The sequence below is a fragment of the Suillus clintonianus genome (assembly GCF_016758775.1).
Source record: "Suillus clintonianus strain FC179 chromosome Unknown DEU56scaffold_35, whole genome shotgun sequence".
Classification (NCBI taxonomy): domain Eukaryota; kingdom Fungi; phylum Basidiomycota; class Agaricomycetes; order Boletales; family Suillaceae; genus Suillus; species Suillus clintonianus.
In genome coordinates this window covers 1-264,089 of record NW_024539259.1, presented here as the reverse complement: position 1 = coordinate 264,089, position 264,089 = coordinate 1, and the positions used below count along the sequence as shown (strand labels likewise).

The 264,089-nt window shown below is 48.9% G+C and overlaps 67 protein-coding genes across 67 annotated transcripts; 28 read left to right on the top strand and 39 right to left on the bottom strand.

Annotated features, from left to right (window-relative positions):
• Positions 1–4,262: 4,262 nt before the first annotated feature.
• Positions 4,263–4,927, bottom strand: DEU56DRAFT_709975 (uncharacterized protein; the record flags this gene model as incomplete). The annotated part of the gene is made up of 3 exons (XM_041347476.1): positions 4,263–4,355; positions 4,530–4,580; positions 4,811–4,927. Coding segments are annotated over 3 exons (261 nt in total), but the record flags the coding sequence as incomplete, so codon positions are not given.
• A 1,680-nt stretch (positions 4,928–6,607) lies between these two features.
• Positions 6,608–7,269, bottom strand: DEU56DRAFT_736856 (uncharacterized protein; the record flags this gene model as incomplete). The annotated part of the gene is made up of 3 exons (XM_041348542.1): positions 6,608–6,941; positions 7,005–7,177; positions 7,228–7,269. 3 exons carry the CDS (start codon positions 7,267–7,269, stop codon positions 6,608–6,610), a joined length of 549 nt encoding a protein of 182 aa, XP_041208503.1.
• A 2,248-nt stretch (positions 7,270–9,517) lies between these two features.
• On the top strand, positions 9,518–12,598 carry DEU56DRAFT_736833 (atromentin synthetase; the record flags this gene model as incomplete). The annotated part of the gene is made up of 6 exons (XM_041348539.1): positions 9,518–10,151; positions 10,204–10,340; positions 10,396–10,634; positions 10,690–11,523; positions 11,579–12,330; positions 12,390–12,598. The coding sequence occupies 6 exons, from the start codon at positions 9,518–9,520 to the stop codon at positions 12,596–12,598; spliced, it is 2,805 nt and encodes a 934-aa protein (XP_041208502.1).
• A 172-nt stretch (positions 12,599–12,770) lies between these two features.
• On the bottom strand, positions 12,771–14,574 carry DEU56DRAFT_351237 (uncharacterized protein). Its single transcript, XM_041345800.1, has 10 exons — positions 14,351–14,574; positions 14,155–14,297; positions 13,976–14,101; positions 13,866–13,914; positions 13,704–13,815; positions 13,566–13,645; positions 13,499–13,514; positions 13,385–13,446; positions 13,235–13,338; positions 12,771–13,175 (listed from the first exon to the last, which is right to left on the bottom strand). Exons 1-10 carry the CDS (start codon positions 14,412–14,414, stop codon positions 12,831–12,833), a joined length of 1,101 nt encoding a protein of 366 aa, XP_041208501.1. The 5' UTR covers positions 14,415–14,574; the 3' UTR covers positions 12,771–12,830.
• A 1,064-nt stretch (positions 14,575–15,638) lies between these two features.
• DEU56DRAFT_736817 (MFS general substrate transporter) lies at positions 15,639–18,386 on the bottom strand (the record flags this gene model as incomplete). Its single annotated transcript, XM_041348537.1, has 19 exons — positions 15,639–15,941; positions 15,994–16,141; positions 16,192–16,268; positions 16,320–16,377; positions 16,432–16,587; positions 16,638–16,671; positions 16,724–16,746; positions 16,860–16,924; positions 16,972–17,087; positions 17,138–17,307; positions 17,368–17,385; positions 17,437–17,465; positions 17,518–17,542; positions 17,597–17,644; positions 17,697–17,830; positions 17,883–17,923; positions 17,956–18,044; positions 18,100–18,173; positions 18,225–18,386. The coding sequence occupies 19 exons, from the start codon at positions 18,384–18,386 to the stop codon at positions 15,639–15,641; spliced, it is 1,770 nt and encodes a 589-aa protein (XP_041208500.1).
• A 911-nt stretch (positions 18,387–19,297) lies between these two features.
• DEU56DRAFT_718725 (cytochrome P450) lies at positions 19,298–19,592 on the bottom strand (the record flags this gene model as incomplete). Its single annotated transcript, XM_041347643.1, has 3 exons — positions 19,298–19,325; positions 19,376–19,498; positions 19,543–19,592. Coding segments are annotated over 3 exons (201 nt in total), but the record flags the coding sequence as incomplete, so codon positions are not given.
• Positions 19,593–20,315: 723 nt separating this feature from the next.
• Positions 20,316–25,092, top strand: DEU56DRAFT_901431 (uncharacterized protein; the record flags this gene model as incomplete). Its single annotated transcript, XM_041356550.1, has 5 exons — positions 20,316–20,370; positions 20,685–22,382; positions 23,961–24,706; positions 24,829–24,914; positions 24,967–25,092. The coding sequence occupies 5 exons, from the start codon at positions 20,316–20,318 to the stop codon at positions 24,986–24,988; spliced, it is 2,607 nt and encodes an 868-aa protein (XP_041208498.1). The 3' UTR covers positions 24,989–25,092.
• Positions 25,093–25,328: 236 nt separating this feature from the next.
• Positions 25,329–28,085, bottom strand: DEU56DRAFT_912726 (MFS general substrate transporter; the record flags this gene model as incomplete). Its single annotated transcript, XM_041357439.1, has 19 exons — positions 25,329–25,643; positions 25,696–25,843; positions 25,894–25,970; positions 26,022–26,079; positions 26,134–26,265; positions 26,340–26,373; positions 26,428–26,450; positions 26,509–26,530; positions 26,578–26,625; positions 26,669–26,788; positions 26,839–27,008; positions 27,069–27,086; positions 27,141–27,169; positions 27,224–27,248; positions 27,303–27,350; positions 27,403–27,526; positions 27,589–27,749; positions 27,805–27,878; positions 27,930–28,085. The coding sequence occupies 19 exons, from the start codon at positions 28,083–28,085 to the stop codon at positions 25,329–25,331; spliced, it is 1,782 nt and encodes a 593-aa protein (XP_041208497.1).
• A 2,059-nt stretch (positions 28,086–30,144) lies between these two features.
• DEU56DRAFT_756091 (uncharacterized protein) lies at positions 30,145–32,098 on the bottom strand (the record flags this gene model as incomplete). Its single annotated transcript, XM_041349980.1, has 4 exons — positions 30,145–31,061; positions 31,114–31,358; positions 31,403–31,803; positions 31,862–32,098. 4 exons carry the CDS (start codon positions 32,096–32,098, stop codon positions 30,145–30,147), a joined length of 1,800 nt encoding a protein of 599 aa, XP_041208496.1.
• Positions 32,099–32,552: 454 nt separating this feature from the next.
• On the top strand, positions 32,553–36,160 carry DEU56DRAFT_871425 (uncharacterized protein; the record flags this gene model as incomplete). The annotated part of the gene is made up of 12 exons (XM_041355697.1): positions 32,553–32,700; positions 33,021–33,385; positions 33,438–33,662; positions 33,723–33,902; positions 33,956–34,152; positions 34,198–34,405; positions 34,456–34,631; positions 34,671–34,767; positions 34,817–34,996; positions 35,045–35,242; positions 35,306–35,653; positions 35,702–36,160. 12 exons carry the CDS (start codon positions 32,553–32,555, stop codon positions 36,158–36,160), a joined length of 2,781 nt encoding a protein of 926 aa, XP_041208495.1.
• Positions 36,161–37,721: 1,561 nt separating this feature from the next.
• Positions 37,722–39,068, top strand: DEU56DRAFT_704824 (uncharacterized protein; the record flags this gene model as incomplete). Its single annotated transcript, XM_041347379.1, has 4 exons — positions 37,722–37,829; positions 37,884–38,246; positions 38,300–38,590; positions 38,772–39,068. Coding segments are annotated over 4 exons (1,059 nt in total), but the record flags the coding sequence as incomplete, so codon positions are not given.
• A 3,582-nt stretch (positions 39,069–42,650) lies between these two features.
• On the top strand, positions 42,651–43,459 carry DEU56DRAFT_756089 (uncharacterized protein; the record flags this gene model as incomplete). Its single annotated transcript, XM_041349979.1, has 3 exons — positions 42,651–42,730; positions 42,786–42,989; positions 43,054–43,459. 3 exons carry the CDS (start codon positions 42,651–42,653, stop codon positions 43,457–43,459), a joined length of 690 nt encoding a protein of 229 aa, XP_041208493.1.
• A 302-nt stretch (positions 43,460–43,761) lies between these two features.
• Positions 43,762–44,133, bottom strand: DEU56DRAFT_912722 (uncharacterized protein; the record flags this gene model as incomplete). The annotated part of the gene is made up of 1 exon (XM_041357438.1): positions 43,762–44,133. One exon carries the CDS (start codon positions 44,131–44,133, stop codon positions 43,762–43,764), a length of 372 nt encoding a protein of 123 aa, XP_041208492.1.
• An 813-nt stretch (positions 44,134–44,946) lies between these two features.
• On the top strand, positions 44,947–48,593 carry DEU56DRAFT_912721 (uncharacterized protein; the record flags this gene model as incomplete). The annotated part of the gene is made up of 11 exons (XM_041357437.1): positions 44,947–45,252; positions 45,300–45,518; positions 45,571–45,942; positions 45,997–46,190; positions 46,245–46,410; positions 46,466–46,614; positions 46,665–47,059; positions 47,107–47,292; positions 47,350–47,488; positions 47,541–48,199; positions 48,253–48,593. 11 exons carry the CDS (start codon positions 44,947–44,949, stop codon positions 48,591–48,593), a joined length of 3,126 nt encoding a protein of 1,041 aa, XP_041208491.1.
• Positions 48,594–51,175: 2,582 nt separating this feature from the next.
• On the bottom strand, positions 51,176–52,694 carry DEU56DRAFT_736860 (uncharacterized protein; the record flags this gene model as incomplete). Its single annotated transcript, XM_041348543.1, has 3 exons — positions 51,176–51,698; positions 51,759–52,158; positions 52,394–52,694. 3 exons carry the CDS (start codon positions 52,692–52,694, stop codon positions 51,176–51,178), a joined length of 1,224 nt encoding a protein of 407 aa, XP_041208490.1.
• Positions 52,695–53,139: 445 nt separating this feature from the next.
• Positions 53,140–57,237, bottom strand: DEU56DRAFT_901428 (CHAT domain-containing protein). Its single transcript, XM_041356549.1, has 6 exons — positions 56,958–57,237; positions 56,749–56,899; positions 56,554–56,693; positions 56,409–56,506; positions 53,393–56,354; positions 53,140–53,198 (listed from the first exon to the last, which is right to left on the bottom strand). Exons 1-6 carry the CDS (start codon positions 56,995–56,997, stop codon positions 53,182–53,184), a joined length of 3,408 nt encoding a protein of 1,135 aa, XP_041208489.1. The 5' UTR covers positions 56,998–57,237; the 3' UTR covers positions 53,140–53,181.
• A 150-nt stretch (positions 57,238–57,387) lies between these two features.
• DEU56DRAFT_756084 (uncharacterized protein) lies at positions 57,388–59,173 on the top strand (the record flags this gene model as incomplete). Its single annotated transcript, XM_041349978.1, has 9 exons — positions 57,388–57,475; positions 57,557–57,601; positions 57,732–57,836; positions 58,003–58,192; positions 58,221–58,515; positions 58,582–58,584; positions 58,661–58,693; positions 59,059–59,108; positions 59,158–59,173. 9 exons carry the CDS (start codon positions 57,388–57,390, stop codon positions 59,171–59,173), a joined length of 825 nt encoding a protein of 274 aa, XP_041208488.1.
• Positions 59,174–59,784: 611 nt separating this feature from the next.
• DEU56DRAFT_887260 (uncharacterized protein) lies at positions 59,785–61,586 on the bottom strand. The gene is made up of 3 exons (XM_041356223.1): positions 60,842–61,586; positions 60,381–60,780; positions 59,785–60,328 (listed from the first exon to the last, which is right to left on the bottom strand). Exons 1-3 carry the CDS (start codon positions 61,341–61,343, stop codon positions 59,806–59,808), a joined length of 1,425 nt encoding a protein of 474 aa, XP_041208487.1. The 5' UTR covers positions 61,344–61,586; the 3' UTR covers positions 59,785–59,805.
• Positions 61,587–62,090: 504 nt separating this feature from the next.
• Positions 62,091–62,946, top strand: DEU56DRAFT_350661 (uncharacterized protein). The gene is made up of 2 exons (XM_041345799.1): positions 62,091–62,173; positions 62,227–62,946. The coding sequence occupies exon 2, from the start codon at positions 62,246–62,248 to the stop codon at positions 62,666–62,668; it is 423 nt and encodes a 140-aa protein (XP_041208486.1). The 5' UTR covers positions 62,091–62,173; positions 62,227–62,245; the 3' UTR covers positions 62,669–62,946.
• A 105-nt stretch (positions 62,947–63,051) lies between these two features.
• DEU56DRAFT_804111 (uncharacterized protein) lies at positions 63,052–64,612 on the bottom strand. Its single transcript, XM_041353241.1, has 3 exons — positions 64,373–64,612; positions 63,155–64,220; positions 63,052–63,094 (listed from the first exon to the last, which is right to left on the bottom strand). Exons 2-3 carry the CDS (start codon positions 64,130–64,132, stop codon positions 63,071–63,073), a joined length of 1,002 nt encoding a protein of 333 aa, XP_041208485.1. The 5' UTR covers positions 64,133–64,220; positions 64,373–64,612; the 3' UTR covers positions 63,052–63,070.
• A 1,654-nt stretch (positions 64,613–66,266) lies between these two features.
• DEU56DRAFT_704416 (uncharacterized protein) lies at positions 66,267–66,572 on the top strand (the record flags this gene model as incomplete). The annotated part of the gene is made up of 1 exon (XM_041347371.1): positions 66,267–66,572. A coding segment is annotated over one exon (306 nt), but the record flags the coding sequence as incomplete, so codon positions are not given.
• Positions 66,573–79,820: 13,248 nt separating this feature from the next.
• Positions 79,821–80,078, top strand: DEU56DRAFT_711536 (uncharacterized protein; the record flags this gene model as incomplete). Its single annotated transcript, XM_041347505.1, has 1 exon — positions 79,821–80,078. A coding segment is annotated over one exon (258 nt), but the record flags the coding sequence as incomplete, so codon positions are not given.
• Positions 80,079–86,344: 6,266 nt separating this feature from the next.
• On the bottom strand, positions 86,345–86,874 carry DEU56DRAFT_972659 (uncharacterized protein; the record flags this gene model as incomplete). The annotated part of the gene is made up of 2 exons (XM_041359499.1): positions 86,727–86,874; positions 86,345–86,666 (listed from the first exon to the last, which is right to left on the bottom strand). The coding sequence occupies exons 1-2, from the start codon at positions 86,843–86,845 to the stop codon at positions 86,345–86,347; spliced, it is 441 nt and encodes a 146-aa protein (XP_041208482.1). The 5' UTR covers positions 86,846–86,874.
• A 1,561-nt stretch (positions 86,875–88,435) lies between these two features.
• DEU56DRAFT_350505 (MFS general substrate transporter) lies at positions 88,436–91,251 on the bottom strand. The gene is made up of 19 exons (XM_041345798.1): positions 90,992–91,251; positions 90,905–90,942; positions 90,830–90,839; positions 90,730–90,783; positions 90,648–90,674; positions 90,587–90,595; positions 90,445–90,534; positions 90,212–90,393; positions 90,134–90,151; positions 90,006–90,078; positions 89,907–89,957; positions 89,767–89,845; positions 89,672–89,715; positions 89,322–89,619; positions 89,230–89,257; positions 89,110–89,183; positions 88,970–89,055; positions 88,722–88,911; positions 88,436–88,663 (listed from the first exon to the last, which is right to left on the bottom strand). The coding sequence occupies exons 1-19, from the start codon at positions 91,129–91,131 to the stop codon at positions 88,610–88,612; spliced, it is 1,545 nt and encodes a 514-aa protein (XP_041208481.1). The 5' UTR covers positions 91,132–91,251; the 3' UTR covers positions 88,436–88,609.
• Positions 91,252–92,116: 865 nt separating this feature from the next.
• Positions 92,117–93,287, bottom strand: DEU56DRAFT_350440 (uncharacterized protein). The gene is made up of 5 exons (XM_041345797.1): positions 93,180–93,287; positions 92,771–93,125; positions 92,610–92,723; positions 92,434–92,559; positions 92,117–92,383 (listed from the first exon to the last, which is right to left on the bottom strand). Exons 2-5 carry the CDS (start codon positions 92,952–92,954, stop codon positions 92,244–92,246), a joined length of 564 nt encoding a protein of 187 aa, XP_041208480.1. The 5' UTR covers positions 92,955–93,125; positions 93,180–93,287; the 3' UTR covers positions 92,117–92,243.
• A 1,710-nt stretch (positions 93,288–94,997) lies between these two features.
• On the bottom strand, positions 94,998–96,303 carry DEU56DRAFT_736745 (uncharacterized protein; the record flags this gene model as incomplete). The annotated part of the gene is made up of 8 exons (XM_041348532.1): positions 94,998–95,216; positions 95,288–95,495; positions 95,548–95,655; positions 95,704–95,744; positions 95,803–95,855; positions 95,908–95,987; positions 96,039–96,196; positions 96,253–96,303. 8 exons carry the CDS (start codon positions 96,301–96,303, stop codon positions 94,998–95,000), a joined length of 918 nt encoding a protein of 305 aa, XP_041208479.1.
• A 643-nt stretch (positions 96,304–96,946) lies between these two features.
• On the bottom strand, positions 96,947–98,797 carry DEU56DRAFT_736816 (S-adenosyl-L-methionine dependent methyltransferase; the record flags this gene model as incomplete). Its single annotated transcript, XM_041348536.1, has 11 exons — positions 96,947–97,405; positions 97,465–97,554; positions 97,606–97,675; positions 97,729–97,829; positions 97,881–98,101; positions 98,155–98,228; positions 98,278–98,352; positions 98,414–98,424; positions 98,477–98,552; positions 98,602–98,661; positions 98,721–98,797. 11 exons carry the CDS (start codon positions 98,795–98,797, stop codon positions 96,947–96,949), a joined length of 1,314 nt encoding a protein of 437 aa, XP_041208478.1.
• A 2,632-nt stretch (positions 98,798–101,429) lies between these two features.
• On the top strand, positions 101,430–103,659 carry DEU56DRAFT_803981 (uncharacterized protein). Its single transcript, XM_041353240.1, has 5 exons — positions 101,430–101,704; positions 101,769–102,383; positions 102,435–102,444; positions 102,498–103,126; positions 103,181–103,659. The coding sequence occupies exons 1-5, from the start codon at positions 101,637–101,639 to the stop codon at positions 103,599–103,601; spliced, it is 1,743 nt and encodes a 580-aa protein (XP_041208477.1). The 5' UTR covers positions 101,430–101,636; the 3' UTR covers positions 103,602–103,659.
• A 1,398-nt stretch (positions 103,660–105,057) lies between these two features.
• Positions 105,058–107,136, top strand: DEU56DRAFT_756073 (uncharacterized protein; the record flags this gene model as incomplete). Its single annotated transcript, XM_041349977.1, has 8 exons — positions 105,058–105,134; positions 105,188–105,829; positions 105,880–105,889; positions 105,941–106,038; positions 106,092–106,329; positions 106,379–106,590; positions 106,642–106,715; positions 106,769–107,136. The coding sequence occupies 8 exons, from the start codon at positions 105,058–105,060 to the stop codon at positions 107,134–107,136; spliced, it is 1,719 nt and encodes a 572-aa protein (XP_041208476.1).
• Positions 107,137–107,341: 205 nt separating this feature from the next.
• Positions 107,342–116,078, bottom strand: DEU56DRAFT_349997 (uncharacterized protein). Its single transcript, XM_041345795.1, has 6 exons — positions 113,656–116,078; positions 113,528–113,602; positions 110,826–113,471; positions 108,863–110,771; positions 107,559–108,808; positions 107,342–107,502 (listed from the first exon to the last, which is right to left on the bottom strand). The coding sequence occupies exons 1-5, from the start codon at positions 115,939–115,941 to the stop codon at positions 107,577–107,579; spliced, it is 8,148 nt and encodes a 2,715-aa protein (XP_041208475.1). The 5' UTR covers positions 115,942–116,078; the 3' UTR covers positions 107,342–107,502; positions 107,559–107,576.
• Positions 116,079–121,547: 5,469 nt separating this feature from the next.
• DEU56DRAFT_756071 (uncharacterized protein) lies at positions 121,548–122,309 on the top strand (the record flags this gene model as incomplete). The annotated part of the gene is made up of 3 exons (XM_041349976.1): positions 121,548–122,016; positions 122,128–122,199; positions 122,254–122,309. The coding sequence occupies 3 exons, from the start codon at positions 121,548–121,550 to the stop codon at positions 122,307–122,309; spliced, it is 597 nt and encodes a 198-aa protein (XP_041208474.1).
• A 3,698-nt stretch (positions 122,310–126,007) lies between these two features.
• DEU56DRAFT_912699 (uncharacterized protein) lies at positions 126,008–127,375 on the bottom strand (the record flags this gene model as incomplete). The annotated part of the gene is made up of 3 exons (XM_041357436.1): positions 126,008–126,054; positions 126,120–127,022; positions 127,078–127,375. 3 exons carry the CDS (start codon positions 127,373–127,375, stop codon positions 126,008–126,010), a joined length of 1,248 nt encoding a protein of 415 aa, XP_041208473.1.
• A 1,155-nt stretch (positions 127,376–128,530) lies between these two features.
• DEU56DRAFT_946063 (uncharacterized protein) lies at positions 128,531–138,043 on the bottom strand (the record flags this gene model as incomplete). The annotated part of the gene is made up of 6 exons (XM_041359031.1): positions 128,531–129,792; positions 129,847–131,755; positions 131,801–131,807; positions 131,848–134,453; positions 134,516–134,590; positions 134,645–138,043. The coding sequence occupies 6 exons, from the start codon at positions 138,041–138,043 to the stop codon at positions 128,531–128,533; spliced, it is 9,258 nt and encodes a 3,085-aa protein (XP_041208472.1).
• Positions 138,044–138,204: 161 nt separating this feature from the next.
• Positions 138,205–140,812, bottom strand: DEU56DRAFT_349798 (riboflavin synthase domain-like protein). Its single transcript, XM_041345793.1, has 10 exons — positions 140,436–140,812; positions 140,110–140,384; positions 139,785–140,060; positions 139,608–139,735; positions 139,389–139,561; positions 139,188–139,337; positions 139,023–139,131; positions 138,832–138,975; positions 138,562–138,784; positions 138,205–138,510 (listed from the first exon to the last, which is right to left on the bottom strand). The coding sequence occupies exons 1-10, from the start codon at positions 140,622–140,624 to the stop codon at positions 138,366–138,368; spliced, it is 1,812 nt and encodes a 603-aa protein (XP_041208471.1). The 5' UTR covers positions 140,625–140,812; the 3' UTR covers positions 138,205–138,365.
• Positions 140,813–140,843: 31 nt separating this feature from the next.
• On the bottom strand, positions 140,844–144,513 carry DEU56DRAFT_803909 (glycoside hydrolase superfamily). Its single transcript, XM_041353238.1, has 15 exons — positions 143,869–144,513; positions 143,701–143,817; positions 143,567–143,637; positions 143,281–143,514; positions 143,110–143,234; positions 142,975–143,055; positions 142,859–142,917; positions 142,383–142,807; positions 142,301–142,328; positions 142,101–142,244; positions 141,868–142,041; positions 141,601–141,813; positions 141,374–141,549; positions 141,254–141,320; positions 140,844–141,201 (listed from the first exon to the last, which is right to left on the bottom strand). The coding sequence occupies exons 1-15, from the start codon at positions 144,286–144,288 to the stop codon at positions 140,959–140,961; spliced, it is 2,577 nt and encodes an 858-aa protein (XP_041208470.1). The 5' UTR covers positions 144,289–144,513; the 3' UTR covers positions 140,844–140,958.
• Positions 144,514–146,659: 2,146 nt separating this feature from the next.
• Positions 146,660–147,350, top strand: DEU56DRAFT_349763 (uncharacterized protein). Its single transcript, XM_041345792.1, has 3 exons — positions 146,660–146,950; positions 147,017–147,065; positions 147,115–147,350. Exons 1-3 carry the CDS (start codon positions 146,802–146,804, stop codon positions 147,205–147,207), a joined length of 291 nt encoding a protein of 96 aa, XP_041208469.1. The 5' UTR covers positions 146,660–146,801; the 3' UTR covers positions 147,208–147,350.
• A 143-nt stretch (positions 147,351–147,493) lies between these two features.
• On the top strand, positions 147,494–148,892 carry DEU56DRAFT_736737 (uncharacterized protein; the record flags this gene model as incomplete). The annotated part of the gene is made up of 6 exons (XM_041348531.1): positions 147,494–147,921; positions 147,984–148,078; positions 148,138–148,190; positions 148,279–148,401; positions 148,464–148,633; positions 148,685–148,892. 6 exons carry the CDS (start codon positions 147,494–147,496, stop codon positions 148,890–148,892), a joined length of 1,077 nt encoding a protein of 358 aa, XP_041208468.1.
• Positions 148,893–149,563: 671 nt separating this feature from the next.
• DEU56DRAFT_756067 (uncharacterized protein) lies at positions 149,564–151,537 on the bottom strand (the record flags this gene model as incomplete). The annotated part of the gene is made up of 6 exons (XM_041349975.1): positions 149,564–149,872; positions 150,059–150,096; positions 150,145–150,358; positions 150,403–150,523; positions 150,744–151,274; positions 151,461–151,537. The coding sequence occupies 6 exons, from the start codon at positions 151,535–151,537 to the stop codon at positions 149,564–149,566; spliced, it is 1,290 nt and encodes a 429-aa protein (XP_041208467.1).
• Positions 151,538–152,954: 1,417 nt separating this feature from the next.
• Positions 152,955–157,746, bottom strand: DEU56DRAFT_803865 (SNF2 family N-terminal domain-containing protein). Its single transcript, XM_041353237.1, has 30 exons — positions 157,472–157,746; positions 157,250–157,421; positions 157,113–157,199; positions 156,994–157,059; positions 156,897–156,944; positions 156,827–156,843; positions 156,669–156,772; positions 156,517–156,618; positions 156,371–156,465; positions 156,255–156,320; positions 156,116–156,199; positions 155,987–156,062; positions 155,905–155,938; positions 155,791–155,852; positions 155,659–155,736; positions 155,538–155,611; positions 155,468–155,483; positions 155,366–155,416; positions 155,212–155,316; positions 155,151–155,161; positions 155,008–155,093; positions 154,906–154,959; positions 154,797–154,845; positions 154,671–154,747; positions 154,273–154,619; positions 153,882–154,212; positions 153,622–153,823; positions 153,440–153,559; positions 153,243–153,345; positions 152,955–153,190 (listed from the first exon to the last, which is right to left on the bottom strand). Exons 1-30 carry the CDS (start codon positions 157,710–157,712, stop codon positions 153,170–153,172), a joined length of 2,979 nt encoding a protein of 992 aa, XP_041208466.1. The 5' UTR covers positions 157,713–157,746; the 3' UTR covers positions 152,955–153,169.
• A 1,139-nt stretch (positions 157,747–158,885) lies between these two features.
• DEU56DRAFT_803852 (uncharacterized protein) lies at positions 158,886–161,598 on the top strand. Its single transcript, XM_041353236.1, has 8 exons — positions 158,886–159,123; positions 159,188–159,303; positions 159,348–159,748; positions 159,803–160,055; positions 160,106–160,891; positions 160,937–161,047; positions 161,110–161,147; positions 161,213–161,598. Exons 2-8 carry the CDS (start codon positions 159,196–159,198, stop codon positions 161,238–161,240), a joined length of 1,725 nt encoding a protein of 574 aa, XP_041208465.1. The 5' UTR covers positions 158,886–159,123; positions 159,188–159,195; the 3' UTR covers positions 161,241–161,598.
• A 1,101-nt stretch (positions 161,599–162,699) lies between these two features.
• On the bottom strand, positions 162,700–163,314 carry DEU56DRAFT_871413 (ubiquitin-conjugating enzyme; the record flags this gene model as incomplete). Its single annotated transcript, XM_041355696.1, has 3 exons — positions 162,700–163,088; positions 163,137–163,263; positions 163,312–163,314. 3 exons carry the CDS (start codon positions 163,312–163,314, stop codon positions 162,700–162,702), a joined length of 519 nt encoding a protein of 172 aa, XP_041208464.1.
• A 133-nt stretch (positions 163,315–163,447) lies between these two features.
• On the bottom strand, positions 163,448–164,793 carry DEU56DRAFT_349074 (NAD-P-binding protein). Its single transcript, XM_041345790.1, has 5 exons — positions 164,559–164,793; positions 164,459–164,503; positions 163,998–164,411; positions 163,796–163,949; positions 163,448–163,738 (listed from the first exon to the last, which is right to left on the bottom strand). Exons 1-5 carry the CDS (start codon positions 164,596–164,598, stop codon positions 163,585–163,587), a joined length of 807 nt encoding a protein of 268 aa, XP_041208463.1. The 5' UTR covers positions 164,599–164,793; the 3' UTR covers positions 163,448–163,584.
• Positions 164,794–164,839: 46 nt separating this feature from the next.
• Positions 164,840–165,909, top strand: DEU56DRAFT_803821 (phospholipid methyltransferase-domain-containing protein). The gene is made up of 5 exons (XM_041353235.1): positions 164,840–164,978; positions 165,037–165,142; positions 165,195–165,452; positions 165,504–165,578; positions 165,632–165,909. Exons 1-5 carry the CDS (start codon positions 164,873–164,875, stop codon positions 165,684–165,686), a joined length of 600 nt encoding a protein of 199 aa, XP_041208462.1. The 5' UTR covers positions 164,840–164,872; the 3' UTR covers positions 165,687–165,909.
• Positions 165,910–166,411: 502 nt separating this feature from the next.
• DEU56DRAFT_756062 (uncharacterized protein) lies at positions 166,412–168,481 on the bottom strand (the record flags this gene model as incomplete). The annotated part of the gene is made up of 8 exons (XM_041349974.1): positions 166,412–166,779; positions 166,833–166,906; positions 166,958–167,169; positions 167,244–167,454; positions 167,508–167,605; positions 167,657–167,666; positions 167,720–168,352; positions 168,405–168,481. 8 exons carry the CDS (start codon positions 168,479–168,481, stop codon positions 166,412–166,414), a joined length of 1,683 nt encoding a protein of 560 aa, XP_041208461.1.
• Positions 168,482–171,417: 2,936 nt separating this feature from the next.
• DEU56DRAFT_945983 (uncharacterized protein) lies at positions 171,418–181,111 on the top strand. The gene is made up of 6 exons (XM_041359030.1): positions 171,418–171,901; positions 171,954–175,012; positions 175,067–175,141; positions 175,203–177,854; positions 177,907–179,818; positions 179,873–181,111. The coding sequence occupies exons 1-6, from the start codon at positions 171,598–171,600 to the stop codon at positions 181,102–181,104; spliced, it is 9,234 nt and encodes a 3,077-aa protein (XP_041208460.1). The 5' UTR covers positions 171,418–171,597; the 3' UTR covers positions 181,105–181,111.
• Positions 181,112–182,473: 1,362 nt separating this feature from the next.
• Positions 182,474–191,969, top strand: DEU56DRAFT_736818 (uncharacterized protein; the record flags this gene model as incomplete). Its single annotated transcript, XM_041348538.1, has 7 exons — positions 182,474–182,777; positions 182,831–185,889; positions 185,941–186,015; positions 186,077–188,722; positions 188,775–190,331; positions 190,404–190,683; positions 190,738–191,969. 7 exons carry the CDS (start codon positions 182,474–182,476, stop codon positions 191,967–191,969), a joined length of 9,153 nt encoding a protein of 3,050 aa, XP_041208459.1.
• Positions 191,970–192,259: 290 nt separating this feature from the next.
• On the bottom strand, positions 192,260–192,884 carry DEU56DRAFT_871407 (actin-related protein 2/3 complex subunit 5; the record flags this gene model as incomplete). The annotated part of the gene is made up of 4 exons (XM_041355695.1): positions 192,260–192,322; positions 192,371–192,553; positions 192,605–192,677; positions 192,739–192,884. The coding sequence occupies 4 exons, from the start codon at positions 192,882–192,884 to the stop codon at positions 192,260–192,262; spliced, it is 465 nt and encodes a 154-aa protein (XP_041208458.1).
• A 51-nt stretch (positions 192,885–192,935) lies between these two features.
• Positions 192,936–197,586, bottom strand: DEU56DRAFT_980691 (BAR-domain-containing protein). The gene is made up of 14 exons (XM_041359792.1): positions 197,508–197,586; positions 197,291–197,459; positions 197,092–197,238; positions 196,923–197,042; positions 196,735–196,870; positions 196,549–196,679; positions 196,258–196,497; positions 195,979–196,203; positions 195,431–195,531; positions 195,220–195,371; positions 195,009–195,168; positions 194,840–194,953; positions 194,633–194,791; positions 192,936–194,579 (listed from the first exon to the last, which is right to left on the bottom strand). Exons 1-14 carry the CDS (start codon positions 197,528–197,530, stop codon positions 193,298–193,300), a joined length of 3,159 nt encoding a protein of 1,052 aa, XP_041208457.1. The 5' UTR covers positions 197,531–197,586; the 3' UTR covers positions 192,936–193,297.
• An 866-nt stretch (positions 197,587–198,452) lies between these two features.
• Positions 198,453–201,306, bottom strand: DEU56DRAFT_887211 (uncharacterized protein). Its single transcript, XM_041356222.1, has 3 exons — positions 200,854–201,306; positions 199,468–200,804; positions 198,453–199,418 (listed from the first exon to the last, which is right to left on the bottom strand). Exons 1-3 carry the CDS (start codon positions 201,213–201,215, stop codon positions 198,601–198,603), a joined length of 2,517 nt encoding a protein of 838 aa, XP_041208456.1. The 5' UTR covers positions 201,216–201,306; the 3' UTR covers positions 198,453–198,600.
• A 690-nt stretch (positions 201,307–201,996) lies between these two features.
• On the bottom strand, positions 201,997–202,932 carry DEU56DRAFT_736810 (uncharacterized protein; the record flags this gene model as incomplete). The annotated part of the gene is made up of 1 exon (XM_041348535.1): positions 201,997–202,932. The coding sequence occupies one exon, from the start codon at positions 202,930–202,932 to the stop codon at positions 201,997–201,999; it is 936 nt and encodes a 311-aa protein (XP_041208455.1).
• A 3,366-nt stretch (positions 202,933–206,298) lies between these two features.
• Positions 206,299–207,133, bottom strand: DEU56DRAFT_912680 (uncharacterized protein; the record flags this gene model as incomplete). The annotated part of the gene is made up of 2 exons (XM_041357435.1): positions 206,299–206,751; positions 206,807–207,133. The coding sequence occupies 2 exons, from the start codon at positions 207,131–207,133 to the stop codon at positions 206,299–206,301; spliced, it is 780 nt and encodes a 259-aa protein (XP_041208454.1).
• A 1,027-nt stretch (positions 207,134–208,160) lies between these two features.
• DEU56DRAFT_756053 (uncharacterized protein) lies at positions 208,161–212,071 on the bottom strand (the record flags this gene model as incomplete). Its single annotated transcript, XM_041349973.1, has 15 exons — positions 208,161–208,187; positions 208,243–208,534; positions 208,584–208,756; positions 208,811–208,887; positions 208,938–209,085; positions 209,149–209,255; positions 209,310–209,682; positions 209,738–209,963; positions 210,024–210,559; positions 210,613–210,768; positions 210,822–211,179; positions 211,229–211,488; positions 211,541–211,600; positions 211,652–211,946; positions 211,974–212,071. 15 exons carry the CDS (start codon positions 212,069–212,071, stop codon positions 208,161–208,163), a joined length of 3,186 nt encoding a protein of 1,061 aa, XP_041208453.1.
• A 1,964-nt stretch (positions 212,072–214,035) lies between these two features.
• Positions 214,036–218,302, bottom strand: DEU56DRAFT_803722 (uncharacterized protein). The gene is made up of 15 exons (XM_041353234.1): positions 218,077–218,302; positions 217,730–218,027; positions 217,614–217,679; positions 217,308–217,567; positions 216,905–217,262; positions 216,694–216,849; positions 216,091–216,638; positions 215,817–216,042; positions 215,388–215,763; positions 215,229–215,335; positions 215,031–215,178; positions 214,903–214,979; positions 214,675–214,847; positions 214,328–214,619; positions 214,036–214,277 (listed from the first exon to the last, which is right to left on the bottom strand). The coding sequence occupies exons 1-15, from the start codon at positions 218,139–218,141 to the stop codon at positions 214,251–214,253; spliced, it is 3,177 nt and encodes a 1,058-aa protein (XP_041208452.1). The 5' UTR covers positions 218,142–218,302; the 3' UTR covers positions 214,036–214,250.
• A 3,909-nt stretch (positions 218,303–222,211) lies between these two features.
• Positions 222,212–223,755, top strand: DEU56DRAFT_945936 (uncharacterized protein; the record flags this gene model as incomplete). The annotated part of the gene is made up of 3 exons (XM_041359029.1): positions 222,212–222,518; positions 222,570–222,959; positions 223,013–223,755. 3 exons carry the CDS (start codon positions 222,212–222,214, stop codon positions 223,309–223,311), a joined length of 996 nt encoding a protein of 331 aa, XP_041208451.1. The 3' UTR covers positions 223,312–223,755.
• On the bottom strand, positions 223,537–225,130 carry DEU56DRAFT_887195 (pseudouridine synthase). The gene is made up of 7 exons (XM_041356221.1): positions 224,904–225,130; positions 224,803–224,842; positions 224,692–224,750; positions 224,398–224,640; positions 224,258–224,345; positions 224,092–224,207; positions 223,537–224,034 (listed from the first exon to the last, which is right to left on the bottom strand). Exons 1-7 carry the CDS (start codon positions 225,039–225,041, stop codon positions 223,825–223,827), a joined length of 894 nt encoding a protein of 297 aa, XP_041208450.1. The 5' UTR covers positions 225,042–225,130; the 3' UTR covers positions 223,537–223,824.
• A 1,759-nt stretch (positions 225,131–226,889) lies between these two features.
• Positions 226,890–229,843, bottom strand: DEU56DRAFT_803693 (calcium proton exchanger). The gene is made up of 20 exons (XM_041353233.1): positions 229,809–229,843; positions 229,461–229,739; positions 229,377–229,411; positions 229,276–229,324; positions 229,193–229,224; positions 229,069–229,143; positions 229,008–229,015; positions 228,931–228,949; positions 228,831–228,876; positions 228,738–228,764; positions 228,625–228,690; positions 228,423–228,565; positions 228,351–228,372; positions 227,978–228,300; positions 227,733–227,927; positions 227,660–227,682; positions 227,522–227,607; positions 227,402–227,467; positions 227,310–227,351; positions 226,890–227,249 (listed from the first exon to the last, which is right to left on the bottom strand). Exons 1-20 carry the CDS (start codon positions 229,810–229,812, stop codon positions 227,221–227,223), a joined length of 1,569 nt encoding a protein of 522 aa, XP_041208449.1. The 5' UTR covers positions 229,813–229,843; the 3' UTR covers positions 226,890–227,220.
• Positions 229,844–232,174: 2,331 nt separating this feature from the next.
• On the top strand, positions 232,175–233,482 carry DEU56DRAFT_803665 (VIT family-domain-containing protein). Its single transcript, XM_041353232.1, has 3 exons — positions 232,175–232,479; positions 232,535–232,965; positions 233,019–233,482. Exons 1-3 carry the CDS (start codon positions 232,250–232,252, stop codon positions 233,315–233,317), a joined length of 960 nt encoding a protein of 319 aa, XP_041208448.1. The 5' UTR covers positions 232,175–232,249; the 3' UTR covers positions 233,318–233,482.
• On the top strand, positions 233,483–235,594 carry DEU56DRAFT_803663 (L-Aspartase-like protein). Its single transcript, XM_041353231.1, has 10 exons — positions 233,483–233,580; positions 233,633–233,675; positions 233,725–233,832; positions 233,888–234,006; positions 234,060–234,089; positions 234,143–234,323; positions 234,381–234,677; positions 234,732–234,904; positions 234,960–235,170; positions 235,230–235,594. The coding sequence occupies exons 1-10, from the start codon at positions 233,543–233,545 to the stop codon at positions 235,482–235,484; spliced, it is 1,455 nt and encodes a 484-aa protein (XP_041208447.1). The 5' UTR covers positions 233,483–233,542; the 3' UTR covers positions 235,485–235,594.
• A 552-nt stretch (positions 235,595–236,146) lies between these two features.
• On the top strand, positions 236,147–239,645 carry DEU56DRAFT_871397 (Pkinase-domain-containing protein; the record flags this gene model as incomplete). The annotated part of the gene is made up of 4 exons (XM_041355694.1): positions 236,147–236,578; positions 236,637–239,180; positions 239,230–239,570; positions 239,624–239,645. The coding sequence occupies 4 exons, from the start codon at positions 236,147–236,149 to the stop codon at positions 239,643–239,645; spliced, it is 3,339 nt and encodes a 1,112-aa protein (XP_041208446.1).
• Positions 239,646–240,455: 810 nt separating this feature from the next.
• DEU56DRAFT_912673 (uncharacterized protein) lies at positions 240,456–241,566 on the top strand (the record flags this gene model as incomplete). The annotated part of the gene is made up of 6 exons (XM_041357434.1): positions 240,456–240,599; positions 240,657–240,689; positions 240,735–240,907; positions 240,956–241,038; positions 241,091–241,297; positions 241,349–241,566. The coding sequence occupies 6 exons, from the start codon at positions 240,456–240,458 to the stop codon at positions 241,564–241,566; spliced, it is 858 nt and encodes a 285-aa protein (XP_041208445.1).
• A 753-nt stretch (positions 241,567–242,319) lies between these two features.
• DEU56DRAFT_803627 (uncharacterized protein) lies at positions 242,320–243,867 on the top strand. Its single transcript, XM_041353230.1, has 5 exons — positions 242,320–242,375; positions 243,191–243,238; positions 243,287–243,335; positions 243,387–243,715; positions 243,758–243,867. Exons 1-4 carry the CDS (start codon positions 242,340–242,342, stop codon positions 243,713–243,715), a joined length of 462 nt encoding a protein of 153 aa, XP_041208444.1. The 5' UTR covers positions 242,320–242,339; the 3' UTR covers positions 243,758–243,867.
• A 503-nt stretch (positions 243,868–244,370) lies between these two features.
• On the bottom strand, positions 244,371–245,275 carry DEU56DRAFT_736802 (uncharacterized protein; the record flags this gene model as incomplete). Its single annotated transcript, XM_041348534.1, has 2 exons — positions 244,371–244,915; positions 244,969–245,275. The coding sequence occupies 2 exons, from the start codon at positions 245,273–245,275 to the stop codon at positions 244,371–244,373; spliced, it is 852 nt and encodes a 283-aa protein (XP_041208443.1).
• Positions 245,276–245,660: 385 nt separating this feature from the next.
• DEU56DRAFT_347705 (uncharacterized protein) lies at positions 245,661–246,540 on the top strand. Its single transcript, XM_041345788.1, has 2 exons — positions 245,661–246,031; positions 246,113–246,540. The coding sequence occupies exons 1-2, from the start codon at positions 245,919–245,921 to the stop codon at positions 246,492–246,494; spliced, it is 495 nt and encodes a 164-aa protein (XP_041208442.1). The 5' UTR covers positions 245,661–245,918; the 3' UTR covers positions 246,495–246,540.
• Positions 246,541–248,747: 2,207 nt separating this feature from the next.
• Positions 248,748–252,365, bottom strand: DEU56DRAFT_945875 (uncharacterized protein; the record flags this gene model as incomplete). The annotated part of the gene is given in 14 exon segments (XM_041359028.1): positions 248,748–248,908; positions 248,951–249,064; positions 249,112–249,537; positions 249,564–249,601; positions 249,621–249,776; positions 249,836–249,974; positions 250,025–250,201; positions 250,249–250,646; positions 250,695–250,843; positions 250,893–251,058; positions 251,107–251,300; positions 251,351–251,722; positions 251,772–251,945; positions 252,048–252,365. The coding sequence occupies 14 exon segments, from the start codon at positions 252,363–252,365 to the stop codon at positions 248,748–248,750; spliced, it is 2,982 nt and encodes a 993-aa protein (XP_041208441.1).
• A 1,169-nt stretch (positions 252,366–253,534) lies between these two features.
• On the bottom strand, positions 253,535–254,374 carry DEU56DRAFT_912666 (uncharacterized protein; the record flags this gene model as incomplete). The annotated part of the gene is made up of 4 exons (XM_041357433.1): positions 253,535–253,664; positions 253,716–254,061; positions 254,114–254,236; positions 254,287–254,374. The coding sequence occupies 4 exons, from the start codon at positions 254,372–254,374 to the stop codon at positions 253,535–253,537; spliced, it is 687 nt and encodes a 228-aa protein (XP_041208440.1).
• Positions 254,375–254,667: 293 nt separating this feature from the next.
• DEU56DRAFT_912665 (uncharacterized protein) lies at positions 254,668–256,806 on the top strand (the record flags this gene model as incomplete). Its single annotated transcript, XM_041357432.1, has 6 exons — positions 254,668–254,919; positions 254,970–255,349; positions 255,399–255,527; positions 255,579–255,685; positions 255,746–256,693; positions 256,757–256,806. The coding sequence occupies 6 exons, from the start codon at positions 254,668–254,670 to the stop codon at positions 256,804–256,806; spliced, it is 1,866 nt and encodes a 621-aa protein (XP_041208439.1).
• Positions 256,807–261,367: 4,561 nt separating this feature from the next.
• Positions 261,368–261,787, top strand: DEU56DRAFT_912663 (uncharacterized protein; the record flags this gene model as incomplete). Its single annotated transcript, XM_041357431.1, has 1 exon — positions 261,368–261,787. One exon carries the CDS (start codon positions 261,368–261,370, stop codon positions 261,785–261,787), a length of 420 nt encoding a protein of 139 aa, XP_041208438.1.
• Positions 261,788–264,089: the final 2,302 nt, after the last annotated feature.

The window sequence follows — 264,089 nt, the reverse complement described above, 5'->3', positions numbered from 1 at the left end:
CTGAGCTTTCCCCGAAGTTGGACTTCGTGTGCAAGGGGCGATGATCGTGCTGACTGTGTGTGCCATTCCGCAATGGGAGGTGGAGATGGCATTTGAGAACGCGAATCGGTGGAATCAGAACTCTGTCGAAGGGGCGCACTATCGATGGAGGTCTTCCTCGGTATGTCCAATGACCCGTGGCGAACATTAGTTACCCAGGGATGTGGCGAAGGGACGTTGTTAGTTGACACTGACGTGCGTCCTGTCATTGCAGATGCCGGCGATGCGTCCTTATCACGATCGGTGAGATTACTCGGGCTAAAGCTGGGCACAGGGCTGGCCGAAGAGCTTCCTGCAGACGGAGGTTGCAGCCCGAACTTCGTGATACTTGGAATAGGAGATGGCTGTTGGAAACCAGGGATCACTGGTGACTTGAGTTGGCCTACATTGGGCGATGGAGTATCGGTGGAAGAGACAATGGTATTGGGACTTCGATCACGACTCAAGTTGCCATTCGGCAGGGAAAGAGGTGAGGGAATGTGACGTGCCCTCAAGGAAGATGGAAGACCATTTGTCTTAGGTGCCGACGTGGACGCAGGCTGCAAAGAAGGGGAAGGGGTGGAAACCGGGGTGGCAGTCGCAGATATACTTTGCGCCTTGGACACTGGTTCTTCACGGCTACATTGCTCATCAGCTTCAACTCTTCATTACTGTCCAACATAAACTCACCTTCGCTCAGGCAAAGCACCAACATTCACAGCTTCCCCAAAGCCCGAAAATGACCTCGATCTCGGTCGGGCAGCGCCCACCTGCGGGACAAAATTCGGGCGCGAAATCGGAGCTACGGGCGCACTGCTACTCATAGCTGGCTCCTGTATACCTGCAAGCATCGTCGCTGACCGCCGAGGTAGTCTGAGTGGTGAAGTGCTATTTGTATCAGTGCCTGGATTTGGACTGGTATCTTTCGCACTGCTAGGCAGTGGTGCCCCACGAAGAGGTACAAGAGCTGTAGGCACAGCTGAACTCCTTCGTACTGGAGCAGGGATACTTGCAGCACGAATGGGCGAGGCAGGTGTCGCATACGGAGGAGCTGTTGCGCCTGGATGAGCCATGCGAGCCTGTGATGGTGGAAGTGGGTCCATTGAGAACATGATCGGTACGGGGCCAGCACTCGAGTTCAAATCAGGCTCGCAGCGGGCATAAAGCGTTACTGGAGGCCTGCGCGCGCCAGGGCCGACGCCAGGACCAAGGGAGATACTCCTCAGATGGCGAAGAACTTGAGCGGAGAACGCTGTCGCATTGGGTGGTGGCTGCACGGGAGGTATTGGCCCAGGGCTTGCAGTAGGATGCTGGGGTCGTGCATACATGGGACCCAGCCCCTGACCGCTTGGAGCTATCTTGGGAGCATTTGGATGAGGGAGGAATATCGATGTACGGGAGAAGGGATGAGGTGCCTTGTTGGATGGACGGGGGCGCAGAGTCGACGGTGGTGCTGCGTCTTGGCCTGAAGCCGGACTCCCAGGAGTGAGTGCCGATGGTGCGCCAGGACTCATTGCTGATGGAGCTCCAGGACTCAGTGCTGATGGTGTTCCAGGACTCAGTGCTGATGGAGCTCCAGGACTTAGTGCTGACGGAGTGACGGGGGCAAGTGAAGGGCCAGGGATTGGTGTAGATGGCGACCCCGGCATAAGTGCTGCAGGTGCCCGAGGCATGAGCGCAGATGGCGCACCCATCGTCGACTGCAAGAGCGACGCTGGAGTAACAGTATGCCCTGTGGAAGCAGTCCCAGTCTCGCTCGATACTAACGACGTATCGCCTTCAACACCCACATCTTCTTCCACTCCAGGACGATCCCCCTCATCATCATCATCCACCACAAGACGCATCCCCAGACCAACGCGCTGCTCGCGTCCACTTTCCGTACCCATGCGCAGCACAGAGGCAACACTAGACCCATCTGTAGGTGACACAGGCGATCGCAGACTCTCTGCATCTGACCGTAGCCCACGCGACTTGCGAGACGCGTGCCCGTCATCCGACTCCGAATACCCAGATGAGTGTATCTCTGTCTCCTCCGTATACCCCGAATGTCGATCGTTAGCGCCAAACGATGCATAAAGCAAGGGGGACACCGGATTCAACGCATGCGGGGGAGCCTTCTCCTTTCTCAAACTCACACCTTCACCATCACTCTCATCGTCTATATCCGTGTTCGTCACTCGTAACCTGCTGGGCACCCCAGTAGGGACTTGCGGGAACTGCGCACTGAGCGGCGACAACGTCTGCACTGAATAGGTCGAGAGGGTCCGCGTGGATTCGTAGTCTGTAGAGAACTGGCGTGCAATGGGAGGGCGCAGACGCACCTCTGGGCCGTCGACGGGGCCGTGAGGTGTGTGTTCAAAGGACACAAGGGAACCGGGATCTGTAGAAGATGTTGACTCGAAGGAGGGCCGCGAGTAGACGGAGGCGGTCGCTTGGGTATACGTAGATGGGATGTTGGCCCGGTCGGGTTGACTCACACTCGAAGTGCTTGAAACGCTAGGTCGACTGCTCGAAACGCTAGGTCGACCACTCGAGACGCTAGGGCGTGATAACGCATCGAAGCTGGACTGGTCTGGCGAGAAGCTCGGTACGGGAGGGACCTTGGCACCCGAGAGAACGGACATGTGCGCTTTCGACCTCACGGACATTGTGGACATGCGCTTGGATGAGAAGCTGTGGCGGGAGTAGCGGTAGTCGTCGTAGATGTCGGATGCACAGGCCCAGTAGCCTTCTTCATCCTCCTCCTCCTCTTCTTCTTCACCAATCTCACCTGTCCTGTCTAGGTGCTGTTCTGATTCGTCGTCCTGCGTGATGGCGTGGTCTTGCGCAGTCTCATTTGCAGACGATGCGTGCGGCGCATTACTGCTTTCATGCTCGGCTGTTGGAGACCTTGAAATGGAAGGCGTATACTTGGTCCACGGAATCGGTGTACCCTCATCCGTCGCAGTACTCTCCCCCGCTCTATCACCCAAATCATGGCCATTCCTGCCCCCTGCTCCCGCCTCCAGCCATGGTCGATCACCATACCCTTTCTCACTTCCGTCCTCCTCATCGTCATCATCCATGGCAAGTGCTCCAAGCAAGCTCAGCCCGATACCCGTCTCCCCGTCTTCCTCTTCCTCCGCGCCCTCCAGATGACGATTCAGCGAAGAGAATTGTGTGCTCTCGTCGTGTTCATGGTCAGGGTCATCATTAAGATATAGTGAAGAATCATCTGCGTCCGAGTTCGACTCCGGTGCTGACGACGCAGTGGATGGTGGGGATGGCGGAGATTGTGGTATTTCTGGTGGCGGTGGCGGGAGAGGCGAGCGTGGTGGACTGCACGCTGCTGGAAGCGTGAAAGATGGAGAGCGAGGAGAGCGTGGTGGGAGGGGTGAGTAAGTGCGTGAGGTTGATCCTGATCCAGGCAAAGGCGACAGCGGTGGGAGCATCGGGCTCGCTGTAAGTCGCGGCGACTTGTTGAGGCGCAGCGGAGCCACGGTCAGCCCTTTCGTCGGATTAGTCACGAAATTGGTGGAAGACGACGACGAATTTGAAGTAGGTGCTGAGGTCAAGGACCCGTACGTCGAGCTTGAATTTAGAAAGGTGCCTGACATGGACTCAGAAGCGGATGCGGATATGGAGCCTGAGGTGGACTGAGATATCGAAGGTGAATGATTTGACAGAGATCGAAGGAGCTTCTCTACAGATCCTGCGGAGGAAGAGTGTGTCGAGCTTAAGGAAGGAATGGATTGCACACTCGATGTAGCCGGGGTGAAGTTTGATGAAGATGTTGGCATCGAATCCATTGACGAAGACGAAGTGGACACTGATTTCGTGCTCGACGAAGCTTGCACCGAACCAGACGAAGACGACGGCACCACTCTGCTCGACAAAAACGAATCCTCGCTACTACGCCATTCTTCGCCATCGGAGAACGTAGTCGAAGCAGCACTCGACATCGATACAGCTGAGTATGCAGATGACCCAGATACAGACGCTGTCAACTCCTGTGCACGGCCCGTTCGCTCGTATTCCCTCAAGCGCTCAGGGGAGGACGAATATAAGTACATATCAGGAGAAAGTGGCTTCCGTCTGACCGGCGAGGTCCCGGGACGTGAGTCAGAAGCACTCTCGGCTCTTGCAACTGAGCTTCCAGGACGATTCGAATTTGAACTGCCTGCCCTTGCGCCGCTCGAGCTCTCAGGCCACGACGGTGATGCCCGCTCGAGTGACATAGGGCGCGTATCAGCAACGCCAAGGGATCCTCGTTTTGCCATGATAGGGCGTTTGAGTTTCCCGTGAAAATTCACGTCTGTGCCAGAGAAGCGCCCCACGACACCTTCGCAGAAGCCCTAGGTGTGAATAGATGTTAGGAAAGTGTCAACCCAGAGGACCGAATAAAACGAAAAGCCAAGGCGAAGCCGCGCAAATAAGTGTCAAAGCATGGCAAAAGTGTGGAGATGACAAGTAAAGACCAGAATACCAAGAGAACCATAAACTGGAACAACGGAGAGAAGAACACGCACCAAGTAATACCCAGCTTCGGGAAGCTGCATCAGCACTGTAATTTCGTCGTCCTAGGGGTGGTGTATGTTAGCATTTTGAAAGAAAGCATTCCACGGAGAAAGCAGTGCTAAGACTCAGAAGGATGCACCCTCGCTACCTCGAGCAATACGAGGTTGTATGTCTCGGTCAAACATTATCTTGGCTCTTGGCTGAAACTGGACCCAACTGCATCCTCAAACAAAACAGCCAAAACACTGCAAGAAAACGAACCGCTGCACTCAAAATCATAACGAATACACACCTTGAGAAACATGAGATCGCCAATGTCCCTTGCGACGCAATCCACGGTCGCTGTACAACGGCCAACACCTCCTTTGGCGGCAAAGCGTGTCCAGCGGGCAAGTTCCTGGGCAGCCATGGGCTACCGGCTAGAATTTGTGCTTCTGGTGATGGGTTGAATATGAGAGAACTTTTCAGGTGGAGCGAAACGGACGTATTGGTTGATGTGGGGAGCCAGTGTCACGTTCTCGGGTATGTCGATTGAATTTAGTGGGTTATATAGGGATACCACGGATGTCGGTAAGACAAAATTGCAGTCGTAGGTGGTCGTAAACTGTGAAAACGAAAAGAAAGGAGTAAGTAGGTGTTTCTGTCACGGTTCGGGCTGTCAGGAATCAAGATCAGAAGAAGACAGGGCAGGCACAGATCTGTGGAACATGATCATAGACATCTTCCCCCGCAACGAACGCGGGAGTACACGTGGCAGGACTCGTGGTCGCAGTACTCACCTGTGAACCCAACTGTTCTCAACGTCGCCAGAGCTCTCCTCGCTGCTGTGCACAACGGTGATGCTGAAAATGAGTTTGAATGCTATAAATGAGATTATATAAGCCGTGTTATCCTCGCGCTTCCGTAACATGTAAATAGAAAATACGTACGAAATGCGTTATCCTTTGGGTCGTTCAACGTTCTCCGTGGAATCTTTGAAGGAACGGCGCGGTACCGAATCGTGTCTGTAGTAGGCGCTACGACTGCTCGAAGGTCGGTGACTTCCTGCGACTTCCAAGGAATCTGTTACAGTCTTTGTTTAGTAGCCGAATAGCCGACACCGCCATATGGCAACAACGTCAAAACCGCAAGTTTTACAAGGTTTTACATTGCAGTTCCTAGCAAAGTTTTATATGAAGGGGCATCAATTCCAATGTTCAGTAACAACTCCAAGCAGATTCAGAATTTTCTTCACATCGCCCTAGACGCCCGAGATCCCCCTTGGCCCCCTTTTAGGTGGCAGTCTAATAAAAGTGCTCCCCGCTTTTTTTAGCTGCTTTAAGCCGTTTTGGCGACGTTCTCGTGCGTTTATTATAACTTCTCGACATCTCCCCTGTGATCTGTCTACATAGGATTAGGGGGGACCCACAAAGTTCAAACACGCATTGTCCTTTGTTCTGCAAAAGGTCGTTGACCAGTGCGTCCTAACTCAATTGACAATGGTTCATCATTGATGCGGCCACTGGCATTGTTCTTGTCGGCGTTCACAGAATATTTGAGCGGACTAGGTATTCCTGGATGTTGTACCTAAAATTATACCTAGGATCACATGTAAAGGGACACGAGTCCTGGGGACCCAGACCTCAATGCTGTCCACTTCAACGTGTGCCCAGGCCCTGAAGACCACGATAATCGGTAGCGTTGTCCAACTTCATCTCAGCCGCTCGGAATGGGATGATCAGTCGGACAGTGAGGTCCCCCTGTCCCCCTCCGAGTTCGGAACGCCCTAACTTACGAGATGGTGCGCAGTCAGCCAAATTTGCCTCCCCCCTCGGCTGGACGCTACCAATATGCTACTTCCTGCTACTCCTCGTACTCCTCGTACTTTCGCTATTGGCTGGTGGCCCAGAAGCCAGAAGCCGGATGCTGTTTGAGGACTATTTCTGGTGCGAATTAATTTAGAGCTGAAAGGTGTAGAAGGGTTGGGTTACCTTTTTAAAATCAGTACATACTCGCGATAATAAAATGTGAGAAACGGAAACGAGTAGAGGGATCTGCTCAGCCAAGTAAAGCAGCAAACTTTTTTCGATCGAGGGCTATGATATTTCACTTAATTTACCCAAAAAAGTGAGATAAGTGAGACAATAGTGAACTTGACATTTACTGATGATGCAATTGTCATGACGCCAGCCACATCCTCCACCCATAGTTTGAACCAAAAGCTAGCACAGCAGACTCCAAGTAAAGTTCCTGCCGCAATCTGGGGCCATGTGTGATGTCCCAGCCGGACCCTTGACACAGCTATCATGTATGTCCATGGTAAGACAACCACTGGAGCGAACATAGCGAAACGAGGGAAGGTAGGGTGGATAGGTAGCTCAAGGCAAGCAAGGGTAATATATACAGCGAAGAAGGTGCACGTGGATGCATGTGAGCTTGGCATCCTGTGTTGACGATGCTAATCAGAACTCTGTATGCGCCACTGGAAGTGGATCGAGTTTTCGCACCCATAGGACACTTTACGCCCGGAGAACTGTGATGGGCGCTCCTGTCGTATTGCCTTCTTGATGACCTTAGCAAGTTTTGAACATAATAATGCGCCAGTCACAAAATATGCGACTCCTGCAGAGCGGGTATAGAGAAGTGCCGCCGCAGTCAGCACAGTCACGACTTTGGACGTCTGAAGAATAGCCTCAGCGCTTGTTCTCAGTTGCGAGAACAATTATATACTTCATCCAGAAACTTGAGCCATAGCGGTAGCACTGCTCCCATAGTCAGTACGATATGTCTTCTGGACGCAGAAAGGGAGTTGACGGTGAATGGTCTGTTTAGAAAATCTTCAGCGTGTCAGCTCTCTTATTTGTTTCATGATAGATCCGACACTGTGTGCGTGGCGGTCATTTAACGTCGATCATCAACTTGACTCACAAACAGCGAGACAGACGTCACCATGGGAGGTCTGAATTTGTTTCTGGAAAGAGGACCACCAGCGAGAATTGACGACGGTACTCCGCCTTTTCATTACACGTTCATATACTAGATACACTTGTGGTGTATTGTCATTGGGCAAGATGTGCACAATTTTGACAAAAGGCCACGTATCTCTACAAACGATTCTAATCAGCGATATAGGGCCCATGAGGAAAGGGGCAGCGGCCGCAGCGCACACTACCTTTGTTTCGTGTTTACGCATTGCTGTCAAGCTTTGCTGGTGTACTCTGATTGGTCTGGGTCGCTTCCTATAGGTTTAGCAATGTGATATGTGTTTTCTCTGAATTTCTCTGATGGAGTTGTTGTTGTGAGCGAAGTTTTGTAGATTTATGATCTATAGCATCTGGTCATGATTAAGTTAAGCAGGACTCGAGTACTCATACATCTCGGACTTTGTGGGGACTGATGGTCCGCGGACCGGTCTATACTTACCGTTGCCACAATTCGGATCACTGGTTTGGACACAACACATATAATTCTACCTCAATATTTTACCCCATTGAATACAATTGAATGCTTATATGCTTATTCTAGATCTATAGTAGTTCAATCAGTGCAGAAATGACCGAGATGCGGCCGAGATAGTTGCTGAAGCGCTGAAGTGCGACAGATCGGCTTTGTCACTCGGCGAGTCGGAGTTTAAATATCTTGTAGACGCCGTCTGAGCCCGTGATTGTCCGAAGTTGTGGTAAACGGTATGTTTCTCCAGATTGCGGCACAAGGTTATATACATTCGCTCCACATGTGCGCTAGAGTTGAGGCAGTATAGGCGTCAGTTGGTTGTGCCGCGTCAGTGACCTTGGCACCCTCCTAGCCTGTCTAGCAGGTCGGGCCCCCTTCAGTTGTCTGATACGGCACCGTAGATCCGTCTGCTTCCTCTCTTCTTTCGCCATTCGTTCGTATCTGCCAGCTGCCATGCCTTCTGCGGCATTTCGTTCCAACCCCTTTTTCAAATGTGCAAACCCTTCGCTTTGTCCGAGTCGATCCGTTTGCCCGACGCCGCTTGGGTTCGCTTCCTAGATTCAAGCATCACGCAGTGACCTTAATTGGTGCCCACCCGTCCATCACAGATCACCTTCGATTTGAAACACTACTTGTAGGCCCGAAAAGCCCTCCCAGATACCTGTTATCTCTAGACACTTCCAGTTCCTCAACTTGCTTATGTGGTGTCACGTATCCCGGGCCCTCTAGCCACTAAGCCACGAAAGCATAGATAAATGAAGGTCGCTCAAGCTTTGCTTGGCTGCACCTCATTTATTGAAGTGTAGTGGAGTGAGTTCAGCTCACCAGTGCACCAGCAACACCATTGGCAATGGATGTGTTGGCATACTCGTAACACCTTCTCCAAGTACCGTCATCATCATTCCATTTCCGCCTTGCAGACGTGGCCATGTGCGTGGCTTGTGCCCAACGATTCCAAGGCCTGGTTCTGATTCTTCTTTTTTTTTTGGCATGTTCGGCAGCTTCGGTTCATCAAAAAGAAGCGCACTTGTTCGTCAGCGTCTCATTATCATGATGAGGAGCGGCCCGCACTGAAAGCAGGCGACTGGAAGACACGACTCGATGCTTCAGAGTTTCGAATTTTGCGAGAATGATATCATCCTCCTCGTGAGGGTGGTGGCAATGAACCAGAATTGAACTGCTGCCAGTGACTGCAATTTTCGAATTCCGATATTGGAGCGCGGGTGTGGATCTGGAGCCAGTTGACATACTGAGTGTCTCTGTAATACCATTCACTGTGATCCTGCACCATCCTAAACTCATGGGATGAACCGGTAGATCCATCCGCATAGCACAGGGTAAGAGCCAATACATCTTGGCCACTGCATAATTTGAAGTTGGTGACGGCTAAGTGACAGTGTAACATTTACTATTCCAAGTGTTGTGGTACTAAAATCATGCCAGGACGAGGAAACATGGCAAGACTCGATATGATACCCAATGAAGAACTGTATAAAAGTCGGACGTCCGCCCTCAACATCCCTACACAACTTTTTCAGCTGGTCATTAATCATTCGGATACCTCACAATGGCGCAACCCGATTTCCACACGGTTCATGACATCATTACTCAAGCTGTCAACCGCTATCCATCACACGAGCTTGCTTTCATCACCTCCTCCGCACATGACTCTTCCATTCAAAAAAAGACTTTCAGCGCATTCAACCAATATGTTCGCAACCTCGCACGCGCCATGCTCGAGTGGGGCAAGCCCACTGGTTCAATTATCGTTGTGTACCTGACCGAACACGAAGAGAATATGGCTACAATCTGGGCTTGTCTAATGGCTGGCTATGTTCCCTGCTTGCAGCCAGCACTTAGTGCACAACAAGCACATAAGGAGGCACACGTTGCCCATATCAAGAACCTGTTTGGGTCTGCAATTTGGCTCACCAGCGAGCTTGGTGCTGAGCAGATCAGCACCATTGATGATCTGGAAGTCCACTTGTTCTCTGACTTGAAATTCTCTGCAGAGAGTTTCACTGTCCCAGCTGACTGGCTTGCATACGAGCCCAAGCCCGATGATACCGCCATGCTCTTCCTGACTTCAGGCTCGACTGGGTTCTCAAAGGCGGTAGTGCACACGCACCGTACCATTCTTGCTGCTTGCCGTGCCAAGGAACAACGCTTCGGTCCCCCTTCTGAGTCTCGAGTCTTGAACTGTAAGGCATTCATCGTCGGAGCTTCGTTCAAGAATTAACTTATGGCCGTCAGGGGTCGGATTTGATCACGTCGCGGGGACTATAGAAATGCACGTCACACCTCTCCTATATGGTGCTTCGCAAGTCCACGTCCATGCATCTGTTATTCTGTCCGATTCTGTTCGCATGCTTCGTCTGATCGACGAAAATGTATGTCCAAATCCAGCCGTGGCGTATACTTATCCATTCCTCATACTATTCTCAGTCCATTGGTCTAGCTTTCGCACCAAACTTTCTGCTGGCCAAGCTTGCTCGTGATCTCGAAAAGCGTACCGACCTTCATGGATCTTTCGACCTGTCCTCTGTCAAGCGCATCATCAGCGGAGGTGAAGCAGTGGTTTCGAAGACCGCAAAAAACCTCGCTGCTATCTTAAAAAAGCTTAGCAAGAACCCCTCCGCAGTGTCCTTCATCATCTCTGCTGGATTTGGAATGACAGAAACTTGGTAGGAATATTCTGACGATATCGACGATAGATCTGAAGTGACTAATCTTTTGCAGCGGTGGATGCATATATGACCCAGTCGATATTCTTGCAACTGAACCTGCCCGCGAGTTCCTTGATCTCGGACGTCCCATTAAAGGTTGCGAGATGCGCATCGTTGACCCTGTCGACGGCACCACTCCGCGCCCAGATGGTGAGAGCGGTGAGCTTCAGGTCCGCGGACCGATGGTCTTTGTAGGCTACTACAAAAACCCCGAGGCTACGTCTTCCAGCTTTGTCGAGGGTGGCTGGTACCGCACTGGCGATGTAGGCATCATCGAAGGTGGCGTCATGCGCCTTATTGGTCGTATCAAGGACACCGTCATCATTCATGGTGTCACGTATGGTATCCCCGAGCTTGAAACTCATCTCCAGACTTTGGAAGGCGTCACGCACTCTTTCCTCGCTGCTGCTCCTTACCGTGTTCCCGGCCAGGAGACCGAAGGGTTCGTCATTTTCTACTCGCCATCTTTCGACCTCAATGAAGCAGACGCGCCCATGAAGCTCTTTGCTACGAACCGCGCCTTACGTGATATCTCTGTCAAGATGATCACCCAGCCACCCCAATTGATCATTCCCATCCCCGTGAAGGAGATGGAGAAGTCAACTCTAGGGAAACTCTCCCGGGCGCGCCTCCTCATCCTCCTTCAAAAAGGTGGGCTGGCGAAGCATATCGCCCGCTCTGATGAGCTTCTTAGTGAGGCACGCGGCGCCTCCTTCGTGGCCCCCTCCACCAAAACGGAAAAGGCTCTTGCCAATATATTTGCAGGTATTCTGAACCTTGCAGAAAACGAAGTGTCTGCGAGTGACAACTTCTTTGAATTCGGCGGTACATCTATTGGTGTTCTCAGGTAAATCCATCACTTACCCGCTTAACATGTCCTTCACTAACACAACAATCTGCAGGCTCAAGCGTGAGGGGGAGGCATACTTTGGCCTGCCTGAAATTCCTGCCATTCAAATTCTGAAGCACCCCGATGTCTCGAGCCTGGCCAGCTACGTCGACTCCTTGCTCTCCAAGGATAGTCAGGCTGAGGAATACGACCCCGCCGTTCCCCTCCAAGTGACTGGAGACAAGACGCCCATCTTCTTCGTGCACCCTGGTGTCGGAGAGGTTCTTGTTTTCCTAAATCTCGCCAAGTACTTCCAGAATGACCGTCCCTTCTATGGACTCCGTGCTCGTGGCTTTGAGCCTGGACAGCCCTTCTTCACGTCCATGGACGAAATGGTTTCCTCTTATACCGCAGGTATCAGGAGAATACAGCCAAAGGGACCATACGCCCTCGCCGGCTACTGCTACGGTGGATTGATGGCCTTTGAGGTGGTTAAGCGCCTAGAGGCCATGGGCGAAGAAGTCAGGTTCCTCGGCCTCGTCAACATTCCTCCCTACATCGCGCAACACATGCACAATATCGACCTGATATGTACGCTTAACGTGGCGTTCTTCCTGGGTCTTCTGTCGAAGCAAGATTCTGAAAATATGGCGCCCACTTTTAGACCGCTCACACAGAAGGAGAGGCTTGAGATCGTGTGGAAGATGTCGCCTCCTGAACGTCTCGCCGAACTCCAGCTGACACCTGAAACTCTTGCACATTGGGTAGAAGTCTCTGCGTCTCTCATGCGCTGTGGAAAGGGATACAGCCCGGAGGGCACAGCTCGTATGTCATTAATTTTCCGACTTCAGCATTGCTTGTTCACATGTCATGTTTCTCTTCAGCTGCCATCGATGTTTTCTATGCCGTCCCCCCTCGCGGTCCGGATGACAAAGTTAACTGGCTCAATGAGCTCAAGCCATGGACTGGCTTCAGCCGCAGTGACCCAACATTTACAGACGTTCCTGGGGAACACAACACACTCATGGACATTGATCACGCCTCGCAGTTCCAGAAACTCTTCCGTGATCGTCTGGAGGCTCGTGGGGTGTAATGTTTGTAGCGCTTCTAGACGACATGCATGTACTTATTTTCTGGTAAATATGTTTGTATCTATATCTCGAAATTGCGAGTCGCAACTTGTGACATTGCTTTGTCTCACATAATACTTAATACAATCTGAGAACTAGCGCTTGTGCAGCATAGTCTCAGATGGCGCTAAATCATACAGGATACGTCGACCGAGATATCGTACTGATTTCGAGAGAGATGCAGTCCGCGACTCCTTAGTTGTAATGTTTCACCACAATACCCTCAATAACCTCTTCTTCGACATTATGCTCTGTTCCCTTCTTGAGATCAGACCTACCATACGTCGTTGTCCTTCCCTTCCTCCATGTCATGCACAGCGGGGCATCCTCGTCAGGGCACCGGCGCTGGATGCCGACGCGGTGAAGCACCGGGCTCTCAACATACGGCAGTAAGCGAACGTTGTCATCTGGCATCGAAAAGTAGAATACGCCGAGACGGTCGTAGTTGCGCTGATCCTCAGGAGGCTGGACGACGCGGTGGATCGTGGGCTTATAGTATCCACCAGTGAAGAAACCCATCATGTCGCCTGTATTGATGACCTGAGGACAGAACGTTAGGTTTGCGACTATCACAGCAGTTCACTAGTGCATTTGCGTACCAAAGCGTTCTCGATGTGTCGGACCCATTTCCATCTACCGCCAGGAGCTTGAATTTGCAAGCCTCCGACAGGTTGGCTCCACAAAACGGTGACACTGCCAACGTCTGCATGGTTGAGGCAGATAAGGGCAAGTAGTAAAATAAAGTATACCTGTGTGGCCCTTCAACCAGACATTCTTGGATTTCTCCTCTTCCTCCTCCGAGCGCCTATAACTTTAGAACTATTGATCAGGTCAATAAGTATCTGCGACTAAGAGCCACTTGCTATTTCATCAATCTGGCTGCGCATTTGCTCATTAATATAGGACTCGATACAGGAGAATAAGACCAACCACATGATTCTCCCGTGCCATCAAAGTTGTGTTTTTCCACTAGAGTCTCCTCAGGCAACTCAAGGCTTAAAGCGATCAAGCTGTATAAGATCGCTTGTGAGATGAAGCATCAACAAGGGACCTCGCGAAGAAGCTAACCGAAGAATTGGGTGGACAATGTTAAAGTGATTGTGTCGGACGAAGGCATCGATTTCTGGGATGAACGGTCGCAAGGCCTGAGGGTGCGGACGCCTTGTGACGTCCTTGTTAACTGTTGACGTTGTAGGGGACACCTATCACACAGATGGTTGTAGCACGTACTTCCATAGTGCTCGATCTGATCGAGAATGTTGTTCTCCGTGTCGACTTTCTGACCGTCAGCGATAAGGGCAAGTTTTACATATATAGTTCCTTGCTGGAATATGACCCACCCAAAATTGACGACCTTTAAAACCTGCATAATACCCGACTTTCTCAATATTCGCGGTATATGTCTTCATTTCTTCCGGAGGGACAACATTGAAAGGGACGTCAGCTATGTCAAAGATCCTATCACGCTGGAACAATACTTCAGAAACCTTAGTACTAAGAGTCACCAGCACAAGCCTACCTGAGCCTGGCTATAACCATGATTGATAGCATAAACAAAGCCGTAGGTGCGCAGTGCATCCCGAAGTTGTGGATAGAGTTCTGCTCGTCCTTCCGGTGTGTGAGCCTTGGAAAGGTCAATGATAGCCAGGTCCGCAAACTCTACTACACACTGAATCGTTAGCCAGGCATACTATGTAAATCAGATACTTGCTCACAGTCTTCCTTTGTTGCTGGGGGCTGGATATAGCGCTCACACTCGGGCAAGGTTAAGCTGGGCATTTCAACTCGCTAGACGGTTATGGGAGAAAGTAGGACCTGGGACCTGGTAGAAGAAGAGTACCCCATTACCACTTCTCAAATACAGGACAGAATTGATCCACGTTGAGATAAGGCATCAGAAATAGACTTATGGTACTGTGACCAACCAGGAATGCTAGTAGTTCTTGGATATCCATAGCTGACAATGTCAAGCTAATAATATCGTATGCAGATTGTCAGACATGGCAGCCCGCGCTAGTGATGCTGGGTTCCGAGCGCACCGTGCCGGGCCCGCAGTGACCAAGTGCGGCAAAATTACAGAGTCAGAGAAACGGCCACAGGCTAAACAAGCCTGTTCCTGGCTTCATGAGTGCGTACGAAGTTGAACCGGCTCTTCCCTCTACTTGGTCGGGACTCGGGAAGCGAAATGGAATACCGAGAACAAAAGGAGCGAAGAACACGAGTTAGACGCGTAAGGCATAGAGCAGAGTCACGGGACTGAGTGCCAGGAGTCAGGCCAGGGTTCGGGGTCCAGGTAGAGAAGAGCAACATGTAGACACGTAGATAGACAGACAACAACAGTGGTGTATACGCTGGCCATAAGACTGCAAGTCTGGCCGGTTCAACGCCCATCCTGTGTGTCCGCAAAGTACTTTGGACCTTGGTTACGACCATCAACTGAATCCGACACATATTCTTTGCCATTCGTCACTCACTCGGCTGATCAAGGAAGCATGGCAAACGACAATCCTAGGTATGATCGGGCTACTCAAGGAGTCGAGTCTGGGGCGGGACATGGACGGGGAATTCTGGGGTCAGGCAGCGTAGGTAGAGCGGTCGAGAATGTAACGTCGTTGAGCTGTACGAATGTGCCGCAGAGAACATGGACGATGTTTCGCCACTACGCGGAGCGCTGCTGATCGGGATTCAAAAGGACTGCAAACCTCACTGATGCATCATCAATGTATCACACCCAAAGGACCGTCAGTGTTTCACACGAAGTGAGGGGAGGTGGGGTATTACAGTGGGGTAACCAATTGCGAACTCTGCAGAACAGTCCGTCGAGGTCATTCATTATAGATATGCGCAAGTGAGAGAAATTCATTCGATGCTCTAATGCGTTTACAAGCTATAAAATTTATTTTCAAATCGTTAAAATGCGAGTTAAATATAAATCACCGTTAATCGGGTATCGACCAACCCTACGCCCAAGATACATGACATGGGAATAATCCTTTCCCCATCCTATGCTTCCGTCTTCTGCTTGCTAGTTTTATCTGCCGAGTCTGTTTGATCAGTGGCGTCATCGAAGGAAGTTGGCCTCTTTTCGTGCTCCGAAGATTCTTCTGCAACTTTCGCTTGCTCAACACCCTTCTCGACATCTCCTAGCTTCTTCTCGCCACCGCGTACGATGGTGCGCTCGAGCGTGTAGTCACGAATAAAGAGAACTAGAAAGAGACCAAACGCGGATAGCGGCGTGCCGACCAACCAAATTGTGCTGATAGACCGCGAGTAAGCATGCATGACCTCGTTACGCACTGTTGGGTTCTGGTAGGGACTGATAAGTAAGCCAGAACCGAGACCATGGAGTTGTTCTTACAGATATGGAAGAAATCTGCCTGATGCTATCGGTCAAAGCCGCAGCAGAGGTGTCGATTGTGAGGCCTTGGATGCCCCGCAGTTTCTGCGGGAGAATACTGGAAATGATAGCTTCCCCGATCGTGATACCCACCGTACTTCCAAGAGTTCTGGAAACCAATAAGTACGCATGAAATGCAAATCATAAAATCACACTCACCGGAGGAACATAAAAGCGCTTGTACTGGTGGCCATATCTTTGATAGGCATGGCTGCTTGTATGGCGATAAGCGGGGACTATCGTAGAGGCAATGATGAGCGTGCATTGTTATGATATGGTAAAGTTACCTGGAACAAGCAACCGATACCAATGGAAGTAATAAGGGGGTAAATTTCCTTCGCTGCGCTGAATAAAACAGCTATAACGATGACTTGACTTCGACACCGACAATACACATACTTAGTGGTTGTGTTATCCAGCATGATCATGAGGCCATAACCAAGCGTCATGACAGCCCATCCGAACCACATGTTAGGCCGGTAGGACCCAGTGCGACTTACAATGATTCCAGAAACCATTGCCGTGACCGAACTGCTTAACGAATAAGGAAGCATTCTGTGCACATCAGCGACACGGAAACAACAACACGTGGATTTCCTACTCACCTGACGCCAGAACCCGTTGCTGATGCGCCAAGAACTAGTGTCGAGCTCAGCAAACTACAGATTCGAGGGCTATAAGACAACTCTACCTTGGTAGTACATTGGAAGGTAGCTAGAAAACACGTGAGGTTGTCAAGTATAAACACCGACTACAAAGTACTCACTAAGAACCTGGGGTATTCATATAAATAGCCTCTATTCCTGAGACAGATTTGCGTATATCACGCACCTGCGAAGAACACTATAGCATGCAAAAAGACAGAAACTAATGTCAAGCCCGTTGTACGTGTCTGTCAAACCGTGAGAGACAATATGAGCGCCTTTCTCAATAACTCACCTTGAAAAGACGAGGAGGAATAATGGGGGACCGCTTCGTGAAGATCTCATTAACGCCACCGATGATGAGCAGCGTGCCTCCCACAGCAAGGAGTGCAATGGTTTCGGCGCTCTGCCCTAAAAATAACAGTAAGTTTCGGTTCTTTATAGCAACAGGATGACATTACACGTCGTTTCGCTCGAGTTGAGACCCATGAGTAGACAAACGACACCTATGATGATCACAAAAAGGCCAACGAAATCAAATTCCCGAATATGCTCGCGCCACGGCCTTCCTTGGTGGGGATTCAAATTCAAGAAACAGAACAGAAGTGCCCCAGCCAATCCGCCAGTCGGTCTGTCCATAGTGGTGAGCTTCTAAATCTTGGCGCAAACAATGGAAATATGTGAAGCGCACAAATTAATCCAGAAGCACCTTACGCGTCGATTGTGAACTTTCGGTCAACGAATAGATACAGAAACTCACCACCTCCAAGATACATGGTCGGTGAAAACCTAGAACGCAAAACATCAATTCTAGATCCTTTCGGAAGATGGGAGATCTTACGCCACCGAGTAACGGTCCGACGACACTGACAAATAAGTAGATTTTTTGGGCTGAACGTGGGAGTTTCATTTAGTCTTACCTTGCTATTCCCCAAGTGGCACCAAGGAAGCCGCCATACTTGCCTTGCCTGGAAAATCAATATGATCAGTAATGAACCGGCGTTGGTGAGAAATATTCACTCTTGCAATGAAACAATGTCCGATATAGTGATCTGTACGAGTTGTAAGATGCCCCCACCGCCAATTCCTTGGACAGCACGAGAGATAATCAACCATGTCATATTCTGAGCTGCGCCACACAGCGCTGAACCGATCTAGGCCATGAGGTCAAATTCGCATCGGAAGCGCATTCTATTATAAACGTACTAAAAAGATCAGGATACATCCATATAGCATGGGTTTGCGGCCTGCGGATCCTAGTCATTAATTCCCAAGGAACGGTTCATGGCATTTGAATGGCACTTGCCTAAAATGTCGGATAGTTTGCCGTATAGCGGGCCCAAAGAGGCGCACGCCAACATGTATGCGCTGTATGGAAAATATTACCACGTAATAACACCCTGTAGATGTAACACATACATACCTTCCCACCCAGCTGTAGTTCTTACCCCCTCCAAATTCAGCTACGATTGTGGGCAAGGCGGTGGCTATGATAGTCTTGTTGTGTGTGAGTCAGATATTCGTGAAGGCAATAACACGATTGCGTACTTGATCTAAAGCTGCCAAGAATACCGTGCACATCAAGCCAAAGAACACAATGCTCATTCGGTTTTTGGGTACGACATGTTCTTCGTTCCTTTTCCATGATGGGCTTGGCCTTTCTTTAGCTTCCTTTGTTGTCGAAGGTGATAGTTCCGCTATCGTTGTCATTTTGTGAGAGTCTCGTCCACTCAAGGACAGCGAGTGAATTTGAAGAATGGAAGACGTCAGGACTCAGGAGAGAATGGGCACAAACTAAGTGGGTTCATTTCACAACTTGTTAAGAGTGAATTCTGCCAAGATCCTCCGAGGCTCCCGAGCCCGAGGCACGAGGCTTCAGTGTTAACCTTCGAACCTCGCAGACAAATGAATTGAGCGCTGGGATTCGGAATATCGTTTAGGCTTCATTGATATTACGGTTGCTATTGGGACCCTTGGAACGACCGTAGCTCGGTTTGAACGACACATGTATCACGACCGATGAGCTATCGTCAGATGACTTTAAATCGCGCTATGCCGGTGACAGCGAAATCAAGAAGAGAGGGCATACCGACTCGTCATGATCGTGGAAAGTAACACCAGTTCTGTAGATGGGCCCATTAAGCATGGTTTGATTTCTCTTGTACTTCGGATTATCTATAGGCTACAGGTCCCCATTTAAATCCCTCGTGTGCGCTTCGTCGACGCCGGCTTGGCTTATCTTACTCTCAGCGTGGCGGGCGCTAAAGCTCCTGCCAAGGCAGGGTCGTCATGTGTGGGATATCTTGTAAAGGAGCTTATCGAAGGCGGACACGACGAATTTGTGAAATTGATTCACAATATGGACTCTAATTTGAAATGGTTATGGGGATCATGCTGGTCGACGTTGGCAGCGAACTGAGGTGACGGTTGAGGTGAATCGAGAGGATTGGTAATCCTTACATTTGAACAAATGTGTACAAATGTTGTGGTAATTAAAATTGAAGACTCGAACAGTAAATTTAAGCTATCACGACAGATAAGGAGTGAGGTTATGAACACGCGGATCTGTAGCAGTTAAATTGAACTTGGAAAGTCGTATGCATAGAGGGAAACCTTTACCTGGTCGCGACGTGTTGACCGGGGCATATGCTTGAACAACGGCCAGTGAAAATCGGGTGTCCAAAAGAATGGTTGTTTACCAACGACCAAACCCGAAGACAGAAAAGTTAAGATCGTCCCTAAGGCGACCTTGGTCATCAATCCAGCGCTGGGGCTTGAACGCATGAGGTTCCGGAAAGACGTCTGGGTCTCGAGAGATAGACCTGTCATGTCAGGCCCTTGTCACTTTTTATCATGAAGAACTAACCAATGATGGCCGACTACTGTAGTCCCAGCTGGAATACAATAGTTCCTCTGATGGGCCGGATGATTCTTCTCACAATCAGCAAGTCAAAAAGTACTTGCCCAAACCACCTCCTTAGTCGTTCGGTGAGCCAATCCTGCAATGTAAATGTTGTGAACTTGAAACTTGAAACTGGCAAGGACGGTACCCACCACTGGGAACCAGCGGTCTCCATCTCAAAGCCTCAGAGATGAAGGCATGCAGATGAGGGAGGGACTCTTCGTCAGTGAAGGTCGGTAGTGGACGTGCGCTGAACTTTGAACACCATCATTCTCTTCGCATCAGGATTCAGTTATCCAGTTGGCGCCTGGGCCATAGTAGTACATTCAGTTCGGAAGTGCTTCTATCGTTGCATATCTTTCTCAACCTTGCTCAAGCTCCCAAGTGAGATTAGATGGCGCCAGTTAAAAGGCCAGTTCGAGTATGAGGAATTCTGCGATGCTGATTGTAAGGTCAGGAGTGAATTCGATCGAGGCAGCGTCACGGTTGTTCAAAGAACTGCTTCCGAATTTCAATTGGGCAGGATTCGGGAAAGGATTGCATAAGCCAACTCGGAGCCGAGGTACCACTTATGCACTCAGAAAATGTCAGTTACATAGGCATATAACTGTTAATCGTAACGCTGGGCCTAACACCTCTAGCCATGTATCGTCACAATCAGCTGGTACTATGAACGTGGCCGAACTCATGGCAAGAACCGGAAGACAGAATTTGAACGATGAATCCAGGAGGCTTGAATGCATGAGGTTCTGGGAAGCGAGCGAGACATAAACCTGACGAAGGCATCTAGATGTGAGTACCGCTTGTCCAGACTTCAAACCGAATGAGCCAATCCTGTGTACTTGGTTGGCGTGAGACTACAAACTAGCGCTCAGCGCTCAGCCTTATGCAGCCTCGTGTTCTGCAACCCCTTGCCTTATCTGCTTTCCACACCATCCAACGAGCTTACCATAACCCTAAAACCGCGATTAAAACTTGATTGAAACATCCATCCATTCGACTCATCCCAAAGCCTTCTGTCGACCATCGGCAAAGGATCCAATCTGCAGATTAGACTTGTTCACGTTTGATGAATATCGATAAACCTTGACAAATGAGTTACTCAGATCTACGTCAGTATCTTCATCAAGTCTTATCCTGGTTCTCGTGCTCATCTCATGCATCATCAGCCGAAAAAGCTTGGGAGAAGCTGTCGCAGGCCGCTGTGCATGGTGCTGTATACGACTCCCGTGAACGTCTGCCCCATCCGAAATGTCTGAAAGACACCCGAACGACTCTTCTCAAGCACATCTACGGGTTTTTAGACAACCCAGAGAAAAGCCAACTCGTTTGGCTGCATGGCACGGCGGGCGTAGGAAAGTCTGCTGTCGCATTCACCGTAGCTGAAAGGATGAGAGGTCTGAAAGCATCAGAGGTGACGAAGGTTGAAAAACGGCTGGCAGGAACATTCTTCTTCTCGCGTACGAACACGAACCGCTGCACGACTGGATATTTATTCGCGACCCTCGCCTATCAGCTTGCCAGCAATTTCTCCTGCGTCCGGAGTGACGTATCCAAAGCCATCATTGAAAAACCTGCCGTTCTAGAATCCAACAGTTCTGTTCGCGAGCAGATGGAGGTTTTGTTTCTCCGACCTCTCCGGAAGCTTTGCCAAAGACAGCAGGGTTGTCCGCCGTTGTCATTCGTCATTGATGCCCTTGATGAATGCACCTCCAAAGCGGAGCTCGTTGAACTGATCACATTGCTTGGCCAAGCTCTTCGTGAACCTGATCTGCCAAAGCTTCACATTCTGCTCACTAGTCGCTTGGAAGCGCATGTCCGTAGAGCCATGGAGGATGAAGAGGTGCACCAGCTGGTGTGCGAGATACCAGTGAAAACCTCTGGGGACGGTGTCCCTGACATCATCTCCTTAGACGGCGCAGACGTGGATAATGATATCTATGTTTTCTTCAACCATTCCTTCGCAAGCCTGCGAGATCACCATCGCGATTTCCCACAGCCAACGCGGGATCAACTAGTGAAATTAGCGACACGAGCAGGCAGACGTTTCATCGTGGCGTCTACGATGATGAAGTTTATCGACGATGGACACAATGATCCCCGAGGTCGGCTTCAGATCATGCTTGACCTGACAAGCCAGCTGCTACCCGGCACAGAGGTATACAGATTGTACGACCGCATCCTCTCAACATGCGCTGACCCTAATCGGGCATACATGCACTTGTCCGTTGTGGCCACCCTTGCAGACCCTCTTCCTGCGTCACAAATATCGAAACTTCTTGGCCCTGGTGAGGGAAACGATGTCGAGACAACGCTTGTGCAGCTACGGTCCATCATGGATATTCCTACTGACAGCAGTCTCCCCGTGAATATCTATCACTCGTCCGTTCGTGATTATGTTTCCAACCCCTCGAATTGCAGCCTTCCTAACCTACAACCCATCGCGCCCCACTCCATCCTCGCTTATTCCTCGTTACGCTTGATGATAGAGGAGATACCAGCAAGCACGGCCCTCTTGGATGGGCTCGTAGAATTGAAGAGACATAGTGAAGTTATACCATCTGAGGACCCCCAGAATTTAAGGGAGTCATTGAAGTTCATCGTTCAGCCGCTGGAGCCGCTGCAAGTTCTTTCAGATCTGCTATGGGTTCGGGGAGATCACGCTCCTGTGTTACGGTGTTGGCTAGAGACCCGGGACGGGCGTGCCTGGCTGCAGACAGAGGACGGATTTGACTGGCTGCAGACAGAGGTGGAGGCAGATCATGACCTGGACGGGAATGGGGAAAACTGGTTGTGGCCAAACGGTGGGCATGGTTGGCTGGAGACCGAGAATGGGAGAATTTGGCTTCATCGACGTCAGACCTTTTGGCTGTGTTCCTATGGCGGGACAAACTGGTTGCAGACCCAGGCTGGGCAAAGCTGGCTGCAGACCGAGGATGCGAAAGAGTGCATTGAGAACGCAATTGACGAAATTGACGATGAAAACGAATTACCTTGGGTGGATACCGAGGCCGGGAGAAAGTGGTTGCAGACCCAGGCCGGGCAAAGCTGGCTGCAGACTACAGACAAGTTATACTGGCTGCCCAATGGCGGGTGGCTAGCGACACAGGCAGGGCGAGACTGGCTGCAGATCCTGGCCGGGAAAAATTGGCTGCAGACTGTGGACGCAAAGAGACGCTGGCTGCTTGGCACGCGCGAGGGAGGAGACTGGCTGCAGACACAGTGCGGTGAAGACTGGCTGCAGACACAGTGCGGGGGAGACTGGATGCTAATCAGGCATAGCAAAGGCGATTGGATGCCAATCCGTGGTGTTTGGGACTCGGAGGAAGGAATGTGGCTCAAGACTCCGGGCGGACGAGCTTGGCTGCAGACCCAGAGCATCCAAGACTGGCTGCAAACAAGTCGCGGGCAATGCTGGCTGCGGGCACAGTCCGGATTAGCCTGGCTGCTGCCAGAGGGCGGGAAAGGCTGGCTGGAGACTGAGGATGGATCAGAATGGCTGGAGAGCAGGGTCGGGAATGTCTGGCTGGAGACCGAGGGTGGGATTGACTGGCTTGAGACCGAGGGCGGGGAACACTGGCTGGAGATTGAGAGCGGGAAACATTGGCTGGAGACCGAGAGCGGGAAACACTGGCTGCAAAGGAGAGGCGGGAAAGAATGGCTGAAGATCGAGGGTGTGAATGACTGGCTTGAGACCGAGGGCGGGCATGACTGGCTACAGGGGAGGGGAGGGAAAGAGTGGGGGCAGACAGAGGGCAGGGAAGACTGGGTGGTGCAGACGCATGGCTGGATGCTAGACTGGCTGCAGACTCAGGACGCACGAGACTGGCTGCAGACGCATGGCTTGATGCTAGACTGGCTGCAGACTCAGGGCGCACGAGAATGGCTGCAGACTCCGGAAACACGAGACTGGCTGCAGACCCAGGACGTACTAGAATGGCTGCAGACCCAGGACGCACTAGAATGGCTGCAGACCCTGGCCGCACGAGAATGGCTGCAGACCCAGGCCGCACGAGAATGGTTGCAGACCCAGGACGCACGAGAATGGCTGCAGACCCAGGACGCACGAGAATGGCTGCAGACCCTGGCCGCACGAGAATGGCTGCAGACCCAGGGTGGCGAAGACTGGTTGCAGACAGAGAACGGAAAAGACTGGCTGCAGACCCAGGGTGGCGAAGACTGGTTGCAGACAGAGAGCGGAAAAGACTGGCTGCAGACCCAGGCCGCACGAGAATGGCTGCGGACCCAGGCCGCACGAGAATGGCTGCAGACCCAGGCCGCACGAGGCTGGCTGCAGACAGAGAGCGGAAAAGACTGGCTGCAGACCCAGGCCGCACGAGAATGGCTGCGGACCTGGGGTGGCAAAAGGTGGTTGCGGACAGGGGACGGAATAGATTGGCTGCAGACACAAAGCGGAAGAGATTGGCTGCAGACCCATGCTGCACGAGCCTGGCTGCGGACCCTGGATGGCGAAGACTGGTTGCAGACAGAGAACGTAAGAGACTGGCTGCAGACACAAAGTGGAAGAGATTGGCTGCAGACCCAGGCTGCACGAGACTGGCTGCAGACCCGGGGTGGCGAAGACTGGTTGCAGACAGAGAGCGGAAAAGACTGGCTGCAGACACCACATGCTGAAGCATGGCCATTCATGGGTGTCTGGGTGACAATTGTCGAATTCTGGAGTACACTGGAAGCAGTCAGCCAGTACCCAATTGTCCCAGATTTTCCTTGCCTCCCAGCCCTCCAGGTGATCCAGCATTTAAAGAGTTTGCCGGATTTCTTGACGTTTCCAGTGTTCCTCGCGCTAAGGCACCCCAATAATTCCACGTTGGTTTCATCCCAAGATCATCTTCCGGACATGGAGATCATCCGTGCTATGAAGACCTTCGTAAATTGTGCCAACGACGTACGAGAACGAAGTCAATCAGCTTCTCATGCTCTCAAGTATGCATGCCACAATTGGGCCATCCATCTCGCGCGAGTTCCACGTCCATGGGACGCCAGGCTCTATCATGTTTTTGATTTCTTCTGGAATCACAATCTCCTGTGTTGGCTCGAAATGCACTGGTGTTCAAAGGGTCTGCGGGCCTGCCTCGCTATTTTATATGAAGGAGAGAAACTTGCAGGGGTTCGTGTATTTGGTTGTTCATCGACGATTTGACGAATCGGAACCCTGACCTACGCATTCAGGAATACAACTGAAATCTAGCTCAAACGTACCTCGTCAATTCAATACTTGGTATCTTATAGGATATCAACGATTTCGTTATCGCTCGTGGTCGTTACTTCACACATATTTTGTCCTTCCAGTTCCCGGACGAGCGAAGGAAGTGTAGGTGTATTTGTGGTGGTGGAGACGCGTTGATTCTGTGTATACTAGTGCTATAGTACAAGCAAATGTATCAAGTAGATTGAAGTAAATGTATATTTGTACTTGATGTGTCCGCAATAAAAGAGGTAGTATATCTACAATATATAAGGCATAACCGGCAGTTCGGTGGCTATTGCGTCCACCCCGTCATGCTATGCTGACGCGCGTTTTTGCCGTTGGTCCCCGTTGTAACATGAAATTCACGACTGAGAGCGTAGTTACGATCGCAACATCTGAATGAAGCATAATTACTAGTAGTACATAGCTAGTCCACCAAGATAACTACAGCCGGTGTAGTAGAGACATAACTCAGACTAAGAGACTCAACTATGAAATTGATAACGTAGCCCAGGCTTGGTAGGATAATCCTTTCCTCATTCTATGCTTCCGTCTTCTGCTTGCTAATATCATGCACCGAGTCTGTTGATTCAGCGGCGTCATCAAGCGAGGTTTGGTACTCCAAAGTCTTCAACTCCATGACTTGTGGGTTTTCTGCAACTTTCGCTATCTCAGCACCCTTCTCAGCATCTCCTAGCTTCTTCTCTCCGCTGCGGATGATCGTGCGCTCGAGCGTGTAGTTGCGAATAAAGAGAACTAGCAAGAGACCAAACGCGGATAGCGGCGTGATGACCAACCAAATTGTGCTGATAGACCGCGAGTAAGCATGCATAACCTCATTACGCACTGTTGGGTTCTGGTAGGGACTGATAAGTAAGCCAGAACCGAGACCATGGAATTGTTCTTACAGATATGGAAGAAATCTGCCTGATGCTATCATTCAAAGCCGCAGCAGAGGTATCGATTGTGAGGCCTTGGATGCCCCGTAGTTTCTGCTGGAGAACATTGGAAATGACAGCTTCCCCGATCGTGATGCCTACAGCACTCCCAATGGTACTGAAGACCGATAAGCACCTATGAAATACAAGTCGTAAAGTCACACCTACCGGAGGAATATCAAAGCGCCTGTACTGGTGGCCATATCCTTGATAGGCATGGCTGCCTGTATGGCGATAAGCGGGGTCTATCGCAGAGGCAATGATGAGCGTGCATCATTACAATGTGGTAAACTCACTTGGAACAAGCAGCCAATACCAAGGGCAGTGATAACGGGGTAGATCTCATTCTCTGCACTAAATGAAGAGTTATGAGGAACACTTGACTTCGACACTGATTGATCCACATACGGGGTGGCCGTATTATCCAGCATGATCATGAGGCCACAACCAAGTGTCATGACAGTCCATCCGAACCACATGATAGGCCGGTAGGACCCTGTGCGACTCACAACGATTCCAGAGGCAATTGCCATGACCGAACTGCTTAACGAAAAAGGAATCATACTGCGCACATCAGCGACACGGAAACGGCGACGTATTAATTCACTACTCACTTGACGCCAGAACTCGTTGCTGATGCTCCAAGAACTGGTGTTGAGCTCAGCAGACTGCAGACTCAAAAAGGCTATAAGGCAGGTCTACCTTGGTAATACATCGGGAGGTAGCTAGAAAACCATGAAGATGTCAAGTATAGACTCTGTCTCCAAAGCACTCACTAAGCACCTGGAGTAGTCATAGATAATTGCTACACTCGGGTCAGATATGCGTACATCACGTACCTGCAAAGACTACCAGAGCGTGCAAGAAGACAGAAACTAATGTCAAGCCCGTTGTACGTGTCTAGCAAACCATGAGAGACAACATGAGCACCTTTCTCAGTGACTCGCCTTGAAAAGCCGAGGGGGAATAATGGGAGACCGCTTCGTGAAGATCTCATTAATGCCACCGATGATGAGCAACGTGCCTCCCACAGCAAGGAGTGCAATGGTTTTGGCGCTCTGCCCTAAAAATAACAGTGAGCATTGATTCTTTATATCAGCAGGATGCCATTACACGTCGTTTCGCTCGAGTTGAGACCTATAAGCAGACAAATGACACCTATGATGATCGCGAAAAGGCCAACGAAATCAAATTCCCGAATATGCTCGCGCAATGGCCTTCCTTGATGGGGATTTAAATTCAAGAAGAAGAACAGAAGTGCCCCAGCCAATCCGCCAGTCGGTCTGTCCATAGTGGTGAGCTTCTAAATCTCGGCGCAAACATTGGAAACATGTGAAGCGCACAAATTAATCCAGAAGCACCTGGTACGCGTCGGTTGTGAACCTTTGGTCAACAAACAGAATACGCAAACTCACCACCTCCAAGATACATGGTCGGTGAAAACCTAGAACGCAAAGCATCAATTCTCATATCCCTTCAGAAGATGGGGAGACCTTACACCGCCGATCAACGGTCCGATAACACTGAAATAAATAAGGTTTTCGAGCTTAAACGGGGGGTGATTCATTTAGTCTTACCTTGATATTCCCCAAGTGGCGCCAACGAGGCCACCATACTTGCCTCGCCTGGAAAATCAATATGATCAGCAATGAACCGGCGTTGGTAAGAAATATTCACTCTTGCAATGAAACAATGTCGGATATAGTGATCTGTACGAGTTGCATGATACCCCCACCGCCAATTCCTTGGACAGCACGAGAGATAACCAACCATGTCATATTCTGAGCTGCGCCACAGAGTGCTGAGCCAACCTAGTCTATGAGGTCAAAGCCACATCGGACACACATACTAGCAATAACGTACTAAAAATACGAGGATACATCCATATAGCACGGGTTTGCGGCCTGCGGATCCCGGCCATTAATTCCCAAGCAACGGTCCATGGCACTCGAGGGCACTTGCCTAAAATGTCGGATAGTTTGCCGTATAGCGGGCCCAAAGAGGCGCACGCCAACATGTATGCGCTGTGTGGAAAATATTACCACGTAATAACCCCCTATAGATGTATCATATACGTACCTTCCCACCCAACTGTAGTTCTTGCCCCCTCCAAGTTCAGCTACGATTGTGGGCAAGGCGGTGGCTACGATAGCCTTGTGGTATGCGAGTCAGATATTCGCGAATGCAATAACACAATTGCGTACTTGATCTAAAGCTGCCAAGAATACCGTGCACATCAAGCCAAAGAAGACAATGCTCAGTCGGTTTTTGGGTACGACATGCTCTTCCTTCTTTTTCCATGATGCGCCTGGCCTTTCTTTGGCCTCATTGACTGGTGGAGATGACGGCTCCGCTGCCATTGTGCGAGAGTATCGTTTACTCGAGGACAGCGATTAAATTCGAAGAACAGACTGACAGCGTCAATAGAGGATGGTGACAAAGACAGTGGGTTCATATCACAACTGCGTGTAATAAAGGTAGAGACGTGGCCGAATGCTACCGAGGTGCTCCCACTGAAGCCCGAGGCTTAAACTTTCGGACCGACATATGGAAATGATTGAACTGGGATTCGAAATTCTGTGAGACTCCATTGAAAATACGGTTGCTATCAGTGGCCCGTAGCCCAACGGCACATGTATCACGACCAACGAGGTATTACTTGCGCTTGAGAAGTGCGCGATTGTTGCGTGCAGCAAGATCATCAAGAAGCGATTGGGAATATTGCGGCAACTTCAAATTGGCAAGTTAAGTAGACGCTCAACCAGTTGTCATGAACGTGTTTGGTCACGAGACCATTATTTGTGTACGCTTGCTCGTGTCTACTTAGTCAAGGTTGAGTCGAGTCTTAGTTTTCCTCCTAACGTCGTGCTGGTCTATTCTTTCAGGTACCGTTAGCACAGATTGTACTTATTACTTACTCAAAGGTCTATTCTTTCAGCATCCAGGTCTTTGTTGTTTGTGTTTGAGTCGCGCCTCGATCCTGAGACGTCTGACAAAAGCACGACGTTAGACATCGGCCCGCGACTAGTCCTACCTTTGGATTCATCTTCCTCGCGGACATCCGTAACACTCGCGAACATCCTCGTCCAACTTTATTCAAAACTCGAATCAATCTTTTTCGGCTTTTAAGCCAAAACGTTTACAACCCCTAACCACTCAATATGAGTAACCCATCCTCGAGTGGACCTTTCAAGGTCGCGAAACCCGCTGACTTTGACCAGGCCATACTGTAAGAATAATACATCAAGTACTTACAATTAGAGGGCAATACTGATACATGTATTCCTAAGGTCCGCAGTTGTCTATAATCTATAGGGCTAATATATCAGTGGAGGATCCTGGTCCGGTGCTCAATCCACGGTTCTCTGGACCTGGTTCCTGGCCTTCGTTTGATGGCATCGTGCTTCTTCAGTCTATCTATAGGTAACATTACTTCCGCCTGATGACTGGGCCTGGATCATGAGATGCGCATCTGATGGACGAGTCTGATCGGTAGGTTGATTATCAAAAATAGCACCAAGTGACAAGTCCCCCCCCCGCTGGAGATTCCCACTTGAATGCGCTCTGGCCCTAAACACTTATCACTTCATCCTTTTCATGTTTTTACTTTATTTTAACTAATCTTCTCTAAGCGCATCTGCGCCTGGGTTTCCCCATCAAGCAGAGGCTACATCTCAGAACGCCCCTCTTCTTCTACTCATCCAAAAGGTTATTTCTCCTGGCTCTCAAGGAGGCTGCACCGACATCCTTTGTTGGGGTGTTCGAGCCTTCCTCACCCCAGGCGTCATGTGGTCGAAAGGCTATGCCACGTTCTGTGTGCGTTGTGACCCTCCAGGATCACCAGGTTTCCTACTCCTTCTGGTGCTGATGGCGTGTTAGTGAGTGCCATTTCTCAGTAAAATTGTATTTGACACTAAATAATGATGTAGAGCGACCATATATTAACGGATTGCGGCCGTGGCGTTCGTATTGCCAATGCCGCTTGGACAGCGTGGTGTGTCCTTGTCCTACTCCTCAGCTGGTGAGTGATCAAATGCTAATATATTTCGTCTTCTGATTTTTTGTGACGCAACAGAATTGGTGGATAGATTTTCCGCACCAAGTATATGAGGACATGGCATTGGTACCTGTAGGACTGATGTATCACTACCTACCACTCAACTATAAGACATTGATGTATCACTACCTACAACCATAATACATTGATGTATCACTACTCTGCATTCGCCGAATTCGGCACAATTCAAACCGAAATTCCTCTAAGTCCCACAAACGCGTAGCTGCCTTCTAAGAAACATGTTTGAAATTGTTTGAAAGCCAAAATTATTGCATTAACAAACATATGACACACGCAAGCAACTACATATATGCAACAATGTATAGTAAATGACACAATTGTCCGGAGACACGCATACACACTCATTTGCGTCCAGTCTTCCGAGTGGCGGATGAGCCACCAATATTGTTGGCTTCCGCAGCACGCCTGGATTGGAACCGTTGACGTTTGCCTCGGCCATCCTGCTGATCCGTTGATTCCGTCACTCTCTCATCAACCAGGGTGGAGGCGCTGGAACCAGCCCTGCGAGCATTACCTTTATGATTCACACCGACATTCAACCGCTCTCCTTCAGATTCACATGCGCGCTTCTTGCCTGTGTTGTCAGAAGGGGGTCCTCTTGGGGCGGCATCAGACAGAGGTGTCAGAGTTTGGGTGGGGAGTGCACCAGCAGGTGGCATTGTACCTGATAGAATGTGGGTTGTCAATGAAGGCGCCTGGGAGGGTGGTGGAGTGGAGATAGGGAAGGTGAAGGTGAAGGTGGGATTTGTAGTGTGATAAGGCTGCGGCTGCGCTCCAGCTTCATTTGGGGTAGTAGCAGGTTCATCTGTAAGAATCAATGCGTTTTGTGTTTGATGAATTCGTGGTGGTGACGGGATAGTCGGCAGCGAGTGTTGCAGGGCAAGGTCTTGTTCGAGAATAGGAAAATCTTGTCTGAGGATGGATGGGTCCTGCAGAAACAGATTGAAACCGTCCATCATCTCCGAGTCTTGCGGAGGTTGCAGAGGCATCGGAAGAATGGGAAGTGATGGCTGCAATGTGTCGTCCATGTCCATTTGTGGCAGAGATGCGTAAGGCTCGGAGAAGAATGGAATGTCGACGTCATCCATGAGATAAGCAAGCTGTGAGTCAAACAACGCATCAGACATGGCAGTTGTGGTATTTAAAGTGGTAGGTGGTGATATATCAGAGGGTGATTGGACAGTAGACGAAGATCCAGAAGCGATGACCGGAGTGGATGATGTCAAGCTTTGTGCCCTCGACAGAGCGGCTGCGTCGGCTGTTGAAAGAGGTATTAGTCTGATATCTTGTACTGAGTAAGGATGACTGACGAAAAACACGTTCTACAAACTGCGTGTAAGGCACCATAATGTTCTGAGAGAATTGGGGATAGGCTTGACTGAACCGGTTGCCCAGTTTTGTTGTACCAACATGAAAACTACTGACATCAAGTGTCCCACCTGCAGCAGGATGTGGCCCGCCCATGAGTACCGTGAATACCCAATCTGTCATTTCGTGCAACTCCTCGAAGAACTGGGTCAGAATCGCAGCGATTTTGGATATGTAGCTGCACATGCTGTAAGAAAACATTGTTCATAGAAAGCAAAGAATGTAACTTACGCGTCCTTGTCGTGATCCTGCTTCTTTGCTTCCTCGATTTCCGCACATTTCGCCTCCTTCATTGCCTCGATAGCAGCAAGGACCTCTGCCTTTACTTCCTCGGACTCATTTTTGAAAGCGGCTTTGAGATGCCGCTTAACGATACCCAGGGTAGTCTTCTTAGCCGGCTCAGCGAACGGCGCTTTTTTTAACTCTTCCTGCTCAGTCTTCACCGCATCTTTGACTTTCGTATAATGCGTTTTTGAGTACATTTCCCATGGTTGCAAGACACGAGTGGGTTTGTCCGTCGAGCCCTTCATGATATTCTTCATCATCTTCTGGACTGTGGCAGTGTGCTGTCCATTCGCCCGCCGACCCGCTTTTGACGCACCCAAATCATTACGAAATTTCTCCATGAGGCGCTGTTAATATTGTGAGGCACACGTTATTGAAATTAATATTCGGACAGCATATACGTACCTGTTGACGCAATGCCCAGGCTTCTGCCAGCACAGTAGACTGTTCCTCGGTTAAGTCGACATCGAGTGGAATGTCTTTAAAGACAACAGCGCGCTCTGGAAATTTTTCTGCCCATGCCTCAAAAAAGGGATTCCACAAAGGTTCGTAATTCCTGTTGGCCTTACATTCAAGGAATTGATTGTGGAATGTCGCCATAAACTCGATCTGCTCAGCAGAATATTTGGTGGGCGGCGCCATTGGTGAGATTAGATGTATGTTGCAGGTAATAGCTATTAGTTAGTGTGGCAATGAGATTAAAAATTCACTTCGAGCGTATGAATGTGAACCACGTGTGTTTTCGTCCAACTGCTAGAGAGGGACCGGTTCAGTGCAATGGCAGTATGTAGGGCTTTTATTTATGTTGAAGATTATGAGACGGGCCTTATGTCAGAAATTTACGAAAGTGGTTGCAATGACGTGATGTTGACACGCTATTTGCATGCCATTGAAATCAATTGAAATGCCTCCTGAAATGATAAGGTAATCTGATGGCTGAGTTTCAATATATTGCAAGTCCTTTGAACATACATAGATCATCGATCATCACTAGTTATCAACGCCTGCAGTACACTCTTCGCGTTCTAGCGCATTCCTTGCTCTATTTCCCCACCTCAACTTTGTTTGTATACAGCTGTACAATACTGTTAACTACATGGGCCCAGAGCGCTCAAAACATTGTAACTTATGCGACCAGGACATCAAGCCACGAGGGTGGACCACCCACCGAAAAGCTTGCGAGACGAAGGCAGCCAAACGACAACGGGATCAGGTGGTTGTAGATGCGATTCGCAAGGAGAAAGGTACGTCTGTTATATTTTTGTCTTGATGTATTGTCGAAGCTGATGTTTAATTGTATCAAAATACAGCGTCGGATTTGTCATCGAGACTCGACAAGCCTCAATCAGCCATTCGTATCCCTGTACCAGGTATGTAGTAGTATTTTGTTTTTCGTTATTCTATCTACGGCGCTCACAAACTCACAGTTGAAACGCAAAATCACGCAGAATTCTTCAATGTGGACTTCGGTCACGATGATCCAGTGATTGGTCCAGGTGAGTCGACACATAATTGTTTTCGTTGATCTCACTAACACTTAGACCGTGTACCCTATTCAATACAGGCCCTTCTGCACTTAATGAACCGGAAGTCGTGGCTGCAGTCCCCACCTTCAACCAAGACGACATCAAAATTGAGTATCATCCGAGTAGTGGCATCGAGGCCAAGGTACATGGATTTGATAGCTTTGAGCGTCGTGCCGCAGAATTCCTGGTCCCCCCACCTGATGGTCAACCTTGGCGTCCGTTCAAATCTTGGCTCGAATTCGAAATTGCTGAGATCATGCTGGAGGTCGGGTTTAACAATGAGCAATCTGATCGGTTTATCAAGCTATGTCACCGCTGTTCTGTGGGCAAGGAGAAATTTACGTTCAAAAACCACAAGGATATCCACAACATGTGGGAGGCAGCCTCGCACCGCATTACGAAGGTGATATATTTAATTTCTATTTCAAATTAGTCTGACATAGTATGAAGTATAGTTTACGAAGGAAGTGATCTCGATCCCGTTCACTGGAGATGAGGAACTACGGGAATATGACGTACATTACCGAGACCTTTGGGAGCTGGCTGCCCATATGCTTCGCAATCCCCACCTCTTTCCATTCTTCACGTTTGATGCACACCGCCTCTCGAAGTTTGATGGTAACACATTTGTTTCTTTTGTTGATGAGCCTTTCACTGCGCGAGAGATTTGGGATGTACAAGTATGTGATGATACTTCGTAGTTTCTCATTGTGCCCTTATTTCATTGTATTGTTTTGTAGTCGCAACTCCCACCAGGTGCAAAGCCACTGGCATATATACTGTATGCGGATAAGACGAAACTCTCCTCCTTCGGTACCGCAAAAGGTTATCCAGTCTACGCTCGTTTAGCAAACCTACCGACTGCAATTCGAAACGGGCGAGGTGCAGGCGGTGGGTATGTGGTGGGATGGCTGGCAATTGTGCGATTTCCTTAAGTGATTTGCTGTTAGTGCTGCTGATGCAGTTTAAATAGGTTAAGGACGAAAAATTACACTCCGGAAAGCCCAGCTGGGTAGACTTCAAAAATACTGTCTGGCACAAGTCATTTGCCAGGATTATCTCTTCGTTAGCCTCAAAATCGCAAACGGGACAGTGGTTCGAATGCCTAGACAGTGTCAAGCGCTGGTTCTTTCTCTGTATCCTCATTCTATCAGCTGATTTCGAAGAACAGTGAGTATTTATTTGGTCATTTTTCTAATTGCTTATCATTACAAGATCTGTTATGTCGCTTACTCGAGGAATCATGAGTCTTTGGCCTTGCCCCGTTTGTCTAGTTCCTCGTGATGACCTGTGGGATACTTCAAAATCTTATCGTCGGCGAACATCGAAAGAGTCGCAAGCCGTTATAAATGCTGCGCGTGCGAAAGAAACCTTTGAAGAACGAGAGGAACTCCTGAAAGAACAAGCACTTCGTTTAGTTGATGTGAGCAAATATTTCTGCATGTCAATATCAAAGATTGATTGTCTTATTAGAATGCATTTTGGGCAGTAGCATTCACCTGCGTGCATCGAGCGTTGTCACATGATCGTTGTCACTTCAATCATGGTGGACTCTGGTCACGCCATCTCTGGGTTGAACTGCAGAAATATGTTGTAACTCTCGGAAGGGGAAAAGTATCGCAAGTTGACAATTGGTTCGTTCTTTTCGAGTCGTCCTTTATCTGATGCTCAATATCAATATGTATTAGATTCGAAAATTTTCCACGCTGGCGCAATCTCAAGCACCCAAACCAGGTTATTGGTGTTACATTTACAGACAGCTCCGTCCACGAAGATATTTCTAAGGTTCGTAAACTCATGCAGTTGCCCTGGCTACTAACTTGGTATCTTTCAGATGATAATTTACGCCACGCACAATGTCTTGACCGAGAATGATTGTCCGCTTGGTTATTTTCTCTTACGGTGTGTACGACTTTACCTCGAAATGGACATTTATGCTGCTCTGGAGGTTCACACAACCAATACAATCGAGGAGGGGAGACATACCGTCCAAGCGTTCACAGCACTCATGAAGGTATGTGCATTGTAGTTAATTGATAACCCTACCTTGACACATCAGCAGCAATACATGACACAAACCGCTGATGACAACGTGAAGAATTGGAACTTTCCGAAACTGCACATGACAACACATATATTCGATGACATCGAGGCTAAAGGTGCCACACGCAACTACAACACCAAACCGAATGAGCAAATGCATGGGCCCTTGAAGGACTGGTACTTGAACCGGACAAACTTCAAAAATGTTGCGGAGCAGGTAAGCATCAATGGCATTCGTGATTCCCTACTAATTGTGCTATATTATCTACATAATAATCAGATTCTTCGCATTGACCACTGGTTACTCGTAGCTGATGACATTGATCGTCGTATTTCGGACTTTGATGAATATTCGCAGCGGAAATCAGACGGCGTGGATGATGATTCGTTAGATGACGATGAAAACACTGGCATTGGCGTGGATAGTACTTTAGATCCGTCACAACACGTGAGAATGGGATCAAGACAAGCTGCACAGACCTTCTGTTCCATCGAGAATGCGCACAAGACCCATGTTGAATTCACCAACTTCCGCATCAAGCTGAATGCTTTCTTGAACATTTTTCTACCCGCCTGCAACATTCCGCTGCCAAATGGAAGAAGAATCCACTTACAATCAGATGATACTGTATGTTCGTTCAATCCAGCCTTCTGTTACTATACTGATTTGAAACAGGTTACTGAGTATCGATTCTTACGCGTCAACTATGAATCCCTGGTAGACTGGAAACAGTATACCGACTATCTCCGGTGTAATCCTCAGTTCTTTGGCGCACCGCGTTTTGACTGGGTCTTCATCCGGACACAGAATGGTGTCATCCTTGGACGTCTAGTCTTCCTTTTTCAATGTGCCATTGGGAATGACTTATTTCCCCTCGCTCTCATCCACCCCTTTGATGCTCCGACAGGGCCACGACCTCGACAGGATAAGCAGCTTAACCTTTTCAGAGTACGCGCACAACCACGCACAAAGGCCGAGTTCTTCTCAGTACGATCCATCATACGTGGGGCACTTCTGGTGCAGGATTCAGGTGGCAACCCCCTTGATTACTTCGTTGTCGACACCATCGACACAGATATGTTTCTTCGTGTAAGGGAGATGCATCAGCAGGCGGGTCATCCAGTGCGCATCTGACCAATTTCGCTTTCAGGTAAGTCTTTTGTCTTTTTGACCATCGAGGTGGCACTCTGCTAATACATTCCTCAGTATCATAAAACTCTGTTTATATGTAGTAGTAATATACCATTGACATGCTGACATTACTTCCCTGCCCTCAGGTATTTGTTTTCTTGACTAACAACAGTATACTACACCGTCACCTGCGGGGACGCGAACCTCTGCTGATTTGAGTGTTCATTTGCAACACGTCACATCTTTGCTTCTACCACCTGTCTCACCCACCTCTCAAGCGCTTCAACACCGACATTTGAAAACTAACCATGCACACTTCTCACACCAGATTGAGGTGCTGATGTGGCAAATCAATGACGTCGAGGACGATGGACCACCTCTGCATGTCTCACGGGCTGAAGACACCCAGTCTGAAGCTTATTCTCGCTCTTGTCTGCATTCTCATCAACAAACAGACTCCTACGTCCCTTTCGCATCCCAAAATTCCCTTGCCATGAGTTGGGAACCTCTTTCATTCACTGACTCACTGGGTTTTCACTCCCGTCCGTCTGATGTTCACCATCGTGGTGGCAACACTCGCGCTCTCTTGATTCTTACTACTCTCATATGTCTTCGCGAGGTCATTTGCACTCAAGGTCCTTGTCTCCAAGATCACAGCAACATAGCTACAGTCCAGTTCGGTGACGTAGTCAGACACCCATTGACAGGTATGTTGCTCTTGTCACTTAGATTCATCCACGCTGACTCCAGATTCAGACACCATGTCCGATTCTTCCCGAAGAACAGGTATGTTGCTCTCATCACTTAGACACATCCACGCTGACTCCAGATTCAGACACCATGTCCGATTCTTCCCGAAGAACAGGTATGTCGCTCTCGTCACTTAGACTCATCCACGCTGACTCCAGATTCAGACACCATGTCCGATTCTTCCCGAAGAACAGGTATGTTGCTCTCGTCACTTAGACTCATCCACGCTGACTCCAGATTCAGACACCATGTCCGATTCTTCCCGAAGAACAGGTATGTTGCTCTCGTCACTTAGACTCATCCATGCTGACTCCAGTCTAAGATTCAGACACCATGTCCGATTCTTCCCGAAGAACAGGTATGTTGCTCTTGTCACTCATCCACTTTATCTCTAACGGGAAGTTCATTCATTGTAACTTGACTTTTTCAACCACTTATCATTTGTACAGCTCACAGCTTGTTCCGAACTGTGAGTCACTCTATTAAACTCAACTTGAACTTGAATCTGATCATGCGCAGCAGCTATACATGTTCTATTACTCAAGTCTAAGCGTCTTTTACGAGTTTCACACCAAATATTAATTCCCATTGGTGTGCAATTGACTAATCTCTAAATCTTGCACTGATGTGTAAAACTGCATGTAGCAGTTTTACGTCTGACACCGCTAAGGTACTGGGCAGTGCAGGCACTTTATAATGTGTGGTACTAGGTGAGTAATTTTTGTCGTCTCCTGCCCTTCGAACAAAATCTGAACTGGTATCCCCAAAACAGCTCCGTCAAACCATCATGTCACATGTTTCACGGTCCAGTACAGCAGATTCTTCTGAATCTGATAGTGAATGGGATGGCCATAACGCTGCTGGTGCTGATCATAATATCGCTATCCCAGGTCCTGGTGCATCTAAAGGAGAACTACTAGAGGTGAGATGTATGCGCAATTCCGAGCATTTCCTGACTCGAATTTTATCCACTCAGACGCTCAAAATGTTGCAAGTTCAAATGCAAAAGCTTCAAGAAGAGAATAGGACGATCAAAGAGGAAAATAAAACTCTGCACGCAGAGAAACCCAAGCGAAAACGGCGCACGGATGCTCATGATGAGCTCAGCGTTCACGAGGAGACCATCTCTATCTATGCTCGCAAGTATGGCATGATGGTTGAGATGTTTCCTAGTAGCGACCTCCTTAATAAGCGCCTTCCAGACTCGCCAACTCCATTTGACAGCATTGAACGATATGCGACTGCATCTACTCAAGAGTCAGCATTTCTGGACGAGCTCTATCGTCACTTCCCCGAGTCATTACACAAAGTGATGGAAAGTTCATACTTTAGCGATCTCGTAAGTGAACTCTCATTCCTGGACTTCTGCACGACATAACATGATTATTGTAGGTGATGAAATCCATCCCAGATGCTCGTGCTAATGAGATCAAGAAGCTTCGGGGTGTTGCTGGCGACATTTTCGACCTCCCTTCAAAATACTTCACCAACACTAGCTACGATAGAGCTAATGTCCCTGAGATCCAACAACTCCTTGGGGTCACGTCTTCGACAAACCTGGCATACAAGACATTCCCTCCAGTGCTATTCCCAGAGTTGAAAGAGGACAGATCACTCAAGACTGTCTTCGGAAATTGGCAACTGTTGGCACGAGTAAGTCTAGTGGTGCTCTCTGATTTGGCCGTCTGTCTCACCAGGAACATCCTCAGATTCTGAAAGCTTCATTGCGTGGTATCACATCCCTCCATCAAGCTTCCAGCGGTGGCGGCGCACATACCAATTCCATGAAATGGAGCGTTCGGCAAGTCACGCCCGGTTCCATCGCTTGGGCTGCAGTTCTCGTAAGCTAGCCATATCATCCAAGATTATTGGCAGTCACGCTCACGCACTACTGCAGGCAATATTCTTACTGTCTCCTGACACTGAATTTTCGAGCACGGGTGTTGGCAAGAGGTCAACAATTAGCTACAAGGATTTATTTTTCACCTACAAGAAAGTTCTTGTGGCCAAGTGGAAGACGAAGCGCATTGTACAGATTGTAACTAATATCAACCACTTCATCTTCAAAGCTGCACGACCTTCGGCCTTGGATTCTGCTGTACACGAAGATTTCACAGATGTGATTGATCGCGCACTCGCAGCGCTTGACATGGAAAGTTCAGACGATGGATCAGACACTGCGGCAGAGGTAGCAGGAACTCCCACAGCCGCTGCTGCCTTGGAGAGACATGTCAATGCTCTGGCATCTGAATCAATCTCACAGCCTAGCCTCTCCACACAGCGGCAGCACACCACTGAAGCTCTGCCTGGCCCCATTGTCGACAATGTAGCCACCAACATCGGCACTGCTGCAGATTTGGAGGATTCAGATGCTGCAGCACCTGATGTTGTGGGAGCTGCAGTCATCAGTTCATCGGGCGAGGTACTCCAGGACGCGGCAAATGATCCAAGCAGTACTAGAGGGAGGTCGAAGAAGTCGAAAAACAGAGGGAGGAAGGCGGCCACGCCGGCGATGGCTTCTGATCGTACTACTAGGCAGACTCACAAATAGTCTTATGAATGGATCCTGCACCTACTCGTTGTATTAGCCCATCAGTTTACTTTGCTGCGCTTACTTGGACTCTGAATCATACTGTAACATTAGATTATGCAACTCTGTGGAATTGACAGAGTTATCGGATTCAGATTACAGTGACATGCATCATCAGCTGCGCTCTTCGACTGATGGTAGAGTGTATGTTGAATATTACATAACTATTTGTAGTTGTTTGGTAGAAGTTGGTGTTACTCACGTCGTTGTTCAATTTTACTCTTTAGATGTCGGGTGAGGTGTTCGATGCGGCTGGAGGTCTCCGCTCCTGCACCGATGAACCTTACATCGCCCCCTCGTGAGTTTGCAAGTACTCATACCAATACGCATAGCGGTTGTCGTCATGACGGATGTTGATATCGATGCCCCGGGGCCTGGTTTTGGTCCTTCGTTGGTTACAGTGGATCTACGTGAGACCCGGGTGCGCTTCATTGCCAAGATCTGCGGGAGGTCTAGGTTTATCCCCTAGCCGTTGGGGTGATTTGGAGGCACCACGCGTTGTGCGCCTGCTGGTTTACTGAGGTCCCAGCACCTTGAAGGTGTGTATTTCTAACCTTAACCCTAGCCAGTTAATTAACTGAGTCACTGGATAGACAGCCAGCTACATGCGGCGTATTTTCGAACGGGACGCCCTTACCTTCCTCCTCCGCGCCTCTCATATTTCTGCAAAGCAAAACCAACCAAGCTTTCCTTATCGCTCGCTCAGAAGTCCATTTCGACAAGCTCATCCTGACTACTCGCATCCGCACCACACTGACGTCTATCAACGCCAACAAGGTCCGTTTGTATTATATTTACAAGGATCTGCTGATACCTACTCACGCGACCACCAGATACATTGATTGTCTGGAACCGGACGGTGCAGATTACGCATTGAGCTTCCAGGACGTCGATGGGTGCGCAGAGGTGTGGAATTTCATCATTGAGGTCCAGCGTCACATGAATGTCGTTGGTATGTACATTCCCTATGCCGCACTGCTTCTGTTCTGGTCTCCTTCTGTTGCACTATCTAACTTTCACGCCTTCAGGAGAAAGTAGTGCTGGCTCATCTCCACGAAGTGACCACTCGACGACAGCAGAGGTTATCCGCTCTGGCCACTTGCCTCAGCCAGAACTCGGGAATATTCCTGATATTGAACGTGCCATAAAAACACTAGTGCGCGGACAGGCGATTAGGGAGAGAATATGCGAGTACATTCAGCGAAAGGTCCGTCGTCAAATCATCGTACTCTTCACGATGGACCGCTAAGCTTTGAGCAGGAATACATCTTGAAGATGATCGAAGTCTTCCAGAAGGCAGAAGACTTGGAGAACGCTGAGAATCTTCATGCACTGTGCGGTCTCATACAAACTATATGTGCGTTCGTCTGCCGTTCGTGATTCATCTTTGTTGACATTGTTTTGTAGTAGTAATGATTCACGATCATGGGCTATACGAACATATCCTCGATGATAGCGTGTTCGTTGGTGCCGTAGGCATGCTTGAATGTATGTTGCCTGTTATTCCTGCGTCATTTGCATAAAACTCAATCCAACTTCTTCAAAGATGATCCCGAGTTCTTAAATCACAAAGCGAACTACCGAGAGTTTCTCCATGTAACCTCCAAATTTCACCAACCTATTCCCATACAAGACCTCATGATTCAGAAGAAAATCCACCACACCTACCGTCTACAGTTCCTCAAAGACGTTGTTCTTGCACGCGCTCTCGACGACTCCACCTTCAAAAACCGAAGGGAAAGGGGAAGGAGTACGTAGATTATGTCGAATTTCCTTACGGTGCGTCCTATTTCTCCTGACGCGCGACTCGAGCTTACTACGTTCTTTAGACGACTCCTTGCTTCCCAATTTCACTGGGTCTACTAGTCAAATCCACTCCAAAGCCCACATCTCCAAGAAAACCCCGTACCTCCCTCCTCTTCTCTCTCGTCCGCATAAAGACTGGCTCTACTAGCCCTGTTTCCCAATATTCGCATCCGCTAGTCATGCCCGGGGTCATGGAGATCACTCGCCCACCATAACCTCACCAACTCCTACTCTCTTAACTCATCTCCCGCCTTTCCCCGCAACTCTTGCCTCCCTCGGTTCACGCACACTCAGAGGCAGTCTTCTTTCACCATCGATTCGTGAAGGCGTATCCCCCCTTGCCAACGGCGTCTCATCTTCACCGGCAAGCAGCTCAAATACGGCCATATTACCCTATCCGACTACAACATTCAGACCGCCCTTCTAATAATGCAGCTGATGCTGTCCCCCATGACCTCCAAACCCCAATGCCGGATAGCCGTTTCCTGGTCTCCCTGGTGGTAATATTAAGTCAATTTTTTGCTTATCGATATCCTGATTCTGATTGTCGGTATAGCCAGGAACATATTGTATCACTATTATTGCCTTGGCCGTATTTACAAGACCTAATAATTATAGATAAAAATTTGTACCATAGGCTTGCAATCCAATAGAAAAATTTCCGCATGATCGTTATGTGTCGCAATGCCTGACAATGAGCTTGACAATGATGCTTGCAACAGTCATTTAAATGGGACAAAATTGGAGGTTTGAAAATTTAAATAAAAACTACGATTCCATTCCAATTCCATCACAATTACATTCCAATTCCATCACAATTCCGTTGCAATTTGGTTGCAATCACCCTGAAATCACGACTCTATCATAGCAACCTATTTAAAGATACTCGCTGCATTTGAAAGTTGAAATCGGTTGCAAACCGTTGAAATACAAATAAGGAAGTTCTGACATAATTCATGCTTGACTGGCCTCGCGGCACTAGCGCAATGATCCCGCCTGCATTTGAAATATGATATTGGTTGAATGAGTTTTCGTCCTACCAAGACTTAGTGTAATCCTACCTAGACTCGATGTAATTAGGGACCAATTCAGTGCAATGGCAGTCGGACTTTATCTCTGTTGATGATTTCAAGTTACATTTACAATGCTATAACACACGCTGACATGAGACGGGCCTTGATTCAAGGCTTGCAACTGGCCTAGCTTAGCATTGTGAATAAGTTTGGCCCATTGAAATATGATATTGAGCAAATGAGTTTTCGTCCTACCAAGACTCAGTGTCGCAATGGAGGATCCTTGGTTCTTTTTCTTGAAGACTACCACCACTCTCTACTACAGCTAGTCAAAATGGCCCGTCCAGTTGTTCATAAAACGGCCGAGGCAAAGCTACAAGCTTCGCGTGAAAGGCACCGCCGTCATTATGCAAAGTATGTCATACAGTCATTAATTATTTACATCCGTTCCTGACAAATTACATTAAAGACATAGAGATGAAATTTTGAAGAGGCGGAGAGTCCTTCGTAGCTCGAAGACCAAGGAATCGAAAGAAGCGAAGAAATTCCACAAAGAGCTCTTGAAGGCTGTCACAAAAGCCTTGCGTCGTAGGGATGACAATGAGTCTGAGTCGGAGTCTGAGTCCGATTCAGATGATGACTCGGAATCAGAAGATGACGAAAATATCAAGCTGTATGTGCATATGTTCAATTTTATAAATAGAAATGAAATGAAACATTAAACTCAATTTCAACAGTGATGATCTTCCAGAATGCTTACGCGTTGTCAAGGACATCAAGGACGAAATGCTGGCGATGATCGGCGATGACCCCTGCAAATTTGTTGAGGGAGTCTTTTGCGACTACGTGAAGAGTTTCCCCGAAGACTCTTCCCCCGGTGATATTTCCATCATTGAATCCTCCATCGCGAAGGTCCAAAAGATACTCAACCGGGCCATTCCTGCACAAGATCAAATCTTGAATTTTTGCGGAGTCTCACCTGGCTCTGAGTGGCATGCTGCTGACTCAGTCACCCGTTTCTTAAGGACTGTGCTCGCATATCTAGAGGACATCGAGGGTCTGATTTTTCTTGGAGGAGTTTGCGAGCTCACACTTGCTCACTCGATGGGGGAGATGATGTATCAGAAAGGCCTCAGAATTTGATTTCTTCCATGTACTCATGTAACGTAGATTTTGCGCACGTAGCGTGTAGTCCATACGAGTTTTTCTTGCGCTGTGTCTTATATACCATCACCAAAATTGCTCAACTCAGACATAGGAACACTAATGACGACGTGAGGCGAGGTTGATCATTGTGTTCTCGTTGAATATCAACAAAACATCAATTATTTGGCAACTAGGTACAAAGTTGTTAGAGTGCAAACAGAAGTACAGTAACAATCGTGGAGATCACGCCCTGAATGAGGAGGTCGATATTACCATTGGTACACATTTACGCGTGTCCCTTATCCATGGCTGGGGAAAGGCGTCGACGATGGTGAGAATGTGAAGTCGGATAATGCTACGTGATTGTTCAGGGCGTACATCTGCATCTGGAGAGCGAGTTGCTCTTCGATCACTGAGGGATGGTTGGGGTTGTAGTTGGATGAAGGCGCGGTGTGGATGGGATAGCCAGAGTAGGTGTTGTTGTGCCGAACGTGCGAGAATGAGTAGGGATAGGGCGAGCCTACTGGAGGTGTTGGGCTGGCTTGCATGCTTTGCATGCCAGATATCAATGGTGACGGAGCAGCAGTTTGGCTGTGAGGTGTGGGCGGTATAGGTGCGGCTTGGACGAGGAACTTGGAAGTAATGCGATATATAGGCAGCTGCGGCATCATCGTGATTCTGATCATCTGAGTAGACTTGATTTTGCAGCGGGTGTGGCCGTCCGTTGCTCTGATGTTGTTGTTGTTCTGCACCACGAGTGTCAGAAAACATGCGGCTGTGCTGGTGCCGCAGATGATGCTCTGATACAGAGTCAACCAGCTCAGTTGTCAGCCTCACCGGAAGTGCTGGTCGGTCAGTAGATGGATAAGAATGTGACAAGAAACAGACTTACTTTTGTTGTCCAGTGAAAGCTCGTTGTCAGATCTGGGCAATCACGAGAACATTAGTTGTCTGGCAGATAGAATTTTGAGGAGGAAGAGACGTACGAGGGACCAAACAACACGCAAACACTGCCGCACTTGGCGAGAAAGGAGCAGTTCGATGGCGTTGGCCTGCGGTTGGCGTGAGTATCAAGTTCCAGTGAGTGATATATCATATATTATAGTTGCCATTGACTGGACCATTGACGGTGATGACTAAGGTCCAGAACACGAGGCACCGTGTGTTGATAAACAAAGTCATGTGAGGTCATTGTGGTCACGTGTTGTACGCGTCTGTGGTAGCATCGTGTATGCCTCATGTGAATATACTGAAACTTACACCATACCGTCAAAAAATTTCAGGCCAGAACATAACCCGCTGTCAAATCAATCTACTGGTCACCGAAGCCCTTCAACGTGGTCCTGGCATTAATGTAGCACAAGGTAAGTGTAGATATATGTGAAGTCACGGAAGCCTTACATGTAAATTTTCAGAATGATTCGCCATGTCGACGATTTGCACGCTTGGCCACCATTCTGGTATCCTGCCACTGGTATCCTGCCATGACGCGGGCTGCAAAGAAACCGAAGCTGCAAGTTGAGCGTTTCATTCAGCCAAGCTCCACACCCATGCCAGCAGTTAAGTTGATACGGGAATACGCACTTACTAATGGACGCACTACTCTACAAACAGGGCATGTTTCACTTGGCGGGGCCACACTTGATAGTGAACCAGATGATTCACTATACGAACCTCACGTCATCCAGGATTGGCCGGACTACAATGATTGGGACGAAGTCTCTCCGTTTTGTGATCCTCCGATCATCACGGGCGACGCTCTGCAGGATAAGCGCAAAGAATATGCTGCAGTAAGTGAAAACATCAATGTCATTTACTACGCTCATGATTATTTTAGGACAATCCGCTTCTTGTTTGGCTATTCGACCGCCAATTTTTCCTTGACGAGACCATATTTCTGGAGGGTCGTGGTCACGAAGGCCAGCGCATAGTCTGCCGCTGTGGCAGTGAAATTGAAGAACCCAAGTACCGATGCAGGGACTGTTTCGGCATGGAAATGTACTGTCGACATTGCACTGTTGAGCACCATCAATCCAGTCCACTGCATGTTATTGAAGTACGTGTTTCCTACTAGATACATGGTCTACAGTACTAACATACAAACACAGGAGTGGAACGGCACTTTTTTCCAGCGCGCACACCTCAAGTCCCTTGGTTTACGTGTGCAACTGGGACATCCTCCCAGTGACCACTGCTACAATCCACGTCCCTCAACAGGCAATGACTTCACCGTTGTTGACATCAATGGGATCCATGATGTCGCGCTAGATTTTTGTGGCTGTCACACCGCCCAACTGCGCTACAAGCAACTATTACGAGTTCGATGGTATCCGGCAACAACGACGGATCCGCAAACAGCTGCAACATTCAACGTACTTGAGCACTATCAGCTGCTGTCATTCGAGTCGAAGATTTCGGCCTACGAATTTTATCACAGCCTAGCCAGGCGCTCCGACAATACTGGATTGTCGCCCATCAAGGTAAGTCATAAAATTTCAATTTAATGTATGATATTGATCCTTCTCGACTTGCAGGACCGTTATTCAGCGTTCATGAGGATAGTACATGAATGGCGTCACCTTCGACAACTCAGGCGTAGTGGCCGAGGTCACGACCCTGGTGGCGTCGCAGAAACAAAAGCTGGCGAACTTGCGGTAGTTTGTCCAGCATGCCCCCATGCAGGCAAGAATTTACCACAAGGTTGGGAGAATTCACCTCCAGCAACGAGGTAAGTTTAAAGTTGATTGTTTGATGAGAATGTCTTGCTCACTCAGGTTGACAGATGGTTGTACGCACTCTTCGTCGCTATAGATGCAAATTTCCGTCTCAAGCGGAAGGCTGTCTCCTCTGACCGAGTGGATCCTGGTTTAAATACAGGATGGGCCTATTTTGTGGAGGAGCGTGCATACAAGAGCTACCTATCTGAGCGAGCCAATGAACGACAAGAGGTGCGTATGTAGTCTGGACTGTTGAGGGCCGACATACTCAATGTTTCCTTACTAGCGCAGTACCTGTGTTAGTCATAACGCAGTTAATATGGCTGACACGAAATCTTCGCGAGGCTTGGCAGCTACTGGTATAGGTACCATCGACTGCGCTCGACACGAATTCAAATTGCCAAACGGGGTAGGCGATCTACAGAAAGGCGAAAGGTATGTTTTCTGCTACTTTTTCACATTGAGCCAGCTGACGGTGTTACAAGGTATTTAAATATGGATTATATCGTTTTTTCGGCCCTTGTCGGATTCACAGTGACCGTGCTAAATATCTCCTACGATATAGCTTGTCAATGGTCAAAAAACCTATGGAACAGAATGGAACACATGCCGGCTCGGCTCCATATACCTCGTGACGATGTGCTGGTTCGATATTTCGTACCGAAGTTTCATATCGCGGCCCATATCGCAGCCTGTCAGCTCACATTCTCCTGGAACTTTACCAAGTGGGTAGGTAGGACTGATGGTGAAGCACCAGAACGAGGTTGGGCAAATGCCAACCGTGTCGCATCTAGCACAAAGGAAATGGGGCCAGGAACTCGACGTGACACCTTAGACGATCACTTCGGTGATTGGAATTGGAAAAAGACGACAACACTTGGTGGGTTTTCATTGTCGAGTATTATGTTCCCCTCACTGATACTTCAGACTCTCAAGGCCGTACGTTGAAGCGCAAGATGGAAAACGCCATAAAGTGGGAACGGGAACATCGTGTCGCCTTGTACGATTTGGAAGGAACAATTCAGCCTGTGCTGCTGGACGAGTGGGGAACAGAAGTCGAGATGTGGGAGGAGGACAACACTCGCCCAAATCCGTTCGAAAGCAAGCTTGCTCGTACGTCACTGCCCACACATTCTATGAATTCGCGCTGATCATCTGCTGTATGTGTAGCTATTACGCAGGCCGCGGTAAGGTCACAGCTCGCAGAATTGGAAGCACAAGAGCTGCGGGAAGGGATCAACCACTCTCTCGACGACAATGTCTCACCTAGCGTCCTCATTAGTGGTGGGATTGAATTAGAAGACTTGCAGTATGTGACGTCTCTCTTTCAACATGTGGTCGTTGTTCAAATCTTATGACAGACAACGGCTCAAACGCGACATTTCAGACCTCTCGCTTCATCCCACAGACAATCAAAGAGAGGCCATCATTCATAGAACTAATGCACTACAGAGACGCATCGATTCCTGGACCCGCTATCAACAACTCTATATGCCTATTGTCTCCACGCTGCGCTCATCAACGAATCCAAGTCCAGGTGCCCCCCAAACACTTAAGCCGCAGGATTTTCCACTCTATCTACCATCAGCTCTCAATCATCTCGACTGCAATCACCGTTTAATGAAGCACGAATGGAAACTTCGGCAGGCACAAGCTCACGATGCCCTCAACGAGCTCCGCTCCCACCTTCGTTTATGTTCGCACATTTACAAATTCAAAGACAAGAACTTACGGGGCCAAGCAGCTTCTACCCGTGCACAAAATCTGATTGCACGCGTCGAAGCAAAGAAAGATGCGGCGGTAGCGAGATACAGGTGCGCTCGTCAAGCGATAGAATCACTAAGCTGTCGGTTGGATGAGATGGGCTGGGAGGCAACACTTCGACCCCTCAGACACGAGGACATTCGGCCTATGGGCGATTTCACAGGTGATCGCACTCAAGGCACCGGGACAATCTCGTGGATCTGGCTGACGACAGATGTCGACACCAGTCCATCCGAGAATGAAAGTGTTCAAGATTGTGAGTGTTTCTGGTTGATGCTATCGACAGCTGACTCAGATTGCTTTATGTAGGTGTTCGTATCGAATGGTGCAAGGCACGCGCACGCGCAGCTCGATGGTCCGAGGAAGTAGAGTTGCTGGCCGAAGAAATGAGACGAGTACTTGCCTTTCTGGAATGGCAAGGCTCCTGGTGGCATCAGCGCACAACGCTGCGCTCATCGGAGAAGACTACCGAGCAAGAGGGCTTGCAGGCATATGCCTACCGTCAAGCCGCACTCCGTTCTGCGATGCGGACCTCATTCCAAGCTCGTTGGAGCTTTGTTTCTCATCTCAGTTCTACGAGTTCTACGTCGGCTTCTGAGGATGACAGCGGTCCTTCAATTGACGCACCTCCTGCGGTCATGGAGTTTTGATTTGAACAATACATAGTGTTTGTAGTGTAGCGGCACTCTCAGGCACCACAATACACATATTTTTGCATCCAGGCTTGATCGCAGATTGATCACAGATGCTCGATCTCAGCAAGAGAAGCAAGGCTCAATCTTAGACGGCTCGATCGTAGATTGCTCGATCAAATCTCAGGGCACAACATGAGCACAACTTGAGTAGAACACAGTACTATACTCGGACATGGCCAATGGATTGCACTAGGGCCATCGGGAACCTATAGTCTACTGTACAGCGATGTATCACACCACTTGTAGCTCTCAGTAATACATGTATCACGAATGTCTTATGGTTGTAGGTAGTGATACATCAATCCTACAGGTACAGGTGTCACTATCCCATCTACTCAATGAGCTGACGAGTGCTTACTGCTTGAGTTGCTGTAACATCTTGGTAATATCTTCAATAGCGTACTAGAGTCAGGCAAAGATTACGTACATTATGAGTTTCGTTCTGATGATAACTTCCACGTTGGCTGCAATGAACCATTACGAAGTTTTACGAACATGCAGCTCAGCTGATCAACAAACTTAAAGGCGCACGCTGCGGTGGCTGCACCTATCTGCCGACAAGAAACGAGCCAATGTCACTGGTACAAGCAAGTCGCAAATGAATGTCAGGATTTTTGATCGTCCCGTTGTGCAGACGCGAGCCCAAACTTTGACATTGCTGCTGCGCGGATGATCGATGTTGTGTCAGAGAAACCAGGTGGTGACGAAGTACAATGAGGGTATTATGGTTCAGGTACAGGAAAGTTGGATTTCGATCTTGGTTGGTGAGCCGCAAGGTCGACATTTCTATCTGCAGTATCACTGATCAGGGTTTTTCCATAGCATTGCCACCCCCCACGCTTTTATCTCTTAGGAGTCTATTGTTCACATCTAGTTGTCATGTGCGCACTCACAGCACACTGTGGGAAGTAAAAACCATTAAATTAAGTGACAGTGGCAATGAATGTGTTAAATTCACTCCCAGTGTCACTTAATCTCTGGTTACTTGCATTCATTGACAACTGGGGACATTGAATTTTACCCGCGAGAATGTAAGGGTATAAAATTCATTGTCAAAATTTTAAGGACACTGAAAATGACATTAGCAAATCACGTAGTCCCATTTTTTCCATCTTTTTCCATAATTTACTTAGCAAACAAATTCACTGACCGAGGCAGCTAAGGAGAATTTATATTTATTCCTAGGGACGGCTGCAATAAGCAATATTAGTTGTGTGCCTGAACTTTCTTGAACACTCCACCTTTCTAGTATTTCGCGTATAACATACTAGGATCTTAACCAAAAAATGTCATGAGACGATCAATAGACTACCCTTAACAAGGACTGCAACTTTAATTTTTATCGGAATAATTCCCACGGTGTACCATATTGATCGTATGAGTAGATTATCATATTTTATTCTAAGTCCCATGGGTATGGTATATATATCAATTGCTGCATAGATATATACAAGGTTATGTAGTCTAGTGGTAAGTAATGCTCAAATGCGTGAGAATTGATTATGGGATTTCAGCTGAGCTTGCGTGGTCGGGAGTCGGGAGTTCAAACCAGGCAAGTGGCAAAGATTAGTGGATTTCTTTTTTTCTTTTTTTGACAAAATAAAAACTTGAATATGACAATGAATTTGGATCAGACAATGATTATCACCCCAACATTAAATTCATTGTTTGTCAATGAGCGATTCAGTGTCGCACAGCAGCACTGATTTACATCAACTGTCAATTAATTTCCTAGCTTTCAGCACTGATCATAAAGGTCTTTGGTTTTGATATTCATTGTCTCCACTACCCTCAGTGGCAGTTTAAACATTGCACCCTGACTGCATTGCATATCAATGTCATCGCAGTTCCACGATTGAACTTGTGTAAACCCACACAACCCCAGAACTTCGTTGCCATTTCGTCCAGAACATTGTACCGTCAAATTTAATAAGTATTCGGCATGGGTCTCCAGATTCCAGACTCTAACTTGAGCACTGTGGCATACAATCATATTTATATCATGACGCGCTGACACCACTGCCAATGCTCACCAACATCGTCGTTTTGCATGCGTCCTAATCAACTTATCTGATGAGTCATTTGCCAATCTGTCGGGAATGTTTATTACTGTCAAGAATCCTGCACGAGCATTCTCCAGCTGAGCTCCATCTTGACGCCTGGTATCAATTTATTCAGACCGAGTCCCGCCAGGTATTGGAGACCATCTTGATGAAAACGCACATCTGCATTGGACAGAGTTGAAGTTATTTTGTCGACGATTATTGATGTTGCACTACCTCAATACCATCATTGAAACAACCTTTTTCAACATCGTCATTGTGCAGACATCAAATCGGGGCTTGACATCCGCGTAGGTGATCATGCTACATCATTTTTTTACATACATCATCGCGGTTTACAGTTGATATTGACCTGTCATCATGCAGTACGGCTTTACCTTGTTATCCGAGCTGTGCTCGCATCTCTGATTAATTAGTGATTCCAGCAAGAGGCAGAAATTTCATAATCATGACCGCGATGTAAGTAAAAGGAAACTAGAAGTGTGGAAAAAACTTGGTCCAAGCTACTACATCGTATACGCCAGGAGGCAGCGATCGTAAGCTCATCAATAAAAGTACGATCAGTATAACGCGTGCGACAAAATATATGAAAAAGTTGACGGATACAGCGAGAACCACGCTACTACCCATCTTTTTCCAGTCTGTCAACCAAACGACATAGCTAAACAGCAGAAGAATAGATAGCGGTGCGGATATTATCGCAAGGGAAGCCGCACGCCATAGTATCTGCTCTGCATGCCCCTGAAACAAAAAATTCCAGCCTAGACAATGTATCGCCCCAAACACCATCCCACTGAAACATCCAAAAAAAAGCGTAATGACATGATTACGACTTTCCAAGAAATTATCATCATAGCCACCTAAAATTGGAACTCGACGTTCTCGGTTGGCACGGGGAGAAATGCCCTCTGAGATGCCCGCAAGACTCAAAAAGGGTTTGAAGAGACAAACAAGATAATATAACCAGTTTTTGTTGGAGAAATCTTCATCCTCTGCGCTAAAATGCAGGTGAATAAGACAAAAAAATCAGGCAAGACTGTTCAAGTTGACGACATACTTGTAGGCTTCTCTGCTTGGCGCATATGTTGCTTTCCAATGAACAGCATAAGGACGCCCAACATCCTTAGGCTTCTTCCACCAAAAGCCATAGGCAATGCTGGTCAGGGCAGCTACCGCCAGGGTGTCAATTTCAAGCAGTGTCATTGGAAGGTCTTGGAAATAACGGGCAGCAAGTTGGAGAATGAACCACGCCAGCTGAAGAACGGCAATGCCTTTGGATAGTGCATCGCCCTTGCTTCGATCTTCTATGTCTGCTTCCACGATGACGGGTACGTCCACCGATCCATAATCAACATAGGACAAAAGTTCGTCAGGTCGAAGAGGGGCTAGCGGCTCGCCATTGACGTAGAGCATGAATCCGCCCATCCACGCGAAAAACCCATGCGTCACTGTCCACTCTATGAGCCATAAGTTGAACACAGTTAATTACTGCACCGAAAGGCCGAGCAGACAACTGACCTCTAAAATTGCGATCTGCAGCATGACGAGCGCACAGTCGTTGTCTGTTGCTTCTATCTGATGTTGGAATTCCAAGCAATATGGTGGCTATGCTCTGTCTTATATCTGAATGGCCACCGTTGGTCTGGTAAAGTCGCACACCAAAGGCATCATCGAACTCCTTTGCAGCGCCACGAGCACTTAGAAACTGCAATGTGGCCCAGGTGATTATGAGTTCGGGGGCGATCAGCGCCATGATCATGATGCCTAGGCGACGTGAAAAAACAGTCCATTTCTCCTCCTCCATGCCCGGGATGTTTGGGTGTATTGCAGTCCATGTGCATGCGAATAGAGTTGCAGCGCAACTCCAGATGATGTCCGACAAGGATCTGGTATCACCGCAGGATGGGGACTCGCTAGCATCGAGTGCAGAGATGCTGGTGCCATTGAAGCTTAGCAGTGAGGCGTGAACAAACGGAATATGTAACAGTAGCATGATAGTTATGGGTGAGAAAGCCATGGTGAAGTTGATAGTTCATCGAGCTTCCCTCTTTAAGGGTGTATCGAATGTGTGGCGAGCGAGCGTGTAGCAGGCTGCCAGGCTGGTATACATAGTAGTACGTAAACATGGTGGGAGGTCGGGTAGAAAAAACATGTGCGAGACGGTGAGGCATGTCAACGTTGCAACCTAGGCTTCCACTACGTTAGCCTGATTTACCAATGCATCTAAACATCTCATCATTTCATCTACTCAATCAGCTTGATGAGTACTTACTAGCACTTACTGCCTGAGTTGCTGTAAGTAACATAAGGCGCAGTACTGAGAACCGTAATTTTCGGGGTCCTAGTAGGGGTGCCACTTGGTACTAAGCCAAGAAGCGATTTAGTTGAGGTTGCATGGCGCAGAAAGACTCGAAAGCCTGAAACTTGAAGAATAGTGACCGGATGGCGGGAGTCAGCCAGAGTAGGCTCGTACTAAGTACTCAGGCGGGGGATGAGGCTGCAAACGATTGTAGTACAAAAGAACTTAGGTGAAGATACTATAGGACAATGACACGAGAAGACACGAGAACGAGACAACAGGAATGCAGGAATATCACGATCGTGACTATGAACGACAGGACGAATGAGAATGCAACATAAAAAACCCGTGAAAGCGTACTATATGACGACAATACAGCAGAACCTACACACCGATATGAATGAAAACAATTCTCTGCTCGAGCGGCACTGTCTTCATCACGGCGTGCTTAGCATGGTTGAGTGCCCGCGCCGCCTTCGTACAGTCCATAAGACCCCCATCCTTCAAACCCTCAAACAGAGTCTTGTAGAAAGCTTCAACGACGTGTTTTGCGACAGCGTCGTCGACCTCCCACAGTGTGCCAACGACGCTCTTGAACCCTGAAAATTGGATGCCAGCTGCGAGATGGATGACTTCGTCCGGCGTCTTCTTATCTCCGGCAGCAGTATGACACGCCGACAAGAACGCGAACTCGGTGTGCGGAATGTCTTTCTCCATGATATCAAGCAACGTGAGAGGTTTGTCTCTCATAACGAAATGGGAATTGTAAGGCTGGTCTTGGTCTTGCTTGCCATGACATGCAAGGTGCACCCATGAGTTCTGTTCCAAAGCTTCGAGTGCACCTGCTCGTGTGGCTGCTTCGCCAGAAATAGTGGTACGCATGGCCGCCACAGGGACAAGCTTCTGCACGAGCTCGAGCTCGCTGTCAACAGCCAAGAGTTCCTTGCCTTTCCCTGAACCAGGTTGACCCTGTCCAATCGCCGCGAAGGACGGACTCGCACATGTCTTCATCATCTGTCTAGATTTGATCAGAGCCGAAAGTGTCGGCGTGTACGAGCAGATGTAGAGATGTTCCAGAGATGGCTCCCACCCAGATCGATCTGCCTTCATTTTAAAGGGGTGAGCTGCATGGAGAGGAATGGACGTGAAAGCTGCAGTTGGACATAGCCAGATACGAGACCGGCGCTTGAATTCGAGTACGTGCTCGAGTACGTTGACGATAGGTAGCATGATATTGTGCCATACTACCCGCAAGAGTACTATGAGGTCGGTCCTCGACTCTGTCAGGCCCATCTGAGATGCTTGCCGTATTGCCCAGGCAAAGCGGCCCTTGAGATTCTCCAGATCTGCGAGAGTGATAGACGGTAAGGGAACATGATGGGGCTCTCCTGACGTCGGGACAATGATGGCTCCGCACAATTTTGTACTGGCAATGAGGATGATGACTGGTCCATGACGTGCTGCCAGTTGCAACTCTGCATACGATGGCGGGAGTAGAAATCGCGAGAAAGCTGGAAGATTACGGATTTGAGCCACCGCAGCGTCCCACTGCTCCATCAGTTTCCTGTATTTTATTGCTGCGCGATCAGCAGCAGCTCGGTCTGTGCTGCCTGCGGAACCTTGAGCGTCAGACAGACGCTTGTTGAGCTCGGAGAACTTGTGAGCTAGGATTGGATTTGTGGACTCGAGGTCTTCGAGTGGACTCCTCAGGCGAGAGGCCAATGACCACTGTTGGCCACGGCCCCGCTCCACGAGTTCGATTGCGCGTCGTAAATTGTCGAGGCAGATGGCACACGATGCTGCATCAACAGGCAGTGATCTGGTGTTACGAAAGGCAGTGGCAGGTTCGCGCCGTGAAATTGTTGATGATTGTGTTGCTAGATGACTGTCAAGAAGGTCAAAATATGTGTTGTAGGCCTCCAGCGCAGATGTATGACTGTGCTGCTCTGCTGCGGTGACCCAGTTCCGGGCTGTCACAATACGTCGTGGAAATCCTTGAGTAGGGTGTCCTGACGCCAGTCTGAAGTTCTCCACTGCAAGTGACAAATCAACAGGGTTGTTGTGCACTCGGTAACGCGACAAATAGGCCTGCTTCAGCTTCATATAGCTGAAGTATCTACCCGGGTGCAATGAAGGCAATGCCAATAATGATTCTTCACAGAGATCAATCGCCTCCTTGACATCTTCATTCTGTCGAGTTTGCGCGAAACGAGAGCAGAGCGCCGAGCTCAAATTGTGAAGAGTTACATGGCGCTTGGGATGATCATGCCCCGTTAGCCGAAGGGATTCACGATACAGATCAATGGCCTCGTTGAGATCATCGGCAGATTCCTCGCTGACATGTAATTTTTTAAATCTGGTTTCAAGCGCGAGGGCAAGGTTGCTGAGCGTGATGTCACGACGTGGATGCCCAGATGGGCGCAACGTCAATGCCTCGCGATGAAGGCTGATAGCTCGGGTGATGTCATCAATGTCACCACGATGGTTGAAACGGGTGTGGAGGGCGCCCCCTAGGTTGTCCAATGAGAAATCACGAGATGCGTGCCCAACAGGGCACAGGCGCAGCGCTTCTTCGTACAAAGTGATGGCCTCATCGAGGTCATCAAATTTGCCTTGGTGAACAAAGCGGGACTTGAGTGAGAATGCCAAGTTAATCAGGTAGCCATCACGGCTGGAATGTTCCTCGAGGCACAAAGAAAGAGCTTCACGACCAAGTTGTATGCTCTCTTCTAGATCATCAATGCTCCCATGCTGGTCGAAGCGTGCCTCGACTGCAAGTGCAAGCTCGTCAAGGGCGCGGGCACGGTGTTGATGACCCAGAGGACAGAGTTTGAGCACGTTTCGTCGAAGGCGGATGCCTTCATTAGATGCATCGGTTGGAAGATCGTTGCATCGCGGAATCACATAATCGACTGCGCTGTGTAGGACGATGCTACGAAGGTAGGTGCCCTCTGTCCAGAGGGGCAGTAGCTTGCAGCACAGCTGTGCGGATTCGTGAATGTAGACGGTGGCGTGCTCCCTGCTGTAGCGCCAGTTCAATGTTCGAATGAGACGATAAAGAGATGACGCGTGATCCGGGTGGCCCTGCGGACGCAATTCAAGGGCTTCGCGGAGGAGGGAAGTGATGTTGTCGATGTCTTGGGGGTCATGTCGAATATAACCTTCAAGGCGGGCCCACGCAAGGTTGGTGAGAGCTGCTGCGTGGTCAGGATGGCCGACCGGACACTGGTCCAGAACCAGCTGAAAATGCTTCACAGCATTGTTCAGGTGACAGACCGTCCCCCTGGACATGTACTCGGCAAGTCGTGTGTGGCCCTCACCTGTCTCTCGAGCAATCTCGCAGTCTACGAGGGACTACAGTTGGGGTTCCATCAGCATAAGCTAACAGCAGAGACCAGCGTCACTCACAACAAACAGTGCGCCGTCCTGATTGTCGCAAGCATGTACAACGACAGTCTTTAACGTGAGGGAAGGGTGGACACCACCAACAGGTGGGAAGGACAGTTCTACGATGTGTTAGTAGATGTGCATGAGTAAGGAGCGAATCACTCACCAAAAGGCTCATCTGGATGATCAAGCAACTCATTCCACGACGTTTCGAGTTTTCCGATGACTTTGCCATTGCCTAGCATTCGATCGAGCTCATAGGATACCCTGATCTCAATTGATAATGCAGGTGACGCCTGTGATGATCTGTAAACCGAAGATTAGTTCTTGAATCAGGTCCAAACGTTTTCTTGTATTTTACAGGGTCACAGCATCACCCCACACTACAGATTTGTCGGATGATAAGACTTTGATGGCTGATTTCCAGCATCCCCTCGAGTCGACATTGATGGATACGTAAATGCCAGCGGGAAAGCGGTTGGAAGGAATTTTGAGATTTTTTGCGCTGATAACTGAAGATAGAGCGTGAGGATCACAAAACGGATACGAAGGCGATACAGAGTGACCTACCTTCAAGTCTGATAGACTGGCTTTCTAAGGTACCGGACATGATGCAGTAAGACGATGAGGATTGAGGATGGGCTGAGTGATGGGCGAAAGGAGTGGAAGGAGAAGACGGGGTTGGGGATATCGGGACGTGGATGGAGTTCAGCTGAAAGGGAGAGGAGAAGAGGTTGAGCGCTCAGACTGCACGTGTATTTCCATACTGAACTGACAGCATGAAAACTTTGCAGCGGACGATACAACGAGTAGTACTGCCAGTGAAAGCGTGTGACAAGTTAAAAAGAAGCACAGCCACCCATTCCGTTTACTGACTTCGTGACTTCACTCCAGACGCTTCAACGATTGTATATATTGCCCCGACATAGAACACGCGGAGAGCAAGCGACAGCAGGCTCACGGGGTATCAGGATAGTTTCATAGTACCGCATCCAGTCTCATGGCATACGACTTCAAACTCACCCATAGACCCCGCAAAGTCAAGACTACCACTCCCCCACATCCTCTCCCCACTCAATGCATCCCAGGTAAAACTGACTTCTTTTACTTCTCCCACGGTTACTGCTTCACCATACCGTGACATAGCACAAGTTTCTTCCTGTTTTCAGGCAGTCGAGCATCGCAGACTTCCCCGATGCCACAACTAATCCCTGGTACGCAACTCCTCGGATGATCTTTGTCTTGCAGAGCATGAGACCACTCTCATGCAGCTTCGTGAAATGCGAGTCTATTAGCCTGGATGCATCTTCGCATCATCACACATTTATGACTGGTTCAACGCAGATTTTTGGAACTCCATCGCAGTCTTGAGACTCTTCCTGTTCTCCCCAGAAACAGACGTCCTTGACGGGGACGCACAATACATCTTCCAACGAACTGTCGTCTATCGTGCCAGAACCTCTCTCATCTTAACGCCTACTCTTCGATCTCGTCTCCTGCTTGCTTTCTCTTGCTCGGCGCTCGTTTATTTTCTCATCCTGCTTGTTCCTGTCCCACAATCTGCGTCGAAGCGCGCGCTGCTAGCATGTGTTCATATCTCCCACTTCATCCACAGGAATTCCCACTGCCTCGTGGTCGCGGTTGAACAAGCAGCAGGAAGAGGACCAGGATGACCGTGCTTTCGACTTACAGCTCAGCGAAAAGGATCACAAGATTCAGATACAACCCAACGATGATACTGACCTGAATCCCGGAGAACTGACCCTCGAAGAAGGCGCGACTGCTCGCCATTTTTCAACTTGCTCGTCTGACTTTTTCCAGATACCGCTGCAGGCATGGGCCGTTACCATCTTGCACTCTCCTTATTGTTGGATGGATCATGGGCACTGGTATATTCTCCACATCGTCCTCCATCCTATCCGGCGTGGGCTCAGTCGGCGCCTCCCTCATGCTCTGGGTCCTTGTTTTCTTGCTTAGCTTCATATGGCTCAAGTTCGGCGCCATGTTCCCTCACAGCGGTGGAGAGAAGGTATACCTTGAGGCCGTCTACAGAAAGCCCAAGTATCTCGCCACCATAGTATTTGCTGCCAATGCTATATTCCCTGGATTTACTGCTAGTGGTTGTATCGTAAGTCATGTCTCGTTTTGGTGGGCATCCAGTGTTAACTGGTGTTTTCATCTACGTTTTTGCTAGCAAGTACGTATTTCGGATCTTAATATAACAACTCAGCTGATATAATGTAGTATCTTGGTTGCTGCTGATCAACCCGTAGGTCGCTAGACGGCGCGCAGAATTGCACTTGGAGGTACGATCTCATATCTAACTCTTTTACACCACACCGAGTAGTGGCTAGCCTCCTTATTCTCTAGCACTACGCGTGCACAGTGATGCCGCCATGTAACAGGACACTCGCACCGACTAATACTGTCCCAAGAATTTTAAGCGCATCTTTTCAGTGCCTTGAAGTGCATCAACGTCATGATAAGTTTGACCTTTGCGAACCAGACACCTGCGTATTGAATCGACGTGTTCGGTACCGTCCCGAATTGGCACAGCTCAATCACTTCACAAGTCGCCCGCCTTGGCGAAGGACTGCTTATCGAAGGTATTAAGCAAATTCCGCATTCCCGTAAAATGCTCTCACATTGATCGTATCCATCACCCTCACAGAACGCAGTAGATTTTGCAGAAGAATGGAGAGCCGTATATTATATTCGTGTGTAAGTCTATTGCTCTTCGATTTAGATCATGACCTGTACGTCTATACAGCAAAAGAGTAACTTAGGGTGGGGAGAATATAGACGGTATGCATCGAGAGGCACCTGGAGACTCCAACATGCATATACATAACACTCAACAACCTCGGAGATACTGCACTATATGCTCACCACGACACGTTGAGGGAGACTGTCCCGACTCGATGAATTGGATGACTTATACGTACGCGCGCGAGCACGACTTAGACATCTTCTAACCACTGGCACTCCTGGGGCTTCCACGCATGTTCACGCTGGACCAGCGTGTCGCGCATTGCCGGATGAGCATCGAGTTCCATGACTTAGCATGGTGCGTCATTTTTATGTGAGAAACCTAGGTCCTGGAAGACCCTCATTCCAATCGCATTGTCCGCTGCAATATCTTCACTGCCTGTAAGCCTCCTCCCTTTTACGATATGGTTGTGGCGCGCTGATGGATTTTGCGAAAAAATGTACATATGATGCTCAAATCTCCTCGATTGCATGCAGCTTATTTAGACGGCGTCGTGGTCGCATTCATATATTGGAACCGTGTTCGTTACTTCACAATCATGCAGTACGGCTTTACCTTGTCATCTGAGTCATGCTCGCATCTCTGATTAGTGATTCCAGAAAAAGGCAGCAAGTTCATAATCATGGCCGCAATGTAAGTAAAAGGAAACTAGAAGTGTGGAAAAAACTTGGTCCAAGCTACTGCATCGTATACGCCAGGAGGCAGCGATCGTAAGCTCATCAATAAGAGTACGACTAGTGTAACGCGTGCAACAATATATATGAAAAAGCTAGCGGCTAGAGCGATAGCTACGCTTCTACCCAGCGAAGTCCACCTCGTTCCCCAAATGACATAGCAAAACAGCAGAAGAATAGATGCCGGCGTGGATATTATAGCAAGGGAAGCCGCACGCCATAGTATCTGCTCTACATGCCCCTGAAACAAAACATTCCAACCTAGACAATGTATCACTCCAAACACCATCCCACTGACACAACCAATGAAAAGTGTAATGACATGATTATCACTCCCATTAAGATGATCATTATAGCCACCTAAAGACGGAACCCGATGTTCTCGGACGGCATGGGGAGAAATGATCACCATAATGCCCATAAAACCAATCAAGGGCTTCAAGAAAGGAACAAGATACACAAACCAGCTTTTGTCGGACAAAAATTCACTTGCTTGGCTAGAATGCATGCAGATAAAAAAAAATTCGGGCAAGAATGTTGACGACATACCTGTAGGCTAATCTTCCTGGCGGAGATGTTGCTTTCCAATGAACAGCATAAGGACGCCCTACATCCTTAGGCTTCTTCCACCAAAAGCCATAGGCAATGCTGAACAAGGCAGCTACAGCCAGGGTGTCGATTTCAAGTAGTGTCATCGGAAGATTCTGGGCAAGACGGGCAACAAGCTGGAGAACGAACCACGCCAGCTGAAGAACCGCGATGCCTTTGGATAGTGCATCGCCCTTGCTTCGATCTTCTATATCTGCCTCCACGATGGCGGGTACGTCCACTGATCTATTACGGACAAAGGACAAAATTTCGTCAGGTCGAAGAGTGGCTTGCGGCTCGTCATTGACATAGAGCATGAATCCGCCCATCCATGCGAAAAATCCATGCGTCACTGTCCACTCTGTGAGCCATCCGTTAAACAAAGTTAGTTTTTGCACCGAAGGGCTGAAAAAGTAACTGACCTCTAAAATTGCGATCTGCAGCATGCGGAGCGCTCGGACGCTGTCTGTTCCTTTCATCTGATGTTGGTATTCCAAGCAATGCGGTGGCCATGCTCTGTCTTATATCTGAATGGCCACTACCGCGGGTCTGGCGAAGTCGTGCACAAAAGGCATCATTGAAGTCCTTTGCAATGCCACGAGCACTTAGAAACTGCAATGTGGCCCAGGTGATTATGAGTTCGGGGGCGATGAGCGCCACGATCATGATGCCTAGGCGACGAGACCAAACGGTGACTATCCCCTCCTCCATACCCGGGATGTTTGGGTGTATTGCAGTCCATGTGCAAGCAAACAGAGTTGCAGTGCAACTCCAGATGATGTCCCACAAGGATCTGGTATTACCGGTGGATGGGGACTCGCTAACATCGAGTGCAGAGATGCTGGTGTCATTGAGGTTTGGCAGTGAGGCGCAAAGAAACGGAATATGTAACAAGAACAGGATAATTAAGGGTGAGAGAGCCATGGTGGTGAAGTCAAGAGTTCCTCAAGCTCCTCTCTTAAGGGTGTGCCGAATGTGTGGACACTACGTGTTGTCCAAAATTTTCAGCGGCTGATAAGCTCGGGCGTCAAAAATTTCCGCCATCTTCTTCGCCATCGACTCCAGCCGTACGTGAAGATGTCGGAAACCTAGGGGTATCAAAATTTTACCTACCTTCAATGTCAGTTGGCTGTCGACATGTCATGCTTGACCCGAGTCAATTCGCGCTGATGTTGAGTAATTCTCGTAACTTAATCACTTATCTAAGCCCCAGAAGGGCCCGGGGATATGATAATAATGGCACACGACCACGTGACCCTTTCATGGTTCGACTGACAGCCTGTGACTCGGAGGCGGCTCAGCAGCCCACCCCGTGGCACACAATTTTCTATCTCTTAGTGAGTTAGAAGTCTGTCGTGACGCGCTGGTACCACTGGCGATGCTCAACAATATCGTCGTTTTGCTAGTGTTCGAATCAACTTATCCGATGGGCCATTTGCTAACCTGTCAGGTATGTTTTATTGCTGTCAAAACCCATCCACGAGCCTTCTCCAGCTGAGCTCCATCTTGACGCCCTGTACCAATTTTATTCGGACCGAATTCCCCGCCGTGAATCGCAGGCATCTTGATGAAAGCGACATCTACATCAGACGCTTGAGGTCATGCTTCGAATGTGTTTCAGCTATTCAGGCCTCAGGAACTGAAGATATCAGGTCGATAATTAACAGATCGTATCGACGTTACACTGTCATCGTTGAAACTACCTTTTTCAACATCTTCATCGTGCAGGCATCACATCGGAGCTTGACATCCACGTAGGTGACCATGCTACATCAGGTTTGTTGCATACGTTCATCGCGGTTTACAGTTAGTATCGACCTGTCGTCATGATGGTCCCCCGGGAATCGCAAAACCTAATCGATTTCAACCGTTATGTGATGAATGACATCCCGATCCGCCTCATACGACTATCAGACATGAAGATTGGCGGGCGTAATGATGTGAAGAAGCACTTCCGGAACTCTGTGCCAGATGGGCTCTACGATCCCGCCAACCATGTCAAGTACGCTATTCTGTCTCACAGATGGCTGGATGAGGGAGAGCCACCCTTCTACCACGCATCTTCACGCGGGATCAAAGCATTTCTGAATGAGTGGCCGGTGCCTATCCTCATTTATGTGAAGTGTCACCATGTCAATCTCGCCGAAGACCTTTTGCCAAGCGTGTGGAGAATATGCTTTTTCGATATCTTCCCTTCCTGCGAGTACCCTTGGGACCTTTTCAAGCTGCCAATGGCTATCACCCGTTGACGGACTCCACCGACTCATAAATGTTGGACTCCCGAACTTCCGCCTTCGAGGAAGCCAATTCGGACACAGCTCATACAAGCTCATATCTGAACTATCGAGGGTGGGTTTGATGAACAACCGCGTGCCTTTTCAGGTGCACGAGCAACACTGATAGACGGTGAACAAAGCAAACAATTGAACACCGGTTCGATTCCATGCGGGGGATCAATAAATTTTAGTATTTACACTGAAGCCAGAACTTCATCGTAGAAGTCGGACGATGAGACTCGCTATACAAAGTAGCGGTAATTTTAGGAGGATGCGTTTACTATGTAGTACATAAAGAATGTCCATAGGGTGCCGAGAAGTGGATATATGTACAAATTCATAATACCAATCATATCATAACGCCCCAAGTCCACTTTACAACATGCTTGCCCAAACTTTCTTCGGCTCATAAGTAAGGCGGTATCTGCCAGAAGGGAGCACAATGCCAGAAGGGAGCACCTTTAAATGAACACCATCTGATCCAATAATCTCCTCTCCGAAACTTCTCTGATCCAACGCCTTTTTTATTTTATTCATCAACTTGGGAATACAGTCGCGGTGGTCCCTTATCAGGGATGCAGGCAATGTCAACAGCTCGACGTGCACGTTGATTTCACGTCTGTTCACCAGCCTGATATCAACGAGGGGTTCGATAGCAAGCAAGTACGGCAGTGAGACAATTTGAAGGCTTTTGAAAGAAGCCCATGGAGTGACCTCCATCCACGGAGGCATGCGGTAGGATGATGTCCTCGACCAGAGGGTGGATGTGGTGGTTGAGAGGTGAGAGATTGATGCTACGAATGCAGATCCCTGGGGAGTGTCCGTGAGGCACCCCCACCGTGCGTCGCTGGTGAGGGGCTCATGCGACAGGATCAGGGTTTGGGTGTTCCAGGGGGGTGGGGAATGTTCGTTGTTGGCATGTGTGGCTGCACAGGACTTCCATGCATGTTCCAGACATCCTTCAAGAAGGTCCATACTTGTCCAGTGAAGGGCAATGGATGGTGCAGCGAGTAGAACCGGAGAGAGGAGGCTGATGGCAAGCGGACGCTCAATCAGTGTATAGGCCCGGATGCGGCGCAAACGGTAAGGTGAGAGATCGCGGCCACCATGGGGTCCGATCCAGATCTTGTGCACATGGGGAATGTAGTCGAAACGGAGGTGGTTTGCTTTCTCCGCGTACATTTGTTGCATATGTAGAGCATGCACGAACACTGTCACTGTGATATCGTCCCCAAGCCATATGGTATGGAGGAGTTCTGGAAGTACCGCCCGCCTGACAGCTCTGGAGAAATGACAGAGGGCGCGTGCATTAGAATATGGACTTTTAGAGGAATGTGGAGCAGTCTGATCAAAGGTGGGTTGCGCGTAATATCTGAGGATGATGAGGACAAGCTCAACTGGGAGGTAACTAAATGGAAATGTGGTAATAGGCTTCATGACGTGCGAGTAAGATGCGAAGCTGGTTTGAAGGAACCCTGCCTTTAATACTTGCCTCATGAATTGTGGACCGGTCGGAGCGTAAACACACAAGGCCACAATCACCACATCACATGATCCATTACTGAGTTGATGTGTTCCTGGGCAAATTCCACTGTCCTTGAGCAATCTGAAAATCAAACACTCAGTAACGCAGCCTTGGTGACCGCCGGCTCGAACGCCAATAACCTCAATACCTACGTTTTTTTTTCCCCGACCGATCCACGCATACCCACTACCCCCCATCCAAAGTCACACGGAAAGTCCCTCACCCGTTCCTCGAACTACACTTTCTCCTTGCGCGACAGAGGTTGTCATCCATGCACACGAAGCGACGTAAGTGAGAGCACACCTTCAAATTTCATAGTATCCAGCTCCTCATCATCCTGATCATCGCATTTAGTATTGTGAAGAGCAAACTCATTTGGTGTCCCGTCAATAACGGGAAGTCAAGAACGTGTCTTTCATGTCGTATTATGAGCAAATTGGGAAAAACTGCACCTGAGGTCGCCATATAGCACCCTCTGCCAGCTCAGGCCTTCGACATATGTGTCTACCCATGGTTCGGAGGCACCGTTCTTGACCGCCATGTGTGTCCGACTCGAACCTCACCACGTCCTGGTGACTTCTCGACATCACGGGAGCTTGCTTTAATGTTCTGAGGCTACATGGCTTTGAAGGTAGACCGCGGCGGAAAATATAGCGGAGGTATGCTCGACTTCTTCATGAGGATTGATCTGTAGCTCATTATTTGTGAACCTGAGGTGGAGCGAGCCTATCTAGGTTGTGCACCTTATTATCTGACACTGCGATACGCGGTGCCCTATGCGTAGAGTGCTCCAGCTCCAGGAAAGTTCTGTCGTGTCCTGCTGAAATTGAAATTGGCTTCTTCGTCTCCTGCGGATGAGAAGATGGCGAGCGGCAGGTGCCTTCTCTGACAGCGTCTCACATTCTTGCTCGTCGAGCTCCTTTTACGTGCAAGTCGTAACTGGATTTCTGTACAGAAGTTCGAGGGAGGAACTTACATAGGTTCTCTGATAGCACGAATATCATGTATCGCGTGCGTCGTTGACGAGTGGTGACCAGTGCTGCTGAGTGCTGAAGAGCGACCTAATTCCCAGTTCTCGCGCATACTTTTGCTATGTTTTTTGGTCACAATTGAAAAGGCTTGAGCATGCGGATTATCATAATGTAGTTAACGAGGGATGTTGTGATGTGATTGATGTTGGATATGTACATACTCGCAATCGAATTTCCTTCTTTCTGTACACTTCTCGGCATCCAATGCGCATGGAAAAACTTTTCTACTCTTCGTGAACCATAAGTCGCAGCGTATGTATCCTCGAACCGATGGAAAGGCAGGCCATGATCACAGGAAACCAACGAAGGCGGGTTTTCGATGAACGACCACATGTCTTGTCAAGTGAACAAGTGATAGACAGAGCAAACGATCGGAGAGGGCTCGATAAAACGCTGAAACCAGCAGATTCTAGACCATAAGGCTCAAAGTAGCGGCAAGTCGAGTAGGGAAATGGTGCATAGCTTGGTTCTCTGCGGGTGGGTGCACTTCCAGGACGTTTTTACAACCAGTTGTCAGGCTTTGAGGGGTGGTCGCTCGCCACGGACGAGTCGAGTGTACCAACCGACAGAGAGGGACCTACTTAAACATCATTGAGTTTCATCTCCCGAACCTCCGCCTTCGAAGCTTCGAAGAAGTCATCTTGAAGACTCTTAGTGTGGTGGACAGTAGCTTGCCTGATGATGCGCGCGGAATATGTTGCCAAGGTAAGAAGTAAATAGATGAGGACGTACGATTGCCATTAGTGTTCCGTGAAAAACTCCAGAGTTTTTGACACTACTAGTTTTTGACATGTTTTTAACGTGTTCATGACGTGTCGAAAACTCGAGGGCATTTTGAGGGTGTCGAAAACTGTCAAAAATTCTAAATATACCATAGCGTTAATAGAACATTGTTGAGCGTCGGAGTTGACTATACAGAGACAAGAGAAGAGCCGAATAGTCTCTAGAACAACGGTTTTGCTACCTTTCTTCGACTATGGACTTCTTTGAGACAGTTATCAGCAATGATACCTCATTAGCGAGGCTCGAAACTGCATTATGCCATCTCCCAGACAATATACCCCTAGGAAACCAAAAATACAACTTCGAACACTTCTCTCCAGATCCTGAAAAGATTGAATTATACGGGACCTCGGAGGCAGCACTCAACCATGAGCTTGAAGTGGCCTTTGCACCAAAAGGACGAAGAGACGACTCCGCACCTTGCCCATTTGAGTTTGCAGAACGCAGGCCTGGTCTCATTGCAGTGGTCAAAGTGTTACGGGCTGCGCTGCAAGTGTGTCCTGACTCTGCGATACTGCAAAAATGGATGAAAGATCTATCGAAAGCTGCGGAGTACCATTATAAGGCTGCAAACAAAGAGGTGAACTTAACAGCTGAATGCACGATCAATAGTCTGAATGACTTACACCACGTTTCATAAGATTCCCGCTCAAACAGTCATCGAAGTCGAACCCAAAGCGGGGGATGACATAGAGGCCTTAACGATCAATCACAGTGATTATGTAGATGTTCCAGAACCAATTCCGAAAGGGAAAGGGGGACGTCCAGGTGATCCTCGACTCATACGCCTAGCAATTCGCTGCCACAAGAAGGACGACCCCAAGAAAGTCATCGTGTTTCGCTGTGTAGGAACAGCCAAGGGGTGCACAGCCACATACTTCAGTCATAACCCTATGTACAAGTGGTGCCCCGGATGTGCCAAATGGCTGTAGAATGTGTACCAACCAGCACCGGCCTGTACATGCACATTGGTGCCGGCCAAGTGTGTGAGAGTGGTACTGGCCAACCACTCAGGTGAGGCTGTCTATATATGTGGGTACTGGCTGACCACTGCCTATACATGTACATTGGTGCTGGCCAGAGGTGTGAGAGTGGTACTGGCCAACCACTAGGTGAGGCTGTCTATACATGTGGGTACTGGCTGACCACTGCTTGTACATGTACATTGGTGCAGGCCAGAGGTGTGGGGGTGGTACTGGCCGACCTCTGCTTGTACATGCACATTGGTGCTGGCCAGAGCTGTGGGGATGGTACTGGCCGACCTCTGCTTGTCCATGCACATTGGTGCTGGCCAGAGCTGTGGGGATGGTACTGGCCGACCTCTGCTTGTACATGCACATTGGTACTGGCCAGAGCTGTGGGGATGGTACTGGCCGACCTCTGCTTGTACATGCACATTGGTGCTGGCCAGAGCTGTGGGGATGGTACTGGCTGTTACGACAACGGTCGTAGTCGGACTGGGATAGGTAAGCGAAGGACGACGGTCCTAAGCTATCGTGTCGTGTATCGGTTTGAACGTCAATATACCTGGTAGCCTAAGCCGTCAGGTTGTGACAGAACGGAAGGGGAGGTAAGCTTCTAAGGCAGCGGCCGAAGAAGGGTTTCGTGTTCGACGGTTAAGTCTAAACGAGGGATCGGTATCGACTCAAAGACAAACGGTCTAAGAGAAGATGTATCGGACTCAAGGATAGCGATCCAAGAGTATAGAGGGTTCGTGATCAGACTCAAGAGAGTTAACTCAAGAGAATATACAAGTCAAGGTAAAACCCAGTAGAATCAAGTTAAGGAATAATAGTACAAGTGGATCGACTATATATAGGTAAGGATCTCAGTGTTCAGGGCAGGTCTGGTAATTGTACAATGGTCAAGAAATGATATATCGGGAAGGCGGGCTCAGGCAGGAGGCCATGAGGTCAGGGATGGGAATATCAAGGAAAAAGGAAGTAAGGCCATGAGGCCATGGATCAAGGGTCCAAATGGAAGCATCTAGCTTCTATCACAGAAGGTCAGGGTCGGCGGGGATCAAGGAGTGCATCAAGCATCATGGTGAATCGTGAAGAGGTGAAGGTGTGACGTTGTGACGGGGTGAAGGGTCAGAAAAAGATAGGGGCTTCATGTTACTGTAACATTAGCTCCGTTTCAAGATGTGAAGTCACCGACTTCTACAAATCAAAATCGTCCGGCGAAGGGGCACATCTCTGAGAAGTGTCCTGGAGCAGAGGCTCGACAGGCAAGGCAGACGTAGGAGGTGCAGGTGTTCGTATGATGACCATTCAAATGGCCACAGAGTCGGCATCGTCTAGATGGTTCTACTTCAATAATGGGGGTGGAGGGTCTAGTGGGAGCTAGGGCTCGACCAACTTCAACCAATCTATCATGGAAATCTCCTTCATCAAGTGCATTCATCAAGAACTCGGCTTGGGTGTTCAACATGAGGAGGATGTCGTTCGAGACGTGGGTGGGGATGTTATCGTTCAGGAGAGCGCAAGTGATTCTGGCATTCTGCACATAGGCATTCCAGAGAGCATCAAGCAGGGGGGAGTCGTGGAGTGTTTCTTTCAATGTCTCTAGGGCAAGAGGATCAAGGAGGTATCGGTGATAGTTTTCATGCATGTAAGGGACGATGCGAGTCGTGAATGGGATATTGTTCTGGTGGAGGGGATTCATGATGATGTTTCTGCTGCTAGAAGACGGGAGAGTCGAAGTCGTTCTTTATAGCCTTGGAGGGTGTCGGCTGCATTTATAAGTTCAACTTCAGGGAGCCACGAGTTTTCGGAGCTTGGATAGCCTTTCCATGATACAAGGAATTTGCGGCGTCCTTTCTGTCCTTTGTGAGCTAAGATGGCTTCGATTTCGTACTCTTCTTCGTCATTAATCAGTTCAGGGGGTGGTTCAGTGAAGTTCGGACCGTGGATCTCTGTCTCTCGATAGGATGATAGCTCGGAGGCATGGAAGACGGGGTGAACTCTCCATGATGGAGGTAATCGGAGTTTGAACGTGATTGGGGATAAGACGTCAATGATTTCGAAGGGGCCATGTCGTTTCGGAGCAAGCTTCTTGGAAGGGAGATGGGTAATAAGGTGTGAGGCAGATAGCCAAACCTTGTCTCCACGCTTCCAGGGTTCATACTTTTGTCCGTGTGATCTTTCAGCCATGCGTTGCATTGCAAGGTTGTGGCAGGCGAGGGCTTCTTCTCTAGCTTTCTGGAGTCTAGTCAATCGTTCTTCTGCGGTCGGGATGGTGGATTCGGGGAATGCGTAGGGGATACCGCGTGGTTTGTAGCCCATGGTGAGGAAGAATGGGGATGCGTTGCGGGCGTCATGCTTTCGGTGGTTGTGGACAAATTCTGCCATAGGAAGATGTTTGGCCCATTCAGTCGGGGTGGTGCGGCAATAGATGCGCAAATAGGTTTCTAGTTCTTGGTTTAATCGTTCTGTCTGTCCATCTGTCTGAGGGTGATATGCAGTGGAGAGGGCGATATCATAATCAAGGAGTCGTCCAAGTTCTTTTGCGAGTTTCGAGGCGAACTGGGGGCCTCTATCGGAGATGATCTTGTCGTAAAGTCCGAATCTGAGGAAGACTTTTTCGAAGAAAAGCTGGGCTACTCCTTCTGCGGTGATCGTTTTGTTGCAGGGAGCTAAAATTACCCCCTTCGTAAGACCATGGTCTACCACGACCATGACTGAGTCATAACCGTCGGACTCAGGGAGGTCGGTGATGAGGTCAACAGAGACTTGGGAGAAGGGATGGGTCGATGTCGAGGGGATCGGATGCAAGGGTGGGGTTGTCGGATGGGTATCAGACTTCATTTGCTGGCATGTAGCGCAGCCTTCAACGTATTTTCTGATGTAGGTGCCCATTCCGGGCCACCAGTGGTTGCGTTTAACCAATTCTTCAGTCTTGAATCGTCCCGGGTGACCTGCAGTTGCATGGTCATGATGGAGGGAGAGGATCTTGGGTCGGAGTGCGGGGGGAGTGTATGCACGGTCTTTGTAGAACAGCACACCACTGTCTAACTTCCAGTCAGAGAGTGCAGACTTCATAGGCGGGGCACAAGTGCCATCTAACGCCTTAGTCGCAGTGTCAATGATCGGGTCAGAGTCAGGGTTGCTTGCTTCACGGAAAGCGTCCGCTAGTGAAGCATCAAGGAGGTTCACAAATAGGTTGTCGGGGAGGAGGGTCATATCTTCGTTATCTGGTTCGCCGTTGGAGTGGTCGGGTCTTCTGGAGAGAGCGTCAGGAGCGATGAGTTTGCTTCCTGCGACGTGGTGGAATTCGAAGTCAAAGGTGGCGAGGGTGAGTTGCCAGCGAGCTTGTCGCCTGGTCAACTTCTGAGCGGATCGGAAGTAGAGGAGGTTCTTGTGATCGGTGAATATAATCACAGGGTGGGGGTTCCCTTCGAGGAAATGTCTCCATGCTTGGAGAGCGCGAATTACAGCGAGGAGTTCGCGATCATAGATCTGGTAGTTGCGTTCTGCTGCGTTCAAGGATTGGGAGAGGTATCCACATGGATGATACAATCCATTTTCATCGGTCTGGAGGAGGACTGCCCCGGTTGCGAAGAGCGAGGCGTCAGTTGCTAGTGCAAACTGCTTGGTGGGGTCGGGGTTCTTGAGCACTGGCTCAGAGAGGAAACATTCTTTCAATTTCTGAAATGCGGCTTCACAGCCATCAGTCCATAGGAAAGGGACATCTTTCTTCGTCAGATCGAGGAGGGGTCGTGCGATATCGGAGTAATGAGAGATGAAGTGGCGGTAGAAGTTGCAGAAGCCGAGGAATGATCGGACTTCTTTAACTTTAGTGGGTGCCGCCCAATCGCTGATGCCTTTCAACTTGGCAGTGTCCATCGCGACTTGTCCTGGGCGAATGATCATGCCGAGGTAATCGATTTCTTGTGTGTCAAATGCACATTTTTCGGGTTTCAGGAAGAGGGTTTCTTTCCGGAGGATCTCAAGCACTATCCTAGCGCGAGCTTGGTTTTCTTTAACCGTATCGGAGAATATCAGGATGTCGTCCATGTAGACGATCATCCAGCCTTCATCAATCTGATGCCTGAACGTCTGGTTCATATAGGCTTGGAACGTTGCTGGCGAGTTGCAAAGTCCAAAGAACATGACTTTCGGCTCAAAGAGTCCGAAGGAGGTCGTGAAAGCGGCTTTGTGGCGATCTTCAGGGTGGATCAAGATGTTGTTATATCCGGATCGGACATCCATCTTCGTGAAGTATTTCGCGTTTCGAAGTTTCGCGATCAGGGGAGGGATGAGGGGAAGCGGGTATGCATTCTTAACCGTCCATTCGTTGATGTAACGGTAGTCTTGGCAGGGTCTCAGGGATCCGTCTTTCTTTCCTACGAAGAAGAAGCCGCTTGCTTGAGGCGACTTCGATGGTTCAATGAAATCTTTGGCGAGATGTTCATCGATGAAAGCCTTGGCGGCTTCGGTTTCTTTCGGAGAGAGTGGGTAGTTTCGGGCGGATTTGGGAATGTATCCTGGCTTCGTTTCAATGCGATGGTCGACTCCCGGTCGAGATGGAGGGAGTTTGTTTAGGCCGTCTTTGGCGAAAACATCACGGAAATCATGGAGGTGTTTTGGTACGAGCTCCTCAAAGCTCTTCTTCTTCTTCTCTTGTTCTCCTTTCATGGCGAATTCTTGAGCCTTATTGCTTGTTTTCAGTGTACTCTTCTTCATGGGATTCAGCTAGAACCCATACGTTGCGAAGTGGAGAGCGGCGAGCGGCTCGTCTGGTTTCTTTCTTAGAGGTGCCGTCACGGGTGGGAGGGGAATCGAAGATCAGATTCTCGATGATCCTTACATTGGTGCCATCAGGTGGCATACTCAATGAGGACTTCGTCGTCTCGAAGGGGATAGGTGGCGACTTCGTCTACCTTTGGTGCGAAGTCTACGTTGGCCAACCCATACGTCTTTCATCGTGTCGAAATCTTTCGGTTGATCGGGGTGGGTTCATCAGGGGTGGAGACGGGGACCTTCCCGCTCTTCCTGGTCTTCTTCTTCTTCTTGTCAGCGCGCTCCATGACATGCTTAGCATTCAGAGGGAGGCACTTCAAGGGTGAGAAGTCTTCATCATCAGTGTTTTCAACCGTTGGTTTCTTCCCCTTAGGCATAGGAGAACTCTTGATTGCATGCTCAGAATCGTTTTGTGGTTGAGCAGAGGCTGAGCTAGCCAGCTCATTTGTCTTTTCAGACGTTCTCTGTACCTTTGGTTCAGGAAAACTGAACGGTTGGTAATCTTGTGGTTCTGTGAATCCAAATGGCAGATATCCGCTGATCATGTTCTGGATGAACGATAACGGTTCCTTTGCTTCTGCGAGCTTAAAGGGATTCCGCGGTGTCTTTGGGCGAGCTGTCTTCTTTGCTGCTGCTGCCCGGTCGGTGTCCATGACTTCATCATCATAGTCGGATGATTCATCCTCTACCTGAGGTTCAGGTGGAGAGGGGGTGTCGCCGAAGTGGTGGTCATCATGGTCTTCAATCATGGAGGTGGGGGGAGAAGGTTTGATGGTAGCCTTCTTCTGGGGTTTTGCGCCGTTCTTGGCGGCTTTCTTCTGCGTCTTTGCAGGTGGTGTCGGGGGAGTGGTCTTTTGCTTGTCAAAGCAGACCGGGGGTACTCCGTTCTTCTTCCTTTCATCGTTGATCTCCTTCTCGACAGAGAGGGATCGGGGAGTGGGCAACATGGTGAGGGTGTTGTTGGCCCAATCAATGTCGGGGGTCATCGCGGAGAGGAAGGGTTTTCCTAGGAGGAATTCGTCTCTCTTGGAAAGTTTCGTGACGTTGAACTTGCCCCACATGGTTCGTCCATCTAGTCTGATGGCGAGCTTGCAGTACCAGCGTACTTTTCCTGCCGATGAGTTGCTGCCGTCCACGGTGGTGATGTGGAAGGGTGTGGAGAGGGGTTGCGTCGTCATGCCGTACTTCTTGACGAAGTCGGCGTCGATGAAGGAGCCGCCTGCTCCTGAGTCAATGATGGCGGTAGTGCTAATCTCTTTCGCACTCTTGGTTCCGTAGATCGTCATTGGGATCCGGAATTCGTTTTCTTTGCCGACCGTCTTGGTTGCAAGTACGGCGGTCTTGGTCTTCATCGTCACTGGGGACTTTCCCTCAGTTACCGTAGCTATCCTGCTAGTATCAATCTTTTTGGCATCTCCTGTCTTGGTAGTGCGTGGTGCGCCCGCATTCTTGCTGGTTGCGCAAAGCCTGTCGCGGCTTCGGTGGCCTTGCTGTCCACAGCTAAAGCACAGTCCTTTCCTCATGTATTGTGCTGTCTGGCACGAGGTTAGGGATCGTCGGGGGGTCGTCGAGGTTCTGTACGAGGGGTTCATCGTGGAGGTCGACATATCGGGGATCAGGATGTATCTGGGTGGTGTTCCTGCAGATGGAGGAAGTCCGTAAGAGTAACTTGATTCTTATGTTACGACAACGGTCGTAGTCGGACTGGGATGGGTAAGCGAAGGACGATGGTCCTAAGCTATCTGTCGTGTATCGGTTGAACGTCAATATACCTGGTAGCCTAAGCCGTCAGGTTGTGACAGAACAGGAAGGGAGGTAAGCTTCTAAGGCAACGGCCGAAGAAGGGTTTCGTGTTCGACGGTTAAGTCTAGACGAGGGATCGGTATCGACTCAAAGACTAACGGTCTGAGAGAAGATGTATCGGACTCAAGGATAGCGATCCAAGAGTATAGAGGTTTCGTGATCAGACTCAAGAGAGTTAACTCAAGAGAATATACAAGTCAAGGTAAAACCCAGTAGAATCAAGTTAAGGAATAATAGTACAAGTGGATCGACTATATATAGGTAAGGATCACAGTGTTCAGGGCAGGTCTGGTAATCGTACAAGGGTTAGGAAAGATATATCGGGAAGGCATGAGCAGGCAGGAGTCCATGATGACCAGGGATAGGGTTCTGTGGGAACATCAAGGGAAAAGGAAGTAGGGCCATGAGGCCATAGATCAAGGGTTCAAATGGAAGCGTCTAGCTTCTATCACAGAAGGTCAGGGTCGGCGGGGATCAGGAAGTGCATCAAGCAGCATGGTGAATCGTGAAGAGGTGAAGGTGTGACGTTGTGACGAGGTGAAGGGTTAGAAAAAGATAGGGGCTCCATGTTACTGTAACAGCAAGGTCGTATCGGCACTCTTCCTAGATATCGAAGGTGCTTTCCCGAATGCAGTAACGGATCGACTACTGCACAATATGCGAACCCGAAAGCTCCCCGATTCGTTAGTCAAATTCACCGAACGCTTACTAATAGGAAGACGCACAAAGCTAAAGTTCGACGGTTATTTATCTGATTGGATCCCCATCACAAATGGGATAGGTCAAGGAGACCCCTTATCTATGATTTTATATGTGATATACAATTCTGACTTAGTTGACGTAGCAACGAAAAGGGAGAAGACCGAACGCACGCTAGCGTTCGTAGATGACACGGCGTTCCTAGCAATCGGCCGATCGTTTCAAGAGACACACCGAACGTTAAGGAGTATGTTAGAAAGACCAGGAGGAGGATATGACTGGGCAAGTACTCACAACTCAAAGTTCGAAGCCTCAAAGTTCGCCCTCGTAGATTTCTCGATGAACGCCGCTAAAGAATGTCCCCCGCTACTAACAAGAGGAATAACGATCAACCCCTCCCCAACACATCGATTCCTAGGAGTAATATTAGATCAGGCGCTCAGATGGAAGGAGCACATAGCGTTCGCGATAGCCAAGGGAACGGCATATGTAATGCAGCTACGTCGACTCTCCAATTCTTCGTCGGGCATCTCTCTCTCACTCACGCGTCAATTATACTTAGCCATCGCCCTCCCCAAAATGTTATATGCAGTGGACTTGTGGTTCCACCCAATCTATACCGGAAGTTCAGACAACCCCAGACGCGGATCAATAGGCATCGCGAAACGACTGAGCCGAATCCAACGCACCGCGGCAATTAATATCACAGGAGCAATGCGGACGACAGCTACAGATACTTTGGAGGCCCACGCCAAACTGATGCCCCTTCAACATCGCCTGCAAAATCTATGTTATCAAGCAGCCATACGCCTCGCGGCTCACCCGCCCACTCACCCTCTATACCTCCCAACTCGAAAAGCAGCCAAACGCCTAGTCAAGCGACACCAGTCCTCGCTTCACCATCTCATTCATGCAACGGAATTGGACATGGACTCAGTCGAGTCCATTGTCCACATGCGTCGTCCCCCCAACGCTACACCACCATACACCATCTCCATAGCAGCGACACGAGAAGAAGCAATAGCTGAACACGACGCAAACGCGAGCGAAATTAAGATCTACGCAGACAGATCAGGAATTGAAGAGCAGATAGGCGCATCAGCCGTACTGATAAGACAAGGACGTCCGCGAAATCGAGTCCTGAGATACCACCTGGGATCTAAGGAAGAACATACGGTTTATGAGGCAGAATTAGTAGGACTCACATTGGCAGCCCAACTACTCGCAACGGAGAGAGACGTGACGTATCCCATCTCGATATTTATCGACAATCAAGCGGCACTAAGATCAGGTGAACTCTTCTCGACTAAGCCAGGCCATTACTTAATCAATCACTTTCGTAGATTAATATCCAGAGCTAAACGCATGAACAAAGATGCAGACTTCAAAGTCATCGTGCATTGGATCTCGGGACATAGTGATGTGCACGGCCCGGCCTCAAGCCGTGGGCCAGGCCAGACCAAAGTCGTGGCCTGACGAGGGCTTTGGCCTGGCCCATGATTTCGAAAAGCCGTGAGCCGGCGGCTCAGGCCACGGCTTTGAGTGTATTTACTGTTGGCTTGTATGAAATGTTTAAAAATAGTCTGAGCGTAAATGAGTGTAAATCGGTTCCTGACGTCGAGCGCAACAGTTGCTTTGAGAATCAACTTTGATGTCACGACTTAATGTTTGTCCAATATATGACATGTATTCACCATTCACAGTTACAGGATCACTCCACAGGCATCCGGTACAGTGTTGTCCGGCTTCGATCTTTGTCCAACATGTGCACATGTTCAACCAATATTGACTTAACATTGCCTTGTTTTTATCACAGTTTGTCCAACATGTGCACATGTTCAACTTAACATTGCCTTGTTTTTATCGCAGCTCTTCGTTCAACGTTCAGGTCTCGTAACCCCGCAAATCCCGAACGGAACGAAATCCCGAACGACTACTAAGAAATGATCAAAAAATTTTATGAGGTGAAGTACTCGTCTCCATCTTGTTCAACTGATCATTATTCTATCTCGATTCTCGATGCCACCTGCTATTCTCTCAGATGGTGAGGGAGAAACTCGTATTGCTATGCGCCCAGTGCGCAAAATCAAGCCTACTGCCGCGCTTCTTCATTCAGCGGAACCAGCAACACTTTCGTTCCAGAAAAAGGCTGTCGACGACTTTCGTCTTGCTGAGGCTGCACGATGTGAAAGGCCCACCTTGTCTCTGGCAGGCCCTTCTCAAGAACCAACTTACAACACACCAGAGACTGTTGCACCATCAATTTCGCATGTCCCCAACACGACGAAAAGAGCGCACATCAACTTGGACGAAGTCTTTGAAGAAGACGACGATGACATGGAGACGCGGGAAAGCGCATATATTAATCCGAAACGTGAGTACTATAATCCACCATTGAAGATTCTTATTGACTAAAATTTCAACTATCAGCAAAAAAGAAACGTGTCGAGGCAGAGGATATTGACTTAGATGGTATCCCCATTGATGTCGATGTCCAGTCAATTGTCGATGTGTCCTCGACACGTGAAGGTAAAACGGCTGATATTGATCAATTTTTTGGGCCAGCATTTGAGCAGACAGGACCGAATGGGAAGGTTAAGAAGCACCGGAAATGCAAGAGCTGCATGTAAGATTGCGGTCGTCAATTTTGCTCACACACTCACCCATATTTCATAGGAAAGGCTGTATTCTTGTAAGTGAACCTACAACTCTTCGTCGGCATGCAGAAGCGAATTTCGCGGTACGTGCTCATTAATCACAGTGATTATAATCTAATAAATACATAAAAATAGGGGAAATATCGAACTTGGGCGAAATCCAATGGATTCGAATCAATGTTGCCCGGAGATGTCAAGGATCGCAAGGCCAAAGCCATACGGGCTCAACAGGCCATCAATTCGCATCTTACTGAACGTAAGCTTGCAGAGCGTGTGGTCCCATACTCCGACAAGCTGTTCAAGACAGCTGCTATTGAATGGCTCGTAGCAACAGACCAGGTGTGTCTTTACTGCTCAGTCATAGTGCTATCACTAATTTTTGGTGTGTTTTTGGCGTGTTGAGCCCATTCAAGCCCTCGAGCATCCAAAATTTAGAGAAATGATCGACGTGGCTGCTCGTGCGACTAATGGCGTGAAAATTCCTGGAAGGAAAGCGACACGGGCAGAGATCATGCGCATGTTCAAAACTCACTTGACGAAGCTCAAGGCAACTTTGAATGTAGGTCTACTTGATCACTTCCTTTTCTTTTCTATCTAACGGTCATTTAAATGGGATTTAGAGCGATGCTGTTCGTGGGGCTGTCAACATTACCTGCGATGCATGGCAAGCTGGTAATACTGACGGTTATTTCGCAGTGACTGGTCATTGGATCCAGGAAGACAGTCCCTTGACGTGGAAATGTGGGAATGCACTCCTTGGATTCACCAAATTGAATAATGCGCACAACGGCAAACGTCTCGGCGGTGCATTGTTTAAGGTATTGGACCGTGTCGGCATCACACACAAGGTATCTAGATTGTATTCACTCTACTCCGCACTCATACATTCCATAGCTCGGCCACATTACGTGCGATAATGCTGCCAATAATGGGACGATGATTGATGAATTTGCACGGCTTTACCATCAGCGACACAAGAAGAAGTTCCCATCGAGTGAAAGAAGGATAAAGTAAGTTCATTTATAACATTTATAACATATACTTTGTATCTAACCATATCATGGTAGCTGTCTCGCCCACGTCGTCAATCTGGGAACCCAAACTTTGATTGCTACGTACAGCAAATCCCCGCACTACACTCCACATGATCCCAAGGCACACGAACCCAACACTTCGAATACGGGCGAGCGTGACGAAGTAGGACTAGTCCGTGCTATTTGTGTTAAGGTAGGTCTATGACCATCTATCTGACGTCTTTGATGCAGTGAATTCGTTAACGATTTTATAAGGAGCGCTCATCAGCAAAGCGGAAGGAGCTATACAAACTTGTTCAAGCAAAGGCCAACGTCGTACCTCAAACCCAGCTTCTGCTTGACATGAAGGTGCGCTGGTCATCGACTTATGTCATGCTCAACCGCGCCGAGAGTAGCAAAGAGCATGTCGATGTTTTCGTATATGAGATGGGGTTGCAGGAGCGAGATCTTACAAAACGTGCTAAGACAGATTATCTGAGGCTGACAAGTGCAGAGTGGATCCGTGTTGGCCAGTTTGCGGACTTACTTTCTGTGCGTGTATGATTTATTTCAACAATTTTTGCCTAACAGATTGTTTTCTTCAAGTATGCGGACATTGCCCAACAGGCATTCTCGTCGGATACAGGCACCACGCTGCACCTAGTAGTTCCTGCACTTGAGACGCTCTACAAAGCATGGTCCTCTCGTGCGGGACGGCCGAAGTATACTCGTTTTGCACAAGCGCTGGATGCTGCTGCTGCCGAGAAGATTGACGAGTACTATGAGAAGACAACAAAGACTCCTGCATATATTATGGCCATGGGTTCGTCAATGTGGTTACTGTATATGTTATGATTGCTAACATCGAAATGCAAGTACTTGATCCAATGGAAAAAATGGCTTACTTCAAGAAAAACTGGCCCGACGATCTCCAGCAAGATGTCCTTGCATGTGTGGAACGAGTGGTGAGTCAAACAATGTGTTGTACATATCTTAATCTTTGACAAGTGTGAAAGTATGAAGCTCGCTACCTCGAAATGGGTGCACATGCATCAGCACCCCAAACTCGCATCAAGATAGGAAAGACGAGCAGCCTCAAAAAGCTCATTTGCCAAACTCAAAGCTCGGACGAAGATGAGGATATTCCAGTGGCGGCACCATCAGCGTCAGCTAAACCATGGCAGGCTGATTTTATGAAGTATATGGACACGTTGGAAGCAGCACCTCCGCCTGGGATGAGCACCATTCAATGGTGGGGTGTATGTTCCATTCATTTTCTCACTGTTTTATATTACTGACCTTTCCTTCGCACAAGATCAATGCCCAGAGATATGGGCCGGTGTGGTCTTCGATTGCGCGAGACTATTTGTCGATTATGGCGTCGTCCGTCTCCAGCGAGCGCGCTTTTTCTCAGGGCGGGATAACCATCAGCAAACGCCGCAATCGCCTTAAAGGGGACGTCGTCGAGGCCCTCCAGTGCATAAAATGTGCTATCCGCCATGACCTCCTTTTCCGCGAACCAGGGCCGTCGTCCCTTGTAGAAGATGAACTTGATGAGTTCGAGATTGAAGAGGAGTCTGGTGAGAAGTCTGAGGTTGAAGATGAGGGTTGGGATGGTATATTTCTCGAAGACACTCGCTGTGATGACTCGGAATCCGATACTGACATTGATTTACTGTAGTATTTATGTTGAATACATATCTTGTACAATACTGCTCATTTTGCATGCTTGGGCCACGGCTTGGGCCAGAGCCAGGCCAAAGCCAGCCGGCTTTCACGGCTTTGGCCTGGCCTGGATTTTTGACGAGCCAGAGCCGTCTGAAGCCGGGCCAAAGCCGTGGCTTTTGGGCCAAGCCGGGCCAGAACAACACTATCAGGACATGATGGAGTACCTGGGAACGAAGAAGTGGACGAGGAAGCCAAGAGGGTAGCAAAAGACAAGAGAAACACCAGCAACCGCAACAAACTTCCCCCATTCCTTCGAAAGGACGCCCTCCCATGCAGCATATCAGCATTGAAACAAGCGCAAAGAACTGAGTCCGCCGCAAGATGGGCAAGAATGTGGACCAAATCGCCCAGATATCAACGAGCGACAGCATTAGACCCTAATCTTCTCTCAGGATCGTTCATCAAGTTAGTCAAAGGATTGCCCAAACGCCACGCCTCGTTATTGCTTTGGTTACGCACCCGCCACATCTCTCTCAATTCACACCTCCACAAAATCGGCAAACACGTAAATTCAGACTGTACGCACTGTGCTAATACTCCAGAAACAGTAGAACACTACATCCTCGCATGCCCCCATTACGAACACGAACGACAAATCCTAAGAAACGCACTCCGGCGGAAAGCATCCTCACTCCCATATCTCCTATCCAACAGCCACGCTAGCGCTCACCTCTTTCGTTTCGTTAACAGTACCGGTCGTTTCAAAGCTATATTTGGTGATGTATCCCCCCCCCCTCCTAAAGAAAACACGCAATGATAAACTTCGCAGCACTGTACACTACATCAACTAAATTAAAATACAAACTCGCAACTAATCCACTATCTATCACGGCAGAAAGACACTCAAGATTGGAGACAAGCCGGGAGTTGCAGAGAGAACTGGAATAGACAAGCAGACGGCGGTACAGCGCAAGAATTCGCCCTCAAGTTCCAGATCCCACTATCCAACTATCGCACCCCAATCATTCTTTCCCCGTACGCACCACGTACTTGTTTCATCCTAACCACACGAAAATCACTTAATACTACGAAACGTACTACAAGGGTAACGCCTACTTAGTATTCTCGTGCGTCTAAAACGGCCGGCAGGAACGGCGGACCATTGGGGGAAACTCACAATGGGGCATTCACAGAGAAAGAGAAGCGGAGGGGACACAGGTGTCCCCTCACCTAGTTAGAATGTCCTACATAGGGTATATACCCCAAATGGACAATAATCCGACTCAAAAAAAAAAAAAAAAATCATGTATTAGCGGAAGCAAATTCTGATTGATCGATCCCGAAAAATGAATTCGACAAACTGAAATGTTACGTGTGACATAGGGCTAATTTCGACGCCGACACGCCCTTCTGTGACGTGTGACTATCGAATTGAATGAAATGGTACAGTATTGGAGCACATTACAGCTGCAAACTTTGTTCAGAAGTGTGAATAAATGTTTTGTATATATATATCTATTGCTACCATTATCACATCATTTTAACTAAGTACATGTTTCTTTGTGTGCTTGTATGGACTTGTGTTACTTTGTCGAGTTTGTCAGGCTTGTCGGCTTGTGTGTCTGTGCCATCTGTGATGTTTGTGCAGCTTTGTTATTGTTGTGACATCTTGTCACCAAATTTGTAGTTTGCTGATGCAATTATCCTCTGAGTAGGTTCTGGCAGGCCCACATACGATGGTCCTGAATCGGAGTCAAGTCGGAGTATCAAAATCACATCAGCGAACCTCCCCGGGCCCTGCATCCGAGTCCTTGTAGATGACTGAGTGGGTCGGGGAGGAGGCTCCGACAGAGTGGGACGTGCAAAAGGCGTTGAGAGCGGTGGCTAAGATGAGAGACAGTTCTTTTGGTCGATCGTGATGTACGATATTCCACATTTTAATGTCGCGTTAATTTGTTGAAGTCAGCACAGTAAGCATTAAGCTCTACCACATGTCTCACAACCACACATGCACATGACTAGTTGGCAGATTGTCTGTAAGGTTGACGGTTTCTGTTCGTCAGGAAACAAAGTACCGAGAGGGTTCCATTGCGAACCAAAAAGACAGTTTAAAATTATAGGTGCGAGGTCAGTGGAGACTCTGAGCCGCGGCTTTGGGCATTTCAGCATCTCAGGTTAGGCTAAGAAGGGAGACCAGGGAGGTTTGCTTGACAAGTTGCCCGTCAAGTAAGGATTAACTCGGGTGGCGCAATCTTGGTCGCCCAATCCTAGATGGAAATGACTATCGCGGCCTGAGAAGGAGACGGTATAAATAATATTTCAATGGATATCAGAGAGACTCACCGTCAAGTAACCGATGTCGCAGGTTCAAGAAACAAAACAGAGGAAAACAGAGACTGTCGCTCACAAAGAGGACAGGACAGAACTGGAAAAAACTATGGGCGCACTGCGAACGATAACCCGAAAATCAACTCCTCAAAGAACGAGCACAAAAAACTTTGTCAATAAATGACGACCCCACATAGTCGCAGTTCTTCTCGTGGTGTGGTCTGAGTCTATATTATGTGGCGTTACCCGTTGTTATCTTTAAACCGGGCTTTATCGTGTCGACCTTGGCTCATGAGGCTGTTGGCGAGGAAGCAGATGTCAGTGTGCCACGACCGGACCCGGCGGTACTGAGGGGGCGAGCAGAATGTCCGCCGTGAGCGGGAGCGAATGGTGATAGTGATCAGAATCAGAACTGCGGTCTGACAGCAATGAGTATTATTCAGAATCACACAAAGTTTCACGATGAATGTTCAGCGGTAAACATGTATTTAAGAGTCTACGAGACGCACGCAAGTCTATGACATTGTAAGGTCTTGGAAGATAAGATCATATGTTATAGATTAGCAGATCTCAACGGCGCCAAATATACCGTCCACGAGGACAATAAAGGTTTGACCAAGATAAGGACTGGGCTTGAGTTAGTAGTAGATCTCATATATGTGCTCGCGCGACCCAAGGGTGAACAACAACACGTAAACAGCTCACGAACACGAGAGAATACAAAACAACAATAGTTTGTGCTTTCTACAGCAGCGTCCGCCTTCTTCTATTCTCGCGGACTCTCAAGTGGAGCTCAGACGGTACACTGGCAGTGCTCGTGGTGACGCTCGTATCAGTACATGCGATGTAATTCGCATCTGTGCCAGTCTTGCATCTGCTGGTCCTCGTTTTTGGTCCTAGGGCTTGCGCCGGCGCTTGTACTAGCGCCTGGACATAGATACACTGGTGACTCGCTGAGTGCAGCTGGAGGTGTTGGAGACAATCGCCAGCTTTCAGTGGTTTTGAAGAACGCGGGTATAATGACATCGCCGAGGCACTAGTTGTAGGTGGTTGGTCCTGTCATCGATGGTGCAAAGGGGCAAAACTTGTCAATGGAGTGCAGCATCGTTCGTACGCAGATGGATAAAATACCGACTTTCAAACACCGATATTCATACATGTAGTACGCTGCGCCAAGTTGACAGTCGATGGAATACGCCAAGAAGTTGAGCAGGTCGCTGTGTGAGCAGTGGGGTTTGTCCGAGTCTCATGCTGAAGAACTATGAAAAATTGTTCAGAGTTGTAGAGATTGAAAATTGTACATGGGTTTATGTGGGATAGAATACCGGATTCTGAGGGAGAGAGGATCTGATTGCAAGCCATGCAGGACGGGGTACGACGGATGGAGAATATCGTGGACGATTCGTGTCCCGGCGCTTGTTTGCGACGGCAAACCGGACCGAAAAATATAGTGTGTCGTCCCGGTTGAAGCAGTGCTTAGGTTGTAGGCACAATGTTGCCGGACCCAAGCGCCTACATGAGGCGATGTCGTTCTTCTTGGAATAAGGTGCATGCTGTAGACGCATTTCACCAGCCACGCACCTTGACCAAAACCATTAATCAGCAATAGGTAGATCTCTCGCATTCTCCTCTTTGGCGTCTCTAACTTCCAGCTAGGCATAACAGACGAGGAATTCAGCGGCCTCGGGAGAATAACTGAGAATGAAGGATGCCAAACAGCTACCTGGATCACATCGAGAGCCTGTCAAGACGTTTCAGGGTCATGATCATAACATCACTTGCATTGCAACTTTTCTGGATGGCAAGAGAATAGCGACTGGGTCTCCCGACAAGACAATACGGATATGGAGGCTCGAGGACGGCACGGAGATGATGAAGTGGGTGGTGAAGCAGTTGGTCTGCGCACTTGTAGTCTTGGGAAACGGGAAACACGTCGTCAGTGCTGAGGAAGAAGACCCATTCCCAGATTCTGGAGACGACTCCGATGAAGAAGATGTTTTGAATAATGTGGTGTGTTGGCAGTTATGGGTACGTGATGTTGAGAGTGGGAGGATCGTCGCAGGTCCCTTGGAGGGTCACACCAACTATGTGAATACTTTGGACATTTCCCCTGACGGCAAGATATTGGCCAGCGGGTCATATGATCGCACAGTGATTTTATGGGACACGACCACCTGGCAGAGGAAAGGTCATCCTCTCGCGTGCGGATCACCCATCAATTGGATCCGATTTTCTCCGACCGGTCAACTCGGCGTTGCTACTATAGAAGATATCCAAATATGGGACTTGGAACGAAGGAAGCGTCTTGCTCAATTCGACGGCCACCGCGGCTTTAACAATGCATTCAACAGCTCGCTCACCTGGACTCGTGATGACGCACATCTCTTCTCAGCCGGTGGTGGAGATGATCCTGTCATCCGCTGTTGGGACACATCTACCTGGAAACAGGTTGGTGATCCTTGGATTGGCCATAACGAAAATGATATTATTCGTCATATCGTCGTGAACCCAGCTGGCACCCTTCTTGCATCAGCATCTGACGACTGCACTGTTCGATTATGGCAGTTCCCCACAGGCACAGAAGTAGCCCGATTTGAGCACTCAGATGACGTGTTTCGTGTTGCATTCTCGGTCGATGGACGCTCCATATTCAGTGGCGGTTTGGACAAGAAAATCTCGCAATGGGAGATACCTGAGGATGTGCTCTCAGCAGCAGAAAGTGTTCCTCTGGCCAGCGCGAAGAACGAGGTGACTACTCCCCACTGTGATCTCACTCCCTCGCATGCTCACACGCACTCATTCCAAGGATGGCCGAGCCAAAAACAAGGTGTGTTTTCTAACCCCGCGTATAATATACATCCTGACTCTCGATCAGATGAAAGGACTGCATAATGTACGTCGTTTGAACCCCATTCGATGGTCCTCGCTTCAATAGTGTCTGATTTACTTAGTCATATATTCATGGCCAGCGCCGAAATCAGCCAGTGAACTACCAGCACGCCACTTACTCTGCATCGCCACTCGCTCACGCGGGAGGCCCTTCATCATCTCGCTCGCTTGATGTCAGGACCTTTTTCAATGGCATGAGGCCGACATTTGACAAGAAGGGAAAGAAAAAGGAGCATCAACCTAAACGAAAAGCTCCGCGAGTCGTCGACGTTCCTCTCGGAATAGCAACACCTGTTCGTTTCATGCAATTTATCAGATTCTTGAGAACTAACCCTGTCCTTCGCTAGGGTGATGCTGTTGGTGTGGACGACGGGAAACGACCATATGTACTCTTCTTTTGCCTTTCTTGGTTCCAGAAAAAGGAGAAGAAACCAGTTCCACGGCCAGTTTATGATGACGACCCTTCGGATGACGAATCTGAGCATTCCGTTGCTAACGTTCCCATATCTACTACCAGGTAACTCCAGATGATTTGCTTGCTAAATAGTTTTACTGATGTGCCGCAGTAGGGCCCAATTCGACGCCTCCCAAAAAGTCAAATTGAACCCAGCGACCTTTTTTCAGTCACAGCCCAAGGCAGGACCATCTCGACTCGCACCGCCAGTCGACAATGAACAAGAACTAGACATCGTCAATGTCTCGATGCCTACCCCCAGGTATAAAAACCTCATTCGTTTGTTCTACGGGTGACCTGATGCAGTGTATCGTAGGATCCAAATCTCCCAGCGCGAAGACATTGAATTGAAACCGATGGTCAGTCAGTCCCAGCCAGAGGCAGGACCATCTCGCCTCGAGGCACATGAAGAATACAGTCGTCGTAGTCAGTTATATCTTTCGAGCTTTACATCGTAATTACAGCTTTATTTGCCTGCGTCCGCGACCTTGAAATTGACCGCCCGCATTCGCTGAGGTTATCTGCGGCTCGTGCGGTATTTCACTCGGGCATCAGAATATCGTTGGTCCTATATTGTCCTACGTCAGTTTGATACTCTTTCATGACCCGAGGGAACCACTGTGGTCAACAATGGGAGATATAGCCCGACCTTTACATTTGCTATTGCTGGAAGGTTGAGGGTAGAGTCGTGACAGCATGCGGCGAAGGCTGGGCGCTAGGGAGATGATCAAAATCCGCGATGAAATCCCGTAGCAATATCACGAATAGTGAACAAAAGCCGGCAACGGCATCAAGACAGCTAAGGTGTTGCATCACGTGCGCTGGTCAGTTGGAGACCGCAACCCTAGAGTAACATGAGCAGTGCACGACAAGGTTCTGAAGTTCCTCCGTTGCAGCCGACGTGTAAAATAGCATGAGATTTCATGACAAAGTCCTGACACGCGGCCGTGCAATCATTGCAATGGACGTATTCCGCGCCACTGTAATCAAAAGCAAAATATATATATGCAATCAATAAAATTCTAGCATCATATTAGAGAGTAGATTCCGCTATATCAAACTGGTACAACATCGACTCGCGTCAAGCCATGAAATGGATGTCTCCAACCACACCTCCACCTATCAGCAGGATACCTGCGATTTCTCATGGTACTGGCGCTTCCGCCTATATGATCCATGACGAGACGAGATGTGATAACAAGTGAGGGCTCCTGGGTGTTATGTGGACATAACAAGTCCGTTCCAAAAAGGCAGTCTTGTATGATGATGTCTGCAGGCCGGCGCGGCACAGAGGGTGGCATCGGGGAGTGCTGCAGACCATGTATACGCAATGTGTGCGTGAGGATGGGCAACAGGCTCCGGTGGATGATCAGACCACTGACGAGACGAGGACTATCAAGACACAATAATGTTCGCGTGAGTATATGCGTCACGAACCTGCCACCGGTTCCAACAAATCCTCCATATTTACCATCACGCTGGAGTTCGTTCATGACGTCGAGGATGCCTCGCCATCCCCACTCGCCGCATACTGGAAAATCATCTTCCACGAGCATGACCCACTCTGCTTGAGATGGGCCCTTCTCAGAAGCCCACCGGAACGCTTCTGCAACATGTAAATATTGACCTGAATATGAGTCCGTATGCATGTCTGCGTCAGTATAGAATGTAATAGGTGTCTGAGCATAATGCTCCTTCGCGTGAGCAAATGACACGTGTGTAGTAGTATGTGTGAATACGGAAAGCACCGTGTTGGAGTCGGTATAAGGAAGATATGAGGAGATGGTTTGCGACAGTAGTGATTCAGGGGAAGCTGTGTCGCCCGGACGTGGATAGGAGAGAATAAGAATCTCCAAAAAGGGTTGTGTTCCATGGGGAGAAGCGGGCATGTGTAATGGTATTTTGCTCGAGAACATGGTGGTAAGGATGGCATGCACGGGTATGAGGAGCAGGAAAAGCATTGCAGTCTGTAAGACTGTGCGCGACTGTCGCGTATCCTGCGCCATAGGGTAGGGATGATATCGTGGAGATGAAATACTAGTACCCGTGGCCTGAATGGGCCATAGCACTACCGAGGCTATGGAGGCCATGGCATATGTCCACGGCGCATTGTCCAGCCAGCACAGGATCAAACACGAGCATATTATCGCCAGTAATTCCACAGTATCACTGCGATACTTCTGAAGCCGAGAATTTGTCCATGGCCAAGCACCATACGTTATGAGGTATGTTGCAAGTGCAGGACCTATGCCGCTTGATGTCTCATATAACGCCCAGTGGTTGAATAACCGGGGGTAGGCCCATCCTACGCTTCGCGAAAGACAAATGCCGGAAAGTGTTCTTGCGAGAGCAATGATGATCCAAAAGGCGACCATATGAACTGGTAACGCCTGCGGGAAGCATGCTACTACGGCAGCTTGAAGAAATCGCGAAAGGTGGCCGAGGATATGTGTTGGAGAGGCCCAGAACGCTGTAATGAATGGCAGAAGGTCCTTCCCATAGATGAGTTGTCGAGGTGTAAACTGAGCAAACCGCCAGGTGGGATTCAAGAAAGAGATAACGAGAGGAAGAACGAGACTGAGAGCAAATACAGTATTTATCTTCAACGGTCCACGTCGAGACGTATTACTGGGCATCATCCTGGCATCCATCGTCGTACGAAAGGAAATTGCTAAGAGGTCCGCAGTTGGCAGGTGACCATCACCGCGGGACCGGTGTTGAACGTTTGCCTGAGCCACACATCATCGATTGGCTGGCGTTCTGATACTTATTATTAGCCTGTTATTCTATTAGCCTGTTATTCTATTAGCCTGTTATTCCGTCCGCTATATCAGTGCTGGCGCCAGTTGTACTAAATTCAACGATGTTGTTACCCACAAGCCTCTTCATGCGCACGGTTGTTGTCATGTCGAGGAAATGTCCGGCCGCCAGTGCGTACATGGGCCGCCGGGGACCCGTTGGCTGTCCCAGTGACCCCCTATTCTACATCTTGCATTAGTCATCCTGGGACAGTTCGTGCGGTCAGTGGGGCCGGCCTGAGTTCTGGCATCTTGAAATATTACGATGGCGTATTGTACTGTAATTTCCGAATCGAATTTGAGATGCGGCGTATTGATAACCGCATGAAACCAACCCTGACTCGGACTTCGTTCCAGGTAGACACATACGTGGAATTGGAGGAGGGTGTAGTCCTGTAATTGATATGTACATATCATAATACCACCTAGGTCGTGTCATCAATGAGATCTGGCAATACGAATAAGAAAACGTGCGACTTGTAGTAACACATATGTGCAGAACGGGATCAGGCATGCTTAGTGTTACAAAACGTATCTGAAGTCCCTGTTTTGCCTATCCGTTAGATCCAGGAATTCCTAGTACAAATTATCAGCCTTGTACTTGAAAACGCGACCATCGATTCGGAGAACCCACCTTGTCGACCTTAACATCTACATGCTTCCCGTCCTCAGTGATTCTCTCGATAACGTATTCTTCTTCGTTATCGTCAACAGGTTCTGCGTCGCGGATTCGGTTCTCTCGGACGAGAACGGCACGGATGACAAGGAGAAGTATCGGACAAACAACGTAGCATGCGCCGATCACAGCCCATGGGACGTGGTTACTGCACATTAATCATGATCACTTTGAACCCTCCTAGAGTCAGTCGAAGAAAGACCTACCGCGGCTTGTATTGTGTCTTCCACATGAAGGGACCAGCTGCATTACCAATGCAATAAGCCGAGAGCATGATGGCGTTAGTAGCAACCTGCAGATGTATTTTCACTTGAGGAGCGACTTCAATCACTGGCAAAATATCTACCTTCTTCGTATGGCCAGCAGTCACGCTATTAAGCCACGACAACGCCAGCACGAATCCAGGCACACTGACCCCAGCTGTGGAGCGGTGAGCATACAAACGCACTACGGATGTCAAACTCACTCAGGAACTGGCTGATGAGAAGTCCAACCTATTGTCATGCGACACGCGATATTAAGGACAACTAAGTAGACTCCCAGAAGTAAGCCACATACCTGATCCGACCAAGGAAGTAGGTTTACAAGCAAGATGCCCAACCACGCCGGGACGAAGTATATAGCACCGACATAGGCTCTGGAATTGGGCCGTCGTGCAGCAAGCCGAACACCAGTGAAAATTGTCAATATTTCAATGATACCAGGAACACAAGACAATAGAGTGGTCTGTAGAGCGCTGAATCCGAACGAAGCAAGGATGAGCGTTTGCTGGTTCGTCAGTGAGTTAGGCACATTGTCCAAAGCCGAGAAGAGGGCGAATAGCCATGTCTTAGGGTCAGTCAGGGCTTCGATCAACCTATAGATATGCGCATGGGTCACGGGATATCAAAATTATATCTATTACGTACTGTTCCATCTTGAAGTGTTTGTTTTCTACACCTGTTTGATTTTCCTGCACTAATTGTAAGATAAGAGTTTATTTCACGTCGTGTGACAGACGTGCCTTGATGCGTTGCACGGCTTTCGCCCTCTCATCGGGAGTAAGGAACCAGGCGTTCGTAGGCGAGTCGGGGAACAAGAACCTTCATGAAGCGAGGATGACTTGATAAAGGGGCAAGGCGCTGGGAACTTTCATACACTCACCAGAATGAAATGGCAAGGATCAATGTCATTAAACCGGTGATAATCATGAGCCTGTGATCTATCAGATAAAGTTTGGAGTAATGAAAATAAACGCCAAACCATTGCCATGGTTCAAATCCTTTGGTATTGATGTGCAAAGTACCGAAGCTGATGAAACCGGAGATGATTTGTGCTGAAGTTTGTTGGTTTGAGCGGGAAAATCAAGCATTGCATTTTAGTAAGCGCACCAGTGCCATTCATCAGAACTAGGTTTCCCGCGCGTTTAATTAGTTGACTCTGCCGATCACTTGCGAATGGGAACTCACACCAATAGCCAACCCGTAGCGTCTGTTCATTCCGCGTGTAGAACATGGAGCTAACGATCAAGAATCCGGCAGTGATCGACCCCTCACATACGCCAAGCAACAAGCGCACAACAAGAAGTCCAGCAAAGTTTTTGCATGCTGCATGAGACGCAAGTGCAACTGCCCAGACGAATATATTGATACTGATTTATGATGTCATTGATATTCACATTGATTATGTTTTTGAAGCCCACCTCATCCACTTCCCGACCGGGAATCTTTGAAGCGCAAGGTTCTGAGGATACTCGAAGACAAGATAACTGAGATAGAATGCTGTGCCAAGCCTGAAAGATACTGTAAGGCACACACGAGCTCAAGTAATGCATATCTTCTCACCAATTGTACCTGAAGACGGTTTGGCCTCAGATTTTCAAATCCTACGATAAGAACGGCTTACTCATTTGTAGTCAGGTGCGTGGCCTGCCTGATAACACAAGGAGTCAGTACCAGGTTGACCAGTCTCGATACACAGTGCTCACTGAATTCCAAGGATAGCAGCAGAACCCAAAGTTGTCTTGTCCATGAATTGAACCCTATGGGAATATGAGCGCTGATCGATGATGAATACAGTCAACCTACCAGTAAAGAACTGAACAATGATCATCAGATGCGATCATTATCGATTCAAACAACTGAGTAGAACAGTTGACTCACCACACATCAGAGGCATGATATGTCTATCGATCTTCCTCCTGAAATGAGATCAAACAATGTTGATGTGAATGTAGTTTCACAGCGCACCTTATTCTCAAAGCCTCTTCAGGATCAAGAGTTGAAGTTAACCCAGCGACGAGCTGAGCACCAGTGTCAACATCCTTGGTCGACACAGCAAGCCCTGCATGTTTCTGGTCCCTGAGTACAACGGAGGATTCCAGACTCATTCTGAGAGGACGTGAAGGTGTAGCCGAACTGTGGACTCAGTCAGGAAGAAGAGCTTCCGGCGCTTGTAAGGAGTTTGAGAAATTGATTCGCCTATTTTATGTTGTCTCCTTGCGCATGTTAAAGCTTGGCGCATCGTTGTCGTAGATAAGGAGTCCACAGAAGTATATTGGGTGCATGGGCGTGTGCCTGGTCCTAGAGTCGGATGACCCAGACCAAATTTACCCCCTTCATGATTGAATCATGTATCAGCAAATTTGCATACACGACCGTAACAGCAAACCAATACGCAGGATACTTAAAAATATCATTCATCTCGGAATCTCGGATCCAAAAAAGCCACTGTTCAATTTGACACTTTCGCAGGATCATCAAGATTATGTCGTCGCATGTACAGATAATGACCCAGCCGAAGTATACGCTAACATCGGGGTACAGCCTGGTAGAGCAAATATCGGTGGAGAATAGGTGAGCTCTGAGCCTGTTGTACTAGCTAGTGAATGTGCAAGTTACGGCCGGGCTGGGTGGAGGTCTTTGCAGACTGGTCTGCGACTGTCACGTGCACCGGTCACCGACTTGAAAATCCAGGTATTCCGGCTCTTTTTTTGGATTTTGATGTTGATGTAAGCACGTGATCATGGCCTGCTTTCAATTGAAATACAACTCAATTATGTAAAATACCTCACAACATTGAAAAATTTGGCCACTACTCAACAAATTCAGATGTTTTGAGACGTATTTTCACTCCTGACTCAGTTCAGTTTGGCCCAAAAACATTACCCTGGCTGTTAGCAGCCATAGCCCAGCTCACGCAGTTCGGAGCAAGTAAACTGGCAACAATTGTAAACCTAATGCACTAAAGTAAGGGGGTGATACTGCTAGCAGTGACATCGTCATCCCATACTTCTTCGCGGTCGTCAAGATTTTAACTACATACTTGCTGTGCAACAACCTGAATTCATCGTCATACATGCAATGTTCATGGGGGTGGTCATTGGAATCCCAGTACTGGTAGCGGAGCGGAGAGGGTCGTTTTGCTACGTTGTGTCGTCCCCATATGCCTCGAATATCCTGATCGTCGATTTGATGGCCTCTAATGCACAGGTGTACAGATCTAGAAGCAAGCTGCAACACGAGGAGAACAGATATTGCAGGATAACTGACCATGATCGTGGTATGGGCCTAAGTAGTGAAGAGCTTCCGTCTTCAGGTTTTGGTACGCAGGCATACTCTGCAATTTCCGGCGTATCGTTCCTGAAATGTTTGTTAACTTCAATCACGGAAATAGGTGAGTTTCGATTTACCGTCTGACGATAAAGATTCCAATATGGTAGTCACGCGCGGAACTTCGGCAGGATCATGACTGCTGAACATGTCAATCAGTAGATTCAGTACATTATCTGTCTCGCTGATTTCACGAAATAACACCACTGGTGTTTTCATCAGCATATTAAGTGACAGGGTGTCTTGAATCACTCACCGTCACGCCAAATCTTCTTCAAGACATCCTCGATAACCCGGGTATCCACAACCTTGATACAACACACGAGAGCTTCTACTATTTTGGTGCCACGCATACTCGGCAGTGCGTCGTCTGTGTCTCCATCAGTGTACATTCTCGAGAGAAACGTCTGAGCCAACCGTTGTCAGCAATGATGTTCAGGTATTTAATAGCACTGCACTGGACAGCGTAGGACTGAGTGATTGCGAGCATATTGCACAAAATGTCAAAGAGGTTTCCCGCCTTGCACGATTTGTGGTACTGTTGATCCGTGTATCTGTTTGACGGTAACATTATGCCTCGCAAGGCACCTGCACAGCTCATAAGAATGTGAGAGCCTGCCGCAATGAGAAATTTGCAAACTATTTTTCAATATGTCTGAAAGAATATCTTTACCCTCCCTGGGAAATTTTCTGTCAAAAACGCGTTTCTCGATCATCTGCAGCAAATGTTGGCCTGTGTGCGTATTCTGCACTAGTAGTTCCGCAGTGTCGCCTGAAGGCAGCTCAGTTGAACTTGTTCATAAAATGCCTAACTTAGAGAACTCACTGTATCCCATGAGAGTCAGCAAAGCTTCCGCAGCAAATAATGCGTGATCCGATTTCGCCAAATTTTCAATCACGCTTTGCACGCCTCCTTTGTCAATGATTTGCTTGCGAAGTACCTCTGAGACAACAACATCAGTTTTCCTGGAGAAAATATGGAAGAGACCAAACCGTGTTTTGATAGCTTTGTGAGCTCCTCGGTTGCCTCTTTGCTCCTTTCCACTGCTTTGCTTTTCGCAAACGCAACTAACCTGTTGATGTGCGAACCCTGTGCTAATTCATTACGCACATCCTCTGAATGATGGAAATCTGGTAAGTAGGGTCTTCTTAAGTGATTTCGGATACGAACCGCTTGATTCAGCGAGCTCCGTTAAGCCGCGTAGTCCACCACTCAGGCGTTGATTATCGTTGAATAGCCCAACCAATGTGGCCAGGATATTGCCTTGTATGACCTCCGTAATGAGTTCTTTGTCTGGAAGAGCATCGGTCTTGAGCACATGAGTGAAAAGGGTACTTTAACCCTCACTATTATTGCAAATCGTGCATAATGCTGCAATTGCAGCCGGGGTGACAAAGAAATCACGACGTTTTATTAACCTCTTGAGTTTTCTGACAAGCTTTTCCCCTGTAATTCCAGACAGTGTAGCCCTCCGAGTCGCTAAACATAAAGTGTTAGAATATCGTGATTTCAATGAATCTATGTTGAGACCGACCTTCACTGAATACAGTTTTCAAGATTCTTGACGCAACAACCACAACGATCGTGGCTGAGATACAAGTTAGGAAGGGCGAAAATTTTTGGAGGGGAAGACTCGCATCTATCTTTCAACAAATCGATGATGTTTTCGGTATATCCTTGTTGTGAAAGGATACAAGACACATCATCTTTGGTTCCACCGCATGAGAGGGAACCTTTGAATCGATTGAGAGGCATAATGAAACTAACCAAAATCTTGCGCAAGGAAAAACAGTGTCTTCACTGCAATGAATTTGGTTTCGTCGGCCGTCTGACAAAGGTCGATAATTTTATGAATCAGATCCTCTGTAAGGAGTTTGCCTCTTATGGTTTCGATCTTGCAAAGAGGCGGAATAGCTGCGCACGCTCTGCCTTGGCATATCGGGTTCCCATCTTTGAGCATGCCTGGAATATCAAGGTCACCCAGTACGCGTTCCGCGTCCACCTCTCTCTCCCTGACTGTGCATTTCTGAAAATCTGTTAATGTAATGATGGAAAGACAAGACATACCAAGTTGGCAGTACGCGACTAATGCACTAAGGCGCACTCGACGACATAATGCCATATCGGCGCTTCTGCTGGGTTCGGCATCCGCCGGGGGACTTCCCAAGATACCTCTGCCGGTGGTATCATATACGTAGGTCTCGAGCTTGTTCAGCGGATTGAAGTTCGAGTTCTGGACTACTTCAACTCCGATTTCTGCGATCCATCAGAACAGATCAGTATGTCACAATCATTTGACATCTCACCAAACGAGCAAATGTAAGCCAAGCGATCGACATAATCAAGGATGTTCCTGCCGTGAATTGCACCGTTACGGATAAGAGCTTCAGCAGTCGAGCGTTTGAAAGGTGATTTTTCCCAGGCATGACCAAGCTTTGGTAACTGCACGTTAACGGATGCTATGTGCCAGTGCATTACTTCAGGCCATTGCTGGAAATTTCTCAAGAAAACTGCTTGTGGCCGGTAATTGGGGCGAAATAGGATTGACGAGTGGACCTCTTGACCAGGCAAGATGATACGGCCTCTTCCGAGATGCGGCCTACACGTACTCAGAATATAAGTCAGATGGAGGAACGTTGCCACTTACCGTTCTGAATGCTTATCACAGCTACCATAGCGAAGATGTCTGATCGGACAAACCTCAAGCAGCCACCACGGGAAGGTTAGAGAGTTTGTTAACTTAGGTTCCGTAAAGTCACTATGTCTGAAAGCAACCTTGGGAACATCGAGCCGAAGCCCCGCCTCGAGAACTTCTTCACGCATCCATAGTAGAGGCGTGTCTCGAAAGTCGAGGGGATGGCCCTTTGGCCTGCCTACACCCCCTCTGGAACAAGACGTCAAAGGAGTGCCATCTGGGTAAGGAATACATACACATCTGAATGGCTACCAGCAAACCAAACCTCCTTAATATCCGCGGTCTCGTTGCATCGATCGCTCATGCTGCCGTGGACATACTCGGGTAGGAATTTCACCCGGCGCTCATCTAACGCGAGTGCATGGCGAAAGTAGCAAACGTGGCTGCATGTATCGGTGGATGGCAAGTTTTTGGCCTTCCTTATACCAACGGACGAAACGGTATCCCTAAGCGGTGCGTCAGGTATGCTGATCAGTCGCACTCAGGGATGATACCCACCATACGCCGATGAAATGTATTACTACCCTTTTTCTCGAGAATGTCGCTTTGAATCCCTCCGCCAGTTTTCTACCCCTATTATTGATGTCGGAATAAAGTTGGAAGGCACTGTTGAAGTCAGCTGGCCAATCAAGAAAGATCATCAAATATACTCACTAGGGGATCTGTTCATGGTTGCCGGGTAATATGAGCCCTACCTATCAAAAGAATAATCAACAAGAAAGATCATAGGGCATGGATCAAGTCGATGGATACTTCGTGGATCATTCCTGCCAAAGCACGAACTTGGTATGCACCTCTTGAAAACCCTGGCCTCGCATTTCAGTATAGCTGACTACATGCAATATCCAGGGGACTTACCAAACAGGAAGATCTTATCGCCGTCCTTGTATCTGTCTGAGAGCCATTTATAGGCGTGTATAATATTTTTGCTGATCTTACTTCACGGCCGTTACTACGAGCCATAAAGGGCGAACATCCAGCGAGCTTACTGAGCAATGGCCAGGTCCAAGATACTCGAGAAGTGCTCCGCCATGTGTTTGTGTGCGAGACCGTAGGGCCTAGAAAACGTGCCCACACCACTGTTGTAGTACGTTAACTGTGTGTCATTCTTGATGATCTGGCTATATAGTTCGACGATATTGGTGTTCTAGGATCGAATATATATTCATAAAATATCATCGCAGAATGAGTGGCGCAACCTACTTTATCACCATATTTGTTTGATGTCCCGTCTGTAGAGGTGAATATTGACATCTGGAACTGCACGATGTGACGCGCACCAATGCAGATAACCAAATTTCTCCCTGGGTGTGTGTCGGCGCTTAAATGTATGTCGGCGGGGCATTGACACGATGTCTGCAATAGAATGTCAAGAACCATAGCTGAGCTCTGACTCCATTTCGTACCTTGTTTGATTTGGCCGACGCCACAGTGACGGTGGGTGAAGTGGAATCGGTCCCGCGGTCCTGCGATCTCGAGGCGTCGGCGTCTGCCATGATATCGATTGAGGTGTATGGGATGTTGAGAGGTTTCTCTTGCATCAGCCAGGTTTTATACCTGAACAGAAGATGCCCATGAACACAAGGCGCACTCATACTAAAACCTGTGCATGGGTTGCGCTTCACATAAGATGCTAAAAGATTGGATGCAATAGTTTGCTGTTTCGCACACCGCGTTGCAAACCTTATGCTTCATGCAGCTGAGGCAAGGCAAGTATGCACAGCACCCTTGGTGTCAGAAGCAACGTTGGGCGTCTTGTTTTTTTATGAACGCAGAACGTAGGCATGCAGGGGCTCAATCGGGACGTGATAAACGCCAAGTAGAATATGATGAGGCTGTATCACGAGGACAGTTGTTCATGGGAGGTGCAAGGGTTGCGTGCAAAGCTTATGTAAAATCATATTACGTCCCCAAACTCTGGTAGGGTAGAAGTGATTTGGCGGCTTACATGACTAGCGAAGCTCTCGAAGATCAACCGATCTTTGCCCTCAACCCAGATGAACACAAGCTGGCATGGAATGTCCCTTGAAGTATAAGAAGACAAGCGCTCACGAGATTCAATCGAACAACGCAGGACTGGCGATTCTTGAGACGCGCAGACTATTTCTGGAAGTTTTCCCCTTCGTGCTGCGCGGGACCAGGTGTTGCTTTGGGCATGCACCAGCATGGTAAAAGAATGCTCAGAAGTCGCGGGAGTAGCCGAAGATGCAACCGTTACACCATTAATAAGTGCGATAACGCTTCGTAAAGCGCTTGCCAGAATGTCCACAGATCGAGCGCCTGGAAATGCATGATGCAGCGTGTTTCGAGAAGGCATGATGTTCTTCAAGGTTGGGTTGGAGATGCGAGCGAAGGTCTGGATGATTTTGAAATTAATAACTTGCGTAAAGGCCTAGAAGTCAACCAGAAGCATACATCAGGAAGCCTGGCATCCTGAAATGACCAACCGATGGCCCAACGGCGAGTTTGACCCTGAACAAACTCTGTTATAGCATAGTTGTCTACCTTAGGTGACCAAGTCAGATAGGAGACCGTAGAGTTCCGCAACGCACGCACGCTGTGTTCGCGAAAGAGTGAGACAATATCAGGAATTGATGACATTTTCCCAAGCATAGAAGTATACCACCTAAAACGCACATCAGCACATCTGAAGTCGAATTGTGGATACAATCACGTCACCGGCACTTCGTCCTCAACTGTAGACTTTCCGAGAAAATTCGAGCAACGAAACTTGTTTCTCCCCCTGGAGTTATCATTTCCACTTCTGCTCCGGAGCAAACCTGAGTCAATTGGTCAAGTTCTCTTACATGCATGAACACCATATTTCTCACTGCATTCGGACCAAGCTCCTTGAATTCGGTTGAGCGCGAAACGTCCTCGGCGCTGCTATAAAACGGCGGGTTGCACATGGTAAAGTCGAAACCCGTTGAACTTGTATGCAATGGTTGCAGAATAGGCCCATCAGCCGGCACGTGTTCGACAAAAATACGACTGTCCATAGAATTCCGAGAGATGTTTTGTTTGGCGAACTGGACGGACCGTTCATCAATATCTGAAATATATGTCCACGTCACATTTCAAAAGTATACCGACCACGGTGCTTACCGGTAGTTACGAAGTTCCAAGTAGGTTCAATGCGACACGCCAACAACGGATAAATTGCTGAAGCGCCAGTACCACTGAGTGATGTTTGCTCCACTGCATTTAACAAGGAATAATGCGACGCACATGTCAAGCCCTCTGATGGTGTCGGAACCGCAAGTGGATTTCACTATGTCTTGTAGCCAAAGAACATAGTTCAACCTGTATATCAAATTTCCCGCGATTCAGCCTTCCTGCTTCGAACCTCGAAAGGTGAAAGTACCTGTTTGGGACCTAATGTACGTCTAGTGTGAGATAAATTGAGGTGTGCAACAACAAGGCTCACTGGAGGGCAGAGTCTATCATCTGGTAGGGTTAATGAAAGGCCATAGTCAAGATGAAAGAGCGCTTCTGTTAAACGCCTGCCATCATTGATATACCGCGACAGACAGAGAATTGACCACCGCTCACCTTTGCGCCGGAAGGCTTTTGAAGTTTATCGTACTTGATCCTGTATGGTTGATGAAGACACTGGTTCAAATCGGGAATTTTCAGTATCTCTCTGGGGCTTTGACCTGACGACCGCGTACTGTGGTCTGAGGGGAGGGTAACGCCTCGCAAGGTCAGCAAAATCAGGGGGTTCGTTGTACGGATTACGAGGATGCATGCAATTAAAAAGTTCCCAAGAGGAACGGAGGCGACTCGATGACATTGTCTCTGATTGGCTCGTCTAACACATGGTAGCTTACTAAGCGAGAAGAGGTATGTTCAAGTTCTTTCAAGCCTAGCCTGTGTCTTACTCCGAGTCCCACCAAATGCATGCACGGAACAGCCAGCTTGGTCCAATGGACGCCTTCATCCGAAATTAGCCACTCACAAAATTAAGAGTTTCTCTCGAATGAGTGAACTCTAATAGCTTTGGGTCAGCTGACGGCCTCACATGAACGCTGAGCTCCATTCTCCATCTTTCACAGAGTCTTATCTGGTATTTACTTGACCACAGCATGGGTTTTTGCCACTTCGACGGCCTTGAGGGTGTTCAGCATCTCCCGCATGACTTCGACATGGATCACATGAGGTTTTGAGGTCCGGATCTATCGGCGTCTTGCATTTGGACAACAATATATATTCCCATTGATGGCCCAAGGGCGGATATGAGGTCACAAGAATGACAACACTATCGCTATCAGCAAACTGGCTCCCAAGTGATGAATGTGACATAATTCTACCACGAGTTAGTTCTGATTTCGTCCTACATAAATGTATCTGATATCTCAGGCACATGCACGAAGATGAAGGAATTTGATACCTTGGCACAGGCTTCTCTTATGTTCATGGTATGTAATAACAACTTATACCCTGTACTAATCAAGTGACTGTAAACCTGGTTATATAGCGGCACTTTGGTTGCAACACCTGTCCACGCATCCGAATTGCATGCGTCTGGCCAAGTCTGAAGATGGCCGGAAGCGGGGCCAAAGGTCGGCACTTCTCGACCTCAACTGGTCCAAAACTATGTTGGACATGATGCATCCATAGGGTAACTCGACGTATCCTCAGAAGTCTCCAAACACCTATGTGCGGCAGTTCATCCTTTTCGTCGAATTGAATCTCGTGTCGCCACTATCTTAGCGACGTGTGTGAGTTGCAGGCTTTGCTCCAGAAGATGTCTCCTTTGCTGAACTTTTTTTGAACAACGGGAGTTCATAATTTATCCTCCAGAACCAGTTGAGCCTATTGAATATAACAGTACTCTGTGATAAAATTCGACAGTGCATTTGTCACAGAAGCTCAACTGATCTGAATCCGATCCATACATTCTGCGACCCGAGGCAAAGGTGAATTAATTATTCAGGTCCACTTGCTTCCAAGATGCCCGAAATCTTCCCTGAAGTTCGGATCCTTTGTGGAAGAACCAGGTAAGCCCTCATTTTGCAAGGCCGCTCATAACTGTGGGTTGACAGGCACCTCATCACCTCACGACTAGATTGCGTGGTACGCCCACGATACGCGTGGCGAAACCCGGAGTTTCAATGGAATGAAGTTTGCATTTACAACTGACGTGGACCTTAGATACTTAATGCAACCCGTCGGGTCTCGCATGCGCTTCAAGTTTTAATGTTCACCCGTTCACTGCGTCGAATTTTGCCGCACCCGGCATATAGCTTCCAACGGTAGCCGACACCTCCCTTGGATGCTTCAACTGTTCTCCATTTCTGATGCAATCATGAATGTAATATTGCAGCTCGAGTTTACATGCTCACGCCTATTCACCCGCTGCGTGCGGGATTCCTGCTGCAGCCAATGCCTCGCGCTTGTGCTGTTCCCCACTTCGGCTGGTGCGGTCTAGGCGACCTATTATCATATTTAACAAAAGCAGCTGTAGGTCAATGTGAACAAAAGATTCAGTAGCATAATGGCAATCAGTGGGAAAGATATGCTAGATGAAACATGACACACAATATAATGGAATGCGCACTGACCAGTGTTCTGTCACTGGACTTGGCGTGAGCGGCGTCACCGCTCAACCTCCGAATAATGGATGACTTTCCGTAGGCTCGAAATATGTTTATTAGAATATTATATCATAAATTTGACTACATTAGGAAGGTGTGCCGCGATGCCGCTGTTCATTTGAGCTCAATTTGCAAAAGTATTTTCTTTGCCCCCCGTTTTCAAACCTTAATCTGTAAGGGGGGGTACCCCCCCCTCTGCAGACTTGAATATCCGTCTTCTTCCGTTTTAGGCCACTACGCCAGTGATATTCGCTGACATAATCATTGAGCCTTACTCAACGTGCGGTCAAAAGGTGCGTCGTCAACATTTGTTGACACCTCTTTCTCCCTCGTCTTTTTACATAAGCTCTAGTATACCAAATCCTCCATACGAAATTAAGACCTGACAACGCCGCCTCCGCCGGTGCATCCAATCTCACCCAATCTGTCCCAGCGCCTACCTCCAACCAATCCTCAAGGTCTCACCGGCACCCTCCGTCAACGAAGAGTTACTTACCATCACTGTATTTAGGCCGTCGTCATCAAAAAGTTCTGCCTCGTCTTCATTGAGAAGCAGGTACTGGATTGCAAGATTGCCCATCAAGGACTGGACTAAATCTAATGACTGAGCCTACGGGGGATTATTGTTGCATAGACTAAATTTTCGTCACTATTGCAAATGTATTTTAGACTCCGAAATATTATATTCTGGATTATTTTGCCTACGGAAAGTCATCCAATGAATTAATATTCCAACAATGTATATAATAGGATCAGCGCTACAGCCTTGAGTCAGCTGATTCTGGCCATACCATATGTCACCTAGTAGTTAGTACGTGTGCACCCACATGGGCCTAGCTCTTTTTGCCCACCAGCAAGCAGTGGATCCGAACCTTGTCCGAGGGGACGAAATCGTTTATATTGGCCCGAGGAAAACCAACCGATGTTATCTCGCATACTTTTTACCCTCTCCTTTTGTCCCAGGAGGACGCAGCTACTGCACTGGCAAGAATGCCACGTCTAACCTTCGCAGTGCTCGGTAGTTTACAGCTACTCGCTGGTGTATCAGCTCAAACATGGTGAGTTTGTTCACTTCGATGTGCCGACCACGAACGTGACCAACATTTTTGATCCCTTCCGAAGGTGTAACAAGCACTACATGGCCAGCCAGCCTATTGTTCCGCCAGGAGGCAACTTCCCGGTCCTAGCTGTATCAAATGACCCACTTCTTGCCTTCCGGTGTGCGGCTGCTATGAAGCCCTATTTGGCAGAGGATGTAGGCACACCTGCAGGCGTCCTCATTGATTCACCCGTCGTGTACTCAGAGATATTCGGAGCACAGCCAATTAACCTCCCATCAGGACCTCTCTCCAGTGCTGGCACATTGGACGTCACTGTGAGCCTGAACGGCAAGACCCTCGTCAATGCACTCGTGCCACTCAATGCTTCTGCATATGAGCTATCGTTCAGCCTTGATGGAATAACTCCTCAGATGACTGCATACAACCTCTCTTGCGACGCCACTTACAACGCAGCAAGCTCACCTCAGACCTATAGCGCTTCAGCAGCTCTTTCTGTACTCCCCAATCCGACCAACAGCTCCGTGACCAAGATGGATCTGAGGACTGGAGCACTTCTGGCAAAACCAGCAACCGGGCTGGGTGGAGAGTACGAGCCAATCTTTCCGATTGGCTTTTACACGACCTTTGAATACATCTCAGCAAATCTCTCATTGATTGATACGCTGAAGGAACAAGGGTAGGCCTTTTCTTATGTGACCGTCCACACAAAACTGATACTGGCCTTTAGTTTCAACATTGTAGGTTTTCCTAATGTTCGCATAAAAGACTCAAGTGCTTACGACCAGCACAGATTCATATTGTCCCCACGTTCGACAATACGACTGCCTTTGACATGGTTCTGGATCGTATGCAACAAGTCGGCATGTACCTCATGTACGACATGCGATTCACATACATGAACAACACTTCGGTGATGGAGGAGGTAAATGCTATCAAGTACCGCCCCAACCTCCTTTTATGGTACACCGGCGACGAACCAGATGGAACCTCGGACCCACTAAACGCCACGACTATTGCATACGACCTCATTTACAGCCTGGACGGTTATCATCCTGTCAGCCTTGTGCTGAATTGCCAGGACTACGAATGGACCTCGTACACCGCAGGCACAGATATCGTCATGCAAGATGTGTACATGATCGGAAACAATGTCACCTGGTCCAACGAGTGGAACACGACTTGCACACCCGACTATGGTGACTGCGGTTGTGACAATTGCTTCAGTATTCCTGCCGGAGATAGCGCTGCTGTTCCGCCCAACTCCACCTATTATGGAACCACTGTTCCCGCAAATAGCGGTGTCGGTTCTTACTTTGATATCAGCGACCGGGTTTCCAGCTTTAAAAATCGACTGGAAGTGATGGGATGGGAACGTACTAAAGCGGTATGGACTGTCCCTCAAGCTTTTGGCAGCGCGGAGTTAGTAGTCTTTGTCACTTTCCTGTATCCGCTGTTGTTGACGACATTGGTCAGGTATTGGATGCGCACTCCTTCAGGCGAAGAATGGGTTGTCCAGAGCATCATGGGCATTAATCAAGGTGCTCTGGGTGTCGTCCCTTGGGTAGACCCGAACCCCGAATATATCAAGTTGGCAGCATCCGCGTTCGCGCTGAGCTTGCCGAAGCTCACGCCATATATCTTGAATGCTTCCTCAATGCGGAGCAACTATTTGGTCGGGGGCATTGACATTGCTACTTGGACAGCAGGCACTGAGACGCTCGTCCTCGCTACCAATACCGACTACGTCACCTCGAAGGTGACTTGGACGGGTCTCGGACTTCGTGATGGTAGTAGTGTTGAAGCTCTGTTCATAAGCGGAAGTGTTAAGAGCACTGGCAGTGGTTTCACGCTTGGTAGCGTGGCATCTGCGGCCTTTTTGGTCACACCGAAATAATTTCTAGGGCGTTTTGAGGGGTTGATTTAGATACCAAAATGACATGGACATTCATACTTAATTTAAAGACCTAGACAATGGGTGAGCATTATCATTGGGAATACAATGGGGCATAGGCCCATGTAACATGCGCTGCTCAAAGGCATTTGCTCCCAAAGAACATAAAATACATGAAAGTAGCTGTGATGACATTGCAAACTATGTCTATAGCTCCATGACATGCATATAACGTGCGATACCTCCCAAGCGGCGAGGTTTGTGCCAAATTGATCATCGAATACCTGGACATATCGACATTCCACAAGTTCGTATGCGCATGCTTGGTCCATGACGCATGAGGTCGAGACAGTTTTCCAATGTCGTTCGAAAGTGACCTACGTCTGAAAAGCGAGATAAAGTTAGCGAGAGGTTTTTGCAAGAAAGCACGGGCAGAAAGAGGTCAGGATTTCATATCTCGACATGAATGTTAAGACAGGGATAACTGAAAGATAAAAATCTCATCATAGAAATATAGCACATTACAGCACCGAGTACTGGTACTGGGCGCAAATAGAACATCAGACTGAATCGAAGTACTAACATTGTGATTTAGTAAATGCAGCACAATGGCTTGATGACCTGCATTTGGCCAGCTAAGACGATAAAACGGCTTCAATAAAACTGGCCTACACTTATTTGGAGAGATGGTCGATTTGGAGCGGAGTGAGCATGGGAGCATTCACTTGAAAGGCGACAAACTCGTAGAAAAACGAAAACTGCAGACGATGAGGATGTGGGACATATCTGAGATGAAGATCAACAGAAAAAATTGCACGCGTCTTTTGAGGGTAACCTCGGTGGCAAACAAATAACAAACAACTGTGGGAACTTCCCGCTTCACGGTTCATTCCAATCTGATCGGCTTCTGCGCTCTGACGTTATACCTGTTGATGCGGCAGACAACGAACGCAGAACTCGCCAGGGGCAAAAGGAAGAGCCAGGAGGTTCATATTATCCTGTGCGATCACTTATGTGTCTTTTGACTTTGATTTAGTGTCCACAGACTCTGCAGCTTATTTTTCCTCATCACACCCAGAAGTTAAATTCAGCGCCAACATATTGCGTTGGATCAAGCACCGCTACCAGCAGTGACCCTAATGCCCCTTCCGACGGCGGCTGGAGCCCTCTGGAGCCGCCTTGATCGCCAGAAGCTTGGCATCAGTATGGCAAGTATGGTATGGCGTTCCTGTTAGCTGCCATTCATTGACTCCTCCGAACAAGTGATCACCGTGACATTACCGCACAGGAACCTACCGACAGGGACGATCCTAGTCGCTCTAGCCTCTATTTACCTGTGCTGGGCTTACTAAATGGCCGGGCATCGCATTGTACTAGTAGGTTGTATAAATCCTTCCTTTGTTCCGATCTGACTCCCCCAGCCTCTCTCTCTCTTACCAGGCCTGACGAGAGACAGAAAATGAAGCACAACAAAATATTCACGGCTATAGTTGCCCTTGGCGTGGCTCGAGGCTCGCTCGCTCAGAGTACGACATGGTTCGTATAGTTTCGACCCTGCACCTTGATGGCTCTTTACTAAATTTTTCCAGGTGCGGAAAGAACTTCATGCCAAATCAGTCTGTCGTACCCCCTGGCGGACAGTTTGTCTTGCCCACGCAGAGTGCTGAACCGCTTCTGTCATTCCGCTGTGCCCCTGTCTTCCGCCCATACCTCGAGGAGGATGCGAAGAGTGCGGCTTTTGTAGTGGATACCCCGATTGTTTACGACTGGGTTTCCGGTGCTGAGCGCCTCTCACTCCCTTCCGGCTCTGGCTCTTCTGGCGGCTCCAGTGACATGGGAAGTCTCTGTGTGACAATTAGCGTGGGCTCCGTCCACACCACCGCAAACGTTGCTTTGAACTCCACTGGCATTCAAATCCCCATAGATATCAGCGATCTTAAGGCTCGGAAGACCGCGTACGATGTCAGCTGCTCTGCTACGTATTCTGCCCCTTCGTCTTCGAAGTCCCAGTCTGCAAACGAGCAGACATTCCACACTCGCACATCCCTTTTGTATCTTCCTGATACAGATGCTTCCGTCACGAAGACAGACTTGCGCACCGGTGCACTGTGGGTCCGGCCTCTAAGCGGTGCTGGTGCATTTGCGCCCTTCATCCCTCAAGGATTCTACGTAAATTTCGACCTGCATCTCGCCTCAAATTTGTCTATAATCGATCAGTTGAAAGCCGATGGGTTCGTCTTACATCATTATTACCTCTTAAGCAATCGCTCATCTTGTCCAGGTTTAACACGGTATGTTTTGCGATGTTTGAATATGTTCCGTGCTGAGCTTCTATTCCGTAGCTTCACCCAATTCCTCCTTATGATAACCTTGCTATTTTCCAACAAGTCATTGAAAAGACCATCAGTGCCGGCATGTACATCGTTTATGATATGCGATCGTATGTCAGACTCTGTCACCTCATCTTATCATCATTGATGTCTTTCTATTCAGGACCTACCAAAACCTGACCGCTGTTGCTCAACAAGTGAACACCTACGTCTCGATTCCTAACCTACTGAACTGGGAGACCGCACACGAGCCCGATGGCAACTCTGATCCCCATAGTGCGGCGCAGGCAGCGTATGACTTAATATACCAAATGGATGGATATCATCCTATCTCTATTGTTCTGAATTGCCAAGACTACAACTTCTCGCCTTACGTCAAGGGAGCGGATATCGTTCTGCAGGTGAGCCACTCATTTCATTTTCATCACGCGTTTCTAATGCCTGGTGTAGGACGCTTATCCCATTGGTATCAATGCCACATGGTCTCCTGTGTGGCACACAGAGTGTACTCCGGACTTCGGTCACTGCGGTTGCGACAACTGCCAGGGGTACATGTGGGATGTGAGGGCCCGCGTGCAGACCTACAAAGACAGACTCAACATCTTGGGATATGACCGCACCAAGTCTGTGTGGACAACGCCACAGGCCATCGGCAGTGGCGCGTAAGTTCCCGTGAATCGTCAATACGACTTCTGTACTCACACCAATTACAGGTACTGGAACACGACTCCCACTGGCCAGCAATGGGCTGCCATGGAATTTACTTCCTTCACTCATGGTGCTCTAGGTAAGTTTGTACTAATGCTGCGCGTATGAATAAAACTGACTTCCACTACCTAGGTTCCAAGTCCTTCCAATACCCAACCACAACCGGCAATATTGAGACGATCGAGGGGACAGCGACTAATCTCAACGTTCTCATCACAGACGTCGTTCAGCCCTTCATCGTCGACCCGACCGCCACATATGCCAACTACGACTACCAAGATGTGGATATCGGTGTCTGGTACAACGGTACTGCATACTTGCTCATCGTTGCCAACTTGGGCAACGCGCAGGTCCTTGTTCCATGGAAGGAGACTGGGGTGCCGATCACCTCCAACGCGACGACGCAGCTACAGCGAATATTCTCTGTTAGCCAGAACACAAACATCACTGGTCTGAGGTTCCTACCTGGAGGTATTGGTATTTACACTGCGACGCCTTGATCATAAGGAAACTACGATCCCGTTCATGATAAATATGACGACTATCGCATATGCGTCAACTTTCGTGAAGTTGTGTGGTCCTCTGAAGGCACTTTTCCAGGGCAGACTACACTTTATGATATGCGAAGAACTGTATGAATGAGTCTACTACCAATAATGCATCTGCGAGACATATCCATAATCTTTCAACTGCGCGGCAGATTGAACAGTTAGTAGATTGGCATGGAAGCAATCCGTCTACTCAAGCAACACGCTATGGCATTTCAGATTCGAGTACAGGTAGATTTACGGAGAATGCTGCATACTGATATTCCAATGACCTTTGTTGGTGCTGATGCAGTCGCTGTTAACCAGAATTTGCAGTCGCTGTTAACCAGAATTGCAGTCAGTTGAGTCCCTTAGAGAAGGGCGCTAAAACTTACGCTAAACAGACCGGGCGCTCAGTCGAGAAAATCCTCCTCGGTCAGAATGCGACCACTGAGCATCTTTCCAAGGTGAGTCGGCGAATACCCCATGCCTTTTCTCCTCATTCCGAACAACTCCTTCAGTGAAGGAAGCTGGGATCGCTTGAACGAGCACGATGCTCTCGCTGAAGGGCGATTCTCCTCGCGTATGAACCCGTCGCTGTCCACTATCAAATCGTCCCCCAAATCCGGTGCATTGAGCCCTAAAAAGCCGCAAGCGCGGAGATACATCTCTTGGTTGGAAAAATAGAGTTGGCCAGCGAAAAGGTTAAGCTGGCAAATCAGTGGTTTCAATGGTGCCAACTGTGGGGTCGAAGGAACACAGTAGAGGCGAAGGTCATCGCATGCCTGCATCGTTTTTGTGGTGCGAGGAGTATAGATGCACAGCTGAACTACATTGCTTCTGCGGATGACAGGTAGCAGTATGTTCGCTTCGTTCGGGCTCAAGACCACCAGCAGTGGGGAGCGCCCAACATTGCTGGATACAACCCAATTCACTGGTCGCAGATAATCATCCGCTTTTTGAACGGAGAGATTCCCCACCGTACGGGCGAAGTCAAAAGTGACTAAAACATTTTGTGCCCACTGATTGCGCTCATGAAATACAGCGGCAGTGCCGACAAGGCTGGACAGCGCTTGAATGAACGCAGAGGACCCAGTAGGAATTCGGCCGGTCTCCACGAATCGACAGACGTCTGCATGCAAAACATGAGTTGCAGGTTCGACCCTGGGTGGTCTTTCCACTCGACGCTCTCTCTCTACCTCGTGAAGTACCTCCCTTTCTTGTTCCTCATCCATATTTCTTGCCGATGCCGATAGGAATCCGAGTTCTTCGCACTTTCTTTGAATGTCTGGATCGAAAAATCCGAATAGTTGTGAGGAACTACTTGGTGCATACATATCCTCCAACGAACGCTCCTCAGGCTGCAACCATGTGGTCTTCAGAGTAGAAATCGAAGTAGGGGTACGTGAGAATTTAGCCCATGCGGAGTGTCGTGTATTGAAATCCGATCCCTGTTGAACCCAGTGTGATGCACGCATTTGAATGTCACGACATGTTTCGAGCATTGTCCAGTGTAGGATATCTGCCACATCGACATTGTTGATGTCAACTTTCTGGGTCGCCGAACGAATGCTCCGGTCAACATCAGTTGGAGCGAAGAACATTACTGAGTGCCCATTGCCCAACTTCCGCATTCGCATACATCCTGCGTCATTGATGATTATCAAACCTGATTCGCATGAACTCTGAATTCACGAACCTTGCGTTAGGCGGTCTTTCGTGACTTTGGGGCCAAGTGTGACAGCAGCTCGGAAGCCGGAAGGCAGCTTGACATCCGTTCCTCTAGTGTGCGCGTCATCTAGATATATCACACACTGGTCAAGCTGCTGGGCAAAGGGAGATGACACGAGAGGCTCTACTGTCCCATCCCGGCTGACAACAACAATTTCATCGTCGTCATTCACGAAAACCGCAGCTTGGGCGTCGTGCTTGACTCGAAGCCATGTTTCAGCCAATTCCTGATTTCTCAATTCCAGCATCTGCGCACCCACGTCAAGGAGCACGCGGATCTCGGGGGTTTGCGCGACAAGGGCATCGATGAAATCCTGCACCTTTTGGCCGGGTGGTATGCATGTGTAGCAATTGTTCTCCGGGCGCAGAAGAAATGATAGGACTCGGGCATTTGTGCTGCGCTGGTAATCAAGGTCATGCTGCACGATCGAGCTTGGCAGTAGATAACGATTGTCGTTGGTACCGGAAAAGCCAGTCGTAAAATGTCTCTTCTCTTGAGCGAGATCCCATCCGGAGCAGGTGAGCTTACTCGGGAATGCCTTCGCTTCCTTGGGGAAAACCACTCGAGACAAGTAGAAATCTATGACTGCCTTGTTGAATCCGAAGAGTTTCTGAAGGTCGCGGAGCTGCTCTGGTGATTTTGTGTTGATTCCGCTAAGGCGCCGGAGGCTTTCTGGGACGGACTGAAGTCCAAGCACCCATGATTCATACTCGAGGGTGGGATTATCCTGCTTCAACAGGAGCTCGAAGCACAACATGAGCTGCTGGAGCGTGAGACCTGCATAGTAGTATGACAGGCACGTGAGGGTGACAGCAACGTCTGGATGGCCAAACTCTGCCCGCAGTGAGGGCATATCTTTGGCGCGGAATGGAACGGCTAACATCGTTCGCTTTGGGTCGAGGCCATAGTCCACGCGCCAGCGACGTTCTTTGAGGGCGTACACCAAAATGTCATATGCCAGCAGTCCTCGCAAGACTAGAAGGCCGGGCCAGATGGTGGTGTGTCTGTAGCGATCCTCCACTAAATTGATACTGTCGTTGGAAATCTTCTCATTTGTGATGAACTGACGGACAGCTTGCTTCACTGGTAGAGATGCTTGGTCGAAGCTTAGGTTTTCGAGTCCGCCACAGGTGATATCTTGTGCGATCCATTCGACCAATTTTTCACCTGCTGTTGGGTGCAGAATGCGAATGAAGGGGAATGCTCCGTGCTCGTGAGTAGATTGAGAGGGAAAATCACTCATGAGCTGAGCGGCATGCTTTGCGACAAGACTCAGCACTTGTTGTGTGGTCGTCCACCGTTCTGGATGACCTTGAAGCGACCTTTGGAGACCCATAGTGTACACCAGCTGAAAGCGGACGTGCAGGATTTCATCGCTTTCGTCTAGGATGTCGCGTGTATGATTGTCGAGCCACAACTGAGCCTGTAACATGTCTCGAGCAGTGCTGTTCAAGTTCTTTTGAGGGGACAGCTGGCGATCAACAGCCATCAACTGGAATGATAGGATATGGTCCGGTTGCACAACCAAAATGCCCTTGGCGTCCATGCATTCTTGCATCAAGTCACGATACATCTTCACCTGCAATGAGTTGATAGAGGAAGTGCGGGAGAATGGGATATAGAAAATTCGCCTCTGCGCAAGGCCACTCAATCGTTCAACCAGGAGTTGGAACATTTGAGTAGACAATGACTTCAACACAATGACTCGAACCAGCTTTTGGCCATCAGAAAGTGCGGCTGCTGCAAGGGGAACGATCACATAAGATTTGCCTTCGCCCATGTTCAGCTGGAGAGAAGTATTTCGTCCCGTGGATGGCGACATCATCTCCAGCGCAACCTTCACTTGGACAGGCCGTGCCAGGAACTGACTTTCAATCTGAGGGCATTGTTATCAGTAACCATTAACGATTGATTTTTTTTTACAGCGTACCTGTATTAAGAGCCAGTCAGGGTACAGCTCAGGATCAAATCCCTCGCATTCTTCGTTGTCCAATTCCTTGAAGAATTCGACCCAGCTTTTACGAGCGGCAAGGACCAACAGCCTTCGCGAGCGCTGCAGTTGGAGAAGTGTCTGGGACATCTGGACGAGAGTCACATGCCATGCCCTTCCCAAACAATTTCCGGATACGGATGCCATCTGAGCGAAAAGAAAGTTCGGTGTAACTCGGGGCCACAGTCCAGCGTTGGACAATGCGTTCTCGGCGGCAGAAGCAGGGGAGAGGGCGTGAACGATAGTGGCGAGTGAATCTTGGAATCTCTGGCTATGCAGAGAATGGTGCTCAAGCAGTACTTCCATAGTGTACGCCGTGGGATCTGGCAGGGTAACGAGCTTTTCTTCACAGAGAATTGATCTGCTGTGGTCCAAATCATTAGCATAGTTCTGGTGGAAGTTATTGCTTCCTCGGGCGCGAAAATCGTCGATCAGCTGTTGCAACCTCGTTGTGACTTCGGAACCTGGAGATGTCAAATCTCTTCGAGTGGAATTGGGCAGAACTTGGGAAGACCTGAGCGTGTGTATAACAGGTGGATTCCTATCAAAAAGATACTGGGCACCAACAGATGAGATTGGTAAAGCAACATTCCCGAGATTTGAATCAGGAATGTATTGCGAGGGTAGTTTCGAAGGAGATTGAGGAGCGTAGAATTGGTTGAGGGTCACTTGCTGGACATCTAAGTGCTCCTTCAAACAATGGTTTGCCCAACAACTACGAAACACTGGACGCAGCTTCCTCAGCAGTTCACCCATATTGAAGCGGCTTGCTTGCAGGTCATTAGGCATCGGAGGGTCTTCGCATGGCCAAGCGCTCCGAACTTTGCTGAGAATGACTCCCTTCTCAGAACCACATGCATTATCAAAAGCTGACCGACGACGCTTTCGTAAAGCCTTTTTACGCTCCCCGGGCATTGCAGCTAGACCACTCTCTGGACTGCTTTCATAAGCTATCGCACACGAATTGATGAGACTATCCAATCTCGCATCGGTAAGCATAAAGCCATCAGAGATGTCATAGAAGGCGAGCTCTGGCAGGCGATGTAGGTTGCGAATTTGAGGGACTGTGGCGAAGGCTAAGAGTGTCGGGATGAGTGCGTACGTGTCCAATGAGCCGTATGATACTGAAGCCAGGGTGAACACCAGCTGAAATTTGTCATTCTCCGTAGCACTACGACAGCGGTCGTACGCAGAAAGGAAGACATCGGGAAAAGCCGGCTGAAGCCAGTCTTTGGAGTACCGTAAGCTGAGGGCCCTGGAAACACCCCGAACCTTTTTCCACTGAGTCAACAAACTGAGTAAATTTCGTTGCACCGGAAGTCTACTCGGCCACTGGTGTACCATGAAGGCTGTGTTGAAGGCCCTCTCTTCCGCATGTTTATCAGGGACCTCGCGTGGTGGATATATGCAATCTGTGTTGCGGGACGGAAATGCTAAAGAATACTGATCGGGATAGACCGCCGAGGCGCAAATGGATGCGCGCTCAAGAAGGTGATCGGTGGATGATGGGAGATCAAAGGTAAGCTGAAGTTTTGCAGCCCCTTCTGAGAAATTTGATAGCCGCCTGCCATAGTCCATGATCGATTTTGCTACTAGATGAAAATCATAGTGCTGTGAAAGGGGCGCAAGGGACGACCACGACACTGTCTGCATCTTTCGGAGATGACTGGGATACCAGACGCGCTTGGCTGACAGTGAACTGATCTGACGCAAAAGGTCTGTGTCACGAATGCGGAGCTTCATGAAAGACTGGCAAGCTGCAGAATGCAAAAGATGCAATGCCTCCTCTGTTCCTGTTCGACCCGTCAGGGGATCAGGGAGACAGCCGCTGGTAATAGCGTGGAGGAGCGCTTGATAGAGCTTGCTGGTCAGACCTACATTCCCAGTGAGACAGCGTAGGTCTACATCAGCCCTGTACAAGTGGTACGCCACTCGGGGGCCTTCGGGAGCGATGGTTACCCGGACGTGATGACCATGAGCGGAATGTGAGATGCAACCGTCTGGGATGATGACAGTGCGCGGATGCTCGTCTGCAATTTGCGACTTCGGACGCAAGACAAGCTGGTTGATTAATCCCAACATCGTTCCAGTCGACTGAATGGTGTCGACGACCATGTTGCGCATGTTGCGAGACTGCAATTCTCCATCCTCGTCGACGAAAAATTCAAGACCGTATCGAGGTAAGTCAACCTTCAGCGAGGAGAAAGTACCCCCTGGTGCTTCATTATATGTGACCACGATGTAGCGGGTATCCTCCAGCGGACGCAACCTCTTGGAGATCATGCCCCACGTTCGACTACGTATGTCAATGAGGATGGCACTGCTAGCCCTCTCCATTGTGGAGGGGCCCGAATCAGAAAATCGCAAGAGCCAATTTTCAGGGGAAGTCTTCCACGCATTTTCTGCTGGCCGAATCTCGATTTCGCTCATGTCCAGGTTGAGCCAATGAGTATGGCTTTCTATCAAGGTTGTTGGTAGGTCATCGACAAATTTTTTGTGTGGAATGAGTTGAAGAATAGGCGAGCCTCGGTCAATATGCTTGACACGGATGATGAGATCATGTGAGTTGCGAAGAGCGAAAGACACCTATATTAAGATATTATTTTAACTACTCGGTGATGACAACTTGAACGAGTACTAACCTGATGGTCACAGAAATTCGTCCGTGTCGAATAATCCATTCCGGGAATATCAGCAGGGACGACATCAAAAACTCGCTGTAGTTGACAGTCAGCATATGCGAAGAGAGTTGCAACTCGTAAAGACTGACATTACCGAACATTGATCGGTATGTGGGATGTTGCACTATCATTGACGGGAGCCTACCCAGCTTTATCCCGTCGACACGCAAGCTCCCGCTGACCAGATTGAAGTGCACAACTTGCGGTAATTGAGTGCACGAAGGCGCGGTGTGTGACACAAGCCAACGAGATTTTGAAGCCGGTAATGCCTTCCAAGGACTCCCCGGTCTGTAGCTGCACCACACCTCCGCGACTGCACAATCAAGACCCTCCCTATGAAGCTCTGCATATTGGCGAACAGCAGCTTCTAATCTGAGACAGCATCTTTTATCTCGCTCGAGCAGCAGCTTGGAATGTTGGGTAAGTTCGCCCAGTTCGCTTGGAGTGTTGTCATTTATCATGACGCCACAGTATGCAAACGTCTTGATGTCATTATTCGACGTCAGGAGCAGTGAAGCATCTCCATCAACATCGAAGGTGCTACGACAGGTGACTGCCATATCACGAACGCGTCCTTGTAATTCCTGATTGACCGTCGCGTCTGAGTCGTTGCTGGCTTGCATTTTTGTCCATAGCTGTATCAGCAAGGTGAAGGTCGTAGCTCGTATCCTTCGAAGTAGTGAATGTCCGCGATTTTTGATACTCTCTACCTGAGTCGAGGACAAGATACGGCACACAAGCATGATGATAGTGCTTATCGTGACACCTTCCAACCAATTTTCTTCAATTGTGGCCGCCAAAATCTCCAGCTCTCCAAGTAGCGTACTAAGGAAGGGCATGTTATTCAGCTCCTCGTGCCACAGAAGGCCCTCGTTAGATGAAAGTGGGCCAACTTGTGAAATGGCCTGTGTTAAGAGCAGATGGACTTCCTCCCGTCGAAAATTGAGTGTCCTTGCACGAAGTTCACGTAGTATATTCATCCATTGCAATCGCGGTCCACTCCGCAGGGATCCGAATGCGATATATTCGTGAATGGTCATGTCCTTGTGACAATCAGCCTGGTTGGCTATGACCTCGTTCGACGAATGGGACGTTTCCGCAACGTATTGCTGCAAGCCATGATAGGGTCCCTTGGGAAGAATAAAAGTGCACAACTTCCTAAAATCGTACTGCAATAGGACTACTTTGGCCGCCCAGGCATTTGTGGCTGTATCGAAGGGCCGAAATACGAGGCCGTTGTTGACACATACACTGTCTTCTATTGTGGGAATGTGATTGCGACTGTAATGGGAGTTGCTGAAGGGTTTGGCATCCGAAGCCAAAGTCAGCCTCTGCCTTGGATGGCACTTGCGGTATCTCTGTAGGGCGCTATATTTCGGCAGTGTCATGAAGGGATGAGTGGGCAAAATCTTCTCTGGAGTGCAGATGTCGACGAGGACATGCAATGTCATACATCTCCACATGTCGAAGGCTGTGGGGCACACCAGCTCAAACACAACCGCGATTGCCTCTTTCTCGTTGGCTGGTAGCGGCCACTCGTGAACTGCGATAGACATGGACTGCATCTCTTGCTCCAGTTGACACTTTTGACAGCTTTTCTTGTCATGGTGCTCATTGCCGCGGAAGTTGGTGGTGTATTCATGCGATAAGGTTACTGCCTGCACATTTAGGCCAGCGTACCGCCGATTGAGAGTCGAGAGCTCAATCAACTTCTTCTCCCGCTCTATCTGAGCATGCGTCTCGATGAGGAGTTTCAAATTCTGCAACTTTGAAGACTCGTGAAAATACCGCACGGAGAATGAGTTGCTATCGGTCATGGACAAAAACACCGACGGATACCTGGAAGCACAATGACGAGCTTGAAGGTAGGCATTTAACTCTTGTAGACGATCGAGAGCTGAAGGTTTGCGAAATAAAAGACACTCCCAAAGGGTCGATGGAATTTCGGGGGGATATTCTGCCAGGAGTGGTATTTGTCTGACGACGATCTTATCGATGGCTACCCAGAGCTCGAAAAGTGTGAGAAGCATGATCGACAAATTCTCTGGGTTTCCACGGTAAGATTTCAGCGCTCTCGAGGAGTACGCAGAGGCGCACGCCTCAATCGAGACGCATGCAGAATCGATATGCTGAAGCGACACACGCGCTACCCAGTCATCAATCCCTGATCTAATGGCAGTCTCGAAGTCTGCGAGGGCAAGAGCTGGTTCTGCAGCATGAGCGGCTACAAGGAAACTCGCACCGGCGTCGAGGAAGTTCTCGATTGTGCCACGCACGTTGGAGTAGGGGGTCCTAGGGCAGGGGTAGAGCAGAAGACCCCATACGGACGATTCCGAGAGCTTAGTCAGCCAGGTTAGGATAGAGCAGCACAGCATGTCAGTAGCATCATCATTCGAGCACAGACAACCACGAGACGACGGCACCACTCCATCGTGGTGAACAGAGCGAGTTCGAACCAACCCAATTTCGCATCTAGTCCTAGCTCTCGCAATAGTCTTAGCTCGCAGCCTTGATCTAGCGTTACCGAATCAGAAATTCGAAAAAACTTCAATTTAAAACAGCTAACCAAACATTCACAGAAAACGCAGTTTATTACGTGCACCGCACCACAACAGACCACAAGTATTACAAAAGAAGGGCTGTATCTACTCAACCCTTTTTACGTGGACATCTGATGCCTAGCACAGATAGCCTAAGACCCAGAACAGCAAAAGGGAAAGCGGTGACCAACACCCGCTCAAAAACAAACTGGTCAAATTGGTCAACGACAACGACCACAGCTTCCTCCCCATTAGACACCCCAGAACGCTTTAGCAGCTCATCGCTTAGCAGCATCGAAGACGACGACGATCGCAACAACATCCCCTTCCCAGAACTAAACGTCCCAAACCTAGACCTCCAACTACCAACGCTCAGATACCAACCGCTAACTCGCCACGTAAAAACAGAACCGCTCAAACCCACCCCCCCAGCACCAGATTACGACTTAGCCAAATTCTTCGCACTATCACAGCCCAAACTCATAATGCCTACGGAAACCCCGCAAATCTTTCATGGAGACGGGCGCGCATCCGAGAACCCAGCCGACTTCGTAAAATCCTTCAACCGCGCAATGAGGCAACAAGCAGTAGCAACAAGCAGCGACAAATTAGACGCCTTCGGCGACTATTTGAGAACTAGTTCACAAGCGGAAATATGGTTTAAAGCTCTCAGCTCCACAGATAAGGCTACGTGGACTGCGTTTGCAGCAGCATTCGAGAAACGCTGGCCACCAATCGTCATTGCGGAAAAGACGAAGGCAGAGTACGAGAGGGACTTATTAGACCACGTGCTGCAAAGCGCAGACGTAGGAAAGAAGACCACGCTCTATGACAGAGAGTGCTGGACACACGTCGCTTGGGCAGCGAACACACTCCAATTCGCCACCAACGCAGGCATCGAGCAAGGTACATCAATGATCTGGCAAGTCCGCAGCAAGTTACCAGACATCGTGAAAGATTTGCTCAAGGATGAAGAATACAAGAATTGGTCAGAGTTCACGAAAGCGGTGACGGAGTTGAAGGGAAGCAGACTAGCAGAAAAGCAAGAACAGAGCATCAAGCAATCACAGGAACTCAAGGCACTGCGCGCAGACCTAGCTCGTATTCAGCTACGTGCACCACCGCAGAACCCAGTCATAGCTCTTCAAAGCCAATTCAGCAAAATGGCGATCAATCCACCAACCCCATCGCTAACGTCGTCAGCTAACAACACGTATACTCGAGTACCAACCGCAGAGAACCAGCGAAACGCGCAGTCTCCATACATCCGTCAGACAACCCCATCCCAACAGCAAACCATCATTACAGACGACATGAGAACAACAGTCAGACAGCTCGTCGCAGCCATACCCCAACAACCAGATAACCCAAATGGCCAAGCAGTATACGCAAATCAGCTCGCGCAGTGGAATGCGAAATGGGGCGAGAACGCACGCGTTACACACGAGACAGGATATCCTCTCAAGCCAGGCACAGCAGCTATAGGTTCGAGTGAATGTTTTGGCTGTGGAACCCACGGACACAACGGACGCAACTGCCCATTACCAACAAACCACGCAGAACGACTAACACGCAAGGAAGCAGCGTGGCGTGCCATTACGAGCAAAGTCCTAGGAGCATTCAATCGCACTTCGGCGGTACCAATCTCATTAGTAACCAACCATATCCCGCAATACAACACAGCATGGATTGAAGAACTCGCTGAACAAGACGAGGGAAAAGCGGATGGGTCAGCGTAAAGAACCATACTACGCTGACCCAGAGAAAAACGGACCTTCACGCCAGAAGTAGTGTCCTCGCGTGTACGGAGGCATCACGCGAGGACATGGACTCATCCGCACTTCCCAAGCTTCAACCTACATCCATAGTTACTCATGTATCAGCACCACTTGACGCAATCAACACTGTTAACCTGTATTCAGTGGAACACGTCACAATAACTAAGGAGCACTTAGAAGCAAAGGAAGCGGTACCATTCATCCATCAAATCACACTCAACGGACCGAAAGGAGAAGCGGTTAGAGTACGGGCTCTCTTTGATGACGGGGCCATGGTAGCAGCCATGTGTACGTCAATATTCAAAAAAGTCAAACACCGCCTACACAATTGGGGCCCATCAGAAAGGAAGCTAAGAATGGCAAACGGAAGCATTGTCAATTCAGAGGCCAAATGGTCCGGAACAATAGAGATCAACGGCATCAAAGCAAAAGGGGATTTCGAAGTGTTTGATAGCGCAGGTGGATGGGCGTTCTTGTTTGGGAAGCCTTTGTTACAATCATTCAAAGCCGAACACGACTACAAGGCGGACTCAATCAAAATCGCGGACAACGCTAAGACAACAACCATCTACAATCAGATAGCGAACCCACAGGCATTACAACGTGAAGAACATGGCACAAGTCTCGCCCTAGACGTCAAGCAACAAAAAACCCCCAGCAGCGTAAAAGAACCAGTCGAACGTCCAGAACACATACCTATGGGACAGTGGAAGCCAACTACCGTAAACTCGAGACAACGAGAACAACGGAGATCACGCCAAATGTGGAGACGAGTCCAGAAAGCAGAGGACGACCAAGAGGTAGAGCCGAAAAGGAAGGAGAAGGATACAACACATAGTCAAACGCAGGGGAGCGAAAGGCTCCCCTCAAGGGAAGTCGAGCACGATATCTCACACCGCGAGCAGCATGAAGTTGACAATCCCAATCATGCAGCACCGATCCAAGTTCTCATCACCGATCAAAGCCAAGCAGAATATGAAGGAGAACTTATAGGCGAACTCCCAGAACCACAGCCGCAAGAACCCAACATATTCACAAGGCACACATGGCCTGACAACCCAGCAAGGATAGCGAAAATTATATCAGAGATCACGTTTGGAGACGGTTTGGAGACGACATCACAGCAGAAGAGAAAACACAACTAGAAGACTTCGTTCGACGGAACGCAGACGTCTTTGCGCTTTCTCTCAAAGAAGTCAAACCCATCCCTAACGCATTTGTTAACCTCAACGTCCCAGAAGCAGCAACGTTCAATCTACGCACCCATCAAAGACCACTAACCCCAGATCAATCCCGGTTCTTCAGCGCTCGCATCGACGATATGCTAGACGCCGGCATTATCGAACACGCGCCAGCAGAACATGTCAAATGTGCAGCAACCACCGTAATCGCACAGAAAGCTCACGAGGCTACAGGACTACCATGGGAAGAACTCAGACAGCGCATCAATGACCAGTGCAGAACAGCAGGGGAACCACCAGTGTTCGACCTCCCAGAACGAGAAGTAGACGCACCACCACCGGCACAACGAAAAGAAACATCAAGAAAATGGCGCATATGTCAAAATTTCGGGCAACTCAACAAGTTCACCGAAATAGCGCCTATGCCTCAAGGGGACCTCTTAGCGAAACAACAACGACTTAGCGGACATAGGTACGTATCAGTTTTCGACTTCGCATCAGGATTCTACGCTCTTCAGGTCCCAGAACAATGGCGTCCATACCTTGCTTTCTACGTAGAGGGCAGGGGTTATTTCTGGTACAAGAGAATGCCAATGGGGATAACAGGAGCTCCAACAATGTTCTGCGAAGCGGTCGCAATAAGACTTCAAGAATTCTTGGTGAGCTACACTATGGAAATATTCATGGATGACGGAGGTTGCTCGGCAGATACGTTCAACGAAATGATGGAGAAACTCGAGGCTATCTTCAAACGGTTCAAAGAGTGTAACTTCTCAATAGCGCCATCGAAAACACGTCTCATGGTCACCGAAACGGAATTCGCAGGCGCTACAGTAGGACCCACAGGAGTCAAACCCGACTTATCGAAACTCACAGCAATCGTTGATTGGGCGCAGCCAGAAGATGCGTTAAACTTAGTATCGTTCCTTGGACTTACAGGACACTATCGCTCACTAATTAAAGCATACGCCAAGCGCGAAGCGCCGCTTCGAGATCTCCTCAAGAACGTACCCCTTCCAGCGCAGTACAACAAGACTACCTACAAGAGAATCATGAATGCCTACAAACTCGCACCACACTGGAAAGCCGAACACACCCAGGCGTTCCTACACCTCAAAGCAGCAGTCACATCAAGACCCGTAGTACAAGGACCGCGATACGATGGGTCGCCATTTGTCTTAACGACAGACGGATGCGCAGAGGGCTTTGCGGCAGTGTTGTCGCAGAAAATCCGAACACAGACTCCAGATGGACGATGGGTAGAGAAGCTACACCCCATCGGATTCGCTTCGAAGCGAACCTCGTTAGCAGAACAACGGTATAAGTCTTATCTCCTTGAATTCGCTGCATTGAAATTCGCGCTAGATAAATTCTCAAATATTATTTGGGGTTTTCCAGTCGAAATAGAAACTGATTGTAACGCGCTAAAAGATACTCTACTCAACTCTAACCTCACAGCAGCACACGCAAGATGGAGGGAAGGCATCCTATCATATACCATCTCAGACGTCAGACACGTTCCAGGTCGACTTAACGTTGTCGCAGACGGGCTAAGCCGCAAGTGGGAAGGCCAACCACGTACACCGGGAGACGGCAGTGAATGGACCGTAAACGAAGATTGGGAAGCACGCACCGGGCTCATCAACGACGTCATGCACATATCAGAAGTCGACTCCACGATAGACGCACTACGAGTCCGCTTCGCCAACGAACCAATTTTCCAGGAGGTGATAGAAGCCATTCACGGTCTAGATCATCACGAGGACCTCGGCAAACGACGACGCGCGAAGCATCGAGCTTCAGAATATCTAATCAACGAAGGTAAGCTTTGGCGGTTAAAGGGGAGTAACACGACAAGGGCAAGATCGAGGGTAGAATGTGTTACCAAAGAAGAAGCCAAGGAACTAGCTAAGCAAGCCCACTCGGAAGGAGGGGACTGGGGTCGAGACGCGATCAAACTAACACTTTTAGATCGCATCTGTAGCCCGAAGCTAGACGCATCAATTCTGGAAGCAATCAAACACTGCGCTAAGTGCAAGAATTTTGGTCCTACTCACTAGTGCTGCCGTGGTCCGGTCCCGAACCATGGTTCGAACCTGACCAATGGTCAGGTTCGTCCTTGGTTCGGTCCATGGTTCCAAGTTTTGGACGGACCGGACCTGAAAGAGGTCCGCGGTCCACCATCACCTGAACGGTTCGGACATAGGTTCGGACCTTCCCGAACCGTTCCGAACCCCGAACCGCAGCGTCCTCATGTTATCAGCGAGGCACACACTACTAGTAATGGTCACTTCGACTTCGACTCAGCTTCAGCTTCTGCCCCATGGTCATTGGGATCCTCAAGATTTGCGGCGACTTTGAATTCTTTCCGGAGGCTCGCATCCCGCACCCCCGGCTCTCAAATAAGTTATTTTCACGATCCTCCTTGTTTACTTTGTTAGCGGTTAAAAGGAGCAAGCACCAGGTAAGTTCACTCATCATCATGTCTGAAATTGACGCATGCGCCCTCAATACTGATGGATCTCTTAAGGATGCTAAGGACATCGTCTTTTATCATGATCCTGATGATACCGTCCCACTATCTACTCCTTCCTCTGCACCTACTCTCACAGGTTGCAAACCAGTGCCAGTTATAGCTGGTTCTCGACGATCCGTTCGCACGTCCAAGCCATCTGCTCGCCTGCGGGATACCGAGAACATTTATTCCTCGACGAGCCGAAAACGTGCTTTATCCAGCGCTAACGAAATTCAACCGGCCCGCAAGAAAGTCATACCATCTTTATTTGATGATGATAGCCTTGACGATAACGACACTGGCAACGATACTGATCCTTTGGAGCCTGGCGCTGACCAGCCCGAAGCTGAAGATGAATCCGAACCGGAGGACGATGCTGAAACTGAGGACGGCGCTGAACCCAAGGTCGCGCAAGCCACTTTGGCAAAGAGCGAACGTACTGCTGACATTCGCACCACCTTCACTCGCCATGAAACGCACTGGGTATGCAACCCTTGCAAGTACGTAGTTAGTGCTGCGTGCATTGTTTCCTACTGATATTTGGTAGGGACGCTGGTGAACCTGAGAGCAGGCACATATTTCGAGGAGGAATTTCTACACTCCGCACTCATGTTAGTCGGTACGTTCACGTCCTTTCATCTCTTGACGTTTCACACTAACACATATCTATCAGCAAAAAAAACCACTTTCAACTCTACAAGGCTCGTTGTCAAGCTGCAGGAATTGTAATGCACCCTCGCGCTATTCCAGCTGACGAGGATCAGGCGCTGTGAGTTTTAATTAACCTTTTGTATAACATGGCAGCTAAATAATTGACAGTTCGAGGCAATCTACCCTTGATAGTATACTCGTCACCAAAGCGCCTACATTCACCAAGGCCGGTCTCCTAGAGTACATAATGGAGTTCATTGTGACCGAAGACGAGGCGCTACAGCTGGTCGACAAACCAGCATTCCGAAACCTACTTCGCTATGTTCGCTCTGGCCTTACTGAACGTGACATCCCTCACCGCACGAAGCTCACTGAGACCATCAAGGCACGCGCAGAAGCCATAGTCAATGTCATACGTGAGCGTCTTGCTAAAGTTGATAGCAAAGTCTCTATGACATTCGACTCCTGGACTTCGATCATCGGCGACCCGTTTTTCTCCATCACCGGTCACTATATTTGGAATCCAGATGATAAACCCCAGCAATGGGAGTTACGTCGCGAGCAGCTTAGTTTCACACATATCGAGGGCAATCACAGCGGGCAAAACATCGCTCGTATGCTTATCGACTCGATTGACACATACAACCTCCGAGAAAAGGTAAGGTCTGGCCTACTATCCTGCAGCAAGGCTAATGATTCATATAGCTTGGGTGGATGACCTCGGACAACGCGAGCAACAACGATACTGCAATGAAGGAAGTCGCTCATGAAATTGATCCAGAGGGTGTCCAGTGGATACCTGCCACGCACCGCATCAGATGCCAGGAGCACATACTGAACCTTGCCGCACGACACTTTGTAGATGCCGTTGCACCTACTCCTCAAGCTGCGCTTATGAAGAAGATCCGTCAGGCGCTCGATACGGGGAACGACAATGAGCTCGACATTTTGAATAAGGAGCTTGCAGCCATGGAAGTAAATGGTGATTGCGAGAAAGATGATGTGTTCGACACTGGTGATTCGCTTGGTAAAGCCCTTGCGCTCATTGAGCAGGTAAGTACTACATTACTATTCTATACTCTTGCTGACTGGTATTGTTAGATTCGAAAATCGCCTCAAGCTCGTGCCTTCTTCAAGAAGGCCTGCAAAGAAGAGAACGTCCCCGCGCTCGAGTTATTGCAGTGGATTAGGACTCGTTGGGCTTCTCTATACAAGTGTCTTGATCGCATGCTACTCTTACGTCGGGTAAGTCTTTTTTTTAATCAGTGTTCATCAGTTTGATATTTATGATTGAACAGGCTGTGAACCGCTTCACAAACCTCGCCGACGAAAGTAAAGAAGTGCCGAATCTTCGCAACAAGTCTTACGATGATTTCAAGCTCGATCGGAACGATTGGAAACACCTCACGCTCGTTCATCAAGTCCTGAAGGAACCAGCTACTGCCCAGCAGTCATTCTCGTCTGCGAAACACCCAACTGCGTCGCAAACGATCCCAACATTGGAATGCCTTGCGGACCGGTGGCAAGAGATGGCAAACGATGACCAGTACGCGCCGATCGCAGATGCAATCAAGCAAGGACTCAAGAACGTCGACAAGTACTACAAGAAAACGAGTGACTCCGATGTATATTTCATTTGTCTCGGTAAGCGTTAATATTCTTTTCTATGTTGCGTGCACGTCTAATTATATTCACAGTCCTTGACCCCAACTACAAACTTGCCTATGTCGAAGATCGATGGGACACTCGAGACGTTGCGAACGGGAGGGCTCACCTCAAGGCCGTGGTAAGTAGTATTAGTTCTGACTGCTCATCATCCTTCCTGAACTTATGTTTATAGTTTGACAAGTATTATAAACCGCCAACTCGGGCACCTGCCAAAGAACCCGCTCCGCCAACAAGACCCTTGCATGAAAATCGGTACGGTGATGCGTGGATGCGCGAGGCCATCAAAACCCGTCAAGCTGCAGACCAACGTGCTCATAATCCTCGTCAAGAACTCACGATGTATCTGTCTTCGCCGCTAGAGGAAGCTGACAACATTGTTGCCTGGTGGGGAGTAAGTATTCTCATCATGACCTGTTTATTTGCTACTTAAATTGTTCCTTAGCTTCACTCGTTGCAGTATCCTACTCTAGCACGCATTGCACGAGACTACTTGCCCATTCAAGGCAGCTCCGTCCCCTCCGAACAGGCTTTTTCGAGCGGAGGGATCACTTCTACTGTGCGACGCAATGGACTCGCAGCATCCACATTCAGCTCGCTGCAGCTATTGAAGGCAGCATACAAGAATGGCCATGTTTCCGCAAAGGTTGAGGCAGAAGCAGCTGTGTTGGATGTGTAGCTACGAGTACAAGTTCTATCTACGTTTTTTTGCGCACTGTACAATATCTACGTTTTTTTTTGCTCACTGTAAAAAAATTTGGGTTCGGGAAGTTCACGTTCGAACGTGAAAATAACCGGACCTGACCATTCTGAACCGTTCGTAGAGGTCCAGTTCGGGGTTCGTCGAGTCTGGTAGAACCGGACCTAGGTCCGGTTCTTGGTTTTCGCTCATCCCTCTGTGAACCTGACCGAACCGGACCACGGCAGCACTACTACTCACATACACTCACTGCTAGAACCGATTACCAGACGCCATCCATTTGAACTCCTAGTAGGAGATTATTTATCGCTTCCCAAAGGGAAAGGAGGGTACAGTACATTAGGAGTCTATCTAGACACGTTTTCCCAGCACGTTTGGGTATACAAATACAAAACGGCAGGGAGCGCAACCACTACGATCGATAGTCTAACGCGAATATCCAACGCATTCATAGCACCCGAAACGTTTATGGCCGACGGCGGAAAACATTTTAATAATGATGCGGTGAGAGAATTTTGCACTTCGAGAACAAGTAAACTACACACCGTTGCAGCATATTCGCCCTGGGTAAATGGGTTAGTCGAAGGAACGAATAAGCTACTGCTTCACGTTCTAAAACGCTTATGCGCACCAGCGCTAGGAGAAGACGACGCGCAAGAAACATCGTGGGACAAGCTCCCTAAGTCCTGGCCAGACCACCTCGATGACGCGGTTCACGCACTCAACCATCGTCTCCTCCCAGCTCTCAAGTTCTCACCGAAAGAACTATTATTGGGCTTAATCGTCAACACACCCCCGACACCGCTAGAAGAAAGCACGTCGATACTCAGAAACGTAGACGCATCGACACAGATTGCATACGTTGAGCAACAACGTCTGGACGGTTACGAGGAAGTGATCAGACACGCAATCAAAAGGAAAGCAGCCTTTGATAAAAAACTCTTACAACGAGGACCCGGGGAAGTTATTTTTAAAATTGGTCAATTAGTTCAAGTTTACCGCAGTGACCTAGATTATACATTCAAGACCGAACGGAAACTAATACCGAAGTGGTCCGTACCACGTCGTGTACAATCGAAGGAGTTAAACTCGTACAAGCTCGAAACTCTCGAAGGAGAAACGCTACAAGGGAACTTTAGCGCTAGACGCCTACGAGCGTTCACTCCCAGAACAGGAACAAAGCTCGCAAGAGACCAGGAGGCGTACGATGAAAAATTGACGATGAAAAAGACAGAACTTGAAAGAGAAAATGAGAAAGCAGAGCAATTAGTCGAGGAGGATGCAGCGGCAGAAGAAGACATGGAGGATACAGACGACGAGGACATAGAGGATCCAGGAGAAGAGATAGAGCAGTAGACGGCGTCGAGGGCGGCGCCGGTTGTTTTTAGGGGGGTGCATGGAGTAGGGGGTCCTAGGGCAGGGGTAGAGCAGAAGACCCCATACGGACGATTCCGAGAGCTTAGTCAGCCAGGTTAGGATAGAGCAGCACAGCATGTCAGTAGCATCATCATTCGAGCACAGACAACCACGAGACGACGGCACCACTCCAACGTGATGGCTGGGATCGAATGGGGATCGTTGAGGGGATGAATGCTGGTTGTACAAGACTTGGTGTATGTACTTTCGGCTTGTGTTTAAAGAAAGATGGGCATCTCGCAAGACCTGGAGGTTCTCGGGAGCCCAAGGAGGCGAGACCTGTTGCGCGTCTTGAACAGATCCCCATCTCTCTTCTAGGATGCTCCTTACGTCACCGGTGACCATACTGATCATCTGCGACAACTGCGGAGATGCAGAGGATCCGAGTTTGAAAAGGCGGCGTGCGATCTTCGCCGACATGAAGTGTAGGATGTTGTTCGACAAGTCATGGTCGAGGGCAAGGGTCGTGAGCCTCGCCATGAAAAACAGCATGAACGATTTATACGTCATTCGTCCAAGAGCACCGCGCTCCAGAGTCGTCTGTAAGGCAACGCGAATAACAAGCCAAAGTGGAGACCGCCTCCACGGCAATTTCGCGCTGTCCCACAGCACATCATCTCCGATGCGCTTGCGGATGCGAGGAACATCCGCGATGCTCCCAAGGCCACGTAGTATACTGGTCAGGAGTTTTGTAATATGTCGAGGATGAGTTGTATCCCTCTCTTCTAGAACAGTGGATTTGGCTTTTTTCCTCGTTGGTGCTGCATCAAGGACATCTTTATCCATGCAAGCGAGAAAATTTGCCAACTCAGCATGGAAAGTGGCATCGTTAGCAATGGTGTCCGGAACTGTGATGGCAGGTCCGGGATATGAGCAAATCAGCCTCCCCTTCGCGCCCATCACTGCGGTGGGGTCAGGAGACATCTCGAAGGATTCGAATATGGTCTCAGATTCGAGTTTCCTCATGACCACCGCAGCGTTTTGTGCGCGAATCATATATACAAGGACATCTGAAAATTGGTAATCAGCGCGGAAATTTTTGCAAATGAGATGAAGGTAGCAGACCGTTGTTGTCCATACTATTGACTTGAGATTCGACTTCCTTTGCAGACATCACGCTAAATCTGATTGAATCTTTGAAATTGCGAAGCATTTTCAAGCTGCTCGACCAAAGCACCAACTTATCGGACGGCAGTTGGTCACTGAAGGCGAGAGCAGCATCAAATATTGCCTGAGATAAGGCCAGGTCATTCTCAAGGGAATGGTCGCTCCCTTGCGGCAACTTGAGGGGCAGAAATACGTGATTGATGGTATATAACAGATCAGCCTGGTCTGTTAGGTGACGGTTTGGATGTTGAGGCATGTTACAGTATTGAGATGTTAAAGAAGAATGCAACGGCCACTGCCAAGTGGCGACTGTAATAAGGAACCCCTAAGCGCTCGCCATGATAGCCTATAGCCTGAAAATTTGAGCCAACCAACGCCAAGCATGCTAATTGCAAAATCTGCTTATCAAAGTGCATCAACTTCTTTACGATTTGGAGCTCACTAGTTTCGAGTATTCTCAGCTCCTCTCCTCAATCAACCTTCCCACTCTCTCCATTGCAGCAACATAGTCCTTTGATATTCGACCTTCCCCCGAATCTCTCCGCTGCACCTCCACAGCTTCACCGACGTACGGCAGTAGGGCCTCATTTTTTTTGAAGAACTACCTGTCATCGGAATTTAGAATTCAGCATGCAACATGTATGATCTAGACCCACCCTGAGATGATAAGGATGCCTCGTTGCTGCCCCAATATGGTCCAAATATCCTGTGCGCGTTCTTTTGCATCAAATCTTGCACATTAGTATGTTCATTTGACACCAACTGGTCCATCACGAGAACATGCAATACGGTAGCGGAGTTTCTGTTCTTCCGCGTGAGATTCCCCTTCCGATAGTGCTGATCCTTGTGTAGCTGCAGTGAAATCTGCAGCTAACGGAAATTGTTGTCACTGTATCCCATAATGCATATGCGAAATATATCTAAATTTTTCAACTGCGCGGCAGATTGAACACTCGGTAGATGTAAAAGACGGTATACGTCTAAAGAAAGAGTTGAGTTCCTCGGTCGGGTATAAGAGACTGGGGAAAAGGGTAATATAGAGGACGACGGTAGCGAATGTGTTGCCAAGTACTATCAGGCGGAGTTACTAGATATGGTAGGTACGTCGAAGGTACTAGTACTACTGTAAGTTTCAAGTCGCGAGTCCAAAATTTAAAACAAACGATCTATATGTTGACGGGCCCGGCTGATTTCCAACAGATTGAACTTGGATTGACATGGAATTAATCGACGTCTACTCAAGCAACACGCTATAGCATTTCAGAATCGAATACAGATACATTTACAGAGAATGCGCATATTCAAGTTGATATAACAATGATCAATCGATCAAGGTTAGTGTTGATACAATCGCTGTTGACCAGAACTGCAGTCAGTCGGGCTGGCAGAACTTCAGGCGCTAAAACTTACGCTACACAGACCCGGCGCTACTAGTAAAGTCGAGAAAATCGTCCTCAATCAGAATGCGGCCATTGAGCATCTTTCCGAGATGAGTTGGCGAATACCCCATGCCTTTCCTCCTCATTCCGAATAACTCCCTCAGCGGAGGAAGCTGGGATTGCAGGAACGAGCACGATGCTCTCGCAGAAGGGCGATTTTCCTTGCTGATGAACCCATCGCCGTTGACTATCAAGTCCTCGTCCCCCAAATCCGGTGCGTTGAGACCTAAGAAGCTGCATGTGCGGAGATACATGTCATAGCTGGAGAAATAGAGTTGGCCGGCAAAAAGGTTGAGCTGGCAAATCAGCGATTCCGATGATGTCCGCTGTGGTGTCGAAGGAACACAGTAGAGGCGAAGGTTATCGCACGCTTGCATCGTGTGTGTGGTGCGAGGAGTATAGATGCATAGGCGAACTACATTGTTTCTGCGGATGACAGGTAACAATGTGTTCACTTCGTTCGGGCTCAAGACTACCAGTACTGGGGAGGGTCCGACGTCACTGGATATAACCCAATTGACGGGCCGCAAATAGTCATCCATTTTTTGAGCAGAGAGTGTCTCCACCGTACGAGCGAAGTCACAGGTGACTGACACATTTCGTGCCCACTGATTGCACTCATGAAACACAGCAGTGGTGTTGCCAAGGCTGGACAACACTGGAATGAACGCGCGGGACTTTTTGGGAATTCGGCCCGTCTCGATGAATCGACGAACGTGCACATGCAGGTCTTGAGCTGCCGGTTTTACTTTGGGGGGTCTTTGAACTTGGCGTTCTTTCTCTGCCTCGTGGACTACCTCCCTTTCTTGTTCCTCATCCACGCTCCTTGCGTGTCCCGCTACAACTCCGAGCTCCTCGTACTTCCGTTGAATGTCTGGGTCGCAAATCTGGGATACCGGTGAGGAACTGCATGGCGCGTACATATCCTCTAATGAACGCTCCTCTGGCTGCAACCAGGCTGTCTTCAGAGTGGGAACCAAAGTAGTGGGCGCGCGCGAAAATTGAGTCCATGCGGAGTGTCTTGTATTGAAATCTGATCCTTGTTGAACCCAGTGGACTGCACGCATCTGGATATCAATACAGGTTTCGAGCATCGTCCAGTGCAGGATGTCTGCCACATCGACACCATCGGTATCAACTTTCTGAGTCGCCGAACGAATGCTCCGGTCAACTTCCGCCGGAGCGAAGAACATTACTGATTGCCCATTGCCCAGCTTCCGCATTCGCATGCATCCTGTGTCATTGATCATTATCAGAACTAATGCATATGAACTTTGCGATCACGAACCTTGCGTCAGGCGGTCTTTCGTGACTTTGGGGCCAAGCGTGACAGCAGCTCGGAAACTGGAAGGCAGTTTGACATCCGTTCCTCTAGTGTGCGCGTCATCCAGATATATCACGCATTGATCAAGCTGCTGGGCAAAGGGGGATGACACAAGAAGCTCTACTGTCCCATCCCGACTGAGAACAACAAGTTCATCATCGTCGTTCACGAACACTGCAGCCTGGACGTCACGCTTCGCTCGAAGCCATGCTTCAGCCAATTCATGATTCCTCAATTCCAGCATCTGCGCTCCCACGTCCAAGAGCACGCGGACCTCGGGGGATTGTGCGATAAGGGCATCGATGAAATGTTTCACATTTTGGCCGGGTGGTATGCAAGTGTAGCAATTGTTCTCTGGGCGCAAAAGAAATGCTAGGACTCGGGCATTTGTGCTGCGCTGGTAATCAAGGTCATGCTGTACGATCGAGCTTGGCAGTAGATAACGATTGTCGTTGGTGCCGGAAAAGCCAGTTGTGAAATGTCTCTTCTCTTGAGCGAGATCCCACCCGGAGCAGGTGAGTTTATTCGGGAATGCCTTCGCTTCCTTGGGGAAAACTACTCGAGACAAATAGAAATCTATGACTGCCTTATTGAATCCGAAGAGTTGCTGAAGGTCGCGAAGCTGCTCTGGTGATTTTGTGTTGATTCCGCTAAGGCGCCGGAGGCTTTCTGGGACGGACTGAAGTCCAAGCACCCAAGATTCATACTCGAGGGTGGGATTATCCTGCTTCAACAGGAGCTCGAAGCACAACATGAGCTGCTGGAGCGTGAGACCTGCATAGTAGTATGACAGGCATGTGAGAGTGACAGCAACGTCCGGATGGCCAAACTCTGCCCGCAGTGAGGGCATATCTTTGGCGCGGAATGGAACGGCTAACATCGTTCGCTTTGGGTCGAGGCCATAGTCCACGCGCCAGCGACGTTCTTTGAGGGCGTACACCAAAATACCATATGCCAGCAATCCTCGCAAGACTAGAAGGCCGGGCCAGACGATAGTATCTCTATAGCGACCCTCCACTAAATTGATAATGTCGTTGGAAATCTTCTCAGTTGTGATGAACTGACGGACAGCTTGCTTCACTGGTGGAGATGCTTGGTCGAAGCTTAGGTTTTCGAGTCCACCACTGGTGATATCTTGTGCGATCCATCGCACCAATTCTTCGCCTGCTGTTGGATGGAGAACTCGAACGAAGGGGACCCCTCCGTGCTCCCGAGTGCAAACGTCTGAATGAGAGGGAAATTCTTTCTCGAGCCGAGCGGCGTGCTTTGCGACGAGATTGAACACCTGTTGCGTAGTCGTCCACCTTTCGGGATGACCTTGAAGCGACCTTTGGAGACCGACAGTGTACACCAGCTGAAAGCGGACGTGCAGGATTTCATCGCTTTCGTCCAGGATGTCGCGCGTGTTATTGTCAAGCCACAGCTGAGTCCGCAACACATCTTCAGCGACTTCAGTCTGAAGGGACAGCTGACGGTCGACAGCCATCAACTGAAACGACAGAATATGGTCTGGTTGCACGACCAAAATGCCCTTCGTGTCCATGCATTCTTGCATCAAGTCACGATACATTTTCACCTGCGATGAGTTGATAGATGACGTGCGGGAGAATGGGATGTAGAAAATGCGCCTCTGCGCAAGGCCGCTTAGTCGTTCAACCAGAAGCTGGAACATCTGAGCTGACAACGACTTCAGAACAATTACTCGAACCAGTTTGTGACCATCAGAAAGTGCGGCTGCTGCGAGGGGAACAATGACGTAGGATTTCCCCTCGCCCATGTTCAGCTGGAGAGAAGTATTTCGTCCTGTGGATGGCGACATCATTTCCCGCGCAACCCTGACCTGGACAGGCCGTGCCAAGAACTGACTCTCAATCTGTAGACGCCATTATCAGTAACCATTAGTGATATATGTATTTACAACGTGCCTGTATTAGCAGCCAGTCAGGATACAGCTCTGGATCAAACCCCTCGCATTCTTCGCTCTCCAATTCCTTGAAGAACTCGACCCAGTTTTTATCAGCTGCAAGGACTAACAGCCTTCGCGAGCGCTGCAATTGGAGAAGTATCTTGGACAGGCGCACGAGAGCTGTATGCCATGCCTTTCCCAAACAATTCCCGGATACAGATGCCATCCGAGCGAAGAGAAAGCTTGGTGTAACTCGAGGCCACAACCCAGCACTGAACAATGCGTTCTCAGCAGCTGAAGCAGGGGAGAGGGTATGCATGATGGTTGCGAGTGAATCTTGGAATTGCCGGGTACGGAGGGAATGGTACTCAAGCAGTAGTTCCACCGTGTACGCTGTAGCATCTGGTAAAACAACGAGCTTTTCTTCGCAGAACATCGACCTGCTCTGATCCAGATCATCAGCGTATTTACGGAAGAAATTGTTCCTTCCTCGGTCGCGAAAGCCATCGATCAGCTGCTGCAACCTCGCTGTGACTCCGGAGTCTGGAGATATAAAATCTCTCCGACGACTGGAATTGTGCAGGATTTGAGAAGACCCAAGCGTGTATAGAACAGGCGCATCTCTACCGAAAAGGTACCGGGCATCAACGAATGAGGATGGTGAAACCGATACTTCAAGACAGGAATCGAGATCATATTGTGAGGGCGATTTTAACGGAGGATTGACATCGTAGAACCGTTTGAGGGTCCCTTGAAGGTCAACCAGGTGTTGCTCTAAACAATGGTTTCGCCAACAGCTACAAAATACTGGGGAAAGTTTCCCCGACAGTTTATCGAGATCGTAGCAGTTCGCTTGGAGTGTATCAAGTGCAGGAGGATCTTCGCACGGCCAAGCATCCCGAACTTTGCTGAGAATGACTTGTTTTTCAGAGTGACACTTGTCTTCGAAAGCCGAATAACGACGTATTCCCAGAGCCTTTTCATCTTCCTCGGGCATTGGATCTAGGTTTCTCTCCTCGCTGGTCTCATAATCTCTGGTACATGAACGGATGATATTATTCAATATCTTATCGGACGGCATGAAACCATCTGTGAGATCGTAGGAGGTGAACTTCGGAGGGTGATTTAGATTGCGAATTTCGGGAACTGTGGCGAAGGCCAGAAGTGTTGGGACGAGCGCGTGCTTGTCTGAGGAGGAGCCATATGATACCGAAGCCAGAGTGAACACCAGCTGAGACATGTCTTTCTTTGTAGCCCTGCGACAGCGGTCGTACGCAGAAAGGAAGACGTCGGAAAATGTCGGCTGAAGCCAGTCTTTGGAGTATCGCAAGCTGAGCGACTCGTCTATACCCTGGATATCCGCCCACTGCGTCAGCAAACTAAGGAGATTCCGTTGTACTGGAAGTTTGCTTGGCCATTGGTGCACCATGAAGGCGGTTTGGCATGCCCTCTCTTCCGCAAGTTTGTCGGGAACATCGCGCGAAGCGTAGATGACATCTGTGTCACCGACCGGAAGCGGGAGAGAGAACTGGTCGGGATAGACAGCCGAGGCACGAATGGACGCACGCTCGAGAAGGTGTTTGGTGAATGGCGGAAGATCAAAGGTAAGTTGGAGATTTGAAGACCCTTCTGCGAAAGTGGAAAGTTGCATGCCATAGTCCATGATAGATTTCGCAGCTGGATGAAACCCATGGTGCTGTGTGAGGGGCGAAAGGCACGACCACGAAACTGTCTGCATCTTCTGAAGATGAGCGGGATACCAGACGCGCCTAGTTGACAGTGAACTGATCTCGCGCAGGATATCTGTGTCGCGAGGGCGGAGCTTCATGAAAGACCGACAAGCTGCAGAATGCAAGAGATGCAACGCCTCCTCTGTCCCAGTTCGACCCATCAGGGGATCAGGGAGACATCCGCTGGTCACAGCGTGGAGGAGCGCCTGATAGAGCTTACTCGTAAGACCTACGGTCCCAGTGAGACAGCGTAGGTCTGTGTCAACTCTGTACAGGTTGTACATCACTCGGGTGCCTTCAGGGGTGATGGTAACGCGAACGTGATCACCGTGAGCAGAATATGAAATACGACCGTCGGGGATGATGACAATACGTGAATGTTCATCTGCAATTTGTAACTTAGGACGCAAGATAAGTTGATTGACCAGTCCCAACATCGTGCCAGTGGACTGAATAACATCAACAACCATGTTGCGCAGGTTACGGGACTGCAGTTCTCCTGCCTCGTCGATGAAGAACTCGAGACCATATCGAGGCAAATCAGCCTTCAACGAGGGAGGGCTGGATGCATCGTTATACATGACCATGATATAGCAGGTGTCCTCCAGGGGACGCAATCTCTTGGAGATCATGTCCCACGTTTGACTGTGTATGTCGACAAGAGTGGCACCGCTGGCATTCTGCAGCGTCGAGGAGCCCGAAACAGTAAATCGCAGGACCCAATTTTCAGGTGAAGACTTCCACGCGTTTTCTGCTGGCCGAATCTCTATTTCGCTCGTGCTCAGGTTGAGCCAATGAATATGGCCCAGCACCAAGGTAGACGGTAGGTCGTCCACAAATTTTTGGCTTGGAATAAGCTGGAGGGTAGGTGAGCCTTGTTCGATATGCTTTGCGCGGATGACAAGATCATTCGAGTCGCAGAGAGCAAAAGACACCTTCGGTAATAAGCGAGTACATCATTAGTTACTGAAGGATGGCAACGAGGATGACTACCAACCTGATGGTCACAGAGGTTCCCGCGCGTCGCATACTCCATTCCAGGAATATCAGCTGGAACAATGTCCAGAACTTGCTGTAATTGATAAGTCAGCATATGCCAACAAAATTACAAGTTTTAAAGGCTGACATCACCGAACATCGATTGGTAGGTAGGATGTTGCACTATCATTGACGGGAGCCTACCCAGCTGCTTCCCGTCAATAAGCAAGCACCCACTAACCAGATTGAAGTGCACAGCTTGCGGTAATTGAGAACCCGAAGGCGCAGTCTGCGATGCAAGCCAACGAGAATTCGGAGCCGCCAATGCTCTCCAAGGAGTTCCTTGTCTATAGCTGCCCCAAATCTCTGCCATCACGCAATCAAAACCCTCGCCGTGGAGCTCTGCATATTGACGAATAACAGGTTCTAATGCATGACAGCATCTCTTGTCTCGCTCGAGCAGTAGCTTGGAATGTTGTGAAAGATTGTCCAGTTGGCTTGGAAAGTTGTCATGAATCATGACCGCACAATATACAAATACTTTGATGTCATCATGCGACATCAGAAGCAGCGAAGCGTCGACATCGAACGTGCTACGACAGGTAACTGCCATATCACGAACACGTCCTTGTAAATCCCGACTGGCTGTCTCGTCACTGCTGGCTTGCAATTTTCCAGATAGCTGTGTCAACAACGTAAAGGTCGCAGTTCGTATCCTTCGAAGGAGCGAATATCCACGACTTTTGATGATTTCTTCCTGAGTCGAGGACAAGACACGGCACACGAGCATGATGATAGTGCTGATCGTGACACCTTCCAACCAATTTCCTTCGACGCTCGCCACCAAATCCTCCAACTCTCCAAGTAGTGCACTCAGGAATGGCACTCTACTCAGCTCCTCGTGCCAAATGAGGCCGTCGTCGGACGAAAATGGGCCGACCTGTGAAACAGTTTGCGCTAATAGTAAATGGACTTCCTCACATCTAAAATTGAGCGTCCTCGCGCGGAGCTCTCGTAGCACATTCATCCACTGTAGACGGGGTCCACTCCGTAAGGCTCCGAACGCGATGAATTCGTGTATAGTCATATCCTTGTGACAATCTGCCTGATTGGCTATGACCTCGTTTGATGTATGGGATGTTCCCGCGAGGTAATGCTGCAGACCATGATATGGTCCTTTGGGAAGGAGGAAAGTGCACGACTTGCTAGAATCGCCGCGCTGAAGTACATTGGCGGCCCATGTATCTGTGATTGTATCGAAAGGCTGAAATACAAGCCCGTTATTCACGCAGACGCTGTCAACATTCTCCGTGGGAATGCGAGTGTTTTTGTAATGGCATTGTGCGAAAGGTTTGGCGTCCGACGCCAAAGTCAACCTCTGCCTTGGATGGCGCTGGTGATAACGCTGTAATGGACGATAGTCCGGCAGTGTTATGAAGGCGCGTGTGTTTGGAATTTCTTCTTGTGGAGTACATACATCAACGAGGATATGGAATGTCGTAGATCTCCACATGGCCAACGCAACGGGGCATCCTAGCTCAAACACCACCACGATCGCATCCTTTTCACAGGCTGGTAGTGGCCACTCGTGAACCGTGATATTCATCGACCGCACCTCCTTTTCCAGACGACACTTGTGACAGTGCTTCAGCTTGCTATGATTTCGATTGCCGCGTGAGGAGATATTGTAAGTGTGCGATAAACTTTCTGCGAGCTTCGCTTTGTCATTGTGCCTCTCGTTGAGGGTCCGAAGCTCAATCAACTTCTTCTCCCGCTCGTTCTGAGCATCCGCCTCGATGGCCAACTTCAAACTCTGCAGCTCGGATGACTGCTCAAAATACCGCGCTGCGAGCGACTTGGTACTGTTGGTAGGCGGACAGCTTGAAACCCGGCGATGACGACCTTGAAGGTAAGCACGTAACTCCTTTAGACGGTTAAGGCCTGAAGATTTGCGAATTAACAGACACTCCCAAAGGATCAATGGGATTTCGGGGGAATATTCTGCCAGCATTGGGATTTGTCTAACGGCGATCTTATCGATGGCCACCCAGAGCTCGAAAAGTGTGAGAAGCATGATCGACAAATTCTCCGGGTTTCCACGGTAAGCTTTCAGCGCCCTCGAGGAGTATGCAGAAGCGCACGCCTCGATTGAGACGCATGCAGAATCGACACTCTCAGGAGAAACATGCGCCACCCATTCGTCAATTCCTGATCTAACGGCATCCTCGAAGTCTGTAAGGGCAAGAGATGGTTCCGCAGCATGGGCGGCTACCAGGAAGCTAGCTTCAGCGTCAAGAAAATGTTCGATTGTCCCGCGTATGTGGTGGCTGGGGTTGAATGAGGCTGTTTGGGGGGATGAATGCTGATTCTGTAAAGCATGACACAGGTATGCTCGGCTTGAGTTCAAAGAAAGATGTGTATCTTGCAAGACTTGGAGGGTTTCAGGAGCCCAACGAGGAGAGACGCGTTGCGAATCTTGAACAAATTCCCATCTTTTCTCAAGGATACTCCTTACGTCGCTGGTGACCACACTAACCACCCGCGATAACTCCGGAGAAGCATATGATCCAAGCTTGAAAAGGCGGCGTGCAATCTTTGCCGACATGAAGTGTAATATGTCGTTCGACAAGTCATAGTTGAGGGCGAGGGTTGTCAGCTCCGTCATGAAGAACAACATGAACGATTTATACGTCGTTCGTCCGAGAGCACTGCGCTCCAGAGTTGTCTGTAAGGCAACGCGAATAACAAGCCAAAGTGGAGACCGCCTCCACGGCAATTCCGCGCTGTCCCACAGTACATCATCTCCGATACGCTTGCGGATGCGAGGAACATCCGCGATGCTCCCGAGGCCACGTAGTATACCGGTCAGGAGTTCCGTGATGTAACGAGGATGTGTTGTGTCCCTCTCTTCGAAAACAATGGATTTGGCCTTTTTCGTGGTCGGTGCCGCATCAAGGACATCTTGGTCCATGCAAACGAGAAAATTTGCCAGCTCGGCAGAAAAGGTAGATTTATCGATGTTCACATCTGGGACTGTAATAGCAGGTCCAGGATATGAACAGATTAGCTTTCCCGTTGCGCCCATCACTGCGGTGGGGTCAGGAGAGACCTCAAATGATTCAAATATGGTCTCGGATTTGAGTTTCCTCATGACCACCGCAGCGTTTTGTGCGCGAATCATATATACAAGGACATCTGCAACTTGATACTCAGCATGGAAGAGATACAAACGGAACGACAATAACAAACCTTGATTATCCATAGTGCGTATTTGAGATCCGACTTCCTCTGCAGACATCGCACCAAACCGAATTGAATCTCTAAGGTTCTGAAGCATTTTCAAGCTCCTCATCCAAAGGAGCTGCTTATCGGATGGCAGCTGCTTGCTGAAGGCGAGAGCAGCTTCCACAACGTCCTGAGCTAAGGCTAGGTCGTTCTTGAGGGAATGATCACTGCCTTGCGGCAACTTGAGGGGGCAGAACACATGGTTGATGATATATTTTAGATCGGACTGGTCTGTTGGTTGACGTTTCGAGTGTTGGGGCATGTTACAGTAGATGGGAGAAGAGTGCAAGGTCGCCTCTTTTTAAGAACCCCTAAGCGCTCGCCAAGCCCCACGAAATTACACTAGGATCCACGATACCATTTACTGTCACATAGTAGTCACAGAGCTTCTACATGAGATTTGAGGGTTGTGGTCGGATGATCGCCGAGGCTGCATATGGATATTCGCTTGAAGTGATGGTCACAGGCCCAGTTACGAGCTTGAAAATTTGAACCAACCAACGACAAGCATGCTAATTGCGGAATCTGCTTATCAAAGTGCATCAACTTCTTCACGATTTGGAGCTCACTAGTTTCGAATATTCTCAGCTCCAACACTCCTCGATCAACCTTCCCTCCCTCTCCATCGCAGCAACATACTCCACAGCTTCCACATTCGATCGTCCTCCGAACCTCTCCACTGCACTTCGCACAGCTTCACGGACGGCAGTAGGCATTTTGTTCGAAGAACTATCATTGGAATTTAGAATTCATCACGCGCTACATATAGTCTAGACTCACCCTGAGATGATAAGGATGCCTCGTTGCTGCCCCAACATGTTCCAAATGTCCTGCGCGTCCTTCTGCATCAGATCTTGCACATACGTCCGTTTGACGCCCTCTGGCCCATCACGAGAACACGCAACGCGGTAGCGGAGTTTCTGTTCTTCTGCATGAGATTCCCATTCCGAGTGATAGTGTTGGTCCTTGTGTGCAGAACGGCAACCAAAGTATAACGTAGTATCTGGGGTCATCAGAGATCAGCTGATGCACGAGGATATTCAGACATACTGTTGTATCCCTCGTGTATACGTTGTTGGATGACAGCACGCATTGGTGCAATGCCTGTGCCTGGACCAACGCACATAACTGGTATGTTTGGATCCGTAGGAAGGGAAATAAAGCCCTTTCTAAGACCGATACGAAGGGCATCTCCTGTAAACTATGTGAACTCAGGGAATGCGCTAGAACATCATGCGGACCTGGTGTAAGACCTGATAAATAACTAGTACAGACGCCTTTCCGAGGGATTTTTAACTTTGTACGATAGCGCACTATAGCTACACAGAGATGGAGTTCGCGGGGATGGAACTGACGAAGCTCAGGTGAATTTGGCTGCAGTGAATGTGTTTTGACTGGTAGCTTACCTCGATGGAACTAGCAATAGAGAACTCCCTTGGCCTTAGTGGAGGGAACAAGTCAAAGACATACTCTCTGGGTATCCTTGCTGACCGAAACTCGGACAATACCTCCCAAATCGTGCGCTTCACGCGTTGACAATAATCATACATTTCATCCTGTGTGTCCTCCTCAACGACAACAACAAAAATGAGGTAAATGGCACATACCGCTCCTTCTATCGATACAAATTCATCTAATTTTTCGCGTTCGAGCTCGTCGGTAGCAAAATATCGCAGCAATTGGAAAAAAGAGCGGCGGGGCACAGCATTGAAATCAAGATAGCGCGTGAAGAGGATTCGAAGTGAAACAATTCTCGGTAGATGGTCGGGTAACGTTTGATCTGCCAGAGATTAGATGGGGTGTACGAAGATACCGTTCTGCCGTACCTAACATAGTGTGTTCTACTGTGAAAAGATCGTCGGCAGCATTTTCCCAGCCCATGGTGGCTAGGAAAGAGTCGACTTCTGATGCAGCTGCAGACGGATGAATCACAGCTACATCTCCAGGATTATATCTGTATTTCCGCATCAGTGGCTGCGGGTTCAAAAGATAGAGACACGTACTTGATACTGTCTTCGAAGGAGAACTCAAAGTGACGAACGTCCTGAAACCAATCTTCCGCAGTGATTCGTCTGTTGCATTTCACCGAAGCTGTATGAAACTTCTTGTCCTCATCCAGAGGATCCGGACTCAAGGAGGTGCCAGATTCCAAATTGCTCAAGGATACGCGGGGTGGTGGTCGGCCAGCAGGAATGTTATCTTGCTCGTGTGGTAGCGGGTAAAGCTGTATGAGGGTTTCCAGGAGAAGTTCGACCCAAGGATCCAAAGCACCATCTACCCTGTACGTCCATCAACCACATGAAGCGCAGAAAACAATATGATACCCACCCCAGGCGATGCTGTTCGTCTCCTTCCCCTCGAGAGCATATCTCATAACCTCCTAAACTCTGCATCCTTCTTGACAGCTTCTTTGCTGGCCAACAAAATTTCTCGTAGGCTGTATCTCCAAGGCCGAACACGCAGAAACACATGTCCTCGAATAGGTCATCTGGGAGATCAGATCTCAGCAGCATGTTCCATAATGAAGTCATGGCTCTTGGCTCGGCTCCCCAGCCCGTGGTCGAAACCACGAAGATGACAAGGTGTTCCGAAATCAATGTTTCCTACATAGGACCTCCTGAATACCACGTTACAGTGATTGGGAAACTACTTACCGGCGGATACGCATCCATGCTCTGCACACGACAGTGGAAACGGACTCTTCGACATTCCCTCGCAATACGATCAGCAGTCTCTTGAGCTGTACCAGTTTCCGTAGCGTAGAGAATCAAAAGTTCGCGAGGCGCAGATGGATGCGGGTCAAGACCATCTTCTCCTGTTCTATGATCATCGTGTGTAGACATATGTTGGACGGTTGATGAACATGAAGGCAGATTATCAGGTAGCTGTGACTCGGAAAGAAGGGAAGTACTGTCTTCTTTCTCTCAAGGTCTGACTACGGTAGACTATAGTAGAGTCTCTGTAGATAATTTTAAATGCAGGATGTTTGGGATTCCGGGAAGAACCACGAACTCGGCTAGTAGTAGTAGCCGAAAACCCCGATGGGGACTTCGGCCGAGTTTCCGGTACTCAATAAAGCACGAGTTACATTTGAGGTTGCACTACAAGTGCAGTATCTACCAAGTCTAAGGAGCTTCAAGATTGTTCACAATGCAAGGTCCAAATAGTCTATTGGATTCATGCAGGAACAGTCCCACTCAGTCTAAAGTCCCTGCTGCTTGCCCCAACAGAAAAAGTGATAGTTCCTCCTGGTTTCGCCCATCCCTGGCGAACAACATCCCAAATAGAAAGGTCGTAGCGGGACAACGTGATCGATACAGAGGTAGTCTGTCCCGGGGAAACCTCGACATTCGTAAAGCCCTTAAGGACCGAAGGTGGTTCACCGGCTGACGGTGGGTGATGGATGTATAATTGGGGAATCTAGAGGGACGGTTGTTATTAATTTGCGTAAAAGGGTAATGGAAGGACGTACCTCGCCACCGTATACAGCACCAGTGTTTTTCACATTGAAGGTAACCTTGTATGCTGGCATATGCAACCTTTTGTATAGGATTAGTTTGCTGTCATGAAATTATCGTATTCAAGCACAGACCAGAGAGCAGTTGTTGACCCTTCAGCAATGGGTGATGCACCCCCATTTTCCCAGTTCTGAATCAGGTCCGTTTGCGCGTAGTCGGCGGGGGAAATCGTTGTGATAGCAAGGTCAGAGTACTCGAAAGTCGTGTAACTCAACCCGAAGCCAAACTCATAACGAGGTGTAATATTTTGCTGTGGACGGTCAATACTGGGTGCCATTGCGAAAATAACAGTAAAACTTACTGCGTCGAACCAGCGATAGTCAATGAGGAGACCCTCAGTGTAGTTGATGGACAGAATATCTGCCGGAGTGCCACCGCTTATGAGCTGAGCGGGGTAGTCCATGGGGCTCTTCGCAATAGTGTATGGTAATTTTCCAGATGGGTTCCATGCACCGTAAAGAATGTCTGCGATGGCATTACCAGCTTCGTTGCCGCCAAGGTTGGCCCAAACAATCTGCGAATCCAGTTGTCAGCAGGTATGTGTGAAACTACCTGATGTGGCACTTACGGCAGTGACGTTCGGATGATCGACCCAAGGTTCGAGGATCAAAGGACCAACAGAGTTGGTGACCACGATAGTGTTGTTGTTTTGAGCAGCGACCGCAAGGATGAGCTGATCACCCTCATGCCATGCAGTCAGATTCTGCCTATCACCCGAATTTCCATCGACAGTGATGTAACCCTAAAAAGCGTTATATTCGGATAAGTCGTAAGAACCAGTATCAATGTTAGGCAACCCACTTCACCCGAATCGGAGTTGACGAAAACGATGGCGGCTTCCATGCCAATAACGGAGTTGCCTGCCTTGGCGAGGTTCCAGTCGTCAAAGTCCCAGAAAACACTGGTCTGATCAACTCGGGCGCGAGCTTGAATGGCTTCATAGGGCTGAAAGGCCGGGGCGATCGTTAAATAGAATGATTTAAAAAAGTCAAGATACTCACGGAGATAAGATACGTGAAGTTGTTGGTACTTGAAGGCAGAAGCGCTTGAGAGATATTGTAATGCATGAAGACTACCACTCACCCAGAACCCCAGCCCACCGCAAGGATACCACTTGGATCGCCACCCTGGTCGCTGTACTCGTTGGGACCAGAAACTGGCGGAGCAGCATCACTACCAACTAAGACGAGGCTCTTCGGCTTATACAGAGGGAGGGCGCCTTCATTCTTTAGAAGCACTGTACCAGCGGCACCAATCTCGCGTACAATTAGATAATGATCGCTTTGTGCATTGACCTCCTGGTTAAGGGGGTTGTAAAAGTTGAACGAGGAAACTGTGACATTCGGGTAGCCTTCGTCCTGGTGCAAGAAGTACCATGCAGCAATAATCCGCGTCGCCATATCATCAAGACGTTGCGTAGAGATAGTGCCGTTCATGACGAAGTCCGTGAGATTCTGGCCAAAGTAAGAAGTTCCTGAACTGAAGGTTACGTCTCCAGGCATCGTCATCTGATGACATCAGATTAGCGTCCTAGATATAATCAACACCTCTACACTTACATCGAGACCAGCGACAGCAGAAAGGGTATTCATCGTCGCAGCCCAATCAGATTGGATGACTGGACAAGGTCATACAGGTCAGGGGCTATTGATACAAAATATCGAATTTGACTTACAGCCTTGGAAACCAAACTCGCGTTTCATTATGTCGTTGAGGGTCTTGTTGTTGTTACAGGCATACGTGTCATTGACCAAGTCTGAATGTTTGGTCGCATGAGGGCAATGGTAATTCAAGTTTGGGAGACACTCACTGTAACTGCACATGACTGATGAGACACCCGCCATTACAGAACGCATGAAAGGATGAGCGTAAATTTCGTGCTGGGTACGATCATCAACATTAGAAGATGCCTGCGTGCGCTTCCATTCTTGTTCGCTAGATTACAAGGTTAGCCTAGTAAAAGAACATGTTTGAATCGCACTTGTTGATGTAGTGCTTAGCGGTGGCCTGGACACCACCAGCCTGCAAACCCAGGATTGTTTCATAGGCGGATTCACCAGTAAGGAATGGATCAGCGCCAAATCCCTCCCAGTTGCGTCCACCTTGAGCGATGCGGCCCATATTCATCATAGGTCCCAGAGCAATATTGACACCCTTCATTCGGTTCTCTTGACCCATTGCGAGACCCCGGGCACGCATCAAAGCACGATTCCAGCTGCATTACAACAAATTATTTGATGCGAAATAATAAGACATCCAAGACCTACGTGGAGGCGGTGGTGATACCAGCAGGAAATGAAGTGACAAGGTCAGTATCCCGGATTCCAAGCGGTGAATCCTGGAGTATGAGCATGCCAGCAGATTTAATACATATTAGAAACACGATGTATGATTCACTGACTTGAAGACACAACCCGGGGAAGTTTCCAACAGGAGGAGTGTTCCCGACACAAAGACCATTAGCCCAGCCAACACCTGTGGTAATGTTGACTTTTTGCTGGATAGTGAAGTTGGAGATCTGTACGAGAAATCAGAACATTGCGTCAATAAGGACGATCACTTCACATACCATAGCCGTTGCCTTCGTGTAAGCGGCTGCCCAAGCCGGAGCGAAGTCAGGTATAATTAGTGGGTCCGCACTAACAGGAGGTGGATAAAAGGGATCCGTCGCAGGGAAAACCGGTGGCTCTGGCGCGAGCGTTGGAGTTGGAAACGGAGTGAAAGAGTATTGTGAGATGGGCAAAGTTAAAGGACCGGTCTCAGTAGCAAGGTAGGAAGTCATCGAGGATGTTGTCGACACAGATGTTGTGACGCCGCTAGTTGACATGTTCGCGCTGCTCATTGAGCTTGTGCTGCCCATAGAGCTTGTGCTACTCATGACAGGGGTACTGCTATCGGAAGCAGAAGCCGTCGAGATCGTGGCCGATGAATTCGACGCGGCTACATAGGACGCAAGCAGCAGCACGAACGAAAGCGACGTGCGAGTCATCCTGGCAGATCCGAACGGGGAAGGGATATCCAGACGGATTCGCTGCTGACCTGCATTGCTGCAACTGGTTATAACTGACCGCCGGTCCTGTTGCTAAATTAGCTTTCCGCAATGAACGATTGTTATTCACATCGTTCACACCGCAATTTGTCAGAACTAAAAAAAGTTTTACCCCGGATTCTGGGCAAATCGTTGTTTTTCCCTGCAAAACATGACTTGGCGTCTGGTCACCTGATAACCTTGATCCTTCACTTTGATGCTGGTTTACGACAACCTCCAGCGTTTCTTGGGCTATCTATACCTTTTCATGGGAGAGGTTATCCACGCATGACTCCAACAGCCGTCGAAACACCACGCGCCATGCGTCTTTTGGTCTGTTGATCACGTCCTGCTGATTTTTTTGTCTATTTTCCACTGACTCGGAATTGTGAAACGTTTTGGTCGATTTGGCCAGCCTTTAACCAAAAGCTACAAACTGGGTCTGCGCCTCACCGCACGTCCTTCTACCAACACCCCAATCTAATTTCGAGCAACGCATCATCCTTGCCGTGCGAAACTCTCCACACAAGGTGACCGTCGCCACAGTACTGTTTCAGAAATTTGAGTATAGGACGGAGGAAACTCGGGGGATGACGACATCCGCAAGCAGGATTTCGCACGACACAATGAAAGAGAGTTTTGTTGCAATCGATGCCAACTCTCTGCACGGACTCCATGGATGTTCGGACAATCCGGAATAATTGTAATCAGGAATCACATGGCCAAACATCTGGCCTGGGGCACTTGTGGAGCACAGTTCATTTATCTGGTGTGACCATGACCTTAACGAGCCCACAAAGATGCGAGAAAATTGGAAAATAAGACGGGACCCTCGGGGTGCGTACGCCTTATCATGCAGTTCGTAGCCGCTGTCCCATGGCAAGCTTTCTGACCACTAGAGTGCTGGTCCAAGAAGAAGGGATCCCGTCGAGACCTAGCATTAGGCATATTATCCATCTTGCCCTAAGCCTGATTGATCACGGTGTCGTGAAGGGACACTTGTAACAGGCTGTAGCAGTGATTCTGCGTTACATTCAGCTTCGCCTATGGAGTCCTTTTTTGGGATGGTTTGATTCTGTTCAATCTCTAGCGGAGTCCAGCGTGATCACAGACTGTCATGATTACACTACTACATGAGGCAAGGTCCCACACATGGATATGACAATTCGTGCATTCTGCGTACAGTTTGTGGCCGAGAATGATCCAGCATCTATTAATGTCTTGCCTGCCCTTTGTGTTAGTCCATTTTGCCGTACTAGGCAAGAAGATGGTCTGCCCTATCAACCTCTAGCTCTGAGTCATTCCCGACTCCTCGACAAACTGTACTTTTGCAAGTAACGCAAGCGCTTCTTCTGCGACCACCAACTCTGTCTGCAATTGCCATTTGCGTTTCTCTGGATCGACACTGCGACCTTCTGAAGTTCTGGAAGTGTCAGGGTCAAGGCTCTCGAGTCTCCTGAGCTTATCATCTCCATTTTTTACTTACATTCCTGAACTAATTATTTGGTCCGACATCAGATTTCCGGTTTCTTGTCTTTTTTTAGATTTGCTGACTTTACCATTTGTGAACAAGTTAAACCTACAATTGTTGTCGAGCAGCGTTCTCAGCTCAGGACTCTCCTCTCTGCGTCTGCTACACTGGCTTTGTCAACATTACACTGTGATGAATGTGAGTCGCTTTGTTTAATGTGAACCCAACTGGGAGGGTTTTGGCGCCGATCTATCACTCGCTGGAGAATCTGGTACAAGTCACCCTTCGTAAGAAGGGCGGTGGTGCATTGCGTCCATCAGTCCTGCCCGTATCCTTGTTTTTGTGGAGTCACTCATAGAATCACAATCTGGGAACGAAACTAGGTGTGATACAGCCAGCGGCGCTCGTTGCGCAAATGAACAGGCAGTGTCGGGGCTCACCTTCATGTCGTACGATGGTCAAGACTCAGCGCCACTACTTGCGCCTGCCAACTTACAGACGAGGATGGCGTGGCGAAATTGTGAATACCTGTGGATGCAAACTGAAGCCGCAAAGTCGGGGGTACAGGCTTGAAGCACTTATGGGGGGTCAGATATAGTGACATGCATCGTACCTGGATGACGAGGTTTTCTTGTCAATGATCCGAGTGTGAAGCATGGTGGGAAGAAATATGACGCAGTGAGGATATACTGTCTTGCCAGGGATGATGCGTTAACCAGCTGTCCGCATCAACAATATTAATACCCTGACGACTCACCGTCACACCGGGCCACGTTCACGGCACTTCCAACATCTGAAGTCAGTAACTTCACAACGCCATATACACGCAAGATCATGACGCCCAGACCATTGACAACTCCATCTCTGAAAAGAATGTTTCGCAGGAACGTTGATCCGCATAACATTTGACCAATCATTAAAGCCAAGCGAAGAAGCACCCCGAAATTATTATTTAGTTCGCCAGGTATATCAGTCTTGGTAATTCCAACCAAGTAAATCCACCATGCGCATCCCCATATCCATCACGGTGCTCTGCACGCTCGTCGCATACACTACTGCACAGTGCATGGAATGCGCACTAAACGTCACGTACAGCAGCGTGAATTATACCCTCAAAGAGCAGTGTACGGTGCACAGCGGGTACCATTGCTTGTGAGTGTCTTGCATATAGCGGGTGATTCAGAGTAAAAGAGACTTACATGATGGTATCGAATGTAGTTACAGAGGCGATGACGCCGAAGGAAGCTTCTGCGATTGTTATTACAATGTAGGTGCAATGCCTACTTCTGCATCATAATTTGTTGAACTGGACGCAGACCGCGGGAATCATTGAGACCAACGAGTCGACTTTCTTCTGCCCCACAGGGTCGACGAATTTTAATGCTGCCTGCTCTGGTTGTCCAAGTTGAAGGGTGCAAACTAGTTTGTCGGACTTTCCCGTAGCTTAGTCATTCAGCTACTAGTAAACCATTAATGCGCTCATTCTTTGTGGGATCCGACGTCGCGACTCTGCGTATAGAGGTCACACAGACAGAGGCTCAGAGCTATCAGACCATATAAAATCGCGTATGTGGTCGAAATCCAAGTTGTCTGCTGTACAGTTCCTAGCTCAAGATGACTGGTGTTAGTTTACGTTCTCACTTTTCCCTTTTACAGTGGAGTTTGGACTACTAGTACTAGCCTAGCTAGTACTCGATGCATCTTCCATGGCGCCAGAAGCAGCAACCATCAGAAGAGCAATCATCTCCGCCACCTTCTGAACAGCGCGCTCTGAGCTCGCGCTGGTCCGCCACGAAAGACACTCTTCAGACGCATATCGCCACCGCGCGGGCAAGCGCGGAGAGCACTCTTCAAGACTCCAACATTAAAAACCACCTCAGAGCCACGAAAGACACTCTTCAAGACTCCAAAGCCCACATCGAAAACCGCCTCAGAGCCAAAGCATATGAACTCGGATCACGGCCAGTTGCATATCTTGTCTTATCCGGCTTCTTCCTAGGCTCTGTGTCAACGCTTGGCGCGACATTTGTGTACAAGCGGTATTTCAGGCGTTTGAGGACAGCTGAGTGGGTTACACCTGATGTACTTCAGCGGAGGAGGTGGGTGAGGGGTGTCGTGACGAGGTGGGTTGGGTTTTCAACGTTATGAGCTTTAGGCTTGGCTAATTTGTAACGGGTGCGGCAAGTGTAGGGGATGCGGATAACTTCAGGCTATATCACACACCTAGTTTTGGGTGGAGGTGGCCGCTGAAATTCAGAAGAGTACCAACGTTGAGCAAAGGTCCGTTTGTATCCCATATTTTTACATGGAATATGTGCACACTGACATGGATCGATAAGAGCTCAAAGAACAAACGATCCACATTCGTATTGCAGGTGTTGATGCACCAGAGGTGCGTTGATTGTACAAGTAGGGCTCAAGAGGGTTCTGGATGAAAACACCTTGACTAAAACGATGATGTGTTGCGTTATTGCGTGCAGGCATCACACTTCGGTCGCTCAGCCCAGCCATACGCTGCAGAAGCTCTTGCGTGGTTGAAAAATATGATCGAGGGCAAGACAGTATACTGCCAACTCGTTCGGCGTGACCAATACTCTCGTATCGTATGTCCTGACACTACTTTCTCATTCCGTCAACTGTCAATCATTTACACACACATTGATAGGTATCAGTAGTCACCCTTCCACCACCGTTCCTCCCAGGCTCGCTTACCACAGGCCGAAATCTCGCACTTGAGATGCTCCGGGCCGGTACGGGTTTGACCTACGAACAAGCAGGCGCAGAGTACGGGAAGGATGGAAAGGATGAGTTTTTGAGAGTTGAGGCTGAAGCGCGGTAATTTTTTTATATTACATCGCTACACATTATTCCACTCTTGTGGTGGAGAACCTCACGTATTGTGCTACCTCCCAGAACGGCACACAGAGGCATGTGGAAATCCGGCACAGTGGAGGAAACCCCCGCACAGTATAAGCGGCGGTACGCCCAGGGCGGGACGGACGTTGAGGCTCAAACCCAAGGTTCGACGAAGGCTGAGAAAGAGATAGTGAAGAAGGGTGGGTTGAGAGGGATTTTGACGAGACTTTGGTTGTGAACGTCTGTTCCCTAGTCTACCTGCGATATTTCATGATAGCATGCAGTTGCCAATCCGTGTTCGAAGTGGACGGAAGGTTGGATTCAGATTATGTAGAACTAAAACTTTAGAACTACATAGCATGTGAACTGTTCCTCCCGGGCCGGCGTACATGACCGTGAACATCAGAACAGCACAGACTCACGCGAATATGGATGCCGATTAGCTGTGGATAGACAGGACCAGGTGGTCCTAGTCGCGTCCCATCACAGTGGCGCTTGCTAGCGATCATCCGACCGCCGTAAAGGTGACATTGTTTATTTATATAGAAAGGAATTCCTATGCTGCGCAGCAGTGGTACCATGGTCAGTTTAAGTTTTTGCCGTATATAAGTAAGCCCTCTTAAGTTGCCTCTCAAGCCCATCTACGACAGGTACACGATACAGCACGAGTGACTACTAGTCTCTCTCTCTCTTACGAACATCACTATTGTTGTACTTCCGTCTTCGCCATGAAATTCACGTCCGCCCTTCTGCTTTCCTTCATTGCCAGTGCGCAAGCAATAACGACGCACACTACCATGATCCTGCCCAGCGGAGTCCCAGCGTATGTGGCTTTCTTCTTCGTGCCTATTTCCCTTCCTCTAGCATATTTCCCCAAACCCAATCAAAACAGAAATACTCATAACCCACTTATAGATCAAGCGGACTACCTCTCAGCACCGTCTCTTTCGACACTACAGCTGCATCCTCCGTGCTTTCCTCGCTTTCCTCCATCGTCTCTTCCGAGTCGTCAGTTGTGCAGAGCGTGCTCTCATCCATAAGCACCTTAACCACCTTACCGACTCCCACCACTTCCCCCATAACCACAACGTCGTCATCTGCATCGGGTACGGCAAGCGCACAAGCTACGACAACCTCTAGCGCTGCAGGACGAACAGATGCGGGTCTGGGGCTGGGGTTGGCTGCGGGAGCTGCTGCGGGTTTACTTGCGTTCTTGTTCTAGATTCATGTAGGTGGTTATGCACGTATTCACGTAGATCGGAGGTCACGTCCAGGGATAAAAGTCGGGAGGTCTCACGAATCGTATGTGCACGTGCGGGGCAACTGCGGGCCCGAGAAGATATTTATATCTGACGATAACTATGGATCAGCTAAAATAGACATTAACGGACGCCTAGGCCCTACCGTACGTTTCTGTGTCTCCGCAGCCAAGTCGTATCGGTCTATCAAACACGGGTACTGGTATCAGTTCGAGCTCTGGCTCTAGTCACCACTGGACAGGCCATGGACAAGTTCAGTCTGGTCAAGATTTTTGGTGAAGTCAGTTGTGGTGGATCCGAGTTGGGTACATGCATCGGCTGGGTTCGGTCGGAGTTTATTTCTGTCAGTGACAACGTTGCCGCCGCCGATCTGCATCCCAGCCTCCACGAAACTTCCGCGAGTTATGGTCCCAACACGTTCACAGTCGTTGCTGATGGTCATCGACTTTCACACTGTTTGCATTCACTGAATCAACACTGCTCACGGACCGGCTGAATACTGAAGTTACCACTTTGTGCACCAACGCCTTCAACTATCACTAGTACTGGGCCCTGGGATGACCATGAACTCTCTGTAACTTCGCCCGTCCCAGATTTACCACCCACTGTACTGGAAATATCAATCAACATTCTCATTATGCCAAATGTTCAGCTACCATCGTTCAATTACTATCTCAGTTTATTTCACTTCTCTGTCCTTGGTAGGTGTGCACGAATGACTAAAGTGTGCTCGGGGCGAGAGTGTGGATGCCGAAGAGGTGGCGGATGGATCGATTTCAGCGCTTGGAGGAAATGCGCTGCTTATATAGGGCCACACATGTTTCATGTACGCTGGCATGCTGCCGAAATGCATTAGGACAGGCGGCGGACGGAGTGGCATCCAGTCATCATGCAGCGGCCCCGCGGGAAGCTTAGACGCAACACTAGGGGTCATTGAATCATCATGTAGCCCCACAGAAATCACGGGAGGCGGAAGCTCGACACCAGGGGACACAATATACTCCTGCGGCGGACTTGCGGGAGTCCGATCATCATACAGGCCACGCTGTGGCTCCACGGAAGTCATGGAAGACGAGAACCCGACACTATTGATGGAGTTGTCTATCTCATCGTCCCCAGACAACAGACCCGGATCGATCTGGTTGTCTTGTAGGTTCTGAGTGCGAACTGGGTGTGGCAGGAGAAAAGGTTGGAGTTCTGGGGGGAGCGAGTCTGAGATGTTCTCAGACCACAGAGGGTTCAACCTGTAATGCTCATTCTCCATGTTGGCTGTGTCCACCAGAGGCGATAGGTCACCTGGCTCCGCGCTGGAAGGCGAGGAAGTGCACTTGGTGTCCAAGGTTTGGAGAGTGTGTAAACGGCTAATGGGCATTTGTGAATCGGTGGCGTTTTGTAGCTGGAAATTAAGCAAGGAAGGCTGGGGGTGCAAAATGACTTGGGGGTCTTGTAAGGACGGTGAAGATATGGATGGGAGCCCTTTGTAGGATCCCGGGAAAGGTCCACATTCACAGTTTGATCAAGCGGCTCATTGTGGACTGATGACGCACCTGTCTTTGTGTGGAGTCTTCTTCTCATGGACCTCCTTTGGATGGAAGACAAACTGCACTGGACTCCTCCGAGTCATGACAGTCACAGAAGAGTTTGGTGCACGCTGCTCCAGACATATAGTGGCCCCTAGGTGTTGGCTAGGGATTATTGAACACCATCGGTGTTTCCCCGAGACTCGAGCTTCAGTTACAATAACCTGTACCGCCGCGTGTAAGTCACGGTGTACCGGAATTCGAAGTCAAAGAAAGTGAGGCCATGAGAAAATTTAAAGATGATCATACTGGCATTTGTTCAAGCCTCGAGAACGCGGACGATATCGCCAAGATATGATATCCTGATCGCGGCTGTGAGCCTATTTATGTGGCCGTGTATGCCCGTTAACGCCGCTTCGGTGACGGTCCAGAACTTCGGAAGAGTTCGAAACTCGTTTCAGCGCGCCTCCATCGAATGCGTCGGAAGACAACTTGAATGAGAAGAGCGGCGCTACGAGTGCCACCCACAACTCGAAAGGCAACGATGGTGAGTGGAATGACAGAAGATCAGGTTGTTGAAACGTTGAAACCGTTCATAGTCAACGATACAGCTGCAAGTATTTGCATTTTTCTGATGTGCCGACATATGAGACTCGGTCCACTCTCGCTCGCCCGAAGTCTCAGGTTCATCATGGACCGATCTTTTTTTTGAGCTCTCGTAACTTCCGCAGCCCGACATTGGCCCGACAGCTACTAATCGGTTCAACACTGTACAGTTCAACTTCAAGCACGTATGGCTTACGTTCTTCTGCATTGAACTGTTGCCAGGTATGTAATGGTCGTCGCTCAACAAATACATTAAGTAGTTCAGTGTCCGAGTCCCAACTTACGCTCTACCTACACAGGCCCTGGTTCTGGCACCGGTGTACACACTTATTTCATCGCCGTCAGCCAAGCTCGACGAACTTTGAGCACTTATTGTGCTTCCAGACTCCACCGTGCTGTCACGATCCTACCCATTGAATACTCATCATCATCATCATCATCATGAAATTTGCCTCTGCTCTCATCCTGGCTTTCGTTGCTGGTGCGCAGGCCCAGCCCTCAGTCAATATCTCAGCACTACCCACGTACGCACCCCCCACCTTTACTCACCGTCACAAGCTACTAGATTGACCGTGGTCCCCATAGCATCACCATCCCCCCACCACCCTCAATGACTTTATCCACGTTGACTTTAACCGCCCCGACTTCACTGCCTTCCTTGTCATTAGGGTCTAGTACCACGACATCCACGTCAGCGACCGTAACAGTCACTTCTTTGGGCGGAGCAATAGCAGGTTCATATCTTGACACTGGCTTGGTCATAGGAGCTGTGGCAGGGCTCTTCGCCTTCCTGGGGTGAAACTACCAATGGTAGTATACCCATGATGAGAGTGGCCATACACGTCATTTCACGACAGACTTGAATCAGCTAGATCTAGATAAGTAGAGGAATGGACTTGAATGGACCGACAAGTTTATGCATTGTTCTATGTTACCATTTAGCCACGATAAGGTACCACTAGTAAATGAGTCATTTAGGTGTTAATACATCTGCACAACCTGTTTCCAAGAAGAACATAATTGCGAGATAAATAATAAGTTTAAGCGTCAGTCTTGGCCCTCGTGATGCTGGCACCGAGGCGACTAGAGCACTGTCATGGGGGGAAATATTGATACGTCCGCGCTTGTGATCAAGTCTTCATCCCAAACAACTACAAAAATGGGCAATCAGCAATAATAGCGAGGGATCAAATGATATCATACAGTCTTGATCTCCTTAACGCTCATCTTCTGTAGCTTCGTTCCCGTGCCCTCACCGAGTGCGGCGTCCGCAAGGTCAGATTTAACCTCCTGAAGGCGCAGCATTCTGCAAGGTTGTTGTGGGAAGCAAGGAAGTTTGTAAGTAAATGAAAGCGGTGGACCTGAGTGAGTGTTCGTACGACGGAAACAGGCTAACTCACCGCTCTTCTATCGTATTTTTGACAACAAGCCGCTTCACGAAAACATCTTTCTCCTGTCCCAAACGGTGTACGCGGTCATATGCCTGTGACTCGGATGCATAGTTCCAGGATAGATCTAAGCTATTCATCATCATCGTTGTCAGCCATCGTAATGGAAATGATTCGAACTCTGTGAGACTTACTTGATAATCCGATTTGCCACAACCAAATTCAAGCCCACACTACCACACTTCGTGCTGATGAGGATGACCTTCGGTCCGTCATGTCGTTTGAATGTCACAAGGGCGCTATCCCGTGATATCCGGTCCATAGAACCATCGTACCGCAGGCTGCGTATCCCGTATCGCGAGAATAGCGTTTCCATAAGGTCAAGCATCGAGGTCCCTGTGGGATACTGTGTCAGCAATGACTTGAAGAGTCCTCGCTTAAGATAGATACGAACACTGCGAATAGCAGATTGTCTTGTCCCCGCTGGCGTCCCATGACTTGAGAAAATCGATGAGGGCGAGCATCTTCGTACTCGGCTCGAGGTCGTAATCGCCTTTTCGCCACATGGCGATAAGCGCGCGGGAAGGGGCGTCGGACTCTTCTAACTTTGCCTTCTCTGTGCCTTGGGAGGCGGGTTTTTCTGCGCTGTCCCTCATGGGTCCCTTTCCTTTTCCATTGTCTTTGTGCTTCTTCGAGGATTGCACGGCGAACCCCCTTCCGAATTCAACGTCGGAATCATCGAGATGGTCCGACACATCACTCATAGTCAAGTCAAGTACTTCGTCCTGTAGTATACATACCGCCCAGTCAAACTCAACGCCAAAGAAAAGGAAAATCAAACGCACGTCGTCAGACTGCTGGCGCAACCTTTTCTTCCCCGCAGCCTTCTTCTTCTTGAGTTTTCCCTTGTTCGCGAATAGCTGTGAGAAATCTGGCATATCATCGTCGGAGCTGTCGAGTTCCGGCGTCGCACCCCTGAAGCGCGAGGGCGCAGATACCTCGATTTCCGAATCTGAGTCAGATGACTCCCCACTTGAATCTTTGCTCGTGTGTACAGGTTTCTCTGGCGCAAGCCGGCGAGCGCGTTTACGGGCGCGATTTGCCTCCTCGACTTCATCCTCCTCTGGCTCGAATGCAATAGACCTGAACACCTTGGTTTGGCTCAGGTCGTTCATCTTCTTGCACGTAGGGCCTGCACGAATGCGTGAGTAAACAGCGTGACGAAGAAGAAAATGATACGCACAAGGTCGCTGTCCTTTTGCAGCAGCAGCTTCATATTCGCGTTCCGCACGAAGGTTTTCTTTCTCATTTCCATGACCGCTAGGTAATTGTTAGGCGCGACAGATGAATGGGGGGGTTGCCAGCTCACAATTCCCCGTTGTGGGCAATCGGAGAGTTTGAGAGTATCAGCAAACAATCTAGGGATACAGGAGCGCGATCAAAACACAGTAACTATCGCATAATGAGGGTTCACATACCAAAGCAGATCTCATGGCCACATGTAAGAACACGGCCAGCGTCGTTGACGTACACTTTCCCGTACATGAGGAGTCAATTATTAATGAGACACGAACACGTACAATCCTTGCAGACAGGGCACGTTGCATCTGCGCCCTCCTCATCTGAAAAGGCAAGTAGATTATTCTCAAGCGCACGCGTCATGAACCTGAGTGTAGTAGATTGTCAGTACTTTTACCTATCACACGATAAAGCAAAAACGAGCCTCTTCTTGACCTGTTTGCAGATAATTTAATGCTGGTCATGGTTAGACCAATAACACTCACATCGTTGACCCAGGTCGACCCCATGACTCGAATCGCTCGCGCAAGCTCCCTTTCCTTGTCGTCGGACATGAGTAATGAAGGATCCTCGTGCTCTCCTGTATGACACTATGGGGTGTGTTAATTCATCCATGTGATCGAAGAACGAAAGACATACCAGGATTAAGTTCGGGTGGCAACACAACTGCCGAAGCCGGAGGATCATCGCCTATAAAATGTATTCAAAAATGACCACAGGAATGCGAATGCGAATAAGTACCAAGATAATGGTTGCACTGGGATAGGAACTATATTTAGCACAGATAACTCAGAAATAACACGGTGCATACTTCTTTAACAGTGTCCCCCTTTTGATGAAGCGATTGATTTGAATGTGGCTTTTCTTTTCGAAATCATCGTACAGCTGCGATATGTGAGTATGTAAAATGCCAGGGTACTCAATCAACATACCTGCCGCTCGTCTGCCGAGAATTCAAGAGTCACGAGCTCGATGTTTTTCGGGGGCAGCTGAAGGATCAGTTTTCCTTCCTATAAAACTCGTGAGTGAGAACACAGGCATTAGAAACTCCATTGGCAGTTCACCAATCTTGCTAGCTTTGTACGACGAAGCAACAGGGGCTTCAAAATTTCCTGCGCTCGCATTGCTGTATGATCGAGTTTACCCAAGGACTGCATCAGAATGGGGGGTTTACTCACCCGCAAGTGGCGCATCCTCTTGCTGCACCTTTGCCTGGACGAGCGTGAGAAGCAGGACGTTCAAACATGCGAAGGAACGTACAACATATAGTTTAAACGACTCCCAGTCATTCCAAGGGCGGAAACGCCCAAAGCGAATAAGCCCATATATGTCAGCACTAAGAGTAGTTGGCTAACCAAGAAATGTTACAAGAAAAAAACTTGGGCGTACAGGGTATTTGTGACGGGTGTGCCGGTAAGCATCCACCTATAAGTCGAACGGAGAAGAGCAACGCTGCGGCTAGCAAGCGTTCCTCTGTTGGGAGTGTCATATAACTCGATAAATGGCATAATGATGATGTTGAACACACCTATTTCGAATAAACTGGGCCTCGTCTAAAATCACACGATACCATCTCACGCGACCAAGCACCCCTCTGCAAGATAGCTGAAGTGATCGATATCGTTCGAAAAATGTGTTACTTACCCGTGGTTTTCGAGATAAGCCAGCTCCTCGCCTTCTTCAAGGTCTTTTGGAATGGTAAGCTCCATGCTTAGGGTTTGATATGTAGTGATGATAACCTAACGATACCTCGGTCACTATGTGAAGTTGTCATGATTTGAATGACGTACATCTTTAGATCTGACGTCCATCAGGGTGGAAAGCTTGTCCCGTCCGTGATGTATGTGAACAGTAAATAAGTCGTTAGACTTCGTCTCTATTTCCTCTTTCCACTGGCAATGACGTTAATGTGGGCAAAGTCGATCAAGAAAGACATACTAGCCTGTTGAAGGAGCGCAGAGGGAACGACGACGAGAGTAGTCTTCACAGCATCAGTGTCCTTGGGCATATTGGCTGCCATTGTGGCAATCATTTGAACAGTCTTGCCTGAGATAGTATACCTCGTCACAGGTGCATTTTGATGAAGTTGAAACGACTGACCAAGGCCCATTTCATCTCTGAGTGAACTCGATCTATAAGGTGGATGGACTGAAAATTAAGAATTACTTACGCCAAGATACCACCCTTGTGAGGGGACCTCTTTTCTTGGTCCACCATCCTACGTTCTGAAATTAATACATGAACAGAAACCTACATAACACTCGTACCAGTTCACGCCAATGAGCTGGTGAGGTAAAAGCCGGACTTCTAGACCAGGGAGGAGATCCTTGTCGCTATACGATCTCAGTACAACTATGGTGACTGTTATGTCACACGTAGTATTTACCTCTGAAGACCAAGGTTCTGGATGGCATCCTTAACGGATCGCCTATCCCCAAGGGTTTCGATAGAGTTATAAACAAATTCTGCCAATCTTGTAAGTGGGTCAGCAACGGGTACTGTCACAGTGCTCGGGCAAAATACCTCCGTTCTTGATCAGGGCCTCCTTGGTCAATGCGACTGACAGGAGTTTCGTTGTCGAATCTCAAAGAAAAGCCAGATGTAATGAGATTGCTTTGAATCTCGTTCCTGGTTCTTGATGTGGATCCACCAGCTCCAGATGACGCGCCGTGTGATGAAGCGCCAGCAGCGGAAGCTACAGTCGATTCATGAGATGATCATAACGGATAACTACAGTTCACTTACTCGCGGGCACAGGCTTGTTGAATGGTGATTGTGGTCCATGAATCATGGAACCGACGTCTGGGAGGGTTTGTACTCTCCTCACTGGCGACACAGGAAAGGTATCTGATTTCCGCTTGCCGAGAGTTTGGGATGTTTGCATAGTGGTATGAGAACTTGAGGAAGAAGCAAGCATCGACGAGTAATCAAGCGCAGCCAGTATGCGAGACGTCTTCTTTGGTGTGCTCTTGGACATATCACCCATCTTCGCGTATGGTTGCGATGAACGAGCGGCAGCGCTGGGTGGTGAAATGATCACAGGAACAACTACGTACAGCAATTAAGCACGAAGGCGTTGCCAAACAATGCCAAACAAACTCTAAAACGCACGCGGAAGCGAATGATTTCACTTTGCCGAGCGGACCAACGACGAGTTGCACTCAGTCTCGGTCGCATGACGCCCATCTTCATCCTCTTCATCCCTCTGGAAACCTCCCAGATGTGAGGCCAATAACTCCCACTTCCAGACATTTGAACGAATCCAGGAACAAGCCGAAACACTTTTGCACAATGATAGGTCACCATTCGACTATGTAGATGAAATGGGCCGGCCTTACGTGGCGAAGACTGGCTTTCGCCTTTCTTGTTCATAGAGGGCCCAAGACCGACACGCCAATATGTGGAACTGGTCTCGTTCTTCCAGTGGGATAACTCGAGTCCTTCTACTCGCCTTCTGCAAACCTTGCCGTTCCTGCTAACTTCTGGTAGCAGTCTGTACCCGTCCTGTCGTTGCCCCCTGCCTGAACTTCAAAGCGTTTCCTGCCATACACGGTGTGACTCACTGACGTTGTACAGTGGACTGACTCGCTTGGGCTCGAAGCATCTTCCAACTGGGGACAGTGGAGTTACTTCGCGTTGTATCCTACGGTGAGATTTTTTTGACGTTGTCGGTTCATCTCGGGTGATTTAGCAGGCGAAGCAAGGAGTTTGAAAGTTGCAGACGCCGGTCGTGCCGCTTTCAGTAGTCATTGTATTTGGACAGCGTCGACCACACAAAGTACTTCATTCGCATCTTACAAATTATTGTATGCCTCTCAAAGAGACATAAGCATGCTATCTGTCAATTGAATGAAATGTCGCCCAGGGACAGTCACAGTTGATGCGCCTGAAGTCACCATTGCAACCTGAATTGTTAAGGCCATCTGGCTTTCGGAACTCATCGAATACCATTCTGCTCGGACTCCTGAACCTGTAATTCACAAGGACAATTCGACGTTTCGAGAGAGTAAAAACATCGTGTCTTCAGTGTACGTGATCTCGCTGCAGCAATTTCAAAGGCGTGCCAACGATGGCTGTCTTGTTGGGAGCAAACAGTAAAGGGAGAACAATACACGATGATCCGGCACGACCGGCACCTGCCAAATTTTCAAACTCCTCGCTTCGTCCCACTCAACCCAGGCTTAGCTGCACCGCCAATACACCACTCGAGCATCCGTGGTGTTATACGCCAGGCTGGTTACGAGCCTACTGGTCAGAGCCGTACGAAGGCTTTTATAAGTTCTACTTTCTCATCACCTTCAAGACTGTGATAAGATACTTACGTTAATGAGCTGGACCTGCAACAGCTTTCACAGTGCGAACTTCGAAGTATTACACTCAGAGATCTGATCTCGCCGGTAACTCCTTTCCTCTTGGTTTCAATACACTGTGCTTGACCTCTCGCTGTGATGTGTCTCCTAGAATTTCTGATGGGCCACATAGCACTGAGGGCTATAACACTGGTACAGCTCCCCCCAGAACTTTTGTACCAGATGCTGGCACTTCTCGACGCGTACAACCTAGTACGGCTACGACAGGTAAGTGAACACAAGATTCATTTTACTATGCTTATCCGCCACAGACGTGCAAAGCGCTGAAAGCACTGATCGACAATTCAGAGGTGCTGCAATATGTCATCGACCTGAGTTACTTCCAAATGATTCCAATGGGAACATCCGAAATGGATGAGCTACCAGCTACATGCCGCAAACGACTGAGACAGCATGACGCTGCATGGCAACGCTTCGAATACAAGCAGAAGTGCACACTCCCCTCAGTGATGTTAGGACGTATGTTTGAATTTTTGGGTGGTGTATACGGCTCTGCTGGGGAGGACTGCATCCACTTTACGCGTCTTCCATCCGCGGCTGATTCTAACGATCTACATTGCTGGAGTCACCCTATCGACGCCACGACCTTGGTGGACTTTACTTTCTGTGCTGCACAAGATCTACTCGTCGTAGTAGCAGATTCACCAAACCCGTGAGTATTTCATTCATTCTCTGTGTCCGTTGTCAGACTAAACTGTGCTGGAAGCCGGACTTATCCATACGATATCCATCTGAGGTCGCTGACAACGAACGACATCCACCACGATGCAGCGCAACCGATCCTGAAAGCACTCGACCGGGATATCATTGACCGTGAAATAGTCCGGTCCACCGGCCATGTGAATGTCCAAATTATGGGGGACTACATCAGTATGCAAATGCGCAATATTGTAGTAAACGGGGCCATGCTCGGGAACTATATACAAATGTGGGACTGGAAAACCAACGATGGCTACCAGGTAAATCACTGTTACAAGTTAACTCTGCTAGAAACTCATCAGTACCACAGTTCATTCTTTGGTTTCACAGTGGTTTCAACGACTGCTCCTTCATTGCCGAGGATAAGTTCCTCGTCCTTGATTCCTGCGGCACCGTGGAGATATATCACATTGCTAACAAATCAAAGCCCCCTCAATGCACCGCGAAACTCTCCTTACCTTCTCTAACGAATCACTTCTCATACACTGAGGCATTCACTGGCGAATATATATTTCCTAGCTCCTTACTTCCCTATTCTCGAGAATCCTACCAGCCTTCATGCTCATTTCACCCAAGTACGGACGATCAACTCATAGCCATTCATGTCTCCGCCTTTCCAATGGATACGAGCACAATCGATTTACGCCGCTATAGCTTCTTTATCCTGCGTAGTGCCATTCTGGAACTGGAAAGCTTATTTGCCTGTACTTACGGCCAACCGACTTTGAATGGTCCAACGTTGCTTTGGTCAACGTGGGGACCACGGCATACGACGTGGTTCCGGCGTCAAAGCAATGAGGACTGGGAATCTTCACTCTATGGTTTCCGCGTTATTGAGCCCATCAGAAACAGTCCTTCCGACTTGTCACGCGAGCCCCGACGACTACGTATCAGAGATTTCAACCCACACATCGCTGGGAATTATCACGCACAAGATAAATCAGACTGGCGTGGCCAACTTGTGCAAGGAGAGTTGACTAGTACGATTTCTTACCCATTCGGGGAACCGCTAGGATCTGCGCTGTCGTATCGCGAGATCGTTAGCGAGGAGTTGTTTGATTTAGATGAAGCTTTGATGGACGAAAGTAGGATTCTGCTGCTGAAAGTGAGTCGCGACTTATGCTTGATTCCCTCTGCTTACATGAATTGTGGTAGAGAGGCGAATTTTATGAATTGCAAAAAATCGACATATTGGTATTTTGACTACCTAATGTTGACGCCTTGGGAGGTATGGTCCTTGCGCGTCGCTTGTCCTTCAGTCATCAGCCATATTTTGGTTTTTCTCCGGCATTGTCATTATGTAGCAGTACCGCACCATCTGTGGAAGGTAACTGCTTCATCGTATGCTCATTCTATGTTGGAGAAGGTTAATGCATTACGATATGGCAAGGTGCTCTGCATTGCGAATTACACGTGCCTTATACATCCCATGCTTCTCGGCATAAACCATTCTCATAGATGAGGTGCGTGGGTGGTTTCGCAAGTCCGGGCGTAGTATGCACGCGGCATGATGTGTGAGTGAAAAGACAAAGCGGACCCGCGCGTTGCGGTAAGTTGTTAGAAATATCAAATTTCTTGGCAAATTGATCAGCTTGTGTTTCAGTCCAAAGTTTCGGTGAGGGAGAGCCTAACTCATGCTGTAACGTGCAATGTTTCAGGTACATCAAATGTGTATCACGAGGGTGTAGTACTTACATCAAGGGTCACACCAGCATATCTTCTGCATTAGTGGGTATTTCTTGCGGTCACTGCGGCTGAAACACCAATTGGTAGACAACCTGTATGTAGAATAATCCATCTTCTGCTGTCGGAAATCTCAAAAGTGATGTAATGCAATCTAAAGCTGCGAAATGCTTTCCTTTGATGTGTTTCAATGAAAGCGATGGCTCTGGAGAGAGTTTCGAACATGGATGAGCGCAAGTTGTGTGACAAAGACCGGGAGAGGTCTGATGCAACGCCGCGGCCATCCGACTCCAGAACCGTCGGTAACGTGCCACAATCGTGATCTCCAGTGAGGTAGAGAAGCATTCTGTTCATCACATCCGATGGGAGACTTTGTAAAGACCCCGCAATACGGATCCTGCAAGGCGGTCCGCAGTCCCGATCTCTGAGCCGCCTCGGATATCCACGAACGAGAGGCTATGAGGGGTCTTCTCCAGAAGCCAACTGCGTAGAACAACACGGACCCACCACTGGCAGCCGATTGGTCGTGTGATCAGAGAACGTTCCGTCAATGATAGCACACTACCAGTTTCAGATGCAGAGGGGTATGCTATTATTAGAAACGATAAACGCTTCGACAGTTTGTTTGCCCGTGATGATGACTGCAAGAGGTACAATTTGCGTGCTAGCTCCTCGTGTCCATTGTGGCGATCTCTAGCACTGCCGGAACTGATATGGGATGGTACCGCGAGACTTGGAAGCATCTTCATATTGATCCCGGAACTATCTTAACTAGTAGCTTTCAAGAAGCAGTACATGGGAGTGACTCGTGCCCTGCAAGCTCACAAGCCCCCATAGATTACATTCTGTGGAATGCTCGGCATTAACATTGATCAACGTGATTTTCCACCGACTCACCGATCCTTTCCTAATTGTGGTTACCGCGAATATGTTCCGGCCGTTTGTATCGCCCATAGCGCCTCCTTCTGGAGGTTTGACCAGGGGGAACTATCCTGCTAGAGCAACAGATGCCAGAATCGTGTGCCAGAATGACTGAATTAAAGTATGGACGACTATTGTCGCCGTGAAAAACCACTGTTGACGGGTATGATCGAAGCAACAATTTACAAGGAGTCCAAACACAAACCTCATTAAATTAAACCAATGATCTGGTAGACTGGAACAAAACAACAGAGATCGCAGAAGTTGTCCGTGAGTGCATAAACCAAACGAAAGGATACGTCAGACAGCAGATTCTATACTACCTTCCCCGTCGCCATCAACCATCATCTTCTGCTTCTCTTCGGGATCTAACCAGCTATCCTCCACTGTGGCTTTCACCCTTCTCACGTACTCCTTCATGTTTTCTCGGTACAGCTGCGCAGCCTCTGCATTTGCCGGGCTATTCGGATTAGGATCGTGCAGGAGACTCTGAATGGAAGTAAGGATGGCAGCGACGTCATACGTGGGAGACCAGCGATTTTGTAGAATGTCCAGACAGAGTTCGCCGTTGTTATATACATTTGGGTGAAACATTCTGGAAAGGAATTTTACTGTAGGCGGCTTGTTGGGGTAAGATTCATCAAATGTGAGCAGGAGTTTGAATGTGCCGTCCTCAAAGGGTGTATCAGCTATAGAGCGTTAGAAGAGTTGTCATAGACAATAGATGCAAGACTCACAAGGCCCAAATATGACAGCGTTCCAGATCATGATGTTATCCGGGCATGGACTTCCAGAAATGCCACTTGGCGGGTCACTAGAGAGACGTTTGAAATCACGGATAAGACGTCTTCTGCAGTTGGTAGACTATTGAAATCATAAGTGGCGAAGACGACGGGGTTGATACTCGCATACCATTGTATCTGGCTGGTTGGGATTACAAGCAAGTGATGAGAATTGGAAGATAACTAGAAGTACAAGATCAAGAGGCAAGTTGAAGCCACATCCGGTCCGCCGCTCGCCTACTCCCAACAAGCCGATTGCTTACAAAGCAAATTTAAACCACACCAGCATCCAGCTCTGAGGATAGTTCTCGCGCAAGTACTTTACTGTGGAGGGAGAAGCATTTGTTATGTTACATATTACTGCCAATTGGAAAACGCATTTCCCCCGAGGTACTCAAGAACCCTACAAATCTTCTGGTTTGTTTAGCAGTCTCCCTTCCATTCCACCCTCAACCATCACCACTTGGCCAGTGACGTGACCAGAAAGGGTAGACGATGCAAGGACCACAATCTGTGTCGCGACGTCCATAGGCACGGCCACCTTCTTAAGTGGAATCCTGTGGTGGTAAAACATTCAGCATCAATGACATAATGGATCTGATGGTATCACTGACGTAGCCAATATGCGAGCCACCGTTTGAGAATCTTTCAAGACTTCTTCAACCATGCGTGTCTTGACCCACCCAGGTGCAACACAGTTAACCCTGCCTTTGGGGGCGATTTTTACAATTTCATTCTTCAGCGTAAGGTTCAGACCATACATCATTGCTAGAATACGATGAGTCCATGTCACAATCAGACAAAGTGATTACTGACCACTCTTGGTCGCAGCGTAGTCCCCATTGTTGGCTTCACCATACTTCCCAGCAGTACTTCCGATGAGAACGATTGCTGCCTTGTCCTTGATGCCCGAGGAAGCCTTTTCCAGATGCTTCAAATACTCTCTACACACAAGGAATGAAGACGTTAAGTTCATAGATATTGTGGTGTTCCATTGGTCCAGTGACATCCTTGCAATGGGCACATCTACCCTGTACGATATAGCGTGATTGACCACGATTACTTGTACGGGGCCATGAGGCATAGTAGACAGAGACTCGAACATGGCCACCACGGCCTGCTCTTGAGACAGATTTGCCTGGACGTGTTGAAGATTGGTGTTCGATGCCAGAAGTTCCTGGATCGGACCAAATTGCGAGTTATAATGTGCGGTCACATTTGCACCCAGTGCTGGACGTCCTCAGCTCAATACTCAGCTTGTGAAAAAAATGACTCACTACAAAATAATTTCACAGTCTCGAGCCCGATTCCACCACTTGCCCCTGTGTAGGTAGTGTCAGATCAGCACCAACATGGTAAAAAGTATGTGATTATGACCTGTGACGAGGATATGCACTCCTTTCAATCCAAGATCCATGGTGAACGATAACCAAGCTGATCACAGGTCCAGGTGTGAAAATGTCGAGACGCCATATGGATAAGGGATAGAGCTCGGGGTCACCTGTCCAGGCCTTCTTGCAGATAAGTATGAGGACGGCAATCTGGAATTCTGGATGCCGCCAAGTTTAAGTCCTACATAGGTGCACGTGACAGGTGACCGTGGGTAGCGACGTTGAAGCGCTTAAGAGCGTTTAAAGCCGAATTTCTATTTTCTTCCCCTTCTCTCAGGTTGAACTGCGATTAGGCCAGACATGGACGCGTTTTCTACCATTGTGAATGTATCTGCAGCGTCTCTGTACGTTTCCCTTCTCTCCATCGCTTTCAACCCAACAGCTTGGAACATTGTAGCCCAGAATGGTGAAGGAATTGATGAATTTCTGCAAGACTCGCATTAACACGTGTTTATATGTTGCAGAGTACAGAAACAAGACAATCACTCGCATATTTGGTGGTAATGCTCGCTATGGATGTTACTTCCTAGCTATCATGATATTCTCATTCGGGATGCTTCGTGACCATTTGTATGTTCGAGGCGCACGATTGTTTTGCTAGACATTGCTTGACACCCAGCAGATATCAGCGCGCTTTGAGCGACCAACCTCGTATTCCCATGCTCCCTGCACCATTTGATACCCTGGTACCAATTGTTATGTTTGCGATCGGCCAGTTGTTTGTTGTCACTTCCACTTGGGCCCTCGGAGTCACTGGAACTTTCCTCGGGGATTACTTCGGTATTTTGATGGATCACCGCGTACAGGGCTTCCCGTTCAATGTCCTGAGGGATCCTATGTATGTTGGAAGTACGATGTGCTTTACTGCGACAGCCTTGTGGTATTATCTTTTTCAACCGCATTAGGACACATCTAAACCCGCTGTGTACAGGTATGAGCGTCCAGCTGGACTCCTCGTTACTGTGTACGTGTACATCGTTTACCTCATTGCACTACGATTTGAGGGGTAAGTTTCCACACTTTTCCAATTGCGTTAGAGTATCTGAAGGACAATGCCAGGCCGTTCACCGATATGATCTACTCCAAACGAGCCTCTACAAAGAAGGAATTATGATTACGACACTCAGACGACACAGGACCACACATTATCATTTACTCAACCACCAATATATCTTGGTAGCTTGCTGCATCTAGCCAAGCTACAATCGTGCTTCTACACCGCATCGATGAATGTTTGATTTTTGAGGTCCCGCAGGTTGACGTAAAAGTTTGCCAAATATTGGTTGCACTGAGTCCTTCTACATGATTTCAGACCGCACGTGCACGGTGTGGTGCTTGGTCTTCCCGGGCAGCATGGATGATTCATCATCTCAAGTTTCAATTGTTATCTCTGAACGATAACATGGCCACGTGGTTTTTTCGTGCCGCGAGTCCACCTAGCTTTCGGGTATCATTCCGAAAGCTCTGCTGTATGCGTCTTCTAACTCCTAAGTAGCTTCATGGGAACCACGGTTCACTTTGCCTCTGATCCGAGTGAATGATCAACAAATCAGAGACGACTCAGAATACCTTATCGACAAAGACGGTCTATCAGCGAAGATCTTCTTGAACCTCTCTACGCCCGTGATGATCAAACACGGCCCCTGAGGCCTGATTATGCAGTTCATATCGTTCGGTAGGTGTTTGCAGTGGGAGTGGGGTCTGAATTTGCTACTAGTTCAAAGTTTGTTCCTTGACTCAAACAGCAGGAAGTATTTGTCTTCGTGCATTCAGAGGAAGCCATGAAAGTTTAAAACGCATAAATAAAATAATCTAAAATAAAGCAACACTATGACCGCTTCAGGGCGTCGCAGTGTAAACACCGACAGCTCCAGGTTCGAAGTTCAGACCAGTGAGGGTGGTATTCTGGTTAATAGAGAATATGCGCTGTAACTGCGTCGTTGCGTTGGAGGTGATCGACAATCCAACCTCCTTCCATGGAAGGAAAACCTGCGCTTCGCCCAAGTTGCTAACGATGAGCAAGTATGCAGTGCCATTGTACCAGAGACCGGCATCCACACCCTGGTGGTCGTAACTGGAAAATGTGGCAGTCGGGTCGACGATGAAGGGCTGAATGACGTCTGTGATGACAACGCCGATGTGAGCCGCTGTCCCCTCGATCGTCTCGACACTGCCGGTTGTGGTCGGGTATTGGAAGGACTTGGAACCTAGGTAATGGAAGTCAGTCTTATTTATATGCGCGGCATGAACACGAATTTACCTAGAGCACCATGGATGAAGGAAGTGAATCCCATAGCAACCCATTGCTGGCCAGTAGGAGTTGTGTTCCAGTATCTGTAATAAGACTCAATGCAAAGGTCGTGTTGACGATTCAAGGGGACTTACGCGCCACTACCAAAGGCCTGGGGCGTTGTCCACACAGCCTTGGTGCGGTCAAATCCCAAGATGTTGAGCCTGTCTTTGAAGGTCTGCATGCGGGCCCTCACATCCCACATGTCCCCCTGGCAGTTGTCGCAACCGCAGTGACCGAAGTCCGGAGTACACTCTGTGTGCCACACAGGAGACCATGTGGCGTTGATACCAATGGGATAAGCGTCCTACACCAGACATTAGAAATGCGTGATGAAAATGATGAGTGGCTCGCCTGCAGAACGATATCCGCTCCTTTGACATAAGGCGAGAAGTTGTAGTCTTGGCAATTCAGAACAATTGAGATAGGATGATATCCATCCATTTGGTATATCAAGTCATACGCTGCCTGCGCCGCATTTTGGGGGTCAGAGTTGCCATCTGGCTCGTGTGCGGTCTCCCAGTTCAAGAGGTTGGGAATAGAGACGTAGGTGTTCACTTGTTCAGCGACAGCGGTCAGGTTTTGGTAGGTCCTGAATAGAAAGACATCAATGATGACGAGACGAGGTGACAGAGTCTGACATACGATCGCATATCATAAACGATGTACATGCCGGCACTGATGGTCTTTTCGATGACTTGTTGGAAAATATCGAGGTTGTCGTAAGGGGGAATTGGGTGAAGCTATGACATAGACGCTCAGCCCGGGACAAACTAAATCATCGCGAAACATACAGTGTTAAACCTGGAAAAATAAATGAATGATTACTTGGGAGGTGATAACAATGTAAGACAAACCCATCGGCTTTCAGCTGATCGATTATAGACAGATTTGAGGCTAGATGCTGGTCGAAATTTACGTAGAATCCTTGAGGGATGAAGGGGGCGAATGCTCCACCCTCGCCGCTTGGAGGCCGGACCCACAGTGCACCAGTGCGCAAGTCTGTCTTCGTGACTGAAGCATCTGTGTCAGGAAGATACAAAAGGGATGAGCTAGTGTTGAATGTTTGTTCGTTTGCGGGCTGCGACTTCGAAGAATATGTAGCAGAGCAGCTGACATCGTACGCGGTCTTTTGAGCCTTGAGATTGCTGATATCAACGGGAATTTGAATGCCGGTGGAGTTCAGAGCAACGTTTGCGGTGGTGTGGACGGAGCCCACGCTAATGGTAACACAGAGACTTCCTAAGTCGGCGGAACCACCGGAAGAGCCAGAACCGGAAGAAAGTGAGATGCGCTCAGCACCGGCAACCCAGTCGTAAACAATTGGTGTATCCACTACAAATGCTGCACTCTTCGCATCCTCCTCGAGGTATGGACGGAAGACAGGGGCACAGCGGAACGACAGAAGCGGTTCAGCACTCTGCGTTGGCAAGACAAACTGTCCGCCAGGGGGTACAACAGACTGATTTGGCATGAAGTTCTTCCCGCACCTGGAAGGATTTAGAAACAGCAATCAAGGTGCAGGATTGAAAGTACACGAACCATGTCGTGCTCTGAGAAAGTGAACCTTGAAGCAGGCCAGCGACGACCATAGCCATAATTTTTTTGTTATTCTTCATTTTCGATGTCTCCTCGGCCTTGGTGAGGGAGAGGCAGATTGAAACGGAGGAAGGAGTTGATGTAAGGATGCCACTGACCAGCTCATCACAACTTATACGAAGCCCGGCTGTCTACTAAGGAGCGACCAGGCTGTTGTCCGCGGAGCAGTACTCTACGTGCCAAGAATTCATGAATAATTATCGTATCACGAAAAGGATGACTCACGCAATGGCCCGGACTCCGAATCATGAATAGGCTGCTACTAGGGGATATTAGCATTATTAGGAATCCCATAACTGTGAACAGCTGTGGACCCGTCGCGGCGACACTTCATAGCACTTCATGCCAGGCTGACAGTATAAGTATCACTCACTGTTGGGTGCCTTTTAGTACACAGTGTTGTTGATCCGACGCAATATGCAAGTGTGAAAATGATCTTGAGTTCGATGTGATATTCCCTGATATTCCATACTGCTGGGGCCCATCATAGTGCCAATTAGAGTTGTTCAAAAGTCAGAACGTTTAAATTCAAAACGATGCTGCAAATGATTGAACAATTTCTGCAGAACAAACAAAAGGCAAAGAAGAAGCGAAAGGCGGGCACAACAGCGGGTACCAGAATCGATTCGATAACTTGGACGACTCGGACGAGACGAAGTGGATCTGGTGAGCCGTGGGATAGTAAATGATGATATGGGTCGTGGGACGCGCTCATTTATACTTTACGAAAGTAATCCCGGAGATATCTATTTTGACATTGCCTGATCATGTACTAGTACATTTACGACCGCATCTCAGAATTTTCCGTGATGCATATGCCTGCTGGAGTGTGCAGAATTATATGTGTAAAACTGGCATTCAGCACCATAAACTGAGCTCTCTTCTCGTACGCGTTCTTCGGCATTTCTCGAGGTTGAAGGGGGACAATACGGCCTAAGTGTGCAGTTCACATCGTTCACCAAGTGTTCGAGGCGAGCGCGGGGGCTTAATTTTCTTTACTGTTTGAAAGTTTGTTCCTCATGGAAGCGACGCCGCAAGAGCTAGTAGACACTCCAGGAATTGAGCTCAAATATTCAAAGGACCACAAAACTTCATGAAAGTTGACGCATATGCGATATCGTCATGTTTATCATGGACGGGATGGTAGTTTCCTTAGTGATGGCTCTATAACCACCTCAAGGCGTCGCAGTGTCAATACCATCGTGTGCGGTCTCCCCGTTCAGTAGGTTAGCAATCGAGTAGGCATTCACTTGTTGAGTAACAGCGGTCAGGTTTTGGTAGGTTCTGAACAGAAAGACATCAATGATGACAAGATGGGGTGACAGAATCTGAGATACGATCGCATATCATAAACGATGTACATGCCGGCACTGATGGTCTTGTCGATGACTTGTTGGAAAATATCGAGGTTGTCATAAGGAGGAATTGGGTGAAGCTACAGCATAGACGCTCAGCACGGAACATATTCAATCATTGCAAATACACATGCCCCGGCCAAAAGGTGCAGGATTTCATCGATGCCCTTGTCGCGCAGACCCCTGAGGTCCGCGTGCTCCTCGACGTGAATGCGCAGATACTGGAATCGAGAAATCTGGAATTGGTTGAAATATGGCCTCGAGTCAAGGGCGACACCCAAGCTGCAATTTTCGTTTTCATGCCACCCAGACTGACACCCCCACATCCTCGTCAGGCGCTTCATCAACCAGGGCATGCTGCTAGAGCGCTTCACGACATTGTTTACCTCTGACGATTTCGTGCGACCAAGTTATTTTGTCACTGGAATGTGATAGAGTCATGGCTAGGTAGCGGGGGAGCAATTGTGCTAGTCGGTCGAGGTGGCAGAAGAAACTGAGGAACGCACTGTATTTCAAAGTCGATATCAGAGATAGGTCGGCTGCTTGAGATCGGGATGGAGTTGTGGAGTTGCGCCACACGACTTCCAATTGGTTTTCGCTGTCGCCAACCTCCACTCTTTCGTATCGTCAGGAACAGTGTTAGTGATACTTGATGCATAGTTTACGTCCATGACATGACCTCCACAAAGGTTCCAGATATTGTCCTCGCTACCCTCGCTCAAGGTAGCACGATGCAGGGCGCAAGTGACTGCATCGAGCCTTTATAAGAAAACGATTACGATGAAATGGTTTCTGTATACGTGGCGGGGAACAGTCCCTTCCGAACGTCGTCTGACAATGTCGAGCCGCTAATCAGTCATCCAAGACTTCATGCATCACGGAAAAAAGTAATTGTCACCAGCTTTATCCGATGAATATGTGAAGTGATGTAACGCCCCGAGTGACAACCAAACAAGTTTTCGTGCATATCGGGAGTCCCAGCCAGGTCACTATTTGGCGGAGCAGATGGCGCAAATGAAATTTATGCGCAAGATCCGGTGCAGAAAGACACACAGGAAATTTTTGGGGGGCAACAACGAGGCATCCTATAATATCTCAGGGTAGGCAGCCTAGAACGATAATGTGTAGTGCTTGATTTCCAATGATAGCTCTTACCGTACTGCGGTTCATGAAGGAGGTTCGGATAAAGGTGAGGCAGCTGGCGCAAGCCTGAAGTGATCTAATTTTGACACTCCGACAATTAGCAGGCTCCCGCGACCCGTGACTTTCTACCCATTCACCATCGCTCAACGATCAATTTAGCAAGCGAAAATGTTTGTGGTCGACAGAACCTCAGGCCTCCCCCACTAACGTGTGAGCGAGTCGGTGATGCAACTTCAAGTGATACAAAGCGGCGTTGGCCATGCAGAATTTGTGAGTAGACTCCACCGTGACGTGCCCTGGAAGTCCAAGACTTATATAGCTAGTCTCCCCTATTCAGACCTTATCAAGCCAAGATAGTCCTTCGTATTAGGAGTCAGACCTAGTCTCCGGTAGGCAGACCAGATACTAATGATAGTCGTCCCTGTGCATGAACGGAACTTCTAGTACACGAATGTGTACGTGACCCTCGAGGCTGATATCAATGGAACTCGAGTCATCAGTGAAACTTCTGTGATATCTTGTACACAAATGATCTCACTTTGTGCGGCTTCAACCGATCTGAGCGCCTAGGAGTTTTCCTTATCAGCGGCCAAATTTCACCATCAGTGCTCTTCTCTCATCCCATTGATCCCATCAACATGGCTCAATACTCAACAGCGAAACGTCTTTCAACAGATCAATCAAGTCTGGGCTATATAGTCAATCATGTGTTTCTTCCTCTCAAGCTGCCGCAAGGGAGTGACCATTCCCTTGATAACGACCTTGCTTTATCTCAGGCAGTATTTGATGCTGCTCTCGCCTTTAGTGACCAGCTGCCGTCCAATGAGTTTCTGCTTTGGACGAGCACCTTGAAAATGCTTCGCAATCTCAAAGATTCAATCAGATTTAACGTGATGTCTGCAAAGGAAATTGAATCTCAGATCAATGCTATGGACAACAAAGGTCTGCTACGTTCATCTCATTTGCATTTTTAGTGTTAAGTATCAAATTTCAGATGTCCTTGTGTATATGATTCGGGCGCAAAACGCTGCGGTGGTCATGAGAAGGCTCGAATCCGAGACCATATTCGAATCATTCGAGGTCTCTCCTGACCCCACCGCAGTGATGGGCGCAAAGGGAAAGCTGATCTGTTCATATCCTGGACCTGCTATCGCAGTCCCAGATACGATTACCAATGATGCTACCTTTTCTGCTGAGCTGGCGAATTTTCTCGTCCACATGGATCAAGATGTCCTTGACGCGGCGCCAACGAGGAAAAAAGCCAGATCCACTGTTGTCGAAGAGAGGGACACAACACATCCTCGTTACATCACAGAACTCCTGACCGGTATACTGCGTGGCCTCGGGAGCATTGCTGATGTTCCCCGCATCCGCAAGCGCATCGGAGATGATGTGCTGTGGGACAGCGCGAAATTGCCGTGGAGGCGGTCTCCACTTTGGCTTGTCATTCGCGTTGCCTTACAGACGACTCTGGAGCGCAGTGCTCTCGGACGAACGACATATAAATCGTTCATGTTGTTCTTCATGGCGAGGCTCACGACCCTCGTCGTTGAACATGGCTTTTCAAACGACATCTTACATTTCACGTCAACAAAGATTGCACGCCGTCTTTTCAAGCTTGGATCCTCAGCTTCTCCGGAGTTATCGCAGATAGCCAGCATTGTCACCAGGGATGTAAGGAGTCTCATGGAGGAAAGATGGACATCAGTTCAATACGCGCAGCGGGCCTCGCCTCCTTGGGCCCCCCAGAACCTCCGGGTCTTGCGAGACACCCATCTTTCCTTGAACACAAGCCGAGAGTACATACACCAAGCTTTACAGAACCAGCATTCGTCCCCTAAACCACCCCCATTCAACCCCAGCCATCACGTGCGCGGGTCAATCGACGATTTCCTTGACGCTGATGCGAGCTTCCTGATAGCCGCTCATGATGCAGAACCGTCTCTTGCCCTCGCAGACTTCGAGACTGCCATTGGGTCAGGGATTGACGACTGGGTAGCATGTGTGTCTTATCAGAACATCGATGCCAAATGCGTCTCGATTGAGGCGTGCGCTTCTGCGTACTCCTCGAAAGCGTTGAAGGCTTACAGTGGAAACCCAGAGAATTTGTCGATCATGCTTCTCACACTTTTCGAGCTCTGGGTGGCCATCGATAAGCTCGCTGTTCGCCAAATCCCACTCCTGGCAGAATACTCCCCTGAAATTCCATTGGTCCTCTGGGAGTGTCTTTTAATCCGCAAAGCTTCTACCCTTGATCGTTACAAGAAATTGCACACCTACCTGAAAGCTCGTCACTGCCAGGCTTCCAGCTGTCTGTCGGCGTTCTCGTTTACCAACGATAGCAAGTCGTTCGCGGCGCGATATTTTTGCCGGTCACCAAAGCTGCAGAGTTTGAAGGCTCGCATCGAAGCAGATGGTCAGAAACAGCGGACCAAGAAGTTGACTGAGCTTCGGACCCTCAACAAGAGGTACAGTGACTTGGAGAAGCGCGAAGCACGCTTATCGCACGAATACGGTGTTAACTCCCGCGGCTGGGAATACCACAAGAAACACCAATGTCAATTATGTCGCGTGGAGAAGGAGATGCGATCCATTACGATTGCAGTTCACGAGTGGCCGCTACCAGAGCGTGAACAGGAGGCGATCTTAGTCGTATTTGAGCTAGCGTGCCCAATTGCGTTCGACATGTGGAGATGTATGACATTCCATATCTTCGTTGATATCTGCGCTCCAGAAAAGACACCGCGCACCCACCCCTTCATGACACTGCCGAAATATGATGCCTTGCAGCAATATCGCACGTGTCATTCAAGACAGAGGCTGACTTTGGCGTCGGATGCCAAACCCTTTACCAAATGTCATTATAGTAACACTCGCATTCCCACGGAGGATGTTGACAGCGTCTGCGTTAACAATGGACTCAAATTTCGGCCTTTCGATACAATCACAGGTGCATGGGCGGCAGACGTGCTGCTGCGTTGCAATGCTAGCAAGCTCTGCACTTTCCTCCTTCCCAAGGGACCATACAATGCTTTGCAGTCGTACGTTGCAGGAACATCGCATACATCAAACGAGGTCATAGCCAATCAGGCAGATTGTCACAAGGACATGACTATCCACGAGTTCCTCGCATTCGGAGCCTTGCGGAGTGGACCCCATCTACAGTGGATGAATGTGCTACGAGAGCTCCGAGCGAGGACACTCAATTTTCGACGTGAGGAAGTCCATATACTGTTAGCGCAAACTGTCTCACAGGTCGGCCCATTTTCGTCCGACGACGACCTTGTTTGGCACGAGGAGCTGAGAAGCGTGCCCTTCCTGAGTACATTACTTGGAGAGCTGGAGGATTTGATGGCGAGCGTTGAAAGAAATTGGCTGGAATGTGTCACGATCAGCACCATCATCATGCTCGTGTGCCATGTCTTGTCCTCGACCCAGGAAGAAAGCATCAAAAGTCGCGGATATTCACTCCTTCGAAGAATACGAACTGCGACATTTATGTTGCTGACGCAGCTATCAGGGAAAATGCAAGCTAGCAATGACGAGACGGTCAGCCGAGAACTACAAGGGCGCGTTCGCGATATGGCAGTCACCTGTCGAAGCACCTTCGATGTCGACGGAGATACTTCACTGCTCCTGACGTCGAACGATGACATCAAGATATTTGCATACTGTGCGGTCATGGTCTATGACAACACTCCAAGCCAACTGTGCGATCTTCCCCAACATTCTAAGCTACTGCTGGAGCGGGACATGAGATGCTGTCACACATTAGAACCCGCTATTCGTCAATACGCAGAGTTGCACAAGGAGGGTCTTGATTGCGCTATGGCAGTGATATGGGGCAGCTACCGACCAGGAACTCCTTGGAGGGCACTGCCGGCTCCGAATTCTCGCTGGCTTGTGGCGCAGACTGCACCTTCAAGTTCGCAATCACCACAAGACGTGCATTTCAATTTGATAAGTGGATGCTTGCTTGTCGGCGGGACGCAGCTGGGTAGGCTCCCTTCAAAGATTGTGCAACATCCCACGTACCGATCGATTTTCGGCGATGTGAGTCTTTAAAAGTTGTGACTTTGCTGGTACCGCTCACCTATCAACCTACAGCAAATTCTTGACATTGTTCCAGCTGATATTCCTGGAATGGAGTACGCGACGCGCGGAAATCTCTGTGACCATCAGGTAAGTCACCCCTGTTTTCATCGTTCTGCAGCTAAAGTAATGCACTCTCGTGTTCCTGAAGGTGTCTTTCGCTCTCCGTGACTCAAACGATCTCATCATCCGTGCAAAGCATATTGAACGGGACTCACCTGTCCTCCAGCTCATTCCGAGCCACAAGTTTGTGGATGACCTACCGACAACCTTGATAGCGGGCCATACTCATTGGCTCAATCTATGCACAAGTGAGATTGAGATTCGCCCAACAGAAAATGCATGGAAGTTTTCGCCTGGAAATTGGGTCTTGCAATTTGCTGTTTTAGGCTCTTCGACGGCGCAGAATGCCAGCGGTGCTACCCTTATTGACATACGCAGCCAAACATGGGACATGATCTCGAAGAAGATGCGTCCTCTGGAGGATGCACGCCTCATGATGGTCACATGCAACATAGCATCCGGTAGTACTCCCTTGTTGAAAGTTGATTTACCTCGATATGGCCTCGAATTCTTCATCGACGAGGATAGAGAACTGCAGTCCCGTAACATGCGCAACATGGTCGTCGACGCCATTCAGTCTACTGGCACGATGTTGGGACTACAAAACCAGCTCGTCTTGCGTCCGAAGTCAAAAATTGCAGATGAGCATCCGCGCACCGTTATCATCCCAGATGGTCGTATCTCATACTCCGCTAATGGTCATCACGTCGAGGTTACCATCGCTCCTGAAGGCTCCCGAGTGATGTTCCACGTGTACAGGGTTGATACAGATCTACGCTGTCTCACTGGGAACGTGGGTCTGACAAGTAAACTTTATCAGGCACTCCTCCATGCTGTGACCAGCGGGTGTCTCCCTGATCCGTTAACGCGTCGAACAGGGACAGAGGAGGCGTTGCATCTCTTGCACTCTGCAGCTTGCCGGTCTTTCATGAAGCTCCGCCCTCGCGACACAGATCTTTTGCGCGAGATCAGTTCGTTGTCAACTAGGCGTGTCTGGTATCCCACTCATCTTCAGAAGATGCAGACAGTTTCGTGGTCGTGCCTTTCTCCCCTCGCGCAGCACCATGGTTTTCATCCAGCTGCGAAATCTATCATGGACTACGGCATGCAGCTTTCGACTTTCTCAGAAGGGTCTTCCAACCTTCGTTCCACCTGCGAGCTTCCGCCATTCACCTACCACCTTCTCGAACGTGCGTCCGTTCGTGCCTCGGCGGTCTATCCCGACCAATTCTCTCTTCCACTTTCGCTCGGTGACATTGATGTCATCTATGCTTCACGTGATGTTCCGGACAAATTTGCGGAGGAGAGGGCATTCAAAACCGCCTTCATGGTGCTTCAGTGGCCAAGCAGACTTCCAGTGCAGCGGAATCTTCTTAGTTTATTGACTCAGTGGGGAGATGTCCAGGGCATAAGCGAGTCACTTAGCTTGCGATACTCCAAAGACTGGCTTCAGCCTACGTTTCCCAGCATCTTACTTTCTGCGTACGACCGCTGTCGGAGGGCCTCAAAGAAAGACACATTTCAGCTTGTGTTCACCCTGGCTTCGGTGTCATACAGCTTGTTGGAGGACCATTCACTCGTCGCAACACTCCTAGCCTTCGTCACAATTCCCGAAATTCGCAGCCTGGCAGGCCCACCAAAGTTCGCCGAGTCTTATGATCTCTCGGATGGTTTCATGCTGTCCGATAAGATATTGAACAATATCATCAGTTCGTGCTCCATAGATTACGAAGCCAGCCAGGAGAGATACCTAGCTGCAATGCTTGGGGAAGATGAAAAAGCTCTTGGGCAGCGTCGTTTTTCAGCTTTCGAAGAGGAGTGCGATTCTCAAAAACAAGTCATTCTCAGCAAAGTTCGGGATGCTTGGCCGTGCGAAGATCCTCCGGCACTAAAGAAGCGGCAAGCGAAGTGTTACAATCTCAATGAACTGTCGGCGAAACTTTCCCCTGTATTTCGCAGCTGTTGGCGAAACCGTTGTCTCAAGCTCCATCTGGATGTCCTGCAGGGGACCCTCAACCGGTTTTACACTCCCAATCCTCCTTCGAAATTACCCTCTCGATACAATCTTGATTCCCACCCCGAAGACTTGTCCGTTGCATCTCCGGCCTCGTCCGTTGATGCCCAGTACCTGTTCGATAGTAGAGATCCGCCTGTGATAAACATGTCCGGGTCTTCCCAGGTTCTGCCCGATTCCAATCGGAGAGAGCTACCTCCAGACTACCGAGTCACAGCGAGGTTGCAACAGCTGATCAACGACTTTCGCGCCCGAGGAAATGACAAGTTTCGCTGCAAATACGCCGATGATCTGGGGAAGAGCAGGAAAATCTACTGCGAAGAAAATATTGTCGCCCAACCAGATTCTGCGCCGTACACGATGGAAGTACTACTTGAGTACCATTATCTTCATATCTCGAAATTTCAAGATTCACTTGCGACTATCATGCACGCCCTCTCCCCTGCTTCTGCTGCCGAGCACACGTTATACAACGCTGGATTATGGCCCCGAGTTTCACCGAACTTCCTCTTCACTCGCATGGGGTCTGCAGCAGGATATTCTTTGAGGAAGGCTTGGCGTACGACTCTTGTCCACCTGTCGCAGATTCTTTTGCAATTGCAACACTCGCGAAGACTGTTGGTCTTTGCCGCAAACAAAAACTGGGTCGAGTTTTTCAAGGAATTGGAGAGCGAAGAATGTGAGGGGTTCGATCCAGAGCTGTACCCTGACTGGCTTCTAATACAGGTACGTTGTGAATACATACATCGCTAATGGTCACTGATAATGACATCCTCAGATTGAAAGTCAGTTCTTGGCACGGCCTGTCCAGGTCAAGGTTGCGCGGGAGATGATGTCGCCATCCACAGGACGAAATACTTCTCTCCAGCTGAACATGGGCGAAGGCAAATCCTACGTGATTGTTCCCCTCGCAGCAGCCGCACTTTCTGATGGCCACAAACTGGTTCGAGTCATTGTGCTGAAGTCATTGTCTGCGCAAATGTTCCAGCTTCTGGTTGAACGTCTAAGCGGCCTTGCGCAGAGGCGCATTTTCTACATTCCATTCTCACGCGCACTCTCCATCAACTCATCGAAGGTGAAAATATATCGTGACCTGATGCAAGAATGCATGGACACCAAGGGCATTTTGGTCGTGCAACCGGACCATATTCTATCATTTCAATTGATGGTTATTGACCGTCAGCTGTCCCTTGAGACTGAAGCTGCTGAAGATATGTTGAGGACTCAGCTGTGGCTCGACAGTCACACACGCGACATCCTGGATGAAAGCGATGAAATTCTGCACGTCCGCTATCAGCTGGTGTACACTGTCGGTCTCCAAAGGTCGCTTCAAGGACATCCCGAAAGGTGGACAACGACGCAACAAGTGTTGGGTCTTGTCGCAAAGCATACCACCAGGTTCATGAACGAATTTCCCTCTTACTACTCAGAAGTATCTACTCGTGAACATGGAATGTTCCCCTTCGTTCGAGTTCTCCACCCGACAGCAGGCGAAGCATTGGTTCAATGGATCGCGGAGGATGTCATCAGCGGGGCGCTTGAAAACATCAGCTTCGACCAAGCATCTTTCCGCGTGAAGCAGGCCGTCCTCAAGTTCATCGCGATTGAGAAGATATCCAACACTTGCATCAGCTTAGTGGAGAAGCGCTATAGACACACCACCGTCTGGCCCGGCCTCTTGGTTCTGCGTGGATTGCTGGCATGTGGTATATTGGTGTACGCCCTCAAAGAACGTCGCTGGCGCGTGGACTATGGCCTCGCTCCAAAGCGAACTATGTTAGCCGTTCCCTTCCGTGCCAAAGATATGCCCTCGCTGCGGGCAGAGTTTGGCCATCCAGACGTTGCTGTCACTCTTACGTGCCTGTCATACTATTATGGCGGTCTCACGCTCCAGCAGCTGATGTTGTGCTTTGAGCTCCTGTTGAAGCAGGATAATCCCGCCCTCGAATATGAATCATGGGTGCTTGGACTTCAGTCCGTCCCAAAAAGTCTGCGTCACCTTAGCGGAATTAATACGGAATCCGCAGAGGAGCTCCGTGACCTTCAGCAACTGTTCGAATTCAACAAGAAAGTCATAGATTTCTATTTGTCTCGAGTGGTTTTTCCCAAGGAAGCCAAGGGATTCCCCAATAAACTCACCTGCTCCGGGTGGGATCTCGCCCAAGAGAAGGGACATGTTACAACCGGCTTTTCTGGAACAAACGACAATCGCTATTTGCTACCAAGTTCGATTGTGCAGCACGACCTCGACTACCAACGCAGCACGAATGCCCGAGTCCTGACATTCCTTCTGCGCCCGGAGAATAATTGCTACACATGCATACCACCCGGCCAAAATGCGAAACAATTCATCAATACCTTGATCGCACAGACCCCCGAGGTTCGCGTGCTCCTCGACGTGGGAGCGCAGATGCTGGAATTGAGGAACCAAGAATTGGCTGAAGCATGGCTTCGAGTCAAGGACGACGCCCAAGCTGCAGTCTTTGTGAATGACGATGATGAACTTGTGGTTGTCGGTAGGGATGGGACAGTAGAGCCTCTTGTGTCATCCCCCTTTGCCCAGCAGCTTGACCAGTGCTTGATATATCTGGATGACGCGCACACTAGGGGAACGGATGTCAAACTGCCTTCCAATTTCCGAGCTGCTGTCACGCTTGGTCCCAAAGTCACAAAAGACCGCCTGGCGCAAGGTTCGTGATTACAGAGTTCATGTGTAATATTTCTGATGATAACCAATGTCACAGGATGCATGCGAATGCGAAAGCTGGGCAATGGGCAATCAGTAATGTTCTTCGCTCCGACGGAGGTGGACCGGAGCATTCGTTCGGCGACCCAGAAAGTTGATACTGATGGTGTCGATGTGGCAGACATCCTTCACTGGACGATGCTCGAAACCTGTATTGATATCCAGATGCGTGCATTTCCCTGGGCCCAACAAGGATCGGATTTTAAGACACGACATTCCGCATGGACTCAATTTTCGCGCGCCCCCACTACTTCGGTTCCCGCCCTGAAGACAGCCTGGTTACAGCCGGAGGAGCGTCCATTAGAGGATATGTACGCACCATGCAGTTCCTCACCGGTATCCCAGGTTTGCGATCCATACATTCAAAGGAAGTACAAGGAGCTCGGAGTTGAAGCGGGACACACAAGGGGCATGGATGAGGAACAAGAAAGGGAGGTAGTCCACGAGGTAGAGAGAGAACGTCAAATTCAAAGACCGCCCAAAGTAAAACCTGCAGCTCAAGACTTGCATATGGACGTTCGCCGATTCGTCCAGACCGGTCGAATTCCTCCAGGGTCCCCCGCATTTATTCCAATGATATCCAGCCTTGTCAACACTACTGCTGAATTTCATGAAGGCGATCAATGGGGGCACGATGTTAAAGTCACTCGTGACTTCGCTCGTACTGTGGGGACTCTCTTTTCCATCGAGAAAGCGGATGATTACCTGCGGCCTGTCAATTGGATCGTATCCAGTAACTCTGGAGTGCTGGTAGTCATGAGCCCGAACGAAGTGGACACACTGCTGCCTCATATCCGCACCAGCAATGTAGTTCACTTGTGCGTCTATACTCCTCGCACCACAAAGACGATGCAGGCGTGTGATGACCTTCGCCTCTACTGTGTTCCTTCGACGCCACAGCGGACATCATCGGAATCGCTGATTGGCCAGCTCAACCTTTTTTCTGGCCAGCTCTATTTCTCCAGTTACAAGATGTATCTCCGCACTTGCAGTTTCTTAGGGCTCAACGCACCGGATCTAGGGGACGAACACTTGATAGCCGACAGCGACGGGTTCATCAGCGAGGAGAATCGCCCTTCTGCGAGAGCATCGTGCTCGTTCAAGCAATCCCAGCTTCCTCCACTGAAGGAGTTGTTTGGAATGAGGAGGAAAGGCATGGGGTATCTGCCGACTCACCTCGGAAAGATGCTGAATGGCCGGATTCTGACTGAAGAGGATTTTATCGACTGAGCGCCGGGTCTGTTTAGCGTAAGTTTTAGCGCCTTTCTGCCAGGGATCTGACTGACTGTACTGGCCAACAGTGACTGTATCAACACTAGCCTTGATCGTTGTTATATCATGACTTACTCCGTCAATATATTTGTATTTGGCTTTGAAATGCCATAGCTTGTTTCTCGGTCAATCGACATAATGGAGGTTTGATCCACCGAGTGTTCATTCTGCTGCGCAGTTGAAAGGCAGAAAATGCACACGCCCAACTTTACACAACTTGAACCCTTTCACCGTGACGGATCCATTGATTTCCGAAAGACAAAATACACGACAATTTCAACACGCCGAATGTTGCATATATATGACCAGATTTATTTATCCAAGACGAGCCGCGCGGCGGCAAGCACTTGTACGATATACACTCCAGCACGATCATGCTATAGGGTCGCACCCCAATGACATCCTCACACCCTTGTAAAGGGACTTCATCAAAGTGTCCCGGGCATGTTGCAAAAACGCTTTTACAACATTGTTTATCTCTGGCCCGACTTATTTATTCATAGGCCAGCTGCTTGAGATGGATGTGGAAGCAGCTGTGATGTAACATGACGTACAGGGAAAAAATCACCTTGAATCATAACCTCCACTCTTCCTCATCGTCGGGAACAGTACTGGTGATACTTGATGCATGGCTTGTGTCCACGCACGACCTCCAAAAAGGTTCCCGATATCATCGTCCTCGCCTGAGTTTATCCGATGAACTCGTGTAGTGGTGTGAGTTCGCCCAAACAAGTTTCCTAGCTAGGTCATTTGACGGAGCAGAGGGTGCAAAATATAAGATCCGATTCTTGTCCGATTCAGAAGGACGCACAGGAATTTGTTGGGGCAACAATGAGGCATCCTATAATATCTCACCGGGATAGACGGCCTAGAACGATAAGGCATAGTGCTTGATTTCGAATGATAGTGAACGTTCTACTTTGTAAATTCAAGCAAGATTCAAGCCAAATTCAAGCTGAGGTTTCGGCGAATGTCCTGATTTTGACACTCCGACTCAACACCGACTCAGCTCCCCGCGACATTCAGACCTAGTCTCCGACTACAACTTTAGGCAAGACCAAATACTAGCATAAAGGAAGATGATAGCCGCCGCCTGCATCAATTCTTCAAGAATGCGCGATCAAATTTCCGGTACACGCACATGTACAGCCTCAATGCACGGCACGCCTTAGGTGAAACTTCTGTGATATCAAGTTGTACACAAAGGTTCTTGCTTTATGTGGAACCAACCCTGAGGCATGAGGCGTGAGGGTGAGCGCCCAGGAGTTTTCCTTATCAGAGTGGCCAAGTTTCACCGTCAGTGCCCAACTCTTCTCATTCCCATCGCATGGCTCAAAATTCGGCAGTAAAACGTCTTCCAACAGATCAATCCAGTCTGCAATATCTCATCAATCACGTATTTCTTCCCCTTAAGTTGCCGCAAAGGAGTGACCATTCCCTTGAGAATGAACTGGCCTTATCTCAGGCAGTATTTGATGCTGCTCTCGCCTTCAGTGACCAGCTGCCGTCTGATGAGTCGCTGCTTTGGACGAGCATCTTGAAAATGCTTCGCAATCTCAAAGATTCAATCAGATTTAGTGTGATGTCTGCAAAGGAAGTAGAATCTCAAATCAATGCTATGGACAACAAAGGTCTGCTACCTTCATCTCATTTGCATTTTTCCGTGTTGAGTATCAAATTTCAGATGTTCTTGTATACATGATTCGGGCACAAAACGCTGCGGTGGTCATGAGAAAACTCGAAGCCGAGACCATATTCGAATCATTCGAGGTCTCTCCTGACCCCACCGCAGTGATGGGCGCAAAGGGAAAGCTGATTTGTTCATATCCTGGACCTGCTGTCGCAGTCCCGGATACGATTACCAATGATGCTACCTTTTCTGCTGAGCTGGCGAATTTTCTCGTCCACATGGATCAAGATGTCCTTGACGCGGCGCCAACGAGGAAAAAAGCCAAATCCACTGTTGTCGAAGAGAGGGACACAACGCATCCTCGTTATATCACGGAACTCCTGACCGGTATTCTGCGTGGCCTCGGGAGCATTGCTGATGTTCCTCGCATCCGCAAGCGCATCGGAGATGATGTGCTGTGGGACAGCGCGAAATTGCCGTGGAGGCGGTCTTCAATTTGGCTCGTTATTCGTGTTGCCTTGCAGACGACTCTGGAGCGCAGTGCTCTCGGACGAGTGACTTACAAATCATTCATGCTGTTCTCCATGGCAAAGTTTACAACCCTTGCCCTCGACTCTGATGTGTCGAATGATATCCTGCATTTCATGTCGGCAAAGATCGCACGTCGTCTTTTCAAGCTTGGACCCTCTGCACCTCCGGAGTTGTTCCAGATGGTTGGTATGGTCACCAGTGATGTACGGAGTATCCTAGAAGAGAGATGGGAATCTGTTCAAGACGCGCAGCGGGCCTCACCTCCTTGGACTCCCGAGACCCTCCGGGTCTTGCGAGACACTCATCTTTCCTTGAACACAAGCCGAGAGTACATACGCCAAGCTTTGCAGGACCAGCATTCGTCCCCTGAACCACCCCCCTTCAAGCCCAGCCATCACGTGCGCGGGTCAATCAACGATTTCCTTGACGCTGAAGCGAGCTTCCTAATAGCCGCTCATGCTGCAGAACCGTCTCTTGCCCTCGCAGACTTCGAGACTGCCATTAGATCAGGGATCGATGACTGGGTAGCGCGGGTTTCTCCTCAGAGCATTGATTCGGCATGCATTTCGATTGAGGCGTGCACCTCTGCATATTCCTCGAGAGCGCTGGGCGCTTACAGTGGAAACCCAGAGAATTTGTCAATCATGCTCACCACACTTTTTGAGCTCTGGGTAGCCATCGATAAGATCGTTGTTGGACAAATACCACTCCTGGCGGAATATCCCCCCGAAATTCCATTGGCCCTTTGGGAGTGTCTATTAATCTGCAAACCTTCAGCTCTTGATCGCCTAAAGGATCTTAACGCCTACCTTCAAGCTCGCCATTGTGTCTCTAGTTGTCCGTCGGTGTTCTCGGCTACCATCGACGAGCAGTCATTCGCAGTGCGGTATTTTTGCCAGTCATCCGAGCTGCAGAGTTTGAAGCTCGCCATCGAAGCAGATGCTCAGGAGGAGCGGAAGAAGAAGTTGACTGAACTTGACGTCCTCAATGGGAGGTACGCCGAACTAGAGACGCGCGCAGAAAGTTTATCTCACACATATACCGTCAACACCCGCGGCAAGGAAACCCACAAGCTAAAACGCTGTGAAAAGTGTCTCCTAGAAAAGGAGATGAAGTCGATGACTATCGCAGTTCACGAGTGGCCGTTACCAGCCCGCGAAAAGGAGGCGATTTTGGTGGTGTTTGAGCTAGGATGCCCTGTCGCGTTCGACATGTGGAGATCTACGACATTCCATGTCCTCATTGATGTTTGCACTCCCAAAGACGAAATTTTACCCACTCACGCATTCATGACACTGCCGGACTATCGTGCGTTGCAGCGTTATCGCGATTGCCATCCGAGGCAGAGGCTGACATTGGCGTCGGACGCCAAACCTTTCATCAAATCCCATTACAGCAACACTCACATTCCCACAAAGGGTTCTGACACCGTCTGTGTAAACAACGGGCTTGTATTTCGGCCTTTCGATACAACCACAGGTGCATGGACCACCGACGTACTATTGCGCTGCGATTCTAGAAAGTTATGTACTTTCCTCCTTCCCAAGGGACCATACGGTGCTTTGCAGCCGTACATTGCGGGAACGTCCCATACATCGAACGAGATCATAGCCCACCAGGCAGATTGCCACAATGACATGACCATTCACGAATTCATCGCATTCGGAGCCTTGCGGAGTGGACCACGATTACAATGGATGAACGTGCTACGTGAACTTCATGCGAGGACGCTTGATTTTCGACGTGAAGAAGTCCATATACTGTTAGCGCAAGCTGTTTCACAGGTTGGCCCAATTTCGTCCGTCGTCGACCTTATTTGGCACGATGAGCTCAACAGCGCACTATTCATTCGTACACTACTTGGAGAGCTGGAGGATTTGATGGCGAGCGTCGAAGAAAATTGGTTGGAAGTTATCACGATCAGCACTATTGTCATGCTTGTGCGCCGCGCCTTGTCCTCGACACTGAAAGAGAGTCTCAAAAGGCGCGGATATTCACTCCTTCGGAGGATACGGGCTGCAACATTTGAGTTGTTGATGCAGCTTTCACAGAAAATGCAAGCCAGCCACGGCGAGATGGTCAGCCGGGATTTGCAAGGGCGCGTTCGTGATATGGCGGTCACCTGTCGAAGCACTTTTGATGTTGACGGAGACGTTTCACTGCTTCTGGCGTCGGACGATGACATCAAAGTGTTTGTGTATTGTGCGGTCATGATTTATGACAACACTCCAAGCCAACTGGACAATCTTTCACAACATTCAAAGCTACTGCTAGAACGGGACAAGAGATGTTGTCACGCATTAGAAACTGCGGTTCGTCAATATGCAGAGTTCCACAGGGAGGGCCTCGATTGTGCGATGGCAGAGATCTGGGGCAGCTACAGACGAGGAACTGCTTGGAGAGCACTACCGGCTCCAAATTCTCGCTGGCTTGTGTCGCAAACTGCGCCTTCGTGGTCTCAATCACCGCAAGCCGTGCACTTCAACTTGATAAGCGGATGCTTGCTTGTTGACGGAAAGCAGTTGGGTAGGCTCCCATCAATGATAGTGCAACATCCTACCTACCAATCAATTTTTGGTGATGTTAGTCTTTGAAGACGACTTTGTTGGGTTACGCTGACTTGTCAATTATAGCAAGTTCTGGACATCATTCCAGCTGGTATTCCTGGAATGGAGTATGCAACACGCGGAAATCTCTGTGACCATCAGGTTAGTCACCCTCGTTATTATCACACAGCAGCTAAAATAATGCACCCGCTTCCTACTGAAGGTGTTTTTCGCCCTCCGTGACTCTAACGATCTCATCGTCCGCGCAAAACATGTCAAACAAGGCTCACCTATCCTTCAGCTCATTCCGAGCCAAATATTTGAGCATGACTTACCGACGCCCTTGATAGCAGGCCGTACTCATTGGCTCAACCTGGGCACGAGCGAAATAGAGATTCGGCCAGCGGAAAATGCATGGAAGTCTTCGACTGAAAACTGGGTCTTGCGATTTGCTCCGCGGGACTCCTCGACGCTCCGGAATGCTAGCGGTGCCACTCTTATTGATATACGCAGCCTAACGTGGGACATGATCTCCAAGAAGATGCGTCCTCTGGAGGATACTCACTGTATCATGGTCACCTGTGATGAAGCATCAGGCGGTACTTTCTCCTCGCTGAAGGTTGACTTACCTCGATATGGTCTTGAATTTTTCGTCAACGAGGATGGGGAAATGCAGTCCCGTAACATGCGCAACATGGTCGTCGATACTACTCAGTCGACTGGAACGATGATGGGATTGAAAAACCAGCTCGTCTTGCGTCCGAAGTCGCAAATTGTAGACGAGCACCCGTGCATTGTCATCATCCCAGACGGTCGTATTTCATACTCCACCAATGGTCATCATGTCCATGTTACCATCACTCCTGAAGGTCCCCGAGCGACATTTCACTTGTACAGGGTTGACACAGATCTACGCTGTCTCACTGGGAGCGTAGGTTTAACGACTAAGCTCTATCAGGCGCTCCTCCACGCTATTACCAGTGACTGTCTCCCTGATCCCCTGACGGGTCGAACTGGGACAGAGGAGGCGCTGCATCTCTTGCATTCTGCAGCTTGTCTGTCCTTTACAAAGCTTCGCCCTCGTGATACAGATCTCTTGCGTGAGATTAGTTCACTGTCAACCAAACGCGTCTGGTATCCCGCTCATATTCAGAAAATGCAGACAGTTTCGTGGTCGTGCCTTTCGTCCCTTGCACAGCACCATGGTTTTCATCCAGTCGCGAAATCCATCATGGACTATGGCATCCAACTTTCTACTTTCGCAGAGGGGTCGTCAAACCTTCATCCTACCTTTGATCTTCCGCCGTTCACCAACCACCTTCTCGAGCGCGTGTCCATTCGTGCCTCGGCTGTCTATTCTGACCAGTTCTCTCTCCCGCTTCCGCTCGGCGACACAGATGTTATCTATGCTTCGCACGATGTTCCCGGCGAATTTTCGGAAGAGAGGGCATGCCAAACCGCCTTCATGGTGCACCAATGGCCAAGAAGACTTCCAGTGCAACGGAATCTCCTTAGCTTGTTGACCCAGTGGGCGGATGTCCATGGTATAGACGAACCGCTCAGCTTGCGATACTCCAAAAAATGGATTCAACCGAATTTTCCTGACATCTTCCTTTCTGCATACGACCGCTGCCGTAGTGCTACGACGAAGGACAAATTTCAGCTGATGTTCACCCTAGCTTCAGTATCGTACAGCTTGTTGGACGTGCATGCGCTCGTCCCGACGCTTCTAGCATTCGCCACAATTCCCGAAATTCGCTGCCTGGCAGGCCCACCGAAGTTCAGCTCCTATGACATCTCTGATGGCTTTATGCCTTCTAATGCGAAATTGAATAAACTCATCGGTTCTTGTATCAAAGGTTATAAAATCAGCGAGGAGAGCAACTTAGCTGCAAGGCCCGGGGAAAAAGAAAAGGCTCTCAGGATGCGTCGCTTAGCAGCTTTCGAGGACAGGTGTAGCTCTGAGAAGCAAGTCATTCTCAGCAAAGTTTGCGCTGCTTGGCCGTGCGAAGACCTTCCAACGCTCGATACGCTGCAAACAAGCCACTTCAATCTCAAGCAATTGTCGAAGAAACTTTGTCCAGTGTTTCGTAGTTGTTGGGCAAACCATTGTTTGAAGGAGCACTTAGATGTCCAGCAATTGACCCTCAACCGATTCTACGTTCCCAATCCTCCTCGGAAACAACCCTCACAATATAATCCTAATTCGAATCTTGGGGTTGTTGCTTCACCAACCTCGTCTGTTGATGCCCTGCACCTTTTTGACAGGAATCCGCCTGTTATAAGCACGCTCAGGTCTTCCCAAGTTCTGCCCAATGCCACTCGAAGAGATTTGGTGTCTACAGATTCCGGTGTCACAACGAGGTTGCAACAGCTGATCGACGACTTTCGCGCACGGGGAAGCAATCAGTTCCACCAGAACTATGCTAATGATTTAGACCGGAGTAGGTCAACCCTCTCCGAAGAAAAGCTCGTTGCCCCGCCGGATCCCACAGTGTACACTACTGAATTACTGCTTGAGCACCATTCTCTGCATAGCCAGAGATTCCGAGATTCACTCACCACTGTCGTACACGCCCTCTCCCCAGCTTCTGCCGCTGAGAAAGCTTTGTTCAATGCTGGGCTGTGGCCCCGAGTTACACCAAACTTCCTCCTCGCCTGCATGGCCTCTGCATCAGGAAATCGTTTGAGGAAGGCTTGGCGTACGACTCTCGTCCACCTGTCGCAGATGCTTTTGCACCTACAACGCTCGCGAAGGCTGCTCGTCTTTGCTGTCAACAAGAATTGGGTTGAGTTCTTCAAGGAATTAGAGAACGAAGGATGCGAGGGGTTTAATCCCGAGGTGTACCCTGATTGGCTTTTGATACAGGTATGCTGTAAAGAAATCAATCGTCAATGACTACTGATAATAGTGTCCTCAGATTGAGGGTCAGTTCCTGGCACGGTCTGTCCAAGTGAAGGTTGCGCTGGAGATGATGTCGCCATCCACGGGAGGAAATACTTCTCTCCAGCTGAACATGGGCGAAGGCAAATCCTATGTCATTGTTCCCCTCGCAGCAGCCGCACTTTCCGATGGCCAAAAACTAGTTCGAGTAATCGTACTAAAGTCGTTATCTTCTCAAATGTTCCAGCTCCTGGTTGAACGTCTAAGCGGCCTTGCGCAGAGGCGCATTTTCTATATCCCATTCTCCCGCACGTCCTCTATCAACTCATTGCAGGTGAAAATGTATCGTGATTTGATGCAAAAATGCATGGACACCAAGGGCATTTTGGTCGTGCAACCGGACCAGATTCTATCGTTCCAGTTGATGGCTGTTGATCGCCAGCTGTCCCCTCAGAATGGTGCTGCACAAGACATGCTGCGGACTCAGCTGTGGCTCGACGATCACACACGCGACATCCTGGACGAAAGTGATGAAATTCTCCACGTCCGCTACCAGCTGGTGTACACTGTCGGTCTCCAAAATTCGCTCCAAGGTCATCCCGAAAGGTGGACGACCACACAACAAGTGCTTAGTCTTGTCGCAAAGCACGCCACTCGGCTTGTGAGCGAATTCCCCTCTCATACAGAAGTGTGCACTCGGGAGCATGGAGGGTTCCCCTTCGTTCGAGTTCTACACCCGGCAGCAGGTGACGCTTTGGTTCAATGGATCGCGGAGGATGTCATCATTGGGGCACTTCAAGATATCAGCTTCGATCAGGCATCTCTCCACGTAAAAGAAGCCGTCCGCCAGTTCATCACAACTGAGAAGATATTCAAAACTTGTATCGACTTAGTGGAGAAACACTATAGACACACCACCATCTGGCCCGGCCTTCTAGTCTTGCGTGGACTGCTGGCATGTGGAATCTTGGTTTATGCCCTCAAAGAACGTCGCTGGCGCGTGGATTATGGCCTCCCCCCAAAACGAACTATGTTAGCCGTTCCGTTCCGCGCTAAAGACATGCCCTCGCTGCGGGCAGAGTTTGGCCATCCAGACGTGGCTATCACCCTCACGTGCCTGTCATATTACTATGCACGTCTCACGCTCCAGCAGCTGATGTTGTGCTTTGAGCTCCTGCTGAAGCAGGATAATCCCGCCCTCGAGTATGAATCCTGGGTGGCTGGAATTCAGTCCATCCCAGAAAGTTTGCGGCACCTTAGCGGAATCAATACAAAATCTGCGGAGCAACTCCACGACCTTCAGCAACTGTTCGAATTCAACAAGGCAGTCATTGATTTCTACTTGTCTCGAGTAGTTTTCCCCAAGGAAGCGAAGGCATTCCCGCATAAGCTCACTTGCTCCGGGTGGGATCTCGCTCAAAAGAAGAGACATTTTACAACTGGCTTTTCCGGTACCAACGACAATCGTTATCTACTGCCAAGCTCGATCGTGCAGCATGACCTTGATTACCAGCGCAGCACAAATGCCCGAGTCCTAGCATTCCTTTTGCGCCCGGAAAATAACTCCTACACATGCATTCCGCCCGGCCAAAATGTGCAGGATTTCATCGATGCCCTTGTCGCGCAAACCCCCGAGATCCGCGTGCTCCTCGATGTGGGTGCGCAGATGCTGGAATTGCGAAATCAACAATTGGCTGAAGCATGGCTTCGAGTCAAGCACGACGCCCAAGCTGCAGTTTTCGTGAATGACGACGATGAAATTGTTGTTGTCAGCCGGGATGGGACAGTAGAGCCTCTTGTGTCATCCCCCTTTGCCCAGCAGCTTGACCAATGCGTGATATATCTGGATGACGCACACACTAGAGGAACAGATGTCAAACTGCCTTCCAATTTCCGAGCTGCTGTCACGCTTGGCCCCAAAGTCACGAAAGACCGTCTAGCGCAAGGTTCGTGAATTCAGAGTTCATGCAAATCAGGTTTGATAATCATCAATGACACAGGATGCATGCGAATGCGGAAGCTGGGCAATGGACAATCAGTAATGTTCTTTGCTCCGACTGAAGTTGACCGGAGCATTCGTTCGGCGACCCAGAAAGCTTACTTCGACTATATCGATGTGGCAGATATCCTGCACTGGGCAATGCTCGAAACCTGTCTTGACATTCAGATGCGTGCATCGCACTGGGTTCAGCAGGGATCAGATTTCAAAATACGGCATTTCGCATGGACTCAATTCTCACGTGCCCGTACTTCAATCTTGACCTTGAAGATAGCCTGGTTGCAGCCAGAGGAGCGTTCATTGGAGGATATGTACGCACCACGCGGATCTTCACTGGTATCCCATGTTTGTCACCCAGACATTCAAAGGAAGTGCGAGGAGCTCGGATTTCTGAATCTATCGGCCACCGAAAGGAACCTGGATGAGGAACAAGAAAGGGAGGTAGTCCATGAGGTCGAGAGAGAACGTCAAGTGGAAAGACCGTCCAGGGTGGAACCTGCAGCCCAGGCCCTGCATGTGGACGTTCGTCGGTTCGTCAAGACGGGCCGAGTTCCCAAGGGGTCTTCTGCATTCATTCCAGCGCTATCCTGCCTTGTCAACACTACTGCTGCATTTCACGAGCGTTACCGGTGGGCACCCAACCTTTTAGTCACCCACGACTTCGCTCGCACGGTGGGTCTCTCTGCTGCACAGAAAGCGGATGATTATCTGCGGCCTGTCAATTGGATCGTATCCAGTAACGTTGGAGTGCTGGTAGTCATGAGCCCGAACGAAGTGGACACACTACTGCCTCATATCCGCACAAGCAATGTAGTTCACTTGTGCGTCTACACTCCTCGCACCACAAAGACGATGCAGGCGTGTGATGACCTTCGCCTCTACGGTGTTCCTTCGGTACCGAAGCGGACATCGTCGGAATCGCTGATTTGCCAGCTCAACCTTTTTGCTGGCCAGCTCTATTTCTCCAGTTACGAGATGTATCTCCACACTTGCAGTTTCTTAGGGCTCAACGCACCGGATCTAGGGGACGAGGAGTTGATAGCCAACAGCGACGGGTTCATCAGCGAGGAGAATCGCCCTTCTGCGAGAGCATCGTGCTCGTTCAAGCAATCCCAGCTTCCTCCCCTGAAGGAGTTGTTTGGAATGAGGAGGAAGGGCATAGGTTATCTGCCAACTCACCTCGGAAAGATGCTCAATGGCCGCATTCTGACTGAAGAGGATTTTATCGACTGAGCGCCGGGTCTGTTTAGCGTAAGTTTTAGCGCCTTTCTGCCAGGGATCTGACTGATTGTACTGGCCAACAGTGACTGTATCAACGCTAGCCTTGATCATGATGTAATGATGTAAGATTGTGACGTTCTTCGTAAATGTATTTGTAGTCGAATTCGTGGCCGAATCTGAAACGTTATTAGGTCTTGTTGCTTGTAGACGTCCATGTCAATCGGAATGCTTGGAGATTCTCATTCTGCCGTGCAGTTGAAAGACAAATCTGCCTGATACATTAGCGGTGGCCGCATGTTCATTCATACAGTTCTTCGATCAGTCATTACTCGTACAATACAGCCAGTGCCAGCAACTTCCGTCAGCTGTAAATTTGTCAGGAAGTTTATGTATGAAGCAAGCTCCAGACGCACCTTTTCATGCCACCCCAAGAGCACGCTTCCACTCACATCACCCCAGCCTGGCATCCCCATACCCTTGTAAAGGTACTTCATCAAAGTGTCCTGAGCATCCTGAGAGAGCGCTTTCACGACATTGTTTATCTCTGACGATTTCGTGCTATTCAATATCGAAACAACAGTCTGCAATGTCAGGTTCTTGCGCAAATGTCAGCGTACGGGTGCAGCGTCATGCAACAATAGAATCACCTTAGCATCCTCGACGTTTGGCCCGTAAGGTGTGCTGTCCAGCGCGATGCCCAGGGCCCCTGGTATGTCTCCCCTGCGCAGATAAGTAGTGCTTATGTTAGATTATGCTGCAAAGTAGTGAGATGTGACTGTACTTGGCTAATGAGCTCCGGACTGCTGCCTGCTTCTGTTTCGCATCGCTCAAGACCTGAGCGGGATCGCGTGGATCTGGTTCGCAAAGTTCGCTCTCTAGTAGGACATCCTCGTCATAGGCATCGATGTCGATCTTTCTAAAAGACATGGTCGTTGGAGTGAAATGACCAGGAAGGTGCTGCGTTTCAGTGATTGTCGAAAGTCACATGTCTAATTATAGCGAAAGTGGTGGCACCAGCGACATCCTGATTCCTGACTTGAACATGAATTCTTCACACCAAATGATTATACACTTGTAGTCAACACTCATGTAGATGTCCTCCCAAAAGCTCGTAACGAAGAATGGACACAACCAAAAAGAAAAGTCGAACTTCACCCAGAGGAACCCTAAGCCCGCCTATCCAAGTACCCCTTGGGTAGACATACTATAAGCAAAATCACATTAACGCAGTCAATGATTTAGTGAATCAACAGCTAAATTGCTTGTCAATCCACCAAATGGAGATCATTCGAGGCCACCGCCCAGAATCGGAGCAACTGCATCCCAAGCGGGGGTCACCTTTAAGTGGAAGACACATCCAACAGACTATCAAAAGGCGAAATGTTCGGCCCTTGCACACTGCTCGCTGAAGGCGATGGCGTCAGATATGTCGATGCCGGAGGACGGGGACTGTTGGATTGTGATTTGGTAGAGTTGCGGCTAGGCAGGGGGGGGGCAGCTGTGTTAGTCGGTCGACGTGACGGAAGAGGTGGAGGAGGGCGCTTGATTGCAAAGCTTTTCTCAGAGGTAGGTCGGCTGCTTGAGATGGAAGGTGGGAGAAGTTGTGGAGATGCGTAACGTGGGTTATAGAACACCTCTTCGTCAATGATTTTCGCCGTCACCAACCTCGACTCCTCCTCATCTTCTGGAACGGTACTTGTCATACTCTCTGCATCGAAGCCATGGTCAAACCTTGCAGATGATGGATGGCTTGTGTCCATAATACGACCTCCGAGAAGGTAACCAATGTCGTCCTCGCTGTCCTCGCTCGCGGCAGCATGATGCAGGTTGTCTTCAGATGACTGCGCCGAGCTTTGATATGACGAAGACGACAATGAGATGGTTTCCGTATACGTAGTGGGGAACAGCCCCTTCCGACCGTTTGATAAAACACCAAGCCACCAGTCATCCAGGACTTCATGGATGACAGTGATTTCATCACCAGCTTTGAAGGTGAGTTCATCCGACGAACCCGTAAAGTCATGTAACGCCCGGACAAGTTTTCGTGAATATTGGGAAGGCGGCTTCATGATTTGAGTCGACATCTTGGGGGACCCATTGAGTAGCTCTTTCGCCTTCGAGCTAGGTGATTTCCGAGAAAAGGACCGAGAACTTGGAGGACGAGGAGAGTCGACGATGGGCGTCTCAGGATCGTCACCGTTTGTGAGGGTTGCAAAGTTATCTCTGTCTTTCTTCCCTCTTCCAGTCATCGAGCTCATAGCGCTCGATGCCCAACCAGTAACGTTCATCTTCTTGCCTGACTTGTCTCCCTTGGGAGTTTCAGGGGCACCAGATGTAACATCACTGTCAGCACGCTTCCGTGTAGCATTGCTATCGGAGCGTTTACGAGATGTCCGCGACGATGGTCGTGAGATAGTCTTGTTCCCTGCGTCCGACTTCCGGCGGGTAGGCATAGGGGGCGAACGATGCTCGTCAGAAATGTCGGAGGAAGCTACTGCACCAGACGCATTGGAAATCGTGGACCCCTTGGGACGCACATAACGCAATTTATCATCTTCTGTAGCGCGTGAAGAGACATGGTGAAAGCTCTTGCGTCGAGTCTCCAACTTTGCCATAGTGGACCTGAATATCTTGGGGGTCAGATGCTATAACCGTGCTGGCTGGAAAGAACATACTCGTCACACCAGTTTGCTTTCACATCCTGCAACACTTCGTAGTACTGCTTGACAAAATTGAGCTTAAGATCCAAAAATAACGTTAACTCTCGAAGCTGTTGTATCTCGTTGTCCTGAATAGCCTGCATTCGGGAGCGCACATCTTCAGAAGTTTCTTCGCTGTGCCCTTGTCAGCAAGTTGATGACTGATGTTGACGTGCTACTCACTAACGTAGACGGCTGCGTTGGAGCTCGTCCTCAGCTTCCCGCCTCTCCTTTTCTTTTTCCTTCTTGCTGCCTTTGACCTTCTCTAGCTTGGTGATAGCAGCGTCGTAGCTCAGCCTGTTAAACCTAGAGTCAGCCACTTCACGACGGCGAGAGCACTCGGTTGCCATGCCTTCTGCTCTCCAACTTCTTCCGCTGGTGTTCATAGTCCTTGATGTCTTGAACGAAGTTTTGGCAAGAGGTGATAAAGGTATCTTGAAAAGTGAGGGCGAACGCCTCCTGCAGGGTAGCAGCCTTGCAATGAGCCCTACCCAATTTTACCAGTGACGTCCCTGGACATATCAATCAAGGGAAAGCAGATTGACAAAAGAGTCTCAGCGTACCGAAAGCAGAATCATCTCCAAATTCTTCCCCATGGGAGATCATCACGATTCCCAATGCATCCAGTGGCATGAGTTTCTCCGTCTCTTGTGCAACAGTTGATTCCTTCTTTTTCGAAAGCACATGCTGGTAATCTTCTGCAGCTGCCTGCAGCCTTATCGCGTACGTTGTCAATTGGTTCTATGCCTTTGTGCGCAAAGTGAATCGACGCACTTCAGGATCCCTTCTTTTCGGAGCTCGATGTCCTGCTCGATGTCCTTGAACTCCTCCGCGACGATAGTCTTATCTCGTGATGATATTTTCTCACCAGCCCACTGTTCAGTGCAACAGCGCTTGAGTAGAAAGGCCACGTGGTATAGGTCGGCGACTAACCTGCCTCAACTTGCCGAGCTGTGACATGAAGCACCTTCATAACTAGCACGAAAGCAATTAATAAAGGACTTGCCTGTCTACTGGCCATGACAGTAAGAATGAAAGAAGCGTGACCAGACAGCGCTCTATTGTAGTCTTTATCGCATGCTCATTTCGGGTGGTCTGACTTCGGAGTCAAAAAAATATAAGGTGAGCACAGAGCAGTGCCACTGCTTGGGCGCAGCATGGAATCGGAAACGAAAGCTCTTGGCGAAATACACACACGTAAGTAGAACAATGCAACAATTAGAATAAGATAAGACTGCAGAGCAACGCAGACAAAGCAAGGAACTGTAGTTCTATAACTTTCATTGCATGCCTCGAGATGCCAGACGCATTCCTTCATGCACAGCAACAGCTTCCTCAACCCAGGGTAGCCTGAAGAAATCGCTCCTACGCAACTCCTCAGCACGGATAGTAGCACCCTCGCTCGGTCCACTCCCGAGCACACTTTCCAAGTCGCGAGACTGTGACGCCAGCCATGTCTGTATGAAATTAGCTGGGTCATTGGCGAAACTTTGAAGGAATTGCCGCTTCGTGTGCGAGTTGTGTAGTGATTGAGATAACAGCGCAATCTACATTTTTGGGCGTTTTAGAACAGGTCGGATCAGAGGGAGTGCACGTCTTACCTCATCATCCAACTTGGTGAGATCGGACATGCTATCTTTACTTGATTGTACCGTCACCATGATGCGGTTCTTCAAACTCGTGTCCTCCATCTTGACTTCAATATCCCACGCAGAAGGGCGCTCCGGGGGTACCTGTGCTGGGTTGAAGGAGTAGTGGATGACTACAGGGTCTGGAGGCATCAAATATCGATTGACAAGCTCTGGTAGTTGGTGGAACATGATGCCTTCTCCGCCAAAGATCTGCAGACGTATGATTAATACAATAGCGAAGATTTAACAAAATCAACGTACTGGTCTCAAATAATCGTCGGCACGTATTCTTCGGCGATCTGTTTTATCTTGCAGGCCGTGTATTTTGATATAATTCCACATAGCCTGAATGATGCCGACGCGACTCTCCTCTTTAATGCCCAAGACATTACCTGAGATGTGTCGTCAAGTGAAGGACTCGAGTCGAGAGAGATGCATGAGACATACCGAGGTCTGGAGCTACTTTATACTGCTCTGGTGTCTGCTCGAGATATATTATGAGGCGTACTTTCGTCGGCTGGTCTCCGGTTCGCCTTATAGTGAACCCATCGAGAGGCTGCTGAATGGCCGGACCTCGAGGCCACTGAAACGACAAATAAGAACAAGACAACTTCGTATCAACCAAAATCGCATACCTCGACAACATTTCCGTCTGGATACAAAATTGGGTCACGGTCAAGCTCAACAATCATTCGTTTGATGAGAGTTGAGAACTTCCGAGGAGGGACCCTGTCTCGCGCGCGTTGATTTGGAAGCTTCATGGGCGTTAAAGCAAAGCATTGATCGTCGCTGAAATAGACGTGCCTCTAGTAGTCGTCCTTCAACCTTCAGGGACCATGCTGGAATTCCCTGCCCCGTCTCGAAGTTTACCCCCTCAGCACCAGCTTCACCGTTTTGCCACGTCTGCCCGGAAACCGTATGGCTTAAGAATAGCCGCAACGTACGCGCAGTCTAATCGTCTGTTTAATAGACCAATATTAGGCAGTAGGCATGCAAAACATACAGTCGGATTGCGCGCCAATGCGTCTTGCACTTCCACTTTTTTCCGGTTCATCGTCCAGTCAAGCTTCTTTTCCATCTCTAGCAAGCTTTGGTACATTTGTGAGTCCTCAGCGAACTCTGGGAGTTGCGCAAGAGCATTGGGAACGGATTTGTCTGTAATTTTGCGTCTCCTAGGGATACTTCAGTAGGTTCAGAATTTAGATTTGTAGATAGCGTACTTTGCAGCTTTCACCCCGTCCATTTTGATAGCCTGTCCCACAGCGTAGGAGATGATCTAGCACAGGTAATAATTTGGCGAACAACGGTTTGCTTATGTAATAGTCTACTGCATTTTTGTCTCCTGCGAGTCAACCACCTGGGTTGCCCAATAACTTGTCGGAGTCAGTGCGATATCGAGCGCAATCAAATGGTATGAGTGAGCAATGTTTGACGTTAATTCTATCCTGCTCGTCAAACTCAGTGCGCGTCATACAAAGCTCGAACATCCACCATACGGACCGCATGCACAAACCCTGAGTCTTTACTCCGAACCACAACCATCTGTCTATCCGACCCTCAAACATGCGAAATGTCCTTGTCGTCGACGTATTTCACCTTGCTACTGGAGCACGCGAACTTGTGCAAGAATGTGAACGGTCAGCTTATAAAAAAACTATATAACGGCGTCGGCGAGTCCTCGGTGGGATGTCAAGACAGGCGAGCTGCTCGAAACACATAACAGCATGCGGTTTTGTGTTCTAGTTCAAGTCCTATCAATGTCCAATAACATAATAGGGGAGCACACGGTAGGCCACTAGTAACCATGATGTCGGCCAGCATCACTGCCCCCCGCCTCAGAGGTAAGTCGGCTGCAATCTTCACACCTTTTAACTGAAAGCCTTCGCAGAGCCAAGGGGTCACGCCACGTGTGTAATATATTTTTCCGACTATGACAAGCTTCCCGCTGGTGATATCAGATAATGTGTACTATGATGTCGCCATATTGATGCTGTTGGGGCCATCGGATGTCAAAAGCTCTTCCAAAATTATGCTGAAAACACCATGTTCTCTGTCTCATCATGGATATTGCAACGATGTCCTTCCCGTCCAGAGCTTTGAGCAATGTCTACGTTCATTTTTTGCAGCACAAAGCGACTCTTGTCGTTTATGATCTTTCCCTACCGCGGGGCAGAATGCATGGTAAACCGAATCTCAATTGACATGCCACAACTACATCCAAGACATAAGTATAATTTCAATGAAGTAAGGAAATTTATTCCGGTATTCTATTCAATCCCTCGTTTATCAATAACAGTCCGGTAACTCGCACTTTCAAACCTCGCCTCGACTACGCGCTTCTGCGAGACTCAACTCAATCGCAAACTTCATATCATCGTCCATTTCATCTAAATCCAGCGCCCCCCGGAGCTCTTCCTCGGATCGAACGTCCATGCTTGCAGAAGAAAGCGAGGCACTACATGTGCGCAAGATAGGTGTGTCAACATGCGGGGATGAGGATCCATGGGATGAAGGCGGCGAGCGTAAGGGCGTGCTCCACGCAGAACGATTGTGCTCTAGGCTGCTGGTCGACGAGGAAATGCTGGAGCTGATCGAGGGAAAGTGTTCGAAAGAGGACGGCGTGCCGCGAGCCACTTCAGGCAAAAGCCCTGTACTCGTCGAAGAACTTGGCAGCGACGTAGGTATCCTGAGTGGACTGATAGTAACGCCGGCTTCCATAGGTTCTGGCACAAAGACAGGAGACACCTGTACTTTCTCATTCGTCACGGGGCGGGCGGCGCGTGGAAAGGCGCGGGAATGATGGTCGTCAAGAGAACTGGAAGAAGAGTAATTTAAGGCAGGTAACGCGGAACCATGCGTTACTGAAGAACGTGAAGTGACTGGCAAGAACGTTTCGTCTTCGAAGTCCCCCTCGAAGATACCTTCATCGATGGTATGGGAAAGTTTGCGGTGCTCTTCTTCCTCGCGGGAGAGCATCAAAACATATTCTATGGCCTCTAACTCCGACAGTCCGAGCACGTTTAGAGTGGAATGGTGCTCGCGTTCTCGCCCCATGGTGTGCCGCATATAAGCGTTCTCGTGTTCCAGATCACGTTTGGATTCATTAATATCCTTGTGCAGATCGTATCGCTCTGCAATGTTTCATCAGTTGAGAATCTACACGGACTAAAACATACATACGCTGTCCCTTAGAAATTGGGTTCTTCTTCGCGCGAGCATATTTGATCTTGTGTGGAGCATCGCCGCTATGCACTTGTCCCACCTTCCACGACATCACCCTGTTGTTAGCGATGATAACCAAAAGCTCCTTTTTAATCACAATCTTGCTGACACCTCCAACTTCGCGGCCAGGTACAGTACGAGGAAGAGGGGACGAAAAGAGCCTAAGAGGCTCCAGGGTGAGCGCGTCCCATACCGTCGCTGTCCCGCGTGCAGAGCCGGTGACAAGCACAATCGAGCTACAAGCAAGCGCAGTCACGGCACCATCTTCGTGAGCCTCGAATCTGCGGGCAGGTACGACGGAAGAAGATGTTTTGGGGGTATCCCAATCGTAAATGCCAACAAAACCCAGCAGATCACCAGTGATGATAACACTGCAATCCTCTGACTGAGCTGCAAAGACAGGTTCGACGATGGAGTTGCATCCGAATGAAGCATCACCAAATGCGGTAGTTTCGTATTTGCCAAATGTAAGGTCAACTATGACTCGATAGAAGAACGGGTGATCGGAGTACCCAATGAGTAGTGCTGCCGTTGCCTGTGAATGACGACGGACACACAGCACAGTTGGCTGGGGTTTGGATATGACTGCGTCCTGGGGAGATGATTGCTCTTTGGAGATAGGCCACATGATGCGATGTTGGACAAACGACGCTGGGCTGGAAAAGTCGTCTGAATGGACTTGTCCGGGTGATGTCCACAAGAGAATGTCTCCACTATTCAAAGCACCAACGATCATGCCATCTGCAAGATCAGAAGACACCTTAAGGAACGGGTCCGCTACAAGCGATTGAAGCTGCTTGTCGCTAGACCACAAGCATACAACCGTCTTGGTATCCCACAACTTGACTTGCCCGTCGGCACCTCCGGATACAAATCGGCTAACAACAGGATCCAACGCGATCTCGTTCACAATGCCGTCGTGGTGATCCTCGACTTTGCATCTAACGAGCTTTGATGAGGCACGCCCCGGATCCATGACCCGAGAAGCCGTAGTCACCGCCACTTCCCCATTGCGCTTCCCCCAGAAAGCCCTGGCTGTGCCACCATCAGAAGTGAGACTGCAGGCAGAGACGTTGGGTGTGAATTCAACATTGGGATTTCCTATACCCAATCCTGTTCCGGCAGCATCGAGGTACCCCTTGAGAACTTTGCCGCTGAGCGGAAGTGAGCGAGCCACTACTCCGTATTGAATCGAAGATGTGAGGAGACCAGACTCGGACATCAGATGGACGCTGTCGATGGTAGTGTCTTGAGGGGAATGAGTAATCGTCCCATTGCGCGAACGTTCCCAGCGCCTGACACAAAAGATAAGAGCAGATCTGAATACGAAACACATCCACGAACCTCCTCAAGTAATGTCTCATGATAAACTCCCTGCGCCAAGTGCGTTCTGACTTCCTCAGTAAGAGAATCCTCTCATTCTCGAGATCATTCTCAGGACCAATCCCAACAAATTGATTGATGAAAGCCCGATACCAAGTATTGTCATCATTTATGTGTTCATTGAGACGTCGGTTTGTCCTGGAGAGTGCAAGGAGCGACGGAGGAGAAAGGAAGGAAGTGATGTGAGTAAGAGACTCGGCGGGGAGGTCGAGAAGACTGGTGCTTTGAACGACTCCATGGTGTGATTCTTGATAAGAGCAGGTTAGAGTTGGTTTGGATATCAATTTGTCTTTTCGGGATGTGTCTATAAACCTTGTGGGCATATAATAACAAGGAGAGTCGAATAGCTTTGGTTGCGGCCGCAGAACGTCGAAGGCTCCGTCTGCGATGTGGTAGAAGGTCAACTATCAAACTGACTAATTTCCCAGTCAAGAGGATGATCATGTGATCATGAACGGTGTCGGTCCTCGGACACTGCCAGCGAACTTGTCAAGGGTTCTCTCTTGGTTCTCTCGAGTTCTAGCTAGGATGCCTCATTGTGATTAAAAAAAATCCTGTGCGTCCTTCTGCATCGGATCTTGCGTATAAATATGTTTTACACCCTCTTCTCCGTCAAATCCATGACTGATTAGCTAGTAGGAAACTTGTTTGGGCGTAAGTAGTACTTGGGGCGTTACTACATCACTCTCAACGTACGGGTTCATCGGATTATCTCACATCTAAAGCTAGTGACAAAAATACTTTCTGGTTGGTGGCTCGACAATCACTGCAGACGACGGTCGAAAGGGACTGTTTCCTGCCATCTATACAGAAACCATTATCGCCGTCGTTTTATCAAGATTCGATGCACTGCATCGTGCTGCCCTGAGCGACTCGGAGGATGCGTTTACGATACCAGGAACATTCGAAGGTCATGCTATGGACACAAGAGATGCATCAAGCGATTGACCAAGCAACAAGCTATAGCATTTCAGATTCGAACACGAATATATTTAGGGAGAAAGTCGCGATGCAACAACGATCACGGGTTGGTTTTGATGCATCTGTTGACCAGAACTGCAGTCAGTCAGGTCCCTGGCAGAACTTCAGGGGCTAAATCTTACGCTAAATAGACCCAGAACTAAAGTCGAGAAAATCCTCCTCAGTCAGAATTCGGCCATTGAGCATCTTTCCGAGATGAGTTGGAGAATACCTCACGCCTTTCCTCCTCATTCCGAACAACTCCTTCAGTGGAGGAAGCTGGGATCGCTTGAACGAGCACGATGCTCTCGCAGAAGGGCGATTCTCCTCCCTGATGAACCCGTCGCTGTCGGCTATCAACTCCTTGTCCCCTAGATCCGGTGCGTTGAGCCCTAAGAAACTGCAAGTGCGGATATACATTTCATAACTGGAGAAATAGAGTTGGCCGGCAAAAAGGTTGAGCTGGCAAATCAGCGATTCCGATGGTGTCAGCTGTGGTGCCGAAGGAACACAGTAGAGGCGAAGGTCATCACACGCCTGCATCGTTTGTGTGGTGCGAGGAGTATAAACGCACAAGTGAACTACTTTGCTTTTGCGGATACGAGGCAGTAGTGTGTTCACTTCGTTCGGGCTCATGACTACTAGCACTCCGATGCTACTGGATACGATCCAATTGACGGGCCGGAGATAATCTTCTGCGTTCTGTACAAGAGAGAGGCCCACTGTGCGAGCGAAGTCATGGGTGACAAAGAGGTTGCGTGCCCACTGATCACGTTCGTGAAATGCAGCAGTAGTGTTGGCAAGGCAGGATAGCGCTGGAATGAATGCAGAAGACCCCTTGGGAACTCGGCCTGTCCTGACGAATCGACGAACGTCCTCATGCAGGTCTTGAGCTGCAGGTTTTACCCTGGGCGGTCTTTGAACTTGACGTTCTCTCTCTACCTCGTGGACTACCTCCCTTTCTTGTTCCTCATCCATGCTTCTGTCGGGTCCTGCTACAACTCCGAGCTCCTCGTACTTCCTTTGAATGTCTGGATCGCAAACCTGGGATGCTTGTGAATAACTGCGTGGTGCGTACATATCCTCTAATGAACGCTCCTCCGGCTGCAACCAGGCTGTCTTCAGGGTAGGAACCGAAGTAGTGGGCGCGCGCGAAAATTCAGTCCATGCGGAATGTCGTGTCTTAAAATCCGTTCCTTGTTGAGCCCAGTGGAATGCACGCATCTGGATATCAATACAGGTTTCGAGCATAGCCCAGTGCAGGATGTCTGCCACATCGACACCATCGGTATCAACTTCCTGAGTCGCCGAACGAATGCTCCGGTCAACTTCTGTCGGAGCGAAGAACATAACTGACTGCCCATTGCCCAGCTTCCGCATTCGCATGCATCCTGTGTCATTGGTTATCAGCAGAAATATTACACATGAACTCTGTAATCACAAACCTTGCGTCAGGCGGTTTTTTGTGACTTTGGGACCAAGCGTGACAGCAGCTCGGAAACCGGAAGGCAGCTTGACATCCGTTCCTCTAGTGTGCGCGTCGTCCAGATATATCACGCACTGGTCAAGCTGTTGGGCAAAGGGGGATGACACAAGAGGCTCTACTGTCCCATCCCGACTGACAACAACAAGTTCGTCGTCGTCATTCACAAAGACTGCAGCTTGGGCATCGCGCTTCGCTCGAAGCCATGCTTCGGCCAATTCTTACCACCATTGCGTCCTCTTCACGTTCTGGTAGCGGCCACTCGTGAACTGTAATTGTAATGGATTGCATTTGCGTCACCACGTCGCACAATTGGCATTGTTTCTTGTGGTAATCCCAGCCGCGGGAGCTGACACCGTATTCGTGCGATAAGCTTTCTGCGCGCTTCTCTAAGTCACTGTACCTCTTGTTGAGGGTCCGAAGCTCAGCCAACTTCTTCGTCCGCTGTATCTCGCCATCCTCCTCGATGAGGGCCTTCAAATTCTGTAGCTCTGGTGACTGGTAAAAATATTGCGCCGCGAACGACTTGTCATCGTTCGTAACCCAGAACACCGACAGACGGCTGGAAGCATGGCAGTGACGAGCCTTCAGGTAGGCGTGCAATTTCTTCAAACGACCAAGTGTAGAAGCTTTGCGGATTCAAAGACACTCCCAAAGTACTCTGCCAGGAGTGGGATTTGGCGAACAACGATCTTATCCATGGCTACCCAGAGCTCGAAAAGTGTGAGAAGCATGATCGACAAATTCTCCGGGTTTCCACTGTAAGCCTCCAATGCTCTCGAGGAGTATGCAGAGGCGCACGCCTCAATCGAGACGCATGCAGAATCGATGCTCTGAAGTGACACACACGCTACCCAGTCATCAATCCCTGACCCAATGGCAGTCTCAAAGTCTGCGAGGGCAAGAAATGGTTCTTCATCATGAGCGGCTATCAGGAAGCTCGCATCAGCGTCAAGGAAATCGTCGATTGACCCGCGCACGTGGTGGCAGGGATTGAATGAGGTTGTTTGACGAGACGAATGCTGGTTCTGTAAAGCTTGGCGTATGTACTCTCGGCTTGTGTTCAAGGAGAGATGGGTATCCCGCAAAACCCGGAGGTTCTCGGGAGCCCAAGGAAGCGAGGCCTGCTGCGCATTTTGAACAGATGACCATCTTTCCTCCATGATAATCCGTACATCCCTGGTGACCATGCTCGCCATCTGCAATAACTCCGGAGAAGCAGAGGATCCAAGCTTGAAAAGACGGCGTGCGATCTTTGTCGACATGAAGTGTAAGATGTCATTCGAAAAGTCATCTTCAACGACAAGGGTCGTGAGCCTCGCCATGAAGAACAGCATGAACGATTTATACGTCGTTCGTCCGATATCACTGCGCTCCAGAGTCGTTTGTAAGGCAACGCGAATGACGAGCCAAAGTGGAGATCGCCTCCACGGCAATTTCGCGTTGTCCCACAGCACATCATCTCCAATGCGCTTGCGGATGCCAGGAACATCAGCGATGCTCCCGAAGCCACGCAGAATACCGGTCAGGAGTTCCGTGATATAACGAGGATGCGTTGTGTCTCTCTCTTCGACAACAGTGGAATTGGCTTTTGTCCTCGTCGATGCCGCATCAAGGACATCTTGATCCATGTGGACGAGAAAATTCGCCAACTCAGAAGAAAAGGTAGCATCATTGATAATCGTATCTGGAACTGTGATAGCAGGTCCAGGATATGAACAAATCAGCTTTCCCTTTGCGCCCATCACTGCGGTGGGGTCAGGAGACATCTCGAATGATTCGAATATGGTCTCGGCATCAAGTTTTCTCATGACCACCGCAGCGTTTTGTGCGCGAATCATATATACAAGGACATCTGAAAATCGATGATCAGTACGGAAAAATACAAATGAGATGAAGGTAGCAGACCTTTGTTGTCCATCGCATTGATTTGAGATTCGATTTCCTTTGCAGACATCACGCTAAACCTGATTGAATCTTTGAGATTGCGAAGCATTTTCAAGATGCTCGTCCAAAGTAGCGACTCATCAGACGGCAGCTGGTCACTGAAGGCGAGACCAGCATCAAATACTGCCTGAGATAAGGCCAGGTCATTCTCAAGGGAATGGTCACTCCTTTGCGGCAACTTGAGGGGAAGAAATACATGATTGATGAGATATTCCAGACTGGATTGATCTGTTGAAAGACGTTTTACTGCTGAATATTGAGCCATATGATGAGGATCGATGAGATGAAAAGAGTTGGGCACTGACGGTGAAACTTGGCCACTCCAGTGATAAGGAAATCTCCTGGGCGCTCATCCTCATGCCTCAAGGCCTCATGCCTCAGGGTTAGCTAGGGTTAGATCCGCACAAAGCGAGAACCTTTGAGTGCAAGATATCATAGAAGTTCCACTGAGGAGTGCCATGCGTTGATGCTGTACATGTCCGTGTACTAGAAATTTGATCGCGCATGCCTGAAACATCGATGCAGGGGCGGCTGTCACCTTCCTTCTAGTATTTGGTCTGTCTACCGGAGAGACATAGAGTAGGTCTGACTCGTAATATGACAGAATGTCGCGGGAGCTAAATCGGGTGCATGTTGAGTCTGAATCGGAGTGCCGCGTCCACTCGAAGGAAGTGACTAAGGAGGTGTGGGACTGGAGCTATTGACTCTCGTTTTGACTCTCGTTGCATGACAAGGTTTACTGTGACCACATCCAGTACATCTTGTATACATTGCCAAGAAATCGTGACTGTGTCCTGCTCGAGAGTCACATAGTGCTAGTGGTCAACGACATAGTAAAGTTATCTCTTCGTCTTCTGCTGCTGCGAGGAAAAACCATGTTATACATATTTGGACAGGGGAGTAATGGAACCCACTGGCCTGTCTGTACTGTCATTTGTACTATGATAATGATCAATATTGCAAAACATGTATAGTATGATCACAATCGCCTCACCTCAGGCAACCATAATCATATTCTACCCTTTTCCCAGCACGGAATCCAAGTATCCATCGAAGCGATTGTCGATATCTTCCGCGATCTTCTCGTCAGTGTCCTCCAAGGCCAAGCCCCGCTCAGCGCTAATCTCTTCTAGATGATCAAGTTGCTTGTCCGCAATACTATGTGCTGTGAGATCCTCAGTATATGCAGCGATGGTGAAGTCCGCGTCATCTTCGAGCTGCTGATTGGAACGTTTGGCCATCACTGATTCGAAAAAGGCTGCCTCTGCCAGGCTATCAAGATCCCGTTCCGCATTATCCTTCATGATTGTTTGAAGAAGTGCCTCGTGCCTTACAGTTGACTCGAGGTCCCATGCTGTTGCGAGAGCGTGCAAGCGCTTGCTTTCAAGATCGGCTCGCTTTGCGATGACAGCTGACTGGAGAGTCGCATTTGACATATGCCGTATCCCTTTTTCGAAGAGCTCTTTGCCCTAGTATGATGCTGTTGGCATGATGGGATCTGTGGCATAAATGAGGCGAACATACCTGCTGGACGTCTATCAGACTGATATCAGCCTCATTGTGTTTCAGAATGTTTTTCATCATGAAACGGTGCTCCAGGGCTGTAGGAACCTGCTTGCCCAGCTGATAGGGCCTGAACCTTGAGCTAGCCCGCTTTGCGTAGTACGACATATGATACACCACGGGTGGGAGGCATGATGAATCATCAGGAGAGTTGGGGTCTATGGTTCTCATTCCCCTACTAGAATTATTGTGATGACGCTGGGCGTGATGAGTGCTGTCGTGCACGGAATTGTCATCGCTAGATTCGACGACGGGAGAAACGGTAGGAATACCAAGTGAGAGGGACATTATTGATAATAGAGACGCGACTTGCCACGGCGAGGACCTGAGGGGTCTTGCTCCAGCTGGTCGGCTCCCGAGTCGTCACCTATTTCAATATTAGTGTGAGAATATCAGCGGGCTTCTAAAGAAAGGTGACTAGCTACAGTTAGTATAATTCATCGATTGCCCTCGAAGTGCACAGAAAAACAGGAGTCGTAGAAACCTTGTCAAGCAAGGTAATTCACAGCTTCCCATAATTAGTAGCCAACTTTCGACCAACCGGTAATTTCCGGACGTTCACGTGACCCGTTCCAGAACGGATCTCCTTATATGGCGTCGCCGCGCGCCCGGCAACACATATGTTATGTTTTGATTCGCATGTTTTTAATTTCTATACAACTAGCGTCTGCTTTGTAATTCCTTGAGCTTGACTAATGTTTGGGTCAAGCAAGGTTTCTGTCGATGCAGGCGGCAATTCTCGAGTCACATAAAGTATCTGTAAATGTTCTAAGTATCTTCATTCTATAAAGGTCTGATACGGGAGACTAAAAAACATGCCGGCTAAGCTCACCGGCTGGATGCTTTGCGATGCGCACTGCGGAGGCCCTTGTCATTGTGGATTGTAACGGGCGCTCAACAAAACGAGGGAGGCGAGCGGCGGGAAAACGAGAGAGAGAGAGCCAGATACTGGCGTTGATTCGACAAGAGAAAGGTACAAAGCCCTGAACCACATATAAGTATCTTCAGTAGTGATAATGTAATGTGAAACTGAGTGAGACCGCGAATAGTAGAGGAGTCAATGGATACAATGGATAACGAGTCCGAGAATATCCGAACGATCCGTTCCGTCGATGACGGAGTACATCAGCGCAGTGTTAGTAAGTAAAAAGACCGTGAGCTATGTAGAATGGCCGTGACCGTGACATGGATCTCAAAGTAAAGGCAGTCTCAGGCGATGGATAACAATGAATAACATTTGCGCATTGAATAATTTATGTACATCGAGTACGACAAAAAAATATCATAGTTCCAATATCATATAACAAGTTCGAATCTACCATGCCAGCCACGCAATCAAAGACTGGAAAGAAAGTGTGAGTGCAAATTCCAGTTCGGCCGCGTAACTCAAAACATACCTTCGGGTATTTCCTCACGATAGCTTTGCGAGTTTCATCCATGAGCAAGATCCCCAGCGCAAAGGTAAACGGAAGACCCCAGAACATCCCAGGGATCGGCCTTGTGAGGAACACATTCTGGAAGCCAGGTCCGTAGAGGTTCACGATACAGATCAATACCGTGCCCGTCATGCCAACAAGTACTAGCAAGTTGCGGCGCGGGCCCCACAGAGGATTCGACTGGAGTATCGATACTCGGCGGTTACGAACCGACAGGAGAGTCCCGTACTGTCCGATGGCCACAGTCACATAGCTATTGACTGTTACAATCAAAATCGCAAGACAAAAAAATGACGACGCACTAAATGCATTGACCAACATCGACGAACTGTGCTAGTTGATCGGCAGAGTAGTTTTGCCAGCCATCTCCCCATAGGTTGAAAGTCAAGATGACCTCGTAGAAAGTAAGGCCCTGCTGTTTCATGTACAAGAACCACATTGCCATCGCGCAGGGCCATAGCATCAGTCCATAGAACTGGGTGAGTGATTAACGTGAGCACATTGGGATCACCTAGGTCATAAAACGTACCAAGTAGACATGGAAGAAAAGACGCCAATCCGTAAGCCTATCGGTCCTGGCATTACGCGGTTTGCGCTGCATCAAATCTACAACAGGAAATGAGCATTGTAAAGTTCATAAATGCGTAAATACCCACCCCACTCCGGTTTCTCATACATCAGTGAAATGGACATGATAACATCATTGGTGATGCAGTAGCAGACTTGTTGATACGAGTTCATGGGAATCTGCATGCCTAACAATACGTTCGTGACGACCGCCATGAATTCCGAATAGCTTCCAGCCTGTAACATCATAAATTTAAAACCCGCTGAGATTGTGATACTGCTCCCGCAGATGCTACTCACAGGCATGAGGTACAGTGTGACTTTCTTCAGGTTATCAAACACTAGTCGACCCATCTGGATCGCGACAGGGATGGAAGCAAAGTCGTTCTTCAACAAGATCAAGGCGGCTTGAGAGCGATGGAATCAGCATCGTCGAAAAAAACCCTCAGTAAAACCCTTACCAGCTTCCTTGGCCACGTCGCTGCCACTACCCATCGCAACACCAATATCGGCAGCTTTGAGAGCTGGCGCATCATTGACACCATCTCCAGTGACTGCGACAGTATTATCTCCGCGAGCTTTGATCTCCTCTACAATTCGCATTTTCTGGTCAGGGGTAGTGCGTGCAAATACGATCTCCGTGTAGGTCCCAACGATGACATTCCAATCATATGAAGTGAGAGTTGCGACATCTTCCCCAGTAAGAACCAGGGAGCGAACAGGATCATCATCGGATGGCTTGATCAGATAAAGTTGTTTCGGCTCGACCTTCTCAGAAGCAGCGGCTCGGACCTCCTGGATGGTGTCAACAACGTGCTGGGTGATGATACCAACCTGAAGAAAAGGGTCAGCAAGGATTTTATGGCAGAGGAAAATAAAGAAAAACTACCTGTCGTGCAATAGCTAGAGCAGTGAGCTTGAAATCACCAGTGACCATAAAGACTCGAACTCCAGCCCGTCGAATGATGGAAATCGATGGCGCCACATCCGGACGAGGAGGGTCACAAATTCCAATCAGTCCAACCAAGGTTAGATCGCACATCTCCATGTACATGAGGTCCTCTACATCGTTCGGTGGAAGTCCAGTCTTGATTGCTTCTATGGATTTCCTACATCTTTTACCACGGCAACGATTTCAGATGTCAGGGTTGCGAAGATAAAATGCTTATACTTACAACACGAGTACTCGTTGACCTCGGCTTGACCAGTCCTCTTGAAGCGTAGCGAATGTCTGCCTCGCCCTACTTGTTAACGGGATGACCGTCCCGTCACTCTGTACCACAGTGCTGCAGGAGGGGAACAAGACATCAGGAGCTCCTTTGACAAGCATCCAGGTCGACTCTTCATTCTTTTCAGCGGTTGGAGCTTGGGAGAACACGGAAAGCATCCATTTGTTGCGAGAATTGAAAGGGATCTCAAACCGCTTCTGATGAGTTTCCTGAAGAGTGTTGGTTTCCACACCAAGCTCTGGTATTGAAAGGGCCTCGGAGAAACGCAAAAGAGCGGTATCAGTCGGATCACCCTTGATCGCACGCTCATGCACAGGAAGGTGGTTAGTCGATGCGTCGAATTTCGCGCCGTTGCAAAGCCTCGCGATCTGATGGAGCGCCTTGAACGCAGTAAAGACGGTGGGGTCCGATGCCTTTGTGACTCTGTCGTTGATTTCATCGACACCAAATACGTCATCGAGGAAGGCAATATTCTCTACCATCTGTGGATACATCAGCAAGCCGGTAACGAGAGTAAATACATCGTTCATCTCACCATCTTTCCCGCAGTCAATGTACCTGTCTTGTCAGAACATAAAACAGACATGCATCCTAACGTCTCGATGGTCGCCAGATTCTTGACCAAGACCTGACGCTTAGACATGCGACGGGCGATAACAGTCAATGAGAGTGCCACGCAAATCGGGAGACCCTACAAGATGTCAAATAAGAAAGGATTAGAAACTTTTGTTGCGGGCCACCTACTTGTGGGACGAAAGCAGTCAAGCAGCCAATCGAGTTCACAATGGCAAGAGACGTTGTGAGGAACCCAGGATACGATGTCCGCAACCAAACACCGTATAGGAGAAGCGACAAGCAGAAGAAAAAGAGGGCGAGACATGAAATGATCTTGGTGAAATACCACACTTCTTTTTGGATGGTGGTAAGCTTGAACTTTGTTTCTCCCGACATCTTGACGAGACGTCCCATGACAGTCCTATCTCCCGTGGCGAACACGACACCATTGCAAGTCCCTTGTACGACAAAAGTGGAATTCAACGCGAGGTTACGAGTCTCCAAAGCATTGTCCGATGTCGCATCAATAGCTCCTGGGATCATATCACTGCAACTAGACTTCAGCTGAATTCAAGTACGTAAGACAATGAACAGACCTTTCACCCGTCAGGAGAGAGCGGTCAAAGCGAAGGTCAGATGATGCCTGCACAACACGCATGTCGGCCGGGACACGGTCGCCAGCATTGAGGACGACAACATCGCCAACTACAATGTCAGCAGCTTGGATTATTTGCTGCTTTCCGTCCCTAATGACCGCAGCCTCGTGAGCAATTAGAGATTTTATGGATTTCATGATCCTGCTCGCATTCCAATCGACCAAAGCATAGAATGCAGCAGAAACGATGATGACGAGGAGCTGTAGTTGATGAGATGGGGGAAATTGAGCACTGGAGTTGAAAATCACGAACCAACAGTATGGCAACACCAAGAACGAAAGGTGTAGGAGGCCCGAGTGGTTGATAAGAGAGCTAAAATGTACATCAGAAAGGTCACAATGGCAGGAGAACAACGGCAGTCACAATGGTCAAGATGAACGCAATCCACATGAGAAAATTGAAGCCACCAAAAATATAATTGAGCGATTTCTTCCAGTAGACGGTAGGTGGGGGACTAATGGTATTCTTGCCATCACGCTCCTTGCGACGAACAGCGGCAAGCTCCAATCCGACTGTAGGATGACTTGAATACCGGGTGTATACTTCGTCGACGCTCAGTAGATGGGCTTCTATGCTTGCAATAGCGTCCGATGGGTCTCGCGGGGATTTGGAGGTCGTAGTATGCTTCTCTTCGACGCGACCTGATAATGTACGGTATCTGTTCGTTGTAAGGTCAGCGACATACTGCGCGAGGTAAAGCTGCGAATGGAATACGAACGCAATTTGAATGCCATAGCCTTTCCCGCCTGGCCCGGGCTCAGGAGAGGGTGTTGGGTCTGCCATCGAAGTAACCTGCTTCACTTTTGCTTCATCTTGTTATTTATCATACTGCACCATGAAGCTCGTGGGTAGCCCGTACTATGTACTTAAGGCAATGCATCATTGTGCCTTGCCAGACCAACCCAAGGCGAGAATTTTTTTAGAGTCCGTTCGAACGAGAAATTCCCGAGGGGCTGTTTTTGCCGAGAGGTGTTTTCGCTATTCATGCGCAGGGCAGAAAGCTCCCGAGACATCATGCAGGCATTGTTGGCGATCTAGCCACAAGATCAAAGTGAAGCACACCTTATTTTCAGGTCGGGTTACTTCCCACAGTATTAACGCGATTTTCTTGATTCGTTCAATCTGCCCAAAAAGAAGCAGAATCTCGTCAGAGATTGGCCGGTGACCGTTTACTTACCTTCACTTAAGCTCAGGCTACGCTGGGCCACGTGGCATATCATGCATGCGCAACAATCATATCACCGTCTCTCGCTCTCTGCCCGACTTTTCAGGCTATCCGTCGTGCGGGCAAACGCTGCGACGAGACCTCCACGCTCCTCCGAGCGGCAAAATTTTGGTCCCATGATTTCTTCGGCAGGCCGTTTGCGCAGCGCCTCTTTTCCGGTGACACGGGGGCCACGCTTTCTATAAATGTGGGTGCCTTAACTTGACCATACCCCCCACAGTGTCGCGGTTACGGACTCCTGTCAGGCTGTGGGTTCCCAGCGTGGACCGCCAGGACCGTCTAGCGTCTCTGGCAAGCTGACCGCATCGGACCGAGCAATGGCATTATGGGTGTCCCATGCCCCTGTACGACGTTGAACTGTAGAATTGTTGTCACGATAATATTAGCGCAGTATGGGTCTTATTTGGGGGAGTACAAAGTCTACAGACCATGCGTTCGTACCTGTTCGTACACTCAATGCCGTTCCTCCGTCCTTTCGTTTCCGACTACATTCACATGACACTGCACCTGCAGCAAGGTAGCGGCCAAGGTAACAATTGTAGCTATGGCTGCAATGTAAGCGCCTCTTGACGGGGTTCGAAATCCAACCAAGCAGTCTCTTCCCCACTCCTCGAATTTAATATATCTGAGGCTAGATCTCTTGTTCCTAGCTTGGGACTTCCCACGGGCAGGCATAAATAAAAGGGTTGCACCTGCGACGTGAATCACGTGACATTTGGACATCTCTCCATTTTTCCGATGGACCTGTGCGTATGCGATACTGACAATATTAATGTTATTCTGTCTAGTCTTCAAGCTTCTGATATTGGAGATATCAAAGCCAGAAAATATGTGCACAGGTACGCACACCAAACGCAAGAACAAAGTTCCAATGGATTGTGTCGGCACGCACCGAGATTGCCCTCGGCATCAAGTCACATGTGACAGCCGGTGACTCATACATCAATCTGTCACTTTATTTCGACGCTAATCGCTTCCGCATTTGGGAGCAGACGGGAGCAATCTCCCCTCCCGTGTACGACCTCTCAAGTGCCACAAAGTCTTCTCTAGAAGGCGTTTAGGGCACAGATCAGGGGTGGGAGCAAGCTTCAAGTTGTTCTGGACTGGGGACTTTATTGATCGGTTTTATTCGGTTCGAAACGGAGACCATTGTATTGCTCGCGCGGGCTATGAAGCATGTGCGCCCGCCCATCTATGGAGAACCAAGGAAGTGATGCTATCTAATGTATCTTTGGGACTCGTATGATTCGACCTAACATCCAGCTGCCACAGCCGCTAAAGCCATGGGCCCCGCGCATTAATTAAGAGATACTTATAGATAATATTGTCGTACGGGCGCGACCTACTAGATAAATTGTAATTGAGTGGGGCTCATATTTGTGTACGGGCGCGACCGTATTACTAGATTGAGTGGGGCTCATATTTTTGTACGGGCGCAGCCCACTAGTATGAGTACTTGCTCAACGATGAGACTCATACTAGTAGGTCCCGCCCGTAGGTTTCACATGTTCACCGTACTGTTTCCGCTCTAGAAAGTATGTACTCCATGGATTTATTTTATACTTTACAGGCGGCGAGATGCCTCCGCATATCATAATCTCAATTGCTATCATTTCTAGGCTATATACTGTTTGACTAATAAAAGGGTATTGTTGTGTGGCAGCTCAGACGACACAAATGCCGATCCTACGCTGCCATACAAGTAACATTCTCCCAGACCAGGAGATACCAAAGGTGTTACCAAGCCATTTTGGCAACGATAGACTGTAATTTGCCATCAGGATTAAGAAAACGAGACGATGGTTGACACTTACCCTTGGATAGGACCTCACAATCAGCTTGCGGACTTCGTCCACGCAGAGAATTCCCAAGCCAAAGGCGAACGGAGGGCCCCAGAACATCCCAGGTATAGGGGTCGTCAAAAACACATTCTGTAAACCTGGTCCGTACAGATTGGTTATCGCAATCAAGGCAGTCGCCACCATGCCGATCGGAACTGCAATATTCTTGCGAGGTCCCCATAGAGGGTTAGAATTGAGCAAGGAAACCCTGCGGTTTCGAATGGCGAGGAGATTTCCGTACTGCATAAAGACCATCGTCACGTAGCTTATGATAAGAAGCATCAATATAAGCATAGGGAGAAAGTATTATCGCCACTCACTAGATGCACTGCCCGACGTTAACAAATTGAGTGAGCTGATCAAGTGTGTAGCCGTGATAGCCATCTCCCCATTTGTTATAGGCTAAGAAAACATCGTGGAATCCGAGGCCTTGCTGACTCATATATACAAACCACATGCTCATCGCGCACGGCCAGGCCATGAGTCCAAGGAACTAGTAAATAGGTGACCTGTGAACACCAAGCATCACTGGGTGCGGACTAACTCACCAAGTAGATCTGGAAGAACAGTCTCCAATCTGTAAGGCGGTCGGTTCTAGCATTACGAGGCTTCCTCATCATGAGATCTGTCGTGCACTTAAGGAATGGCAGAAGCTGCAAAAAATTGAAAAGCTTACCTGATTCAGCTTTCTCGTACATCAAGGAGATTGACATGGCCACGTCATTTGTGATGGAGAAACAAACTTGTAGATAGGAGCTCAAAGGAATTTGCATTCCAAAGACAACATTTGAAACCACTGCCATGAACTCTGTGTAACTTCCAACCTTGAGTTGGGGTAAGCAAGTATCTTATGTGTGATGATGCATTGGCTTACAGGCATGAGGTAAAGCGTCACTTTCTTGAGGTTATCGAATACCAGGCGACCCATCTCAATTGCCACTGGGATAGAAGCAAAGTCATTGTTCAACAAGATCAGTGCAGCTGAAAGCGTTGAGAGTTAATTGTCATCTCAAACAAAGTCACGCGACCTTACCGGCTTCTTTCGCCACATCACTACCGCTCCCCATCGCAACACCGATGTCAGCGGCTTTGAGTGCGGGCGCATCGTTCACACCGTCACCAGTTACAGCCACAGTATTGTCGCCACGGGCCTTGATTTCCTCGACAATCTTCATCTTTTGATCAGGCGTGGTACGGGCAAACACAATTTCAGTGTATTGCCCGACGATTATGTGCCAGTCAAAGGTGGTAAGGGTGCCGACGTCCTCTCCTGTAAGTACCAATGCCCGGATAGGATCGTCTTCCGAAGGCTTAATAGCGGGCAATGGAACATCGGTGAGGTTCTTCTCGGACGCTGAAGCCCTGACGTCATCGATGGTATCTACGGAGTGCTGTGTAATGATGCCGACCTGTAATCGAGTTAATCCTAAGTATCAGGAGGCAGGCGCTCGATCCGACTCACCTGGCGTGCGATTGCGACAGCAGTGAGCTTGAAGTCTCCGGTCACCATGAAAACCCTGACACCGGCGCGACGAATAATGCCCACACTTGGAAGCACGTCGGGACGGGGCGGATCGCGGATACCAACCAGTCCGACCAAAGTGAGATTGGCTATCTCCGAGTACATCAATTCCTCCATGTCATTTGGAGAAATGTTCGGTTTCAAGGCATCCAGCGGCTTGCGACACCTGAACGAGTATCAGTAAAGTATCCCCACACAAATAAATAGTGCATACAGGGCAAGGACTCTCTGCCCTTCACTCGACCAATTGCTTTGAAGATCGGCTATGTGCTCCCTTGCCGCTTCATCGAACGGGACAACGGTGCCATCGGACCTCATTACCGTGCTGCAGGATTTTACCAGCATGTCTGGAGCACCTTTCACGAGCATCCATGCTCTCGAGTCCTTCTCAGTGATATCCCCTTCAGTCGTTTGAGTCTCCTGAACAACGCTCAGCATCCACTTGTTTTTTGAATTGAAAGGAATTTCAAAGAGCTTTCTCCAGGATGACAGCAGCGCTGAAGTATCAATGTCTAAGGCCGGAATAGACAGACCCTCGGAAAAGCGAAGCAAGGCCGTGTCGGTGGGATCTCCTTTGACGTTCCGCTCGTGAATGGGCTTGTCAGCAGTCGCAGAGTCGAACTTTGCACCGTTACACAGCCGCGCGGTCTGGTGCAAAGCGCTCAAGCCAGCGAATAATCGAGGGTCTGGTGCTTCGGAGATCTGCTCGTCAATTTCACTGATCAAAAGATGATGATCCAAAAAGGCGATTGATTCGACCGCCTGGAAGATTTTAGTCAGAAAAAACGATGTCACATATAGGAGCGTAAAAACGAACCATCTTGCCTGCAGTCAGAGTACCAGTTTTGTCTGAGCACAAAACAGACATACATCCAAGCGTTTCAATCGTTGCGAGATTCTTCACAAGAACATGGCGCTTCGACATGCGACGGGCAATGATGGTCAACGAAAGGGCGACACAGAGGGGTAGTCCCTTTAAGGCGCTGGTGTTAGAGAAGCCATTAAGAACAATGAGTTGGACTATTTACCTGAGGCACGAACGCCGTAAGGCAACCAATCGAGTTCATGATCGCTATGCTGATGTTCTCATATCCAGGATAGCTCGTCCTCAACCACACGCCGAAGAGCAATAAGGATATACTGAACATCGAGAAAGCGACTGTGGAGATAACCTTGGTGAAAAACCAGATCTCTTTCTGAATGGTTGTAAGCTTGAATTTTGTCTCGCCAGACATCTTGACAAGGCGTCCCATGACGGTCCTGTCCCCAGTGGCGAACACGACACCATTGCAGGTACCCTGAGTCACGAAGGTCGAGGTCAGAGCAAGGTTGCGCGTCTCCAGGGCGTTATCAGATGTGGCATCGAGGGAACCGGGGACCATATCACTGGAATACTATGAGCCAAGTTTTGGATAATTATAATGTAATCACCTTTCTCCAGTGAGTAGTGAACGGTCAAAGCGCAAGTCAGACGAAGCCGCTACGATCCTTAGGTCCGCAGGAATTCGATCGCCAGTGCTGAGAACTACAATATCTCCGACGACGATGTCCGTGGCAGGAATGAGCTGTTGCTTTCCATCACGGATAACAGCGGCCTCATGCGCGATAAGAGACTTGATGGATTTCATGATTCGGCTAGCATTCCAGTCCACGAAGGCGTAGAATGTAGCTGAGATGATAATGACGAGCATCTGAGGAGTATAAATAAACTGAAATATGACATGGGGCCAAACGCACCAGCAGAACTGCAACACCAAGGTTGACAACCGCAGGGTGAGGCTCTCCCAGGGGCTTGTACGACAGCTGAGATACAATGTGAAGCACTGGCCAAAACACAACTCATGAATGCGTACTAGTGTGACAATGAACGCGATCCACATGAGGAAATTGAAGCCTCCAAAGATGTAGTTGAGGATCTTCTTCCAGTGTTGGGTTGGGGGAGGGCTGATGACATTCTTTGCATCCTTGGACCTTCGTTGAACAGCTGCCTGCTCGAGACCGACAGTAGGATGGCAAGAGTAACGAGTGTACACCTCATCAGTACTGATGAGATGGACGTCGATGCTAGCTATGGCATCTGCCGGATCTGCTGATTGCTTAGCCTTTGAAGGGAGGTCCTTCTCTTCCACGCGAATGGAAAGGGTTCGATATCTATATGGAAGGTGAATGAAACATCCGGAGCACGTTCTAGGCTACGCACCCTATCTGAATTCCATAGCCTGGCGCTCTTTCGTGCTCAGACGACTTTCGAGAAAGTTCTCTCATCGTACAAGCTAGCACTGTACCCGAGACTGCACCGGCTTTTGATTTTTCGCACTCACTCTTTTTATCTCAGCGCTCTTGTGGAAAGGTTTGAGTTTGTATTTTTTTCCTGTGTTCCCAAGCAAAGTTGCGCGATTTTCGCCATTCAGCGGTGGGTTGGCGGATGCGCTGATTTTGCCATTCACCGCAGATATCGCTACCATTATTATATAGAGCACCGCTTTCGCGATGGAGTGCGATTGATTGTGATCCAATAAAGTATCTGTTCAACGTTCAACGCAACGTTTGTGTACGGTTGATAGGATTATTGCCGTAATATTTAATATCTATGTAATCTTGACCAGACTTTCCAGAACGCTGCACCAGAAGGCACTAGTCGTAGCAGAATTATTGTCCCTGTACCTGCCTAGAGCGTTCTCCAAAATGATAGAGAGCAAGGAACCCACCCTGATATTTTTGGCCGGCGACGGAAAATCGGGGCTAGCACACTACCGCTATATCCGGCTAAGTAAGGGAGACAAAACGGCACGATGCGTACGTTCATAGCTTCAGACCTATCTCGGATTACCAATGCTCACCGTCATTTGGAACCGCCGAAAATCCTCGACGATAATAGTTCAGATCAGGGATGGCATGACAATTGACAGGTACAAGACTTCAACTGACAGGCTTGTGGGGACCGGAACAGTGTGGAGCCTGGTACAGATAAAGATTCAGTCAAGCAGGGATATGACGAGATCTGGTAATTGGATTACACTTGGCCCTGCAGCTGGTTATGTGGTAGGTTTGAAGGGTGGCGTATCTGCAACAATCTCGACGCAACAATTGATTTGGAGGTGAGATGGCGGCCCGCAGGATGACAAGCTGGTCGAAAAAGGGCGCCTTGCGTGAGCTTTTTGGAGCTTGTGGCACAGAGATCCCACTGGTCTGCCCTAGCTAGGGTCGGACTTACTGGTACGAGAACAACGAAGGTCAGGCACATATGTATGTCAAATGACCACATGTGCGATCCTTGCGAGCCCTTGCGTCGACGTGTGTCCTGGGCATAAATTACGCACACCTGGCACCTGCTGTGAACAAAAGCAACAAATCAGCGGTACATAGCACATTCCGACCTGATCGCCCTCAGATATGAATGTCGCAACGGCATATATAGAAACTTGTTAGTTCGGCGACGCATACATACTGGTTGCCGGTGGTGTGTGAGCGAACAAGAGTTAGGAGGAACAAGACCAAGACAGCGATGTTCGCTGTTACGTAATATACCTTTGTTGCCATGGTCAACTCCCTGGTTCCAAACGCATGCGCCCCGCTGCAGTTTCAGTATAACCCAGATGGGCCTACGCCGAAGCGTTTCACTTGAAAAGGATCTATGAAAGGAGCTTCAGAAGTTTTGCTGGCATCCCTGGCACGTTTCTAGCGGTATTTCTTCCACTGGTGGACTGAAAAATGACAATTGAATGAAGTTGTCAAACAGGGTGACCCTTGACGGTCCGCACCTGAATACAAACACCTCTCCGCGACGGTCACGCAAGAACCTTTCTAAACGGGCGATTATGAGTGAAACTACCGACGCCCCGATTCCTCGTACTTTGAGCCACGTATCTTTGTTTGGCATGTAGTCACCTCATATGATCATGGCATATTGGTGAGATGGTATTCACCGTTGTGGACCAAGTGATGTGTGAGTGGAACCCATAAAATCAAAAATTACCAACTTTCAATATTCACTGATAGTGGCGCGCCGGCCATCAGTGTATGCTCTTCTCAAATACTAACCATTCCAACTTTGACAAGTCTTACTCATGCGGTAAGTGATGATGCTCTCACTGTTACCATAAGAATCGATTGACTCAAATGCGTCTGTTTTCGAGATTAGATCTTCGAGGTGCTTGCATCATGATCTACAATCCCTATAAAAAGCTTTTTCCAGTCAAAGTTTTCTTCTTGAAGAGAGTGGATAACATTAGCCCAACTACACCTGAACCTTATATTCCCTCTACTTCACCGTTGTGGCTGAATCACGCGACGCTGATCAATATTTGGACTGAAGGAATACACGGAAGGTGGAGAACCTGGAGGATTCTGACGGTGCGTTCAACCGGATTGTGCTCATAGTAACGCTTCATCTTTGTTGTCAGATGAGCTTCATAATACGGATGATGGAAGCGGTTGTTGGCTTGTTCCGATGATCTTCAAGGCGGCCACGCTCGTCTTATGCGATAGTGCTTTCATAAGAAGTCCTTTGGGCTTCGAAGACATTTTGCGAAGCACCCGATGATGAACTTCGGGGTGTCAGCTGAAGGGTGAAGTTGCTTCGATAGGGTTGCGATAGGGTGTTTCGGAGCGGTGTCCAGAACATTGACTCACTCGCCAACACACACTCGTTCGTCCACATGATGACGCAGACGGGGTTTCGAATCTCAAGAACCCAAGTTAAGTGTGGTGTGGTGGGCTTTATGCTTGTCTCAATTCAGATGAAGTGCCAGAGCGAAGCACCACAATGATTGGATATGCTATGTATAGTTTCTTACGGGTGCGTGCGACACGATGACGATGTCGGTAGTAGGAATATCTGGGCTGTGATATCCCAGCCTACCTTTAACTTTCACATCGGATTGTGTAATATGTGTATGAAACGTGCTCGCGGGTGGCGGGCGCGCCTAAGTAAGTCACGATCGCTTTCTTTCAGCATGTTCTAGGCATGTTCTGACGACATCGACTGAACTCCGCAGCTACAATGACAGGTTCGCGGCATCTCGAGGCTAGAATCTGTTATGTGATGCAAGTCAGGCATGGAGCTTTCTAAACCCAACATTGTCCGAACCTTGTCCACCTCGTCGATCTCTCTCGCACTTACATAAGTGCGCCTCCGAGTTGACATTCAGGTCATGAGCTGGTCGCACTCTGTAAGCAACATTCTTCAGGAACCTCCCGTTTAGTCATTTCGAACCTTTGCCCCAGTAATGTTCCACGGTCATCTGAGCTGATGGTGAATCATCGCTCTCCGGTATGGAACCCACCTCAACCCAACAGACTGGAATCGACGGCATCACTGTAATGTCAATGCGGGACCCTCAGCCTGCTGCTCATATTCCACTCGGATAAGCGACTAAATCGGGTGCCATTTGTCTCGACAAAACGCTACGTCACTGAACCTGCAATAAGTATACCCCGCGTCCTCTGATTGATTCTCCAAATATCTTTTCAAGGATCCAGTCATTTCGCTTAGGTCCTACATGACGTCAAAGGGATAGAATCAGAGCGCTCAATATTCGAAGATTGGGCCACACTTTGTTGGCGAGGTACAGAATGAAACAATACTTAGTCGTCAAACCACTCATGCGGCAATTGAGCGGTGGCCGGTGGTAATGTGGCGTACCGACTACTTCGTGCCGTGTACGTCGCCCATCTGCAAGCTCCTCATTCATTTCCCCATAGCTGCCGAACCCTGCGCAGCGAACAAATGGGAGATTGTTTTCCGTATCCAACCCACAACGCTCCGTCCGCATACTGCGCTGGCGCAGGGCTGTCTCCTATCAGCTATCTTGATACATTCCTGGGCTGGATCTTGGGTCCTCAGCATTCCACAAATTTCCACAATCTTCTACCTCGGGAATGTTGCACCTGACATTGGCCCGAACTCTACCGTGATATGCGACTGACCCATCGCAATATGAACGTGCTACCTAAACCTACCCCTTCATTACGCCCGACAAGCGATTATCTAAAACAAGCGGCCACCGGCCTTCTTCTGCGTAATGGGGCATTCATTCTAGTAGTCACTCGGCAATCGAAGTCGCGGTGGTAGCCTCATGTCCCACCACGCAGTGCATCCCGTTAGTTCTAGATCTATACACCAATTCACCTTGGAACGTCAGATTGGATCGGTCATATCAAATTTTAGTCATTTGACTACAAAAGACACTAACACCTCTATACACGTTCATTCTGTACCCCGGGAGATATCGACCATACCACCAACACGAGGCTCTCTGCATAAATACCCGGAGCGCCCGATTTCCGGAACTTAGTCGTCAGCCTACCACCTCACATCACCATCGTTCACTACAATGCTGGAAGCATTCAAGATTAGGGAATTCAATTTGGAGCCCATCTACGAGTCTTGGGATAACCCTCCCAGGTTTTACGGCGAGTCGAAGAAGGACATGCCCGTTGACGACTTTCTGCGTCAGATCAAAGCTGGCTGTGCCGAACGGAAGGTGCCAGAGGAGTACTGGCACAAAGTCGCTCAACACTACATGGGGGATAAGGCGAAAGCCAGACTCCAGGAACTCAAGAGCGTTATGGCGAAAGTAAATGGAGGCAAATATCGCTGGAGCTGGAAGAAGTTCTCGATTGCGATGCGGAACATGGGATGTACGTAATTATCTTAATTGCCCACGCGTTGGTGTCTCACGGCTGATACAGGGGAGATCGATGCCAACATCACAGAGACTGTTCAGCTTCACTCCAAACCGTCAGGGATGTTGTGGCTTACCAGAAGGAAATCCACGAAAGACAAGGATGGGTCGCACAAGGAGGTGACTTCTTCCGAAATCGTGGAACTTCAGCCGCCCCTGCCGTCTAAACAAGGACGGCCAAGCCCGATGAAGATGCTTTCTGATTCAGCGCTCGTCGCCGCGGCTGCAATGAGGCCTCGCAGGTCACCGAGCCGCGCGAACTCCATGGCCTCTACGCTGACCACCACCACGGTTTCATCCAACCATTCGGTTTCGTCTAACCACACGGTGACCTCCGACCACGCGTTAACCTCCAACAATGCGGTAACTGCCTTATCTCCACCATCCGCTGACGGCAGTAAGTGACACGTGCCAGATCGACTGAGGATATACTGAATCCCGTTAATCCAGCTGTCACAGCTATATCGAACGCACCAACATGGCTCCTTAATGCGTGCAACGCGCTCAATTTCCTGAGTGCGGAACACCCACGAGCTATGACGACATTGAGTGCTGTCCTCATTACAGCAGGGACCCTCCCTGCAATCCCTGCAATCAGCGGAGGGACTGTCCTCGCTACTGGCGTCGCTCAAGCAGTTGGCGCCATAGCTGTGGGTGTCGGAAACTTGCTCAAGGCTCAGCAAGAAGGTCAGGTACAACAACCAAGTGGCCCGCACCCACAACCACCAATACGATCATCTACCTTCTGACCATGCAGGAAGATTTTTTTGTACTTATCTGTTCCGGTGCATTCAGGCTCGCTGGACGAGCTTGTGGACAATATGAACATAAACCGCAAATACTATCTATACCCTTGCATCATCCCCTCACATACATTGCATTCTACTGATTTCAAATTTCGAGAAGTCGATAGCTATATCTGTTCGCTTTACATGCCGACGCATCATGTATATCATGTACAGGACAATGTAACACCGAGATCAAGGGGGAGCAATTAATATTGCTTGTGGAGTTCACTGAAATTTCGCGGCTACAGTAAGAACATTACGAGGTCAATGATCGGTAAATTCCTCTTCGACGATATAAATAGTGAACTTATGATGAATGTAGCACGCTTTGTCAAGCATCGAGTTCCACCAACCAACAAGCCTTCCAATAAGGTAAGATGAAAGGTAGTGTCTCTTGTAGCCCCAGTCACCGGTCTAGCACGTAGTTTCCAATCAAGTGCATATCATGCAGCTGACGATCTATTCCGCCGGCGATTATGAGCGCTGTACTGGGGGTTTTCGCAGCCATCGGCCTTCAAGATCTGGAACGTCATCAACATGTTGACCATCAACGGATAGGCCGCCGTCAACATATATATGGTCCAACGAGATCCCTGCATCTCTACATATCGCGAGGAAGTCCCTGGGTATAGGAGCTCCGATCCTGAGTCGGAAGTGCTTGCTGGGTCCTGACTTTCTGTACCTCTGAGTGTGTACGCATCAGGAACTTCATTATACGTCGATAGTTATCCGCGGACTTACCGAGAGCGTCAACTGCGCAGCGTGTAAAAACATCCTGTTCTCGGGCAGTCGAGTGATCTTGGCAATTTTCTCGGAAATGCTGCTCCTCGCATATAGGTTATCGCCCAGTATAGGCGCTATATCACCAATGAAACACTTGTAAGATGTGGGATGAGTGATAACGCACTGTGCAAGGAATGTGCCAGGTGAACGCGGAGCTGATGTTTCAGTCCTGTGTGTAGAGTTAGCTTGAGCAACGACAGCGGTGCTGTGGGCTAAAGCGCATTCTCAATAAATCAGCAGTGGAAATCAGTCACTGATACGTACAGACGACGCAAGAAGTTCCCAATCGGTGGCTGCAAACTTGGCAGCACAGCTCTCGCCTATAGACACGCGTCCATCGCTAAATTCCAGGGCGTCTCGAATCTCTCCACTGCGCGCGGGGAAGGACTTCTCTCCTCCACGCACAAGAGCCAAGTATGTTTTCTCTACTACTCGTGACTGAAATTGTTGTGAGAACTGACGGGCAGCTGGGGAGTTACGCGCTAACAACAGTGTCCCTGTGGTAGCCTGACAGCTAAGTTAGCCAGCGCTGATCGAATGAGATAAAAGGAAACATGCCTTATCAAGGCGGTGGACAGGGTACGGCAGGCTCTCCAATCCAAAAGACTCTTTTACGTCTGCACAAACATATCGGGTCATGAACGTCATACATGAAAAGGAAGTACTTACCACGAAGTAAGCCATTGAATTTGTCAAATTCTCGAGGCTTCTGAATAATATACCAGAAGTTGTAGCAATCTCCTTTGCCTTCCAAAACTGAGTTCACCTACGTTTTCGGAGGAAGGGTCGGAACCTTGGCAGATAAGTCCTGCGGGTTTGTTCAAGACGATAACACTGCGGTCGGCATAAACGACATTTCTTGCCCAGTATGATGTCCCCGTTCGAGCAGATTTTAGAACCTGCGACATTCAATGTCGATGAATATCTTGTTTTGGTGCAAACTGTCGACCTTGAAGTTATTTGAGGTTGTTTGTCGTTTTCTTAAGGTTACAGTTTCAACGTTCAACTACTTACGACACTTTGTCTTTACGTCCACCATGCTTGCACCATGCTTTGATCATGCTCAATGATTGAATGATTGGTTCATGATGGACATACTATCGCGATATATGTATCAGCAGATGCCATACACGCGTTTGAAAAGGTGATTTAACAATCTCGACGCCTGTACATGGCCAAAACTCATTGTAATTTGACCTAGTTTTGACACTATGCACTAGTATTGGAGTGCCTCGTATCGGAACACCCCCATTAAGCCCACTAGTGATCACCGAATCGGATCCTCTCCTTCTCTATGTTCGGGAAAGCTTCTGAGCCCGAGGCCGTCAATACAAATGAACCTCGGTTTACAAAACATCAGTATGAAATAGTGATGAAACGTACTGCAGACTTCGTTTCCAACGGTACAGCGGCCTCTAAGTCTCTTCCAGTGAGACATCGGAGATTTCAGTCCAGTGGAGCCTAGCAGGGCGTTAGGTGAAACGAAGGCACGGTTTGTTTAATAGTTGGCACACCTCCTCACCATGCACGTCAGGTGGGTGAAGCTCTTCTCAAACTCAGGGCAGGTGATCATTCATGAGCGTGGTAGCCGGACGCGAATGGAGTATCCACTCGAGCTTGAAACTCCCGTTGATGTTGGAAAACGTCCGGCTCTGTGCTACCGGCTAGGTAGCACTTATTACCCATTGAAGCCCTACGATGGAAGCTTCAAAACTATGTTCCTCCCGTACGGTTCGTACTTCACATTCTCCGGATTTTAAATTTAGGAGCACACGTGTTGATGAGCCATTTCACCATAGTTGTCAACGCGGCAGTAGTGACGTTGTGAAGTAGATAAGGCCATCAGGGACAACAGAACAGAACTTCGGACTCACGGGAGTGCAGATCGATTCCGGGTGCCTGAGGAGCCGCAATGTTCGAGAATTACTTATGAGGTTAAAGGCGAGTGACGTGATGACTTTCGCCACTGTAATGTATCCACTTTTCGTATTACTCAGCTAACTGATTATAACCTTAGAAGACAGGAACGTTGTCAGGGGGTGGAGAAACGCCTCTATCACTGTGGGGCATCCATTCATTGATCGAGCGATTCCCAGGCAACGAACCGCAGTCACTACACCGCGGCTATTGTTTAATTCAAAAGGTGTTTCGCAACTAACTTCTACTGACTAGTTCCGAGGAGCAATCCTGAGTAGGTTCCTCACCCGAATGATGCTGTATCACCTCTATCTGGTATACATTTCTCTGCTTCCTTTACTTTGATGAAGATATTCGGACTACGTAGTCCGGCATCGCTTTCCAGGTCAAGGACACTGCTCAAAAACCACTGTGTTGATGCCCTCCTTTGGCAGGGGGCCTTGCTAGCTGCCCTTTAATTGCCCAGGTGGTTTTGTTGTCTAGAGTCTTCAGACGACTGAAGAATAGTGTTTGCGCGACTCTCTTTTTTGCAAAGTAAAGCTGATCACGTGCTCACATATGTGACATTCGTGAGCACCCGACGGCGTCACAGGGGTAACCTATGAAGACAATATCCAACGAAGAGTCAATGGGGAGAAGTCGACTGATGGTGTCGGTCAAGGAGACCATAGACGTGACAATAGAAATGATTTTGATATCGTGGGTTTCAACACGGGAACTTTGGATAGTTTCAAATGGTGTGGGCTGTCATGTGATCGAGGCACAACCGCAGTCAACCAGTTGCAAATTGTTGAGGCGGTGGCCGATAGCTCGCACTGCTACCCGCCATTGCAGTTCACTAATACTGTCAGCGAGGGGAATCAAATAAAAGAAGATCAGCACATAAATACATAAGAATAAATAAAGAAGGGGCAGGCAAAACGATCGGAGTCATAAAAATGAGGGAAATAATAATGGTATACACATATATTCTGCATAAATGACCACCTCAATTTCCGTGGTGCAACATTCATATTATCGGCTGGAAGGTGACATTGGACAGGAGGGACAATGACTAGTGTGCTGGAGGTATGGTACCGAATACTGATCTGATAAGCAAGTAGCCCAGGTCGAAGCTGGTATACAGCCCGTGGTTCGTCCTCCATTCGCCGAAGATGCTCCGGGTTTGACCTAACAATTCGGGAAGATCCCTTCGGTGCCTAGTGACAGCAGCATTTAACACGTGTAACGGTCATCTGCCACATCGACAAGGGACTCACCAGGATAATACCAAAACGTAACAGCCAAAATCAAGTACAAGCCTACAGAGTGCGTTGAGTGCGAAACGCACCATGATGCCACAGAAACTTACACATGAGGATCATTCCTTCCAACCAATTTGACTTGCCGTCCTGTACGACGTAGTTGACAGTGAGGACTATTTTTTGTTCTTCCGATCAGTAATTTCTCCTGCATCAAAGTAGAGACGCACCAGAAAGGAACAATACGATGGACTCCAGCGGGTCAAAGAGAAGTGTCAATGGTTTGCCCATGATCCAGCCAAGTGTCACGATGAATCTAAGACCATCTGAGTAAACGATATGTAGAAGGGGACAAGGGCACAACGCACGGAATCACAAAGAGCGCAATTTGCTGAAAACGATGGGTTACCATAGAAGCCATGTCTGCAGGACTGAACTCACAATACTCGAACCCACAGCAACGCCCAAGCTTAAAGTCAGTTTATCCTTGACAGATACTGTAACCGCAGTGACGTGCTCCGCTGCATTACCGACGATTGGGAGCAAAATAACACCAACGAACTCCTTGTTGATTGCCCCGGATGAAGTCAACCCATCAATCGAGTCAACGAGGAACTCTGCAGTGACAGCGACCAACTAAAGCGAAAATTCGAGAAATTTGTATCGCTATTATGATAGGCACGTACCACCGTTACGACAATCAAAAGCCAAAGGCTTACGGCCAGGCTCATCATGGGTTGCTCTTCAGCCTCCTCCACTGGTGCCGTAGAACGGGTCCCAGGTTCCACGTCGAGGGCGGCATCTGCGGGGCGGAATGCTGCCCCTCCTTCATGTGTTGAAATCGGGGAACTTGCTAATTCACCGTCCGTGATATTCCTACGATTGCGCATCCTTTGCAACCGGAATGGATTTTCGCCAACGTAGCCCTTGGTTTGTTGCATATCTTCATTAGCGTCGTCGTAAAGGGCTTTGTGCGAAAATAACTGGAAAACCAGATAAGATGCGTAGACTGGATAGTTGAGAAGTTAGTTGCTAAGAAAATCGTTTTATTTGACCTACTGAAAAGAAGAATGATTGCGACCTATGTGAACAGCGTAAGACCAAACGTATCACGAATGTTAGTTCACGCACGCCATGGCTAGTTTTCAATATGTTGTAATCGGTCGATAATTCATCATATTGTGGTTGGCCCTGCAGTGCCATGTGAAAAGCCCCAGGTAATAGAACAGCAATGACGCTGATGGTGAGTAATGACGAGTTAAGTTGCACGGCACCTAAGCCACAGGGGCAAGTATCAAAAGTCTGTACCAAGTTGGGACGAGCAAGTGCGTACTTTGACCAAATCCCTGTTCCGAGAAGCGGAGACCACCGGCGAAGAAACACATGCCCAGCACTAGTACTATAGGGCACATTAATTGATTTCATCACAATCAGCTTGAAGCTTACAGAGGTTGCTCAGGATAGAGCCCACCACTATTGGAAAATAACATGAGTCTAAGGTCAAGGAAGCTGCAGGAGTAATGTTCATGAGACACATACGGGACGACTGAACAATTGTAAGTTGACACTTCGCAAGCGCGATGACCTAGAGTGGGTCAATTGGTCATCCTACAGGCTGCTGGAGTCTGGATATACGTACTGATACGATGAGTTCGACGCTGTACGCAAAAGGGAACAGGATAAGAAAGTGATCAACCAAACAAAAGATTTACCGACGCATTTCCCTATAATCCGTCAAACCTCAGTGGGATACAGGACCGATAAATGAAGCACTAACTAATGTTGCGTTGAGAAGACCAGCTAGAGTTTGACCGACTCGGAGTGAAAGCTCGTCAGTCGCGAAGGCGAGTAGCTGCGAGTACATCAAACCTCAACGATAGCGGAAAGTGAATCTATGTTACCTTGGCTAGTGGTATAATAGCAAGAAATGCAACTGAGGCCACCTGTGAGGTAGCTTACAATGAAGGTGGACTCATGTACTTACAAACAAATATAAGGGTATGCTGATCGGGTAGAGCAAAATTCATCGCCCACTTTCGGACGCAAAGCGTTAGATGGCCCGAGCTAAGACAAAAAGCAACATACAGATATCGGGATAAAGACCAACAAGACATTTAGCCCTAGAAGACAAAATCAACAGAGCCCATGGATTGCAAGAATTCATTTCACATGAAGCAAAAACAATCGCTTGAATGCTTTTCCACACGTTGGGGGCCGTGCCTATCGGTTTTTCTGGCTTGACCATCAATGTTGCAGCTCTATGAATATTCGAAAAGTTGAAGGGGCTTCTTTCAGGTTTGTCACGGGTGTCTGCAATACTTATGCGTGGCAGATTGGCAGAGGCAGACGGTCTTTGGGTAAGCGGAATCGTTTCCTCTATAGTATTGGGTGCTCGAAAGCTACTTTCAGTAGAATGAACCATCTCTGATGGCCCATCGCGTATGGAACCTGTCCATGATGGGCCATGGCAAGAATGATGAGCAAAATCCACACCGATGCGTTGAGTTCTGAACGTACCCATGATACACAGCAATGGCGGCAGAAGGCGGCAGAAGGGGATTTGGTGAAATGCTGTTTCTATGTTGGAAGTCTTTAAATGCGTGCGCACTGCCGTTATGCCAAGATTTCTAAACAGCCTTTCTGGAAATTACCATATATATATGATCGTTGATCGATGTTTCAGCAAAAGGCCAGCAACTCTCAATAATATTGTTATGTAGTCCTCAAGCCACATCCAAGACAATCGACAACGGTTATTATAATTGTCTTGCAAGTTGCAGTTGTATCAGTGCTTCATTTGTGCACAATTGAAGCGTGTTCAGTCAACGACAATCTCTTTGTGCAAGCGCTACGCGTGGAACGTTCTGGATGCGATGCCTGCCAAGTCTGCTAATCCATTAGCGCTCGGCATAACTATCCACCTCAGCCAGGGCAAAATCTTGTTGTTTAGTAGAAAATATTTACACCGCTGACATCAAACCACAAGTCCCCCATAACGATATTGACCATGAGGGTTAAACGGACGCCCCCCCATAACAGATTATGGCTTATAGTATCCGAGCAGCTCGGAAATGCAAGGCTGCCTGCATGCAGCAGTTCACTGCCTTCGAGGTGCACGGTGCACCCATTAAGTTCCGGCTCCAAGTACCTACCACCTTTTGACTTGTGGCTGTTCGAATGACAAACATTGATGCGCTTCACATAGTTATAACTCGACGACAACGTCTTATAGCAGATTCATCGGCACGGAGCGTTGTGGTGAGTAGGCTTGCAAGTTGAAAGACCGAGTCTAAGGAAGGGTGGAGGACGAAACGGGATTTAGGCCATGTATCACAGTAGAGTTTCGGGCCGCAATGCAGCCACGTTGGACCGTCATCCCGTGTCAATTTGGCTGTCTCCGAAAACGTGGCATCCATAGGTGGCATGCCGTTTTTTTGTGGTGTTCTTTTTGTTGTCTGGTGGGGCAAAGCCCTACAGTAGACAATACAGTAGACAATACATGCAGTATTAACTTTATTTACTAGTTTCTTCTTATTTCAGACGAGGGCTTCTTTATTTGTCCAGGCGTAAGCGACCCGAAACTTGTACGCCAACTGAAGGTGAGTGAGTGGTGTTGTGAGCATCGCGTCTCGCCATTCTGCGTTTCCTTGGCTTGGGGGGGTTGACGTGACGTACCCGAACAATTGTTCCAACCTTCTTGTGTGCGCAACGTATCGGAAAAGGCCCTTTGTGTAATCGCGGTTGCTCAGAGCATGGAACGTTAAACGCAAACGAATGGCAGGGAAATGTCACGAGCAAGAACATCGCAAGGCCGTTTTATGGCAGTCTCGTGTATTCCGCGCCGTAAGGTCTTACGATTGCTACTCCAAAAGAGGCGAACCCACTCGTACCCAGGTCAGACAAAACTGCTGTATAAAAAGAAGGCCTGGAGGAGGTCGGCATTATGCGGTGGATCGGACCCGCCAAGCAAAAAGCTTGTTACCTCGAGCCACTATCAAATGAGCGCCAGTAAAATTTGATACAAACTTCCAGTAGGCACGGAGGTTGACAGGGCAAGAGGGCAGGATGATTTAGCCTGATATCTGCATGACGCTCAAATAAATGAGATGTGATTGGCCCGTGTTGTGAAGCTATATTTACCTCGAAGTCAGATTCAGCAAGTCTAACAGAACGAGATAACGCGGGTACTGGGAAGGATGAAAATAGCAATGAAAGTGGCCCTCTGGAGTCTGGACCAATTTGAGGGCTGTTCGAAAAAGCATACCGTGGGTACACTACCCTGGGCTGTCGTTTCAGCCACGTCAATATATGGAAGCGTAAACGCTCGTCCAAGGAATGGATACCCTATGCCTCCATACCTCGCCCGGGTGGGAAACCGAACCAGCATGGCGACACATTTGAAGCAATGTCATCGCCGATGGATTATCTGAATCGCCAACAGTCGTCCTGGTATCTCCATCGGAAAAGCCGCCATCCGATCCATGGTTCGCGCACCAATCATTATTCAGTGTTCACAAACGTCGCAAGACTACGAAGGATAGGATGTTCGCGGATCGGGAAGTCGTCCTGCAGGACCATTTTGTGTTTTTGGGTATGTCAGTTCAGCAAAAATAGATCTCTGGAGCCAACATACACACAATTGACGACACCGGCGACGCTACTGCAGGTATTTGACAACAATGGCCTCTCACTAGATTGTATGGCGAGAAAATTGATGACGGTTGTGAACCACAGATTCCGACCGCAGCAGAGCCTAGGCTGCTTGGGGTAATTGTCAGAGCTTTTGAAGGTGAAGGTTTTGGAGCAGACTGGCGATTGCAGTGACTATTGCGTCAGCATCGGGTTATGTATACAAAAATGTGGCGGCTCGGAAATAAATATTATTCGACTCCATTCCTTGTCCCACTAAAAACTCTTGCAACACATTCACCCACACCCTCGCCAGTTCATCTCTTGGAATGGCTTCAGAATCCAGTTCAAATGGCCTTGTCGCTGTCTCTTTGCCAAACAGAGAAGGAAACATTGGGAACAAGCCACCGGTATGGCCTCTGCAGGACACCAGTGGAACACTTACCCCACCTCTGCCCGCGAAATGTGACAGAAACGATCGTCGGGACGGTGTTTGCTGCAAAGACTTGAAAGATGAAGATGATCGCACGCTCATTGATCCTGATGTCGTCCGTGATGTGTGAGTAACTGTCTTGATTTCATCTTATTGGACGGGACATGGAGATAATTTGCAGTGTCATCGGACTTTCAGACGGCTTGACAGTCCCCTTCGCACTGGCAGCGGGTCTGTCATCTTTGGGCACCTCAAGATTAGTTGTCGTCGGTGGAATAGCCGAACTCATTGCTGGTGCTATTTCTATGGGCATTGGCGGCTTCTTAGCATCTTCGGCAGAGCGGGATCATTACCAGTTCATGCGACGCCACTTGTCGGCACGGGTGCAGCGGAGCTGCGTTGGAGAAATGGAGAGGGAAGTATACGATGTGCTTGGGCGCATAGGTGTCGACGAGCAGACATGCCGCGCGGTTACCAAGTGCCTCAAAGATGCGGAATTTGACCCTGAAGTCGATGGAAACAGTTCGCCGTCAGATGAAGAAGCGCAGTTGCTAAGATGGAAGAACCAAGTCGGTCTGACACCGTTTCTACTCAAATTTGGAGAGGGAATGGGTGTGTATCGTTTAATTCATAAATACTGTTCATACTGATAATTTTATTTTTAGAGGAAATCTCGAAGCGTCGAGTATACGTTTCGGCGCTGACAATTGGTCTTGGATACTTGGTTGGCGGAATCATTCCCTTGATTCCATACTTCTTTGTTCCAGAAGCGCATGTAGCGCTCATATACTCCTGTATTGTCACAGGTATCGTCCTGCTGATATTCGGAGCTGTGAAATCTCGCGTTACTGGTGCTGGGCAGGGCGCTGGAGGGTACATATGGGGAGCAGTCAGCACTCTGTTTGTTGGTGGTACCGCTGCCGCCGCAGCTTACGCTCTTGTTGCATGGCTGGAAGTTTCGTAGGCTTAGCGCGTACGAGTTTTCCTCGATTTATAGAATCAACGCATCATTTACACGAGCAGCATGAGTGGTCTGGTAGATGGCTGAGCGCTGAGTTGTTGTCAACTTGCAACCTTGGGTGTTGTTTGGACAAGTAAATGCGTACGGTCACGTGATTGACAGCACATCTAAAATCTTCCAGCACCAAAAGATCTAACCGCCAAATTAAACGCTACTGTTCAAGCTACCATGGAGGCGTACGAAACTTATCAGACACCTCTTTCCAGGTATTCCACTTCTCACTTGTTCAATTTCCGTCCTGATTCACGTCTGCGATAGCCGATATGCGAGCAAGGAAATGGCTCATCTCTTCTCCCCGGCAGTACGTGATCGCATCGTCTATTGCAGCTCCTGCTTAACTCTATAACAAGCATCGGTTCAAAACATGGAGAGAGTTATGGCTCAATCTTGCGATTGCTGAGAAGGAGCTCGGGCTTCCAATCTCAGAAGAGGCACTCAAACAGATGAAGAGCAATTTGGTGAGTGAATAGTGTAGTGTTGCGCTGTTACGTATCTCATTTTCAATGCGGTCAGGACCTTACTCCAGAGCAATTTGATATCGCTGCGAAAGAGGAAAAGAAGCGTCGCCACGATGTCATGGCGCATGTTCATACGTTCGGACAAGTCGCACCTGCTGCCGCAGGTATCATCCAGCACGTCGTGTCACTGTCCTTTTCGACCCTTTACTGACGTGCGCTCATTTTAGCCTTGGTGCAACGTCGTGTTATGTGACAGAGTGAGCGTCGGGATTTCATATCCGCTGTGACTCAGGCTTACATTTGATGTCAGTAATGCGGACCTGATCTTCATTCGCACTGGCTTGACATACCTCCTGAAATCGCTTGCTGTTGTAATCTCACGACTCTCGGCGTTTGCTGCGCAATATAGAGCACTGCCTACGCTTGGATTCACCCATTTCCAACCAGCCCAGCTTACAACTGTAGGCAAACGCGCTACTCTGTGGATTCAGGTGCAAGGTTTTATGTATTAACCCCTGGATGGAACTTAACACGTATTACACATGTAGGAGCTTCTGTGGGATTTGAGGAACATTAAACGGGCACGCGACGACATCGGATTCCGTGGGGTGAAAGGCACGACAGGGACGCAAGCGAGCTTCCTCACCTTGTTTGACGGCGACCATGACAAGGTCGAAGAGCTGGACGAACTCGTGACAAAACTCAGCGGGTTCAGCTATGCATACCCTGTTACTTCGCAGACATACTCGAGGAAAATAGATGCTGACGTCCTTGCCCCTCTCGCGTCCCTCGGTGCCACAGCGCACAAGATCGCGACGGATCTGCGGTTATTAGCGAACCTTAAGGTGCTCTTCTATCGTGCTGATGCGATTTGACGGTGATTGACGGCGATCGCACAGGAAGTGGAAGAGCCTTTCGAGTCGACGCAGATAGGATCCTCTGCAATGGCGTACAAGCGGAACCCGATGCGCTCTGAGCGCGTGTGCAGTCTCTCGAGGCACTTGATGGTCCTCCATCAAAATGCACTTATGACCTCTAGTGTACAGTGGTTTGAGCGGACGCTTGATGACAGGTAGCCTCCGATCATCAGTGGTTCGTGGGTTGAATGCTGACATGGCGATGAACAGTGCCAACCGAAGGATCACTCTTCCTGAAGCATTCTTGACGGCGGATATTGTTCTCTCGACGCTACAAAATGTCTGCGAGGGCCTCGTGGTGTACCCAAGGGTGATCGCACGTCGGATCGCTCAGGAACTCCCGTTCATGGCGACTGAAAACATTATTATGTCTATCGTGAAGAAGGGGGGCGATAGGCAGGAAGCTCATGAGAAGATCAGAGTAAATGAACACATCATATCGCTGTTGTGACAACCATACTGATACTTTCATCATACTAGGTCCTCTCCCACGAAGCGGCACACCAAGTGAAGAACCTGGGTCTGGAGAATGATCTTATCGCACGTGTGCGAAACGACCCATATTTCAGTCCTATCCATGAAGAACTAGAGCAACTGCTGGACCCTCAAACGTTTATCGGGCGCGCACCAGAGCAGGTGGACAAGTTCCTGAAGGAGTGGGTTGAACCTGCCTTGGATGATGATGAGCTGAAAGTGGCAGTCGCGGATGGTGGTAAGGTGGAGTTGAGTGTTTGATGAAGCTCTTGAGAAGTTTCATACGGGGAGCGGTGGCCATGTCGATGCCCACAAGAAGTTTAAATCATAGATATCACGCTCACTAAATTTAAGGATGTTCTTGAGATGCCGAGGTTCCGGTGCGGTGTTTAAAGATTTGAACAACCGCTAACCGCGAGTGTGCTTGCAGCAGTAAGTTAACGGCGTTTTCGGTTCTTTGCCCTCTCTCTGCTGTTGTCATACAGCGCAAAAGTAGTAGGAGAATACCCCAGATCGCAGCGAACGGTGAGCGATCCCATTTTTTTTTGGCTGAGGATGGTGAATTGACCATCAACGGAATGCCAGGTGTGCCATCATCTCCCACGCCGTCGCGCGTGGTCTTCTCATTTCAAGCCTTCGAATATCAACATTCTTTGCATCTATCACCCATACTGTCATCCTTCGTAACTGCTGGCTAAAACTAAAGATCTGAGCCGCAGTACATTCTATCAGAAGCTGGCATAAGAAGAACCTGTGAGCCCTCTCCTCCTTTACCTTTTTAGTTATGTTCGGGCAGTCCAGCAATCCCCACGCGGCTGCGTTGTTTTTATATGCATCTCTAAACAATGAACAGCTTTCGGGTCCAACCATTTACCCGGAAAACAAAGTCTGACTGCGAGTTTCCTTAGTTTCTGCTCGTTCATATGGACAGTCTTCAAATCCCGGACAATTCTTATGCAGGTCCTTCTAGACACAATGGCGCTTCGCGTCCTGTGTCTGTGTCTCCATCACCTGTAACCACGTCACAGTCCACGTCACGGAGACAAAGGGCATCACACCAAGTAGTCTCTTCGCAGCAGCAACTCCAGCAGCAAGCCGAAGATCAACCAGCTTATCGCGACGTTTACTCCCACCCAGCTGCTGTGGCATATACTGCAGCCCACCCAAGGCGTACTATTCCGAAGTTTGGGCCCTACATTTTACTTCAAACCGTCGGAGAAGGAGAATTCGGGAAAGTGAAGCTTGGGTTACACAGTCAATGGGGAGAAGAAGTCGCTGTCAAGCTTATACGGCGAGGCAACATAGACACCACTGTGCGGATGTCTAAGGTGGAGCGTGAGATTGAGGTTCTTCGGGTAAGAACTCTATACATTCGGATTAAAGTCTATGATGCCGATACTCGTCGATCCACAGACCCTCAAGCACCCCAATATTGTTCGGTTATACGACGTAATTGAAACGGATAAATATATCGGCATCATTCTCGAGTACGCCTCCGGCGGCGAGCTCTTTGATCACATCCTGGCTCATCGGTATCTAAAAGAGAAAGATGCTGCCAAGCTCTTCTCTCAGCTAATTTCGGGCGTCTGGTACATCCACCAAAAGAAGATTGTTCACCGCGACCTCAAGCTTGAAAATTTACTTCTTGATCGTCACCGTAATGTCATTATCACTGACTTTGGATTCGCCAATCGCTTCGAGCATCGCGCAGATGATCTCATGCAGACGAGCTGCGGTTCACCTTGTTATGCCGCTCCAGAGCTGGTCATTTCAGAAGGGCTCTATGTCGGTTCTGCCGTCGACATTTGGTCCTGTGGCGTCATATTGTATGCCATGCTTGCAGGATATCTTCCTTTCGACGATGACCCTGCCAACCCCGACGGTGATAACATCAATCTGTTATACAAATACATTGTCAACACACCCCTCTCTTTTCCCGACTATGTCTCTGCGGAAGCCAGAGATCTCCTCGCTATGATGCTGGTTCCTGATCCAACACGGCGTGCTGATCTGCGGTCCATCATGGCACATCCGTGGCTATCAACGTACGCATACCTCTTCGAGAAGAACGTGGATGACCTTGAGCATGTTGCGATGGAGCAGCACCAGCAGAGGAGACTGGCGTACCAAAGGCAGATGAGGCAGGCTGCGGCTGCGGCATCGGCCAAAGATCCTGCCAAGGTGTCGCGGACACAGAGCGCACGGGTTGAAGGCATCTTAAACAGCGCTGGTACCTCCGCACCACCACCAAGGAGCCACTCCTACAGAGACCACCCATCTGGTCAGCCGGAGCTGATCTATGACAGTTCAGTAGACCAGTCCATTTACTCCTCGTCTTCTCCTGCCAATCCCATTCCCGCTTCCCGTAAAGGCGCAGTTTCTGCCATCGTCATGCCGAAGACCGTACAATCGTCCAATGATGATGATCCCTTCGCACCGTCTTCGCACGCTGTTCATATCCCCGTTACCATTTCCAAACCCAATGACACAGCGTCGGTAGGAAGGAGTAGTAGAGAAGGCAGTTCTCAAGGGGCCCAATCTTCGCGTCATGGTCCCCCGCCATCTGCCCATATCGCGACAGATTCCGGAAAGAAGAAAGGCATGATCGATAGACATACGATCCAGGTCGAGTATACTGACCAGAGTGCTCCAACGCCGGAGCTCGCTCCAAACTTCAGCCAATCCATCACCAAGAAGGGCAGCTCACAGACGGGTACCTCAGATCGCATCATTTCCACCTCAATCGCCAGTTCTCCTGCAAAGGAAAAGTCCAGCCACGACTCTTCTTTCAATGCAAACCCGAGGCCACTTCCTGCCCCTCCTGCAGTCAGCACTCCGTCACGAAACCAGCCATCTCAGCTTTCTTCCTCGACCTTACGTGCTGCGCAAAATCGGACACCTACCGTCTCTGTTTCTCCAGCAAGTCCCCCTATGTCTATGGAAGACAAGTCGTTTCGGTCTGTCAAGACAGGCAATGGCACCAGTTCAACAAATTCTACCTCTAGCCGCCACCGGAAAGGACTCTCCATCGACAAGTTCGGTTTGGGCAAGATTTTTGGTACAAATGGCGAGCACGCTGCGGCCAATGGATCCACGTCCCGTGTGCCGTCGGAGAGCTCTGCTGCTGGGGCATCTTCTATCGTAGAGGAGAGGAGAGGATCAGCGCAGAACAGTGTCAGCGATGTTCCAGCTTCTCGCTCCAAGTCTTCGCTCCTCAGTCCAGGAGGATCCAACAACATCACTGACGCCGAGGCAAGCAAAAAGAACCGGCGGAATACCCTCACCGTTATGGTTGAGCCATTCAGCCGCTCAATCAAATCACTCTCGAAGAAAACGCCTACTGACACGCCAGTCAAGGAGAAAAACATTCCACCCTCCGCTATCGCCTCACCTCAGAAGCAAACCGCTGTGTTCCCTACCCTGGACAAGATGCAAGATGGACCCACTGGCGATATGCCAGCTTCAACGACGAAGGCACGCAACGTCATGCAATGGTTCCGGAGGAAGAGTACCGCCAAGGCTGGCAGGGACATCGACGATTCCCCCGACATGTCTCCCTCTCGTAGGACAGACTATTCTTCGCCAATTCCTGCCTCGAGAATGGAGATCAGAAACGCGGACCTATCCAGTTCATACCCTGCGCAAGAGAATTCCTTCTCGTTCAGCAAAGCCGGACGCATGTTCTCGTCGTCGTCGCCGTCGGCAAAAGATGTCTTGCGAATCCACCATGGCGCTGTTGATCAGACTACTATCACGACCAGGCCTCCTCCTGAGGTGATCAAACATGTATGCCAGGTGCTCGAGGGAATGGGCATTGAACTCAAATCGGAGAGCGAATACAAGTACCGCTGTATACGGGCGAAGAGGAAGAAGAGTGGTACTATTGGCTTGGGATTCAGTGGAAGCGGTAATGGGTTAGCTGCGTTCACGATGGTTGGGTCAGCAGCATCCAATGGGGTGAGTTTAAATGGTTAATGCTGCGGGTTGTTCTAATTTTGATGACTAGGTTGACAAGCGCGGATTGCCTGTGCCATCAACCTCGTCGTCAGCGGGAGGGATGCTCAAAGGTTTGCTTATGCGTAGGCAGTCTTCCCAGGTATCAGGCGTTGCGCCATCCCAGGTGTCGATGGATGATGACAGTGGTGTCACGGCTTCATCGCCGGTCGATTCACCATCGGGCACTAACGAGACAGTTTATGGTGACACTAGCCAAGACGCAGGGGATGAAGTCCGCTTCTCAATCGAGTTGACACGCATAGATCGTTTGAAAGACACGTACAGCCTCGACATCCGTCGTTTGAAAGGTAATCTTAGGAGCTACAAGTTCTTGTATGACACCATCAGAGAGTGCGTCGCGCCGCTTTCGTTGTCTTCTGAACCTTGGCTTATCTCGTTTATAGGCGTGCCGATTTACAGCGATAATTTCGGGGGCTGGAACCCTAAAGCCATCGACACGCATTCATGCTTGCTCCTCGTTTTCTATACCCTACTCGTGCTGTAATTTTCCTCGTTCTGTTCCAAGGCTTCCTGCCCTATGTCTCCCCTGCGTCGCTGTCTGGTTTTCATTCCACTCGTGTTCACTGCTATCGTAGCTCCTTGGTTTCTACATATAGTCCATCATCACACCTCCTGCGCTTTCAGCCAACATCATAAAGTCCATAAAGTTTCTTCTTTTTTTCCCTTTATTCTTTCCTTGTCTTTCTTCCGTAGTAGTTATAATTTGGCAAAATCTCGATTCAAGTTTATGCTGTACCGTATATACGTATGTGTCACTCGGACCAGTCTTATTTACCCTCAAGGAATGGATAATGTACATAATTCAATGCGACATACACGATTGAGAATTCAAATCCGCATTGTACACCGCCATTCAATTCAACTGCTTATACTCCACTTCTCTGTCCTCAGTAGGTGTGTGCACGAACGACTCATGGATGGCATGTTTGGGGGTGAGGCGAAGTCCGATGGTGAATCAAACCTCCGTCATGTCGATTGACCGAGAAACAAGCTATTGCATTTCAAATATAGTATGGACTGCCGAGACTTGAGTCGGAGGTGAGTTGTGTACGCCTCATGGCACGCACAACCCATTGCCCACTAGATCATCTAGATTTGACAAGCTTAAGAAGAGCGCTCACAGCATTCACACACCGATAGCGATTAAAAGTCTACTACTCTCAGCGCTGAACATTTCTCACCGCTCAGTCCCATTACTACCATTAACCTTTCTTCATGGATTCTTCAAAGATAAAAATGAAGATCGATCGCTTCCGAATTCTTATCATAGGAAGAGCGAATGCAGGGAAAACTACCATCCTCCAGAGGGTGTGCAATACAAAAGAGAACCCTGAAATATTTAATAGCGCTGGGGAAAAGGTGCGCATCATGATGCTAGTACGAGGCCAACAGTGATGGCTGTCTCATCGACATCAGATCGATGCCGCTGTTTTGACAGCATCTAGAGAGGTAACATGTACCATTAGTCGGCAACATAAACTGACATATTCACAGCGTGGAGAGCACGACATCGAAAATGAAATGGTGTTTCAATCCAACCCAGGATTCATCTTTCATGATTCGCGCGGCTTTGAAGCAGGCGGCGAATCCGAGTATGACAGGATGAACAAATTTATCGCAGACCGTTCGAAAGAAGGAAACATGAAGGATAGAATCCACACTATATGGTAATTGGTCGAGTTGGCGACATTCACTGGCTCACTGCTTTGACATAGGTATTGCATACCTATGGATAAGGCAAGCAGGTGTTTCACTGAAGCCGAAACCAAATTCTTCTCCCGCTGCGACACTGGAAGCAGTAAGCTTTTGGACTTGTCCATTAACCATCAACTGATTCGCAACTTCCTCAGTTCCAGTCATCGTAATATTTACCAAATTCGACGCACTCTACGCTACCGAATTCACGCGACTGACAGAAAACGGAATGTCGAGGAAAGATGCCAAACGGCTGGCCCCAAAGCACGCCGAGGAGTCATTTGCGAACGGGACACAAGTAAAGTATCTATACGACCCAAAGACCATCCGGCGGCCTCCAAAATGCCACATCTGCCTCCCAGGTAAGCTGTAGATCATCGAAGTCTGATACATGATGACTGTTGATCCATTAGACATGAACATGGATGATGCTGATTGCGGGCCACTCATCGAACGGACTGCTGGCACTCTGGACGATCAAGTCCTTCAGCAATTGTTTGTCTCGACGCAGCGGACCAACTTAGAACTCTGCATGAAATATGCAGTTGAGGAGTATCTACCTATCATTTGCCTGCCGCGAGCATTATTAACTATCGTCCAGCGTACTTGCAGAGCTTGTTGCCCCAGATGAGAAAATCTCATCTGAGGATGCAATAGCTAATTTGGGTAACTGGTTTCCACATATTTGGGTAAGATTACGGGAATGTTCGAAAGTTGCTCTCATTTATGTTGGGTGTTTTTTTACAGGTAGTACGTCTGTTGATCCTCGTTCGCGCTCGAGCCATGCTGATCCAAGTCGTTGACCACTCTTCGCAGGTTGTGAGTGTCTTGATCCTCCTTCGAGCTCGAGCCATGCTGATCCAAGTCGCTGCCTACTCTTCGCAGGGTGTGAGTGTCTTGACCCTCCTTCGAGCTCGAGCCATGCTGATACGAGTCGTTGCCCACTCTTCGCAGGGTGTGAGTGTCTTGATCCTCCTTCGAGCTCGAGCCATGCTGATCCGAGTCGTTGCCCACTCTTCGCAGGTTGTGAGTGTCTTGATCATCCTTCGAGCTCGAGCCATGCTGATCCGAGTCGTTGCCCACTCTTCGCAGGTTGTGAGTGTCTTGATCCTCCTTCGAGCTCGAGCCATGCTGATCCGAGTCGTTGCCCACTCTTCGCAGTTTGTGAGTGTCTTGATCCTCCTTCGAGCTCGAGTCATGCTGATCCCAGTTGTTGCCCACTCTTCGCAGACTGTGAGTGTCTTGATCCTCCTTCGAGCTCGAGCCATGCTGATCCGAGTCGTTGCCCACTCTTCGCAGGGTGTGAGTGTCTTGATCCTCCTTCGAGCTCGAGCCATGCTGATCCGAGTCGTTGCCCACTCTTCACAGCTTGTGAGTGTCTTGATCCTCCTTCGAGCTCGAGTCATGCTGATCCAAGTCGTTGCCCACTCTTCACAGCTTGTGAGTGTCTTGATCCTCCTTCGAGCTCGAGTCATGCTGATCCACGTCGTTGTCCACTCTTCGCAGCGTGTGAGTGTCTTAATCCTCCTTTGAGCTCGAGTTATGCTGATCCAAGTCGTTGCCCATCCGTTGATAGAATGTGAGTGTTGATCCTTCTTATCGCTCGAGTCTTGCTGAGAGAAGGAATTCCTGATCCATCGGCAGAATGTGAGTATATTCATCCTTCACCAGCCTTGAGTTATATTCACCGAAAGAATTCCTGATTCGTTAATAGCTGGTAAGCATGATCATACTCTGTCGACCTCCTGCTCTGCTCACTGACGCAATTGTGGATCCATTGTCAGAGTGTGAGTTTCTTCATCCGCTGTCGACTTTGAGCCCTGCTGACCAAGTACGTTGGGTGATTCGTTGACAGATTGTGAGTTGGTCTATTCGCCGTCAAGCTCGAGCCATGCTGACGGAAGACCTCGCCCACCCGTTCACAGACTGTGAGCGCATCGATCCTCTGTCGAGCTCCGGCATTGCTGACCCGTGAAATTGCTAATCCACATTGACAGGTTGTGAGTGTGTTCTTCTGCCGTCGAGCTCGAGCCTTGCTCACTTGTGGCATTGCTCATTTCTTAACAGACTGTGAGTGTCTGATCCCTCGAGCCTTTCTCAACAACGACATCGCTGATCCATTGATAGGAGGTGAGTTTGTTCATCTTCCTTTGGCCTTGAGCCATGCTGACCGAAGACTTTATTCATTGACAGAATGTGAGTGTATTGGTCCTCAGCAGAGGGTGACAATTTTCAACTTTCCATCATCACTTCAGCTTTACGGTAATCAACGTACAGAGATGCGGTCTAGGATACTCTCTGTGGTGCGTTCAATTGGTCACAGGCTGTACGCACCTGTTTAAATGTACCAGACTTCTGCCAGTGCATCACCATTCGAGCAAATTCTCCAGCTTGGTTCTGGTGAATCTTCAGGCCGCATCGCAGTGAACTTGCTCATTTTCAATCATTTAGCTGCTGTCATTATTTTCGAACACTCTTTCTACATTTTCGACCAGCGACGCCATCTTAAGGACCAGCAAGAATCTGTTTCCTCTTTTCATGTCGCTCTCGAGCGGTATATGGCGTCTCCGCAAGCAATTGCTGTCAGGGACGCCGTGAACACTGCTGTCAGTGACGCCGTGAACACTGCCGTCCACGCAAATCAAGGAAACTCGACTAATTGGAAAGCGAAGCTACTGTTTGGACGTTTCCGGAGGAAGGACAGACAATCTAAGGATTACTCGGGTTTACTCGAAACAATTCTTAAAATCGCTTTAGAACATCGTCTGCGTATGTTTTAACTCTCATGATTGTGGCAATTCCGCTGATTTATTTGTCTTCAGCACGACCTTGATGTCAGGCAATGGATCACGACGTAGATGATGCTTAGAGTCATATCCTGGAGACAAATGAGGGTTTCTAGAATGGTCTGTCGAGGGCGGTTTAAATTTTGTGGGGTGTGGTACTATCAAATTTGTACAATCATGCAATTACGGGACTTTCTCTCTGGTATGGCGTATATATGCGTGTCATTTAGCTGAGACAGCGGTTAGGCATACTGGGTCTCTAACAGCAGCTTGATGTATCTCCCAGCTATTCTGGTCCGATTGGTCGTGTCAGAACCGCGTATCATTCTGCTCCAGTGTTTCTCAACTTTTCAAAAAGACATCTCGTTTATTGTCGTTTCAGAATTATACTCTACAGAGACACATGGAACGTCCCCGAAAACGTCAGTGACTCCAGCTAGTGGCTGGGTAGGATCTCTGGGAAGCCTGCAACTTGGTGGATAATGGCCACGGACTTCAAGCAGCGGACGCACCCTGAAAATGTCCAGCTGTCGTTCTTTGCAGGGACAGCATGCATGTTATCATAGCTCTGGCTTATGAAGTCAAGGTGGATGTACTAATCCCTCATACGTCAAGCATTTGCGCTCTGTGCACCCAGGGCCCACGGTTACTACGGCCTCGCCATGAAGAACGGCATGAACGATTTATATGTCGTTCGTCCGATAGCACTGCGCTCCAGAGTCGTCTGTAAGGCAACGCGAATGACAAGCCAAAGTGGAGACCGCCTCCACGGCAATTTCGCGCTGTCCCACAGCACATCATCTCCGATGCGCTTGCGGATGCGGGGAACATCAGCAATGCTCCCGAGGCCACGCAGTATACCAGTCAGGAGTTCCGTGATATAACGGGGATGTGTTGTGTCCCTCTCTTCGAGAACAGTGGATCTGGCTTTTTTCCTCGTTGGTGCCGCATCAAGGACATCTCGATCCATGCGAACGAGAAAATTCGCCAGCTCGGCAGAAAAGGTAGCATTATCGATGTTCACATCTGGGACTGTGATAGCAGGTCCAGGATATGAACAGATCAGCTTTCCCTTTGCTCCCATCACTGCGGTGGGGTCAGGAGAGACCTCGAACAATTCGAATATGGTCTCGAATTCGAGCCTTCTCATGACCACCGCAGCGTTTTGCGCCCGAATCATATATACAAGGACATCTGAAATTTGATGCTCAACACGGAAAAATGCAAATGAGATGAAGGTAGCAGACCTTTGTTGTCCATGGCGTTGATTTGAGATTCTACTTCCTTTGCAGACATCACGCTAAATCTGATTGAATCTTTGAGATTGCGAAGCATTTTCAAGCTGCTCGTCCAAAGCAGAAACTCATCGGACGGCAGCTGGTCACTGAAGGCGAGAGCAGCATCAAATACTGCCTGAGATAAGGCCAGCTCATTCTCAAGGGAATGATTACTCCTTTGCGGCAACTTAAGGGGAAGAAATACGTGATTGATGAGATATTGCAGACTCGATTGATCTGTTGGAAGACGTTTTACTGTTGTTGAATATTGAGCCATGTTATTGGGATCAGTGGGATAAGAGAAGAGTTGGCCACCGACGATGAATTTTGGCCACTCTGATAAGGAAAACTCCTGGGCGCTCATCGCCTCATGCCTCAGGGTTGAACGTTGAATCCGCACAAAGCGAGACATCACAGAAGTTTCACTGATGACTCGAGCGCCATCGATAGGCTGTACAAATGCGTGTACTAGAACTTTGTTCGTGCAGAGGGACGACTATCATCTTCCTTCTGATCTGCCTATTGGAGACTAGGTCTGGCTCCTTATATTGTTAGAATGTCGCGGGAGCTAAGTTGGTGTCGAGTCGGCGGTGCACCTATAGATGTACGGTCTTGTACGGTTCGGAACTTCGGATATTAATTGAGGAGAGTTCCGCAGATAAGGTTCATATAAGGCTAGCCATGTGACTTCTCGCTGATGATCTTTCCCAAGTCACGGTTTTGCTCCCGCTCCCGCAACTGCCTTGCAACATGAGCCTGCCAACTGCCAGGTTTTTCCACGGCGAACGTACAGCAGTAAGCTGCCAATAACACAGGTTACATGAGTCAAACCCACGGTTGTGCTGGGTTTGAATTTTGCACTAGGTTCTATGTACTACTAATAAGTAGCAAGTAATGATCAAAGTTTGAACTACATAGGTATGCTTGTTATCCATCCTTCAAGTTGTTGTGATATTTGCCTTGATCCCTATTCTGTCCCAGATCTTGCTACTTCTCCACATGCAATCGCGTGTGGCCATGTCTTTTGTCTCACGTGCGTCTAAATTTCTACTCCCGGCCAGCCTGCACCCAGCAATAATATTCATCTCTTGTTTTATATCCTCTTCAATCCCAGGTGCCTGTACTCTTTAGCCACCAGTGCATGTCCCCTCTGCCGCGAACCTTTCGAGCTAGATCATGTCAAGAAACTCCACCTCAGAAGTGAACCCGAACGAGATAATGCTGAACGGGGTGTTGTCTCCGATCATGCCAGTCTCCTTCTTCATCGCATGTCTCTAGTCTCAGGCGAAGACACACCAGAAATCGACGTCGTCGAAGTAGTCTCCGAAGTGCAGGAATGGCTACAGTCTCAACCGGATGACCCCAATTCTGTGAGTCCTTTTCATCGTGCAGGCGCATCGCAAACGCGACGGCACTTGTTGCCAACACCTCACCTAATTATTCTCAAATTTCTCACATGCGGCATTTTTAGCATATACCACTTCGAGCTGCGGTAGATTCCCTCCAGCGATACAAAGCTCTTCAACATGAGAGCGAGCGTGACAAAGAAGAATGTCGTCGCCTTCGCGAACAACTTCACAACAGCACACTAACCATAGACCATGACTCCAGAACATCTCGCGCTGTGGAAGACAGTCTGCTTTCTAGGATCGAGGAAATGGAGAATGAGCATGCTCTGTGAGTTTCCACTCATAAGTAAACAATTTTTTTCTAAATGACTTCTCCGCAGAGAGGTGATCATTTTGTTCAGTGGCATTTACGTTGTTGGACTTACCTTGCGTCCTCATAGCTGTCGCAATTGCATTCTCTGTTAGAGCTTGATAATTTACCCTGCGTCAGCGTTCGATATTCGGATAGTCCTGGCTACGTATATATACCTACCTCGTAGACTATTTTATTCTTGCCGCGTCTCCTGCCATGTCGTAGACATCACTCGCACCACTTTTATTTATCTTCCATGAATGGATAATATACATAATTCAATGCGACATACACGATCGAGGTTTCATCTACATCATACACCATCATCCAATTCTTCCACTGCTTCTCGACGCGCGCTTATTCCACTTCTCCGTCCTCGGTAGGTGTGCATGAATGACTCATGAATGGCGTGTTTGGGGGTGAGATTGCGCTCGAGAAATAGAATCCAGCGCTTGCCCCAAACTCGCTGCGTTCCACATAGGATATCCCAGGTGTTATGTACGCTGACATGCTGCCGAACTGTATTCCAGGCACGAAAGTCGGGGGAGGTAGGAGCTCGATGGGGGCCAAGATATGGTCAATCAGCGGGGGTGTCCAATCAAGGGAAGTCATGGAGGATGACAACCCGACAGGGCGGGATGTAGCCACCAGGGAGGCGGGATGTAGCCACCAGGGAGGCGGGATGTAGTAGCCCTGCGACAAGTGGACACTGGGGGGCACGGTGTAGTAGTGCTGCGGGGTAAAGGCGAAGTCCGACGGGGGCGCGAGGTAGCCCTCCGACGAAAAAGGTGCTATAGAAGACCCTTCACTCATAGAGTTGTCTGTCTCATCGTCCCCAAACACCAGAGCCAGATCGTTCTGTATGTCTTCCTGTATGCGAACAAGATTGTGCGAGTCCAAGTCTGAGCTGTTCTCAAGCGGTAACTCAAGGGAACTTGTCAAGGGCATCCTCCAAATCATCCGAGTCCGCGTCCGCTACAAATGGCAGGTCACCTGGCTCTGCACTGGAAGATGAGGAAGTGGTGTCCATGGTCTGGAGTGTCCGAACGACTAATGAGCATTTTGTGAATCGGTGAGGTGTTGCAGCTGAGAATCGAGGAAGGAAGGTTGGGAATGTAAAATGACCTGAGAGTCTTAAAAATGAGGGACGGTGAATCATGATATGAATGGGAGCCTTTTGTAGGGTCCACATCCACAACTTGATCAAGCAGCGCATTGTGAACTGATGGCGGTGAAGTACCAGTCGCCATTGTCAGGGGAATGTGACCAGGGAAAGCGAACCTTGAAATAACAGTAGCAGAAGAAGCAGAAGATATAGTACAACAATAGAGTACCGGACGGCCATAAGAACTAGATGAAATGGTAGAAAATGACGATTAGGAACAAGAACTGCGAGGTTTCTTCCCTAGTGTTCATTGTGTACTCAACAGACGCACTAGCACAGGTGATCCAGAGAAAGAAATGATTCCAGCATCCGGCCTGTATTCACCACACCCTGGCAGGGGTATTAATACACCCCTGGCCACTGTAGAAGGGTATGTATCCATACTCACCAGCTATTTACAACGCCTCCCTGTATGCATACACACCTTGGGAGCCTTTCCTTGTATGCATACACACCTTGGGAGCTATAGTGTGCTTCTTCGGACAGTTCTAATAGGTATATATTGACCAAATAAGTAGTATAACAATGATAGTAATCTTAGATCCCTTCCCCGCACTGCTATTTTTATGTGCCAACCCCGGACCATCAAATTCACTAGGTGCCTTCTGAATCCCTCCTTCTATGATTTGAATCAAATCAGTTCGAAGTTCGAACCATTGCATACTCCCGCTCGCGACATATCCCAAATAGGCATAATAAAGAGAGAGATGGCAAAAATATCATAGCGGGTGTAGGCGTGCGGTTAGTGTGGTCACTCGTCTGTAATCACAATGAAAGACGATGTATTGCACGTAGTAGTCTAGTAACAAGGGATGCATGGCAGGATGAAATGCAGGAAAATGAGAAAAAAGCGCCAAAAAACAAACAAATAGCCTCCGGTTTGCTATGCAGTAGTCGTGGCGGGTACAGGTGCTCGTTCTGTAGTGGTTTGAACAGAGAGAAGGCTGGGAACCACATCCCACAGGAAAAGACAGTCGTTCCGCATGGACCGGCGGATCTTAGCCTGTCGCAAGGCATATGCAACTGCTCCCTCGTGCTCCATTGCTCCATCATATATTCTGGAGGTTGCGCGTTCTTCCCACCAACCTGCATTCCACTCAAAGAACGCTAATACACGTCGCATCTCCTCCTGCACAAGTTCGACCTCCTCTGCCCACCTGTTGGCACGAGCTCGTGCCTTGCACCACTCAACGCGCATTGCTGTTTCCGATTAGAAAAAACTACATCAAATACATAGCGACTCTCACCTTCAGAAAGTTCTTCCTCACCCGCTCCATGGCGCTGCTTCCAAATCCAAGACACGGCTACGAATCTTCGACCTTCTGACACCAAACCTCCCGCCTGCGCCTCAGTCATACCACGAATATGCTCATCTTCGAGCTTTGGGAATTCAATTTCCCAATCAAGGCGTAGGAGTGCATCGGCTAAGTCATCAAGTGCCCTCCATGCCGTGCGATACTTTGTTGCGGCAGCGTCTATTTTCGCCTGGACAGTATCAATGACGGCACGGGATCTCGTGTGCGCTCGTTGGCCAGTTAACCAGTTCTTCTTGAACCCAGTGAGATGGCGTTTGAGTCGTAGGTGTTGCCGGAGCTCCTGGAGACCATCATGCGCCTGGGCACAGCGTAACTTCCACTCGATGTTACACAGATTCACATCGCAAGACATGCCCGCTTTCACCACTGCAGACGGCATCCACAGTTTGATGGTGTGAACAGGCTCCTCAAGGGTGGTATCCTCAGTATCAGAGGTGTACGCTCGAAGTCTGGCAACACTGGGGATATATAGCATTTGGATTTGGATCCACTGTTCAATCCGACGGCGCAGTGCATTGATGCGTTGTTGCATAGCAGACAGTTGATTATCGGTGGCGTGGATTCCAATGTTCGCAGTGTCCGTTGCGAGCCGACGTCTGAGAGGTAAAGCAACTTGTTAAGACCAGCTTGTTGTCAGTGCGAAAGACAGACATACTGTAAAGCCTCTAGGTCGATCCCAACAGCTATTAATACGCTAGGGGAGACATCTGGGTGGAGGGAGGCATCAATCCCTTGTCTTAGCTGCTGGGCTTCAAGCTGAGAGAGCTCGAGTCTGACAGACGCCTGGGTGACAACTGTAGTGTACATGTCAAAGATTGCAAATATCATACAAGCGAAAACATACCTGACACTTTAATCTCGAACGGGTTCGGCTTTGAACGATCACCCTCCCAATCTTCTACCAACTTCCGCCAGGCACTAAGACTCGAAGACGGGATAGCTTCCTCGAAGTCCCGAAGATCTACAGCATGCTGATAACATTCTGGAATTGCCTCCTTGAGTTTTTTGAGCAGTGAAGGACCTATTAAACTGTCAGAGACGAAGGCACAATCTATGTGTAATACATACCCAAGTTGGACACTTTACGCCAATTCCAGTCGCCGAAGTGGTCATCCAAGATGTCGCGTCTTGACCCTGGACCCATTTCACGCGTGCTGGTAGCGATAGGATTCATGTTTGACCATCCGCGTTCAATGGCTTCACCGTCAGTCCGCGCCATGCCTTTGATAAGGTTAAGAGAATACGAAGTTTGACATGCTGCAATATGCGCCGGCAGATGAAATTTGGGAACGAGGAATGTTAAAATTTTCGAGTCGCCCGAAAAATGGATCTGGGACGGATAGCGTGACATCCGCTCCCACAAATGCTTACTCCATTGACATGCAATATCATATGAGATATTGAGAACGAGAACCTCGCCAGAGTGTTGCAAAGTCGAGAAGAACAGGAAATCCATATTCACATATCTAAGTCCTGTGTGATTAGATGACGTCAAAGATATCAGAGACGCGTACCTTTCTCCTTTTTGGAGATCTCCAACTGAGGACGGACGTGTGAGGTTATGACGAGCACAAACGATGGCGCCGACGCCTGTGGCAGCCAGTCCCCGTGAATTCTTGGTGTCGGCAAGATTAACGGCGTTGTGACTGGCACAAGAACTTTTCTAAACACGATATCAGCGAATGATACACTAAACCATATATCAACCTCACCTCTTGTACCTGGCTGGCATAAGCGTCAAGAACATCTTTGAATCCACTTTGTTCTACGAAATAAGCCCAGCCTTGGCTAAGGCTAGGGTCTGCCTGCTCAGAGGACTTATTGCGGCGGCATAAGCGAAAGTTAGCGTCCATTGCCAGAAATAAAGCATAAAGCCATCTACATTTCTTGAGCATAAATATCCCAATGAAAAAAAGAAAAACTTACTTGTGTTGGGCCTCAATGGTCTCCCAACCCAAAGGCAAGTTTTTGCCAGGTTGCGGACAAGCCGGGCACAGTACGGCGAGTTCTCCTTCCGTTGTGCCGAGAGCGCCACCAGGGTCATGGCCACGCCCGGCACGTTTAAGAGATAGTATATGTCGAAATTGCCGACTCATCCGTAGGAAAGCTTCATAACGGTCCTTATACTCACGTTAGCTGTGAAAAATGATTCAATAGTCAATGCGCCTACCTTAGTCTGGTACCTCCTAGTATTATCCGTTAGACGTGCCAATGCTTGGTAATATTCAAACGCGGATCCTTTCGACTCAAAAGTGTACATTTGGAAGTGATCAAGGACCCGGAATGTTGCAGCAGTTCGGGGATCTGTGACGGTTGCTGGGTACCAGCGAGTGCGCAGGAGTTGGGTAGTGTGCGTTTGCGCTGTCTCGCAGTTGCAGAAATCTAGCATGATACTGTGGACACCGGTGATGTCAAGGACGACGAAGTCGTCCTGGAAAGCAGGAGAGGGATTGCAGCAACGGACACCAGTTGGATGTCCGAGTTGGACACGTAGCCCTAAGTCTCTTAAGTTGCTGCGCTGGAAGTATTTCCCAGTCCAAATCTGATAGTATAGTCAATTTTAAAGAATGCAAAGCGATGTGAATACATACTTCAACACGGTGCAAAGGCGCTGCGCGGTGCAGTGAGATGACACAAGACTGACAGTACAACTGTAATCCTTCACAATCAGTACACCGAATAGACGGCTGGTTTACGCATGTCTGCTCCCCGTGACAACGCATGTGCCATGCATCATCTCCACGCCCTTCTAGCCGAATGAATTCCTTGAGAAAATTATCACGCTCCTGCAGCCATTGTTTTTGAGGGTCATCCTGAATATCACCGAATGAAAAAAATTGCAATCAAGATATAGAAATAGCACACACCGCCGGTGCGCGTGGCCGTTTGGCTTTCACTGGTGTGGTATCTGTGCTGGTGTCGGCAAGATAATCGAGGTATGGTTGATCATCATTGAAATAAGAAGCGAAATCAAAAGTCTCGGAACTCCCAAGGTTTGTGATCGAGGAACTAGTGGGTACAGCCGGAGACGTGTTGGCATTTTGAAAGTATGTAGTTTTGATGGTGGGACGGCTCCTGATCGTAACGTCTACAGAGGTATGTGCATGATATGCACTTCCCTCGGGAACATGCGATTGAGTTTCTTCATTGCGTCGTCGCTTGTGTGCAGCTTGATTCTCCTCCATGAACTGCCGCTGATACTTGTCCAACTTTCGTACCCGAGAGTTTTTGACCATGGCAATGAAAATAATGTGGGCACATGCTATACGACGTACGTACTGCATTCAACATTGTTTATCTGGTCACGTGACACTACTTTTCTATACGCTGCCATACTAGTCCATCGCTAAGCAGTGCGGCATCAAGAGCTCCCTCGTCTTCATCCATGAGGGACACGATCTCCTCTTCGGCGGCAAGGTAGAGACGTGCTGTAGAAATAAGACGGGAACATTCAGTTTGGAGATGTGGAGTACATGGACCATCTAAACTTTTGACCGCTGTGACCAGGTCTTCTGCGTCCTTCAGTAAAACCCGGGCCTCTGATATTCCTTCCAAAACAGCTGGTCTAACAGCACTCCACCCTCGCACATCTACTTCTTGAAGAACGGCGATAACTCGAGGCTGGCACCCATTGTGGTTCCGGCTACCACCGGTATAAGTCCTGCTCCATATTTCTTCCATTGCCTCATAGGCGTCTAGTGTGGCCTGCACAAATTAGTACTGAATGTCAGTAGATGTAGTATTTGAATATACCTTATTGGCTCCCTTTGCCTGCCTTGATCTCCGTCGTGCTTTGGATCGTTCATACCCGACATGTCTAATATCATGTCAAATCCCTATGTCCACTTCTGGTTCAGAATGCGAGAAACACTTACCGCAAATAATGTATTTTCTTAGACTGTTTGCGTGCTTCTTGGCGGTCCGGTGAAGACTTACGACGGCGTCCCATCGAACGAGACAGATGAGTGGTATGATACAAAGAGCCCTTAGTAAGGGTACGTTAACAGACATAAACACTTACTGGTATATAGACTTTTGGTACGGTCACAGCCACCACTTCGGGACAGTTATCACACAATGTACTCTAGACCATGCCGTTGAGCATGAATCATCGTTACCGTCAAATATAAAAATAAACGACAGCAATACACTTACTGGTATATAGACTTTACGGTATGGTCACAGCCGCCAATTATCATACAATGTACTCTAGACCACGCTGTTGAGCATGAATAGGTTATCGTCGAATATATATATCACACACACACACACAAATGACAGCAATTGGTATCATCATATTGGATGCAAGAAACGGGACAGGCCACACATAAATGTACAGTACAGTATTTTACTCCTAGAGCGGCACCTGATTGACTGCGCCATCATCCAAAGCCTGTCCATAGGCAGCCTGGGCGACAGCTAGAGAGGAGTAACGCGCAAAACAAGCTCCTGGAACACCGACGACATGCACATGCACATTGTGCCTGGGAGAAAATTGAATAAAATAATAGACCAGCAGATCTCGGAGTACGTACCATCCTTGAAAGACCCCAGTTTCACGTCCAACAGTAATGACATACCAGCGCACCGATGCAGAGGTGCTTGAGTGTTGAGTAGTGGGGACAGCAGTGTTGACGAGGGTGGGAGCAGCTGCACGAATGGTGGGAGCAGCAGCGGCGTTGACGACAACAGGTGCTGCATTGATGGTGGGAGCAGCGACAGTGTTGACGACAACGGGTGCTGCATTGATGGTGGGAGCAGCGACAGTGTTGCCGACGAGGGCGGGAGCAGTGTCAATGCTGTCAGTTGTCGATGTGTCACTCTGTGACTCACCACCCTCGTCATTTGTGTGGGTACTCTGTGACTCACCACCCTCGTCATCTGCCGTGGGTTGTAAGGTTGAACGTTGAGTACGGAAATATTAAATGCTCACCAATTGTACCACAAACATAGCACGAGTGCTTGTGTGCACGAAAAACGCATGCAGGGCAGTGGCCAAGCACAAGGTCATCCGTAAATTCGGGTAGACTGTGGTTAGCGTGCGCCTCGATTATGGCTAGAATAACCATTCAGCCCAGTGAGAATTAGCCAGAGGCTCGCACTCACCACGCTGGTCCCGCACAAGCTCTATGGCGCTTGCTAGTTCGGATAAAGTGAAAGTTTGTTCCTTGACGAGGCTGGGAAAAACTTTCATTTTGGACAAACGAGGTCAAACGGGGGTATCAGACAAACGAGGTCAAGCGGGGGTAATAGCAGTGATGTGATGTGAGATTGTTGAAATTCCAGCCACTTATAATAGCTTTTGTCGGGTAACTCCGTGCGATCAGCCCTTCTCATTGGATAATGCAAAAATAAGATTCAAAGTCCGTCCCAAATGGAGTATCAGTACACGCCTGCAACGCCAGCGCGGAGACTCATCTAAAAAAAACATAAGGTATGTGACATAGGTGATGAAATTCATTTTAGCCTAATGCCGCCGGTTCGTAGATGCCCGGTGTATCATGGATGACACGCGAACAGTCGGCTTGGCTGAAAACTAAGGTGGATGCATTCCGCCTCAGCCAGCTGCAGGGCGAAACAACTGTCTTCTTTGCGAATACATCCCGTGAATGGTTCGAGAACTGGCCTGAAGCTGCTGTGCATTTCAAAGACAGCGAGACTGGTGTTCCACTTACCAAATCCCAGTTATCAGAAGAGCAGACAGTTGAATTAGGATTACATCTCCAAAAACGTCGTTCCGTAAGTTGGCCACACACCTGTTGTATTACGGTTGCTTATACGTGTTACAGAAACTCCGTTCTTACTTCTACCGCAGCAACTCCGCCGCTGCGCAAGGACGAGTGACACAATTCACTAAAACGATTACGAAGCTCATGGGCTCCACCACTGCTCGCACTCGTGGGCCGTCTGCTGTGGAATATTTTATTCAAACCGAGTACAAGGACAACAACGCCGTCAAGGATGAGATCTCATCTAAGATAGCATCATGCACTCAACAAAATCGCATGGCCTTGCTTCGTACAGAAGCAACGAAGGCCATGACTGCGCGGGGACAAGAATATGTGCTGAAGATGGAGCGGGAGGCGAAAGCTGAATGTGAGCTACGTGTGCAGAAGGCCAAGGCTGAGATGGAGGCACTGTCTAATCCCAGTGACTCTGCAAAGTTGCAGTGCGTACATGTCTCTGAACATGTTGCAGCAATACTAACATTCCCACAGATGCATTGAAGGGCTGGGTGGATTGATCGGACAACTTCTACAGTCCATCCACGACACGACAGGTTGGAACGGGAGCGTGTACATTGGGGGACCAGACCCTCGTGTAGGTGGGGATCTTCGCGTTTACAGGTTAGTGTTTGTTTTTGTGCTCGGTTACCTTGATTTCATGTTGCTCTATAGTTTCCACCATGGGAAGGGTACTACCGGCCTCAACTTTCGTGATACACTGCCTGACCATCACGCACGAATCATCGAACCATTCACTACTTTTTTGAAGGGCGCTTTTGGTAAGTCGGTGTGGTCTTCTGGTTAGGTAATGCTGATGGCGTTTCTGTGTTTCTCCACAGCTGCTTCTGTCCAGGAGCGCATCCCAGACTCGTCTCCCTCGAGTATGGATACTATTGTGCCCCTTATGGACACCTCCGTCCCATACTCGTCTCCGTCAAGTATGGATACTATCGTGCCGTCTCCATCGAGTATTGATACTATCGTGCCCCTTATGGACACCACCGACTTCCTCGCTGCTCCGACTGCAACTCAAGAAGTGCCGCATGCCTCGGCCGATCAATTCTTCCCCATTAACCCCCCCATTAACCCTTTCTCATTTCATCCTATTGACGATTCACTCGATATGTCGGGCGAGTTCTCATTCGATCCCATTCCCGACGATTCACTCAATCTCATTCCCGGCAATTCTTTCGATCTGTCAAACGAGGCCCTTGACAACTTCCTGGCGGATTCACAATCATACCTACTCCAATCTACTGCAGATGGGACCGAGGGTCCCCAACTTATCTTACCTCCATTTCCGTCTGCTGACAATTCACAACCATCTCAGTCTATACTTTCACCCCCGCGCTTCCGCAGTGCTTTAGCTCGTATCAAGTCGAAGAGCCCCTCTGGTAACTATAAGAAGGTACCTCGGCCCCGTCCATTCAGAGGAGGAACTGGACCTTCCCATGGTCTATATCGTGATTCCCCTCCCCCTTCTGTGCCTCCTGCGGCGCCAGCGACTCACCATCGTGATTCCCCTCCCCCAGTGCCGGCGACTCACCATCGTGATTCCCCTTCTGTGCCTCCTGCGGCACCAGCGACTCACCCAAGTTCATTACCGCCTGCTGAGACTCCTCCGCGGGCCACCACAGCTGCACCAAGTAGCCAGCTACCTGCTGACAACGAGCCCATGGAGAATTTGCAGCCTCTAGATGATATCGTCAATAACCAAGTGCGCCGTAGCAGCCGAGTTCATGTTCCATCCACTCGCACAACAGAAGCTAATAATATTGGTGCTGACGGTATGGGAAGAAAGCCACGAAAGTAAGTTTAACAATTTTTTTCACTTCCGTTTTGAACTTTAGTTCTAGGTCACGCAAATTGGTTCACTGAGGATGTTGTGTTCTTGCCATAATGTTTGCTGTATATCGTATATTGTTCTTGTCGTATTACATGTATTCACCGTCTTTACTCAAAATACACTATTTTTTGACACAATGATCTTCGTCGAACACAGGAAAATTGAGCGTCTCGTTAGCAAACCCCAATCATGTCTCATGTCAATTTTTTCAATACCATGTAGTCAACATTTCAGCATCGTGTCACAAGCTTAGGTACCGCAGTAAACAGTTTATATGTCTCATACTTATTATGCAGGGACTTAGTCGAAATTCATCGTGAACTCGTCACGTGGCTTGCAGGGACTTAGTCAGAATTCATCGTAATTTGTCACGTGGCTTGCAGGGACTTAGTCAAAATTCATCGTGAACTTGTGACGTGGCTTGCAGGGACTTAGTCAAATTCATCGTGAACTTGTCACGTGGCTTGAAGGGACGGTCAAAAATTCATCACGAAGTTGTCATGTGGCTCTGAGGGGCTGGGCCAGGATCTGTCAGGAACAAGTTGGCAAGAACCGGTAAGAACGGAAGGGTCCGGAAGGGTGCGAGATTTAAGGGGGTGGAGATTATAGGCTGGAACTGATGTATTAATATAGCCAGCAAGAACCAAGAAGGAGGGGTGACATATTTATAGGTGGAGAAGCAGTACGAATCGAGGGAAACTGATGCAGACAACCTATTTTTAGTCGAGGGATTAATATAGCCAGCAAGAATAGATGGGAGTACCCAAATTGGGAATGAGGATCAGCCAGAGAAGTTCAACATTGTGTCCGAGTGCTAGTATCAATACAAAGAAGCCTGTATGCATACTTTGCTGGGACTGAGAGTCCTAGGCCAGTATGCATACATAGTCTTCTACAGTGCCCAGACTTGTATTAATCAATCTTACACTATGGCCTCCTGTATTACGGTGATATTACGTCGCGACGTCGTTCCAGTCTCTAATGCTGATCGTCTGTGTTCTGAATAGGCATGCAACAGGCCCAGACCATGAAACGAGCGCGCCAGCCAGAATCTATGGTGATCTGAGGACGCGAGATTGTTCCCGTGGCTTCAGTGGTACCAGCAACTACTGAAAGTGTCGTTGCAATGGCAGTGGGAGGTAGTTGCTGTGACGATGATGGTATGTTCTGTGCTCCGCTGGGTGGCTGGGTGTTATGAGTGATAGGTCGAGACGAGCTAGTACGTGGCTTCTTTCTAGCATGATAGTTCCTCTGCGCGAAAAGGAATCAATGATAAAGAAGAACCGAAAAAGGCGAAAAAGCGTACGGGCTTGCCTGCCGTACACGGAACCTCGACTATAGGTGGTTCTCGCAATTCGATGTCCGATCTATGTCGTCTGAGCAGTATGCCAGAGGCTAGGTTTCGGGTCCAGCTGAGAGGGCGGGATCGAGGCTGAGTATCGGGCCCAGTTACCTTGTGTAGCTTGAAGCGGCGCCAAAAGGAGGAAAAGCGACTGAGGGTGCGTTGACGTGGTGCCAGGGTGCGTGGATTATCAAAAAATCCTGGGGGTATCCGACGAGCACCCGAAGCTGGTCGCTGTGTAGCATCAGGCTAGGAAAGCAGATCCACTGTCAGTGTGATTGAGGATGAAATTGATTCAAGCTTACATTGTATGACAGAAGATCAGCTTTTTTTACGATAGCAGAAACATCCCATGTGTATATGTCGCCGCCGTTGCAGCCAGTAACGAGCAACTTCCCATCTGCAGAGAAGGTCGCCCAATTCACTGGGTCTTCATGGTGGAAAAGTGGTTCAATGGACTGATTGGTTTTGAGATTCCATAGTTGCGCTGTCTTGTTCAAGTGTGACGTGCCGGCGAGGATGCATCCATTAGGAGATAGTGAAATGGCATTGATCCAGCTCATGGGTCCCTCGAAAGCTGTTTCAGTCCAGGTGGTTGTGTCGAATGTCCTGATCGAGCTGACTCCCCCGGTGATAAGCGTTTTTGCATCCGAGGTCCACGCCAGACACGAAAAAAATCCTGGGAGTGTTTTGAGCAATTGACCTGTGTTGGCATCCCAGACTTTCAGGCCATCCCCGCCCGTGGCAAGCGTTTTGGCGTCGGGTGAGTAGCAAACCGCCCACATCATTCCTCCTGTCTCGATTGGTCCGAGGATTGTCCTGCAACTCTCAACATCCCACACTCTGAATGTTCCATCATCAGATCTGGTCACCACCCGCCTTCCGTCTGGACTCCAGCACACAGATGGCACTCGATTTGTGTGCCCCATCCATGTTTTGATCACCCTGCCCATGTCGATGTTCCACAAACTCACTGCGCCATCCCAACTCCCGCTTGCTACTGTCTTGCCATCCGGCGACAATGCTATGGCAAGTACTCGTGTGACTTTGTCCTTCCATTCCTCTCCAACCTGCGTACCCCTTTCCAGGTCCCAAACTCGAATGGAGCCATCCGATGACCACGTAATGATCCGTTGTCCACCGGGCAGGTGTAGGGCGTGTTTGATGCTACCGTTCAATTGCATTGGTTTGATACCACATGTCTTGATCTTTTGGTAAGGCATTGTCGCTGGAGTCTCTCGCTTCGCAGGGGCTGGGTACGGTACATTTTTTATTTCGGGTCTCGCCTAATGGATGCAGTATATTTTCAGCTCTTAACATCAAGCGCCGCATGAATCCATCACTTACATGATCAGAATCCAGATGTGCACCGAAGAGACGCAAACCTGCGACGGAGAAGGCATTTTGTTCCATCCAGAGTCGAGTTGGGAGGGAGGTCGTTGGTCAAGTCATCTACAGGTCCTTGCTTCATCCTCGTGTTCGCTTCACAGCTTGAACACTGGCTGTGCAGATTAAGCGCCCAACTCTCTTTTCTGACAATATATCCACTTTCCTTATTTGGGTTAATCCCTATCTCGGTCACTAGTCTTCGTTCAATCCGTCATCGATATCTTCTGTCTCTTCCAGATTTACTGCATCCCCATACTCAGCGGAATGTGAATGTGTCTGTGCGCGAGACCGAAAAAATCCTTATGCTGGCCAATCCTCACAGCATGCGCTTCCACGAGGCTAAGTGAGACCAATCAGATAGTTTTTCCCCATCACCAGTAACATATTATATACTGAAATGACCATCGCCTCATCTGCTGGGACGCCATCATCGTGCGTTTTGCACAGGATTTTTTGGGAAGTCATACGGACTCATACCCGTGTCTCTCGCACAACATCACGACGTTAGTGTTCCTCCAAGTCGGAATAAAAACGGTCTGTGCGATTCATGCTGGTTAGCGAAGTCAATTAGTTGGAATTTACATTGTCTCGAGTTTGGATCACAACACTGCGCCAACTTGATTAGACCTATCAACAATGACAACACGAATATTTAAGGACACAAGACTTGAGTGCCGAGTTCCTAGCGCAATGAAAGTAGCATAGCTATCTCGCATGAAGCGTGCTGCAGGGTATAGACAGAGCAATCATCAAGACTTTGCCAAGAAGAGGGAGCGGAAGAAGGAATGGAAGAAGGCCACGGAGAACTAGATGAGAAGACAGAAAACGTCAAGGAAGCAAAAGAACAACGAAGTTTCTTCCCTAATGTCGATCGGCTGTGTACTCAACAGATGCACAGGTAACCCAGAGGAACAAATGTGTCCACCATCTGGCATGTCTTACGGTGATGTCAGGACGCGACATTGTTCCCGTTGCCCCAGCGGTACCAGGGACAGCAGAAAATGTCGAGGCAGCGAATGCGATAAGGGCATGTGGTTGCTGCAATGATGGCGGTGTGTTCTGTGTCGTTGCACTGGATTGCTGCGTGGTATGCATACATATCGGAAGGTCGAGGCAAGCTCGTAGCTGGCTTCTTTCTCGCGTGATAGTTCCTCTGCAAGAGGAATCAGACAGAAGAATAGAGAAAGGAAGAAAAAAAAACATACAGGTTTTCCCGCTGTGTGGAACCTCGAATACTGGTGGTTCTCGCAACTCGTCGTCTGATCCTTAAGACGAGTCAGTGCTCTGGGAATTGGGAACCTTTGAGAACGGAAGAAAGTAGAATGGATCATTGGGTACCAAGTCTAGTCTCAGCTTGCTGTTTCCTCTTGGGAGATTCGCCAATTACATTCAAGTTGTTACTGGAGTCAGAAAGGTAAGCTGAACTTGAACATTTCTGTTCTGTGCTTAGACATCGACTTGATTGACGCCGCGTGATTGCTCAAGCGCTCCGAGTCAGAGGCTCACAGTCAAGCTGTACAGTAATTACATAACAATTGACATATGATCACATACGTAATTTTCCACATCCCATTTTAGGTAGCAGAGCACCATCATGATGGCCAGTGCTTCACTGGAGGGCACGAAAGGGGTGACTGCTTCAAGCAAATGTGCTAAAGTGAAGAGACGGCCCAGGGCGGCCTGTGGAAGTCCCACTGTTCTCGGAGTCTCCCGCCGCTGTTTTGATTTTATATTGTTCATCTGATTAGTACATACATGGTCACGATTGTGGATGCACCTTGAGTGCCACAGCGGAGTCCACATTCCGTGTGGGGGGTATTTATTCTCTTTACACCTCTTTCCATCTTTCCCTCCACTTGTATCTACCTTGTACTACTCATTGACATGGAGAACATCATCCCTCCTGCCCTCGATAGTCAGCGGATGCCCGAGCAATATCCTGTGGGCAACCCAGCTAAACAACAGGCTCGCGTGCCCGAGCAATACCCTGCGGGCAACCCGGCTGAAGAACAGTGCATGCCCGAGCAATATCCTGCGGGCAAACCGGGCGAGCCTTCTGGCCCTCAAAGGGCGTTAGTTCGAACATATGCCCAATACTTAGACTCTGTGGGCAAACCGGGCGAGCCTTCTGGTCCTCAAAGGGGGTTAGTTCGAACATATGCCCAATACTTAGACTTTGCAGGCAAACCGGATGAGCCTTCTGGCCCCAGTGTCATGAATATGGAATTGATTTATGTACTTTATATCGCATCTGGTGCAAAGAACACCATTATTGCCCGTCGTACATATATGGTTGTCCTTTAACGTTTCATATTTGAAATATCCCATGCCTTCCTCCCCCCAGTCTCAGTTGACGAACAATACACCATCCTTGGCCGCTGGACCACTGATCCTTGAAGCTTGAAGTCTGGGGCTCTTAGCCTCCGCCTGCAAATTCACAGTATTCTCCATCCCCGTCTTCAAATTCTCTCTCATTTGTAACACTCGCCTTGGGATGTCGTTCCTCATCGATGACACTCTTCATTATCTATCTAATGGATTCGTTCCAACTTCACCAAAGCACGCCCAGATAATTCCTATCATAAAGCTGATTTCGTGATTCAAACCTGTGTCTAGCACGGACGCAGCTCGAAAGGTTGGACGCGCGATCGCTTCTTGGACCTACACCAAGTGGCACTCTAACCAGGACCCCCGAAAACCAAATTTTCAACATAGCGCTCAACAGCGCTAACAACGCCATCAGGCGTTAAAGTATTCTCCTTAAAAACACATAAAACTCACAAAAAAGACATATAGATACCAAAAACCCCACATGCCGGTAACAAAAGGAACAAAGAACGGACCTGGCTCGAATGTCCCATCTAATACCTCTCCTACAGTAGGCACCGCCACCAGACAATCGGGCAGAACCACATTATCGCAAGAAGACATCGAAGCCATCCCAAACGCAGTAAACGGATATGAAACAGCAGAGAAGTTCCTCGATAAAAACCTTCTCAGTCTCCCCAATGAACCATACACACTAACGCACGTGATCTCCATATTATTCCAGATAACACAAATGCACGACACCATCCCCCTCCCAGTCAACGCGGCGATACGCGCAACAGCATTCATACTCAAGAAACTCGCAGCATGTGAAATGGCCACCGAAGTAGCAAAACAACTAACAGACACACTCACCCCACGCATAATAGAACACGTGGTAGGAGCCATTGCGCCGCAAATGGCAAAGCTTCTATCTACCTCCGATCAACTATCAGACACGTTGGATAGAACAGAAGCAATCCGCAAGGCATTAGCAAATGATAGAGACGAAATGAACGACGGCCTGCAAATCTCAGCCACGAGGATAGAAACAGCAGCCGAAGAACTACACGCATCAATCGACAACTGCCAAAACACCCTAAAACTCCTCTCCCCATCCCTTGATACCACCCAAGACAGAATTAACACCCTATCAACCCAGATTATGACCCAAACCATGATCGCCCACCCAGACACACACCCCGTAGAGACCAACCAGAATCAACGCCAAACATACAGTTCCATCGTAGCCGCTAACCTCACCCCCTCAATTGATAAAGCTATTGGACGAGCGGCTATACGAGCTCGACAAATACTGTTAGACCCCATGCCAGGAGATGACCTATTCCCGCCGAACACCTCACACGCAGACATCGTGAAAAAGATGAAAGAAGCACTGGCCAATATCCGCGAACATAATACCCCAGTAGGAGACATCAAATCAATAATGACTCTTCACAACGGAGGACTCATCATCGAACTCGAATCAGAAACACTGGCGGAGTGGCTAAGAAAGCCAACAAGTAAGGAAGCCCTCAAAGGACAATTTGAAACCGCAGTATCGTTCCGCACTCGTACATTCCCTATAGTAGCTGAATATCTCTCCATACAGCTTCCGATCTTCGACGACACATTCCTTAGAACAGTAGAACATGAAAACGGCCTCCTAATCAACTCAATAGCCTCCATCCGCTGGATAAAGCCACCTCAACGTAGATCACCAAACCAAACCAAAGCATTCGCCCTAATCCATATCGCGGACCCTCACACAGCGAACAATATCCTCAAGGACGGTATTTGCATCAACAATGAACGCATCGCAGTTCGGAAGGACAAGCGCGAGCCCATCCGATGTGCAAAATGTCAAAAGTATGGACATATCGCACGGTCGTGCTCCTCAACAAACGACGTATGCGGCACATGCAGCAACCATCACCGTACCTCGGAATGCACCTCCCCTCAATCTACTGTTTGCACTAATTGTCAAAGCCATCACCACGCCAGTTGGAACCGATCATGCCCCGAATTCATTAGAAGATGTGACCTTATTAACGAAAAGTTTCCAGAAAACTCAATGCCGTACTTTCCCACAGAGCTGACGTGGACGCACGCCAATCAACCTCATCGTCCAACCCAGGTATCATACCCTCCGCCGCAACATACACAATCACCCCGTCAACGCAGCTCAAAACAAACGACCATCACGTTGTACCAAACATTCCGGCGCCAGCCTCACAATCACCAGTTATGCACGATCCGAAGCTCACCTAGTCAGGTATTCACGTCCATGTTCATCCGG

Coding starts and splice junctions, on each gene's coding strand:
- DEU56DRAFT_349798 (XM_041345793.1), bottom strand. CDS start 140,624: ATGTCTACACACGATGATCATAGAACAGGAGAAGATGGTCTTGACCCG. Junction 139,338..139,388: donor TTGTATCGATAGAAGGAGCG/GTATGTGCCATT, acceptor GAGGACACACAG/GATGAAATGTATGATTATTG. Junction 138,785..138,831: donor TATACACGAGGGATACAACA/GTATGTCTGAAT, acceptor TGATGACCCCAG/ATACTACGTTATACTTTGGT.
- DEU56DRAFT_803693 (XM_041353233.1), bottom strand. Junction 228,765..228,830: donor TACAATTGTTCAGTCGTCCC/GTATGTGTCTCA, acceptor ATTTTCCAATAG/TGGTGGGCTCTATCCTGAGC. Junction 228,301..228,350: donor CGCAATCATTCTTCTTTTCA/GTAGGTCAAATA, acceptor TCAACTATCCAG/TCTACGCATCTTATCTGGTT.
- DEU56DRAFT_803865 (XM_041353237.1), bottom strand. CDS start 157,712: ATGGGTGATATGTCCAAGAGCACACCAAAGAAGACGTCTCGCATACTG. Junction 155,853..155,904: donor AGAGGATGCGCCACTTGCGG/GTGAGTAAACCC, acceptor TCGATCATACAG/CAATGCGAGCGCAGGAAATT. Junction 153,346..153,439: donor AAAAATACGATAGAAGAGCG/GTGAGTTAGCCT, acceptor ACAACCTTGCAG/AATGCTGCGCCTTCAGGAGG.
- DEU56DRAFT_980691 (XM_041359792.1), bottom strand. CDS start 197,530: ATGGACGGGGTGAAAGCTGCAAA. Junction 196,680..196,734: donor TAAAGTAGCTCCAGACCTCG/GTATGTCTCATG, acceptor GACACATCTCAG/GTAATGTCTTGGGCATTAAA. Junction 195,372..195,430: donor CGAAAAGAAGGGATCCTGAA/GTGCGTCGATTC, acceptor GTACGCGATAAG/GCTGCAGGCAGCTGCAGAAG.
- DEU56DRAFT_349763 (XM_041345792.1), top strand. CDS start 146,802: ATGCGCATCCCCATATCCATCACGGTGCTCTGCACGCTCGTCGCATAC. Junction 146,951..147,016: donor CACAGCGGGTACCATTGCTT/GTGAGTGTCTTG, acceptor TATCGAATGTAG/TTACAGAGGCGATGACGCCG. Junction 147,066..147,114: donor TCTGCGATTGTTATTACAAT/GTAGGTGCAATG, acceptor AACTGGACGCAG/ACCGCGGGAATCATTGAGAC.
- DEU56DRAFT_945983 (XM_041359030.1), top strand. CDS start 171,598: ATGGCTCAATACTCAACAGCGAAACGTCTTTCAACAGATCAATCAAGT. Junction 175,013..175,066: donor ACCGATCGATTTTCGGCGAT/GTGAGTCTTTAA, acceptor ATCAACCTACAG/CAAATTCTTGACATTGTTCC. Junction 175,142..175,202: donor GAAATCTCTGTGACCATCAG/GTAAGTCACCCC, acceptor GTGTTCCTGAAG/GTGTCTTTCGCTCTCCGTGA.
- DEU56DRAFT_803852 (XM_041353236.1), top strand. CDS start 159,196: ATGGGCCACATAGCACTGAGGGCTATAACACTGGTACAGCTCCCCCCA. Junction 159,304..159,347: donor ACCTAGTACGGCTACGACAG/GTAAGTGAACAC, acceptor TATCCGCCACAG/ACGTGCAAAGCGCTGAAAGC. Junction 161,148..161,212: donor TGCTTCATCGTATGCTCATT/CTATGTTGGAGA, acceptor AATTACACGTGC/CTTATACATCCCATGCTTCT.
- DEU56DRAFT_803909 (XM_041353238.1), bottom strand. CDS start 144,288: ATGACTCGCACGTCGCTTTCGTTCGTGCTGCTGCTTGCGTCCTATGTA. Junction 143,056..143,109: donor ATCAGTCATGTGCAGTTACA/GTGAGTGTCTCC, acceptor CCAAACATTCAG/ACTTGGTCAATGACACGTAT. Junction 141,550..141,600: donor ACTATCGCTGGTTCGACGCA/GTAAGTTTTACT, acceptor GACCGTCCACAG/CAAAATATTACACCTCGTTA.
- DEU56DRAFT_347705 (XM_041345788.1), top strand. CDS start 245,919: ATGCTTGTTATCCATCCTTCAAGTTGTTGTGATATTTGCCTTGATCCC. Junction 246,032..246,112: donor GGCCATGTCTTTTGTCTCAC/GTGCGTCTAAAT, acceptor CTTCAATCCCAG/GTGCCTGTACTCTTTAGCCA.
- DEU56DRAFT_351237 (XM_041345800.1), bottom strand. CDS start 14,414: ATGCCCAGCTTAACCTTGCCCGAGTGTGAGCGCTATATCCAGCCCCCA. Junction 14,298..14,350: donor CCCAGCAACAAAGGAAGACT/GTGAGCAAGTAT, acceptor TTCAGTGTGTAG/TAGAGTTTGCGGACCTGGCT. Junction 13,816..13,865: donor TCAGATCGAGCACTATGGAA/GTACGTGCTACA, acceptor CAACGTCAACAG/TTAACAAGGACGTCACAAGG.
- DEU56DRAFT_350505 (XM_041345798.1), bottom strand. CDS start 91,131: ATGAGTCTGGAATCCTCCGTTGTACTCAGGGACCAGAAACATGCAGGG. Junction 89,846..89,906: donor ATCCTTGCCATTTCATTCTG/GTGAGTGTATGA, acceptor CGCTTCATGAAG/GTTCTTGTTCCCCGACTCGC. Junction 89,056..89,109: donor CTGCTGGCCATACGAAGAAG/GTAGATATTTTG, acceptor ATACATCTGCAG/GTTGCTACTAACGCCATCAT.
- DEU56DRAFT_350440 (XM_041345797.1), bottom strand. CDS start 92,954: ATGAGCTGTGCAGGTGCCTTGCGAGGCATAATGTTACCGTCAAACAGA. Junction 92,724..92,770: donor GAACATCATTGCTGACAACG/GTTGGCTCAGAC, acceptor ATGGAGACACAG/ACGACGCACTGCCGAGTATG. Junction 92,384..92,433: donor GGAATCTTTATCGTCAGACG/GTAAATCGAAAC, acceptor CAAACATTTCAG/GAACGATACGCCGGAAATTG.
- DEU56DRAFT_803821 (XM_041353235.1), top strand. CDS start 164,873: ATGGACGCGTTTTCTACCATTGTGAATGTATCTGCAGCGTCTCTGTAC. Junction 165,453..165,503: donor TTTACTGCGACAGCCTTGTG/GTATTATCTTTT, acceptor CGCTGTGTACAG/GTATGAGCGTCCAGCTGGAC. Junction 165,579..165,631: donor ATTGCACTACGATTTGAGGG/GTAAGTTTCCAC, acceptor GGACAATGCCAG/GCCGTTCACCGATATGATCT.
- DEU56DRAFT_349074 (XM_041345790.1), bottom strand. CDS start 164,598: ATGGATCTTGGATTGAAAGGAGTGCATATCCTCGTCACAG. Junction 164,504..164,558: donor AGTGCATATCCTCGTCACAG/GTCATAATCACA, acceptor CTACCTACACAG/GGGCAAGTGGTGGAATCGGG. Junction 164,412..164,458: donor GACTGTGAAATTATTTTGTA/GTGAGTCATTTT, acceptor GAGGACGTCCAG/CACTGGGTGCAAATGTGACC.
- DEU56DRAFT_803665 (XM_041353232.1), top strand. CDS start 232,250: ATGGCTTCAGAATCCAGTTCAAATGGCCTTGTCGCTGTCTCTTTGCCA. Junction 232,480..232,534: donor CCTGATGTCGTCCGTGATGT/GTGAGTAACTGT, acceptor GATAATTTGCAG/TGTCATCGGACTTTCAGACG. Junction 232,966..233,018: donor CAAATTTGGAGAGGGAATGG/GTGTGTATCGTT, acceptor TTTTATTTTTAG/AGGAAATCTCGAAGCGTCGA.
- DEU56DRAFT_803663 (XM_041353231.1), top strand. CDS start 233,543: ATGGAGGCGTACGAAACTTATCAGACACCTCTTTCCAG. Junction 233,581..233,632: donor TATCAGACACCTCTTTCCAG/GTATTCCACTTC, acceptor CGTCTGCGATAG/CCGATATGCGAGCAAGGAAA. Junction 234,090..234,142: donor ACGTCGTGTTATGTGACAGA/GTGAGCGTCGGG, acceptor ATTTGATGTCAG/TAATGCGGACCTGATCTTCA.
- DEU56DRAFT_803722 (XM_041353234.1), bottom strand. CDS start 218,141: ATGAGAGAACTTTCTCGAAAGTCGTCTGAGCACGAAAGAGCGCCAGGC. Junction 216,639..216,693: donor CTCTGACTGCAGGCAAGATG/GTTCGTTTTTAC, acceptor AAAATCTTCCAG/GCGGTCGAATCAATCGCCTT. Junction 214,620..214,674: donor AACGTCGGGCAGTGCATCTA/GTGAGTGGCGAT, acceptor TCTTATCATAAG/CTACGTGACGATGGTCTTTA.
- DEU56DRAFT_349997 (XM_041345795.1), bottom strand. CDS start 115,941: ATGCTGTGCTGCTCTATCCTAACCTGGCTGACTAAGCTCTCGGAATCG. Junction 113,472..113,527: donor CGAATTTCTGTGACCATCAG/GTTAGTACTCGT, acceptor ATCTTAATATAG/GTGTCTTTCGCTCTTCGCAA. Junction 108,809..108,862: donor GAAAGACCGCCTAACGCAAG/GTTCGTGAATTC, acceptor TCAATGACGCAG/GATGTATGCGAATGCGGAAG.
- DEU56DRAFT_804111 (XM_041353241.1), bottom strand. CDS start 64,132: ATGAAGCCTATTACCACATTTCCATTTAGTTACCTCCCAGTTGAGCTT. Junction 63,095..63,154: donor CAGATGGTGTTCATTTAAAG/GTGCTCCCTTCT, acceptor TATGAGCCGAAG/AAAGTTTGGGCAAGCATGTT.
- DEU56DRAFT_887195 (XM_041356221.1), bottom strand. CDS start 225,041: ATGTCGCAGGTTCTAAAATCTGCTCGAACGGGGACATCATACTGGGCA. Junction 224,843..224,903: donor CCGACCCTTCCTCCGAAAAC/GTAGGTGAACTC, acceptor TATATTATTCAG/AAGCCTCGAGAATTTGACAA. Junction 224,751..224,802: donor ATTCAATGGCTTACTTCGTG/GTAAGTACTTCC, acceptor ATGTTTGTGCAG/ACGTAAAAGAGTCTTTTGGA.
- DEU56DRAFT_901428 (XM_041356549.1), bottom strand. CDS start 56,997: ATGTCCGGTACCTTAGAAAGCCAGTCTATCAGACTTGAAG. Junction 56,900..56,957: donor CCAGTCTATCAGACTTGAAG/GTAGGTCACTCT, acceptor CTCTATCTTCAG/TTATCAGCGCAAAAAATCTC. Junction 56,355..56,408: donor AGGACGGCGCACTGTTTGTT/GTGAGTGACGCT, acceptor CCCCAACTGTAG/TCCCTCGTAGACTGCGAGAT.
- DEU56DRAFT_350661 (XM_041345799.1), top strand. CDS start 62,246: ATGATGGTCCCCCGGGAATCGCAAAACCTAATCGATTTCAACCGTTAT.
- DEU56DRAFT_887260 (XM_041356223.1), bottom strand. CDS start 61,343: ATGGCTCTCTCACCCTTAATTATCCTGTTCTTGTTACATATTCCGTTT. Junction 60,781..60,841: donor TGCAGATCGCAATTTTAGAG/GTCAGTTACTTT, acceptor GATGGCTCACAG/AGTGGACAGTGACGCATGGA. Junction 60,329..60,380: donor CCAGGAAGATTAGCCTACAG/GTATGTCGTCAA, acceptor CATGCATTCTAG/CCAAGCAAGTGAATTTTTGT.
- DEU56DRAFT_803981 (XM_041353240.1), top strand. CDS start 101,637: ATGCCACGTCTAACCTTCGCAGTGCTCGGTAGTTTACAGCTACTCGCT. Junction 101,705..101,768: donor GGTGTATCAGCTCAAACATG/GTGAGTTTGTTC, acceptor TCCCTTCCGAAG/GTGTAACAAGCACTACATGG. Junction 103,127..103,180: donor CAAGCTTTTGGCAGCGCGGA/GTTAGTAGTCTT, acceptor GACATTGGTCAG/GTATTGGATGCGCACTCCTT.
- DEU56DRAFT_803627 (XM_041353230.1), top strand. CDS start 242,340: ATGCTGATCCAAGTCGTTGCCCACTCTTCACAGCTT. Junction 242,376..243,190: donor TTGCCCACTCTTCACAGCTT/GTGAGTGTCTTG, acceptor TCATCACTTCAG/CTTTACGGTAATCAACGTAC. Junction 243,239..243,286: donor GGTCTAGGATACTCTCTGTG/GTGCGTTCAATT, acceptor TAAATGTACCAG/ACTTCTGCCAGTGCATCACC.
- DEU56DRAFT_887211 (XM_041356222.1), bottom strand. CDS start 201,215: ATGCCCACAAGGTTTATAGACACATCCCGAAAAGACAAATTGATATCC. Junction 200,805..200,853: donor ATGAGACATTACTTGAGGAG/GTTCGTGGATGT, acceptor CTTTTGTGTCAG/GCGCTGGGAACGTTCGCGCA. Junction 199,419..199,467: donor CCCAATTTCTAAGGGACAGC/GTATGTATGTTT, acceptor GAAACATTGCAG/AGCGATACGATCTGCACAAG.